Source organism: Bos grunniens, chromosome 15 (assembly GCF_055505025.1).
Source record: "Bos grunniens cultivar Pamir isolate PY7600 chromosome 15, Bosgru_T2T1.0, whole genome shotgun sequence".
NCBI lineage: Eukaryota > Metazoa > Chordata > Mammalia > Artiodactyla > Bovidae > Bos > Bos grunniens.
In genome coordinates, this window is record NC_141179.1 from 7,723,291 (window position 1) to 8,011,648 (window position 288,358).

General features: G+C 38.9%; 2 protein-coding genes and 3 long non-coding RNA genes across 9 annotated transcripts; 2 read left to right on the top strand and 3 right to left on the bottom strand.

Annotated features, from left to right (window-relative positions):
• Positions 1 to 59,449: 59,449 nt before the first annotated feature.
• On the bottom strand, positions 59,450 to 70,812 carry LOC147357310 (uncharacterized). Its single transcript, XM_086341933.1, has 3 exons — positions 70,802 to 70,812; positions 70,328 to 70,764; positions 59,450 to 59,599 (listed from the first exon to the last, which is right to left on the bottom strand). The coding sequence occupies exons 1-3, from the start codon at positions 70,810 to 70,812 to the stop codon at positions 59,493 to 59,495; spliced, it is 555 nt and encodes a 184-aa protein (XP_086198059.1). The 3' UTR covers positions 59,450 to 59,492.
• Positions 61,973 to 64,412, top strand: LOC147357311 (uncharacterized). Its single transcript, XR_015141761.1, has 4 exons — positions 61,973 to 62,075; positions 62,548 to 62,615; positions 62,943 to 63,022; positions 64,328 to 64,412. It is a non-coding gene; the product is annotated as an uncharacterized LOC147357311 (long non-coding RNA).
• Positions 70,342 to 233,913, top strand: TRPC6 (transient receptor potential cation channel subfamily C member 6). 5 transcript variants are annotated; one of them, XM_086338901.1, is made up of 13 exons: positions 70,342 to 70,977; positions 173,487 to 174,261; positions 189,618 to 189,803; positions 194,625 to 194,789; positions 203,663 to 203,879; positions 210,374 to 210,607; positions 214,635 to 214,899; positions 216,321 to 216,516; positions 217,301 to 217,504; positions 219,522 to 219,596; positions 229,810 to 229,893; positions 231,370 to 231,445; positions 232,331 to 233,913. In XM_086338901.1, the coding sequence occupies exons 1-13, from the start codon at positions 70,811 to 70,813 to the stop codon at positions 232,480 to 232,482; spliced, it is 2,796 nt and encodes a 931-aa protein (XP_086195027.1). In that variant the 5' UTR covers positions 70,342 to 70,810; the 3' UTR covers positions 232,483 to 233,913. The 5 variants fall into 5 exon arrangements, 4 of the variants coding, with proteins under 4 accessions (XP_086195027.1, XP_086195028.1, XP_086195029.1 ...); XM_086338902.1 differs by lacking the exon at positions 219,522 to 219,596; XM_086338903.1 differs by lacking the exon at positions 189,618 to 189,803 and having other exon boundaries at positions 70,661 to 70,977.
• On the bottom strand, positions 223,519 to 228,373 carry LOC147357313 (uncharacterized). The gene is made up of 2 exons (XR_015141762.1): positions 228,236 to 228,373; positions 223,519 to 227,857 (listed from the first exon to the last, which is right to left on the bottom strand). It is a non-coding gene; the product is annotated as an uncharacterized LOC147357313 (long non-coding RNA).
• A 493-nt stretch (positions 233,914 to 234,406) lies between the features above and the next one.
• Positions 234,407 to 235,335, bottom strand: LOC147357314 (uncharacterized). The gene is made up of 2 exons (XR_015141763.1): positions 235,273 to 235,335; positions 234,407 to 234,645 (listed from the first exon to the last, which is right to left on the bottom strand). It is a non-coding gene; the product is annotated as an uncharacterized LOC147357314 (long non-coding RNA).
• Between the last annotated feature and the right edge of the window lie 53,023 nt (positions 235,336 to 288,358).

Sequence of the window (288,358 nt, forward strand, 5' to 3'; positions counted from 1 at the left end):
TTCTGGATAATTAATACTCTGCAGAGAACTGCAGTCAGTATGTACTCAAATATAATACACATTGTACTGAAATGACAATTTAGAATTTTTTTTTCCAATAAACACAGTGATTCATTTCCATGTGTGTTACAATGTACTTACTTCTTGAAGTTGGATCCAAAGCCCTTAGAGTAAGAATGTACCTTGTTCCAGTAGTGGCAGAGATGTTTATCTCAGGAATTTGAGAATAACAAAAAGCAGGAAAGAAACTGTAAAGGATATAACCCTTAAAGGGGGAAAACTTCACTGGGCGGGATGCATTTTAATAAGGCTTTTTCTCTGAGGGAAATCTCTTGTTTGAGAGGCACATAAAAGCTGGAAATGAGCAGAAGGCTGTTTTGTTACTGACTTGAGATATCAGAGGATAGAGCTGAGGGCTGCCAGAATGGCTGGAAATTGAGTGAGGAAATCCTAGCAAGAAAGAAACCACACAAGGAAGAGCCCCTAAATCTCTACATAAATTCCTCTCAAATCCCCCAACATAGGGGAGATGCTCAGACATCCTACAAAAAGCAACACTGGAAAGGTTGAAAGAAATTTCAATTGCTGCCTCCATAAGGGAGACAAGAGTTTAGAGTTTTGAGTCGGCTGTATTGGAAGTGTTAGGTAGGTAGAATAGGGAAAAGGAGTCCAAAATGGCGGTGGCTAAAAGACAAGGAAGGTCAAAGGAAGGTCCGAGGACCGGAGTGAAGACTTCAGGCAGAACAAACAGCACTCCTGGCTAAGCCCAATTTGCATAGGGCAGGCCCAGGTGGAGGGAAAAACATATAAAAGGAGGAGCCAAAGCGCTTTCTCTCGGACTCTCTCTCCCGCGTGCGTGCGCTCTTTTCTCTTTCTCTCTCTCTCTCTCTCTCACTCTCCTGCTATCTTCTAAATAAAATGGAGCTGTAACACTGATTTGCCCAAGAGCTGTAACACAGTTTGTCCAAGACCCAAGAGCTGTGATGCGCCGAGGGCTTTAATGTCCGTTGCTCCAAATCTTTGTTGTGACGAAACAAAGAACCGAGGAACATACACTAGTGTGACAGAAGGCTTGGTTAACTCAAGCTGTTCATGGAAACCCCCCAAATTTCAAGTCACTGGACTAAAGACTATGTGCCAGATCTAAAGGGTTCACCCTAGGTCTGAACATAAATCATGAGACTCACTCCTGATATCACAGAAACAAGCCTTCACAAGTCTAATGTAAATGGCCAGTAATGTAATAGCCTGTTAGATCAAAAACAAACACCATCCAGAGAATGATAGGAGGATTCAGAGCCTCTGTACTCTTCCACCCACAATGTCTAGTACATACTAAAAATTAGTAGATATGCAAAGAACCAGGAAAATGTGACACAGAGTCAAGAGAAAAATGAGCCAAAAGAACAAACCCTGATGACATCGATGTTGAAGCTAGCAGATGAGAATATTAAAGCAGGTATTATAACTATATGCAAACTGGAATTTATCTATTTATTGTTTCTCAGTCCCAATTCAACCTTTCTTTGCCCTGCTTTGTGATATTGGAATTAGAGTCTACAAACACTTCTCTTTTGGCAGCTGGCACAATGAAAAAGTTTACTAATAGAAGGTACTAAATGAGTTATTGCAAGGGATAGAGGCTCCTCTCCCTGGTTATGATGTGCTTTTAACTTTTTAAAAATGCTGGTTGTTGCAGCATGAGGCAGCCAGTAGAATGTGTGACACCAGACGGTGCTTTCCAATGAGTTTTAGCAGCACCTCAGCAGGCAGATTCCCACTTGTTTCTCCACTGGACTGCCATCCCAGCAGGGGATTTCCTGCTTTCCGTCCCTTGCCCAAAGTACACCATGAACTTTCCTATCATCCAGTGGTCCAAAGATACACTCAATCTAATGTTGTATGACTCTCAGTCTTGAAGATGAAAGTGGCTTATTCCATGTCTATTTATACCACATTCCGTGTCTATTTATACCTTATTCCATGTTTATTTATACCTGAATCAGTGGCACTGGCTGCTCCCTGTGTAGGTTATTTATATATTCTTTGGAGTTCTCTTTATCTGTCAGTAGTTAATTCCCTGGAACTAGTTAATAATTCTTTTAATTATAATTTTCCTATTCATATTATTGGTGTATTTTCTATCTTATGGGTCCCTGAACTGCAAAACATATTCAAAGTGCACACAAAGTTGTCTAAAAATAAGTTCAAAATGAATAGGTTACACAAGTAGAGTTTCTGGAGCTAAAAACTAAACTGAATAAAATATAAAATAGCTATAGAAAAAATAATCAATATATAAAATATACGTCATGGGAAATAGATGGGGAAACAGTGGAAACAGTGTCAGACTTTATTTTTTGGGGCTCCAAAATCACTACAGATGGTGACTGCAGCCATGAAATTAAAAGACGCTTACTCCTTGGAAGGAAAGTTATGACCAACCTAGATAGCATATTCAAAAGCAGAGACATTACTTTGCCAACAAAGGTTCGTCTAGTCAAGGCTATGGTTTTTCCTGTGGCCATGTATGGATGTGAGAGTTGGACTGTGAAGAAGGCTGAGCGCCGAAGAACTGATGCTTTTGAACTGTGGTGCTGGAGAAGACTCTTGAGAGTCCCTTGGACTGCAAGGAGATCCAACCAGTCCATTCTGAAGGAGATCAGCCCTGGGATTTCTTTGGAGGGAATGATGCTGAAGCTGAAACTCCAGTACTTTGGCCACTTGATGCAAAGAGTTGACTCATTGGAAAAGACTCTGATGCTGGGAGGGATTGGGGGCAGGAGGAGAAGGGGACGACAGAGGATGAGATGGCTGGATGCCATCACTGACTCGATGGACGTGAGTCTGAGTGAACTCCGGGAGTTGGTGATGGACAGGGAGGCCTGGCGTGCTGCGATTCATGGGGTCGCAAAGAGTCGGACACGACTGAGCGACTGATCTGATCTGATCTGAACACAAAGGAGAAACACAAAGTGAATAGAATTATGTTTAAAGGTTCTTACAGTTCTATAAAAAACAAAATTTTAATTCTAAGTAGACTGTGACAAATTAAAGAAGCAGAGTGTAATAGCTACAGCTGTAATTTAAATAGAAGTATACCCAAATACAAAGAATTAAAAATGCAATAATATAACTATTAAATTAATCTTAAATAAAGAATGAAAAAGGAGAAAGCAGAGAGAGATATAGAAAACAAATTGTAAAAAGGTAGACCTAAACACCACCATGTGATTGCATTAAATGTCAGTGGACTAAGTGTCCCAGTTAAAAGGCAGAGGCTATCTAATTGCAGATTGCTTATCTTAAAAAAAAAAAAAATTGATATCTGGTTTGCAGTAACTGTAAAGATAGAGCATGTAAACTGTAAATGGGTGGGGAAAATATACCATTCATAAATTAATATACAAAAGCTGGTACAACCATCTAAGCATCAACAACACAGACTTCAAGAAAAAGAATATGAACAAACTGCAAGTTTTTAACTGTAAAAAATTCAACAGGCTGACATCATATGTGTAAATACATAGACACACAATAAAAAGAAGAGCTTCAAAACACGTGAAGCCAAATTGGCAGAACTAAAACGAGGAAGAGACAAATGTAAAATTAGAGTGGAGTATTTTCCCATTCTCCTCTAATTAATAGGAGGACTGGATAATAAAACAGTAAGAATGTGGAATGTATTTAACAACATGATCATCCATCTTGACCAACTGACATTTTTACACTAATTGAAAGTGAGCAATTGAACAACATATCTTTTCAAGTACACATAAAATGTACATCAGAATAGAACAAATGCTGGGCCATAAAAATGTTTTCAATTAGCTAAAAAGGATTGAATCTTAGAGAGGATGTTCTTTGACAAAAGAAAATTAAATTAGAAACCAACAAAAATTAAATATATAGAAAACCCCAACTGTGGGTAAATTAGCAACATATTTTAATGTATCCTATGAATCAAAGAAAAAGACACTAGGAGAAATTAAAAATATTCCAACTTAAAGATAATAAAAATAATATATAAAACTTGTTGTTTTTGTTTAGTTGCCAAGTCCTGTATGACTCCAAGACCCCATGGACTGCAGCACGCCAGGCCTCTCTGTCCCACACCATCTCCCAGAGTTAAATCAAGTTCATGTCCACTGCACTGGTGATGCCATCCAACCATCTCATCCTCTGTCATCCCCTTCTCCTTCTGTCTTCAATCTTTCCCAGCATCTGGGTCTTTTCCAATAAGACAGTTGTTCTCATCAAGTGGCTAAAGTATTGGAGCTTCAGCTTCAGCATCAGTCCTTGCAATGAGTATTCAGGGTTTATTTCCTTTAAGAATGACTAGTTTCATCCCCTTGCAGTCCAAGGACTCTCAAGATTCTTCTCTAGCACCACAGTTCAAAAGCATGAGTTCTTCTGGGCTCTGCCTTCTTTACGGTCCGGCTATCACAATGGTATGTGACTACTGGAAAGGCCATAGACTTGACTATACAGACATTTGTCGGCAAAGCGATGTCTTTGCTTTTTAATATGCTGTCTAGATTTGTCATAACTTTTCTAATTTTATGGCTGCAGTCACCACCCACAGTTATTTTAGAGCCCAGGAACAGGAAATCTGTCACTGCTTCCACTTTTTCCCCTTCTGTTTGTCATGAAGTGATGGGACCAGATGCCATGATCTTAGTTTTTTAATTTTTTTTATAAACCAGCCTTTTCACTCTCCTCCTTCAGCCTCATAAAGAGGTCCTTTGTTCCTCTTCACTTTCTGCCTTTAGATTGGTATCATCTGTGTATCTGAGATTGTTGATATTCCTCCCCATAAACTTGATTCCAGCTTGTAACTCATCCAGCCCAGCATTTCTCATGATATGCTGTGCATATAAGTTAAATAAAAAGTGATAATAAATGGCCTTGTCAAACTCCTTTTTCAATCCTGAACCAGTCAGCTATTCCATAAAGGATCCTAACTATTGCTTCTTCACCAGTATGCAGGTTTCTCAGGAGACAGGTAAGATGGTCTGGTATTCCTGTCTCTTAAAGAGTTTTCCACAGTTTGTTGTGATCCACACTGCTTACTCCTTGGAAAGAAAATTATGCAGTTATAATTGCATTGACTGAATTTTATAACTTTAAATGCTTATATCATTAATTTCAAACTCACTTCGTTAACCTTCCAAATTAAAAAGCTTCGAAAGATGTGCAAATTAAAACCAATAAGTACAAAATTAGCACATACATAAATTAACAAAACCTAATGTCCATTCTTTAAAAAGACTAATATATATTTTAAAAACCTAGTCTAAGTACATCAAGAAAGAAAGAAAAGTGAGAAAAAAACAACTATCTCCTCTTTAATTCCTGATATTAATAATTTAACAACCTATGTCAAAGGCCTAAAAATATAAAGGAAGGAGTAGCATAAACCACTATGAATCTGACAATATATTCAATTTTATTGAATTAGAAAAATTTCTTGAAAAAAACATTTCAAAATAGACACGATGACATAGATAATATGTTACATTGTAGAAATATAAATTATGGTACTTAATAAATTAGAAGAAGAGAGTAATGAGTAAGAAGGAGGAATTGAGCAGGATACCAGAGCCACTGACTCAAGCAGTTGTGCAGATTACACCGATATTTATTGTGAAGGAAGAGACTAAAGGATAAATAGATTTTTTTAAGAATGGGAGTGTATATGATATGAGTTCAGTTTTCAACTTATTAAGTGTGAGATTTCCCAAAGAATATATAAATAAGCAATTGTGCATATAGGTATGGAAGGTAGAGGGTTGAGTGAGAGTTGTAAATATGAATAAAAAGTTAAGCCACAGAAACAATGACATTACCTAAAGAGGTGGGGGAGAAAAGAAGATGGCTTAGGCTGAAAACATATGAACAACATTTAGAGGTAACAGAAGTGGAGTCTATAAAAAAAGATAAATAAAAAATAATCAGCAGATATGAAGAAAAACTAGAGCATAGAATCATAAAAGCCAGGAGAGGATAATGTTGAATTTTTTAAAATGTCGTTTCTGAATCTATTAACAAGACCATCTAAGTAATTCTCTTTTGTATCATTTCATTGAGTAATGTTAGGCCAACTTTGTATTCTTAGGGGATAACCATACTCAGTCACAATGGCTCATTTTTTAAATATTAGTGTTTTATTAAGGATTTTTTATCCTTATTCATTGCTCATGGTAGCTATTGTTCTATGCTTTATTTCTATTGTAATGTATCTGGCAAGTTGTGTTATCAAGCTTGCACTGGCCCCATAAAACCAGTTGAACAGTATGGCCTCACCCTATTGTCTCAAATACTTTGTACAATGTTAGTACTGTTTCTTCCTTACACGTTTGATGCAATGGAAACATATAGTCCTATAGTTTTTCTTTGTTGGGAATTTTGATTTAAAAACATCCAGTGTCAGATGTTAGGTTATCTCATAGTTTCTATTGGCAGAAATATTGTGATTTAACTGGATGTCTCTGGCTCAAGTTCATTCATGAAGTCACAGTTAGGCTTAGGCTGTTGACCAGGATTACAGTCATTACAGGACTTGACTGGAGCTGAAGAATTCTCCTCTAAATCCCTGACATGGTTGTTGTAGGCTTCAGTTCCTCGGTGGTTGTTGGCCAGTTCCTTGCCACATGAAACTCTTCTTAGTTTGCTTGAGTGTCCTCACAAGTGGTAGCTAGCTTCCACTTTCAGAGTGAGCAATCAAAGAGAGAGCAAGAGTGCAGAACAGAGTTCCCAAGAAGAGAGTCAGAGGCTTTTTGTTACTGAATCCCAGACCTGATATTCCATCACTTCTGTTATATTCTACTCATCAGAAACAAGTCACAAGGCCCTGTCCACACTCAAGTGGAGGGCATCACACACAAGTGTGACTACCAGAAAGTAGGGGTCACTGGAGACCACTTTACAGGCTGCCCACGATACTCATCATTTCACTCAGAAATTGGCCTTAATCTCTAGGTAGGAAGTAGCCCTGAGTTCTGGATGGTGACGTGAATAATGGACACAAATTTGTGTTGTCATTAAAGGTGTCAGTAATGCTGATTAGGCTTCCCTGGTGGCTCAGATGGTAAAAGAGTCTGCCTACAATGCAGGAGACCCAGGTTCGATTCCTGGGTCGGGAAGATCCCTGGAGCAGGAAATGGCAACCCACTCCAGTATTCTTGCCTGGAAAATCCCATGGATGGAAGAGGCTGATAGGCTACAGTCCATGGGTCCCAAAGAGTCGGACATGACTGAGCAACTTCACTTCACTTCACTTCAGTGCTGATTAAGTACCACCTCTGAAATAAACCCTATAATACACACCACTCTAGAGTCATTACAGTTCAATGTAACTATAAACTTAGAAACACATTTAAATCATAGACATAATCAAATTTGAGCCAAAAACTGACTTGTACACACAGATTACTTTTAAAAATCGCTTGACTGTATGTTCAGAAATAGGAAATGTAAAAATACTTCTTGGAAAATAAACAAATTAAAAAATAATATTTTGAATACATACATAATTCATGTACCTTATCCTAATATTAAATATTATAGAAAATGTCCATCCTATTTTTTTCAAAGAAAACAACCTTCTAAGCTAGTGTCAGCTTAATACAGCTTAATAGATACTTAATAGGTACTACCCACCTTTGTTAGTTGTTCTTACCTTTATGATTAGTCTGATAATCTTCCATATACCAAAGCAGAATTATCTACAAGCCTTCTTCTGCACAGCAGTCAAAGTAATCTTTTCAAATCATGGATCAGAGGAGATCAACTTTCTAATTAAAGCCTTTTGAAGGTATCTCAGGGCACTTAGACTAAAACTGGAGCTCTTTACCATAATCAACAAGGCCTAACATGATCTGCCACTGCTTGCCATCCAATCTCATCTAAAACCATCTTCATCTTTTACTATGTTCCTGCAATCATGGTCATCTTTCTTTTCTCAAACACACTGAACTGCTACCCGCCTTGGAATCCTTTGTTCTTTTTGCCTGGAACACTCCTATTCAAGAGGGTGATATGGATGATACTTTCTGGTTATCCAGGATGCCACTCAAATGTCGTCTCATTAAAAAGGCCCTTCCCTGATCAGCCAGGGCTATATAGTACAGCTCAAGAGGTAACTATTTACACTGTGGTCTATGCAATGGTGCTGGAGTTGGGCAATGTACAGCCTCACTCAGTTTTGTACATCCATCCTGAATCACTCTGTAAAATTGCTCCCTACCATTCTTGAGCATAGAACCTTATTGTTATCTGAAATAATGTTATTTATTCATTTACTTTATAGAATGTGTACTTGCATTTTGCCACGTTTATCCCAAGAAGACAGGATCCTTTCTTATTATTCATTGCTATATTCACAAAATTTTGAGCAAAACCTGGAACATGGTTTGGCACTTCATATATATTTGTGTAATGAACAAATATATGGACAAGTATGAAACAAACATGGGTGGTAGGAGGTGTCTCCATGCAGATCATAAGTTATAGGTCTTGTCCCAGAGGTCTTGTTTGTGTGTTCCTAAAAGGGCTCAGTGGCTTACACTGATTTTTTTGTAACAGATGCTAAGTGCTTAATAAATGCTCCTTGGATAAAATTATTGTGAAGTCTCATTAATTAAGATGATAACATATTTGTGCAAGGATAGATAAATAGAAACATAGATACAAGAATGCAGATAATTAATTTCAAAAAGATTTTAATATAATTAAAAGCACAGTGAATGTTGTTTTGTCAATTAATGGTGCTGGGGAACTGGTAAATTCATATGGAAAAAAGTAACTCTTTACCTTATAACTTATACCTTATATAAAAATTTATTTATTTTAGAGACCTAAATGTGAAAACTAAAATTGTAAAACTTCTTGAAGAAAGCAAGAAAATAGCTTTAAGACTTGGGGTATATAAAGATTTCTTAAACAGAAAACCAAAACACTAGCTATAAGAGAAAAAGTTATAATAAGACACTATAAAAATGAAAAATCTGTTCATCAAAAGACATCATTAAGAAAGTGGAAAGGCAAGTCATATGCTAGTGGAAGATATTTATAATACATAAATTGACAAGGTCTTATATCAAGATTATATAAAGAAAAAGAAAGGCAACCCTAGTTTTTTAAACACAAGCAAAATAAAATATCAAAAAGCTGATAAATATATAAAAAGGTGGTCAGCATAATTCATCACCAGCAAAATGCAAATTAAAACCACAATCTAGCAGCACACAGTCCTTTAGTCCTCCCAAAGGACTGAAGTTTAAATGGCTGACAATACCAAATGTATTTCCAAGAATTTGGATCAGAGAGTTTTTTTTTTTTTTTTTTTTTAAACCACAGCCCAAATTGAAAACAGTCTTAATGGCAAATGGATAATGGTGTGGATACATTATAAACATGATGTGGCACATCATGGAAGAATGTTAAAACATTTGGTTGAATCAAAGAAGTGCAAAGAGTATGGAGCATATGATTTCTTTTATATGAAGGTTTTTGTTGTTGATAAGTCACTCAGTCATGTCTGACTTTCTGACCCCATGGACTGCAGCATGCCAGGCCTCCCTGTCCTTCACTATCTCCAGGAGTTTGCTCAAACTCATGGACACTGAGTCTATGATGCCATCCAAATATCTCATCCTCTGTCACCCTTCTCCTCTTGCCTTTAATCTTTCCCAGCATCCGAATCTTTTCCAATGAGTCAGTTCTTTGAATCAAGTGGCAAAAATATTGGAGCTTCAGGTTCCGCATCAGTCCTTCCATGAATATTCAAGACCGATTTCCTTTAGTATTTACTGGTTTGATCTCCTGGCAGTCCAGGGGATTCTCAAGAGTCTTCTCCAACACCACAGTTCAAAAGCAGCAATTCTTCAGTACTCATCTTTCTTTATAGTCCAACTCTCACATCCATATAGGACTACTGGAAAAACCATAGCTTTGACTAGATGGACCTTTATCAGCAAAGTACTGTCTCTGCTTTTTAACACGCTGTCTAGGTTTGTCATAGCTTTCCTTCTGAGGAGCAAGCGTCTTTTAATTTCATGGCCGCCGTCATCGTCTGCTGTGATATTGAAGCCCAAGAAAATAAAATCTCTCACTGTTTCCATTGTTTCCCCATCCACTTGCCATGAAGTGATGGGACCGGATGCCATGATTTTAGTTTTTTGAATGTTGAGTTTTAAGTCAGCTTTTTCACTCTCCTCTTTCACTTTCATCAAGAAACTCTAGTTCCTCTTTGCTTTCTGCCATTAGGGTGGTGTTAACCATATGTCTGAGGTTATTGATATTTCTCCCAGAAATCTTGACTCCAGCTTGAGCTTCATCCAGCCTGGTATTTCTCATGATGTACTCTGCATATAAGTTAAGTAAGCAGGGTGACAATAAGCAACCTTGACATACTCCTTTCCCAATTTGGAACCAACCTGTTGTTCCATGTCCAGTTCTAATGTTGATTCTTGACCTGCATACAGGTTTCTCAGAAGGCAGGTAAGGTGGTCTGGTATTCCTATCTCTTTAAGAATTTTCTACAGTTTGTTGTGATCCATATAGTCAAAGGCTTTAGCGTAGTCAGTGAAGAAGTAGATGTTTGTCTGGAACTTCCTTGCTTTTTGTATGACGCAGTGGATGTTGGCAATTTGATCTCTTGTTCCTTTGATTTTTCTAAGTCCAGCTTGTACATCTGCAAGTTTTCAATTCACACATTGCTGAAGGCTAGCTTGATGGATTTTGAATATTAACTTGTTGGCATGTGAAATGAGCACAGTTGTGTGATAGTCTGAACCTTCATTTCCCTTCTTTAGGTTTGAAGTGAAAATGGACCTTTTCCAGTCTGTGGCCACTGTCGCTTTCCCAATTTGGTGGCATATTGAGTGTAACACTTTGACAGCATCATCCTTTAGGATTTGAAATAGCTCAACTGGAATTCCATCACCTCCACTAGTTTTGTTCATAGTGATGCTTCCCAAGGCCCACTTGACTTTGCTATGGCTATATGTGATGTCTGGCTATAGGTGAGTGACCACACCATCATTGTTATCCAGGTCATTAAGACCTTTTTGGTACAGTATTTCTGGGTATTCTTACCACCTCTTCTTAATCTCTTCTGCTTCTGTTAGGTCCATATCTTTGAGAATAGACAAAATTTATGTTAGGATTGATTGGGAAGGTACATAGGGAATGAGGAAAATGCTCTCTATATTTTTTTTAAACTGGAGTGGTTATATGAATGTCTACATAGGAAAATTTCATTGACCTATGCAATTAACAATTGTACATTTCATTACATGTAAATTATAATTAATTAATAGACTAAAAAAAGAAGAGAGATATGTTTTGAGTTTGAGAAAAAGGAAATTGTTTACTACGTAAAAATAAGTGTTCAACAAAGGCTGAAATACAATTTTTTCTTTAGAACCACATGCATCTCAGTTGATTTCAAGCACTTATTAATGCTGCATATTGCTTTAAAATAATGAAAAATGGCAAAAAATATTTATACTCAGAATTTTGAGCTAAATTTTTAAACTCTTTTTAACTGAAGGAGGAAGGAAGTCATGATTTCTACATGATAAACAACAGAAATTTCCCTAATGTCAGACTGTTGCAAATAGACTGCATCAAACTGTGGCCCACAGTTATGAACCTATAATAACAGCAAGATGACCTTCCTTTCTGGTTCCATGAGATAAACAGCTTAACATCCTAAATAAGTTTCACAAATGTTATCTCAGTAGCAAAAAAAGGAAACTATTTATAAACTATGCTAGGCACGTTTCATACTCTTCCTTTTATGGTTTCCAAATTCTGTCATTTTCCTTCTCCCTATATCTCTCATACTGAACCCCTCCTCATCATAATTCAAGACCTTGAACATGCCTCATGGAGAGTGAAGATGGTATAATAAGGAAGCATGATGACATTTCCCCCAATTATCATTTGATTCTACTTTCAGTAATGGCATCCACAGATTGTGGGGCCTTTGCCTGGCCCAACTAAGTCCGTATTATGACCCACTTTATTCCCCATCTTCATCACATGGGTCTTCTTTGAAGCCTCATAATATTGTTGTCACAATTGTTTTCTCTATTGTTTTTCTCATAATCCCCTCTATAAGTCAAGATAATGATTTCCTATTGCATTTTTCACTGGTGCTTTTTCTCTCAGCCTTTCTGCCTTTGTCTAGTATTTTGCACTTAATATGTACCCACTGTCTTAAGATATGGCATAAATATAGGGTTGCCTAATGTTCTGGAAGGTCCTTCCTGGTGGCTCAGTGATAAAGAATCTGTCTGCAATGCAGGAGACGTGTGTTTAATCCCTGATCCAGAAGATTCCCTGGAGAAGGAAATGGCAACCCATTCCAGTATTCTCCCTGGAGAATTCTATGGACAGAAGAGCCTGGTAGGCTACAGTCCATAGGGAAACAAGAATCAGACATGACTTAGCAACTAAACCACCACCACCAATGTTTTGGATATTCCTGCTTGCTTTTCCAAGTCTGCTCTTCACCTTTGCCACTAGGCTCTGTGACTTAGGAAGCTGACTGCTTTAATTGTCACTCATAATCCTTCACTCTCTAGACTCTGGTTGGATTTTGTGGATGACTTTCAACAGCCAGATATTAGTAATTGGGAATAGAGGGAGAAGTGGGTATTTATTTGGGGGGGATTATAGTGACTGCATTCCTACAGCTAAGGCCATAGTTACCATCACATGACATCTCACCCACACTATAAATTTTGCTGTTTTCTTAAAAGCTACCTCTACCTATCCTTACCCCTTCAACTGAAGAAAGGTAGAATCTTCCTGTGATTTCTAGTCCTGGCATTCATCACCACTACTTGTGAGTTCCAGACTTGCCCACAGCCTCTTAAACCATTTCTTCATAAAAGACTCTTTGCTCTCTTCTCTGGGTGTGCTATTTACCAAGAACCTGATTGATTACATCTGTTTAGTGTAAAACAAACAACAAAAAAATGAGACTTGAATATGTGACCATCTCAGAAAACATGAGTTGGTTTCCTAAGTTTTAAAATATTATTTTTTTATCTCTGTTTCATATTTTAGAGGATGTGTATAGAGTGCAACAGCAGCCCAGAAGCCTCATGGAATTCTGTGTAACCTTTTTAAAAATATGATTTACCTAGCCTGTAGCTTTGGACTGCAAATTTCCCAAATTGCTTTGGAGATTTGAATCGTAGAGCCTTGAAATCGGAATCAGAAGGGGCTTCATCTAAAAAAACCCTGATTTTTCCACTATATTAATTGTACACAAATATCATGCAAATAACAAATAATAGCTAGGATTTATCAAAAGCTTACCATATACATTGGGATAATTGCTTTACATTCATTTTGTCATGTAATTAGGACTATGCTCGTCCCTACAAAAAAAAAAAAAAAGTAATGGAACCTCACTCCAGGCTGTGGGGATTTTACTGAATATGAGTGTATAACTCTATGCTATAATGTTTGGCCCTTTCATTTGACAACTATTAAGAGGTTAAGAAAATGCAAAGGGTACATACTGGGATATCCCAAGATGTGTTTAATGCTTACTCACTGGAAATATTTTGTTTCTCTAATTAAATTTATCACCTAAAACACCATCCCTAGTTGAATTTTCTTTATGGTGAACTGACTTGGGATGAGGTATTGCTTTCAGTTAACATTTACTGAGCCTTCATTAAGTATCCTCTAGGGCTTTCCTGGTGGCTCGTTCAAGAGTCTGCCTACAATGCAGGAGACCCTGGTTCAATCTCTGGGTCAGGAAAATCCCAGAAGATGAGAATGGCAGCTCACTCCTGTATTCTTGCCTGGAGAATCCCAAGGACAGAGGAGCCTGGCAAGCTACAGTCTGTGGAGTCACAAAAGGTCAGACACGATGTTCACTTTCACTCACCTGTAAGACACAGTTCTTTCAGTAACAGAGAGATGAACAAGACCAAGTCTTTGACCTCAAAGAGCTCACAAACATGGACATCAACAAGATGACTATGCAAATATAAAGCATAACCTAGGTCCCCCAATTTTTAAAAAATTATATTAATAGTTCATGAAGGAAACTGGAAAGCATCTAATCCACCCTGCTCATTTTACACATTAAACCCAACTCTAAATGACATATGCAGTACCCAGGTTTATGAATTCATGGGCTCTTCAATGTCAAAATTTAAATGGCTATACATCCTCTTTCCTCATATTGAGGGAGTAGTGTGTCTTACCAAATGTATGCAGTTTGTCAGGGATTAAAAGTTTTATGGTCCTGTTCCACTCCTACATTTTTGAGAGCACTTAGCCTTAGTAAAGTTTTGCTTTCTGCAACCATTCAGTCCTCTGTCTCTGGGATGAACAAGACATGGAGCATAGTCCCCCATCTCTGATGTCTCTGAAGCACCACCCAGACAAGGCAGTTGGCAGTTTTGAGGGTAAGGGAGAGACACACTATTGCATATAAAATCACATAAAATTTAATGTTAAACTTTATGGTTCATAAAAGTCACGTGGGTATTCTCTACATGAGGACTCATATGGAAGAAATAGTGTAATGAGCTAAGCCTTGAAGAACAATAGGATTTATACACTTAGAAATTGGGAAAACCAGGGCATTTATCAAGGAAACATTATAAACAAAGATAAGAATAGGGGTGGGATATGAAAAGTGATCTTTCATGAAAATGCTTTTCCAGATTGTCCACCATTGTTCCTACACACACATGCTTCATCTGGCCGCAGCTGAGAGCTGCACTGGCGTAGGGGTGTGGTTTTGCCACATTGAGGATGCATACATGAGTACTGTGGCTGAGAACTTAGAGAGCTGGCTTGAGGGGGAGATAAAGGAGAACTAGCCAAATTAAATTTTATTGCATTTTTTGAAGCTCAGGCTGGTTTTTGCACAGTCGGGTGTCATGAGTAAACCTGGCCTGTTGGGAGATTGATCTGGGGAATTGGTTATAATATGTGTGGTGAATTACAGTGGGGAGACGGGGAAGGAGGAATCCAGCTGTGGTGAACAATGAGATATGCCCCCAAATGAGGGGAATGATGCTGGCAGTGCTAGCCACAGGCAGCCTTTGATGGTCAGGCTTGCCGTGGATTGGCTCAGCTATCTTGGTCAAGGTCAAGTTTCTGACAGGAGAAGCTCACATCCAGTGACTATTTTATTCAGTACTATAAAGGTTTCCCTAGTGGTAAAACAACAACAAAACCAAAAAAACCCCACCTACTAATGCAGGAGACTTTGCAGATGTGGGTTTGATCCCTGGGTCAGGAAGATCCCCTGGAGGAGGGCACTGCAACCCACTCCAGTATTCTTGCCTGGAGAGTCCTATGGATAGAGGAGCCTAACAGGCTACAGTCTATAGGGTCGTACAGAGCCGGACACGACTGAAGCAACTTAGCACTCATGCACATAAAGACTTGCATGTCTTGTCCAAACTTGGGACAACTCAGAAGAGTCATCCTGGCTTCTAAGCTTCCTGTGGGGTTGGGCTGAGCTCAGGCTGCCCATGGACTTGATTGTGGCTTGACTTTTCTCTCTGTCCACTCCTGCTTCCTTTTCTTCCCTTCCACAGATATTGATCCCAAGGGCAATTTTTAATAAATATCCTGCATCCTAAACTCTATCTCAGAGCCTGTTTTCCAGGGAAATCTATCTGTGACATTACTCATGATATGACTGCACTACTCGTCTAGGTGATAGGCAATAGGACATAAATTAGAGTAGTGTCATTTGGAATAAAAAGGGCAGATTAACGGAGTCAGCTCATCCATTAGATGGTTTTGCTGTATGTAGACACCCTTGGGGATTCTGTAATTAGGATTCACTAGGACCAATCTATGTGACTGCAAAAATGATTCAGCCTCATCCATTCAAAGCATATGTGAGAACATGAATGAGTGAGTAAATTAATGAATAAATCAACAAATGAAACAGATGTGGCAAGTTCATTTATAGTTTCATGAATAGAGTGAGACCAGAAATACAGATTCTACTCTTTGGAGGGCTATGGTAACAAGCCACAGAGAAGCTGACTGGTTGTTTTTGTCCTTGCATCTGATTCTGTTGTACTTACATATACAAAGACTGTGATGAGGAAAGCAGTGCAGAACATTTTCAATGAGATATTTACTGTGCTACAATCGCAAGTCCTATGAATGCTAATCAGGGATTTGAGATCCCCTAAATAGGTGCATCTTACCACAGTACACTGCCAGCTGGGAAACCTGAAATGGCCCCTTTTCCCATTTAAGGCACTAACTTTATAAGAGGGTGCACTGAAGCTTCACCTAACAAGATACAAATATTTGTTACTGTAAAGCATCCAGGAATTTTTTTAACCAACACTTTTATTTTATGATCTAGTCAAAATAAAGCAAGATGATAAAGAGAATTTACAATAATGGAGCTATTTATGTGGTAATGTGTCTCGTCTTACTAAAGTCTGAGAGCAAATAAAACTTGAATAATTTTAAATATTATAGTTGGGCACCAGCTAATTGGTTTTTTATTCTATTAAGAAAAGATAATTCAGAGGATAGTTTAATTTCTACACTGATAGAGACAACTTTCTACTCTGAGTATGTCCACAGCTCAGACATAAAAGTTCTTAAACACTAAAATATAAAATATACTTAATGCTCAAAAGAAATTTGAACTGTGGTACTAGAGAAGATCCTTGAGAGTGCCTTGAACAGCAAGGAGATCAAGCCAGTCAATCCTAAAGAAAATCAATCCTGAATATTCATTGAAAGGATTGATACTGAAGCTGAAGCTCCAAGACTTTGGCCGCCTGGTGCAAACAGCTGGCTCATTGGAAAAGACCTTGATGCTGGGAAAGATTGAGGGCAGAAGGAGGAGGGGGTGACAGAGGATGAGATGGCTGGAGGTCGTCACCGACTCAGTGGACATGAGTTTGAGGAAACTACAGGAGATGGCGAAGGACAGGGAAGCCTGGCATGCTGCAGTTCATGGGGTCACAAAGGGCAGGACACAACAGCAACTGAACAACAAAAGAAATTCATTTTTGCTCAATATGTTATCATCAAGGTCATTTTTATCAATTCCACAAATATTTACTGAGTACTAAACATGTACTGAATATCATGCTAAACAGGGGTATTTAAATTTATCAAACAATAAAATCAGCCAAGAAGAGGGGGAGGAAGAGGAAGGAGATGTCTAGAAGGAAGGGAAAAAGAGGGAATGTCTCAAAGGAAAGAGTGTTGTACAGTGTCAATGTTCATGAGGGTTCAAATACAGTAAGAACCAAACAGCACCTATTAGATTTGATACCTGGCTCATTATAAGTAACTTTTGAAAAGCAGTTTCTTCAGGGAAGAGGCCAGAATGTAGCAGTTTCATATTAATGAAGGGAGTGAACATAGCAGATTCTGAACAGCTCTCACAGAGCTCAATATAAAGCACAAGAAAAATGTAGGGTGTGACTTAGGGAGAGGAATCAATATAGAGAAAGTTGTTTTTTTTTTTTTTTTCAGTTATCAGAGAAGTGATCCATGCTGAGAGAAAAGAGCTACTAGAGAGGAAAATCTGGAAGATACAGCAGAGAGACAGGATTAATGATGAAGTAAGAGGTTCCAGGAGGCTGCCGGGGATGACACTTTAAGGATAGACAGGATCAGGTTTGGACAACAGCCATAATAACAACAATGATGATGACTAACAAATATTGATCATTGCCTGGCACACCTGCCTGAATATTGCATGTTATTTAGTCTTTGCTACAAAGCATTGTCAGTTTTGTTTAATTATTATTTCATTTTTATAACTGGGCAAAGGAGACACAAAAAGGAGAATGTAGATGCAGATTAGTTCTTAGGTGGGGGAAAGAAATTGATATTTTGATGCTTATAGACCTCACCTTGGCTCTATAAAACAGAAGGTGAGGAAATCTGCTGAGAATGAGGAGGAAGCTTACATGGTAAAAAAACAAGTTGGGTTTTGAAGGCTGGAAATAGTTGTGAAGAAGTAAGAGTGGGAATTATCAATAGCCACAGATATGCAGATGAAACCACCCTTATGGCAGAAAGTGAAGAGGAAGTAAAAAGCCTCTTGATGAAAGTGAAAGAGGAGAGTGAAAATGTTGGCTTAAAGCTCAACATTCAAAAAACTAAGATCATGGCATCCAGTCCCACCATTTCATGGCAAGTAGATGGGGGAATAGTGGAAACAGTGGCTGACTTTATTTTCTTGGCTCCAAAATCACTGCATATGGTGACTGCAGCCATGAAATAAAAAGACGCTTATTCCTTGGAAGGAAAGTTATGACCAACCTAGACAGCATGTTAAAAAGAAGAGACATTACTTTCCCAACAAATGTCAGTCTAGTCAAGGCTATGGTTTTTCCAGTAGTTATGTATGGATGTGAGAGTTGGACTATAAAGAAAGCTGAGCACTGAAGAATTGATGCTTTTGAACTGCGGTATTAGAGAAGACTCTTGAGAGTCCCTTGGACTGCAAGGAGATCCAACCAGTCCATCCTAAAGGAAATCAGTCCTGAATATTCATTGGAAGGACTGATGCTGAAGCTGAAACTCAGAACTTTGGCCACCTGATGCAAAGAACTGACTCACTGGAAAAGACCCTGATACTGGGAAAGATTGAAGGCAGGAGAAGAAGGGGATGACAGAGGATTAGATGGTTGGATGGCATCACCGACTCAATGGACATGGGTTTGGGTAGACTCCGGGAGTTGGTGATGGATAGGGAGGCCTGGCGTGCTGCAGTCCACGGGGTCACAAAGAGTCGGACATGAATGAGCAACTGAACTGAACTGAACTGAAGAGTGAGCTCTACCTAGAAATCACAGAAGAATTCCTGACCAATATCAGTTGAGTTTCAAGATCATGAATTTTCACTGTTTCCAATCAACTTAGTTGTGCAGTGCTGGCCTCTGGAAACAGAGCAGGTGAGTGAATGGCATTGACAATAGGCTCATAGTCTTCCTCTGCACATCTAAGAACTGTTCTGGAGGACATCAGTGTCAAGATGGTAGCCCATAGCCCTACACCATCATCAAAGTTCCTTTACCTTCTTTATTACAATTACATTTCTGGCCACTTCATTTTAATTGCTCACCCCATGGACATTTCATTAACTTTACTATGAAGCTTAATCACACATTATATGTAATGGGACCCCATTAAGATTCCAACTTAAGCTTCCTATTTTACCCCAAGCTATACACTTTTTCTTATCTTATTATGATCCCAGGTTTACTCTTTTTATTCGTTAACTGATGCTGCCCAGACTACAGCCTCCCTATGTTCTTGCACATGCCCTTTCCTGTCTAGATATACTTTTCTTTTTTTTGCCTGACAAAATTTGTTCCATATTTCAAAGTTATATCAACATCAGCTTTTCCAGGAATCCCTCCAAGTCCCCTTATCCTAAGCTTATTTTTAGTTATGTGTCTCCTAGATTGCTGCTCCCTCCCGGTTCTCTTTACAACTCTTCATATCCTGCAAAGTGATGATTAGTTTTTTTTTCTGGTGTCCCACATAACTAAATCAAGTTGGGGTTGTGTTTTTGTTTAATGTCTGTATGTATGTAACCTAGTATAGTGACTTATAGTTTATCTATCTATCTATTTATTATTATTTAGTTAAAACTGTATGTGTTTAATACTAGGTTTGAAGAAAAATGAAGAGATGCAGAAAATTATGATAGTTCAAAAAGTATAAAAAAAGCTAAGAGTAATAAACTGGGCAAACCTGATATAGTTTATTAAATAAGCGCTTGAAAACACTTGAGGAGTTGGTGATGGACAGGGAGGCCTGGCGTGCTGTGATTCATGGGGTCACAAAGAGTCGGACACGACTGAGCAACTGAACTGAACTGAACTGAAAACATAAATATTCCTCTACTCAAAATTTCGTATACTTGATACAAACTTTTGAATTAGATACCTATTGTTGTGTAAGAATTTAATAAAACTAGATTAACATGCCAATTTTTAGTAACCTACACCAATATTCAGACTCTTGATGCCATGTACTTAGTCACTCAGTGGTATCTGACTCTTTGTGAACCCAGGGACTGTAACCTGCCAGGTACATCTGTCCATGGGGATTCTCCAGGCAAGAATACTGGAGTGGTTGTCATGCTCTCCAGGGGATCTTCCCAACCCAGGGATGGAACTCAGGTCTCCTGCATTGCAAATGGATTCTTTACTGTTTGAGCTTCCAGGGAAACCCTTTGATGCTCTTATTTATGATTTCTTAAGCTGCGATACATCACATGTAATTCCTGATAAAACATCTCAATATTAATATCAGTGATGTTGGATATTATGTGATACTGGACTGAAAAAGTTATTATATTGTCCTTCAAAAGAATATATTTTTTTAATGTACTGGGTATCCAGTGCATAGTCTGCCTAATTTATTTTGTGTGGAATAACATATACAGAAACTAGATTACAGGTCAGTTATAAAAAAACAGAACTCAGGAATAGCCACATGGAAGACATGCATTAGGACAATGTATGGGGAAAGGGTGTGGAGCTTTCCAAGCACCTCCCAGCACCTCTACTGACTCACCAACCCTGGAGCTCGGAAAGAATTTTTTAAAGGGATTATCTGTAGATTCCAAAGCTTTGTGCTAAGCTTTGCCACTATAGAGAATTTAGCTATGAGACCCAACAGGGTCCAGGCTCATTCTCTGCACTCCTCTGTCTGTTGCTCATCTGTCCTCAATGAAGATGAAACAGTATTTTCACCATTCATAGAGCATCTTGCTATTGAGAAATGGTGATAAATAGTTGGTCTTTAAAAGTTAACTTTCACTGATTGAAGAGTTGTATAGCATTTCTAAGACAAAAGTAACCGTATAAGAGTGACAGTGTAATGCCAAATTGCATTATTTATTTCTTTTTATTTTTTTTCTTGTTTACACGTTATTTAGTAGCGTTTGGACTGCATACAAATTTAAGATATGAACACCATAATTTGTTGTGTATATTTTTTTGGTCCAGGTCTCCTGGTCTAATCTCTCTGTTTTTGTACACCCGTGGCAGATGCATGTTGATGTATGGCAAAACCAATACAATATTGTAAAGTAAAAAATAAAATAATAAAACAACAATTTAAAAAAAAAGAATTGCATTATTTAAATCTGGAAGTTTACGATGTAGCCCCACCTGATCTGCCTCTGTGTCCTTCAGTAACTGATCTGTGTACAGAGCTCACAGCGTGGTGGCCATTTTGAGACGAGAACAATCCAATTCTAATGTCACTGAGCTGCCTGCAGATGTCACTCAGAGATAAGGCCAATGACTCTGCACCTGTCTTCCATTCCTCTCTTTGAGCTGCTCTTCCCTCAAATAAAGAGGAAGAGAACTAACATTCTGTTGTCTATTATGCTGTCCAGCCTTACCATTTTATTTTATGTCATCTCATCCTCACACAGTACTACAATGTAGGTATTCCTTAAAATTTATAGACTAGGAAACTAAGGGCTACTTACATTAATTATTATTTTTTAATATAAATTTATTTAATTAGAGGTACAATGTTGTATTGGTTTTGCCATACATCAACATGAATCCACCACGGGTGTACACGTGTTCCCCATCCTGAACCCCCCTCCCACTTCCCGAGGAAACCAGAATTGAAAGAGACACATGTACCCCAATGTTCATCGCAGCACTGTTTATAATAGCCAGGACATGGAAGCAACCTAGATGTCCATCAGCAGATGAATGGATAAGAAAGCTGTAGTACATTAATTATTAATAGCATTAAGGAGACCCCCTGAAAAGAGCACAGGCTTTGGGATCAAGCATTGGCCTTAACCATTTCCCAATATATTTCAGAGGCAAACTGCTTACCCTCTCTAGTCTTCAGTCTTTAAATATGTAAATAATGATAATAAACATCTCAGAGCATGATTTTGACAGTTAAGGTAACATATAAAGCATTTACCACAGTGCTAGGAACATAGGTATTACTAGGCGCGCGTGCGCGCACACACACACACACACACACACACACACATATGCTATTTAGAGTCTAATATCTATACGTATTTATTGTAGGAAAGTCAAACTCTCCTGGACTTATTAACCTGTTCTTGAGCAGGGGCTTTAAGTTCTACAAGTTTCTGTGTCCTTAGTTGTAAGATGGAGATAGTACAGATATTTGAAAGATACAATGAGGTGATTTGTGTAAAAGTATTTGCAATAATATTTTAGTGTTTTCCAGAAAAATTTTGGTAACTTCTATCACTTTTTATATATCCCATACTTGTACTTCTATAACCATCCCCAGATCCTTCTCCACACAATTTCATTTAAAGCTCACAAAACCCTTGATATAATGACTTTTATTATCCAGTATTTACAGATGAAGAAATGAAAGCTTAGGGAGTTTAAATCACTTTCTCAAGATAACAGACTTATTCAATGGTAGAGTAATTTGGTATATAAGACACTTTACAAAGTAATTTGCCAGTAGAGACAAGACACAATGGCAGAAGTTAATTGTATCATGTAACAGAATGGTTAATACTCATAAGCAAGCACTTGGAAATTTTCTCAACCATTCATACTGAAGCTTCTTACATCTGAATCAACAGGAGCTGCAGGTAGTTATGAGTATTTCAACATCACTTACCCTGGAAGGATATTGGTTCACTGCTAAGGCAGTGGAGGAAACCTTCATAAACATGCCCAGACTGATGGGGGCCTGGACATTGATGGCGGCTGTGTGAAGCACTGGAAAGAGCCCCAACTTGGCTTCACATACAAGTGGACTAGAAACCAGCTTTGCCATATTGTGGCTTTAGAAAGTTAGCATTCAGTACCTCACTTTTCTTAGGAATGACTGTACATTAATAATTTCATTAACTTGATAGAACAAACAGTGATCCATAAGCCAGAAGATTTACAAGAAAATAACTAGAAAGTTAAAACATGTCTGCAAACTCTCACTAGGTAGATGTCATTAAAATAATCACTCATCAGTGTGGACCACTTTATGATTCAAATATCCAAACTGAACTAGAACTTGTTTCATGAAAGGCAGAAGAGCTGACATGAAGCTAACGCAATCACACAAACTGTAATCTGAGAAATGTGAACAATACATCACAATGTTGTTCTTCAGTCACTAAGTCTTATCTGACTCTTTATGAACCCATGGACTGCATCATGCAGGCTTCCCTGTCCTTTACCATTTCCTGGCATTTGCCCAAGTTTATGTCCATTGAGTTGGTGATGCCATCCAACCATCTCAACCTCTATCACCCTCTTCTGCTTCTACTTTCAATCTTTCCCCAGCATCGGGGTCTTTTCCAAAGAGTCAGCTATTCACATCAGGTGGCCAAAGTATTAGAGTTTCAGCTTCAGCATCAGTCCTTCCAATGAATATTCAGGGTTGATTTCCTTTAGGATTGATTAGTTTGATCTTCTTGCAGCCCAAGGGACTCTTGAGAGTCTTCAGCACCAAAGCTCAAAAGCATCAATTCTTCAGCACTCTACCATTTTTATTGTCCATCTCTCATATCTGTATGTGACTACTGGAAAGCCTTCACTATACAGACCTTTGTGGGCAAAATTCCATCTTTGCTTTTTTAACACACTGTCTAGTTTTGTAATACCTTTCCTGCCAAGAAGCAATCATTTTCTAATTTCATGGCTGTAGTCACCATCCACAGTGATTTTAGAGCCCAAGAAGAGGAAATCTGTCACTGCTTCCACCTTTTCCCTTTCTATTTGCCATGAAGTGATGGAACAGATGCCATAATGTAATTTTTTAAACATTGAGTTTTAAGCTGGCTTTTTCACTCTCCTTCACCCTCATCAAGAGGCTCTTTAGTTTCTCTTCACTCTGCCATTAGAGTGGTATCAGCTGCATATTTGAGGTCGTTGATAGTTTTCCCGGTAATCTTTTTTTTTTTTCTTTTTTAATTGAAGGATAACTGCTTTACAGAATTTTGTTGTTTTCTGTCAAATCTCAGCATGACTCAGCCATAGGTATACATATATCCCCTCCCTTTTGAACCTCCCTATCATCTCTCTCCCTATCCCACCCCTCTAGGTTGATACAGAGTTTGAGTTTCCTGAGACATACAGAAAATTCCCATTGGGTATCTATTTTATATGTGGAAAAGTTTCCATGTTACTCTCTCCATACATCTCACTCTCTCCTCACCTCTGCCCATGCCCATAAGTCTGTTTCTTATGTCTGTTTCTCCATTGCTGCACTGCAGATAAATTCTTTGGTACCATCTTTCTAGATTTTTTATATATGTGTTAGTTTATGATATTTATCTTTCTCTTTCTGACTTATTTCACTCTGTATAATAGGTTCTAGGGTCATCTACCTCATTAGAACTGACTCAAATGCATTCCTTTATATGGTTGAGTAATATTCCATTTTTTTACACATACCACAACTTCCTTATCTGTTCATCTGTCAATGGATATCTAGGTTGCTTCCATGTTCTAGCTATTGTACATAGTGCTGCAATGAACAATGGGATACATGTGTCTTTTTCAATTTTGGTTTCCTCAGGGTATATGCCTAGGAGTGGGATTGCTGGGTCATATGGTGGCTTTATTCCTAGTTTTTTAAGGAATCTCCATACCACCTTCCATAGTGGCTGTATCAATTTACACTACACCAACAGTGCAAGAGTGTCCCCTTCTCTCTACACCCTCTCCAGAATTTGCTGTTTGTAGACTTTTTGATGATGGCCATTCTGACCAGTGTGATGTGATATCTCATTGTACTTTTGATTTGCATTTCTCTAATAAGGAGAAATGTTGAGCATCTTTTCAGGTGTTTATTAGCCATCTGTATGCCTTCTTTGGGGAAATGTCTATTTAGTTCTTTTCTCCATTTTTTGACTGGGTTGTTTGTTTTTCTGGTAACAAGTAGTATGAGCTGCTTGTATATTTTGGAAATTAATCCTTTGTCAGTTGTTTCATTTGCTATTATTTTCTCCCATTCTGGGGGTTGTCTTTTCACCTTGCTTATAGTGTTCCTTTGATATACAAAAGCTTTTAAGTTTAATCATGTCCCACTTGTTTACTTTTGTTTTTATTTCCATAACTCTAGGATGTAGGGCATAGAGGATCTTGCTCTGATTTATGTCATCGAGTGTTCTGCCTATGTTTTTCTCTAAGGGTTTTATAGTTTCTGATCTTATATTTAGGAATTTAATCAATTTTGAGTTTATCTTTGCATATGGTGTTAGGAAATGTTCTAATTTCATTCTTTTACATGGAGCTCTTCAGTTTTCCCAGCACCATTTATTGAAGATGCTGTCTTTGTCCCATTATATATTCTTGCCTCCTTTGTCAAAAATAAGGTACCCATATGTGCATGGGTTTATTTCTGGGCTTTCTATCTTGCTCCATTGGTATATATTTCTGTTTTTGTGCCAGTACCATACTTTCTTATTGACTGTAGCTTTGTAGTATGATCTGAAGTCAGGAAGGTTGTTTCCTCCAACTCCATTCTTCTTTCTCAAGACTGCTTTGGCTATTTGGGGTCTTTTGTGTTTCCATATGAATTGTGAATTTGTTGTTCTAGTTCTGTGGAAGATGCCATTGGTAATTTGATAGGGATCACATCACATTGAATCTGTAGATTAAATTTGGTAGTATAGTCATTTTCACAATATTGATTATTCCTACCCAGGACCATCTCTCCTTTTGCTATATCATCTTTGATTTCTTTCATCAGTGTCTTATAATTTTCAGAATACTGTGATTTTGTCTCCTTAGGTAAGTTTATTCCTAGATATTTTATTCTATTTGTTGCAAAGGTGAATGGGATTGATTTCTAAATTTCTCTTTCTGATTTTTCATTGTTAGTATATAGAAATGCAAGCGACTTCTGTGTATTGATTTTGTATCCTGCAACTTTGCTAAATTCACTTATTAGCTCTAGTAATTTTGTGATACTATCTTTAGGGTTTTCTATGTACATTATATGCCATCTGCAAACAGTGAGAGCTTTATTTCTTCTTTTCTGATCTGTATTCCTTTTATTTCTTTTTCTTCTCTGATTGCTGTAGCTAGGACTTCCAAAATTACGTTGAATAATAGTGGTGAAAGTGGGCACCCTTGTCTTGTTCCTGATCTTAGCGTGAATACTTTCAGTTTTTCACCACTGAGTATAATTTTTGCTGTGGGCTTGTCATACATAGCCATTACTATGTTGAGATAAGTTATATCTATGTTCATTTTTTTTGAAGAGTTTTAATCATAAGTGGGTGCTGATTTTTGTCAAAGACTTTTTCTGCATTTATTGAGATTATCATGTTTTTTATCCTTCAATTTGTTAATATGGTGTATCACACTGATTGATTTGTAGATACTGAAGAATCCTTGAATCCCTAGAATAAACCAAACTTGATCATGGTGCATGAGCTTTTAATGTATTGTTGAATTCTGTTTGCTAAAATTTTGTTGAGGATTTTTGCATCTATGGTCATCATTGATATTGACCTGTAGTTTTCTTTTTTGTGTGTGTTGTCTTTGTCTGGTTTTGGTATCAGGGTGATGATGGCCTCATAGAATACGTTTGGAAGTGTTCCTTCCTCTGCAATTTTTTGAAAGAGTTTTACAAGGATAGGTATTAGCTTTTCACTAAATGTTTGATAGAATTCACCTGTGATGGTATCTGGGACAGGGCTTTTGTTTTTTGGAGTTTTTTTAGTCACAATTTTATTTCAGTGCTTGTAATTTGGTAGTTCATAATTTCTATTTCTTCCTGCTTCAGTCTTAGAAGATAGACCTTTCCTAAGAATCTGTTCATTTCTTCAACGTTATCCATTTTATTGTCATATAGTTGTTCATAGTAGTCTCTTATAATCCTTTGTATTTCTGCATTGTCTGCTGTAACCTCTCCTTTTTCATTTCTAATTTTGTTGATTAGATTCTTCTCTCTTTTTTTCTTGATGTGTCTAGCTAAAGGTTTTTCAGTTTTGCTTATCTCAAAGAACCAGTTTTATTTTTATTAATCTTTATATTGTTTGTTTCATTTCTTTTTCATTTATTTCTGTTCTGATCTTTATGATTTCTTTCCTTCTGCTAATTTTGGGAGTATTTTTTCTTTCCTTTTTCCAGTTGTTTTAGGTGTAAAGTTAGGTTATCTATTCAATGCTTGTTTCTTGAGGTAGGGTTGTATTGCTATAAATTTCCCTTTTAGAGCTGCTTTGGCTGTACCTCATAGGTTTTGAGTTGTCATGTTTTCATTCTCATTTGTTTCCAGAAATTTTTTGATTTCCCTTTTGATTTCTTCAGTTACCTGTTCATTATTTAAAAAAATATTGTTTAATCTCCATTTGTTTGTGATTTTTACCTTTTTTTTTCCCCTGTAATTGATATCTAGTCTTATAGCATTGTGGTCAGAGAAGATGCTTTGATAAATTTCAATTTTCTTAAATTTACTGAGGTTTGATTTGTGACCCAAGATGTGGTCTATTCTTGAGAATGTTCCATGTGCATTTGAAAAGGAGGTGTATTCTTCTGCATTTGGATGGAATGTCCTGAAGATATCAATGAGATCCATTTCATCTAATGGATCATTTAAGACTTGTGTTTCCTTATTAATTTTCTGTTTTGATGATATATCCATTGGTGTAAGTTGGGTGTTAAAGTTTCCTATTATTGTGTTACTGTCAATTTCTCCTTTTATGTCTGTTAGTGTTTTTTTGTGTATTGAGATGTTCCTATGTTGGGTGCACAGATATTTACAATTGTTATGTGTTCCTCTTGGACTGAACCCTTGATCATTATGTAGTGTCTTTACTTATCTCTTGTAATATCCTTTATTTTAAGGTCTACTTTTTCTGATATGAGGATTGCTACTCTAGCTTTCTTTTACTTTCCATGTGCATGGAATATATTTTTACATCCTCTCACTTTCAGTCTATATATGTCTCTAGGTCTGAAGTGGGTTTCTTGTAGACAGTACATATATATGGGTCATGTTTTATTTCCATTCAGCCAGTCTGTGTCTTTTGGTTGGAGCATTTAATACATTTACATTTAAAGTAATCATTGATACATGTGTTCCTATAGCCATTTTCTTAGTTGTTTAGGGTTTTTTTTTTTTTTTTTTTTTGTAGATCTTTTTCTTCCCTTTTAATTCCTGACTATATATGGACAGGGAGGCCTGGAGTGCTGCAATTCATGGGGTCGCAAAGAGTCAGATATGACTGAGCGATTGAACTGAACTGAACTGATATATGTCCCTGTAACATTTGTTGTAAAGCTGGTTTAAGGAAGTAAGTGAAGTCTTTCAGTCATGTCCAACTCTTTGTGACCCCACTATAGCCTGCCAGGCTCCTCCATCCATGGGGTTTTTCAGGCAAGAGTACTGGAGTGGGTGGTCATTTCTTTCTTTCCTTCCCCTTCTATTTCATTCTTCTACTGAATTCTCTTTACTTGAGTTCATCTGAAAAGCTTTTGATTTCTCCATCAATTTTGAATGAGAGCCTTGCCAGGTAGAGAGTAATATTGGTTATAGATATTTCCCTTTCAGTACTTTAAATATATCCTGCCATTCCCTTCTAGCCTTCAGAGTTTCTGCTGAAAGATCAGCTGTTAAACGTATGGGGTTTCCCTTGCATGTTACTTATTGATTTTCCCTTGTTGCTTTTAACATTCTTTCTTTGTGTTTAACCTTTGTTAGTTCGATTAGTATGTGTCTCGGGCATGTTTCTTCTTGAGTTTATCCTGTATGGGACTCTTTGCACCTCTTGTACTTGATTGACTATTTCCTTTTCCATGTTAGGGAAATTTTCAACTATAATCTCTTCAAAAATTTTCTCATACCCTTTTTTTCCCTCTTATTCTTCTGAGGCCCCTATAATTCAAATGTTGGTATGTTTGATATTTTCCAGAGGTCTCTGAGATCATCCTCAGCTCTTTTCATTCTGTTTGCTTTATTCTGCTCTTCAGAAGTTATTTCCACCATTTTATCTTCCTACACACTAATCCGTTCTTCTGCTTCAGATATTCTGCTATTGATCACTTCTAGAGTATTTTTAATATCAGTAATTGTTCTGTTTATCTCTGCATATTTATTCTTTAATTCTCTTAGGTTTTTGTTAATTGATTCTTGCATTTTCTCAATTCTGTTTTCAAGGTTTTTGATAATCTTTACTTTCATTATTCTGAATTCTTTTTTAGGTAGTTTGCCTATTTCCTCTTCATTTATTTGGACTTCTGTGTTTCTAGTTTGTTCCTTCATTTGTGCAGTATTTTTCTGCCTTTTCATTATTTTTTTAAACTTATGGTTTTTGAGGTCTCCTTTTCCCAAGCTTCAAGGTTGAATTCTTTCTTCCTTTTGGTTTCTTCCCTCCTAAGGTTGGTCCAGTGGTTTGTGTAAGCTTCATATAGGGTGATATTTGTACTGAGGTTTTTTTCCCCCCACTCTGATGGGCAGGGCTGAGTGAGGTGGTAATCCTTTGTGCTGATGATTGGATTTGTATTTTTGACTTGTTTGTTGTTTGGATGAGGCATCCTGCCCAGGTGCTACTGGAAGTTGGGTGATGCCGGGTCTTGTATTCTACTGGTTTCCTTTGTGGGAATGCTCACGATTTGATACTCCATAGGGTTAGGAGTTCTGTGGTAGTCTAGGGTCTTGGAGTCAGTGCACCTACTCCAAAGGCTCAGGGCTTGATCTCTGGATTATGGTGCTAGCCTTCTGACTTGTCTTCCTGCTTCTGCCTTGGCCAACTTCAGTTAGTTCTTCATCACATTCTTCATGATCCTGTGTTGTCATAGTCTAGAAGTTCAGTTTGTGTGGATTTATCTACTCTTGAAGCAAAAGCCGTCTGTAAGTGCTGAACTTTTTCCAATTGTTCCTGAAGTTGGGAAATTAGTTCATCCTTCTCTTTCAGGTGCAGCTTCAGTATTAAGCATTCATCTTTCATTATATCCTCACAAATCCTCTACCAGCTAAATCAGGAGCTCCAATGCTAAGACTGCCTGTGAGAGGAATGCACTGTCTCCTGGCAATCTTGATTCCAGTTTGTAAGTCATCCAGCCTGTCATTTTGCTTGATGTGCTCTTCGTATAAGTTAAACAAACAGGGTTACAATAAGTAGCCTTGTCCTTCTCCTTTCTTAATCCTGAACCAGTCGGTTGTTCCATACACGGTTCTAACTATTGCTTCTTGAACTGCATAGAGGCTTCTCAGGAGATAGGTAAGGTGGTTTGGTATTCCCATATCTTTAAGAGTTTGCCACAGTTTGATATGATCCACATAGTCAAAGGCTTTAGTGTAGTCAATGAAAGAGAAGTAGATGTTTTTCTAGAATTCTCTTGCTCTTTCTATAAGCCAGCAAATGTTGGCAATCTGATAAAATGAGATGCATCTAATGTGTTGAGAGGAGGCAGTACATGAAAAGCTATTCCTTGTGTGTGTGTGTGTATGTGTGTGTGTGTATGTTGCCTTTTATGCTTCATTAGTACTTTGGTCTGAGAAGGCAATGGCACCCCACTCCAGTACTCTTGCCTGGAAAATCCCATGGATGGAGGAGCTTGGTAGGCTGCAGTCCATGGGGTCGCTAAGAGTCGGACACGACTGAGCGACTTCACTTTCACTTTTCACTTTAGTGCATTGGAGAAGGAAATGGCAACCCACTCCAGCGTTCTTGCCTGGAGAGTCCCGGGGACGGGGGAGCCTGGTGGGCTGCCGTCTATGGGGTTGCACAGAGTCGGACACGACTGGAGCGACTTAGCAGCAGCAGGAGCAGCAGCAGTACTTTGGTACTTATTAACCCAAATCCTTTCAATACTGCCCCCTCAGAGTGGAGTGCAGGAGAGAGAGCTTTTGAGAAGGCACCTTCAGACAATACTAGAATAGTACTCACTCCCTTTGTCCTGAGGCAAAGTTCACAAAGGAACATCTCAGTTCACACTAGATCTACTCATGGGGGAGAAGTGCATTGCTAGTAAAGTGTTCAGATGTTTTCCGTCTCCAAGGCAGAGATGTTTCATGATTTTTCAACAGTTTCCTATGCTGCTTACCACAGGAAGAGAACATGTTTGGCCTTCATCTGCTGTCACTGTGGCAGCTGTTTTCCACCGGGTAACGTTAGTCTCTTGTGTATTTTACCCAGTGTGAGTCAAGTCCTCAGGGCCTGGCCATCTAGAGGCACTGACCCAATATTGTTTCTGGGCCTACAAAGCACGTTTTCTCAGAAAGTGCAGCTTCCCTCCACACACCAACCTATGTTACACACAGAGCCCATTATGAAGAACTGCTTGGGTGTCATGAAAGGACTCTTGGATACTAAGGTTAGCGTATAGATGCCTAGAAAATTATGAGAAAATGTACTCTTAAAAAAAATCCATTTTGTGACCCTAGGCAGGCCATGGGAAAAGTGACCTATGCCAGTGCTTCCTGTCATCCTTCCTGTGACCTTGTTTCTGCTTCCTCAGATCTGTAAGAGCCTGGCTGAATCTCTGTGTTGCAAGACAACTTTATAGCATAAATTCAAAATTCACCTGAATATTTCAGTCTGACTTGATAATTTTCCAACTCTAGAAGTAAGTGGACACTGAACCCACTCAGTACACATGTGTACACATCACGTCCCAGGACGGGAGATGGCCATCTGGATGAATGAGTGAATCTTCTGTTCACAGAGCACTTCATAACTTCAAATTCAGAAAAGCACAAAGTAGACAACATACTTATTGAATCTCAGATGAATTTTTCTCTTAAAAGCTATCTCACACTTATCAGTTTTCTTCTATCAGTTTGATTTCACTCATGTGAAATCAATTTGCTCTGAATTTACTTGCATAACATCATGAATAAAAACAATTTGAAAACTCCCTAGAGGAGACAGCAGAGCTTTACCTGACAAATCCCACAGTCAACAATTTAGATGGAACAACTTTTTCTTTGCCACTTAATTTGTTTTTTTAATTGAAGGATAATTGCTTTACAGAATGTTGTGGTTTTCTGTCAAACATCAACAAGAATCAGCCATAGGTACAGCCATGTCCCCTCCCTCCCATCTCACTTCCCATCCCACCCTTCTAGATTGTCACAGAACCCCTGTTTGAGTTCCCTGAGGTGTACAGCAAATTCCCATTGGCTATCTATTACAACATTTTAAAAGTTCTTTCCGAGCCAAGGACCCTGGGGCTAGAGGAAAGGGAGGTTTTCTTTCTTTCCTTCAAGTGGCATTGGTGGCACTTCACTGATGCTTGTGTCCTTCCTTTCAGATTTTCCCTTGGGAATTCAAAATACTCCAGCCCTTTCAGATGATTTCTTTCTCTCATATCAAAAAAACTTTAAGCAGATTGGCCTTGCTGTGTGAAGGAGTCTTCTACTAGATCCTAATGGACAGATTATGTAACAATATGTAGAATATTCTTATTGTCATGTGATTGGGCAGTAACATTATGCTATAGAGTGAGGAAGTTTAAAAAAAATATTTAGGACAAGTAAAAATAAAGATAGATATACCAGTCAGAATGGCTATCATCAAAACAATCTGCTGCTGCTGCTGCTGCTGCTGCTAAGTCGCTTCAGTTGTGTCTGACTCTGTGCGACCCCATAGAAGGCAGCCCACCAGGCTCCCCTGTCCCTGGGATTCTCCAGGCAAGAACACTGGAGTGGGTTGCCAATTCCTTCTCCAATGCATAAAAGCGAAAAGTGAAAGTGAAGTCTCTCAGTCGTGTCCGACTCTTAGCGACCCCATGGACTTCAGCCTACCAGGCTCCTCCGCCCATGGGATTTTCCAGGCAAGAGTACTGGAGTGGGGTGCCATTGCCTTCTCTGTCAAAACAATCTACAGACAATAAATTCTGGAGAGGATGTGGAGAAAAGGGAACTCTTGCACTGTTAATGAGAATGTAAACTGATACAGCCACTTTGAACAACAGTATGGAGATTCCTTTAAAAACTGGGAATAAAACTACCATATGACTTAGCAATCCCATTATTGGGCATATATCCTGAGAAAACCATAATTTAGAAAGACACATGTACCCTGATGTTCACTGAAGCACTATTTACCATAGCTAGGGCATGGAAGCAAGCTAAATGTCTATCAATAGATGAATGGATAAAGAATGTGGTAGATATTTACAATGGAATATTACTCAGCCATGGAAAGGAATGAACTTGAGTCAGTCGAACAGAGGTGGATAAACCTAGAGCCTTTTATATAGAGTGAAACAAGTCAGAAAGAGAAAAACAAATATTATATAGTAATGCATATATGGCCTTCCCAGGTGGCACTGGCAGTAAAGAACTTGCCTGCCGATTAAACAAACATAAGAGACACAGGTTTAATCCCTGTGTTGGGGAGATTTCCTGGAGCACAGCATGGCAACCTACTCCAGTATTCTTGCCTGGAGAATCCCCATGGACATAGAAGCTTGGTGGGCTATGCTGCATAGGGTTGCAAAGAGTCAGACACAACTGAAGTGACTTAGCACAATGTATATATATGGAATCTAGAAAAATGGTAGCAATAAGCCTATTTACAGGGCAGGAATAGAGATTCAGACATAAAGAAGAGAATTGTGGATACAGTGCGGGAAGGAAAGCATAGGATGAACTGAGAGATAGAATAGAAACATAACATTACCACATGGAAAATAGATAGCTAGAGGGAAGTTGCTGTATAATGCAAGGAGCTCAGCCCAGTGCTCTGTGAAGACCTAGAGAAATGGGATGGGGGAAGGTGGGAGGGAGGCTTGGGAGGCAGGGGACATGTGTATATTTATAGCTGATTCACATTGTTGTAAGGCAGAAACAAACACAGCATTGTAAAGCAATTATCCTCCAGTTAAAAAAATTAATTAAAAAATAAAGATAAAATACAGACACTATTTATTGATTATAGAACTATCTAGAAATACTACTCTATACTCTTCTGTGGAATAACTGGTTAATTATAATCAATGATTGAAAAATTATTTAAAAATCTAATATACAACATCATAACTAATTATCAATAGTGTTTCTGAAAAGAAAGAGTTATAATAGCTATTAGTCTGTGTTTCAGAAAAAAAAAAAGATTAGCCATTCTCGTAGTTGAGAATGCATCTCAAAAAGAAGAAATTTGATTAAGGTTCATCTGTTATGACCCTGGGATCACACCACACATGTGGTTATATAAACAATTTACGTCGGATGGATGCTTTATCAGTCAGTGTCCAATTGGGAAAAGAGAAACACTTTATTTCTTTCAAACAGAGTAAGTGTAATATAAGACATTGGTTATACAGAGGTAGAAAAGTTTTTCTTTTAGAAAATCCAATTGGAGGTGCTGAGGCAATTTTGAGATTACTGATAGCAGGAAGGTAACAGAAGAAATGCTTCCAGACTGTAAAAGCTAGAACTGTTTGGAATGTGTCAGAAGATAGGCATTACTAGTTGAGAGCAGAGAACACAGCTTTTTAAGGTCTTGAACTCTAGTTAAGATCTGTCTGCTGCCAAACACCATAAGAAGAAGAGAAAGAGGGAGGGAAAGACTTTGGCTTATTCCTTCCTTCTGCCAGCTACACCAACTAGTCAAAAGTACCATGAAGCCAGAAAGAAGAGATGCTAGAAAATATAGCTTCCTATAGCACAGAGTATAAGGAGGAAAAGGTAGGAAATTAATCTAAGAGAAAACAGAGTGTTGACCTGTTACATAAATGCTATTTTGATAATCTGTATTTGTGCTAAGAGTCTAATGAGGTATAAATTTTGTGAAAATAATTTAGAAGGGACATGGGCATTAACCTTTCCCACTGCACTTCATCACTCTTCCAAACTCTTCCTTTCAATGACACCCATCCTTATTCTTTTACTGCCTTTCTTAATGAAAAGCTATCCTTCCTTAATCCAAGTTTCATAAATCTAACTGCACTCAGATGCTATACTGCCATAATTATATTCCATCTATTAATCCATGGATCATCCTCTAACACCTTCTGTCTCCCCTTCCCCTCTTTCTTTCTCTCCCTCTCCCTTTTTCTTTTCAGCCAAGACTGTAAATATTTAAGCATATAACATCAGATAACATAAATACACAAAGCAAATACTAACAGAACTGAAAGGAAAAATAGCCCAAAATACAATAATAGTAGGGGGCTTCAATACTCCATTTTCAACATTAGATAGATCACCCAGACAGAACCCCCATAAGGAAACAATGAATTTGAACAACATTAATAGACAAATGGACCTAACAGATAAAAACAAACATTCCAGGCAACAGCACTGAGATACATATTTTTATCAAGTATACATAGAACATTCTCTACGATAGGCCGCATGTTGAATTCAAAGCAAGTCTTAGCAAAATTGAGAAGACCGAAATCATACTATCTTCTCATCACATTGGAATGAAACTAGGAGGGAAACTATACAATTTACAAGCACCTGGAAATTAAACAACATTCTCTTGAAAAGCCAGTGTGTTAAAAAGAAATCGAAAGGGAAATCTGCAAGTATCATGAGACAGACAACATAACAAAGTGAACCATAACAAAACTTATGGAATGAGGCAATATGAGTCTGAGAGGGAAATTTATAGTGATAGATGCTTATATTAAGAAAAAACATATAAAATAAACAACTTTATGCCTCAAAGAATTAAAAAACAACCAAGTAAGCCCACACGTAGCAGAAGGAAGGAAATAATAAAGACTAAAACAAAAATCAGTGAAATAGAAAATAGTAAAAGGACAGAAAAAAATATCAAAGTAAGCTTTTCTAACAAAATTGACAAAATCGTAGCTAAACTACCCAGGAAGAAAGAAAGGACTCAGATAAAAGTAATAAAGAAAAAGAAGACATTATATTTGACACACAGAAATCAAAGGATCATAAGAGGCTACACTGAACAATTATATGTCAACAATTGAACAACAGAAGAAATGAATAAATTCTTAGAAATATATATCATACCAAATTTGAACTCATGAATATAATCATGAATCATATCATTCAAATCATGCCAAATTTGAATCAGGTTAATAATGAGTAAGGAGTTTAATCAGTAACCAAAATGCTCTCCAAAAAGAAAAGCCAGGATCTGATCATTTCACTGATGAATTCTATCAGATATTTAAGGAGAGTTAACTCAAGTTCTTCTCAAATTGTTTCAAAAAATTAAAGAGGAAGAAATACTCCCCAATTCATTTCTATAAGACCAGATTACTATGATATAAAAGCCAGATAAGGACACTATAGGAAAAACAACAACAAACCTACAGACTGATAACTCTGATGAATAAAGTTATAAAAATTCCTAAGAAAACACTAATAAGCTGAGTTTAACAGTACATTAAAAGGGTCATACAGTATAACCAAGAGGGACTTATCACTGGGATAAAAGGATGGTTTACTAACAGACATCAATAAACATGATTTATTACATTAATAGAATGATTGATAAAAATCACAGATTCTCTAAATAGGCACAGAAAACTGGCAAAAATCAATGTCTTTTCATGATAAAAGCAGTCAACAAACTTGGTGTAGAAGGAACACACCTCAAGGTAATAAAAGTCATATATGGCAAGCCCACGGCTAACACCATGTTCAATGGTGAAATATTGAAATGTCTTCCTCCAAGGTCAGGAACAAGACAAAAAGGTGCCCACCTTCACCATTACTACTCAACCTAGTGTGGAAGTCCTAGCCAGAGCAGTTAGGCAAACACAAACATACATATAACTAGATTTTTTAAAAAAAAAAGGTATCCACATAGGAGAGGAAGAAGTAAAACAGTAGTTGCCAGGGACTGAGGGGTCAGGGAAATGAAGAGACATTGGTCAACTAGCACAAACTATCTGTCATAAGATGAATAAATTCCTAGGATCAAGGATACAGCCTGGTGACTATAGTTAGCAATACTGTATTGTATATTTGAAAGTTGCTATGAGACTAAAGCTTAAATGTTCTTACCATAATAACAACAATGACAAAATAGTAATTTGTGAGATAAAGAATATGTTAACAAACTCTTGTGGTAGACATGCTGCAATATATATGGATATTAAATCATCACATTGTACACTTTAAACTTATACAATGTTATATATGTGACATATATATGTCAATTATATATATATGTCAATATATGTCTAAGGCTGGAGAAAAGTAATTTTGCTGCGGAATTTGCTTTTATTGACCTCTCCCTCTTTCATATTCTTTCTTTACTTGTAGTTGTGAAGCCAGTTACTCTAAGCTTTCCCCTTTCTTCCTAAATAGGTTTGCTGTTGTTGTTGATGATGTATTCCTTTCACAATTTTGAACCAGTCCATTGTTCCATGTTCGGTTCTGTTACTTTTTGTTCTGCATACAAGTTTTTCAGGAGACAGGTAAGGTGGTCTGGTATTCCTATATCTTTAATAATTTTCCACAGGTTTTTTGTGATCCATACAGTCAGAGGCTTTAGCATAATCAATGAATCTTAATTTATCCCTTGTCTCAAATAGATGAGAGGTAAATTTGTTATCTGATGGCAAGGAGATAAGAAGAGGAAGGCAAGGCCAGTGGAGGAAATAATGTACTATCATTCTTGGAAAGAAGAAGTTGGAAGGTAACTCCCAACCTACCCAAAAATCTCTCAGGGACAATCTTCTATTTTGTTCCTACTAAATGGATGCTAGTGCCTATGAGATTCCTGTGGAATATGCCACATTTCCTTTGAAAAGGGAAGAAAATCTAGTAAAAGATCATACATAGGTCCCAGTAAAGTGGAAGCTATCAGCCCCAGCTACAAATCATATACTGTATACAAGCTATGCTCATGATGCAGTATAGCTGAGATAGGTTTGAAGCCACCCCCACCAGTGAGGGTGTAATAAGTCTCCTGTGTAGATTTATATCAAAGAGCTAAAATCTTGGAGAGTATTAAGTTCTTTGCTGTGAGTTTTAGCGGCATTAACAATTGTCCACTCCCATGGAAGACAGTCTGTCTAATCTTTTGGTTTCCAGAATCTCTCTCTCTTCTAGCTCTTTGCACCCTGCCAGACATCTTACTGTACCCGCGCCAGCTGGCTGGGACATGCATTCTTTTCTCATTCCTGCCCAGCTTTGTTTCTTTGGACTAAGCTCTGTTTTGAGTATTCCATGGTTCATCTCAGAAAGAGATTATCCAGGGCATGTCTCTGCCATCTGGTTGCTATGTCTTTCTCTGATCTGCTCTTCTGTCCATGGGATTCTCCAGGCAAGAATACTGGAGTGGGTTGCCATTTCCTTCTCCAGGGGATCTTCATGACCCAGGGATGGAACCCAGGTCTCCAACACTGCAGGAAGACTCTTTACCAACTGAGCCACCAGGGAAGTCACCTTGTCTCCCCTCCTGAAATCAAATCTTTGCTTTGTTTCTTGAATGTGAGGCTTTGATACTTGGTATGAACCTTGGTGTCCATCCTTTCCTAGGATCAAAAATTTCTATACCATCCAAACATCTCATCCTCTGTCCCCTTCTCCTCCTGCCTTCAATCTTTCCCAGCATCAGGGTCTTTTCAAATGAGTCAGCTCTTCACATCAGGTGGCCAAAGTCTTGGAGCTTCTGCTTCAACATCTGTCCTTCCAATGAATATTCAGGACTGATTTTCTTTAGCATTGACTGGTTTGATCTCCTTGCAGTCCAAGGGACTCTCAAGAGTCTTCTCCAATACCACAGTTCAAAAGCATCAATTCTTCAGTGCTCAGGTTTCTTTATAGTCCAATTCTCACATCCATACATGACTACTGGAAAAACCATAGCTTTGATTAGATGGACCTTGTTGGCAAAGAAATGCCTCTGCTTTTTAATATGCTGTCTAGGTTGGTCATAGCTTTTATTCCAAGGAGCAAGCATCTTTTAATTTCATGGCTGCAGTTACCATCTGCAGTGATTTTGGAGCACCCCAAAATAAAGTTTCTCACTGTTTCCATTGTTTCCCGATCTATTTGCCATGAAGTAATGGGACCAGATGCCATGATCTTCATTTTTCGAATGTTGAGTTTTAAGCCAGCTTTTTCACTTTCCTCTTTGACTTTCATCAAGAGCTAATTCTCTTCTCACTCATAAATCTTACTGACATGGGAGAAGATGGATGGGACCAAGCAACTGAAATAGTTAAAGCATGCTCTTACAAGACAGGTTTTCTGAGGCTGGAAACTTTGAGCCTTTATTCACACTGCTCCCAACTGTACCAAATATCAAAGAAGGAGATGTAGGAAGGATAACCATTGATCCAGACTCTAAAAAGTCTATGACCTAATTGAATAGATGTGTAAACAATTGAAAAGTAACTAAACCTTAGTTCCAATCTGGACTCTCACCAACTGTGCGACTTTGAGACTTAAAGAGGTAAAACACTTGTTTTCCCTATAGTATATGAATAGAAACACAGGGAGCAGGAGGCAGAGCCACAGAGAAGCTATCTTTATTGCTAGGGAAGGAGTCATAGGCACAGAGAGAGGGAAGGAAAGGCCCTGGTTTCTCTTTTCATTCTGTCCCCCAGTCTTCAGAGGATGCTTCACATTAGCTGAGTCGTGCTGGAAGCCAGCTTACACAGAACTGGGAAGTGAAGTTGCAAAAGTTTATCCTCCGTCCCCTCACTCCCTCTTCAATAAAGCCAGGGGTAAAGATTTAGGGATAAGCCTGGCACTGACACAAGCACTTGCTGTAGGTGTTGTGTACCAGGTGGGGAAGGGAGTGAGCTTAGAGATGTATAGTGTGTGTGTGTGCAAGGGATAGGACTGACATTGTTGGGGGTGGGGATGCAGAAATGCATGTGGGGGCTCTAGGAAGAGTAAGTCTAGGTCAGTAGCCAGTGATCATATGTAAGAAAACCAGACTGAAGCAACAGGCAGTGGGAGTCATTGTTGATTACTGGGTGAGATCAGTAACAAAATGTGTGATACAGTGTCCAAGCCAGGGCCTTGCGAATATTAGTAGCATTTAGAGCCAAAAAGATTTAGTACTTAAAATTTAAGTGCTGGCTGGTTTTAATAATCTACCTGCTGGCCTATCTGGTTAGTAAGAAACTAAAACTCATACTTTTTAAAAAAAAAAAAAAATCAATTTTAAAAAACAGTTTCAGGTTCAAAACCTCAGAACTTTCATAGGAATAATAAATGAACACAAAGAAGACTCTCTCAAGAGTTTTTCTGATTTAGTCAGAATTAAAATATACCTGGATCTACTCAGTAAATATAAAATGGAATTAAATGGTTATTTGAAGAAATTTTTACACAGCTGTTTTGAAAATGTGCAGTATTATAAAATTCAGTTCTATTTCTAATGAATTTTCTTAGCTCTCTCTGTGTAATATAAATCAGGCTGTCTCAAAAAGCAGGTTTGACAAAAATCTGTGTATTTCTTCTCATACAGTACACTGGTAGTGCTGAGGTTCATACTGAAGTGTTTCTGCACTGCTCTACAATGTTGTTCCCTTCCCATTTGTCTTGCTTGCCCACTGGGTGCTGAGCTCCCCTGGGGCAAGATATATTTTTATTTTCTGAAGCTCAGGACCTACCACAATGTCTGGCACACAGTAGGATGCAAGTTCATCTTTGACAATTTGCTCTCATTAAGTCACCTGTAGAATATGCTTACAAATGAGGTCACAGGAGATACTGATACTGTTCCTGTTTCTTGTGTTTCCATGATAAGTTATCCAAAGAGGTCTTGAAGCACTGCTTCTGACAAAAGGTGGACGCATGTTCACTTCTCATGCTCCCTGATCTGTATTCAGATTTCCTCTCTACCATGCAAACCAGTTTCTACTCATGTAAAATGAGCTTCTCTGACCTCAGCATTGGCATTTGCAACATAAGCTCCCCATAGTTGCATTCAGAAATCTGTGAAGGTGAAAGAGAATCACATAGCGGAAAATGAACAAAAATGATCGAGCACTCACTACGAGCCTGGCATGGTGCCGGTCATTAATCTGCTAAAACACAACTCATTCCCAGTGGGGCTACACTTTGGACGGCTTTCCAGGTGATACGGAAGTCTCATTAATTTGAAGCTACAGAGTTAACTTCAGGAAAGTTGACTAGGCGTACTACAACTGCTTAGTTAAGTGTAACTGCTTAGTTATGCGTATGATCACCTCATACCTTTAACAATTCTTTTCTTCCATTAATTTCCCATGGCACAAAGTCCATCTGGTTCTTCCTCTGAAATATGCCTTACATTTCATTTCTTCTATCTATTACCTTTGCTACCATATAACCATATGCTTTTACCCTCATGCTGGATTACTGCAATAATTTCCTCATCATCTCTTCAACACCTGCATTTCTGTCCTTCCATTTCCATACATGCCTGCTAGATTTATCTTCCTGAATAATTTGCTCCAAACCTCACTTTGGTTAGAATTGCATTTATAAACTTCAAAATTTCAAAGAGTGTTTCTACCAGTCTTAAAAATAGAACAAAATAAAAGCTAAAAACTATTTTTAATTTTTTATTTAACATTTTATGCACTGATTTTGAAAATAGCAGGATAGACATCTTTCCAAATATGGGATATTACATCAACTTGGTGGTTTTATTTTAATATAAAATTCATTAATATAACATTTCTTTACTGAGATCATTAAAAATTTTACCATAGATCAGTATTCAAAAACACTAAAATACACATGTTGTTTAACAGATGTTTGGAACCAAAGGCATTCTCTAAAACTAAGCTCCAATAAATAGTTAAGGAAGTTGGGGATTGGGAAGACAGGATAAGGAATGGAAATAATTTCTTCCATAAACTTTACTGAACTAGTTCTATTCCTTCCCTATTTCTGTAGGAACTAGGAAGTTCCCTGACTAGTCCCATGTAACCCACCTCTGTAACCTAACTTAATGTCTCATTGTTCCACTCACCTCTTGCTACTGGGAAGATTTCCATCCCTTACTATCCCTGATCACATAAACCCTGCTCATCACTTAGATGGCAATAAACAAAGATGGAAAGGCCATGTATCCCAGATCATTAGCTTTGCACCCAGGAAACTATTTTAGAAATCTCAGGTCTGCAGCTTAACTATATACAAGCAAATGTCTTAAAATATCAGGGTAAAAATGTCGGTACACATAGTTCTTGGTATATCAAAATTGCTCAGTAATTGGTAGCTCTTATACTATAACTTTATTTTAAAACTTTAGAACAGGAATGGAAAAGGTAAAGGTGCTGTTTCAAAGCTGTTTGTAGGTGCTTAGTCATGAACAAAATAGAATTAAAGCTTCTGAGTCACTTTTATTTCCTTTCTCTTGAGCCATTTTGTTATTCACTTTGTCTTATTTCGTACAGCACAGCAACTATATTTCCTCTTACCAATATACAGAGAATGAGTTCTGATTTTTTCCTAACATCTATGTTAGTTGCACCAGACATCAATGGAATATGTCACATCATTTCAGAGAAACAAAAATTCATTTTAATTGTACCCTTCTGTATTAATTCCTTGTCTATGAAAAAGCAAACCAAAAAGGATGGGAGCAGCCAAATTCAGGAAATAAGAATCATGGGACTAGTCAGGGAACTTCAATAAATCCTCAGAAAGAGGCTCAAAGGAAAGAGCTTCTGCTTAAGCAGAATAGTAAAGGTCACCCTTGCTTATTTTTGCTGTTTCAGGGAGAGAAGAGGAAGACTTAAATATATTCAAATGCTTAAAACAGAATGAAGTTGAGACTGTCTGGTTTATCTGACTGCTGCACTTTTTCAGTTGCACTGAATTCTAAACCATTCTAAACAGAGTCAATCTGTGCGAAGTGTTGAAAACCCACACTGAAAAAACAGATAACCCAGAACCACAAAGACTCGGTGGAAAATAAGCCAAATTTAAGAGCACTGATATGCAGGGTTTATGTTCTTACATATGTAAATATCACCTGTAAATGTCATAAAACAAAGTACATCCTGAGCCTGGCATCTTATGAAAGTTAGTTTAACTCTCTTCCTGAGAAATCTGTGAATATGTGAACTTCTAATACAGAATCTAAAAAAGCAAATTTTTCATCGAAGCAAAGCACCAAATTTCTTCTTTAAATCTATATTTTAGAGTGAAGAAACTTTATCTAACCCAGTACTGATTTGTCCAATATCTAATTTGAAATGTTTACATAATCTTATATTTCTTTAAATGTGTATGTGTCCCATACATTATCAAAGTGTCTGACAGTGAAGACTGGAATGTGAGAGAAATACTGGTGGGTCACTCCCTCACCAGGAGGAAAGTTGTGAAGTGTGAAAAACAAGTTTTAGGAGAAAGAGCTGGAGTAAAGGCAGAGTGACAATTACTTATAAATAGATCAGATCATTAACTGAACTGAGATTTCACAGCTATGCCCTTTACTCTCCTGGAACTCCAGGTGCTTTGGTATAGCCAGTGAGATCCTAGGTCAAACCCAGGAAGAAAGTGAGCAACCACAACCAGAAGGGGAACACAGAACTGTGAGTGGCTTAGCACACTGCACCGGAAGCAAGTGAATTTTGAGCCCTCAAGAAAGTTGTGGGTGATGCAGAAAGGTAGAATGGGATTAGAAAGCATTTGTGATGATGTGCTTAGAGCTACTCTGGATGGTTTTCCCTGATGTCTTGAAATTCACATTTTGATCCAACATTTCAATTTTGCAGTAGAGAGAGAAAGGCCCCAAAAGATGGAAAAGATTTAGACAACGTCATAAGAAAGTGAAAGTTGCTCAGTCTTGTTTGACTCTTTGTGACCCCGTGAACTATACCGTCCATGGAATTCTCCAGGCCAGAACTCTGGAGTGGGTAGCCTTTTCCTTCTCCAGGTGATTATCCCAACCCAGGAATTGAACTGGGGTCTCCTGCATTGCAGGCAGATTCTTTACCAACTGAGCTATCAGGGAAGTCCAAAGTCATATAACCCATTCATTTATTCCTAAGTATGGTCTATAATGGTGCTTCCCAGGTGGTACAGTGATAAAGAATGCAGGAGATGCAGGTGATATGGGTTCAGTCCCTGGGTGGGGAAGATCCCCTCTGGAGGAGGAAATGGCAACCCACTCCAGTATTCTTGTCTGGAAAAATCCCATGGACAGAGAAGCCTGGTGGACTATAGTCCATGGGATCACTTTACAACCCCATGGATGGATTGTATTTGCCATTATCTGCCACATACTTGGCACATAACCAGAAAATGACAAAGAATCCAGGTATTCTCTGTCATAATCCAGTGGCCTTGCTACTAAACTTAGGTTCTGGGAATATCATGAAGCCTCTAGATCCTTCTGATTTTACCGTCTTCTTCAGAGGAAAATTGTGCCAGGTAATTCTTAATGTATCAAGAATCAACTAATTGCAATCTGCCTGCCTGCCTATTGGATCAAATCAAAGGAAATCTACGTCAGGTGCCATAGTCCAATTTGAAATGCTGGGACACTGTTAAATTTGTTCCTTGGCAAGAATAGATACTAGGAAAATGCAGGTGGATAATGCAAGCTTTGTTGACCAGTTTAGAGAGCACAGGACCCAGATTGGGCTTCCTTGGTGGCTCAGTGGTAAACAATCCACCTACCAATTCAGGAGACATGGGTTTGATCCCTGGGTCAGGAAGATCTCCTGGAAAAGGACATGGTAATCCACTCCAGTAGTTCTGCCTGGGAAATCCCATAGAGGCAGGTGGGCTGCAGTCCATGGGGTCACAAAAGGAGTTGGACATGACTAGTGACTTAACAACAAGACCCAGATTGGCTGTGTGGTATACACATACCCCTCCAGTTGAAATTCCATCCCACTTCCTCATTTGTATTTCTTCTTTGAAAAAAATGTTTATTCTGGTTTTCTGCACATTTTTAAATTGTTTTTTTTTTTTTTTTTTTTTTAATATTGAGCTATATGAACTGTTTACTCTCTGCATCAAGGTTGCCAAAGTATTGGAGCTTCAGCTTTAGCATCAGCCCTGTCAATGAATGTTCGGGGTTAATTTCTTTTAGGATTGACTGGTTTGATCTTCCTGCAGTCCAAGGGACTGTCAAGAATCTTCTCCAACACCACAGTTCAAAAGCATCAATTCTTCTGCATCCAGTCTTCTTTATGGTTCAACATCCACATCCATACATGACTACCGGGAAATCTATAGCTTTGACTAGATGGACCTCTGTCGGTAAAGTAATGTCTCTGCTTTTTAGTATGTTGTCTAGGTTTGTCATAGCTTTTCTTCTAAGGAGCAAGCATCTTTTAATTTCATGGCTGCACTCACCATTTGCAGTGATTTTGGAGCCCAAGAAAATAAAGTCTGTCATAGATTATTTGACCATAAATCTGTTTGTTTATTTCTAGGGTCTCTATTCTGTCCTACTGACCTTTGTGTCTGTTTCTATGACAGTATCATATGTGTTAGATTACTGTAGCTTTATAGTGTAGTCTGAAGTCAAGGAGCTTGATACATCCAGCTTTGTTCTTTTTATTCAATATTGCTTAGGCTACTCAGAGTCTTTTGTGGTGCCATATAAATTTTATGGGGCTTCCCTGGTGGCTCAGATGGTAAAGAATCTGCCTGCAATGCAGGAGACCTGGGTTCAATCCCTGAGTTGGGAAGATCCTGTGGAGAAGGAAATGGCAAGCCACTTCAGTATACTTGCCTGGAAAATTCCATGGGCAGAGGAACCTGATATGCTACAATCCATGGTGTCACAAAGAGTTGGACACAACTGAGTGGGGGATTATTTCTTCTAGTTCTGCAAAAAATATCATGGATAGGTGATAGAGATTACATTAAATCTGTAGGTTGCTTTGAGTAGTATGAACATTTCATTCATTTAAGAAATATTAATTCTTCCATAAAAATAGGATATCTTTTAATTTCTTTGTGTCACTTCCAGTTTCCTTCATTAATGTTTATAATTTTCAGAGTATAGGTCTTTCACTCTGTGCTTATGTTATTACTAGGTATTTCAATTCTTTTTGATGTGATTTGAAGTGGGATTTTTTTCTTGGTTTGTATTTCTGATATTTTATTATTAATGTATAGAAAAGCAGCATATTTCAGTATATTCATTTTGTATTCTGGAACTTTACTGAATTAATTTATTAGTTCTGATAGTTTTTTAGTGGCAACTTTAGGGTTTTCTGTATATAGTATCATATCATCTACAAATACTGATAATTTTACTTATCTTCTAATTTGGGTGCCTTTTATTTCTTTTTATTATTGATTGCTGTAACTAAAACATTCAATATTACATTAAATAGAATTGGTGAGAATGAGCATTCTTGTCTTGTTCTTGAATTTAACAGGAAACCTTTTAGCTTTTCACTTGTGAATATAATGTTGGCTGTAGGTTTGTCATAAATGGCCTTTATTATGTTGACCTATGTCCCCTTTATACCCACTTTGATGAGAAACAAGAAAAATCTCAAATAAACACCCTATCCTAACATGTAAAGGAATTAGAAAAGGAATAACAAACACAAAGTCAGCAGAAGGAATATATACCTGGAAGAAATGGACAAATTCTCAAGAAGCTACAAACTCCCAAAACTGAACCAGGAAGAAATAGAAAATATGAACAGACCAATTTCAAGTACATCCCAATGATTTTGGAAAGTTATATATATATATTTTTTAAATTTTTATTTTTAAACTTTACAATATTGTATTAGTTTTGCCAAATATCAAAATGAATCCACCACAGGTATACCTGTGTTCCCCATCCTGAACCCTCCCTCCTCTCTCCCCATACCCTCCCTCTGGGTCGTCCCAGTGCACCAGCCCCAAGTATCCAGTATCGTGCATCAAACCTGGACTTCTTTTGAGGTATTTTCTGATTCTCTCTTTGATTTCTTTATTGACCCATTGCTTTTTAGTATCATGTTGTTTAGTCTCCACATATTTTTGTTTTCCCCATTTTTTCTTTCTGTAATTAATCTCTACTATTTCATACCATTTCATTAAGGTTGGAAAAGATGCTTAACAAGACTTCTAGCCACTTAAATTTGTTGAGACTTGCTTTGCAGCCCAACATGTGATCTATCTTGGAGAATGTCCTATGTGCACTTGAAAAGAAAGTGCATTTTGCTGACTTGGGATGAAATGTCCTGTAGATCTCTATTAAGTCCATCTGGTCTAATGTGTAGTTTAATACCATTCTTTTCTTACTAATTTTCTCTATGAATGATCTATCCATGATGTAAGTGAGATGTTAAAGTTCTCTATTATTACATTATTGTCAATTTCTATCTTTAAGTCTGTTAATATTTGCTTTATGTATTTAGGTACACTTATAAGGCAATGGCACCCCACTCCAGTACTCCTGCCTGGAAAATCCCATGGACAGAGGAGCCTGGTAGGCTGCAGTCCATGGGGTGGCTAAGAGTCGGACACAACTGAGTGACCTCACTTTCACTTTCCACTTTCATGCATTGGAGAAGGAAATGGCAACCCACTCCAGTGTTCTTGCCTGGAGAATCCCAGCGACGGGGGAGCCTGGTGGGCTGCCATCTATGGGGTCGCACAGAGTCGGACACGACTGAAGTGACTTAGCATAGCATAATAAGTGTATGCTGCTACTGCTAAGTCACTTCAGTCGTGTCCGACTCTGTGACAGCAGGGATTCTCCAGGCAAGAACACTGGAGTGGGTTGCCATTTCCTTCTCCAATGCATGAAAGTGAAAAGTGAAAGTGAAGTCGCTCAGTTGTGTCCAACCCTCAGCGACCCCATGGACTGCAGCCTTCCAGGCTCCTCCATCCATGGGATTTTCCAGGCAAGAGTACTGGAGTGGGGTGCCATTGCCTTCTTCGACTAATAAGTGTATATATGTTAACAAATTCTAACATCTTTTTTGAATTAATTCATGTATTATTACATAATGCCCCTCTTTGTTTTTTGTTATAGACATTGTTTTAAAGTCTACATCATCAGATATGAGTATTACTACCTCTGCTTTTTTGTCATTTACATTTGTATGAAATATCTTTTTCCATCCCTCACTTTCAGTCCGTAAGTCACTGTTATTTCCTTCTAGTGTATTTTTCATTTCAGTTATTGTATTCTTCATTTCTGTTTGTTTCTTCTAATTTCTCACTCTGTTAATATACTCTTCTTTTAGTTTTTTGAACATCTTTATGATACATACCTTGAACTCTTTACTGGGTAGACACACTTAACTCCACTTCACTTAGGTCTTCTCCTAGAACTTTGTCTTGTTCCTTTGTTTGGAACATATTCATCTCTCACCTCATTTTGCCTAATTTGCTATTTTTATTTCTATGTATTTGGTAAATGTGGAGAAGTGGCCTTTTGTAGAGAATATCCTATATGTCTCAGCAGTGCACTTCGCTCTGGTCACCAGAGCTATATGTTTTAGGAGTGCCCTCTAATTTGTGCTTCATGGATCCTTCTGCTTTGAAGGGCTGACTATAGGTGGTCTGGCTGGCATGGCTAACCCTCCAGTCTGGTTGGTTGCCAGGCCTTGACTTGTACAGAGGTTATTGGTCACTGGTGGGCAGGGCTAGCTGATGAGGTTGCTGGCTGTGAGGTTCTCGGAGTCCGAGGGCTAGTGCTGTCCTACTGGGCAAGGCTGGGTTATGGAGTGGGTGGCTGTGGGGTTGGTGGTGCTGGATCTGGTTTCAACCTGCTGGTGGGAAGGACCAGTCCCTGACATAATTAACTGCAGGTTCAGAGATATCCCCAGACTGGTGCATACCCACTGGTGGGTGAAGCTGATCCTTGGACTAATGCTAGTGCACTAGTGCGTAAGGCCAGGTTCTGGGCCTTCTGGTGGACAAGACAGGGTCACAGTATGGCTCACCAGTTCTTAAGGCAGTAGGCCTGTTCATGGGTAGGACTGTGTCTCCACACAGCTAGTGTCTTGGTCTGTAGTGTCCCAGTATTGGTAAGCGTCCTAGTATTGAACAGGCTAGTGGGTGTGGTTGGGTCCCAGTGCTAATAAGATAGCAGGAGATTCCAAAATGACACTTGCCATCACCTGGGTCCAAATGATAGAACAGGCTCCCCCAAATGGGTGCCACCAATGTTCATGTCCTCAGGATGAGTTCCTATTGTCTCTTGTCTCTCTGGGAGGCTCTCCATGATCAGCACGTAGGTCTGACCCAGGCTCCTTTCAAATTATTTCTTCTTTCCTAGGTCCTCAGTCATGTGAGACTTTCTATGTGTCCTTTAAGAGTGGAATCTTCCCACAGTCCTCTGGCTTCCCTGAAAGGAAGCTCCACTGGACTTCAACCAAGTGTTTTGGAGGTTCATCTTTCTGGTGCAGAACCCCATACTGGAGAGTTCAGTGTACTGGTCAGACCCCTTGATCCTTGGGTGCAATCTCTGTAATTGTAATTATTTTCCCAATTGTGGGTTTCCCACAGAGGGTATGGGGTCTTGACTGTATCTACCTCTGCTCCTCCTACTTCATTGTGGTTCTTTACATTTTTAGTAGTGGAAAATATTTTCTGCTAGTCTTCCAGTTTCTCTCATCAATTAACTCTTATCTAAATGTTTGGTAGAATTTGCCTGTGAAGCCATCTGGTCTTGGATTTCTATTTGCTGGGAGTTTTTGAATCACAGTTTTAATTTCAGTACTTGAGATTGGTCTATTCATATTTTCTATTTCTTCCTGGTTCAGTTTTGGGAGTTTGTGGCTTCCTGAGAATTTGTCCATTTCTTCCAGGTTGTCCATTTTATTGGTATATATTAATAGTTGCCTTTAGTAGTCTCTTATAATCCTTTGCATTTCTGTGGTATCTGTTTTAACTTCTTTTCATTTCTCATTTTATTGATTTGAGCCCTGGTTAACTAGCTTCTCCTGAGGGCAGAGCTTATCAAGAATAAAAGAATGTTCTGGAATATTTAAAAAATGGTTTTGTCTCCACTTTCTCTGCAGGAAGTACTGGGAGATTTTCTCTTATATTCACCGTGATAATCTGGTAGAGTTTCAGAAAGTAAACTTCACAGACATGTGAGGGCCTCCTAGTAACTGGTTTCTTTGGAGTTCTAATCTCTCAGACGGCCCGTATCAAACCTCCAGCATTTGTTAATTGCACTTTAGGGTTTCATACTCCACCACTGGTTCCCATGGACATTTCTGCTCCAGTGAGTATGGTTCTCTGTACTCGCTCCTCAGTCTCTCCAATTTAAGGGAGAAACACTTTGCCCTGTGACCTCTTTTGTCTTATGGATCTAAGAAGAGTTGTTGAATTTTCAGTTTGCTCAGCTTTTTGCTTGTGGTTAGGGTGACTTTTTTTTTTCAGGCATTGTTTCCTTTTTATTTTATAATTTCTTTTACGTTTGTATTTTTAATTGCTTTACATTGTTGTGTTGGTTTCTACCATTCAACAAGGTGAATCAGTTATAAGTATGCATATGTCCTCTCCCTCTTGAACCTCCCTCCCACCTCCCACTTCCCACCCGATCCCACCCTTCTAGGCCATCACAGAGCACTGGGTTGAGCTCCCTGTGTTGTACAGCCACTTCTGCCTAGCTATTTTACATAGGGTAATGTATATGTTTCAATGCTACTCTCTCAGTTTGGTCTACCCTCTCCTTCTCACTGCTGTGTCCACAAATCTGTTCTCTACATTTGCACCTCTATTCCTGCCCTGCAAATATGTTCATCATTACCAATTTTCTAGATTCCATATATATGCAATAATATAAATTTTTTTTTTCTCTAACTTCACTCTGTATAACAGGCTCTAGATTCACCCACCTCATGAACTGACTCAATTTTCCCCCCCAAACTCCTTAAATGCTGGCCAGAAACTGAAACTATCAATATATTTTAGCCAAATACACTGGAAAAGTAATGTTGGACTGACAACCATCTGGAGTTGTATTTGAGAGGGTGACCAGGGATATCCTAATAAAATTCAGAAGAATTTTTTCAAAACTGAACATAACCAGATTTTTAGTCAAACTTACAGATGTTTAATATCGCATAGAGTTTACATCCCTGTCTGCTTCTACTACATATAACAGGAGTCAGTGGTCACCCTGGAGAGGGCTCACTGGAGGAAATATTGTGTTATAATAATAAACTTTCCACATTTAAATTTTCTCTGTGACTGACAGAAACTGAGTTATCTTTGGAACAGGAAACCTTTTAAACTGTATTTCAGGAATATTTTGGTCTCATTCAGCTGGGAAAAAACAAATTTTCTATCTCCATATTTCCCTCCAATTCCCAAGGAGCTTCTAGGCCAAATCACAGACTAAAAATAGCTTAGACTAATTTAGGCTCAGTTAGGCAAGCTATTTTCCTGTTTTACATAGTTCCTTTTTTTTTTTTTGAAAATCTAGTCATAGACATTCTATTAATGCTATGAAATTATCTATGTGGTATGGACAAGACTGCTGTACATATGGAGTCACTTTCTTGAAAGTAGTTCTCAGAATTTAGCTTTTGCTGAACATCTATTATTTGTGTTTCCAATTGCAGTTTGTTACATGCCATTACCATATTATTACTGCAAATTCTTCATCATCTGCCTAGTTACTGAACAACATGTTCAATTATATAAACAAGTACATTCTCAACATCTAAATATTTCGGTTGTAGAATGAGACAGTTTTACACATTTCCCTGTCTTTAATTTCTGGGTTTCTTCGGTCACAGTATATTGAGTATTTTTATTTATATGTATTTGTATTTATATGTATTTATATTTCTGTAGCTTTTCTCCCTTGCATATATACAGTTTATTTGAGTGAAGATACTCCATTTCTTCCTTGAACATTGTGATTATTATTCATTAATGCTTCATCCATGCTTAGGTTTCTGACTCATTATATCTTTCAAGTTCTTCCTTCAAATTTTTTTCAGTTTGTCTAAAATTTATCTAACATCTCTATTTCTTCATATGGCTTTTCATGAATGATCAATTTGTAATTCTCTCAGTGTGTAGAATAGTTGTAAAGACTAATTGCAAGTAGGTACTTTCTATGGTTAAATACTTTCTAGTTATGCCCTCTCTTACCTACATTTTGGGCTTCTCTGGTGGCTCAGATGGTAAAGAATCTGCCTGCAATGCAGGAGACCCAGGTCTGTCCCTGGGAGGGGAAGATCACCTGGAAGGGCATGCAACCACTCCAGTATTCTTGCCTGGAGAATCCCATGGACATAGACGTCTGGGAGGATACAATCCACAGAATCTCAAAGAATTGGACACTATTGGGAAAGACTAGAGATTTCTTCAAGAAAATTAGAGATACCAAGGGAATATTTCATGCAAAGATGGTCTTGATAAAGGACAGAAATGGTATGGACCTAACAGAAGCAGAAGATATTTAGAAGAGGTGGCAAGAATACACAGAAAAACTGTACAAAAAAGATCTTCATGACCAAGATAATCACGATGGTATGATCACTCATCTAGAGCCAGACATCCTGGAATGTGAAGTCAAGTGGGCCTTAAATAGCATCACTATGAACAAAGCTAGTGGAGGTGATGGAATTCCAGTTGAGATCTTTCAAATCCTGAAAGATGATGCTGTGAAAGTGCTGCACTCAATATGCCAGCAAATTTGGAAAACTCAGCAGTGGCCACAGGGCTGGAAGAGGTCAGTTTTCATTCCAATCCCAAAGAAAGGCAATGCCAAAGAATGCTCAAACTACCGCACAATTGCCCTCATCTCACACGCTAGTAAAGTAATGCTCAAAATTTTCCAAGCCAGGCTTCAGCAATACGTGAACCGTGAACTTCCAGATGTCCAAGTTGGTTTTAGAAAAGGCAGAGGAACCAGAGATCAAATTGCCAACATCCACTGAATCATCAAAAAAGCAACAGAGTTCCAGAAAAACATCTGTTTCTGCTTTATTGACTATGCCAAAGCCTTTGACTGTGTAGATCACAATAAACTGTGGAAAAGTCTGAAAGAGATGGGAATACCAGACCACCTGACCTTCCTCTTGAGAAACCTATATGCAGGTCAGGAAGCAAAGTTAGAACTGGACATGGAACAACAGACTGGTTCCAAATAGGAACAGGAGTATGTCAAGGGTGTATATTGTCACCCTGCTTATTTAAATTCTATGCAGAGTACATCATGAGAAACGCTGGACTGGAAGAAACACAAGCTGGAATCAAGATTGCTGGGAGAAATACCAATATCTTCAGATATGCAGATGACACCACCTTATGGCAGAAAGTGAAGAGGAACTAAAAAGCCTCTTGATGAGAGTGAAAGTGGAGAGTGAAAAAGTTGGCTTAAAGCTCAACATTCAGAAAATGAAGATCATAGCATCCGGTCCCATTACTTCATGGGAAATAGATGAGGAAACAGTGGAAACAGTGTCAGACTTTATTTTTGGGGGCTCCAAAATCACTGCAGATGGTGACTGCAGCCATGAAATTAAAAGACATTTACTCCTTGGAAGAAAAATTATGACCAGCCTAGAAAGCATATTGAAGAGCAGAGACATTACTTTGCCAACAAAGGCCTGACTAGTCAAGGCTGTGGTTTTTCCAGTGGTCACATATGGATGTGAGAGTTGGACTGTGAAGAAGGCTGCGCACCGAAGAATTGATGCTTTTGAACTGTGGTGTTGGAGAAGACTCTTGAGAGTCCCTTGGACTGCAAGGAGATCCAACCAGTCCATTCTAAAGGAGATCAGCCCTGGGTGTTCTTTGGAAGGAATGATGCTAAAGCTGAAACTCCAGTACTTTGGCCACCTCATGCAAAGAGTTGACTCATTGGAAAAGACTCTGATGCTGGGAGGGATTGGGGGCAGGAGGAGAAGGGGACGACAGAGGATGAGATGGCTAGATGGCATCACCGACTCGATGGATGTGAGTTTGAGTGAACTCCGGGAGATGGTGATGGACAGGGAGGTCTGGCGTGCTGCGATTCATGGGGTCGCAAAGAGTCAGACAGGACTGAGCGACTGAACTGAACTGAACTGAAGAGACTTAGCATGCATGTAACTATATTTTAAGTTAACTATCCCAGCTTTTAGCAACTTTAAGTCTTGCCTCACTTTGTCATTCCTGCCCCCAACAAGTATCAGGTTCTGGGGTGCATTATATTTTGCCAAATTAATAAAGAGTAAAGTGGTTGAATTGGTAAGACCCAAGGCATATTTTTGATGTGGCCAATAATTCTTGAGTGCTAACTACATGCCAGGCATTAGTTCCTGTGCACTAAAAATCCATTGGTAAAATAGAAAAAGTCCCTGTACTCAATAATCCAGTCAGGAAGACAGTGAACAAAATCAGCATTAGGTGCTATAAAGACAACTGGGAAAACAGGATAGGGAGCGATGTCCTGAATTTCTTTTTCATTGGATACATATTTTTAACTTTAATATTCAGAAAGGGTTTCTCTGGTGAGGTAACAATTAAAAGCTCAGATGTGAATTTGAAGGTGAGGAGTCAGCTGTCAGACGTCTACAGGCAGGAGCATTTCAGGTGGGAGGAGCATTTCAGGTGGGCGGAGCAGGATGACCAAAGGCTGCAAGGCAGAAGTGCTCTTGGCATGTTTGAAGAAGAGCCAGGAGAGGAAGTAAAAATGCAGAACCACATTTGCCAATCTCTGAAGCGATCTTATCTGCTAATACCTCTTGAGGAAGCAAGTCACACAGCCAACCTCAGAATCAAAAGATTAGAAAATCGACTCCATCTCTTTAGTAGGAGAAACTATAGTCACATGGCAAAGGGAATAGACAGAAAAACAGGTGAAAAATTGAGATTATCTATAATAATATTTATTCAAATCCCTAATTATTCACTTAGAGTTAAAAAAAAAAACAGGAATTAAGAGATCAATGATCTTTTGAGCATTTTTCTTTAAATTATTAACGCAGCAAATTGTTGTTCAGTAATTCATTTGCCTCCAACTCTTTGCGACCCCATGGACTGCAGCACGCTAGACTTCCCTATCCTTTACAATCTCTCAGAGTTTACTGTCTCCCAGAGTCCCATGTCCATTGAGTCAGTGATGCCATCCAAACATCTCATCCTCTGTCGCTCCCTCCTTCTTCTTCTGCCCTCAATCTTTCCCAACATCAGGATCCTTTCCAGTAAGTTGGCTATTTTTATCAGGTGGCCAAAGTACTGAAGTGTCAGCTTCAGCATCCGTCCTTTCAATGAATAATTAGGGTTGATTTCCTTTAGGATTGACTGGTTTGATCTCTTGCTGTCCAAGGGACTTGCAAAAGTCTTCTCTCGCACCATAGTTTGAAAACATCAATTCTTTGACGCAAAGTACCTTGCTTGATTTTTTAATATTAAATTCCTCTTACATTCTTAGGAGAAAGTCAATTTGTTCATTATGTACATGATACTTAAGTATTTATGCTTTTGTTTTGTTTGTATGTATTTGGGCTTTTTAAGTCACATGAATGAATAGTAATAAGCAAGATTAGCCTAGAAATTTCTTCTTACATTGCCTAGTTTGCTCTGATATTGAGACTATGAAAGTAAATTGGAAAATATCCCACCTCCCTTTTTTTTACTTATCTATGGATAAATTAGTTTCAGACTGGACTTTGTTTCTTGAAATGTTGAAGGCATTTGGTACTATTTTCTTTGTGGGGCAGTTTTAAATGCTGATTCAGTTCTTTAATAATGTAGGACTAGTAAGACATATCTTCTTGTGTTAGTTTTGATAAGCTATATTTTTCTAGGACTTCTGTAACTTTCATATGGTTATAACTGTTTATAATAGCTTTTCATTATTTCTTAGTGTCTGGAAGAGGTATAGTGATGTTCTCTTTTGAAATTTTTGTTGTTTTATTTTGCCCTTTCTTTCCTTTTTTTTTTTTTGGTAAGTCTTGCATTAGGTTTATCACATTCATCTTTTTTTTTTAATTGGGCTTTTATTGTATATTTTTACATCAGATTTTATTCCTTTACTTTCTGTGCTTATTATTTATTTTCTTCTACTTTCTTTGGTATCATTTTGCTTTTGATTTTATTACACCATTATATGAGTAATTCCATCATTAATTTTCACCATTCTCTTTTTGTAATACATGAATTTAAAGCTGAATTCTTTAAATTCTGCCTTAGCTTCATCTTTTAAAGTACAAAGTGTATTTGTGTTAGTAAGATAGGATGGGCTGTTAATCCAAATATCAGGGGCTCAGCACAGTAAAGATTTATCTTCGACTTATGTATGAGTCTAATGTGGGTCAAGGAAAACTCATGGCCCAGTCTTCTCCAGGTGGCCACTCAAGCATCCAGGCTCCTTTTATCTTATCAGTATGCCCGCCAAACCTCCTTCTATGAGAGAGTCATTATGGAAGAGAACTTAAGAGTAGGTGGGATTTATGGCTAGTTATCAAAGTGGCATGTATAACTCCTACCTCTATTCCACTGATAACTGATCCGATCACTATAGCTGCATGACCAACTACCCCCAAACTTAGTAGTATGAAATTACCATTTTCTTATGTTCACAGATACTGTGGGTCAGGTATTCTCACAGGGTACATCAGCTTGTCTCTGGCCCCCAAAGTCTGTGGCCTCGGTTGTTAACCCTTGATGGCTTCAAAGCTCAGGGCTGAAACTATGACTGTCTTTGTGCATATATCTGGCTGTTGCTGCTGACTGTCAGCTGGAACTGTCACCTTTCCATGTGGTCTGGATTCTTCACAGCATAAGGCTCTCCAATCGGACCTCCAGTTGGGTCACACTGAAGACAAGTGACCAGAGAGAGAGTTAAGCGGAAACAGAGAAAGTCTTTTTTTTTTTTTTTTACTTTGTCATGGCAGTTACTCATCATTGTTTCTCCTGCATTCTAATAGTTATAAATGGGTCATTAAAGCTGATTCCAATTCAAGGGGTGGGGACATAGACATATCAGTTGGAAGAGTGTCAACTGATGTACAGAAATGTTTAGAACACCCTCATAGTCAGTTACGTGGCCTTTTAAGTGTAGAAGAATTTGACAAGTGCTATTTTCTTACATGCTCAGAAAGAGGAAGATTAAATAGAATTTGATGAATACATCATAAGTAGATAAAGCAGCATATTTCATCATTTATTAACAAACCATTATGAGATCCTCTTTGACTGACATTTTAACATTTCAGGTATGTTTGTAAAGGTATGTGTATGGGTCAGCATTTTGTTTTTCTCTGAAGAGTAAAGAGTAAATATTTTAGGCTCTATGGGCCACTTATGGTCTTTGTAACAATTTTTTCTTTATTTTTTCACAACTCTTTTAAGATATAAAAACCATTCTTAACTCACATTTCCTTCAAGAGCAGACCACAGGCAGAATTTGGCCCAGTTTGCTGGCTCCCACTCCAATTGATTCTTCTATATATAACTATTAGGTCATATATTGTCTATATGACTAATCTATTAGTCTATATATGACTAACAGACCATATATTGCCAATTTATTTCTATTTGTAGACCTATTAGTTTTGCTTTATATATTTTGAGGCTTTATTATTGAGAACTGTTATATAAGCAATTTCTGTTTAATATCCCCATGGAAATATGCCCATGGAAAAATGACATTATGTGCAAAAACACTAATCTGGAGTGTTGTTTAGTTACTAAGTCATGTTTGGCTCTTGCAACCCCATGGACTGTAGCTTGTCAGGCTCCTCTCTCCATGGGATTTCCCAGGCAATAATATTGGAGTGGATTGCCATTTCCTTCTCCAGAAGATCTTCCTGACCCAGGGATCAAACCTGCGTCCCCTGCTTAGTAGGTGAGTTCTTTACCACTGAGACACTGGGGAAGCCCCTGTAACTATCTATATGAATATAAAGTAACATGATAGGATACAAAAAATGTTCAAAACACTACTTTTTAATCACCAAAGAAACTGGTTTATCAATATTTGTTAACCAATATCTTTTTTGCATAAATAACAGTTTCTTTTAGCACCAATAACATCTCAGGTAAACATTCATTACCTTTGTTGACACTCTGAATGCTTTTCAAAATGTCTACCTTTATAGCACAAAAACAATGTTACAGATCAATATTTACTGTGAATATTGGTACAAAAATCCTAAATAAAATATTAGCAAGCAACCTTCTGTACCATATTTGGGACATAATATATTAATATAATGATCAAGTGGGCTTTATTCTGGTACTGCAAGAATGGTTCAGTACTGTTATTCATTAGTATAATGGACCACATTAATAAATCTCAAGAGTAAAGTTACATGATTATCTCCATAATAATTTGGAAAGCCTCTTTTTAAAAAAAAAAAATAAAGCTCAAGAAAATAGAAATTGACAGACATTTCCTTAGCATATGCACCCCCTCACATACACACACATTTCTATTATTTATATTTAATCTATAGTAATATTAACAATATTCTGGTAACAGGAAACTAGAATAGTAGAAATTTGAAAAAAAAGTAGAAAATCTATCTCTCATTCAAATGATATGATGGTATTTCTGGAAACCCCTAGAAAGTCAATGATAAACTGAAAAAAATAAAAGAACCCAGTAAAGTATCAGGATATAAGATTAACCTAGAAATCAGTTGATTTCACATAAGCAAAAATAACTGTTTAGACAATATAATGGAAGATAATCAGTATTTAAAATAGGTTGATAAACTTTTTAAATGTGGGAATGTGCTTAGAAAGAAATGTGTAAAAGTTATCTACAAGACACAAAAATAGATATGAGCAAAGAAAAAAAGCATCCCTTGTATTTGGATATAACTGAGAGCCATAAAGATGTCAGTTTGCTTAATTTATAATTGTAATGTGATCCCAATAAAAATACCAACGAATATTTTTTTCTGGAGTTAGAAAAGTTGATACCAAAGTTCATATGGAAAAATAAGCATACAAGAATAGCTAGGAAAACATAGAAAAGAAAAGCTAAGAGAAGGGACTAATCTTACAATATGTTAAAATATATTATTAATCCTCTGTAGTTAAAATAGTTTGGAACTCACATCTGAATAAACAAACATTATGGAATAGGATAGCAAGTCTGGATATAGACCCAAGTACACATGAAAATTTAATATATGATAAAGATGGTATCTAAAATTACTGGGACACAAGTTAAGTTTTTACTCAGTGGTGCTGGGGTAAGTGGATAGCCATGTGGAAGAAGATAAAAGTAAGTCCATATCCCATACCACACACAAGAATAAATTTCAAAATGATACAAAGTCATGCAATTACTAGAAAGGGTAATTTTCTCTACACCCACACAATCTAACTATGACTTAAAACCCAGATTTGATAAGATTTAACAAAGCTGTATTGCTGTCTTCTGGCCCTTAGAGAGAAGTTACTACCTTAACTGAATTGCTGGTCCCCTGTGTATAATGTGTTGTTTGCCCCCAGCTTCTTTCAAGATTGTCTCCTTGCCTTTGGTTTTCAGCAGTTTATCTATGATGTGCCTACTTCCATACTGTAAATTCCTTTCAGACTCAAACCTACCATATGTAATAACTATTAATTACAGACAAAATAAAAAAAATAGACAAAGTTACTTAAGAATCATGAATAACTTACTCAGGATTTTTTGAGGAGTGTGAAGACTTGAAAGAAGAGGCTCACACACAGCAAGTTTTCCCCTTGTACAGCTTTTATGTGAGAACAGGCCAAAACAGTCACCAAGTAGGGTGGGTAAAACTCCAATATCCATAGTGTGTATAGACTATAGAACAAAGAACAGAAGTCCAGGCAATTTCAGCTGCTGGGAAGTCTGGAGAGAGTCCTGAAATAAAGTCAGAGTAGAGTAATTTTCAAATTTTGTGAGTGAACTCTGGCTAAGTCTTTGGCTGGCCCTTGAACTATGCATACAAGGAGAGGAGAAGATGGGACAGAAAAAAGTATTTAAACATATAATTGCCTAAATTTTGTTTTTCAAATTCAAGAAACTCTGCATTTGCTTTTGATCCTGCTTCTAGGAATTTACTCTAAAGATGTATCTCTAATAATATGAAAACACTTACATATAAAGCTATTAATTATAGCATCATTAATAATTTAAAATATTGGATGCATCTTAATATCAATACACTGGAAATTATTTGAACAAATTTTTAATGAATTTCACCAAGTGATAGCCAATTTTTTTTAAAGAGCCAGATAGTAATTTTTGGCTCATACTGTCTCTGCTTCAGCTACTTACCTCTGTGGTTATAACAGTCATAAACAATGTATAAGCAAATGTTCATGGCTGTGTGTCAATAAAACTTTATTTACAAAAACAGATAAATGGTAGGATCAGATTAAGCCAGTGGGTCATAATTTATCAATCTCTGATTTACATACTGGAGTACTATGCATCTATTTTTAAAGAAAAATTGACAGTCTCTCTGTAAACACATGGAATAATTGTCAAGAGGCCCAATAAAAAGGGCTTAACAAAGGACCATTTGAGTATTAAAATAATGACAATAATAGATTACAACACTTAGAATAAAATACATACAGAAAATGAATGAATGAATGGCAAGGAAAGAAAGCCTCTTTCTTACAGTAGAATGCCAACAAATGAATATGAAAGAATGATATTAGAAATATCACTATTTCTTATGGCTATTATGGTAGTCATAATGATAGTTAAATCAGACGAGAATCATCAGTGGATGCTAAAACTAGGATGCGTAAAATTTGGTAAAGAACAAGGTATTTATTTTTGTAGATCCGATATACCACCCTAAAAATTACTAATTACAATGGGAAAATAATAACTTCACAGTAGAAGCCATCAGAGTACCATCTTAACCAAGTAATCAAGGTTAACAATACAAATGATGGACAAAATGACATTGTATGTTTCTTGATGAGCTTCACTGAGGAGAGCATATCATTTTTATAGTATTCCTACCCAAAATGTATTACTTCAATCTAAGGATAAAGCGGTGTCAGATGAACTGAAATTGGGAGACATTTCACAAAATAATTGGCCTGTACCTTCAAAACACCAATATCATGGTGAAGACACTCAGAGAAACTGTTTCAGATCAGAGGAGACCAAAGAGATGGCATGTGAATGAAGTGCATGAACCTGGATGGGGCCCTGAACCAAACAAACAAAATTGCCAAAAAAGACTTCTTGGAGCAATTTGCAAAATTAGATTAAGTTCTGGAGGTTATACAAGAGAATTGTATTGTTGGGGGCCAGAGTGAGGTACTCCGCCCATGGCAAAGGTCATGAGGAAGGAGGCTCGACATACGCAAAGGCGGGATCGAGCCTCAGGAGTCCCCCTGGAAATCCTCGAGCGTCTACCCCCATAACCAGAGCCTGCCTACTTTACTACTTTGTGCTCTTACCTACATCTCTGACTTTACGGGGGGCTGTCCCCCACCACCTCTTTCGGAGAAGGAGTTAACCTAGAGCTCCAGTCAATAAAAACTCTTGGGTGTGACAAGAGTGTTTTAACCTACAAACTCCTCTGAAGGTTCTCTAGCCTGCCTGACAGGCTCATCCGGCCACATGTGATTGCTCACAGCCTCCCAACAGTGAGAGGCACGAGATGCTTTAAACCCTCTAAAAACAGGTTCTTTAGAGAAGTTAGAAAACTATAAGTATAGTGGGCTAATTAGAAATTGTGTTGGTGAAGGGTTTTTCATTTGTTGAGCCAATGTTTGTTGCTACGTCTCCACATCCCCTGCCCTTACACACATTAATGAATATATAGAAGAAATAAGTATTAACCTTTGATATTAATCACGTTAGACCTTAGGCTAAGTAAATTCTTTCCTTAACTAAAACCCACTACACCGTCACCCTGTAGGAATGTAACTTTATTTGGGTGGCGTCTGTTTTGAGAATAATCAGCCCTGGGGAAATAAGTGTCCTGATTGACTGACCGCTGTCACAAGGAGAGGGTCGTAAATTGTCAGCAGGCCCCCCTGGCCAGAAGATGATGTAACACCCCTAAGACCTCTGTATACATTTGTCTGAAGCACCTGACTTTAATAAAAGTCAGGACTGCTGTCCCCACGTGACTTTTGTATAACATCTCAGTGTATAAAAACAGACTCTGGAAAATAAAGAATTGGGATCAGTTTCTCGAAATACTGGTCTCCCCATGTCTCTCTCTCTTTCACTCTGGCTGAGTCTCCATCTGGAGCGCGGAACCCACCATGCTTACTAATTATGCCTGGGCTTCTAAGATCCGACCGGGGAGGCCTCAGTGTCTCCTCTCCTTCGGGAGAACGGAAGGACGCCTGTGGCCTACGTAAGTGGTGCAAACTTCTTGTCCTGAAGTTTTATTGGTCTCCCGCGTAAACCAAGCCACTCAGCCTCTTTTCTCCACTGAATTTCCTCACTGAGCTATCCTCATCCTATTACTCTTTATATCCTTAATTAACATTTAATTAAGCAGTTGTTTCCTGATCTTCGCCTACGCCGTCTCTCCTTCGAATACCCTGGATCAGCCGGGGCTGGTCCCCGGCATTGTATACTGTTAAATATTCTAGTTTTGATAGCTGTACCTGAATATCTTTGTTCTTAGAAAATTCACATTGAGGTGTGTGCATGCGTGCTAAGTCTCTTCATTCATGTCTGACTCTTTGCAACCCCATGGACTGTAGCCTGCCTGGTTCCTCTGTCCATGGGATTCTCCAGGCAAGAATACTGGAGTGGGTTTCCATTTCCTTCTAAGGGAGATTCCTGACCCAGGGATTGAATCCAGGTCTCTTGCTCTGCAGGCAGATTCTTTACCACTGACCACATGGGAAGCCCAACACGTCAAGTTGCCATCTTGCAACAGCAGAAGGTACTCAATAAAACTTGCTACTTCTCAACAGAAAAATCTACATAAATGTGATTTTTGATGATGCTTCATCACTTGCATTTGGAATGGAACTCAACTAAATGCACATCATTTTGTTAAAAATGTTGTTTTTAGGTTGAGTATGTAAATATTAGCTTATTGCTTAGAAATCATGTCAAAAAATGCTATAATGAGAACTCAGTACTTTCTATAAAGTTTGGATATTGAAGGAAACTGGAAAATTATCACTAGGGGATGCTTGTGTTATGACCATATTTTCTAAAAAATTAAACATTGTATCACTATGAAGTTGTTGGTTTACAAACTCAGGAGTTCCTCCAGTGAAATCTGAAACTGGCTCCCCTACACAGAAGGCAAGGAGACTGAAGAATGCTCACACCACTCAATTGGTAAGTGCTGGTCTTGGGGGGACTGCAAGATGAGTAGATCTTTGCATCCACCTGCAAGCATTTCAAACATTTACAGAGAGAACTTGACTGGGCTCAGTCACATATACAGTCCAGGTGATCTCAAGAACACATATGATCTCATGGCTGTGTCCTTGAAACAGGTCTAAGTGTAGGTGCTTTCACACATTCCAAGGACAGGAAAGCCCAGGTTCAGTTTGAGGATCAATTGGGCGTCATGCCGTCTTGGGGATCTCTTCTAATAGAATGACCTTCCTTATCTCCGTCACCAAAATTAGTAATTAGAAGTGGAGCGATTCTGTAAACAAAAGAACACACAAACTAAACTGAAATATGTAACATTTCCTCAGATGCCAAGTGATGGTAGACAAATAATTTGTTATCAACTCCTGGAAAGAGGGCAGTTCATATTACTGGTGTTATGTGGTAGGAAAAAATGTCAAAAACTGTCACCTCCAATTACTTGGAGGACAGTGTACCTAATGAGGTGCTAATCATAAAGAAGAATTGAAAAAATGAATGTTCATAGCAAATGTTGGTTACTATTGGCTATATTTGGCAATTTGACAAGAAAGAGATGATCTCTGAACAGTATTGGAAAGTTTGCGAGAAAAATTGAAAAAGAATAGAGTCCTGAAATTCAGAGACCTGTACAGTTAAAGGTTTCCCTGGTGGCTCAGACAGTAAAGAATCCACCTGCAATGCAGATCTGGGTTCAATCTCTGGATCGGGAAGATCCCCTGGAGGAGGGCATGGCAACCCACTCCAGTATTCTTGCCTGGAGAATCCCATGGACAGTGGAGCCTGGTGGGTTATATAGTCCATAGAATCATAAAGAGTCAGACACAATTTAAGCAAATTAACAGGCACGCACGCATGCACATCAGAGTTAAAGAGGCTGTTGTTGGTTTTCATCCCCAAACAGTAAAACTATAAAATTGAGAAATTATTTGAGCCCCCAAAGATCTATACCTCTCAGTCTCACGTTAAGGATCAAGTCAAAGTTGTGGCCATGAGGCTCACTGTTAAAATCCTGATGGACTTAGGTGGCACAGAGTAAATCCTTTCAAGAGAAGGAAATGGCTGAGAGTGTGGGGCTCCCACTGCACCCTGATCTGTGCGAGGTGTCTGCATTTATAAAAGACAGTGAGGGAATAGGAGAGTCACGGGGGTGAAGATGTAATGAAATGTGGCAAATCCAAGAAATGTGACTAGAAAAGAATGGATATAACCACTGGTACATGAAACTTACTGAAATCAAATGGAAATAAATTTTTTAATTTTCAGAAATTTATCTGTCAAAGGAACTATAAGTCCACAATAGAGCTCAACCTTTAAGCTGCTGCCTCTTTGAAGACTCCCAGCAATTCAGGTGAGTGGCATCTGTGGCATCTGAGTTATATGTATTAACATTTATATATTTTTGCTTTTATTAGTAGATTCTCTAAATTTAAATTTTGCTTGTTTGTTTGTTTCAACTGTTGGTGAATTCTTAGGCTGGCATTCTCCACTTGAAGATTACATATTGTAAATAAATTTCACTCCTATCTTTCTCTAATAGGATTTAGAGATTTAAAATTACATTCAACTTTTTAATGCCTTCCATTAATTTTGACAAAGGTGGAGACAGAAATCTCTCATCCAGTTCCATTTATTCAACATTTCTTCATTTCCCCTCTTGAATTAAGATGTATTCTTTATCATATCATAAAATCTTTAATATATTGAAGTATTTCACTAAACTTTCTCTTATATTCTTTGAATGCTTCTATTTTGTTAATATGAATCTATTTGTTGTGAACAAATAATCAAAACTTATTCAATGTTTAATAGAGAAATATCCTTTCATTCCTTTTTTAAAATGAATTTTCTTACTTTTTTCACATCTATTCTTGGAAAAAAATAAATAGTAGAGAAAAACCTGTCCTTAGAGGGAAAGACAATATTGAAAATATTACATTCCACTCGATCTGTAAATTTTAATATCAGTTTCATCATACTCTCAATAAAATTCATTGTATAATTTGAGTTAGGCCTTTGACTCATCTTAAAATTAGGTCTTAGTAAACTTTTACAATTTTCTTTACATAGGTCTTACAGTGCTTGGTTAAATTTATTTCAATTTATTTTATGCTTGGTAAAGCTTTTATTATATTTTGACTGGCTATTGCTAGTATATAGGAAAGCTACTGAAGTTTCTATGCTTACCTTTATAACATAACATTGTTCACATAACATTGTTCCAAACATATTTCTTACTCTGTAGTTCTAATAATTTTCAGCTAAAGATCTTGAAATTTTTATGGTAGACAAGTATACCATCTGTAAACGAATAGATTTATGTTCCTTTTTAAATATTTCCTTCCTTTATTTATCATGTTTTATTTAACTTATTATAAAAGTTCTTAGCTAATAATTAATAGTAATGATGGTAATATCTTTGTCTTATTCCTTACACTTACATAAACATGTCCAGTATTTCCCCATGTTGGTTTTGTCTGAAGTAGATCTTCTTCACCATGTTAAAGAATGTACCTGTTTACTAAGCCTTTATGAAAAAGAAAAAATCGTCAAGAAAAGATGGAATTTTATCAGTTGTGCATTTTGGATCCACTGAGATGACAATAAGTTTTGAATTTCAGACTTTTCTTAAAGGATCTTAGAGTTCATTTAATTTTCCACAAATATATTGGGCCATTTTATAGCAAAACTTGAGGTCTAGGCTGCATTTGAATGTGTCCAGTGATGGGCTGAGATGACAATAAGTTTTGAATTTCAGACTTTTCTTAAAGGATCTTAGAGTTCATTTAATTTTCCACAAATATATTGGGTCATTTTATAGCAAAACTTGAGGTCTAGGCTGCATTTGAATGTGTCCGGTGATGGGAAACTAACTAGTTACCAAGTAACTCCATCCATTCTTGACATGTCCCCATTTACTGAGCCTGAGTGACACTGATCCATAGACCACGCATCTTCTCAACAGTCTTCTGACTACTTCCAAATCATACATCTGCTCCTCAGTCCACATAGTTCAATCTTACTGATAAATGTCATATAATGCCCTTGGCCAGTAGTTTACTGAAACTATTTTAATAATTCTATTAAAAGAGATTAATTTAGTCAAACATGACTTGTTCTAAGTGAAATCATGGTAATCACAAGTGCTTCCAAAATACCCATATGATAATGTTAGAATTTTAGATAGCTATGTTAAGCTCAAAGAAAATATTAAAATAGGTCACTATTTTAACTTTTTGTTGTAGCTGTTTAGTGTTTGACTCTGTTGTGATGCCATGGACTGTAGCCGGCCAGCCTCCTCTGTGCATGGGATTTCCCAGGCAAGAATACTGGAGTGCTGGAGTGGGTTGCCATTTCCTCCTCTAGGGGATATTCTTGACCCAGGGATCAAATCTGCATCTCCTGCCTTGTCAGGCAGATCCTTTACCACTGAGCCACCATTTTAACTCTACTGCTTTTAATATTTAATATAATAAAGTTTTAATATCTGCAGTAGAGATTTAAATATAACTGTTACAGCCCTTTCACTTAAAAATAAAGCAACTGAGGTTCGAAGATCTGGTATCACCTGCAACTATTTCACTCAAACCAGAATTTACAGAGGACTTTGTTCATAGATCAGGCCTTCTGAAGCTTCCAGGGTTATTGTTGGTTTGTTTGTTTCTTTCCCCTGTAGATTCTCCCCTCTAAATTCTACGTGCATGAGAAGACAGGGCTCTGGGTCTCCACGTTTTGAATTATCTACATGAATTTCTGACTAAAGTATTATTTGTAGCTGTTGGTCAACTAACCTCAAAGCATTTCCCAGAAAAGCTCTTGTGCCAGTGGCTTCTCATCAGTAGTAGCATCTGATAAACAGCAACTGCCTAAAGTCTTCCATGCAATGCCTTCTTTTTGAGTCATTAGGCATCTACTAAGGTTTTCTCAACCTTTTGTCCCTGATGCCACTAGAAATATCATTTTCTTTCCCTTTGGGGTCTTGGTTTGAGACCTTCTAGAGGGCAGCTCTTCTTCTTGATTTTTCAAAATACTGTGTTGCATTAAAATCAATCAATCAAACAAACTGCATGTATGTATAATGAGGTGAAAGTCCTCTCTTAATGGCATCCCACCCTTTGCCCATTCAGACACACAGCCTGCCTTCATCTCCACATCTCAGACCTACCACTTGGTGTTCTTTTTTATTAATATCATAAACATATGACGTACATACAACATAAAATTGCATAGCAATGTTTTAAGCTCTGTGAAATGGTTCAACCAACCATTTTTTACTTTTTTCTTTAACTTCATTCCCCAATTTTCTTCATTACTCCAGATATACTACTCAACAATGCCTCACTTGATTAAAAATATACATTAATTGGTTGGGAGGTCATCTTCTTTTTAATGTAACTGAAGAGATAACTGCATCAAAAAGTGAAAGTGAAGTCACTGAGTTGTGTCCAACTCTTTGTGGCCCCATGGACTGCAGCCTCCCAGGCTCCTTCGTCCATGGGATTTTCCAGGCAAGAGTACTGGAGTGGGTTGCCATTTCCTTCTCCAGGGGATCTTCCCGACTCAGGGATTGAACCCAGGTCTCCCTCATTGTAGGCAGACATTTTACCCTCTAAGCCACCTGGTGGCTGAGGAGATAACTGCGTAGGTAAGGATAAAATGCAGAAAGTTAGAGACTGAGGAGTGCTTTGTAATTATATCTCTGCTTACTGGTTAGTGAAAGAGGCAGAGAGAAATTAGATATCCTTTTTGAAATTATACAGTTTCAGTTAGTGGAATGGTTAGAACAAGGCTTTCAGGCTTCCAGTCAAATGCTCTTTCCACTTCATCAGATCATTAAACTCTTTCAGAATCCTCTAATCCTTTGTCCATCACCTTCTCCCTTCTGTGAAAACAGCCCCGGAATTTTTTTTGGTCTGGTACTAACTACATTTCAAATAACGGAGAAAAGCATGTCTTATCTTGCAAAATGATAAATTTATATCACATTATAAGTTTACTGTAATAATTTTTTCAGTGTGAAGGTTGCTACCTGAGAATGAAAAACAGTGTTATAAGAAAAGGCACAAACAGCTCAACTAACTATGACAACACCATTAATTCTGTCTCAATTTTTGTTTTCTAAGTTAAAGACTAACACTTAAACTAACACCACCAGTCGTTTCTAACTTTTCTTCAGCTCACAGAATTTGAGTCAGTTCAAAAACATTTGATTACTCACCCCACTAATGTTTTTTTTTTTTTTTTGCCATGCTGTGACTTCATTTGAGACACTGGGGGTTTCTGTCTAGTCGGGGCGTCTGAGCTTCTCTTGTAGCATAGAACACAGGCTCTAGAGCGTGCGGGCTTAGTAGTTGTGGTGGTTGGGGTCTCTACTTGCTTAGTTGCCCTGTGGCATATGGTATCCTAGCTCTCTGCCCAGGGGTCAAACCCCCATTTCCTGCATTGAAAGGCAGTTTCTTCACTACTGAACCACCAGCTCAGCTCAGCCGCTCAGTCATGTTCCACTCTTTGCGACCCCACGGACTGCAGCATGCCAGGCCTCCCTGTCCATCACCAACTCCTGGAGTTTACCCAAACTCATGTCCATTGAGTCGGTGATGCCATCCAACCATCAGGGAAGTCCTTAAATTGTTTACTATACTTGATGTTCTCAAACAGATTATCTTGGCACTATTTAATTAAACATTTATTAACTAATTTATTCAAGCATGAAAACTAGTGTTCTTACGGATAGTATTGCCACAAACAAATTTGAAGCAGTGAACATTATCACTATGCATAATTATTAGGCAATAGTAAGAATTTTAAGCCATGGCTCCACATGATGAGAAATCCAAAGAGATTCTTAATCAGGAATAATATACTTCAGAATGATGGCAATTAGTTTCTCAGGGTAAATGTTTTAGTGGTTAAGACTCTTTTCTTATTTTTTCTGTACTTCATCCATCCATCCATCTATCCATTCATTCATTCCACATACCAGTGACAAATACAGAACCAGACCCTAAGAATACAATGGTTCCTTCTTCTCTGAGTTTTAGTTCTTAGTGTGGTGGCCAAGCAAAAGCTCTAAATTTGTGACACCTTTTCTCTTCTATTAAGTTCACTGCTTTCACACTTCCAATATACATTTTATCATCCACCTACTTATGGGATGCAAAAGTACCTTTACAACAGAATTTCTGACTGTCTGTCTGTCTTCAATCTCTTTGCAACCAGTTTCTGATCTTTTTTTTTTTAATTTTTTTTAAATTTTATTTTATTTTTAAACTTTACAAAATTGTATTAGTTTTGCCAAATACGAAATGAATCCGCCACAGGTATACATGTGTTCCCCATCCTAAACCCTCCTCCCTCCTCCCTCCCCATACCATCCCTCTGGGTCGTCCCAGCGCACCAGCCCCAAGCATCCAGTATCGTGCATATCTGACTCCTTGCCCTGTCGATCTCCACTTAACTAACACCTACTTGGAAAGGCCTCTTTAAACCACCTAATAATATTAAATAGACAGTCTCCAGTTATTATAACATCAACCTGTCTTATTTTTATTGTGACCTTTGTCTCTGATTCCTTTTCTATTTACTTGTTTAATCTCTGTCTCCTTCTCTTCCATTAAATCTCTACAAGGGCTGATGCGGGCCTTAGCTGGCTAGTTTGCCTCTGAATCCTAAAACGCTGCTTGGAAACTGGGATCAATGAAATATTTGTTGAATAAATGAATGGATTCTTAACTGACAATTGCTTGAACTACTACAGTTAGTGATTCATCCTTGTTGAGTAATTTTACTTCACACGTGTACGGAGATTAAGTCAGAATTTAAAACTAAGTCTTAAAATTAAAAACAGTTCTGAAATGTGGGAAACATCTGGCAGAGAAGTAATTCTGGCATTTGCAATGATGGAAGAAAAGTTTTTTCTCTGAAGTAAGCAGGTTGTTGGCCTCTATTGGTGTTATCGAAAAATGCTGGCCTATTTTGGTTGATTTGCTCAGGAACTGGGACCATCTGGCACTGGGAACATAGAATGTTGTTCATTATAAAGTGAAGAGTTATCACTTCGGGGGTAGGGAGGGGGAGAGAGAATGCCCTAAGATGAAGGCAGTATGGAGCAAGGAGAGGCTCCTGTCTTTTAAAACAGTTGAGTTCTTGGTTCTCTGAGTCTTACTTAAGAGAAGCTTCCTAGAAAGTTCTTCATTTGGATGGTTTCTAAATAAGCACTCTTAGGGCCTAGAAAAAAAAAAAAAAAGTGTGTGTGGCTCCACCTACTTGAGGTTCCTCTTGGCTCTGAAAGTTGTGGCTCCACGATAGGCTTCGGCTGCTTTCTGGAACCTCGTTCTGATCCCTTTAAAGGTGGGATCATGACGGAGGGCGCGGGGGAAGAAGGCGGGAGCCGAGGGCTGGAGTCTCGGTTGACATAGTAACTCCAGCGCGGTCTCCCCGGCTCTCGGCTCTCAGGCTCCGCTGCCGCCCTCCGCCCCGCCTGGGCTCGCTCGGCCCGGGAGCCCCAGCCACCTCCTCGAGGGTCCCCCGCCCCGTCTGCTTGGCGCCCCGCTACGTGGCGACTGCTTCCCGGGCCCGCGGGGCAGCCGCGCGCGGATCTCAGCCCGCGGGGCGTCTGCGCGCCCAGCCTCAGCCTCGCCCCGGAGGCGCCGGGCCGCCGCGGGCCCCTGAGCACCGGGTCCCCGCGGGAATTGCTGAGGCGGCTCCGTCACGAGCGGGACCCCGGCCCGTCAATCGGGCGTCCCCGCCATGAACCAGAGCCCGGCCGCGTTCGGGCCCCGGAGGGGCGGCTCTCCCGCCGTGGTGGCCGGGGCTGGCGCGCGGCGCAACGAGAGCCAAGACTACCTGCTCATGGACTCGGAGCTGGGAGACGACGCGCAGCCCCCGCTGCCTGCCTACGGCTACTACCCCTGCCTGTGAGTGCTGGCGCCGCGGGCGGGCGGGCGGGCGGGTCCCCAGGGGCCCGAGGGGGCCGAGCGCGCGGGGCCAAGTGCGCCCCGGCGAGCGCGCGCGGGGCGCCGGGTCCCGACGCCGCCCCAGCCGGTCCGCTCCGTTTCCCCCGCGTCCTCGAGGAGCTCCCTCGTCACAGTCGTGGCCCGGGCTGATTCACAGTTGCGTCCCCTGTGGCACGCCGCTGTGGGTTGATGAGAACTCTCAGGGTCGCCGGCGCAGCTCGGCGCTCCTGCCCGCGGGGGGCTCGGTGACCCGCGCGCCCCGCCGTCCGAACGCGCCCCGCCGGCACCCTTCAAGAGGCGCCCGCCGGCCCGCGGGCCCTGGCCGGCCGCCGAGTTCGCAGGCGGTGGAGAAATGCCGCCTCCAGGCTCACCTCCCCGCTGCGCGCACCTCTCACCGAGGGCTCCCGGGAGGGAATTGTTACAGGTGCGCGCCCAGGAGACTCGGCAGGGGAGAAGCCCCAGAGGGCTGTGGAGGGTGGACTCCGAGGAACTACGAGATCTTATTCAAAAGTCTACAGGGTTTCTTTTTTGGCGGGTAGAGGATGAGAGGCAGGGGCGGGCCGAGGGCGAAGCGGGGCGAAGTCTCCCGCTCGCTGCAGGCCTGGGCCCAGAAGTGTGGCGGGCAGAGAGCTTTTCTGTCTCCCAGCCTCTTTAGTTGACTATAGGGTCTGGTTTCTTGACACGTCACATCATCTGCATGGGGTTTCCCACGGAAAGCAGTTCTCAGTAGCAGTTCTCTAAGCAGCTCTAGAGGGGTGTGTGTGTGTGTGTGTGTGTGTGTGTGTGTGTGTCTGGAGGCAGAATAGGGGGGCAGGATCGATGGGGACACCTTCAGATCACTGCTCAGGGCTGCGCAGCGTCAAGGTCTGCTGTGGATCCTTTTCCCAGGAGTGTGTGTGTGTGTGTGTGTGTGTGTGTGTGTGTGTGTATGTGTGTGTGTGTGTGTCTGGAGGCAGAATAGGGGGGCAGGATCGATGGGGACACCTTCAGATCACTGCTCAGGGCTGCGCAGCGTCAAGGTCTGCTGTGGATCCTTTTCCCAGGAGGAAGTGACCCCCAGAAGATGCTGCATGTAATTTTCCCCCTAGATAAAAAGAAAAAACCTGTAACTCCTTCCCTTCATTTGTGTACTGTACGGTTTGAAAACATCCTCCCTTAAAGAAATCTTATACTTTAACTTGACGTTAAATTAGAAAGTATTACTATGTCTGTTATTACAGAAATTGTCAAACTTTAATGGCCACATGAATTACCTATGGAGCTTGTTAAAATGCAGATTCTGATTCAGTAGGGTCTAGGTGCAGCCAAAATTTCTGCATTTCCAACAGTCTCTGAGAAGATAAGGAGACTGCTGGTCCGTGGAGCACACTTTGAGTAGCAAGGAGATATATCTCAAGAAAAGACAGAATGTAAATCAATTCTGCATACTCTGAATGTAGCTACTTGCAAGTTTGCTTCGAGGGTATGTTTAAAACACATGGATTTTTTACATTGACTTAGATTTGAGCTTACCCTTAAGTCTGAGGGTTATGTTTGGTAATGTTACCTGTAAGTTAAGTAACTTATAAAAGCTATATTGCTTTTTAAAAGTTATGCTGTTCCATAGACAAACATCTATTTTTTTTTTTTATCATTTAATCATTCTGTAGTCACTTGTTACTTTGTGGGGAAAATTGATTTTTAAAACTTGTGGATATATATTAGTAGTGAAAGAGACGAAATAAAATAGTAATTCCAAGTTGTCCTGAAAAATAACCCTAATGCTTTCTTCAAATGTGGTTTCCTTCCTCGTTGATTTATCTAGTTTTTATATCATCTACTATTTAGAGGAAAAGTATTTTTCTGCATTAAGGAATCCCAGATCATTTTTAATGCATTGGTAACAGAGAGATCAACAGAAATATTTTAATGTGCTTCAATTCATAATGAACACCTTCTGTCAGGTCAAACATATGATAGCAAACTAAAGAGTGAGCCATGTTTCTAAATAAGACTTTGGTCTTGTCCAAATCTATTATTTCCGAAAGGTTCTATAGTAACTTTTCATCACTGTTTACTCTTACAAGGTTTTTATTTTTTTCCTCTTGAATAATCAAGTTACTGAAAAATCTTCACCAATAAACATCAGCACTTCACACCTGTGATTTATGAGAAAGAATTAAGGAAAATCATTTCCTTCTGGTAAAGGATACAAATAAGCCCTTGTCTATGCTTTTGACTTATAATTTAAACAATTTCATATATTTTCCTAGAGTAGGAGGCATATTATTTTTGAAAGTTGAAATAACTAGTACACTTTAGGTTTGGTTCTGCCATTATCTCAAATTACTGAGATTTTCCCATGTAAGAACAGATTTTTGCAAATTGTCATTTCTGTGGGATAAGTTCTATGGACTCTTGCTAAAACTATTCTTTTTCATAGTTCACTTTTGTAGAAAGATTTTCTTACATATATTTATGAGGCTTTTACTACTGAAATTTGTGCCTAACTATCTTGTTTGAGAGTAATTACATATTCTCAGGCTTTAAGAGCAATAAGTAACATTTTGAAGTTAGTATTTAGAAGAAAAAGATTCAAATTCTTTTTTTCAACTTCTAATTGAAAATAAATTAATTCAATCTATTTTAATCAGTTTGTAATGGTGATTAGCAAGAAATGTCCATGTCCTGGGAGGATCCCAGAAGTTATATCACAGAATTCCTTCATTTTGAAGATAAATATGTCTTTAGTCCATCACTTCTGAACATGGAGAAGAATTCTGTACATAAAGCATGTTAAGTGTTTCTAAATTCTCAAGATCTGAAACAATTCAGCTAAAATTCCTGCTTGGAAATGACTGATTGATTACAAACTGTAAACTAAAGCTCTGGCAAAACAGTAGACTGAGATATTCTGAAACAGACTCTTGGTTACAAACGCCTAGCAGTAATGGATAAAATAATTAAAAGGATTTTAACATGCTGCCCAATTTTGAAAAAAAAAAAAAAAAAAAAGTGATTACTATTTGCCAAAAGCAAGGAAGTTAAAAGCCAGAGGATATCCTGGGGACTGATGCTGTGGTTGCCCCAGGGGTTAGAGGTTTGGGTGACCAGGAAGCTGGAGTCTAATATGCATTTGAGGTAGAGAGAAACTAAGGCCTTGGCCCCAGATGAGGCAGAGAGTTGGAATTGAGACATCCCTGCTGCTGCTGCTGCTGCTAAGTCACTTCAGTCGTGTCCAACTCTGTGTGACTCCATAGACATCCCTAGCCCCCGCGTAAAACCAGGACCCTATATTAGTGAAAAGTTAGGCTAGAATAATATGCTGTCAGTACGGTGAGAAGAAACTTTCTTTTCCTCTTAAAAGAATAACTTTTAAGAGGAAAAGAAATCTTCCCTTAAGAATTTTATTCTTCAGGCCTGCACATCATGTGACTTTATTTTGCTTTTGCTTTTTATACCACCTAACTGACCTAGAAATCATCAAATTGACAAATACCCCTGAGGCTCCTAGAAAAGTAAAACAGAAAACCATTCTGAAAGTACAGAAGTCTAGACTGCTAAGGATTTTCAAGAAAACAGCAAGCCCTGCTAAAGACATGATCGCTGTAATACATGATGAAACACACAAGGAAGCAATCGCCTAAACAAAAGTTAGCAGACGATACAAGCCATGAGAGGGAAAATTAACATGAGACCTAACAGCAGTACTGGATCCTTAAAAACTTGAGATGATATTGCAGCATAAAAGAGAATATATAAAATGAATATGTGTATAGTTTTGAGTGCTTCCCTGGTGCTTTAGACGGTAAAGCATCTGCCTGCAATGTAAGGGACCCAGGTTTGATCCCTGGGTTGGGAAGATCCTCTGGAGAAGGAAATGACTCCCCACTCCAGTATTCTTGCCTGGAGAATTCCATGGACACAAAACCTTGACAGTATAAAAGAAGACATTAAGCCCAAACAAAGAATAAGTTATTTAAAAAAAACAAAAACCACAAGTAGAAAACCTGTAAAAGAAAAAGACAATTTTGAAATAAAACCTCAATGGAAGATTTAAAAGTGAAGACTAACCATGGTATAATTGATAGTAATACCTAGAATACAGAGATATAAATAAGTGGAGAATATAAACATTCAGGCAAAAGCTCCAGAAGGAGAAAATATAGAGAATGAGGGTGAGGCAGTATTTGAATAGATAATAAGTGATAATTTTTCTGAAGTGATTCATTCTCATGTTTATGAAGTACAAGAATATTAGTGCGATGCAGAAACATAAACTTAAATGTATCATATTGAAATTGAAGAACACTAAAGAAGAAACATTAAAAAATAAACCAAAATATGAGAGATTTGAATGAGTAAGTTTTAAAATTCAAAATATGGAAATGTACTCATACTGTATCTTGATACCTAGGTTATGCAATGTGAAGCTTGTGAGAACTATGGTTTTCTTTTATGTAAAGCAGTTTTTACGCTCTAGTTATTAATGTAGTTTTTAATTTTTTTAATACAAAGTCACTGCTCCATTGCTGGTAGGATTTGTTTAAACATGGATACAGACAAAAAGGGATTCCAAGGGTCATTAAATCATGGTCTCAGAAGAAACCCAAAGAGATTCTTTAATTCACATGATGAAACACAAATTACCTTTTAAAGAAATGTTTTAATGGATCACAGACCTTTTAAAATCGTTATTGACCTCAGGATGGTTTTGGACGAAACCTGTCTAATGAGCCCAAGGACCCAGACTATGAACTCCTGATTTAAGAGAGGTAACTTAATATCAGAGACCACAGATAAATAGAATCCCCCCATGTAGCCTTCTTTTCTCCATCAAAATTATGTATTAATAAGGAAATGAAAAATTCAGGCTGCAGGCTATAAAATGTTTTTCTGACATTAATTGTTGACAGAGTATAGTACATGACTCTCTCGAAGTTTGATTGAAGTTAGGGTGTGGATATACCTTCAGTCAAGCTTCAAGAGAAGTTTGCAATGCAAGAGACCCCAGTTTGATTCCTGTGTTGGGAAGATCCACTGGAGAAGGGATAGTCTACCGAGTCCAGTATTCTTGGGCTTTCCTGATGGCTTAGCTGGTAAAGAATCCACCTGAAATGTGGGAGAATTGGGTTCAATCCTTGGGTTGGGATGATCCCCTGGAGAAGGGAACAGCTACTCACTCCAGTATTCTGGCCTGGAGAATTCTGTGGACTGTGTAGTCCATGAGGTGGCAAAGAGTCGGACACGACTGAGAACTTTCACTTTCTTTCAGAGTATCCATCAAAACTATGAATCACAGTACATTTTTATATGCTTGTTATACCTCCATCATTTTTGCCTCCACATGTCTGATAAATACGTTATTCAAACATCTATTTCACTTTTCTACACTTCTTTGCTCACATATCTGTTTCCACCAGACCGTATGCCTCCAGAGGTGGGGCTGTCCTTCATCCCTTACACTTAGCAGAGTGTCTAGCAAAGAGAAGGTATAAATTAATTTATTCTTCAACAGAGACATGGTACTCTTCTCCGCATTTATTCTGATAAGGAATAAAGTGATGCTGGCTCTTTTCGTAAAATAGCTTCTGAGTCCTTTAAGGAAGGTAAAAGAGTGAATGTCCACCTAGAAGGAGATACCCAGATCTTCTATGCCAGCTGCTGTTTTGTGGAGATTCACCCTCTTCTGGGGAAGCTGTCACTGATGACCTTGCCACAACACTGCTCTCCTTTTAGCTCTAGCCCCAGGCGCTTCCCTTCAGGTTCCTTCTGCTCACCTGAGGTAAGGTGAGCAGAATTAGCAGTCCAGTTCAGTTCAGTTCAGTTCAGTCTCTCAGTCGTGTCTGACTCTTTGCGAGCACACCGGGCCTCCCTGTCCATCACCAACTCCTGGAGTTTACTCACTTATCAAATGTTTAGGGATAACAAAAGAGAATTAACATACAGAGATAAACTCCCAGCTGGCTGTGACTGTCTTTCCCCTCATTTGTGAAGCTTCTTAAGGACTGACTCCTCCCTAACACCAAGCTTCATCCAGTTGGCAGAGAGTATTCTCCCCCACTCTACCTCACAAAGACCATCCCCAAACAATCTAGCTCTTAATAGTCAGTCTTAGCCCAGATGGATAAAGGAATACCACTCACTTAAGATATGCCTTTCAAACTCCCATTTGTTTTTCTAGTTTCTCCTTCCTTCTTTCCTGGATCATTGACCTTAGGTATGTCTAATCCTTTAAACAGAGACCCCACCACTTACCCCAACAGGTATGACTTCACTCTTGGACCCATAGGGGCATTTTCTTGAGAACACAACCACCCAGCAGCTGTAAAAGGGATTTCCAAATAAAATCAAGGGTCTCATTTCCTTATAAAAACACAGTTATCAAAAAAAATATAAAATCCATCAAAGGAAGTATGTGTGATATCATGATTTCTTATGATATCACAAACATAAGATTCAGAGAATCTTAGTATCTATTATGTCCTTTGAAAAAAAAAATAGTATCCATAACCATAAAGCAAAAACCTGGACCTTGGTTAAGAGTTTGCAGTTTGGAAGCTGCAAAGCAAGTGTGAAAATCACCTTTGGCTCTGCTTCCTCTTCTTCATTTAGCAATCAACATCTCCTCTAGCTGCCATTTGGATTAATGGTGGATCTCTTTCAGTTGACCACTTTGCAGGATTATGTTCTGCATGACAGAAACCAGATATTTTGTTTCTAAATCTCCCTGGATTGAAGTAATCAACATCTGCTGATAACAGTTTATTGTCATGAAATGTTATTAGGGTCTCAGCACTGTGACCTGTGGCGTTATTGCAGGATGTGCTGAAATGCACACACTTGTTCTGTAACAGAATGTTTACCTCTAGGAAGACCTTGCATAATTTCTAACTTCATAAGGCATTCATCTTTGCCTCTTAGAGAGTAAATCATAAAAGGAAAACATTTTCTTGAGCCCATTCTTCGTTTCCTGCCTCTGTCATAAAAAAATGCTAAACATAATTGGATCCAGTTGGGTAAAATTACCATTTGTGATTGCTCTTTGTTTAGGAGTCATCTGCTGGGTTTTAGTACATGGAGAAGTGCTCATCTGTATGCCAAATTTCAGTTAAACTTGTGTATCTAAAACTTGGTATGCTGTTGAAGATCCTTAAGCAGTTGGAATGGACTGAATCACATTTCTTATAGAATGTCCATTTGGAGCAGGGTATAGAAATGATACATGCTGTTACAATGAAACAATGATACCCAAACAACACAGGTAGTTGCAACCTAATTGTTCTCAGCCCCAAAGAGGAGCAATGGTGTTGACTAGAGTTAGTTATTTACAGGCCCAGGCGAGTGGCTGTTTCTGTAGAGGAGTAATCTGTAAAGTATTTACATATATTTTGAGGGACTACCATTTTTTGAATACCTACTCTGTAGCAGATCCTTTTCTAATTGTCATACAAATGTAATTTGCTGTTCAAGGCAACTACTTGGCTATTTTTAATGTCCATTTTGTAGATGACCCATGCTGAAGTTTAGAGATGTTAGACAATGTTTAGAAAGTTACATAGCTGGCAAGTTGTTGTCAAGTGGATAATAACCAAATGCATTTTAGATAGTGCAGGCTGGAGCTCGTGGAGGAAGGGCTGGCTGGTTGCAGAGTCTCCTCTCAGCATCCTGTATAATCATGCCTGCACCCAGCACAGCTGGCTGTGTTGTGGGTGTGCTCTGGGAGTGCACACTCATCACTCCTCATCTCTTCTTTGATAGGCACTTGAGAAGCCACAGGTTAGCTCTGATGCACTGAACCAAGATTCCTGACCTGTGCTCCTTTTATCTAAGTTATACTCTGGCAAGAGAAGACAGGAAGAAAGGTTATGAATAGCAGGAATAAGTATGTTTCACTTCTACCTCTTCTCTCTGTTGAAATCTTAATCACCTATGAAGGTCAAGCTTTATATTCCACTAATTCATTAATCTGTTTATTCATTCATCTTTGACCTTATGTGATTATGTCGCATAATAATAACAATAGCAGCTAGATTTATTAGGGGTTTCTGTGTCCTAGGGCCTCCTCTAAGTGCTTTATAGCCTTTAATACTTCTAGCAAATCTGTGAGGTATGCACTTTTATAATCACTGTTTCACTGATACTTTACTGATAAGAAAGAAAAAAAAAAAGCAACCACAGCAATGAGAGGGTAACTTGCCAAGGATTACACAGCCAGTAGTTGACAGAAAGAAAGGAAAGAACAGAAGATTCTTTTTTTATCACTTATCTAGACAAACAGTGAAACTAGGTTTTAAATAACTGCCAATCTTTGTCACCAAAGGAAGATTAATAATGCATCAAAGCTAGATAATCTGTAAATTACTAATTTTACCAGTGGTCCACAAGCTGATTATGACACTTTAAAGGTTACAAAAGATGAAACTTTCTTTTGGTCTTGAATTCTATCAAGTGGATAAATTGCTTCTGTGCTATAAAACAGGTTGTATCAGAAAAACTGACCTGACTCAGAGGGTAGTGTGATACTGTGGATTTATTTCGTTGCAGGATTTGCATAATTTTTAAAGCATTTTACATGGTATTCATCTGAAAGTATATATTGCCAGAAATCAATTACAGCATGAATAGCTATGTTAAGATTGATTGCCTTTTCAAGATAGATTCCATGTTTCGGTTGCAGAAACTGCTTGTAGCATAAATAGCATTTTGCCCTGACATGGGTGGGTCAGCACAAAACCCTTGCACAAAACTGGGAAGCGTTCTCTTCGTGGGAATTACTAAGAAAATTATCTTGAAAGTTAAAATAAGAATTGGAAATGATGTAATTTCTAAACTCCTTTAAGGTTTCTTTTAGGCAGTTAAACTGTTAGGGTAATAATACAAATAAGTTTTATCTATGTTAACCTTTTTGAAACAGAATTTTGAATTGAACAGGTTGAAGGATGGCTGTGGTTGCTATGAACAGCTGATTCCTGAACAATGTAAGAATCCTCTCCTCTCCCCAGGAAAATGTTTTCTGCAGGACCCCTTTTCTTGGAGGAGCATTCAGGGCCAGACACAGTATTCTTTCTTGAATAATGTATTCATTTTTTTCAGTGAATGTTTATTAAGCTCCTTTAATGGGTCAAGTTCCATATTAGAGAACTCTGGATATCATATTTCATAGAGTCCAAGATTCTATCAATTTTAACCTATCCTGATGTTTTATATGCCTTTGAAAAGCAAGAAAAGATGATATCAATTACATTATACCTTAGATTTTTATATGATAACTATTGAACTATATCTTTATATTTAATTATGGGCTTTCCTGGTGGCTCAGTAGTAATGAATCCACCTTCAGAGCAGGAGATGCAAGTTCAATCCCTGGGTCAGGAAGATATCCTGGAGAAGGAAATTGCAACTCACTCCAGTATTCTTGCCTGGGAAATCCCAAGGACAGAAGAGCCTGGTAGGCTATAGTCCCTGGGGTTGCAAAGAGTCAGATGTGACTTAGTGACTAAACAAGATCAAGGTATAGGTTTGGGTCATATATAACTCTTATGCACATATGAAAAAAGAAAGTCTAAACAAAATGAATTTAGTTAAAGTTCTAATAAAGCTTCTTAACATTAAGAGATGAACTTTCCTGAGCCATTTTCAACTCAGAATTTTCAATATCTATGTTTCTCCACACAGTCTTATCCTCTGTTCCCAAAACCAATTGGTGATGCAGCATTTCTTTAAAGAATCCAAAGAAACCAAAGCTTTTGTTTCTAGGCAGTTAAGCTGACTTTGCAGTTATGTGTGTTCAGTCCCTAAGTTGTGTCTAACTCTGCAACCCCATGGACTGCAGCATGCCAGGTTTCCCTGTCATTCACTGTCTCCTGCAATTTGCTCGCATTCATATCCATTGAGTCGGTGATGCTGTCTAACCATCTCATTCTCTGTCATCCCCTTCTCCTGCTCTCAATCTTTCCCAGCAACGGGGCCTTTACCAATGAATTGGCTCTTTGCATCAGGTGGCCAGAGTATTAGAGCTTCAGCTTCATCATCAGTCCTTTCTAGTGAATATTCAGGGTTGATTTCCTTCAGGATGAGCTGGTTTGAAATCCTTGCTGTCCAAGAAACTCTCGAGTCTTCTCCAGCACCACAGTTCGAAAGCATCTATATTCTTCAGCACTCAGCCTTCTTTATTGTCCAATTCTCACATCTGTACATGACTACTGGAAAAACCATAGCTTTGACTATATGGACCTTGGTCAGCAAAATGATATATTTGCTTTTTAATACACTGTCTAGATTTATCATAGCTTTTCTTCTAAGGAGCCAAGTGTCTTTTAATTTCATGGCTGCAGTCATTCTCAGCAGTGACTTTGTAATTATATAGAGCTAGACTATTTTGACTTAACAGTTCCTGAATGTTGCTGAACAAATGTGATTCACAACCATTTCCCATGTATGATCCATCCTCCCCGATACACACATGCACATACATACACGTATTAGTTTCTCAGGCTTGAGAGGTATGCTTATCTATTGTTTCCAAGATTTATTTTCAAGCCACTGTCATCCATTTTGCAATTTTGGAGCCATTTCTTTTAATTATTACACAGATACTGGCAATGGAAAACTATCATGGTAATAACTGATATTTGACTAGCAGCAATTTCAAGAAGGCTATATGGTAACATGTTCTATTCCAGAGAAGTTGAAGTGGGAGAAATATATGTCCTAGAATCAGTGAAATTTGGTTTTTGGTGTGCTAGAGTTGGGGTAAATGAAAGCAGGTGAGGTAGGAAAGATTACAAGGCAGACAATATGCTTTATTATCTGTATAGAATTTGAGAGTTTTGAATTTTAACCTCTACCTGACTTTGAAACACAGGTAAGACCATACCAATCTTGTTTGATCCTAACAGCAAACTTGTGTGATAGGTAGTGTTATTTCTACTTGTAAATGAGGAGACGAGTTCAGAAAGGTTAAGTAACGTGTCTATGAATTTATAGCTCTTAAAAATCTGAGCTTGTGTTTGAACTCATATTTGACTGTTTGGTTTGTTTGCTTGTTCGCTTTTCACCTTCACTCTCTGAACTTCTTCCCCCACTGGAATGGGAGCTCTATGAGGGCAGGGATACAGTCTGTAAATGCTGACTAGCATTTGGCAGGGACTCAGTAAATATTTGGTGGGTGAATGAATGCAAAGTCTTCTTTATACAAATTGATTCCAGTTGATTGGCCTTACCACTAAAATTCTTTTTCTGGGCATCATACAGTTTTGTGAGACTTTGCTTTTAGGGTACCATGTTTTCCTCTTAGTCTTTTAAAGAATACTACGATATTAGAGTCTTTTATTCTTGCAGCTTCAGTCATTTAATGAATTCTAAGAGTTTTGTGATATATATTTTATTTGATCCCTAACATTGTGCTTGTTAAATATTTTTAAATAATCCTACAAACAAGAAAATATGAATATAATGCAATTATTTTGCATTATGTTGATAGACAACTCATGGGGATTAATCTTTTTTGTTTTTACTGTAATGGCAAGAGGAAAGGCACTTGAGTTTCTATTTGTTTAAGTTGAAAAAGTTTATGAAAACTGAACTTCCAAAGACCAAAATTCATTACATTCAGGAAAGTTTTAAACACATAAATGAAAAAAAAAAATCCAGCTTACTATTGAGAAAGTGAGGAAAGAATGGTTAAATAAAATGATCTAAAAATTACATGTTAATTATAATGCAGCTATTTGAATCACATTGTGCCTGGGCAAAACTTACAATGTCATTTAGTTGAGTTTCATGGCAATATGTCTTCTTGAAATTTGATTGGTTATTCTCAAATTATATTGCAACCTAACTCAGACTTAGGCAACTTCCTTAGACAACTTCTCTTTCCTACATGTAAAAGTCTGATATACCCTCAACAGAATAGTGTTGCACACTGACTGATGTGAACACAGAAAAAATGTCAGCAGCCTTTTGTCTAAACATGCATCAGATGATGGGGATGAAAAAATGTTTTTATCAGTGGTTTAATAATCTGGCTATATATTAGACTCAATTCAGTTCAGTTGCTCAGTCGTGTCTGACTCTGTGACCCGATGGACTGCAGCACACCAGGCGTCCCTGTCCATCACCAACTCCCAGAGTTTTATCAAACTCATGTCCATTGAGTCAGTGATGCCATCCAACCATCTCATCCTCTGTCATCTCCTTCTCCTCCCTTCAATCTTTCCCAGCATCAGGGTCTTTTCAAATGAGTCAGTTCTTCACATCAAGTGGCCAAAGTTTTAGTTTCAGCATCAGTCTTTCCAATGAATATTCAGGACTGATTTCCTTTAGGATATACTGGTTGGATCTCCACGCAGTCCAAGGGACTCTCAAGAGTCTTCTCCAACACCACAGTTCATAAAGCATCAATTCTTTGGGGCTCAGCTTTCTTTATAGTCCAACCCTCACATCCATATATGACTACTGGAAAAATCATAGCTTTAACTAGACAGACCTTTGGTGGCAAAGTAATGTCTCTGCAATATTTCTTGTAGGGGGGTGTGGATATGGCCTAGGATTAATATTTTTTTTTTAATTTCCCTGGTTGATTCAAATCATAGTCTGTTTTACAACAACATAGTCTGTTGTTTCAGCTACTTTAGATTCACTATGAAAAGCAGTTAGGAACTAAACCTAATTTCAATCAAGAAAACCATTACTGTGTATTCATCCATGCAACGACATGAGATTGAAATTAATTTTTCTACCTAAGATCCAATGATCAGATAAATTGAAAAATAGTATATTTTAATTCAGCAAAGTTTCATCAAATAACCTGCTGTACAGAATGTGTATTCTTGATATGTTTTGGAGAATAGTGATAATATAGGAAATATGCTTGATAAGATGCCAGGAGAGTAATAGCTTGTTTTGTGAGAAAGTACATGATAAAAACTAGTCTGTTTTTCCAGTCTGTTTCTTAAATCAAAACATAACACAATAATTTTATATTTGAATTAGAGGAGAATGTAATTTGTTTGAATTTTATTTTTATCTTAATGTTGACCTTCTTCTTGATCTGAATTATCTATTTTCAGAAAATACGGGGGAAGTTTGACCTTCTTAAATCATCCACGATTTTATGAGTTGAAATTTCTTAAAAGGATGAAAATTCTGTTATATAAGCTTATTATCATTTAACTGGATTTCTTTTTCTGAATATTATCAAGTTTTGAAACACTCTTTTGAAATTCTGCCTCCAGCAGAATAATCTTGGTGATCATCCTGTTACAAAACAACTAGATTCTGCATGAAATATAGTAGTTTATATTTCTGTGCTTATAGGAAGTAAGGAAAATCTTATCCAACCCTGTATGCAAACGCACACATGATAGAAGTCACAGATTTCTATCAGAGCAGTAGTGAACAGCGCTGCTGCTGCTACTGCTGCTGCTAAGTCGCTTCAGTCGTGTCCGACTCTGTGCGACCCCAGAGACGGCAGCCCACCAGGCTCCCCCGTCCCTGGGATTCTCCAGGCAAGAACACTGGAGTGGGTTGCCATTTTCCTTCTCCAGTGCATAAAAGTGAAAAGTGAAAGTGAAGTCACTCAGTTGTGTCCAACTCTTAGCGACCCCATGGACTGTGGCCCACCAGGGTCCTCTGTCCATGGGATTTTCCAGGCAAGAGTACTGGAGTGGGGTGCCATTGCCTTCTCTGAGTGAACAGTGAACTCTCTTTAAAGGCAGAATTCCATAATAAGGTGCTAATGTCAGCATTATGGTCAGGAGACTCAGCTTTGAACCTGAAAATTCTTAGTTAATCCTGGTCCCCTGGGTTCTCTACAAATTGGTAATCTTTAAATGTGATTATATATTTAATTTACAATAATTACACAAGAAAACAGCCATCAGAAGTAGGAGTCAGCAGAAATAACAAGCAAGATATAAACTTTTAAGCATGTCAATGTAAAGATTAAAGATAAGCACACAAAATTCCTTTGAACTGTGTAAAGACATAGAGTCTCAAAAGTGAAAAAACAAAGGAAAGCTGTCAAAAATGAGCAAGCATGTTGAAAAAAATGACAACAGTAGAGCTTTCAGAAAAAAACCAAAAGCTATTGAAATAAAAGTATCAATGGACCAGAGTTCTTTGTGGAAGATTAAGAGCAGCTAGCAAGAGAATTGATAATTGGGGAGATAGATACTAAAAAGTTTCTCAAAATGCAATACAGAAAGATAAGAATTGTAAAATATGAGACAGGTTAAGAAATAATAGAGGCTAGAATTGGAAAGAACAGTTTATATATATTCAAAGTACCATAAGCAAAGAATAAAGGGAATGTAGTTGAGGAAACAATTAGAAAAATGGTGGCTTAGGTTTTGTTTTTTCCAGAATTAATGAACAATATAAAGCTACAGAGAAAGGCTTCTATATATCAAATAAATAAAATGAAACACACCTAGTTACAAGGAACTGAGTGAAAAATATTAATAGGACTTTGGACATATCATTCTTTTCTGCTTTCCTTTCTTACTGTTGAGATATTTGCTGGAAGAAAATTCTCTTTCTTTGGTACATAATCTGTATTTTTCTGACTGCTTACAAAGTGTTTTTAAATTTTTTTTTTTGAAATGTAGTTTCAGTTCCTTCTATCTAGATGTGAATTTGAAATAAAGGTATTTTCAAGGGAAAAAAAAAATCAAAAGCTTTTTTTTTTTTTTAACCAGTATACCTACATGAAAAGAACTTGTAAGGGATGGACCATACTGCAGAAAAATGGAAACCTATCCTAGGAGGATGGTCTGTGATATTAAAGAAATAAGAACAATGAAATTGATAAATGTGGATAACATTAAATAATCATTCTCCTATAACATAATTATGTCTAATTTGTCTTTAAAAAAGAGGACAGAGCTAAAGTACTGAACAATTTCTTATAGACTAGAAGGGAATTTTCAGACTTAAAAAATTCTAAAGTCCTTATGTTGCTTAGGAAGTAGTGGAGCTTAAAGTCTACATTATAAAATTTCAAAGGAAGTCCATATAAGAATAGAAATAGAGTATATAACTGTACGAATCAGTTCAGTTCAGTTCAGTCACTCAGTCGTGTCCGACTCTTTGCGACCTCATGAATCACAGCAAGCCAGGCCTCCCTGTCCATCACCAACTCCCAGAGTTCACTCAGACTCACATCCATCGAGTCAGTGATGCCATCCAGCCATCTCATCCTCTGTCGTCCCCTTCTCCTCCTGCCCCCAATCCCTCCCAGAATCAGAGTCTTTTCCAATGAGTCAACTCTTCGATGAGGTGGCCAAAGTACTGGAGTTTCAGCTTCAGCATCATTCCTTCCAAAGAAATCCCAGGGCTGATCTCCTTCAGAATGGACTGGTTGGATCTCCTTGCAGTCCAAGGGTCTCAAGAGTCTTCTCCAGCACCACAGTTCAAAAGCATCAGTTCTTCGGTGCTGATGTCCAACTCTCACATCCATACATGACCACAGGAAAAACCGTAGCCTTGACTAGATGGACCTTTGTTGGCAAAGTAATGTCTCTGCTTTTCAATATGCTATCTAGGTTGATCATAACTTTCCTTCCAAGGAGTAAGCGTCTTTTAATTTCATGGCTGCAGTCACCATCTGAAGTAATTTTGGAGTCCAAAAAAATAAAGTCTGACACTGTTTCCACTGTTTCCCCATCTATTTCCCATGAAGTGATGGGACCAGATGCCATGATCTTGGTTTTCTGAATGTTGAGCTTTAAGCCAACTTTTCACTGTCCACTTTCACTTTCATCAAGAGGCTTTTGAGTTCTTCTTCACTTTCTGCCATAAGGGTGGTGTCATCTGCATATCTGAGGTTATTGATATTTCATTAGAGGGAAGATAAAAAGAAAGGAAAATGGAAAAAAAGAACTGGAAAGAAAAGCAAGCAAGAAAGACGCTGCCTAGAAAAAAAAGATAAATTCAAAGAATAGCAAGTTGGTAAAACAAGTTCATATATATCAGTTAAGATAATAAATAGAAACTGACTAAATTCACTGGGAAAAATCCCCAGAAGAATAGAGTTTTCTTAATTTAGTTATTTTTCATTTAAATAGGAAGTATACTTAAAATTAATGGACGTGGAAACACTGGGATCAAGACAAGAACAAAAATATATATGACAAACACAAAGAGAAATATTGGTAGGTATAATAACATCAAATTCAACAAATGTTCTAAAGCAAAAATCATTGATAGGAAAATAGAGGCAACAACAAAATAATAAAAGGTATAATTCATCTGGTAGGTATAGAAGTTAAAAACTTATATACCCATCTTAAAGTAGTGTTAAAAATATAAAAGCAGAGATCAAAAAAACTGTAAGAGTAACACTGACAAATCTGTCATCATAGTGGGAAATCTCAATTTTTGATAGGTTGAGCAAATAAAAAATTTTAAATAAGGAAACCTGAAAGTAAAATTATGAAACATTATTAATTGGACATATATGGAACCTGGCAGTTTAAATAATATCCACTTTTTAAATGTGAAACATTAAAATTTGTTGAGATAGCTTTTTGGTATAATACATATAAACTTTACTGAAAGAATACATACCTCATAGAAAAAAAATATCTGATCACAATATATTTGAAATAGAGATGAGCAACAAAAATAGTTTCCATCAATTTAAAAATTGATATGATAAATCTATCTATACACATACACAAGTTTCATGGAACAAAGAAGAAATTATAATAGAAATTTAAAAATAAATTACAATGAAAATATTACATAGCAGTTTATAGTAGTAGTAGTAACATTGGTACTTAGACTTAAATGCTTAGAGAAAACAGAATCCAGCAAATATTTTTATTCTATAATGCTATTTTTTTGTGTTTATTCTCTTCTGTGCTCCCTTTCATAAATTGAACATTTAGCTAATGAATAAAATTAAAATTAAAAACAATAAAATAGTGGAGTGCAACAAATCTAAAAGTTTATTATTTTCAAAAAGTAAGTAGAAAAGACTGGTAAGCTTTATCCAGAAAAGATAATTCACAAATAATATTTAGCATGAAAGATATATACACAGGTACCTGAAAGATTGAAAAAGAGCATAATGATATAACATAATAGCAGTTATCAGAGGTTGGAAAAGGTATGATAATAGACTAAATTTATGCCAAAATTTGAAAATTTAAAGCACAATGCTCGATTTTTAGAGTAACAGAACATACCAAAGTTTACTTAGGAAGATATCGAGGGCCCAAATAGTTTCATAATTATTTATTAAAGAAATTTATTCAGTATATAAATATTCTCATAAAGAAAAGATAGGCTCAGGGAGTCTTATAAATAAGTTTTAGTAAATTTCCTAAACATAGATCCCTTTAATCTCTCACATACTCTTATAGAGAAGCCATTGTAACATTGTAACAACCCAAAATAGGAGTGCAAGAAAGTTATAAGACAGTTTTATTCAAAACTTTCTGAACAAAGTATTGGTAAACCAAATCCAGCATTTAAATTCTAAAGAAATAATTTATATAATTCATCAGATCAATAAATCAAAGAAAATATATGATCATCTCAATGATAAATGAAAAATCATTTGATAAACTTGAGTATTCATTCACAGTAAAACTCAACAAAATAGGAATCTCCCCAGATCTATAGGAAAATATTCTGACACATTCCTTTTAAAATTCTACATCTAGACACTGATGACCACCTCACTTCTTCTATAGTGTGTATTGGAGAATTAACAAGCACAAAGGAACATAAATAGAAGTAATAAGTTTGTAAAGGAAGAAGAGAATCGCTGTTATTATATAAGTATTGCAGCATTATTTAGAATAGCCAAAGTAGGTTTCCTCAGTGAATGGATAAAGAAGATGTGGTATATATGTTTAATGGAATATTACTCAGCATAAGAAAGAAATCCAGTCCTTTGCAACAGCAGGATGAACCATGAGGGCATTATGCTAAGCAAATTAAGCCAGGTAAATACACATATTTTGCACTGGTATCACTTATATGTATACTCAAATTTAAAATTATAGAAGCAAAACAGAAGAAGGTTGCCAGAGGACTGTTGCTGTTAATCGCCCAGTCATGTCTGACTCTTTTGAGACCCAGTGGATCAGGATTTTCCAGGCAAGAGTACTAGAGTGGTTTGCATTTCCTTTCTCTAGGGCATCTTCCTGACACAGGGATCGAACCTGTGTCTCCTGTGTTGGCAGGTGGATTCTTTACCTCTGAGCCACCAGGGAAACCTGCCAGAGGAGAGGAGTTGGGGAAATAGGGACAGGTTGGTAAAAACTTCTAGCTAAAAGATGAATACAGTCTGAGTCTGAGAGTCTAATAAAACATGGTGAATATAGTTGATAACATTATATTGTGAAATTGAAATTTGCTCAGAGAATGAAATTTAAATATTCTCACCAAAAAAAGTAAAGTATGTAAATATGTGGGGTGATAAATGTGTTAACTAACTGAATGGGGGAATCCCTTCACAATACTTACGTATATCAAATCACGATGTATATGCTATAAATATCTTAAAATTTATAAAGTCAATTATATCACAATAAAGCTGAGATAGCAAAACCCCAAATTATTAGCATAATATTTCCTGCATAGTAAAGTCCCCAAATTCTGTAGACAAATATAGAAATAATAAAAGAATTTAACACATTGTTATGAGATAAACATATAAAATCAATTACATTTATTTATATCAGCAACAGACTGTTATAAATCACAAAAATTACTATTCACTGAAAAAAAATAATACTTAAGGCATCAGTACTAAATCTAACCATAAATGTGCATGCTTTTATGGAATAAACTTTAAAATTGTACTGAAAAATTAAAGAATGTTCACAAAAGAAAACATGAACAGCCACCATTATGAGAGAGGTGGCTTGGCAGCTTCAGCTGCCCTTTCTGAGAGAAAGCTGATTTTTCATTAAAATAGTGATAGGGAAATTGGACATCCATATGGGGGTAAAAAAGTATAAATTGGATCTCTAACTCACACCCTACTGAAAATTCTACTCCAGATTATTTTTAAGAGGCAAAACATTTGTTTTCATTTTTTTCTAAACATTTTAATGACTTTGGGATAGAAAAGGATTCCTATGGCACACAAAAAAATCACAAAACAGAAATAAAATTGATAAGTTTAACACATAAAAATTAAGAAACTATGCTTACCAAAAGATACCATAAGTGGAAAAGGAAGATAAGATTACAGTTTGGCAAAAGATACTGAAAACATATAAAATAATGACTATATAGAATACTGACAATATATAGATTCTCTAAAAATTAACAAAGACACACAGCTTTTTCTTACAGCAGCAGAAACACAAATGACCAATAATCATCCACAGTCATATTAATAATCTGGAAAATGCCAAAGAAATCACAGAGAGTTACTCTTTGACATCCAGTAAATTGACAAAAAAAAAAAAAAATGAGTTTGATTATAGTAAGTGTCTATGATGATGTAGATCAATGAAACCCTATACCCAGTTAGTAAGAGTTTACATCAAATGGGAAAAACTTTGTTAGAATAAAAATGGCAAAACTTAGTAAAGGTGAAGATGGGAACACCATATCACCCAATAATTTCACTCCTTGGCATATACCTAAAGCACTGGTCTTGATGATGTTCAGGTTGGTTACCCTAAAAGAACATTAACATATGAAATGTTCATCATAATTTTAAATAGTTGCAAAAAATGTAATTGTCATTATATTGTGAAATTAATGTTTATAAATAAAATCGATCCATTACTTTTAAAATTGTGTTATAGTCACCATTAGCTTAAAAAATATGTAAGTTCTTTAATTACAAAGTTTTACTTCCTTTTACTTGAAATCATTTTTTACATAATTTAACCATCATGTTGCAACATATTTTTGAAGGCTTTTTTGTTAATGACCTTAATAAAATTTTCTGAAACAAATCTATTTAAAATGGATTAAGTTAAAAAAAATGCTTAAGTTAAAAAAGATTAAGATTAAGTTAAAAAAATATCCTGAGATATTATTATTGCCATTAATAATTATAACAACAACAACTGTAGGCTAACACATATAGCATTTCCTATGTGCCAGATACAATTCTAAACATTTCTAAATATATTAATGTATATAATTTACACTTACACTATTTATGTGTATCATTTAATGTGCATAATAATCAAAAAAGGAACTTACCATTTGCTTTTTATAGAAGCGGAGTTTGAGGCACAGGGAGATTAAATAACTTTTACAGATAGTTAAGTAGTTCAGGATTGGATTCTATATATTTTGACTCCACTTTTCAGATTTTTAAAAATAAAATCTTCATACATTTTGATCAGTAATAGTTAATTTTTTGTTTACTAATGAGTCGAAAGGGCTTCCCTGGTGGTTCAGACACTAAAGAATTGGCCTGCAATACAGGAGACCCAAGTTTAATCCCTGGTTCAGGAAGATCCCCTGGACAAGACTCCAGTATCCTTGCCTGGAGAATCCCGTGGACAGAGGAGCCTGGCGGGCTACAGTTCATGGCGTGGCAGAGCTGGATATGACTGAGCCACTAACACACACGAGTAGAAAAGCATCTACTGCAAAGATGGATGGGGATACTTCTGGTGCCCTGATTAAGAGAGGCGTTGAACTTTGGAACATTTGTTTAATATTCAAGAAGGCTTTACACTTGAGGTCACTGTTAGGAATGGGTGAGGGTCGTGTTTTTCCTTTGCAAAGTGAGACAAGGGCGACGTGGCTGGGAAGTGGTGACTGATGACAAGCGTGTTCTGAGGGAAACCTGAGGGGTGTTTTAGGAAAGAACACATTCAGATATGGGGGAGTTGATAGATTTCAGTGGACTCTTTCCGACCCTTCACCTCTTGCAAAGTTGTGTTGTCCACAGGTAGGGGTTCTCCAGTTTAAAGACAGAGCTCTGGAGCAGGGCTTCTCAAAGCATGTGCTCAATAGCACCCTGGAACTTGTTAGCAGTCCAGATCATCAGGCCTTATTCCAGACTAACTGAATCTGAGGGTGGAGCCCAGCAACACGTGTGGTTTTTATTTGCTTTTTTAAGGTACAGCCTGACTTCAGACCGCTGTTCTAATCGCCATAGATTCTACACAGCTCTCAGGGCGTGATGCTCTTTTGCGCTATCTTTATGATCTCATCCAGTTGAAAGCACCCCAATTGTAAAATAAAGTCCAATTTCAAAGATCTTAAAATGTAAAAGAAGTATCTTTGATTGAATGAAGTGTTGTCCTGCCTTACCAGAGGATCAATCCTACCCAAAGGCAAGAATCGTGGCTTCTTTCTCTCTGTGTTCCTCTCACCCTTCAGGACTTGGTTACGTGGACCTGTGGAGTAGAGACTTGCTGAGTGCACGTCAGCATTGGACTTCTCTGTTACATGTCCTTCCGAGTTCTTACTTTTCCCTTTTTCGCCCTGACAAGCGCCTCATCCTGAGGAAACAGGAGATGCTCAGTAAACATCTGTGGATTCACTGACCTGTTATGAAAGGAGCGGTAGGCTGGTGTCAGGAATTGAGTCAAGTAGGAATTGAGGACTTGGTGATGTCTTTGGCTATGGAAGGAAGGATATAGCCACTGCTTATATTCCTAGATGGTGAGAAAGGGGACAGAGTGTCCTCTGCTCTGAGAAGTGTGGGGTTAGAGTTAAGAGATGAGTCTCTGATTGACAATATTAATCTCTCCATTATTTTAAATCATGCTGTTTATATAGCCTCTGCTCTGAGAAGTGTGGGGTTAGAGTCAAGAGATAAGTCTCTGACCAGTATTAATCTCTCCATTATTTTAAATCATGGTGTTTGTATAGCCTCACTAGTGTATAATCTCAGTGAATGAGGGACTTAGAGATCCTTTCTACTATATTTTCACTGCCTAGAATGGCACCTATCTCATAGCAGATAATCAGTATGTTTTGAATAAACACTTGATTAAGATATCAACTGAGGTTTACTAAAACCCAAAAGGAGTTGTGATGTGTGGAGAAATTTTTTTACAACGATTCATGTTGTTTGTTTTGTTTTATTTATTTATTTGGCTGCACTGGGTCTTAGTTGCGACACGTGAATCTTCGCTCTTCATTTCAGCATGCGGGATCTTTAGTTGCAGCAGGTGAGTCTTAGTTGTAACATGTGGGATCTAGTAATAATTCCTAGACCAGTGATTGAACCCCAAGCCCCCTGTATTGAGAGCTCGGACTTTTAACCACTTTGCCACCAGGGAAGTCCCAATAATTAATGGCTTAATTTTATTCATTTACATTGAGTTGCAATATTTAAACCCTAGTGTTTCTCAAGCTTTAGTTTTAAAAAATATTTATTTACTTTATTGTTGTAATTGACATATAACATTGTATTAGCTTGAAGTGTTCAACATGGTTTGACATGTGTATATATTGCAAAAGGATCACCACAAATGTCTAGTTAACATCCATCGTCACACATAGTTAACAAATCTTTTCTTAAAAATCTATTCTTTTAGTAACTTTCAAATCTATTATACAGTATTATTGACTATAGTCACCATCTGGTACTTTACATCCCCAGGACCTATTTATTTTGTAACTGGAAGTTTTGATCCACTTCACTCATTTGGCCTCCCCCTCACCCTCTTGCAATGGCAACCACCCACCTGTTCTCTGTCTCTCTGAGTTCATTTTTTGTTTTCGGATTCCACTTACAAGAGCGGCAGTCTGTGTTTTAACAAGCTCTCTAGGTGGTTCTAATACATGCTAAGTTTTGCAAGCTACTCCCCAAGAGATATTTTCATTCATGTATCCCAGTGTATACACGCAGGAATGTTCAAAACACTGTTTCTAATATGAAGCAGGAATTGTAGGCTGTCTGCAGACCTACCAACTTGGAAAACAGATTAACAGGAGAGGACACTAACATAGCCAGAAACAGTCAATTTCCCTCACGTTAGTTTCCTTGGGGGAGGTCCTTGGACCTTTGCAATGTGTGCGTGGATAGACATTGTCCATTGCTACAGCTCCATAAAGTAAACATATAACCCTGTTTTCTCCCAGGTCACCTTTTCCTTACTCGATATGTACAGGTAAAAAGTGGGATAAAGAAGGGAAATCCTTAGTACAAGCAGGGTGGGCATCCCCAGGCAAAGGATGAGGGGGCGTGATCTGCTCTCACCTTCCGTCTCCATCTGCCCTGTGCTGCCTTCTCCTCAGGGTGTGCTCTGCTGACTCTTTCTGCCGGAACCTCTCTCCTCTCGTCCTGCCCTTCCCTCTCCTCCTTCCTCCAGCCTCGCTTCCAGATGCTCATCCTCACCATCCTCACTCCATTCAGATTGACTTTTAAAGCTCATTAATTTGAAAATGTATGGTGACCAGTCATGTGGTGAACCTTGTGCAAGGAACAAGAAATTAAAAAGATGAACAAGACACACATAATTTCAGTGTATGGAGTAGAGATTTTAGTTACACAGATGACTAATGAACAGCTTTAAAGTTCTGTAATGTTTTCCTACATAAAATGTAGTCACCCTTCGAGTCTCCTTACGGTTAATTTTCCTGATTCATCAGCCCGCCCCCACCCTTACAAGCACATGGGACACACACAGGCGTGCACAGACAGACATGGTATCCTCTGCACTTCATATGACATCTGGTCCAGAGGAGGCCCTCACTCCTGTTTAATGACTGCCTGACTCAACTAATTCTGTTCCTGGGGTTTCTGCTGTACTACTACTATTATAATTATCCGTTTCTAACACAACACTGTGCCATAGAACTTTCTGGGGCCTTGTGTTTTATACCTGCCATGTCCAGTATGACAACCACTGGTACTAAGCCCCTGAAATGTGATGAATGTAACTGAGCAACTGAATTTTTTAGCTTCATTTAATTTCAGCTAAGTTGAATTAAAGCTTCGATTGCTACTTGTGGCTACAGGCCACAATATTGGACAGTGCTGTTCCAACACCTTTGCACAGGTTAGTTTTCCAGATTCCCAGCAGAGGGAGCTTTCATAAAGAACAGACAATGCGCCAGGCACTGCCCTAAACATTTTCCACCTATTAATTCATTTAAACCTCACTATGACCCTATAAGGTAGAGTTTAATGGACAGTCTTACAGCTTAAGATAACATGTTTAAAAATAAAATTCCCTCCTAATGATGACTTGAATCCTGCCACTCAGTGGGAGAGGCAGCAGATCTTGTAGGATCGTATCCGGAATTGACTTTATTTCATTTGGTTCCTATTTATTTTTAATTTTTATTTCATTGAAAAGGTAATGCTCAGGTTTAAGCAAGTTTTGCACGTTGCTTTGTTGTCAGAAAACTGAAAGAAAGAAAGTAAGTGAGGCCGCTCATTCGTGTCCAACTCTTTGCGACGCTGTGGACTATAGCCCACCAGGCTCCTCTGTCCGTGGGATTCTCCAGGCAAGAATATTGGAGTGGGTTTCCATGCCCTTCTCCAGGGGGTCTTCCTGACCCAGGGATCAAACCCAGGTCTCCCGCATTGCAGGCAGATGCTTTGCCCTCTGAGCCACCAGGGAGGCCCCTTCAGAAAACTGAATGTGTACACAAAAGTGGTTTTTTTTTTTGGGGTGGTGGTGGTTACATAGATCTTTTTAAATGAAGTTGTTTTCTATGTGCCCTTTTCATAGCCACTCAGGTGGAGTGTTCCAGGTCGTTTATCACAATACGCAGAAGGCAGTCTATCTGTGTTTTCTGTGTTTTTCATCTGTGACACCTCTGATGCTCTGCACACCCCAGCCCACCTTATCCTTCCTCTCCCTCAAGGCTCACGTCTCCTTCCCTCCCTCCCGAGGACCCATGGGCATACAGTGCACCTTGCCAGCTCCAACTGCACCATATTTATCTTTCCCCAAAGCCACACCTCCACCCACTGTCATCTCCATATAGAATAGGAAACGTAGGCAGACATAGCTAAAGTCATTTTCCCAATTGTCACCTCAGATTCAAACCTAAGCAGTCTGACTCCAGAGTCTAGGATCCTAAGCCCTTATTTTACACTCTCTAGTAAGATAGTTTTAATACCTATTTCCGGCATAATAATCCCAAAGGTCAGAAACAAGGAAAAAGATACATTTCCTATTATACTTGAACTCGAAACAGAAGGTAACTACCTACTTATGAATATAAAGTGCATTACAAACTAAGATTCTTTGTTGGAATGTCTAGGACAAAATTTAACCACTTTAAAATTTCAGGTTGTACAGAAAATGCCATTTTTATGAAAGAAGTTGAAAGAGAATAGAGAAGAATTTTAAAATACGTGATTTGCAAAGGGATTTACCCTGGTGACATTCTGGGACCAAGGATGAAGTCATAAACTTCCTGAATTTAGGGACTGCCCCAAAAAGATAGTTGCAAAATATATAAATGCTTATTCAAACCATAGCAAGATCCACTGAAATTGGGTGATTTCCCATGGTTTCTTCTCTTCCTCTTGTGTACCTTTTCTTTTTGCAGTTCTTTATTTTTTAATTCCTTTCTTTTCCTTCTCTTCTATGACCTGGCCTATCCATTTTTAAGAAGGTTAGAGGAGGAAGAATTAGGAACCACTCATGGTCAAAGCAGGTTTGGAATTTTAGTATCTCAAAATGTTTATTTTGCCACAGGTTCACTCACTCATCCGAGCAACTGACACCGTCTTTTTGTGATGTTATGGTGTCTCTTAGGCATTTATGATGGAGAAGGCAATGGCACCCCACTCCAGTACTCTTGCCTGGAAAATCCCAAGGATGGAGGAGCCTGGTGGGCTGCAGTCCATGGGGTCACTAGGAGTCGGACATGACTGAGCGACTTCACTTTCACTTTTCACTTTCGTGCATTGGAGAAGGAAATGGCAACCCACTCCATTGTTCTTGCCTGGAGAATCCCAGGGACGGCGCAGCCTGGTGGACTGCTGTCTGTGGGGTTGCACAGAGTCGGACACGACTGAAGCAACTTAGCAGCAGCAGCAGCAGGCATTTGTGAAACTGTGCCCCAGGCAACTCATTAGTAACAAGGGTTAAAGGACTAATACCTCAAAGGAATGTGCTTTAAAAAAGTTAAATTTTAGGGGACTTAAGGTAATCTCTAGAATCCTGATACTGACCTGCCTTTTCATATGTTTCGGAAGCAAGAGTAGAAAAGAGGAGTGAGACTTGTGTATAACCCAGCCTATACTGTCTGTATCCAGTCCAAGGAAGATTCTTTCCCATTTGATATCCACCAGCTTGGATGTAGAGAGGAATAAAGGGATGAGAGCCACTGATTTCAAATCTATTCAAGTCTACGTGAAAGTTAAAAAAAAGGGCAAGGAGATGGTTCTGAGTAAATGAAAGAGTTGGCATGAAGTTAAGGCATACCTGGACATGGAACAACAGACTGGTTCCAAATAGGAAAAGGAGTTCGTCAAGGCTGTATATTGTCACCCTGTTTATTTAACTTATATGCAGAGTACATCATGAGACATGCTGGACTAGAAGAAACACAAGCTGGAATCAAGATTGCCGGGAGAAACATCAATAACCTCAGATATGCAGATGACACCACCCTTATGGCAGAAAGTGAAGAGGAACTAAAAAGCCTCTTGATGAAAGTGAAAGTGGAGAGTGAAAAAGTTGGCTTAAAGCTTAACATTCAGAAAACGAAGATCATGGCATCTGGTCCCATCACTTCATGGGAAATAGATGGGGAAACAGTGGAAACAGTGTCAGACTTTATTTTTCTGGGCTCCAAAATCATTACAGATGGTGACTGCAGCCATGAAATTAAAAGACGCTTACTCCTTGGAAGGAAAGTTATGACCAACCTAGATAGCATATTCAAAAGCAGAGACATTACTTTGCCAACAAAGGTTCGTCTAGTCAAGGCTATGGTTTTTCCTGTGGTCATGTATGGATATGAGAGTTGGACTGTGAAGAAGGCTGAGCGCCAAAGAATTGATGCTTTTGAACTATGGTGCTGGAGAAGACTCCTGAGAGTCCCTTGGACTGCAAGGAGATCCAACCAGAACATTCTGAAGGAGATCAGCCCTGGGATTTCTTTGGAAGGAATGATGCTAAAGCTGAAACTCCAGTACTTTGGCCACCTCATGCGAAGAGTTAACTCATTGGAAAAGACTCTGATGCTGGGAGGGATTGCAGGCAGGAGGAGAAGGGGATGACAGAGGATGAGATGGCTGGATGGCGTCACTGACTCGATGGACGTGAGTCTCAGTGAACTCCGGGAGTTGGTGATAGACAGAGGGGCCTGGCGTGCTGCGATTCATGGGGTCACAAAGAGTCGGACACAACTGAGTGACTGATTTGATCTGATCTAAGGTATACTGGTTTATAAAAGTACCGATCCCAACCTAAATAAAAGACATATTGTATGTATTTGTAACGAGTCTGATCCTTTACTTTTAGCCTATATTGTTTTCGGAACAACAAATAAGGGGAAGACAGCACTTGAGACTTCTTACTTTTCCCTCAATTGCTTTCAATTCACCTAACAGGTATATATCAAAAAAAGATGAGTCTACTCAAGGTACTTATTGATGGTATCTACTACCAACATTTATATCCAATTCTAAGATTTTTGAAAAAAATTCTTTTTCTTTGCTGCTCAGAAAAAGTTTACTGAAAATACCAAGTCCCTAAAAGCACTGAAATCTGCTGTCTTCTGCTAAATAATGTTTAGAAGTGTGGAGAGTTCTGCCAAACAGTCATGGCAGGTGACTACGTTCATGGAAGGTGAATGTAGTCTGTTGGCATCCATGTGATTGGAGACAGGCAGGTCGAGTCTACACAGCCCTCTCCCATTACATTCGGGATAGTATGCTAAAGATTTGTTCACTTTAATAAAGACAGATTTTGGTAAAGTAGGGGGGAAAAAAAAGATGTTACTCAAATAGAATACTATTAACGTAGGAGGAAGAGTCCCACTTATGAAAGTGAAAGTGTTAGTCACTCAGTTGTGTTTGACACTCTGCGATCCTATGGACTGTAGCCTGCCAGGCTGCTCTGTCCATGGTTTTCTTTGGGCAAGAATACTGGAGTGTGTAGCCATCCTTTTTCTAGGGGATCTTCCCAACCCAGGGGCTGAATCCAGGTCTCCTGAATTGGCAGGGGGCATGGGATGCAAAAATGGCAAAAATGGCTTCTGAGGAGGCCTTACAAATAGCTAAGAAAAGAAGAGAAGCGAAAAGCAAAGGAGAAAAGGAAAGATATACCCATTTGAATGCAGAGTTCCAAAGAATAGCAAGAAGAGATAAAGCCTTCCTAAGGAAATGCAAAGAAATAGAGGAAAAAACAATAGAATGGGAAAGACTAGTGATCTCTTCAAGAAAATTAGAGATACAGTGGGAATATTTCATGCAAAGATGGGCTCAATAAAGGACAGAAATGGTATGGATCTAACAGAAGCAGAAGATATTAAGAAGAGGTGGCAAAAATATACAGAAGAACTGTACAAAAAAGATCTTATGACACAGATAATCACGAAGGTGTGATCACTCAGCTAGAGCCAGATATCCTGGAGTGCAAAGCCAAGTGGGCCTTATGAAGCATCACTATGAACAAAGCTAGTGGAGATGATGGAATTCCAGCTGAACTATTTCAAAACCTAAAAGATGATGCTCCTAAAAAAAGTAAAAAAATAAAAAATAAATAAAAGATGATGCTGTGAAAGTGCTGCATACAAGAGGCCAGCAAATGTGGAAAACTCAGCAGTGGCCACAGGACTGGAAAAGGTCAGTTTTCATTCCAATCCCAAAGAAAGACAATGCCAAAGAATGCTCAAAGTACCCCACAATTGCACTCATCTCACACGCTAGCAAAGTAATGCTCAAAATTCTCCAAGCAAGGATTCAACAGTACGTGAACTGAGAACTTCCAGATTTAGAAAAGGCAGAGGGACGAGAGATCCAATTGCCAACATCCATTGTATCATCGAAAAAGCGAGAGAGTTAGAAAAAGACATCTACTTCTGCTTTATTACTAAAGTCTTTGACTGTGTGGATCAAAACAAACTGTGGAAAATTCTTAAAGAGATGGGGATACCAGATCATCTGACCTGCCTCCTAAGAAACCTGTTTGCTGGTCAAGAAGCAACAGTTAGAACCAGACATGAAGTAATGGACTGGTTCCATATTGGCAAAGGAGCATATCAAGACTATATTGTCACCCTGCTTGTTTAACTTAAATGCAGAGTACATCATGTGAAATGCTGGGCTGGATAAAGCACAAGCTGAAATCAAGATTGCTGGGAGAAATATCAATAACCTCAGATATGCATATGACACCACTCTCATGGCAGAAAGTGAAGAGGAACTAACGAACCTTTTGATGAAAGTGAAAGAGGGGAGTGAAAACGTTGGCTCAGAACTCAACATTCAGAAAACTGAGATTATGGAATCTGGTCCCATCACTTCAATGGCAAATAGATGGGCAAACAATGGAAACAGTGACAGACTTTATTTTCTTGGGCTCCAAAATCACTGCATATGGTGACTGCAGCCATGAAATTATAAGCTGCTTGCTCCATGGAAGAAAAGCAACGACCAACCTAGACAGCATATTAAAAAGCAAAGACAGTACTTTGCTGACAAAGGTCCATCTAGACAAAGCTATAGTTTTTCCAGTAGTCATGTATGGATGTGAGAGTTGGACTATAAAGAAAGCTGAGAACCAAAAAATTGATACTTTTGAGCTATGGTGTTGGAGAAGACTCTTGAAAGTCCCTTGGACTGCAAGGATATAAAATAAATCTATCTTAAAGGAAATCAACCCTGAATATTCGTTGGAAGGACTGATGCTGAATCTGAAGCTTTGGCCACCTGATGAGAAGAACTGACTCATTGGAAAAGACCCTGATGCTGGGAAAGATTGAAGGCAGGAGGAGAAGGGGTCGAAAGAGGATGAGATGATAGGACGGCATCACCAACTCTACGAACATGAGTTTGAGCAAGCTCCAGGTGTTGGTGATGGACAGGAAAACCTAGCACTCTGCAGCCCATGGGGTCACAGAGTGGGACACGACTGAGCCACTGAACTGAACTCCTGCACTGTGGGCAGATTCTTTACTGTCTGAGCCACCAGGGATCCCTTATTTATGTAAGAGGAAAATTCCCACTTATAGCACTGGTATTTTATTGGCAGTGATTTAATCATTGACATTTATATTGCTCTTCTTGAGTCATCAAAAGAAATTTAAATTTATCATTCCATAATTTAAGAAAGAGGAGATGTATGCAATGCATTTTAGGAAGATTTTAAATCCAATATAGCTAACAAAAATGTCATGTTGTAAGACATGGGAGTAAACTGTAATGTTCCTTTATGTGGATTCTTTTTTTGATGCCACATATAATCTGAGGCCCTATGTGGGCAACTCAGTATACTGGCTTCTTCAATCTGACTTCTTTCCATCTCAAACATCAATTCTCTTCGCCTTTTTCCAGTCTTTGTGTTCTCACGATAAAAGTACAGACACTTTTGACTGCTGTGCCTTTCTTTAGACTATTCAATGGGCCTAAATTATATTCGTCTCCTTTGTTATCAGGCACACCCCTTCAGGGACTCCTTCCCTGAACCCTTTTATCCATTCCAAACTGGAGTTTCTCCACTTTAGAGCTCTCGTGTTGTTCAGAGCAGATCTCTGTCATTGCTTTTACAATGCCATAGTTCAGTGATTCATTCTGTTGTATGGACTTCTGAGTATTCAAGGGCAGAGGGAAGGGCTAAGTAATGTACTTGCTAGTTGCAGAACAGTGTCATTTGTTGTTGTTGTTCAGTTGTTTTGTCATGTCCGACTCTTTGCAACCCCATGAACTGCAGCATGCCAGGCTTCCCTGTCCTTCACCATGTCCTGGAATTTGCTTAAACTCATATCCACGGGATGCTATTCAACCATCTCATCCTTGGTCATCCCCTTCTCCAGCATTCAATCTTTCCCAGCATCAGGGTCTTTTCCAATGAGTCGGCTCTTCACATCAGGTGGCCAGAGTATTGGAGTTTCAGCTTTAGTATCAGTCCTTCCAATGAATATTCAAGACTGATTTCCTTTAAGATTGACTGGTTTGGTCTCCTTGCAGTTCAAGGGACTCTCAAGAGTCTTCTCCAACACCACAGTTCAAAAGCATCAGTTCTTCAGTGCTGAGCCTTCTTTATGGTCCAACTCTCACATCCTTACATGACGACTGGAAGAACCATAGCTTTGACTACATGGATCTTTGTCCACAAGTGATACCTCTACTTTTTAATATGCTGTCTAGGTTTGTCATGGAGAGGACAATGGCACCCCACTCCAGTACTCTTGCCTGGAAAATCCCATGGATGGAGGACCCTGGTGGGCTGCAGTCCATGGGGTCGCTAGAGTCAGACACGACTGAGCGACTTCACTTTCACTTTTCACTTTCATGCATTGGAGAAGGAAATGACAACCCACTCCAGTGTTCTTGCCTGGAGAATCCCAGGGACGGGGGAGCCTGGTGGGCTGCCGTCTCTGGGGTCACACAGAGTCGGACATGACTGAAGTGACTTAGCAGCAGCAGCAGCAGCAGCAGGTTTGTCATAGCTTCTCTTCCAAGGAGTAAGCATCTTTTAATTTCATGGCTGCAGTCACCATCTGCAGTGATTTTGGAGCCCAAGAAAATAAAGTCTGACACTGTTTCCACTGTTTCCCCATCTATTTGCCATGAAGTGATGGGACCAGATGCTGTGATCTTAAGTTTTTTAATGTTGAGTTTTAAGCCAACTTTTTCACTTTCATCAAGAGGCTCTTTAGTTCCTCTTCACTTTCTGCCATAAGGGTGGTGTCATCTGCATATCTGAGGTGATTGATATTTTCCCAGCAATATTGATTCCAGCTTGTGCTTCATCTAGTCTGGAATTTCTCATGATATACTACAATATCTAGAAATGTCTGATGAATGCAAGACTGGTAGAAAGATTCAATAGTGTCAACTCAAATGCCTGGGCAAATTATGGAAAGAAATGAATCGAGTCTGCTGGAAAGGCTGGGAGTGTTGGGAGTGTTGTGACCTGGAGAAGACGCCCTGTCTGAAAGTAGCAGTCTCCACAACACTTGTCAGTTGTCACCGTGAGGCACTAGAGGCCCATCCTCCTACACCCTCCAGCTTTTAAAGAGAAGCCCAAGGTAAAGTTTTTATATGAGAAATATTTTCATTTTAAAAAAATCATATGGTCCAAAAGGTCTACAGAGCAGATCCAACTCCCAGACTGACAATTTTAAAAATTTAGAATGAGTAAAAGGTCAGTTTCCATGAAACCTTAGTTAGAGGTTTAACAAATTTTGCTTGCTGATATTCTACTATAATGGAATCTACCACATTATTGATAAAAAGAGAATGTTACTATATCTTGGTGACATATAGGTTTTTATTGTAATTTTCAATTTGGACTTACAGATGTTACTTTTACATAAGATGGAGATGTTATTTTAAAAAGGAAGTGTAAAAAAAAGTGAACTGATGCTTTTAGAGAAATAAATCTTGAAAAATCTCAGTAAGAAAAATAACTTCAAATTATCAAGAAATTCTGTTAACTCCCTGGTTGAAAAAAAAAAATCATGTTTGCCCTTATTTAAAGGTGTATTCATGATGTTATGATTTTTAAGGTTTATTTACTCTGTTAAAATCTATAAAGATAATTTCATGAAAAAACACTCTCTAGGGATAATGCTCTTCAAAGTTTTATGAATAAAATTTTTTATGTAAAATTTTCAACATTTTGTATCCCCAGCCACAGGGGGAAAAAAAAAGACTGGTTCTCATAGAAGCCTTTGAGACTGGTAGAGTCCACTGGAGGCACAAATATTCTTTGACATCTGCTTCCCAATACAAGTTTGCACTTTATTCCATAATGTTCCCATATTTATGGGGAAAGGAAATAGCTTTCCACCACCTCTTCTTCCAGAAAGATGTAATATGTTTATTTATAGTTTTGTGTACCTTTAGGTCTTGCCACATGTTCAGTGGTACTAATATAGGATGGGAAGAGCCAGTGAGTCACATTAGTGACTATGAACAGAAAATGTCAACTCAGCCCCTTCCCAAACTCAGACCATGAGCAAATACACTGAGCACTTAGGAACTTCCTAGACAGGAAAAGACAGTTAGGGGAGCCAAGAGGAAGCCTTTGTAAAATAATGGAAAAAGGGGAAGTTCCCTTTCGGCATGCTGAAAGAGTAGGGTGCCACGTGGCGATGTTGAAAAGAGAGGTGTTTGGAATGGAAGAAATAAAATGGAGCCCCAATATGTTCCATGACCGGTTGACACCAAGCATAAAGCATCCTGCTTTGAAGAATAGGTGAAGAAAGCCGACTTCACCAGTAAGAGAGTCTGTTGGATCATCTAGTGAATGGACACGCCATGTCCATAACCAGCACCAGGAGGAAGCTCCAAAGCCTGAACTCCCCTGCTCAGGGCTTGGCAAGTGAGGGCTCAGTGCACTCAGTGCATATCAGCCCTCACTGTGCTGTCTCTGAAAATTAGGTAAACACTGATGCAGCCTGATTGCATATGTGGGATGGCATCTTTGTGGCCTGTTCTAAGACTCCGAAGTACAGAGAACAAGACAAACTGTGAGAGGACAGGGAGGGAGCAGAGCAGGGGAGCTAGTGCCCACACCTGTGTGTGCTGTGCTTACTTTCTCAGTCCTGTCCGACTCCCTGTGACCCATGGACTGCAGCCCGCCAGGCTCCTCAGTCCATGGGATTCTCCAGGCAAGAACACTGGAGTGGGTACCCCATCCCTTCTCCAGGGGATCTTCCTGACCCACCGATTGAAACAGGTAAATTGATTCTTTACCAAGTGAGCTCCCCCACATCTAAGGCGAGGAGACAGGGCTGAGATCTCTCAAGGGAACATCCAGTTCTGATAGGTGGGCCAGCTGCTGTCGGTCTGAGCTTACAGATTAAATTTCTTTATCTTTACTTAATAAATAATATTTTAGATTGGTTGTATTTCATTTTTGTTTAAATTTTTTTTATCACTGTTTGCGTGAGGCCAAAAACGGATGCGGTGAGACAGATAACTTGTCTCTTGTTGCCCTGCCCTAGGCAGGTACCAGCTGAAACTGGCCAGGACACAGGGGTTACTGTATTGGTCACTGACTCTCCCTGGAGCCAGGAAGACCCCTATACCCAATCCAGAGATACTTCACAGTCAGAGTCATACAGACCTGGGAAACATGAGGGATTCCAGCATATCAGGCTATTGCTTATTCTCGTAAAAGGCTAACTTCCCACTGTTGCTCAGCTTTCAAGTAAGCTTGTATCTAGTTGATATGCTGCTACTGCTGCTGCTAAGTTGCTTCAGTCGTGTCCGACTCTGTGCCACCCCATAGACGGCAGCCCACCAGGCTCCCCGGTCCCTGGGATTCTCCAGGCAAGAACACTGGAGTGGGTTGCCATTTCCTTCTCCAATGCATGAAAGTGAAAAGTGAAAGTGAAGTTGCTCAGTTGTGTCCGACTCTTAGCGACCCCATGGACTGCAGCCCACCAGGCTCCTCCATCCATGGGATTTTCCAGGCAAGAGTACTGGAGTGGGGTGACATTGCCTTCTCCATTGATATAGTTGATATACCAAGCATAAAATAAATGCAAACAAAAATTTAAGAAGATGAATATATGCAAATCAAAACTTTTTTGTACAGCTTCTCTGAAACTGAGCCCTCAATAATACAAATGAAGTAAGAAGGAACAGTGCTGACTTTCAGTTCTTCCTGTTGAAATGACAGCACATGGTCTCATACTTCCTTTCCGTTACACACACTAGTCTGTCTGCCTGGGCTGCAGACGGTCTTCTTTCCTCTTCACTTAGACAGCCTCTTTGCATTTTCTCAATGTATTTTAAAATCACCTCCCTGTGAATTCTGCTCCAACTAAGGTTAAGTTCAGTGTGTCTGTTTCTGTATTTTCATGTTCATTATGTAAACTTCTGGTATAACATTTAAAACAAATATGAAAGATGTGAACATTTTTCCCACTGAAATATGAACTTATCACAGCTTCCTGCACAGAGCAGGTGTTTACAAAATACTTCTTGTCTGCAAGTGTTTTATTTTCCTTTGTGTACATCCTATTACTACGGGTTGGTCTCTGGAATACGACAAATGTTAAGTGAATTTCTGTGGAAAGAATGATGTGTGAGTGTATTTTCTCTTCTAGAACTAACTGTGGGGGTCAATGGAGACATGAATACAACAAAGGAACTTTCAGATACAATGTGATTGAAAATTTGATGATTCTTTGTGGACCTGATACAGTGTAAGCTGAGATCTCAAGCAAGTGAACTGTTTGAGAAGGGAAGAAAGCCAGGAACTATTAGAAACACAGTCTAGGTTGATTCTACAGTTTTGGTCAGGAGTCTAGGTTATAATGTCCAAAAGCATGGGACCAAGTTACTTGGTTTAGGTGATTGGCATCCACAGCCGTCTGTTCTAACAGGTGGGCAAGGCAGCAGGAGTCAACTGCTAGTGAGACATTTAGATTCATTCTATGACATCATCTTAATTATTTTTTATTCGTCTATTTTGATATAAGATACCAACTCTAATAAAGATTCAAGGAGGGAATTACAAAGCCTAGGCAGGGAGACACATAGGAAAATCAAGGCTGTATCAGGACTGGCAAATGTGGGACAGGTTGTAGGGAAGAATACAGCTCAGGAGGATTCTGGTTTCTGAACCAGGACTCGATTTTTAACTTTACAGACTAGAGTAATTGACTGGTCAAGAGCAGCTCAGATTCATGGTCTTGAGCACCAGCTGCTGAGTCAGGCATGCAAAGAAGAGACTGTCTGCTTCTTTTTAAAATTACATTCCACTTCATAGCTCTTATCTTACTTCTCATTAATACCCTACTTCCTGATTTTTGCAAACCAGACTTTAAGAAAGCTTCTCATTACACAGTAAATGAATACAGCTTAATTTCTTCTCCATTTTAAGGGGGAAAAAAAATGATTTCCCAGACATGATATTTTTGTTTCATTTCTGCCACTTGCAACAGGAAAACCACACTGGATAAAGTCCAACAATATTTATAACTATCTTATTTATAAATAAATAACTATTTATTTATTCTTGTTCACATAATAGCATTTACACATCTATTTTTCTAGGCATTGCCTAGAACCTGGAATTAGACCAGATCCTAATTTATTGGGGTAAGATAAATACTCAATACCAATACACAATAATAGTGTGGGAATTGTAGAGGAAATGTGCAGAGTTTGAGACACTTATAATCAATTGGACAGAATTTTTAAAAACTGGGTAGTCTGATAACTAAGACAATTTCTTTTAGAATTCATGGTTAGAGTTTTGACCATTGCTTTTTTGGGGGGGGGAGGTGGGGGGCAGCAACAAATAAACAGGCCTAAATGGAGAGAAAAGAAGATGTCTCAAAAGCAAGGCTTGAAGTTTCTGGCTTACTGCCTTAGCTTCTATTTTGTGCCAGAATGGATTGACTAAATTTTATTATTTCATACAAATGCTTTCTGGACCATTTTTAGTTCTTGATATATAAAACAATGAGACAGAAGGTGACACAAATATTTAGAGCCAACTAATTTTGGAAAATTCTGTCCCATGTGGCTTTTTTATGATTTTTTTCAAATATAGGTCATTGTGTGTTTCAAATATGGGTTACGTCGATTTCTCTTCATCACGTATTTCTTTAGTCTATTTTAGTCTTAGTCTTTAGTCTCTTAAGCTAATGGTAGCTAGCTGCACTCTGGAAGATGTGCAGTGAGTGGCCCTGGCTTCATTTAGTTAAAGAAAATTACAATCAAATAAATCCTGAAAATAATTTATAAACCATATGCAAATTACATGTCTGATCTCCAGTACAGCGCAGGGTTTGAGATCTTACTTCACTTGCAGACTTACAAGACCGCCTGTCACAGCTTCATGGACACTGGGAGAAGACACAGGTCTCCTAGGTCAGAGATAAAGGACAGTTTGTTACACTAGCAGTGACAGTGGCCAGTGTGTTCTCGTGTTTGGATTGGTCCCCCAAGCCCCAGTTTCCACACGGCGACATGGGTGCTCAAGATGGTGCTGTCCTCAGTGAGTTACGTTGCAGGAGAGAAACTCTGAGCTTAGGGAACCTAAATCTTTAGGAATGGACAATGGCCGTGACTGCCCTTGTGCTCTGGAGAAAGACAGCATCTCTGTCTTCCAAGGCTGTTTGCTATACCAGCATCCTATAAATTATAGTTTGGAACAAAGGACAGTCATTGCCTCACGCACAAACTATGTAGGCACTCTAGACTCATCTGTGATGAACTGCATTTTAAGGGTCTTTTTGAGACAATATCTTGGGGGTAAAGGTGATTTTAAAATTATAACTAGAAAAAATTGCATACTTATCACTGTATGAGGAAATAGTGGAAAGCAATTTAACTTAGGTTAGAAAATGTTAAGTTGGGTTTTATAAAAATGTTATTTAGAAGACTCGAGAGTCCCTTGGACTGCAAGGAGATCCAACCAGTCCATCCTAAAGGAAATCAGTCATGAATATTCATTGGAAGGACTGATGCTGAAGCTGAAACTCCAATACTTTGGCCACCTGATGTGAAGGCCTGACTCACTGGAAAGACCCTGATGCTGGGAAAGATTGAAGGCGGGAGGAGAAGGGGATGACAGAGGATTAGATGGTTGGATGGCATCACTGACTCAGTGGATATGAGTTTGAGTAACTCCGGGAGTTGGTGATGGACAGGGAGGCCTGGTGTGCTGCAGCCCCTGGGGTCCCAAAGAGTCTAATACAACTGAGTGACTGAACTGAATTGACTGAATTCTCAGGAGAGCAATTTAAATAACATTACTCCTTTTTCAAAAACAGAAGTTATGCTCCCCAAAGAAAAATAGTTTAAACGATCAAAGCTAAATATTTTTGCTGCTTCTGCTAAGTCGCTTCAGTCGTGTCCGACTCTGTGCGACCCCATAGATGGCGGCCCACCAGGCTTGCCCGTCCCTGGGATTCTCAAGGCAAGAACACTGGAGTGGTTTGCCATTTCCTTCTCCACTGCATGAAAGGGAAAAGTGAAAGTGAAGTTGCTCAGTCGTGTCCAACTCTTCGAGACCCCATGGTCTGCAGCCTACCAGGCTCCTCCATCCATGGGGTTTTCCAGGCAAGAGTACTGGAGTGGGGTGCCATTGCCTTCTCCAAAATATTTTTGGCCTTTTTTTAAACAAACAAACTTTTTATAAAAGTTTAAAATTAAGATTGTCACCCTAAACTGGCCATTAATATAGTTTACTCTAATGCTTTTAAGTTGGTCATGCTTAATGAGTGCCAATACATGCTGTTTAGTCCTTTTAACTTATTTCCTAGTTTCACTGAATGTATTTACTGATTAAATGTTAAATACTCATTTCTATGATGTTGAAATCATGCTATTTTTATAGAAGTATATTAAATTGAAAATATGTTCTTATATGGAGAAACTATTTTCTGATTACAAAAGAAGCATTTTCTCCAAGCAAGCTAGACTGTAGAAACTAACTTTTTATCCTAAATACTTACATATTTATAGTAATATAACTACTCTTACTGAAAATGATTGTTTTAATTTTGGCTAATGAAGCACCAAAAATTAAATTTTGGTTTTATTTTTAAATCATATGATTCAGTTTCTTTTTAATATTACAATTCAATAAAATGTAGGAATCATTTTTACCTCACAACACTTGTTAAGTGAATGTAACGAACACAAAATTTAGCGTGTGTGTTATTTTTTAAATAAAATGAAACATCAATGTGGAATCTTATAAAGTACTATATTTGATCCAAATGTTTGATATTTCTCTAAATGTTAAAGGTTATATTAATACCTCCTACTCTGGATATATCACATATACTTTTGCTTAACCTGTTTGTGTTTTGTGATATGTCACCTTCAGTTCAGTTCAGTTCAGTTGCTCAGTCATGTCCGACTCTTTGTGACCCCATGAATCGCAGCACGCCAGGCCTCCCTGTCCATCACCAACTCCTGGAGTTCACTCAGACTCACGTCCATCGAGTCAGTGATGCCATCTAGCCATCTCATCCTCTGTCATCCCCTTCTCCTCCTGACCCCAATCCCTCCCAGCATCAGTCTTTTCCAATGAGTCAACTCTTCCCATGAGGTGGCCAAAGTACTGGAGTTTCAGCTTTAGCATCATTCCTTCCAAGGAAATCCCAGGGTTGATCTCCTTCCAAAGGGACTGGTTGAATCTCCTTGCAGTCCAAGGGACTCTCAAGAGTCTTCTCCAACACCACAGTTCAAAAGCATCAATTCTTCGGCACTCAGCCTTCTTCACAGTCCAACTCTCACATCCATACATGACCACAGGAAAAACCATAGCCTTGACTAGATGAACCTTTGTTGGCAAAGTAATGTCTCTGCTTTTGAATATGCTATCTAGGTTGGTCATAACTTTCCTTCCAAGGAGTAAGCTATCTTTTAATTTCATGGCTGCAGTCACCATCTGCAGTGATTTTGGAGCCCCAAAAAATAAAGTCTGACACTGTTTCCACTGTTTCCCCATCTATTTACCATGAAGTCATGGGACTGGATGCCATGATCTTAGTTTTCTGAATGTTGAGCTTTAAGCCAACTTTTTCACTCTCCACTTTCACTTTCATCAAGAGGCTTTTGAGTTCCTCTTCACTTTCTGCCATAAGGGTAGTGTCATCTGCATATCTGAGGTTATTGATATTTCTCCCAGCAATCTTGATTCCAGCTTGTGCTTCTTCCAGCCCAGCGTTTCTCATGATGTACTCTGCATAGAAGTTAAATAAGCAGGGTGACTATATACAGCCTTGACGTACTCCTTTTCCTATTTGGAACCAGTCTGTTGTTCCATGTCCAGTTCTAACTCTTGCTTACTGACCTGCATACAGATTTCTCAAGATGCAGGTCAGGTGGTCTGGTATTCCCATCTCTTGAAGAATTTTCCACAGTTTACTGTGATCCACACAGTCAAAGGCTTTGGCATAGTCAAGAAAGCAGAAATAGATGTTTTTCTGGAACTCTCTTGCTTTTTTGATGATCCAGCGGATGTTGGCAATTTGATCTCTGGTTCCTCTGCCTTTTCTAAAACCAGCTTGACATCAGGAGGTTCACAGTTCACATATTGCTTAAGCCTGGCTTGGAGAATTTTGAGCATTACTTTACTAGCGTGTGAGATGAGTGCAATTGTGCGGTAGTTTGAGCATTCTTTGGCATTGCCTTTCTTTGGGATTGGAATGAAAACTGACCTTTTCCAGTCCTGTGGCCACTGCTGAGTTTTCCAAATTTGCTGGCATATTGAGTGCAACACTTTCACAGCATCATCTGTCAGGATTTGAAATAGCTCAACTGGAATTCCATCACCTCCACTAGCTTTGTTCGTAGTGATGCTTTCTGAGGCCCACTTGACTTCACATTCCAGGATGTCTGGCTCTAGGTGAGTGATCATACCATCATGATTATCTGGGTTGTGAAGATCTTTTTTGTACAGTTCTTCTGTGTATTCTTGCCATCTCTTCTTAATATCTTCTGCTTGTGTTAAGTCCCTACCATTTCTGTCCTTTATCGAGCCCATCTTTGCATGAAATGTTCCCTTGGTATCTCTAATTTTCTTGAAGAGATCTCTAGTCTTTCCCATTCTGTTGTTTTCCTCTATTTCTTTGCACTGATTGCTGAAGAAGGCTTTCTTTATCTCTTCTTGCTATTCTTTGGAACTCTGCATTCAGATGCTTATATCTTTCCTTTTCTCCTTTGCTTTTTGCTTCTCTTCTTTTCACAGCTATTTGTAAGGCCTCCCCAGACAGCCATTTTGCTTTTATGCATTTCTTTTCCATGGGGATGGTCTTGATCCCTCTCTCCTGTACAATGTCACGAACCTCCGTCCATAGTTCATCAGGCACTCTATCTATCAGATCTAGGCCCTTAAATCTATTTCCCACTTCCACTGTAGAATCATAAGGGATTTGATTTAGGTCATACCTGAATGGTCTAGTGGTTTTCCCTACTTTCTTCAATTTAAGTCTGAATTTGGCAATAAGGAGTTCATGGTCTGAGCCACAGTCAGCTCCTCGTCTTGTTTTTGCTGACCGTATAGAGCTTCTCCATCTTTGGCTGCAAAGAATATAATCAATCTGATTTCAGTGTTGACCATCTGGTGATGTCCATATATAGAGTCTTCTCTTGTGTTGTTGGAAGAGGGTGTGTGTTATGACCAGTGCATTTTCTTGGCAAAACTCTATTAGTCTTTGCCCTACTTCATTCCGTATTCCAAGGCCAAATTTGCCTGTTACTCCAGGTGTTTCTTGACTTCCTACTTTTGCATTCCAGTCCCCTATAATGAAAAGGACATCTTTTTTGGGGTGTTAGTTCTAAAAGGTCTTGTAGGTCTTCATAGAACCGTTCAACTTCAGCTTCTTCAGCTGAAGAAGAACTGGTTGGGGCATAGACTTGGATTACTGTGATATTGAATGGTTTGCCTTGGAAACGAACAGAGATCATTCTGTCATTTTTGAGATCGCATCCAAGTACAGCATTTCAGACTCTTTTGTTGACCGTGATGGCTACTCCATTTCTTCTGAGGGATTTCTGCCCGCAGTAGTAGATATAATGGTCATCTGAGTTAAATTCACCCATTCCAGTCCATTTCAGTTCGCTGATTCCTAGAATGTCGACATTCACTCTTGCCATCTCTTGTTTGACCACTTCCAGTTTGCCTTGATTCATGGACCTGACATTCCAGGTTCCTATATAATATTGCTCTTTACAGCATCGGACCTTGCTTTTATCACCAGTCACATCCACAGCTGGGTATTCTTTTTGCTTTGACTCCATCCCTTCATTCTTTCTGGAGTTATTTCTCCACTGATCTCCAGTAGCATATTGGGCACCTACTGACCTGGGGAGTTCCTCTTTCAGTATCCTATCATTTTTCCTTTTCATACTGTTCATGGGGTTCTCAAGGCAAGAATACTGAAGTGGTTTGCCATTCCCTTCTCCAGTGGACCACATTCTGTCAGACCTCTCCACCATGACCTGACCGTCTTGGGTTGCCCCACGGGCATGGCTTAGTTTCACTGAGTTAGACAAGGCTGTGGTCCTAGTGTGATTAGATTGACTAGTTTTCTGTGAGTATGATTTCAGTGTGTCTGCCCTCTGATGCCCTCTTGCAACACCAACCATCTTACTTGGGTTTCTCTTACCTTGGGCCTGGGGTATCTCTTCATGCCTGCTCCAGCAAAGCACAGCTGCTGCTCCTTACCTTGGACGAGGGGTGTTTCCTCACTGCCTCCCTTCCTGACCTTCAATGTGGGATAGCTCCACTAGGCCCTCCTGTGCCCGTGCAGCCACGGATCCTTAGAAACATTTATATATAAACAGTAATATAATATTCAACTGCCCTTTGTCACTTTTTATTAGTGCTTATAACTAATTATAAATTTTGCAATTGAAATTAATTTTTCTTTTTGTTGCTTAAAAACACTACACTGTGTTTTAGGGTTATAAAATTTATCATTATATCCACAAATATTTTCATAGCAGCATAAATAGAAATCAACTTAAAATTAAGAAAAATGTATAAATACATCTGAACCCTAACAAATCAAAATATAATTCTTTTACTTTCTTTTACCCAGGTATATACATGTATTATTTTACATCATGGTATATATCTCTATACTTTCTACATGTAATGTAGTAATATACCTGTGTTTTCACATGTAGGATATGTATTTTTTATAATCATTATGTTGAAAGTCACATAAAATTCTATTGAGAAAATTTTATTGAAGAATTAAATATGTTATTAATAATTCCCTTATTGTTTGTCACATATAAGTTGATTCTAAATTTTTATACTTATACATGGTGTTTAGAAAATCATCTAGTATGCGTATTGTTTCCTTTACACTTTTTTAGAATAAATTCCAAGAAGGAGCATTCTAAAGTACAAAAACTTAATACATTTTCATTTCTTAGACATATTATTTAATTATTTTCCAAAAGGATTTTTCAAATTTGTGTCATCAATGAAAAAGGACAAATTTCACTTCACTCATATACTTATGGTGATATCATTCATATTTATTCAGGTCCTATAACCATTTTAAGATCAGATTTTTTTTTTCCATTCTATTGAGTTGTAAGAACTTTTTATATATTTTGGATGTTAACTCCTTATCAAAGAGATCACTCAAGTAATTTTTTTTATTCTGTTTATTTATATTTGTTTATTTTTGCTATTGTTGCCTGCACTTTTGTAGTCAGATGTAAAAAGTCATTGCCAAGACAGATGTCAGTGAACTTTATCTCAATGTGTGTTTTAGAAATTTTATGGTCTCAGGTGTTATGTTTAAGCCTTTTTTTAAAAAATTAATTTATTTACTTTAATTGGAAACTAATTACTTTACAATATTGTAGTGGTTTTTGCCATACATTGACATGAATCCGCAATGGGTGTACATGTGTTTCCCATCCTGAATCCCTCCTCCCACCTCCCTCCCCATCCCATCCTTCTGGGTCACCCCAGTGCACCAGCCCTAAGCACCCTGTCTCATGCATTGAACCTGGACTGGCGATCTGTTTCACATATAGTAATATATATGTTTCAATGCTATTCTCTCAAATCATCCCACCCTTGCCTTCTCCCACAGAGTCCAAAAGACTGTTCTTTATATCTATGTCTCTTTTGCTGTCTTACATATAGGGTCATCGTTACCATCTTTCTAAATTCCATATGTATGCATTAGTATACTGTATTGCTGTTTTCCTTTCTGACTTACTTCACTCTGTATAATAGGCTCCAGTTTCATCCACCTTATTAGAACTGATTCAAATGCATTCTTTTTAATGGCTGAGTAATATTCCATTGTGTATTTGTACCACAGCTTTCTTATCCATTCATCTACTGATGGACATCTAGATTGTTTCCATGTCCTGGGTATTGTAAACAGTGCTGTGATGAACATTGGCGTACATGTGTCTCTTTCAATTCTGATTTCCTCGGTGTGTACGCCCAGCATTTCTGGGTCATATGTCAGTTCTATTTCCAGTTTTTTAAGGAATCTCCACACTGTTCTCCATAGTGGCTGTACTAGTTTGCATTCCTACCAACAGTGTAAGAGTGTTCCCTCTTCTCCACACCCTCTCCAGCATTTATTGTTTGTGGACTTTTTGATACAAGCCATTCTGACCAGTTTGAGTAGCAGAGGTGTTAGCTCTTTTCTAAATTTTTGGTAGAATTCAGCTGTGAAGCCGTCTGGTCCTGGGCTTTTGTTTGCTGGAAGATTTCTGATTACAGTTTCAATTTCCATGCTTGTGATGGGTCTGTTAAGATTTTCTATTTCTTCCTGATTCAGTTTTGGAAAGTTGTACTTTTCTAAGAATTTGTCCATTTCTTCCAAGTTGTCCATTTTATTGGCATATAGTTTCTGATAGTAGTCTCTTATGATCTTTTGTATTTTTGTGTTGTCTGTTGTGATTTCTCCATTTTCATTTCTAATTTTGTTGATTTGATTATTCTCCCTTTTTTTCTTGATGAGTGTGGCTAATGGTCCGTCAATTTTATTTCTCTTCTCAAAGAAACAGCTTTTAGCTTTGTTGATTTCTGCCATGGTCTCCTTTGTTTCTTTTTCATTTATTTATGCCCTAATTTTTATCATTTCTTTGCTTCTACTAACCCTGGGGTTCTTCATTTCTTCCTTTTCTAGTTGCTTTAGGTGTAGAGTTAGGTTATTTATTTGACTTTTCTCTTGTTTCTTGAGGTAAGCTTGTATTCATATGAACCTTCCCCTTAGCACTGCTTTTACTGAGTCCCATAGGTTTTGGGTTGTAGTGTTTGCACTTTAATTAATTTCTATGTGTATTTTGATTTCTTCTGTGATTTCTTGGTTACTCAGTAGTGTGTTGTTTAGCCTCCATATGTTTGTATTTTTAATGGTTTTTTTTTTTTTTTCCTGTAGTTGACATCTAATCTTACCGCATTGTGATCAGAAAAGATGCTTGGAATAATTTCAATTTTTTGAATTTACCAAGGCTAGATTTGTGGCCAAGGATGTGATCTATCCTGGAGAAGGTTCCATGTGCACTGGAGAAAAAGGTGAAATTCATTGTTTTGGGGTGAAATGTCCTATAGATATAAATTAGGTCTAACTGGTCCATTGTATGATTTAAAGTTTGTGTTTCCTTGCTAATTTTCTGTTTAGTTGATCTATCTGTAGGTGTGAGTGGGGTATTAAAGTCTCCCACTATTATTGTGCTTGGAGAAGACAATGGCACCCCACTCCAGTACTCTTGCCTGGAAAATCCCATGGACAGAGGAGCCTGGTAGGCTGCAGTCCGTGGGGTCGCTAAGAGTCGGACACGACTGAGCAACTTCACTTTTACTTTTATCTTTTCATGCACTGGAGAAGGAAATGGCAACCCACTCCAGTATTCTTGCCTGGAGAATCCCAGGGACGACGGAGCCTGGTGGGCTGCCGTCTATGGGGTCACACAGAGTCGGACACGACTGAAGCGACTTAGCATAGCACAGCATAGCATTATTGTACTACTGTTAATTTCCCCTTTCATACTTGTTAGCATTTGTCTTACATATTATGGTGCTCCTATGTTGGATGCATATATATTTGTAATTGTTATATCTTCTTCTTGGATTGATCCTTTGATCATTATGTAGTGTCCTTCTTTGTCTCTTTTCACAGCCTTTATTTCAAAGTCTATTTTATCTGATATGAGTATTGCTAATCCTGTTTTCTTTTGGTCTCCATTTGTGTGCAATATCTTTTTCTAGGCCCCCACTTTCATTATGTATGTGTCCCTTATTTTGAGGTGGGTCTCTTGTAGACAACGTATATAGGGGTCTTGTTTTTGTATCCATTCAGCCAGTCTTTGTCTTTTGGTTGGGGCATTCAACCCATTTACATTTAAGGTAATTATTGATAATATGATCCCGTTGCCATTTACTTTGTTGTTTTTGGTTTGAGTTTATATACCTTTTCAATGTTTCCTGTCTAGAGGAGATCCTTTAGCATGTGTTGAGAGCTAGTTTGGTGGTGCTGAATTCTCTCAGCTTTTGTTTGTCTGTAAAGCTTTTGATTTCTCCTTCATATTTGAATGAGATCCTTGCTGGATACAGTAATCTGGGTTGTAGGTTTTTCTCTTTCATCACTTTATGTCCTGCCATTGCCGTCTGGCCTGAAGAATTTCTATTGAAAGGTCAGCTGTTATCCTTATGGGAATCCCCTTGTGTGCTATTTGTTGCTTTTCCCTTGCTGCTTTTAATATTTGCTCTTTGTGTTTGATCTTCATTAATTTGATTAATATGTATCTTGGAGTGTTTTGCCTTGGGTTTATCCTGTTTGGGCCTCTCTGGGTTTCTTGGACTTGGGTGACGAATTCCTTCCCCATTTTAGGGAATTTTTCAACTATTATCTCCTCAAGTATTTTCTCATGGCCTTTCTTTTTGTCTTCTTATTCTGGGACTCCTATGATTCAAATGTTGGGGCATTTGACATTGTCCCAGAGGTCTCTGAGGTTGTCCTCATTTCTTTTAATTCTTTTTTCTTTTTTCCTCTCTTCTTCATTTATTTCCATCATTCTATCTTCCACCTCACTTATCCTATCTTCTGCCTCAGTTATTCTACTGTTGGTTCCCTCCAGAGTGTTTTTAATCTCAGTTATTGCATTATTCATTATTGATTGGCTCTTTTTTATTTATTCTAGGTCATTGTTAAACATTTCTTGCATCTTCTCAATCCTTGTCTGCAGACTATTTATCTGTAACTCCATTTTGTTTTCAAGATTTTGGATCATTTTTACTATCATTATTCTAAATTCTTTTTCAGATAGACTCTCTGTCTCTTCCACTTTTGTTTGATTTGGTGGGCATTTATCATGTACTTTTACCTACTGAATATTTCTCTGCCTTTTCATTTTCTTTAGATTGCTGTGTTTGGGGTAACCTTTCTGTGTGCTGGAAGTTTGTGGTTCCTCTTTATTGTGGAGGTTCCTCCCTGTGGGTGGGGTTGGACGAGTGTCTTGTCAATGTTTCCTGTCTAGGGAAGCTTGCGTCAGTGTTCTGGTGGGTGGAACTGGATCTCTTGTCTCTGGAGTGCATCAAAGTATCCAGTAGTGAATTTTGAGGTGTCTGTGGGTTTGGTGTAACTTTGGGCAGCCTGTATATTAATGCTCAGGGCTGTCTTCCTGTGTTGCGGGAGAATTAGCATGGTATGTCTTTCTCTGGAACTTGTTGGTTCTTGGGTGAAGCTTGGTTTCAGTGTGGGTATGGAGGCTTTTGGATGAGCTCTTGTCTATTAATGTTCCCTGGAGTCAGGAGTTTTCTGGTGTTCTCAAGTTTTGGATTTAAGCTTCCTGCCTCTGGTTTTCAGTCTTATTCTTACAGTAGCCTCAAGACTTCTCCATCCGTACTGCACCTATGATAAAACATCTAGGTTAATGGAGAAAAGATTCTCCATAGTGAGAGATACCCAGAGAGTTTTGCAGAGCTACATGGAGAAGAGAAGAGGGAGGAGGGAGATAGAGGTAACCAGGAAGAGAAGAGGGGGAATCAAAAGGGGAGAGAGCAGTCTAGCCAGTAATCAATTCCCTGTGTGCCCTCCACAGTTTGGAATGCCCAGAGAAGTTCACAGAGTTACATAGAGAAGAGAAGAGGGAGGAAGGAGATAGAGGTGACCAGGAGGAGAAGAGGGGGAATCAAAAGGGGAGAGAAAGATCTAGCCAGTAATCAGTTCCCTAAGTGTTCTCTACAGCCCAGAACACCCAAAGAGATTCACAGAGTTGGGTAGAGAAGAAAGGAGGAGGGAAGAGATAGAGGTGTCTTGGGGGAGAAAAAAGGAGAGTCAAAAGGGGGAGAGGGCAATGAAGCCAGTAATCACACTCCTAAGTAAAAATGGGTACTGAAGATTGGATTCTTAAAGGTACAAAATTGATAACAAATACCAAAAAGCAAAGATTAAAAATCTAGAGTAGAGGTTAGACTCTAAAAAATGCAATATTAAAAAAAATCACAAAATTATAAAAAATATATATGAAATTTGCTTTAAAAATTGGGTCTTTTTTTGCAAGATAATAGTAGGTTATGAAAATGAAAATTAAAGGAGTAATAAAGGACTTAATACAAATGATAATAGTAAAATATATCTAGGCATTTCTCTGGAGCTGTTGCAGGCAGTGTGGGGTCAGTTCTGTTTCAGATAGTTCCTTGTTCCAGCTTATACTTCTCGAGATCTATAGGCCCCTTCCAATGTAGTTGGTGCTAACTACAGGGTTTTAATCTGTTGCACCTGTCACTTCCAAAGCGGTTCCCTTTGTTTATTTTGGCTTCATCTGTTTGCAAGTCTCTTCAGTGTTTAATTTCCACTCTGCCACAAGGAGGCAAAGATGGTCACTATTTAGGTTCACTTGTTCAGTTGTGCTGTGGGGAGGAAGGAATACTGCAAACAAATATCACTGGCATGTGTGGGGAGTGCTTGCAGTCTGGGCCACACTTGATTTGTCCCCACTCATGGCATGTGCTTTCTTGGTCTACACTGCTCAGTCTCCAGGTTGCTCTACAGGGGAACTGTCTAAAATGGGCCCTGGGTTGCGTGTACTTCCCAGGCTTAAGCTGCTCAGGTTCAGGTTCTTGGGTACTCCATAAAGGCACAGACTTGGTTGGGCCTGGGTTTTGTGCCCTTCCCAGGTCAGAACAGCTCAGGCGACAAGATGCTTGGCGAGCACACTCCCACCAGGTGGGCGGTGCCTCTTACCACTTCCCTGGTCCCAGCCTCTTGGTTTCCTGGGTGCGCAGTGGTAGCACTGTCTCAGGTGTGTTGTGTGTCTTCTCTGGGGAGCTGATCTCTGGCTGTGACCCTCCTGGTGGATGTTAACCATCCAGGATCCCAGGAAGACTTGGTTAGCAACTGGGAGCCTGCTTGCAGTTTGATGGAAGATGCTGTCTCTGGGGCCGACATTGCCCCTCGCCTTCTGGCTCTGGCTGTCGCCCGCCTGCCTCCCTGCCTCCAGCAGGCGATGGGCTGGTCCACTGCCGGCTAGCTCTCCTCTGGTGACGGCTCAGTCCTTTGTTCTGTGAGTGGGCCGGCAGTGCCTTAGGTTAGATCTTTTCATGGGAAAGTTCTGTCTCTTTTTTCTCTCTCTCTGGCAGTCCCACGGTTTGGGTTGTCATTGCACGTTAGCTCCCTTAGATTGTCCTCAGGGCATTCAGGCCCAGTCCTTACCTTCAGCAACGCAGCCCACACCTCCTTGTTCAGCCCCCGCTTGCTGGTAGCGGATGCAAGCATCTGGGCTACTTCTCCGCTGGGAGTTGCGGCTAGGCGCATAATCTGTGGGTTTTATTTATTTATTTTTCCTCCTGGTTATGTTGCCCTCTGAGATTCCAAAACTCCCCACAGACGTACCAATGAGAGGGTTTCCTGGTGTTTGGAAACTTCTCCTCTTTCATGACTCCCTCCCCAGGACAGGTCTGTGTCCCTAACTCTTTTGTCTCTCTTTTTATCTTTTATATTTTGTCTTACCTCCTTTCAAAGACAATGGGCTGCCCTTCTAGGTGCCTGGTGTCCTCCACCAGCATTCAAAATTGTTTTGTGGAATTTGCTCAGCGTTCAGATGATCTTTCGATAAATTTGTGGGGGAGAAAGTGGTCTCCCCATCCTATTCCTCTGCCATATTAGGACTACCCTCCTATGTTTAAGTCTTTACTTCATTTTGAATTTATTTTTGTGTTTTAAGATAACAGTCCAATTTTGTTCTTTTGCTCATTAAGATATTTGTCCAATTTTCCCAACCCCACTTAAAAAGAGACTGCTCTTCCTTCCATTGTATGTTCTTACTGCCTTTGTCAAAAATCAGATGGCTGTATACTATGGGTTTCTTTCTGGAGCCTCTGTTCTGTTCCAATGATCTATGAGTCTTTTTTTTTTTTTTTAATTCAAATACTGTACTGTTTTGACTGCTATGGCTTTGTAATATAGTTTGAAATCAGGAAATATGATGTCTCCAGCTTTATACTTCTTCCTCAAGATTGTTTTGGGGGCCTTTTGGAGTTCCACACAGATTTTAGGATTGTTTTCAATTTGCCACTGGGATTTTGATAGGGATTTCACTGAATCTGTGAATTTCTTTGGATGTATGGATATTTAAAATTAATTCTTCTAATTCATGAACATGGAATATCTTTCTATTTATTTGTGTCATCTTCAATTTATTTCATCAGTTTTTCATAGTTTTCAGTGTATAGCTCTTTCATTCCTTAGTTAAATTTATCCCTAAGTATTTTATTTTTTTGATGCTATTGCAAAAGGGCTTAAAAAAAAAAGAATGTCTTCTTCAGATAGCTTGTTGTTTCTGTATAGAAATGCAAATCATTTTCGTATATTGATTTTGTACCTTGCAAATTTGCTCTATTCATTGATTAGTCCTAAGTTTTTTAATGGAGTCTTTAGGGCTTTCTGTATATAAGATTATGTTTAGCTTTCCTGACTAACTAAGGAAAAAAGAAAGTGTGAAACAATAGATTCAATGTACATGGTAAAACTTCTGTGCTTTGAACAGCCTTAAAGAATCTTAAGGTCATAATTGTCATCTCCAGAGACAGTTTATATGTAGGAAATGTGTGTGAATACATTTGAATGTAGTATATTTATTGACGTAACAATTTTGATGTTGAAGTTGGTTAGTAGTCTCACTTTAGTGCTTCTTGGCTTGCTCTGTAGCCATGAATATCAGAAATTAATAATAGGAAGAAAGAGGCAACAGACTAGGAGAATATAGTACCTATTAAGACCAAATAAAATATGTGTGTATAATTGTCAAGGCTGTATATTGTCACCCTGCTTATTTAACTCATATGCAGTGTACATCATGAAAAATGCCAGGCTGGATTAAGCACAAGCTGGAATCAAGATTGCCAAGAGAAGTATCAATAACCTCAGATAATCAGATGACACCACCCTTATGGCAGAAAGCAGGAAGAACTAAAGAGCCTCTTGATAAAAGTGAAAGAGGAGAGTGAAAAAATTGGCTTAAAACTAAACATTCAGAAAACTAAGATCATGGTATCTGGTCCCATCACTTCATGTCAAATAGATGGGGAAATAAAGGAAACAGTGACAGACTTTATTTTTGGGGGCTCCAAAATCACTGTAGATGGTGACTGCAGCCATAAAATTAAAAGGCACTTGCTCCTTGGAAGTAAAGCTATGACCAACCTAGACAGTGTATTAAAAAGCAGAGACGTTACTTTGCCAACAAAAGTCCATCTAGTCAAAGCTATGGTTTTCCCAGTAGTCATGTATGGATATGAGAATTGGACTATAAACAAAGCTGAGCACTGAATAATTGATGCTTTTGAACTGTGCTTGGAGAAGACTCTTGAGTGTCCCTTGGACTGCAAGGAGATTCAACCAGTTAATCCTAAAGGAAATCAGTCCTGAATATACACCAGAAGGACTGATGGTGAAGATAAAACTCCTGATGTGAAGAACTGACTCATTTGAAAAGACCCTGATGCTGGGAAAGATTGAAGGCAGGAGGAGAAGGGAACGACAGAGGATGAGATGGTTGGATGGCATTACCGACTTGATGGACGTGAGTTTGAGTAAACTCCGGGAGTTGGTGATGGACAAGAAAGCCTGCTGTGCTGCAGTCCATGCGTTTGCAGAGTTGAACACGACTGAGTGACTGAATTGAACTGAACTGATAATATACCTGTTCCATTCTCCATGTGCCTATGTTAGTGAATGTCTGGCTTTTGAAATGTCTATTAGGACATGAGTCTGAAACTCTCACAGGAAGATTATCATCTGGATGTCTTCTAGGAAAGCCTGTTTTCTGTACAAAGTTTCTTAATTTCAGACAGGAAGAGACATTCATAAGACTAAGCTTTAACAGTAATTAATGCCCTCCTGGGGTATGCTTGGCATAATTTGCAGGGATCATATATTCTTAGTTTGAACCAAGGAGGTTTTTGGGATTTCTAAATTCAGGTACTAGAATTCTAGAATGTTTTCCTTGCAGCAGAGCTTTTTTCTTTGCCATTCATTCTATGTACACTTTGGAAAACTTGAGCTGCTTAGTTATTTCCCATGTCAAAAAGGAAAAATTTTACTAGAATGGTTTATGAGTGCCTAGGAATCTTAACCCCTGCCTTGCTCCTAGGTATAAGGATACTTTGGGGATATTGAGAACACTGGGTATGAAAGGCCTTTGTGAGTCTCTTTCTTGGTGTTTCTCTACATAGGACCACAACCCTGAGATTGTCTTATTTTTTTTCATTTATTCATTCAATGATTTATTTATTTATCAATACTTTCACACTCACAATAGTAACCCAATGTTTAGGTCCAAATTTCTTCCTCTAAATACTTCATTTTCATGGGGAGTATGTTAGTCGCTCAGTCCTGTCTGATTCTTTGCAACCCTATGGACTGTAGCCCACCAGGCTCCTCTGTCCAAGGGATTCTCCAGGCAAGAGAGGGTTACCGTTTCCTTCTCCAGGGGATCTTCCCGACCCAGAGATCGAACCCAGGTCTCCTGCATTGCAAGCAGACTCTTTATGGTCTGAGCCACCAGAGAAGCCTTTTGATGCAGAATCCTGACAAATACATAAGATAAGCAAATGCATTTTAAAGTGTGGTAAAATATTACTTTAAGAAAATGAAACTGTGCAGTGGGATACAGCATGATAGGATGTATAGCTTCTTTAGCTAGGCTGTGCAAACACGTACTCTCTGAGGAGTAGAGAGCTACCTATAAATCTGGAGGGAAGTTCATTCTAGATAGACTGGAGAGACCCTGAAATAGGAATGGACCTGGCATATTCCTAGAACAGCAATGGCAACAAAGCCAGTGTCCATGAGCAGAATGGAAAATGGGCAGAAGTGTGAACCATATATTATCAGACTGCTAGTTACTGATTTGATTTTTTTCCCCTGATTTGCCTTGGGAAAGAGTTTAATACTGTTTGATTGCAATGGGAAACTATTGGAGTTTATCTTATGCCAAAATAAGTATATTGTCTGATTTTATATTTTGAGAAAATATTTGGACCTCTATGTAGGGGGCAAGAATGTATGCAAAAGAGCTGTTGTAGAGTTATTGTAGATCAGGGATGGGGTGAGAGAGGCTTAGATGAGGATTCTAGGAGCAGACACACTGATGAGTATTAGATTCCAAATATATTTTTGAGATAAAAACACTGAAAATTTTACCTGTAAGGAAAAGACATAGATGAAGGATTGCTCCAAGTTTTCACCCTAAGTTTGATAGTGGGACCATTTGCTGAAGTAAAGAAAATTGGGGAACAGGAAAAATAGATATGAGTGCTATTTTGGTCATATTAGTTTTTAAAATGGCTGTTAGGCATCAGGAAGTGGAATCAATGGCCTCAGGGATGAGGCTAGATCTGGGTATATTGATTTGACATTTAAAGTCACATACTGGATGAACTCTTCTAAGAAGTAAGTGGAAATAGAAAAGAGAAGGGAACCAGGACAAGGACTCTGGTTCCTTATAACTTTTAGGCATCAGGCAGATGAAGAGGGACTGACTAGTACAATGGGAGAAGAACATGGGAATGTGGCATCCCAAGAACCTAGGGAAAATAAATCTTTCAAGAAGATAAAACACTTCTTTTGTGTCCTGATGTCAGCACAACAGTCAAGATGGATATAAATGAATTGACTTTTGAATTTTCACAGTAGAGGTCAATAACCGCCTCAGTGCAAAGTGTTCAATGCAGCCAGTAAATACAAAATCCAGATTAGAGTAAGTTGAGGACAGTATAAGGTTGAGAGGATGGAGATAATAGATCTATTCGAGACTTCTGAAAACTTTTGCTACTTAGGGGGAGTTTTTTGTAAAATCAAACTTCCAGTGCCCTCCCCACATTAACCTGTTGAGAATACAGTAATTTAGGGGTTATATAAGGAGGTCAGTGAAGAAAATAGCCTGTATATGGTCATTGGATTGTGCCTTTAAATTGGAGAATTCAGGTATGTTAAAGAACATAAGGATTTGGATTCCTGCTAAAAAATTCCCTGACCCTAGTTTCACACATATAGATTTTATGTATTTGTAAAAGAGAAGAAACATTAATTAAAAACAATGTCTAAGAAAAATGATAATAACTATACTTTTGTTCCTGTTCTTTATTGAGATACATATCACATATAGAGAAATATTAAACCTATGTATGTATAGCTTAAATAATACTGACCTCCTTATCTGAACCTAATGGGACAGCTGCTGCTGCTGCTAAATCGCTTCAATCGTGTCCAACTCTGTGTGACCCCATAGAGGGCAGTCCACCAGGCTCCTCCATCCCTGGGATTCTCCATGCGAGAATACTGGAGTGGGTTGCCATTTCCTTCTCCAGTGCATGCATGCATCCTAAGTCACTTCAGTCATGTTCGACTCTGTGCGACCCTATGGACAGCAGCCCACCAGGCTCCTCTGTCCACGGGATTCTCTAGGCAAGAATACTGGAGTGGGTTACCATTTCCTTCTCCCTAATGGGACTACTAGTAGTTTAATCGGAAGAGTAACTTGAAGCAGAGAATAATGAAAAATGCTTAAAGTTCAAACATACATTAGGATTGACTCACCAGTATTTTGATGTCATGCCCAGGTGTTTCCTTGAGTATGTCCAATACTATGGGCCACTAATTGGTGCTTCGTGTCTTTCTGTTATTAACAACACTAAAATACATAATTTTAAATCTATAGTTAATGAGAAGTTACAAACTACAGCAATCTGAGAATAGAATTCTTCTAGAGTCTTATGATGTTTCATCTTTATAGTGGATTTAAACGTACAGCAGTTTTTTCTTGATAGACTCTTCCTTATCTTTTCTTCCCAAAGTATCCAAATTACTCTTGAGAGAGTTGACAAGTCTCACTTTACATTCCTATTCTATTATTAAAAATACAGAGTTGACTTTTGTTGGAGCTGTTGCCATGCTCAGTAGCCACAAGCATTTTGTGTGCTAAGAGAACCAGTAAGTTTATTTTCCAAATGGTAGACATTAGTTAATTTAGGGGTTATATAAGAGGAGGTCAGTTAAGAGAGCAGCCTATATATGGTCATTGGATTGTGCTTTTAAATTGGAGAATTCAGGTATGTTAAAGAACATAAGGATTTGGATTCCTACTAAAAAAATCTCTGACCCTAATTTCACATATGTAGATTTTATGTATTTGTAAAAGAAAAGAAACATTAATTAAAAAGTGTCTAAGAATAATGATAATAATTATACTTTTGTTCCTGTTCTTTATTGAGATACATATCACACATACAGAAATATTAAACCTATGTATGTAATAGCTTAAATAATAATTGTAAAATGACCTCCATGTAACCAATACCAAGATGGAGAAACATAACATGCAAAAACCCAGAAGACTCCCATGGGCTTCTTTCCAACCTGACCTTTGTAAGGATCATTTCTTTGTTTCTCTTTACCTTTTACCACCTGTGTATTTATTCTTTTTTTTAAAAAAAAGCTTTTTATTTTGTATTGGGGTATAGCCAATTAACAAAGTCGCAATAGTTTCAGGTGAACAGGGAAGGGACTCAGTCATACATACATGTACCCATTCTCCCCCAAACTCCGCTCTCATCCAGGCTGCAGTATAATATTGAGCAGAGTTCCATGTACTCGACAGTAGGTCCTTGTTGATGATCCATTACTGTTTTTGAACTTTATGTAAATGTATTATGCTATCTGTATTCTTTTATTTCTGCTTCAGTTCAGTTCAGTTCAGTCCCTCAGTCGTGTCTGACTCTTTGCGACTCCATGAATCCCAGCATGCCAGGCCTTCCTGTCAATCACCAACTCCCAGAGTTCACTCAGACTGACGTCCATCGAGTCACTGATGCCATCCAGCCATCTCATCCTCTGTCGTCCCCTTCTCCTCCTGCCCCCAATCCCTCCCAGCATCAGAGTCTTTTCCAATGACTCAACTCCTCGCATGAGGTGGCCAAAGGACTGGAGTTTCAGCTTTAGCTTCATTCCTTCCAAAGAAATCCCAGGGCTGATCTCCTTCAGAATGGACTGGTTGGATCTCCTTGCAGTCCAAGAGACTCTCAAGAGTCTTCTCCAACACCACAGTTCAAAAGCATCAATTCTTTGGCGCTCAGCCTTCTTCACAGTCCAACTCTCACATCCATACATGACCACAGGAAAAACCATAGCCTTGACTAGATGAACCTTTGTTGGCAAAGTAATGTCTCTGCTTTTGAATATGCTATCTATGTTGGTCATAACTTTCCTTCCAAGGAGTAAGTGTCTTTTGATTTCATGGCTGCAGTCACCATCTGCAGTGATTTTGGAGCCCCAAAAAATAAAGTCTGACACTGTTTCCACTGTTTCCCCATCTATTTCCCATATTTCTGCTTAATTTGCTTTTATGATAATTCTGAGAGTCGTCAATTTGGTGTGTAGCTCTAGTTCATTTTCATGACCATATGATATCCCATTGTATAAACGTATTATAATTCATCCATCCTATTATTTATAGTTATGTGTGCATTATGATCAATACTGCTGTAAGCATTTGATAGTGCAGCCGTTAGGCTGTACTATCAACTATGGCAAGCACTAGACTGACAAATTTAGTTAATATTAAATGAAATTAAAAATGCAGTCTTTTAGTTGTGTTAACAACATTTCAAGTGTACAACAGCCACATTGTGTCACCAGTACTATTGACTGATAGCAATAGTATTGGACAGCACCATTTCTGGCACATTTCCATCATTCTGGAAAGTTCTATTCAACAGCAATAGTCTAGGAATACATACCTGGGAGTGGAATTGTTAGGACCTCAGATAGACATTTCCAGATGATGTCACACTGTTTTTCAAAGTGGTTGTACTAGTTTATATTCCACTCAACTGTATAAGAGAACCCTGCTCCTAAGGCCCCTGCATCCGCAACAGCGCTTGGTTTGGAGCTTAGCAGTTAAGGCTTCTGTAACAAAGTACCACAAACTTGGTGGCATAAGCATCAGAAATTTATTTTCTAACAGTTCTGGGGGGGTGGAAGCCCAAGATCAAGTTGTCAGCAGGCATAGTTCCTTTGGAGGGCTGTAAGGAAAGGATTTGTTCCAGGCTTCTCTGTTTGGCTTGTGGATGGCCATTTTCTCCAGGTGTCTTCACATTGTATTCCCTCTGAATGTCTCTGGGTGCAAATTTCTCCTCTGACCTCACCCTTATGACCTCATTTTAACTTGATGACCTTTGTAAAGGTCCTATCTTCAAATAAGGCCCCATTCTGAGGAACCAGGGTTTAGACCTCAGCAGATATATTTGGACAGAAGGGGCATAATTCAGCCTATAACAGGTATATTAGATGTTTCAATATTTACAAATCTGGTAGAAGTATAATGATATTGCATTATAATTTTAATTTTACTTCCCTGATTTTTCACATATTATCCTATTTTTTTCACATGTTATTTATAATCTGATAGTCTTTTTTTTTTTTTTTTTTAAGTACCATGTCAAGGTTTGACCCTTTATTTCTCTTAGGCTGCCAACTTTTTTCATACTTCTTTATAGGAATTCTCTTTACTGTTTTGGACACTAATACTTTTTTGATCGTCAGTTCAGTTCAGTCGCTCAGTCGTGTCCGACTCTTTGCAACCCCATGAATTGCAGCATGCCAGGCCTCCCTGTCCATCACCAACACCCGGAGTTCACTCAAACTCATGACCATTGAGTCGGTGATGCCATCCAGCCATCTCATCCTCTGTCGTCCCCTTTCCTCCTGCCCCCAATCCCTCCCAGCATCAGAGGCTTTTCCAAGGGGTCAACTCTTCGCATGAGGTGGCCAAAGTACTGGAGTTTCAGCTTTAGCATCAGTCCTTGCAATGAACACCCAGGGCTGATCTCCTTCAGAATGGACTGGTTGGATCTCCTTGCAGTCCAAGGGACTCTCAAGAGTCTTCTCCAACACCACAGTTCAAAAGCATCAATTCTTCGGTGCTCAGCTTTCTTCACAGTCCAACTCTGACATCTATACATGACCACCGAAAAACCATAGCCTTGACTAGACGGACCTTTGTTGGCAAAGTAATGTCTCTGCTTTTGAATATACTATCTAGGTTGGTCATAACTTTTCTTCCAAGGAGTCTTTTAATTTCATGGCTGCAGTCACCATCTGCAGTGATTTTGGAGCCCCCCCCAAATAAAGTCTGACACTGTTTCCACTGTTTCCCCATCTATTTCCCATGAAGTGATGGGACCAGATGCCATGATCTTAGTTTTCTGAATGTTGAGCCTTAAGCCAACTTTTTCACTCTCCTCTTTCACTTTTATCAAGAGGCTTTTTAGTTCCTCTTCACTTTCTGCCATAAGGGTGGTTTCATCTGCATATCTGAGGTTATTGATATTTCTCCCAGTAATCTTGATTCCAGCTTGTGCTTCTTCATAGGTGTTGCAGTTATGTTCTCCTACCCTGTGGTTTGCCATTTACTTATTTTTTATAATAAAAGTAAGTTCTTAAATTTTTATTTGATTTAGTAAACATTTTCCTATGGTTTGTATTTTTTCTGTCTTGTTAAGAAATCCTTCCTTGCCCTGAGATTATGGATTTCTTCTTCTATATTTTTTTCCTAAAACCTTACAGTTTTGTTTCTCTCATTTAGGTCATTTTTCTACCTGGGATTGTTTTTTGTTTTTGTTAAGCGATGGTAAAATTTTATTTTCTTTTTATAATAAAGAAAATTAGATTTCCACCATGACTTATTGAAAGTTCTATTCTGTCTCCCCAAATCTTCTCTATCAACTGATGTCCATTGGTCTGTTTATACTACTTTATTTAGTTCTCCTGGTGTGTTTTCTACCACTGTGTCTATATGACCCTTATTTATTATGAAAGTTTTACAATAAATTTTATTTGATGGTGAAAGTCTTTCTAATTTGTTGTTCAAGAATTTCTTTTTTTTTTTTTTTTCTTATAGCCTTGACTAGACGGACCTTTGTTGACAAAGTAATGTCTCTGCTTTTTAATATGCTGTCTAGGTTGGTCATAACTTTCCTTCCAAGGAGCAAGCGTCTTTTTTTTTTTTTTTAATTTTTTATTCCTTTATGGAGGGAGGAGGGTTCAGGATGGGGAACACAAGAATTTCTTATCTATGATTTGATATTTGCATTTCCTAGTTTTTTATAGCCATGTTTTGACAGACTAAGTTCCCTTCTATTCCTGGTTTGCTAAGAGCCTTCTTTTTTTTTTTTTTTTTCAATCATAAATAGAAGTTAAATTTTGTCAAATCTTCCTGCAGCTGTACTTTACTTTTTCGAAAGTCTACTGTTTCCCAAATGATGTGCTAGATGCTTTATATATACATCATGTCTAGTCCTCAGATCAGTTCTGCCAAGTAAGTATAATTATTCCCATCTTGGAAATGAAAAAATAAAACAAAGCTCTGAAAGGCTAAGTAGTTTGCCCAGATTTCTAGGTACTAAGTGGAAGAGCTAGGATTCAAACTGAGATTTCTCTGGCCCCTTAATTAACTCATTAATTAATTTATGCATGTATTAAATCAGTAATTGTTATTGAGTAACCTCTGTGTTCCCTTGAAACCTTTGCACTTGCTGTTTTATCTCATTATCACCTGAGTCTGGGTACAAGTATACCTTGGAGGTATTGAGGATTCCACTCCACTGCAACAGAGTTAGTCACACAGAGTTTTTGGTTTCTTGGTTTCTTTGGTTTCTTTATGTAAACATAAAATTTATGTTTACACTATAGTTTGTTAAGTGAAATAGCACTATTTCTAAAAAAATAATGTACATACCTTAATTAAAAACACATAATTGCTAAGAATGCTAACCATCCCCTGAACCTCCATATTTTTCTGCTGGTGAAGGATCTTGCCTCAGTGTTGATGGCTGCTGACTGATCAGGGTGGATACTGCTGAAGGTTGGGGTGGCTGAGATAATTTCTTAAAATAAGAAAAGAAGTTTGCCACATCGATTGACTCTTCTTTTTAAATAAAGTATTGTGTGTCGGGGAACAGGGAGGCTGGCAGAGAGGGAAAAAGATGGGAACTGCTGGTTCATGAAATGGAACACACACACATTGATCAGTAAAGTTCGCCATCTATATGGGCAAGTTTCATGGTGCCCCAAAACAGTTACAATGGAAACACCAAAGGTGCCTTGAGAACACGTTGTTAGCAGTGCTAAACATGCATGTGTGCTTTAGTTCTTGAATTACTGAGAATGCTAACAGGATGACACTGGTTATCTGTAAATGGCAATTGAAAAAGGCATTTCCCAGTCCAACATCCTCCAAGGAATTTTGCAGGCCTTGGCAAAAGGAGGCATGAGTGGAGCCCTTAATCAGAAGCTGCATGTGAAGAATTCCCTCATCATATCCCATCCATTCAGCTTGGCTCTGGCCAAGCTTTTGATCTCACGGAGGCTATCAGAAATACAGTCTTTTTACATATAGCAACAAAGTTAAACAAGAGTGAATTTTAGTATTCTCAAACACATATGATAAATGGGGACATTAAATACTACATAGAAGCCTGGGAAAATACATATGATAAAACATTTTTTAAAAAAGTATTGACTGTGGAAGATACCACTTCTTCCCTTTGTTTCACATCTTTAAGAATGGTGAAAAGTGAAAGATAACTGCTTTAAGTACCTAAGTCTACTTGGTTCCCTGCCCAGTTTTGTGTTCCCTCATCTGTTCTTGATCGGCTGTGAGACTTCCTAGTTGGGGAGGAGAGGCCTAAGGCAGTCTTCTCCTATCTACCCCATGGTGTTACCTCATTTTCATTGCTGATAATTGTTTAAGCACTTTCTAGAAAACACTACTGAGCGACTTCACTTTCACTTTTCACTTTCATGCATCAGAGAAGGAAATGGCAACCCACTCCAGTGTTCTTGCCTGGATAATCCCAGGGACGGTGGAGCCTGGTGGGCTGTCGTCTATGGGGTCGCACAGAGTTGGACACGGCTGAAGCGACTTAGCAGCAGCAGCAGCAGAAAACAGGAAGTTTTACACAAATGTGTTGCTCAGTACTCAGAGGAACTACAGACATTTTGAATAAATTTTTCATCTTCTTATATAACTCACTCAATTCCTTGCTGTATTTTGACATAACTGGAGACTTAAAGATGATTTAGTATTTCAGGCATATAATTAATCTCAGAACAAAAGTAAATGATCCCATTGAAATGTCTTTAATTGACTGAATGGCTGTTGCCTTTACTACCTGCCACTTCCTCAGCATTGATGCTCCTAGTCTGTAATATACAGGTGGATCTCACTTCACAAACACCCCAGATTCATAAAATGTACAGTCTAGGGCATAATTAGATATATATTTTAAGTAACTCTTTTTACAGAGTGACTTATTACTAAATTTCTTTATAAGAAAAGCTGCTACTGGGTGATTAAAATATGGCCCACTTTCTAAGAATGATATTTACAAGCAATTTTTAAAAAATATCTATATGTCTAGATTAGACTTGAAATTCTGGGAAGATGGTACCAGCAGAAGACATCCGGTTTTTAAAAATGTATTTGAATTCCCACACATAAACAACCAAGGTAGCTATTTAGCAGAACCAAAACCAATGGACATTTACAACAAAACTGTTAACAACATATCTCCACAGTCCCACAAAATGCAGGCTGCTGAAATAAACGCTGCAGCCACAAGGCCAGCTTGTTATCAGTGTTGAGCTGCAGGTAGCAGAAGGACCCTGAACATGGGTTCTGAGAAACTGAGAGCAGGTCAGCTCACAGCTCTTTACCAGAAGTCCCAGGACAATTGCAGAACAGCAGCTGCAGCTGGGCAGCTGGGAGGGTTTTGCTCATCTCTGTAGCAAAGTGCAAGGGCTTACTGTGAATCCTAAACATGCAAGCAGCTGGGTCCCTGTGAAATCTCCAAACTGAACCTTCGGAGCTCCTTTTGGAGAAAGGTTCTCCCAGCGAAGTATGGAGTCAAAACTGAACATGATAAGAGTGACGGAGAGAAAAAGGAAGGTTCAGATAAAATGAGTGAGCCAAGAGCCTCGAAAAGACATGGAGGAAACTTAAATTACATGTCACTAAGTGAAAGAAAATCTGCAAGACTTCATATTGTGATAGTCAAACTCTACAACATTCTAGAAAAGGCAAATCTATGGAGAGGGTGAAAACCTCAGTAGCTGAGGGAGCTAGAGGGTAGGGAGAGATGAGTAGGCAGGGCAGAGGATTTTAAGTGTGGCGAAACTGCTGTGTTTGATGTTTTAATTATGGATATATGTCATTTGCCTAAACTCATAAAACATACCAAGAGTGAACTCTAATGTAAACTGTGGTCTTTAATTGGTAATGACGTGTCACTGTAGGTTTATCCGTTGTAAGAAATTTGTCACTGTCGTGGGGGACATGACTCTAGAGGAGGCTCTGCATGAGTGGAGGCAGAGCATGTATGGGAAATCTCTGCACCTTCCAGTCAGTTTTGTTCATGAGCCTAAAACTGCTCTAAAAAGTTGTCATTGTCATTTAGTCACGTCTGACTCCTGTGACCCAATGGACTGTGGCCTGCCAGCCTCCTGTGTCCATGGGATTCTCCAGGCAAGAATACTGGAGTGGGTTGCCATTTCCTTCTCCAGGGGATCTTCCCGACCCAGGGATTGAACCCAGTTCTCCTGCATTGCAGGCAGATTCTTAGACTGAGCTACAAGGGGAGCTCTAAAAAGTAAAGTCTATCAAAAAAACAGGGTGTGTTTGCTTACCTTAGTACTGTAAGGCATTGCTACAAACTTAGTGACTTAGAAACAACATAAATGTATTATCTTGGAGTTCTTAGGTCAGAATTATGAATGGTTTCAGGTGACTCTGCTATGAGGCTTAAACCAAGGTGTATGTGTCTGGGCTTTTATGGGGAGATTGTAGGAAAAATCCCCTTCTGTTCATTCAGGTGGATGGCAGAGCTCTCTGCCATGTGTTAAGGGACTGAGGTCCTGTTTCCTCCAAGGGTCATTTCTCAGCATCCAGAGCTTGCCAGCATTCTCTGCTTAGTGGCCTTCTTCATTTTTGAGGCCAGAATCAGGGGCCTCTTCATGTGGGTCAGTCCTCCTGTCTCAGATCTCTCTTACTCTTGTTCTGCCCCATCCCTATTGCCTCAAGCTAAAGAAAGTTCTCTTGTTTTAAGGCGCTTGTATGATTCAACTGGGTTTCCACAGATAATAATCCGGGATATCTCCCTGGATTTTAGCTTATGGTCTGTAACCTTAGTTATGTCTTTACAGGTTCTAGAGATTAGGACTCAGATATCTGGGATGACCATTCATTCTACACTGTGAGGAGAGGGGCACAGAGCCTGGAGATCTCAGGAAGCAAGCTGCTGTACAAAAATAACAAATGAGGGAGCTCCATGATGTTAAAAATTTAGCCTGAACTGTGCCTCCTTCTAAAAGTTCATAGAAACTAAATTCAACAAAAAGTATAAATATGGCCTTTTATAATATTTCAAAAATAAACTAAAGATTTAAAGATATGGTATAAGATGTGAAAGAACAATATTCATCAGAGAAAAATTCAGAAAGGAGGTAATGGAACTGAGCTGAGGTATTGGAAATAAAAGAAAAAAAATTCAACACAAGAGAGAATAAAGAAATTACTTTAAGAAAAACTGATAATAAAAAAGAACAACATATCAAATATAAAACATGAAAAATTTAAAGAAGAATTGGAGATAAAATTAAAAACACTGAGAACTGGCAATAAAAATTCAATATAAATGTTATTGAAGTCTCTGGAAAAAATTGAAAACAAAACAAGAAAATAGGAAAACCCACTAACAAGAAGACTTTCTGAAAATATGTATATATTTGAAATTATGTATTAGATACTCACTGAGTACCTAAGAATATCAATCTAGAATGACCAAAATCAAGATATATTCTAGCAAAATTACTACAGCTTAAAGGAAAAAAAAGCCTTATTTTTCATCTTGGCAAAATCAGCAGGTGATTTATAAGGGAAAGAAAATTATGTTATCATCAGAAATTTTTTGTTAGTAGTACTTTATGCTAAGAGAAAATGGAGTAACATAAAGTTAAGGTACTCAAGGGAAGAAATGTTGGCCAGGGATTTTATATTCATCAGACCTACCTGCCAGTTTAAAGGGTATAGACAAACAAATAGCATTAGAACTCAAGGAAATAGTTCCCAAGATTCCTTCCTGAAGAAGCTTCTAGAGACTGTGCTCCTGAACTACCAAAATGACAAGAGAAGCAGCAACATAAGGCCATGTGATGTCATTAAATGTTTAGTTACTTATAAAACTCAAGAGTAAATGATTTTAGGACAAGAGAGGATAGTATATAATGGCTATATGCTTAGGAATAATATAGTCCAGCTACTAAGCAATAGAGAGTAAAAAGCACATATGTAAAAGAAAAAAATATTCACCCATTCTCAGTAATTATATAGGTAACTAATAATCTAATATAGTAGAATTACTATTGTTATTCTGAGACCCTTATGTGTGTAATGTGGGAAAAAGTAAATGAATATATGTGGGATATTCTGTTATTACCTGTGTCCTTGAGACGTAGGATTCTTGGTACAGATGAAGAGTATATAAGAAAGAAGTGAAGTCAAGTGAAATAAAGTGAAGTCACTCAGTCGTGTCCAACTCTTTGCGACCCCATGGACTGTAGCCTGCCAGGCTCCTCCGTCCATGGGATTTTCCAGGCAAGAATATTGGAGAGGGTTGCCATTTCCTTCTCCAGATATAAGAGAGAAGTATATATAAAAGTATATAGAAGAACTCTGGTTTAGAATTTGGGTTTGAATTGAACGTATCAGTACAAATGTTATCTTAAAAGATTTAATTATCTTAAAAGTTTTACTAAAGGAAGTGACACTCAGTGGCTGCATTATTTTATCCCCAATTCCTACTTCTCCTACACGGTAAGTCCAGAAACTTGATAAGCCACATTTAACCCTTTAAATCCTTTACTTCTTCTTCATCCCCTCTTAACAGACAGTCAGCCTGCAAATTCAAATAACTCTTGTTCAGTTGCTCAGTTGTATCCGACTCTCTGTGACCACATGGACTGCAGCACGCCAGGCTTCCCTGTCCTTCACTATCTCCTGGAATTTCCTCAAATTCATATCTATTGAGTCAATGATGCCCTCCAACCATCTCATCCTCTGTCACCCTCTTCTCCTCTTGCCCTCAGTCTTTTCCAATGAATCAGCTCTTCTCATCATGTGGCCAAAGTATTGGAGCTTTTGCTTCAGCATCAGTCCTTCCAATGAATATTCAGGACTGATTTCCTTTAGGATTGACTGATTGGATCTCCTGGCAGTCCGAGGGGCTCTCAAGAGTCTTCTCCAACACCACAATTCAAAAGCATCAATTCTTTGGTGCTCAGCCTTCTTTACGGTCCAACTCTCACATCCATACATGACCACTGGAAAAGCCATAGCTTTGACTAGATGGACCTTTGTTGGCATAATGATGTCTCTGCTTTTTAATATTCTGTCTAGGTTTGTCATAGACTTTCTTCCAAGGTGCAAGAGTCTTTTAATTCATGGCTGCAGTCACCATCCACAGTGATTTTGGGGGCCAAGAAAATGAAGTCTGTCACTGTTGCCATTTTTTCCCCCATCTATTTGCCATGAATTGATGGGACTGGTTGCTGTGATTTTACTTTTTTAATGTTGAGTTTTAAGCTAGCTTTTTCACACTCCTCTTTCACTTTCATCAAGAGGCTCTTCAGCTCATCTTCACTTTCTGTCATAAGGGTGATGTCATCTACATATCTGAGATTACTGATATTTCTCTAACAACTCTACCTTTTAGATATTTCTCAAATCCATCCATTCTTCTCCATCTTAATGGTGCCACCATCTAACCTGGGAGCTCTGCAGTCATCTCCTCAGTGGTCTCCTTGCATCTCTCTTTGCCCCTCCAATCCATTCCTCATTTTGCAAAATGATCCCTGTATAGTAAGTATGATCATTCCGCTCCACATTTTAAACACATCAGTGGCTTCCCAGAGTCCTGAGAGTGGCTACAATGGCCTGGATGATGCAACCGCTGTTGATGCTGAGTCCTCAGATGCACCATTTCCCTCCAGCTCTGAGTTTTCAGTCCTGCTGGGCTTCTTTTGGCTCCTCAAACATGCCAGAGTTTTTAGGGCCATCACATGGATTGTTTTCTCTTCCTGTTACACATTCTTCCTCCTATTGAGGCATCTCATTCTTCCTTATAGCTTCAGCTCAAATATCACCTTCTCCAGATTCTCCTGATCACCACCCCTAATTAGAGGAAATACCCCTGAGTATTTAACATTCTATACTTCTAAGAACACTGAGCACTTGTATTTTTAATGCCAATTTTCCCCATCAGCATGGGAGTTCCATGAAGAGGGGAATCTACCTATTTCCCACTTAACTCCCATTTCCTAGCACATGGCAGTTACTGATTAAATATTTACTGAATGAATAAAGGAGTGAAAGTGAAAGTCATTCAGTGTCTGACTCTTTGTGACCCCATGAACCATACAGTCCATGGCACTCTCCAGACCATAATACTGGAGTGGGTAGCCTTTCCCTTCTCCAGGGGATCTTCCCAACCCAGGGATCGAACCCAGGTCTCCCACCTTGCAGGCAGTTTCTTTACCAGCTGAGCCACAAGGGAAGCCCATGAATAAGGGAATGATTGTCTAAATAGGCAAGATTGAGACATAAAAATGTTGGTTAATTTCTTTCCTCTAATCTTTGCATTTATTAAAACCAAGTGTGATGCCATATGTTTTATATTTATAGGAATATTATATGTAGGATATTCTCCCTTTCCACAGTCATTTAATTTTTCCAGTCAGGCCTTTAGATTTAATCACAGAACATTTTATTCTTTCCATCTAAACTTTTAAATGGACTTCCGAGGTGGCGCTAGTGGTAAAAAACAAAAAACAAAAACCCTGCCAATGCAGGAGACATAAAAGATGTGGATTTGATTCCTAGGTTGGGAAGATCCCCTGAAGGAGGGCATGGAAACCCACTCCAGTATTCTTGTCTGGAGAAGCCCATGGACAGAGGAGCATGGTGGGCTACAGTCCATGGGTTGCAAAGAGTCAGACACGACTGAAGTGATTTAGCTTGCCACAGAAAACTTTGAAATAGTTCAATAAAAATGATTAACTAGTATTCTCAATTAGTAATGCTTTTATACTCTGCTTTTAACAGGCTAAGAAAGCACAATGAGGGGAAAGACTATTATCAGAGATTTTACTAAACTGTAAACAGAACCACTAAGCACTGCCCCAGAGTTAGCCCAGCTTTCTACATTTTTTTCTATTTGAGGTTAGCATGAATGTTCAGAATAAGGACCCTATGGTCCTCTGAAGTCCCACATCATGAAAAAGAGACTTAATTATCTTGGCCTAAAAGTGGGTAACTATTTTTATGAGGACTTTCAATAATAAAGGTAAAAACAGGAAAAACAAAATAAAATTAATGGGTTGTTTGTATAGTAACTAAGTTAACAACAAAATAAATTAACCAGAACACATTACTTCTGAGCATCCTGGAAACATTCAAACTCCTCTTTTATGTTACTATATATTTCTTAGTTGCTTTGACATCCCATGTAATTTATATGTGTGTATTTTCTCACATAAATCTTATGTCAGCTGTACATTATTTCTGTTGTGCAAATCAAGATTTCTTAATAAACCATTGTTTTAATTTCTGAAAAAAACATATTGGACTAAAACTTTGGTTTGCTGTGAAGCATGCATGGTAGAGAAGTGACCCATCACAACAGTTATGAACCATTGTTTCTACTGTGGGGAGTGAGAAGCTCTGAAGCTCCTTAGCTTCAGGATAAATGTGCCCTGAGTTCAGGTGTGCAGTGTGGTTGCTTGATCTGACCTCTGACCTTGCTTTTGCCTTGGCACTATGAGTAATTGGTCTGACCTAGGCCCTTGTTTATCCACCTGTGCCTCTGTCTTAGGATATGGCTCACCTCATCTTCAGAGGTAATGACCCGCAGGGCCACCCCTGACCAGCTCATCTCTGCTATGGCTAAAACAGGAAGAAGGAGATGGAGAAAGAACATCAAGGACATACCTGCAATAATCTGGGTGATAAGAATTTGAACTTCATTGGAGCAGAGAGAACAGGGAGAAGAGAGGGTGAACTTGACTGGTTATAGGGGATGAAAAAAGGAAAACAGTACATGAAATTAATACCAAATGACTGGGAGAAGGGGAATGGATGTGGAAAAGTTGCTAATGTGCGTCTGCATATCCAGATTAGCTGAAAATATGACAGTAAAATTGTGTCAATACAGAAAGTCTCAAATTATGTCTACTTTATTCATATTCACAGGATTCAGGAAGAATTTTGGCAAATAATCTTGCTTTAGAACAACCAAACAGATATTCTTATATTCAAGATTGTGAATCAAAATATTTCTTAGAACACAGGCTATGCATGCTGTTCATATACATTAGCACCGCCTTTCATACTGTAGAGAATGTAACACGCAGTGCCTACCCAGATAAAAGGTAACACATTAAACAGGTGAAGGTGGCAGACTTGGGCCAGACTTCCTGGCACCAAATCCAGCTTTGTCACTGAGGAGACCCTTGTATGGCTTAGAGCAAGTTACATACGCTCTCATCCTGTTTCCCCATTTGGACGGTGGAGATACTATAGTTATATACCTTGTAGTATTAAAGTTGTTATGACAATTGAATTATTAATTATAAAATAAATTTTAGAATTGTACCTGGCATGTACAGAGTAAGTACTATCTAAGTATTTCATAGATAAATGTTTTCTAAGATTCTCCTAATTCTCAGATTATCTAATTTTATAGAAGAGTCTGTTCTGCCCAATCTTTACCCTTGTTTTACTTTGCCTTTAGGTGATTCTACATTGACAAATATTTTAAAACATACCGTTTATGTTAGTGTTAGTCACTCAGTTGTGTCTGACTCTTTGCGACCCCATGGACTGTAGCCTGCCAGGCTCCTCTGTACATGGGATTTCCCAGGCAAGAGTACTGGAGTGGGTTGCCATTTCTTCTTTAGGGGATCTTCCTGATCCAGTGATCGAACCTGGGTCTCCTGAATTGCAGGCAGATTCTTTATCATCTAAGCCACAAAGGAAACCCATGTATGTCAGAGGACCTAGTTAAAGGACAAAAGTCTGCTAAGTGCACACTCATGCCTTTCCCCAGGCCATTTAATTCCTTTGCTGCAGCAGTAGCATCTGCCGGTCCCTCAAGAGAAGGCTCTGAAGGCAGGGCTTGCAGAGCCGGGAGGCAGCCTGGTATTCATCCTGGCACCCCATTGCTTCTGTGTCGCTCCATCCTAACTGATTAATAGACTGCATGTGCGTCATCCTACTCCCATCTTTACCAGCATGCAAACTCCTTTAATCCTTCCTTATCTTGAACTTTGCTAACCTTCTGAGCTATAAACCTTTCAGTTCAGTTCAGTTCAGTCACTCAGTTGTGTCTGACTCTTTGTGACCCCATGAATCGCAGCACACCAGGCCTCCCTGTCCATCACAACTCCCGGAGTTCACTCAGACTCACATCCATCGAGTCAGTGATGCCATCCAGCCATCTCATCCTCTGTTGTCCCCTTCTCCTCCTGCCCCCAATCCCTTCCAGCATCAGTCTTTTCCAATAAGTCGACTCTTCGCATGAGGTGGCTGAATACTGGAGTTTCAGCTTTAGCATCATTCCTTCCAAAGAAATCCCTTTATAAAGCTATAAATGAAATCTTATGGATCTACAAGTCTGGCACTTAAAACACATGAGAATTCCTTAGCAAATATACTTTCTTTTCCTTGAAGAGTGAAAATCACCCATGTTGGGGGCCAGAGTGAGGTACTCCGCCCATGACAAAGGTCATGAGGAAGGAGGCTCGACATACGCAAAGGCGGGATCGAGCCTCAGGAGTCCCCCTGGAACTCCTCGAGCATCTACCCCCATTACCAGAGCCTGCCTACTTTACTACTTTGTGCTCTTACCTACACCTCTGACTTTACGGGGGGCTGTCCCCCACCACCTCTTTCGGAGAAGGAGTTAACCTAGAGCTCCAGTCAATAAAAACTCTTGGGTGTGACAAGAGTGTTTTAACCTACAAACTCCTCTGAAGGTTCTCTAGCCTGCCTGATAGGCTCGTCCGGCCACATGTGATTGCTCACAGCCTCCCAACCGTGAGAGGCACAAGATGCTTTAAACCCTCTAAAAACAGGTTCTTTAGAGAAGTTAGAAAACTATAAGTATAGTGGGCTAATTAGAAATTGTGTTGGTGAAGGGTTTTTCATTTGTTGAGCCAATGTTTGTTGCTAAGTCTCCATATCCCCTGCCCTTACACACATTAATGAATATATAGAATTAACCTTTGATATTAATCACGTTAGACCTTAGGCTAAGTAAATTCTTTCCTTAACTAAAACCCACTACACCCTCACCCTGTAGGAATGTAACTTTATTTGGGTGGCGTCTGTTTTGAGAATAATCAGCCCTGGGGAAATAAGTGTCCTGATTGACTGACCGCTGTCACAAGGAGAGGGTCGTAAATTGTCAGCAGGCCCCCCTGGCCAGAAGATGATGTAACACCCTTAAGACCTCTGTATACATTTGTATGAAGCACCTGACTTTGATAAAAGTCAGGACTACTGACCCCGCGTGACTTTTGCATAACATCTCAGTGTATAAAAGTAGACCATGGAAAATAAAGAATTGGGATCAGTTTCTCGAAATACTGGTCTCCCCATGTCGCTCTCTCTCTCACTCTGGCTGAGTCTCCATCTGGAGCGCGAAACCCACCATGCTTACTAATTATGCCTGGGCTTCTAAGATCCGACCGGGGAGGCCTCAGTGTCTCCTCTCCTTCGGGAGAACGGAAGGACGCCTGCGGCCTACGTAAGTGGTGCAAACTTCTTGTCTTGAAGTTTTATTGGTCTCCCGCGTAAACCAAGCTACTCAGCCTCTTTTCTCCACTGAATTTTCCTACTGAGCTATCCTTATTCTATTACTCTTTATATCTTTAATTAATATCTAATTGAAGCTATTGTATCCTGATCCTCGCCTATGCCGTCTCTCCTTCGAATACCCTGGATCAGCCGGGGCTGGTCCCCGGCACACCCAGTCGTGTCCAACTCTGCCACCCCATGGACTGTATGTAGCCCACCAGACTCCTCCGTCCATGGAGTTTTCCAGGTAAGAATTGCTGGAGTGGGTTGCCATTCCTTTCTCCAGGGGATCTTCCTGATTCAGGGATTGAATCCCAGTGTCCTGCACTGCAGGCAGGTTCTTTACCACTGAGCTACCTGGGAAGCCCTTTTATTCCTTACTTTCAACTGAAATTCAGTTCATTAGTAGTTAAAAAGAGGAAAACTGTGCTTGTCCATGGTTAATGCCTCCTTCCTACCAGTAGGTTATTTATTGATTAGTTGGAAATTTCCAGGATCTATGACTTGGCAAGGATCATTAATATTTTCATGATTTCCAATACAAATTGGTTTTTGGTATTAATTTATAAATTACTGCTTCATTTCTAGACTCTTAGATCAATTTAACCTCCTGGAAGATATCTAAGAACTTTTTTGGCCTGTCAAAATTCTGTCTGATAGAATTTTTCTTGGTACATTTACTTATGACCTCACACTCCTGAGCAGGTTTATATTTTTTAAATACACATAGGTGAGAGGGCATCACATGGCAAAAGCAATGGTCCTGCATCCTTACAGATTTATATGAGAAGAGAAAACAGCCTACAAATGAGAGGTAATAATAGAAACAATAAGGAAATAATGATAACAGCATTTATTGTGTCTTATGCCAAGGGCCACACTAAGCAGTTCTTTGTATGTTATATGGGGCTTCCCTTGTGGCTTAGGCTAGTAAAGAATCCACCTGCAATTGGGGAGAGCTGGGTTTGATCCCTGAGTTGGGTAGATCGCCTGGAGAAGGGAAAGGTTACCCACTCCAGTATTCTGGCCTAGAGAATTTCATGGACTATACAGTCCAGGGGGTCACAAAGAGTGGGACATGACTGAGTGACTTAAAAAAAAAATAGAGGACACACCCTAAGGTGATACCTGTATTTTAAAGATAATTTTTAATCAAAATATTTCATAACAAGATTACATTAGTGAGTAAGATTACATTGCATACACTACTTTATGAACTGCATTGCATTTGTAAATCATATCTTAGTTTCCCTTTCCCCTTTTAAAATCAGAGTAGACCTCTTTCCATGTCAGTATCTCTGAATCTCACATTTGGCTAATACTTATTAATCTGACTTTTACCTTTTCCATCACACATGTTTAAAATAAAAAATACATAAATGTAACATAAGTATATTTATTCAAATAATTTAAAACCTGATTATAGATATGGATATACAGATAGACACAGATAAAATATATAATTCATTATATATCAAAAAGTATTTGTGGTGGCAGAGATTTAAAGAAAAAACTAAAAACAAATGGTGTAATTATTTAGTTACTTCATTGTAAAACATGTTCTTTTGTAAACAGATAATTTCATGAATTTAATAAATTTTAAATTGTGCACCATTGTTTTTATAAAAGCTGTAAAGTGTCCATGGTATGGACCTAACAGAAGCATAAAATATTAAGGAGCGGTGGCAAGAATACACAGAAGAACTGTATAAAGAAGATCCTCATGAACCAGATAACCACAATGGTGTGATCACTCACCTAGAGCCAGATATCCTGGAATGTGAAGTCAAGAGGGCTTTAAGAAGCATCACTATGAACAAAGCTGCTGGAGGCAATGGAATTCCAGTTGAGCTATTTCAGATCCTTAACAGTGGCCACAGGACTGGAAAAGGTCAGTTTTTATTCCAATATCAAAGAAAGGCAATGCAAAAGAATGCTCAAACTACTGCACAGTTTTAGTCATCTCACATGCTAGCAAAGTAATGCTCAAAATTCCCCAAGCCAGCTTCAACAGTATGTGAACCATGAACTTCCAGATGTTCAAGCTGGATTTAGAAAAGGCAGAGGAACCAGAGATGAAATTGACAACATCCATTGGATCATAGAAAAAGCAAAAGAGTTTCAGAAAAACATCTACTTCTGCTTTACTGACTATGCCAAAGCCCCTGACTGTGTGGATCACAACAAACTCTGGAAAATTCTTAAAGAGATGGGAATATCAGACCACCTTACCTGCCTCCTGAGGAATCTGTGTGCAGGTCAAGAAGGAACAGTTAGATCCGGACATGGAACAACAGACCAGTTCCAAATCAGGAAAGGAGTACATCAAGGCTACATGTTGACACCCTGTTTATTTAACTTATATGCAGAGTACATCATGCGAAATGCCACACTGGGTGAAGCACAAGCTGGAATCAAGAATGCTGGGAGAAGTATCAATAACCTCAGATATGCAGATGACACCACCCTTATGGCAGAAAGTGAGGAACTGAAGAGCCTCTTTATGAAAGTGAAAGAGGAGAGTGAAAAAGTTGGCTTAAATCTTGACATTCATAACACTAAGATCATGGCATCCAGTCCCATCACTTCATGGCAAACAGATGGGAAACAATGTATACAGTGACAGACTTTATTTTTGGGGGCTCCAAAATCACTGCAGATGGTGACTGTAGCCATGAAATTAAAAGACGCTTGCCCCTTGGAATAAAAGCTATGGCTAACCTAGACAGCACATTAAAAAGCAGAGATATTCCTTTGCCAAAAAATGTCTGTCTAGTCACAGCTGTGCTTTTTCCAGTAGTCATGTATGGATGTGAGGGTTGGGTGCTGAAGAACTGATGCTTTTGAACTGTGGTGTTGGAGAAGACTCTTGAGAGTCCCTTGGACTGAAAGAAGATCCAACCAGTCCCTCCTAAAGGAAATCAGTCTTAAATATTCACTGGAAGGACTGATGCTGAAGCTGAATTTCCAATACTTTGGCCACCTGATGCGAAGAACTGACTCACTGGAAAAGACTCTGATGCTGGGAAAGATTGAAAGCAGGAGGAGAAGGGGATGACAGAGGATGAGATGGTTGGGTGGCATCACTGACTCAATGGACATGATTTTCAGCAGGCTCTGGGAGTTGGTGATGGACAGGGAAAACTGGTGTGCTGTGGTCCATGGGGTCGCGAAGAGTCAGACATGACTGAGTGACTGAACTGAAAGTGTCCTTGAAAACAATTAACGTATCATATGCAGACACACACATATGCACATATACATACCCCATTTCACAAATGCATATAGTCCCCTGTCAATCTAGTATATAGTACTGGACCTCTGTCATCAAAAAATATAAATTGTGAAATCTGTGTTTTCTCTCAACATTATATAAGAACACTTGCTTGCTCAGTCCAATCATTGTGGGCATAAAATGATTAAGCAAAGTCAAAAGATTTTACTTCATGAATGTCTAAGTGTCATAGAAGATTCAATTTTAATTATTGGTAGTGGTTTCAATTGTTTTTAAAATTTTTTTAAAGTTTTTTAAACTTTTAAAATTTTAAAAATAACTTAGCAATTATTCTTAATTGGTAAAACAAGTATAACCAAGACTTAAAGGCAATAATTCAACAGAGACCTCAAAGCCCAGGAACATCACTTGGCATTTTCAGGAGAAGTGACGATTTCAGAGGAAAATAAATGTTCTGCAGGAAATGAAAACCAAAAGACATTACTTTTATTCCTGAAAATTTATAACTAATTAAATTTTTCTTGTATTGCTAGTCATATTTCCTTCTCCAGTTTCAGTACTATGATGTATAAAATATTGCACAATTGTACCTATACATTTTGAAATTGTAGCTTTTTTCATCCCATCAGCATTTGTGTGTATAGTGAATAGTATAATTCATTAGAAACATGACTTAATTAATTATACTTTAAAATGTACACTGCCTATACTTTGGGAGATGTCTATCTAATAAAATCATCTTTTGATATCAGAACATTCTAGAAAATAATTATATATACAATACAAGACAATTTAGGAATGGCATATCTGGAAAAAGCCCACTCAGTAAAAAGTAACTGTGGTTATTGATTTTGATTTTAAAAAGGGGAAGGGAAACTAAGATGTATAACATTTTTTAAAAATTAAGAAACATACATAAGCTTCTAAGGACAGAAAATAAACCATAGATAGCTTATGTTCAGTGTTTAATACAGTTTCACATGGAAGTTAGCTCTCAGAGCTTTAATGGGGATGATAGTGCTCCTCTCTACGCTGGAGGAAACAATTCCATTATTTTGAAGTGTCTGCATTATCCACATGAGTATTCATTGTTCAAAGGAGGGATACAGAATGGGAAGGAGATTCATATTTATGCCTCTTCATTAATGTTTATATATATTGAACCCTCCCCACATGCCAGAAATTGTGTGTGGGACTGAAAAAGAAAAGCTTGATTTTTGTCCTGCTTGAACTTACATTTTACCATGTGATGAAAGCTCATTGTTGTAAGTACCCTACTATGCAGGCAGTGAGTGCAAAGGGCTATGGAGCACAGAAGGGAAGCCACTGCTCTTATCCAGGGGTCAGAGAAAGCTTTCCTGTGTGTTTCTCAGTCCCCATTCTTGCTGCCCCGTGTTAGGTCGTCCTCGTCTTGCACCCAGCTTTTAGCCATAGTCTCCTAACTAGTCGTCCTGCCTCATGTCCTTGCTCCTGTCCACTCTAAATCTAATTTAGAAGCTTTCACTCTCCCCACATCACTCTCAGGATTGCGTTCAAATACAGTATTATGTCTCAAAATATCTTTAATAGTTGGCATGCCATGTTCTTCCCATCCTAATCTCTAGCCATCTTGTTACACTGGACCCTAACGTGTAACTAAACTACTTTGAGTTCCAAGGACACATTATGTTTACGCATCTTATCTGCCCCTGGTTCATGTACTTCCTCTTTCTAGAACATTCTCATCTCCTTTACTGCACCTGTACCTGGTTAATTCATTCTCATTGTTTAGGTTTCTGTTCAGATGTATTCATCCAAGCCAAAAACATAAGTGTCTTCCTACTATCTTCCCTTTTTCTTGTCCTTTTCATTTAATCAATCATCAAATCCTAAAAATTCTAAGACTAAAGCACAAGCTGGAATCAAGATTGCTGGGAGAAATATCAATAACCTCAGATATGCAGATGACACCACCCTTATGGCAGAAAGTGAAGAGGAACTAAAAAGCCTCTTGATGAAGGTGAAAGAGGAGAGTGAAAAAGTTGGCTTGAAACTCAACATTCAGAAAACAAAGATCATGGCATCCAGTCCTATCACTTAATGGGAAATAGATGGGGAAACAGTGGAAACAGTGTCAGACTTTATTTTTCTGGGCTCCAAAATCACTGCAGATGGTGACTGCAGCCATGAAATTAAAAGACACTTACTCCTTGGAAGGAAAGTTATGACCAACCTAGATAGCATATTCAAAAGTAGAGTCATTACTTTGCCAACAAAGGTTCGTCTAGTCAAGGCTATGGTTTTTCCTGTGGTCACATATGGATGTGAGAGTTGGACTGTGAAGAAGGCTGAGCACCAAAGAATTGATGCTTTTGAACTATGGGGTTGGAGAAGATTCTTGAGAGTCCCTTGGACTGCAAGGAAATCCAACCAGTCCATTCAGAAGGAGATCAGCCCTGGGATTTCTTTGGAAGGAATGATGCTAAAGCTGAAACTCCAGTACTTTGGCCACCTCATGTGAAGAGTTGACTCATTGGAAGAGACTCTGACGCTGGGAGGGATTGGGGGCAGGAGGAGAAGGGGACGACAGAGGATGAGATGGCTCGATGGCATCACTGACTCGATGGACGTGAGTCTGAGTGAACTCTGGGAGTTGGTGATGGACAGGGAGGCCTGGCATGCTGTGATTCATGAGGTCGCAAAGAGTCAGACACGACTGAGCGACTGAACTGAACTGAAGCATCTTTACTGTGAATTATTTAAATTTCTCCTACTTACTAACGCATACCTGCAAGGTTGGTATTCTTGTTCCCCTGGTAAAACTAAAGCTAAAAGGGATTAAGTTGCCAACTCAGGACCACACATTTAATAGGTCACACATCTGGGATGAAAATCAAATTCCATATGACTTCAAAGCCAAAATGCTCTAGCACATTGCCTTTCTCCTACGTTTCCAGACGTTTGCTCCAAAAATGTTGTTGCTTAAAGATGTTTAATTTAATTTTTTGTTTCTTCCATATTTATATAAAAATCAGTGGCTAACAAAATTGAGCACTAGACTTTTACTTTATATTTCTAAGGGATAGAAAGTAAGAAATAATTGAAAAGTGAATGAAGCAGATATTTTCATTTTAAATAAGAGAAAAATAAATTATTTAAAAAGGATTTCAGGCTGATCTCACTTTATATGTAGAATCTAATAAAGCTGAATATACAGAGACGTAAGTAAAATGGTGGTTACCAGGGACAGGGAAATGGGATAAACGGGGAGATGTTGGTCAAAAGGTACAAAGTTGCAGTTATGTAAAATTAATGGGCTAGAGATCTCAAGTACAGCATGATAATTATAGTTAATAATTCCATATTGAATACTGGAAATTTGCTAGGAGAGTAGACTGCTGCTGCTGCTGCTAAGTCACTTCAGTCGTGTCGGACTCTGTGCGACCCCATAGACGGCAGCCCACCAGGCTCCCCCGTCCCTGGGATTCTCCAGGCAAGAACACTGGAGTGGGTTTCCATTTCCTTCTCCAATGCATGAAAGTGAAAAGTGAAAGTGAAGTCGCTCAGTCGTGTCCGACCCTCAGGGACCCCATGGACTGCAACCTACCAGGCTTCTCCGTCCATGGGATTCTCCAGGCAAGAGTACTGGCGTGGGGTGCCATTGCCTTCTCCGAGGAGAGTAGACTACAGATATGCTTACTCTCACAAGAAAGGTTAACTATGTGAATAAATGGATATATTAATTAGCTTGACCATAGTAATCATTTGCTATGTGTATATATATCAAATCAATATGTTGCAAACCTTCAATATAATCAATTTTATGAAAAAATAAAAATTCTAATCAGACAAAAATGTCATTGTAGTTATGAATCTGCTATGAACAAATAAAAATTTTAAGATATTGCAAGCAAACTGTAGGAAATTCTACCACCCACCCACATATAACCATTGTTAGCAAATTTTCCTATATTTTGTAGATTATATATAATAATGTATTCACATGTATCATACTTCCTGCTACTGACTCTTTTGGGGGAAATGGAGAATATTGAAACAAAAGATCCAGTCTTGAAAGCAAAGCTTTACAATATGGTAGAATTACATTTTGACTTAAATACATTCAGATCTAAGGGATAAAACAGGCCTGACAGACATTGAAGTCCCTGTCTTTAGACATTCACCAGAATGGTCTTGATGGGTACACAGTCCAAATTTGTGAAAATGACACTACAGTGAAGCTAAAAATTAGTATGAATGAGAGACTACTTCCAGATTGGAGAAATGCTGGCTGACTTTGACTGAGTAAGCCCAAATTGACTTTGGCAAGGACAGAGCCTGTCTAGTTTGAGGAGATCCTTCCAAATTAGTTATTATAATTTTAAAACCATAAAAGAATTCAGAGGCAGAGAAGTGAGAGAGAAGTGAAAGTTTGTCTCAATGTTGACATGGGAGGGGCAGAAAATTTCATGTGGAATCACTGTATCCATTTTTTTTTTATTTAACTTTACAATATTGTATTGGTTTTGCCATATATCAAAATGAATCTGCCACAGGTATACATGTGTTCCCCATCCTGAACCCTCCTCCTTCCCCATACCATCCCTCTGGGTCGTCCCAGTGCACCAGCCCCAAGCATCCAGTGTCGTGCATCGAACCTGGACTGGCGACTCGTTTCATATATAATATTATACATATTTCAATGCCATTCTCCCAAATCATCCCACCCTCTCCCTCTCCCAGAAAAATTGTAAACAACTTTTTTTTCATTTATATATACATTACTTAAATAGTCATTGCAAGTAGAGAATATTTGAGTAGTGATTAGATACATTTTTATCACAAATGAATAGCTTTGGTCTTTTTCAATTTGTTTTGTTTCAGTTTCAGATAAATATTTGTGGACAGTTGTCTAACCTAAGGGGAAATATAGAACTTTTGCTTTTTACTGAAGATTTCAGTTGGTTTTATCACAGAGTTAGTCTCCAATGATTAGTAAAATCTGTGTTTTATTTCTGCTACAGTTGATTTGAAATGTTTCAGAATAAAGGCAAAACAAAAGAGAATTTCAGATAAAGGAAGACAAGGGTCACTGCATAGCTTCTAGTCTTCTAATATATCTTAGAAATGATAAAGAACAAGAAAGAGCAAATAAAATTTCACAGAAACATACCCATGGTATAACTTGAAAACAAAGAGTGATCAAACTTCAATATAACTGAAATAAGAAAATGGAAAACAAACCTACTAAATCCTAGTGCAAGATCACATCCTCCTGACAGCTCTGCTCTACCATGGCCTGCTTAGCAAGGACAGAACAAGAAAATCCATGGGTAAGAGAGAAGAAAGCTAGTGGAGAGTCTCAGGTTGCTCTAAAAGCACTGTCAGAAAGACTATGCTATGCTTAGTCACTCAGTCATGTCTGACTCTTGGTGACCCCATGGACCATAGCCCACCAGGCTCCTCTGTCCATGGGATTCTCCAGGCAAGAATACTGGAATGGATAGACTATCCTTTTGCTAGGGGATCTTCCCAACCCAGGGATCGAACCCAGGTCTCCTGCATTGCAGGCAGATTCTTCACCATCTGAGCCACCAGGGAAGCCCAAGAATACTGGAGTGGGTAGCCTCTCTCTTCTCCAAGGGAACTTCCGTACATGAACTGGGGTCTCCTGCATTGCAAGCAGATTCTTTACCAGCTGAGCTACCAGGAAAGCCCCAGAAAGATTAAGCCTACACTTAGTCTGAAAAATACTTAAAAAAACGTGCCTTGGTAGATCAGAGCATGAACTCCAGGGAAAGAGCTATAGGGTATAGGTTGAACATTCTTGAAAATGTATACCTTCTAGGGCGAAAGGCAAAAATGATATGAAAAGCCCCCTTTGGCTATTTATTAAGTAGTGAAAGGTAAAAGAGGCCAAAAAGAGAAGTATCTGTCCAGAAAGACAATGGATAACCAAAAATTTGAAGGATATACAACCTGATCTCTAACCACCAAAAGAGCAACAGTCTACTCACCTATCTGAGCTTTGTGATATTCACAGAAGAGGGTACAATTGAACTAGGAATTTTGTACAATACAAAAAGGAACACAAAAGGTTCCAGTTGTCCTGCATCCATACCAAAACATGGTGTGATCATTGTTTTTAATTTTAGCCATCCTAACTGCAGCCATGAAATTAAAAGATGCTTGCTCCTTGGAAGAAAAGTTATGACCAACCTAGACAGCATATTAAAAAGCAGAGACATTACTTTGCCAACAAAGGTCTGCCTAGGCAAAGGTTTGTTTTTTTCCAGTAGTCGTGTATGAATGTGCTACTGTTGCTGCTGCTGCTAAGTCGCTGCAGTCATGTCCGACTCTGTGCGACCCCATAGACGGCAGCTCAGCAGGCTCCCCCATCCCTGGGATTATCCAGGCAAGAACACTGAAGTAGGTTGCCATTTCCTTCTCCAATGCATGAAAGGGAAAAGGGAAAGTGAAGTCGCTCAGTCGTGTCCAACTCTTAGTGACCCCATGGACTGCAGCCCACCAGGCTCCTCCGTCCATGGGGTTTTCCCGGCAAGAGTACTGGAGTGGGGTGCCAGTGCCTTCTCCAGTATGGATGTGAGAGTTAGACTATAAAGAAAGCTGAGCACCAAAGAATTGATGCATTTGAACTGTGATGTTGGAGAAGACTCTTGAGAGTCCCTTGGACAGCAAGGAGATCCAACCAGTCCATCCTAAAGGAAAGCAGTCCTGAATATTCATTGGAAGGACTGATGCTGTAGCTCAAGCTCCGATACTTAGGCCACCTAATGTGAAGAACTGACTCATTTGAAAAGACCCTGATGCTGGGAATGATTGAACACAGGAGGAGAAGGGGATGACAGAGGATGATATGACTGGATGGCATCACTGACTCAATGGACATGAGTTTCAGTAAACTCATGAGTTGGTGATGGACAGGGAAGTGTGTTGTGCTGCACTCCATGGGGTCGCAAAAAGTTAGACACGACTGAGCAACTGAACTGAATTGAATAAGTACGCACTGATATCACATAAAGGCAATCATTTGCATTAATTTAATGGCTAAAAACATTGAGCGTCTTTTCTTATGCTTATTTGTCATCCGTATTTATTTTTTGATAAAATATCTGTCAAATCTTTGCTTATTTTTAACTGGGTTCTTTGTTTCATTGGGTTCTTTTTTTCTTTTTAATCAAATTTTGTTATTAACTATAAAAGTTCTTTATGTATTCTGGAAACAAGTCCTTTATCAGGTAGGTAATTTGCGAACAGTCAGTGACTTGCCTTTTAATTCTATTAACAGTGTCTTACAAAAAGTGAAAGTTCTTCACCTTGATGAAGCACAATTTACTAATTTTTAAATTTATGGATCATTACTTTGGTGTCATATCTAGAATTCTCAAAATTGTCTAATTTGTAGGCATAAGGTATTTCATAATATTCTATTATGCTTTTAACATCTGTAGAGTCAGTAATAATGTCACTTTTCATTCTTGGCATTGTTTCTAATCTGGTAGAGCTTTATAATTTATTTTTAATTGAAACATAATTGCTTTACAAATTGTGTTGTTTCTGCCATATATCAACATGAATCAGCCATAGGTATACATATGTCCCTTCCCTCTTGAACCTCCCTCCAACCTTCCACCTCATCCCACCCCTCAAGGTTATCACAGATTACCTAAAGTTTGTCACAGATTACTGGGTTTGAGCTCCATGCATCACAGAGCAAATTCCCACTGGCTATCTATTTTACATATGGTAGTATATATGTTTCAATGCTACTCTCAATTTATCCCACACTTTCTTTCCCCCACTGTGTTCACAAGTCTGTTTTCTGTCTGCATCTCAATTGCTGCCCTGCAAATAGATTCATCAGTACAATCTTTTTAGTCTACATATGTATGTGTTAGTCGGAGAAGGCAATGGCACCCCACTCCAGTACTATTGCCTGGGAAATCCCATGGATGGAGGAGACTGGTAGGCTGCAGTCCATGGGGTCGCTAAGAGTCAGACACGACTGAGTGACTTCACTTTCACTTTTCACTTTCATGCATTGGAAAAGGAAATGGCAACCCACTCCAATGTTCTTGCCTGGAGAATCCCAGGGATGGGTGAGCCTGGTGGGCTGCCATCTATGGGGTCGCATAGAGTCAGACATGATTGAAGCGACTTAGCAGTAACGGCAGCATATGTGTTAGTACATGTGATTTGTTTTTCTCTTTCTGACTCACTTCACTCTGTATAATAGGCTCTAGGTTCATTCACCTCATCAGAACTGACTCAAATAGATTCCTTCTTATGGCTGAGTAATACTCCATTGTATGTGCCACAGCTTCTTTATCCATTCATCAGTTGATGAGCATCTGGATTGCCTCCTACCTATTGTAAATAGTGCTGTAATGAACATTGGGATGCATGTTCTTTTTCAGCTATTGTTTCCTCAGGGTAAATGCCCAGAAGGGGGATTGTTGGGTCATATAGTAGTTTTATTCCTAGTTTTTTAAGGAATCTCCTTACTGTTCTTCAAAGCAGCTGTATCAATCTGCATTCCTACCAACAATCCAAGAGGGTTCCCTTTTCTCCATACCCTCTCCAGCATTTATTGTTTGTAGATTTTTTGATCATGGCCATTCTGACTGGTGTTAAGTGATACCTCACTGTAGTTTTGATTTGCATTTCTCAGTAATGAATGACGTTAGGCATCTTTTCACGTGCTCATTAACCGTCTGCATGTCTTATTTGGAGAAAGGTCTGTTTAGGTCTTCTGCCCACTTTTGACTGGGTTGTTTGTTTTTCTGGTATTGAGCTACAGGAAGTGTTTGTATATTTTGAAGATTAATCATTTCTCAGTTGCTTCATTTGTTATTATTTTCTCCTATTCTGAGGTTGTCTTTTCATCTTGTTTATAGTTTCTTTTGTTGTGCAAAAACTTTTAAGCTTAATTAGGTCCCATTTGTTCTTTTGTTGTTCTTGTTTGTTAATTTTTTTGTTTTTATTTCCATTTCTCTAGGAGGTGGGTCATAGAGGATCTTGCTGTGGTATATATCAAGGAGTGTACTGCCTATGTTTTCCTCTAAGAGCTTCATATTTTTTGGCTTTATACTCCGGTCTTTAATCTATTTTGAGTTTATTTTCATATATGGTTTAAGGAGGAGTTCTAGCTTCATTCTTTTGCTTGTAGTTGTCCAGTTTTCCAAGCAGCACTTATTGATGAGGCTGTCTTTTCTCCGTTGTATATTCTTGCCTCCTTTTCAAAGATAAGGTACCCATAGGTGTATGGGTTTCTTCTTGGACTTTCTATCTTTTCCATTGGTCTATATTTCTGCTTTTGTGCCAGTACTGTACTGTTTTGATGACTGTAGCATTATAGTAGTCTGAAATCAGGAAGGTTGACTCCTCTAACTCCATTTTTCTTTCTCAGGATTGCTTTGGCTATTTGGGGTCTTTTGTGTTTCCATACAAATTGTGAAATTCTTTGTTCTATTTCTATGAAAAAAATTGGTAGTTTGATAGAGATTGCATTGAAAATGTAGATTGCTTCGGGTAGTATATTCATTTTCAAATATTGATTCTTCCAACCCAAGAAGACGATATATCTCTCCATTTGTGTCATCTTTGCTTTCTTTCATCACTGTCTTATAGCTCTCTGCATACAAGTCTTTTGTCTCTAGGTAAGTTTATTCCTAGCATTTTATTCTTTGTGTTGTAGTGGTGAATTGGATTGTTTCCTTAATTTCTCTTCCTGATTTTTTATTGTTAGTGTATAGGAATGAAAAGGATTTTTGTGTGTTAATTTTATATCCTACAACTTTTGCCATATTTATTGATTAGCTCTAGTAATTTTCTGGGGGCAGCTTTAGGGTTTTCTATGCAGAGGATCATGTCGTCTGCAAACGGTGAGAGTTTTCCAATCTGAACTCCTTTTATTTCTTTGTCTTCTCTGATTGCTGTGGCTATGACTTCCAAAACTGTTGATAATAGTGGTGAGAGTGGGCACCTTTGTTTTGTTCCTGATCTTAGAGGAAATCGGTTTTTCTTTGGATAGAATTTTATAGATTGTATTGTTCTCAAAACAACAACAATAACAAACCTCCAAATAATGCTGGTACTGAAACTATACCCACCCAATTTCTTATAGGCAGTCAATCTAGGGTATATCTATTCATCTTTTCCTCCATTCAGCAGACATTTACTGAGACTTTACTAGATGCAATGAGAATACGTTAGGTAAAAAGCCCATGCCTTCATAGAATCTACATTCTTGTGAGAGAAACAGATAATAAACAAGACAAATAAGTAGAACATGTTGATGTTGATGATATGCGGTAAAATGAAATAAAAGCAGGGCATGTTAGAGGTTTGGATTTTATTTTTTTTTTCCTAATTTTATTTTATTTTTAAACTTTACATAATTGTATTAGTTTTGCCAAATATCAAAATGAATCCGCCACAGGTATACATGTGTTCCCCATCCCGAACCCTCCTCCCTCCTCCCTCCCCATACCATCCCTCTGGGCGGTCCCAGTGCATCAGCCCCAAGCATCCAGCATCGTGCATCGAACCTGGACTGGCAACTCGTTTCCTACATGATATTTTACATGTTTCATTGCCATTCTCCCAAATCTTCCCACCCTCTCCCTCTCCCACAGAGTCCATAAGACTGTTCTATACATCAGTGTCTCTTTTGCTGTCTCATACACCGGGTTATTGTTACCATCTTTCTAAATACCATATATATGCGTTAGTATACTGTATTTATGTTTTTCCTTCTGGCTTACTTCACTCTGTATAATAGGCTCCAGTTTCATCCACCTCACTAGAACTGATTCAAATGTATTCTTTTTAATGGCTGAGTAATACTCCATTATGTATATGTACCACAGCTTTCTTATCCATTCATCTGCTGATGGACATCTAGGTTGCTTCCATGTCTTGGCTATTATAAACAGTGCTGTGATGAACAATGGGGTACACGTGTCTCTTTCCCTTCTGGTTTCCTCAGTGTGTATGCCCAGCAGTGGGATTGCTGGATCATAAGACAGTTCTATTTCCAGTTTTTTAAGAAATCTCCACACTGTTCTCCATAGTGGCTGTACTAGTTTGCATTCCCACCAACAGTGTAAGAGGGTTCCCTTTTCTCCACACCCTCTCCAGCATTTATTATTTGTAGACTTTTGGATCGCAGCCATTCTGACTGGTGTGAAATGGTACCTCATAGTGGTTTTTATTTGCATTTCTCTGATAATGAGTGATGTTGAGCATCTTTTCATGTGTTTGTTAGCCATCTGTATGTCTTCTTTGGAGAAATGTCTATTTAGTTCTTTGGCCCATTTTTTGATTGGGTCGTTTATTTTTCTGGAGTTGAGCTGTAGGAGTTGCTTGTATATTTTTGAGATTAGTTGTTTGTCGGTTGCTTCATTTGCTATTATTTTCTCCCATTCTGAAGGCTGTCTTTTCACCTTGCTAATAGTTTCCTTTGATGTGCAGAAGCTTTTAAGGTTAATTAGGTCCCATTTGTTTATTTTTGCTTTTATTTCCACTATTCTGGGAGGTGGGTCATAGAGGATCCTGCTGTGATGTATGTCGGAGAGTGTTTTGCCTATGTTCCCCTCTAGGAGTTTTATAGTTTCTGGTCTTACGTTTAGATCTTTAATCCATTTTGAGTTTATTTTTGTGTATGGTGTTAGAAAGTGGTCCAGTTTCATTCTTTTACAAGTGGTTGACCAGATTTCCCAGCACCACTTGTTAAAGAGATGATGCAAGGATTCTTCAATATCCGCAAATCAATCAATGTAATACACCACATTAACAAATTGAAAAATAAAAACCATATGATTATCTCAATAGATGCAGAGAAAGCCTTTGACAAAATTCAACATCCATTTATGATAAAAACTCTCCAGAAAGCAGGAATAGAAGGAACATACCTCAACATAATAAAAGCTATATATGACAAACCCACAGCAAACATTATCCTCAATGGTGAAAAATTGAAAGCATTTCCTCTAAAGTCAGGAACAAGACAAGGGTGCCCACTTTCACCAGTACTATTCAACATAGTTTTGGAAGTTTTGGCCACAGCAATCAGAGCAGAAAAAGAAATAAAAGGAATCCAAATTGGAAAAGAAGAAGTAAAACTCTCACTATTTGGATTTTACTTTAAATAGTAACCAGAGAAGACCTCAGTGAGAAGGTGACTATTAAGTGAAGACTTGAACTCAGATATTAGGCAGAGCATAGAAGTACAAAAGCACAAGCATGCTTGTCACATAAAGGAAGAGCAGTGAGGTCAGAGTGGCTGAAGAAAAAGGTCTGAGTGGGGCTGGGCAGAGAACAAGCACAAAGTCCAGATTGTGCCTGGCTTTGTACGTCACAGTAAGAACTTTGCTTTTGTTTTGAGACAGGGAGCAGTTGTAGAGTTTTGAGGTGAGAGGTGACACAATCTGACTAATGTTTTAAAAGTATTGCCCTGACTGCTATTGTGGTAAGAATAGTCTTTCCTGGATGGTGGTGAGATGGAAGCAGTGGGGAGACTATAGCAGTGATTTAGATGATAGGGTCTGGACTAGGGTGGGAGCAAGGTGTGCTCAGATTCTGGATGCATTTTAAGGTACAATTGAAAAGATTTCCTGATTTAAAGTTCTCGGGGTATCCAAGAAAGGAAGAAGTCAAGGATGAATGCCATTAGCAATTTTTTTTTTTTTTTTTTTGAGTAACTAGATGATTGGAGGGCCACTAACTGAGACAGGGAACAAGATAAAAGAAGCAGAATTTGGCAAAAAGCATCATATTGTTGAATATTTTCCTCAAGTTTTCATCTGACTTCAAGTTATTCAGTTTTGTCTCTACCCTCAGAGCTGTTGGAAATGAAGATAAGTATTCCATTATTTAAAATAAAGAAACAGAATCAAATATAGTATTAACTTGAATGGGCCTTACAGATTCCTTTACAAGCAAGAAAATGAAAGACCAGAGAGGAATACTGATGCTTTTCTCTGAGTTGAATTCACTGTTCTGGGCTTCAGCTAAGAGATGAAGTTTATAGATCCAGCCACATGTTTTGACTTTTCTCCTTTATCTGGCCACAGTCTCTATGGAATGAATTTAATACCAGCTATGAGACTGTCTGATAAACAAGAGGTGCTTGTTAAATTTGGTCTTTATCATAAGAAAATTCCTCTTAACAGGACCAGAAGCTAATTTCCTTTATTTTACATTTTATTTTGAGGTAATAATATCTTGGAATGAAAATGAGTGAAGAGTTCGGGGTTGTAAGAAGCTATTTAACATTGAGCAAGTTATTTTGGGCCTCAGTTTTCTTTAATAGAAATTAACTTAAGGCAGAAAGTTGGAAGAGACAATTTCTAAGTGCCTTTCTAACATTTCCAGTCTGTGCTTCCACTATTATTGCTTTGGTGGATAAAGTGAAGTGATGCAGAAATGTATCCCATACATCCAGACATTTAAGTAACTAACATTCACTAAGTGACTGATGGTATTAATAAAGAATCACAGAGTAGTATGCCTGGAGGAAATATGACCCTTGGGCAGGGTTCTCGATTTTAAATTTACTAGCATAGCAATTTAATGCAATTAATAAAAAAGGGTTTGTGTTATACCTATAGGAACTGAATTTCATTTTTACCATACAAGAAGAAGGGTAAGCTAAGAATTACTACTTTGTGGAAAAGTAGACCCTGATTTTTTGCTCAGGTGATATCAAATACTCTAGAGGTTAGTTACCTAGGTTGGCTTTGTGTTCTATCAAAGCAGTGGCTTCACTGGTTTCACTGAGCTTGTTTTTTCCTTTTCATCTTACTTTAGGGAAGTCATATGACTTTTTTAGCTCAAGTTGCCTTGAAAGTCCCATTTAAGGGAAGCTCACTTACCATGCCTCTGAAAGTTGAATATAGCTGCAGATGGAGATATAGACTTTCCATCCATGGCTCAGGATAACTAGTAGCTTTCAGTTAGTATGGCTAGTCATGCTATGGAGCTTTCTGTGTAATTTGGTATTTTGTTTAACTAGGATTATTATTTTTTAAAATACAGAGGAAAGAGGAGATGAAGCAAAGTCGGATAACCGACTTCTAAAGCCCTTATGGAATAAATAGGAGAAGGGCGAGGACCCTATTCCGTCTGAGGTGATTTGCCTTAACTCTGTGCAGCAGAGTCATGAGCTGCAGAAGGCCAGATGCCTCACCATGTGTCCAGCCAGATGCTACAGTTCAGGTGAACCCCTTGTTTCCCAGGACTCTGAGCGGTTGGTTGCTACCAACCCACAGGGATCCCTGTAAACCATCAGGGAAGCTGGAGACAGACAGTGGACTGCGGACTATGCTCCGCTGGTCTTGTCCAGGAGCCTCCCTCACCAGGTGAGTGGCAGAGTAGTTCCCTTTCCTTATTCTGCCAGGTTTGCACTAAGTACTTAGTTTTCCAAACTAATCTATATTATTTAGGGCAGACACAGATGGAATGGCTATAATAATAATATTAAGAATGTTTAATGCCAAAGCAAGGTGCTGGTGTAGTGGTCACTTGTTGCAGTGTGCAGGGAAGATAGTAATTCAGAGTGGGCCACAGAGGTTTCCAGAGTTATCAGTGGTCTATTCTTAGAGGGAAGGTGAGGGGAAGGGTTGGTAAATGGTGTTCATTTCACTATTAATCTTAAAATAACAGCTCGTTTCAGCATGTATGTTTCACAATAATAAAAATAAGATTTAAAAAGTGAAATACATCTATAAAGCTATTTTATAATCTTGCTTTACTATATTTATCATTAGTATGAACTTAAGGAGTAGTGTATCATAACTAGTTCCAGCGGAGAAGGCTATGGCACCCCACTCCAGTACTCTTGCCTGGAAAATCCCATGGACGGAGGAGCCTGGTGGGCTACAGTCCATGGGGTCGCGAAGAGTCAGACACGACTGAGCGACTTCACTTTCACTTCTTACTTTCATGCATTGGAGAAGGAAATGGCAACCCACTCCAGTGTTCTTGCCTGGAGAATCCCAGGGATAGGGGAGCCTGGTGGGCTGTCATCTTGGGGTCGCACAGAGTCGGACATGACTGAAGCGTCTTAGCAGCAGCAACTAGTTCCAGGTACTGTAGAGAGTTCATAAACATTTTTTAGGGTATTAGTTTTTTTTTTTTCAGCTGTATTAAAAAATAGAGACATTACTTTGCCAACAAAGGTCCATCTAGTCAAGGCTATGGTTTTTCCAGTAGTCATGTATGGATGTGAGAGTTGGACTATAAAGAAAGCTGAACACCAAAGAATTGATGCTTTTGAACTGTGGTGTTGTAGTAGACTCTTGAGAGTCCCTTGGACTGCAAGGATATCCAACCAGTCCATTCTGAAGGAGATCAGTCCTTGCTGTTCATTGGAAGGACGGATGCTGAAGCTGAATCTCCAATACTTTGGCCACCTGATGTGAAGAACTGACTCACAGGAAAAGACCATGATGCTGGGAAAGATTGAGGTCAGGAGGAGAAGGGGACAACAGAGGATGAGATGGTTGGATGGCATCACGGATTCAATGGATGTGAATCTGAGTAAACTCCGGGAGTTGGTGATGGACAGGGAAGCCTGGTGTGCTGCAGTCCATGGGGTTGCAAAGAGTCGGACATGACTGAGCACATGAACTGAATTGAAAAAATATAACAACAACAAAAATAACACTTTTCCCTATGCATACCATTTCTGATCCTGATTGATCTCTGAACATTTCTTCATATGTATAGTGGAAGTAACAACACCAGCTTCACCAACTGCAGGGAAATTAAATAAAATATAATTGATAAAGAGATTGGCACATAGTAAACCTTAGTAATGATCAGTTCTTACTCTGCTGGTTCTAGTCAAATTAATTTAATATATAGATTCATAAGAGTTTATCCAGTAATTTTGTTTATATTATTTTATTTTTTCTTGAAAGATAATTGATGTGTAGGGCTTTGCAGGTGGTGCTAGTGGTAAAGAATCTGCCTGCCAATGCAGGAGATGCAAGAGGCATGGCTTTGATCTCTGGGTCAGGAAGATCCCTTGGAGTAGGAAATGGCACCAGACTCCAGTATTCTTGCCTAGAAAGTCTCTTGAACAGAGGAGCCTGGCAGGCTACAGTTCATAGGGCTGCAAAGAGTTGGACACAACTGAGCGACTAAGCATAGCACAATCAATGTATAACACTGTGTTAATTTTAGGTGTACAATTTAATGATTTGACATTTGTATGTATTGCAAAATGGTCACCACAATAAGTTTAGTTAGCATCCATCACAACATATAAATGCAAATTTTCTTTTCTTGTGATGAACTTTTTAAGATCTAGTCCCTTAGCAACTTTGTTATCTTATAACTGGTAGTTTGTACCTTTGGCCCACCTCCTCGCATCTTGACCCTACTTCCTACCTCCTGCCTCTGGCAACAGTTTGTTCTCTGTACTGATGAGTTTAGATTTTGGTTGTTGTTACTTTGCTTTGTTTTGATGCTATATATAAGTGAAATTATACACTGTTTTCCTTTCTCTTACTTATTTCACATAGCATAATGCCCTTGTCATCCACCCATGTTGTTGCAAATGGCAGGATTTTCTTGGTTTTTTTAATGGCTGAATAATACTCCGTTGCACACATACATCATATTTTCTTTATCTATTCATCTGCTGATAGACACTAAAGTTCTTTCCGTGTTTTGCCTAGTGAAAATAATGTTGCAGTGAATATGGAGGCACAGATACTCTTTTGAAATAACAATTTCATTTTCTCTGAATATATACCCAAAAGTGGGATTACTGAATCATATGGGAGTTCTATTTTTAATTTTTCGAGGAACTACCATACTGTTTTCCATAGCAGCTGTACCAATTTACATTTCCAACATTGCCTATGTGTTTTAATCTTATTTATATAACTTTTCCTTACAAAGCTAGAAAAAATAGTAACTATACAGTGAACTAACAACTTTACTTGATGCAATTGGTATGCTAAAAATCAAGCTCTACCAAATTGCCATATTTCATTCTCACTGATATTCATGGACTGTATAGTCCATGGGGTCACAAAGAGTTGGACATGACTGAGCAAATTTCACTTCACTTCACTTCATTATCACTGATGGTAGACAAATATATTTGATTTTATTACAAGTACAAATTACTTTCAAATGCAATAGAATAATAATAACGAGACTATTTTTTGAACACTTATTATTAGTAAATAGTAAATGCTTTACATTCTTTACCTCATTGAGAATAATAAGAGTACTTACTATATAAGGTTGTTAAGATTACTTGAGTTAAGACTTGAAGAACACTTGTTACTATGCTGGGTCTATAACTGATATTTCCAAATAAAATACATACAGTTTTTTAACCCTCCCAGCAATCCTGTGAATGGGATAATTATCATCCTTATTTTGGGGGAAGCCAGGGAGTCAAGAAATTGGCACATCAGAACCTGACTCCATAGCTGGTTATTCTTGCATTTGTATTTAAACCACTGTGAATCTGAAGTATTTAATGAAAATGTATGGTTTGATCACAGGATGAGGAAGAAAACGTGTAGCTTTGCAAAGTCTGATGTTGCTGTACTAGGAATGGTAAAGGACACAGTTTTATAGATTAGTTTTGAAAGTCATTGGGGGCAATATTTACTTATTTATGGTACTTTCAAATACTTTGCCTTATATTTCTAAGGAACCAGCCTATAAAAAAGAGAACACTGAGGATTATTGGGTGGCTAAGCTGCTAAAGAATCTGCCTGCAATGTGGGACACCTGGGTTCGATGCTTGGGTTGGGAAGATACTCTGGAGAAGGGAAAGGCTTACCCACTCCAGTATTCTGGCCTGGAGAATTCCATGGACTGTATAGTCCATGGGGTCCCAAGGAGTCGGACACACCTGAGTGACTTTCACTTTCACTAAGTTGTATCAAGTGAGTATATAAAAATTGGTTGATTTAGCCATGTGACTATTTTAATATTTAGACATAAAATTATCTTATCCCACAAATTCATGATCTAAAAATCTGATGTGTTGTTAGATTACATCCTTCTGGATGGGAGAAATCCTAAATGAATAGACATTCATTTTGTAGGAAGTTTAGCAAATCTGGTTATATCTACAGAGTAGTCTGTCTACTTTGCCCTCAGCTACCTGAGTGATGCAGGAACATTATGAGAAGTTACCCTTACTTGGTGAATACAGGATGTACTTTTCAAAATTTAACTCCCTGCCAGCACAGGAAGCTTGTGCAGTATGGTTGTTACACACTTGGTTATTGAGGATAAATGACATTCTAACTGTATAGTAAAAAAAATTAGTTATTGATATGGAGTAAAAATTGGAGTGGGAAATGGCAATCCACTCCAGTATTATTGCCTGAAAAATTCCATATATAGAGGAGCATGGTGGGCTGCAGTCCATGGGGTTGCAAAGAGTTGGATATGACTAAGCACATGCACACAGATACACATGGAATAAAATAGCTTTGGAAACTCCTAGAAATGTGACAAAACAGGATGCTGTCCATTAATTTTTCTTTTCATACATGTTTCTTTCTATTACTTATTCATTCATGTGTAGATTCACAGACATTATAGGCACAGCTTGTGCCTGACACTGGAAAGTGAAGATGAAATGGGGCTTTAAGAGCACATGTATTCAAGAAGGGTAAGACAAACACAGTCAAGGGACGAAGAGAAAAGACTGGAGCATTATTTAGGAACAGTGCAAGCAAGAATGAAGGTCAGAATATGATGAAGATTAAAACAAAACTAAGGCAATGAAAGTAGTAAGGAAAAAAACAAGGGAAGGTCAATCTGTCATTTTGGGCACATGGTACAAATTTAAGAGATTACATTGAGGAAAGGAAAGCCATTTAATGACTACTTAGCTTCCACCTTGTTTATTAAACAGAACATCTTCAAGCTGGAAAGCTTTGAACAATTATAGTTAAGAAGGATTTAATGTCCATAAAGCTTAAGGCATCAAATTACCTTAAGCTGAATTGCGTGAGTCACTGATTTCATAGTAACTCTGCAAAGTTACATTATTCCCCCAGCTCCCCAGTTTACCCATTTAATAGCATTGGGTGCTCAGAGAGGTGATACAGCTGGTAAATGGCCCAATCAGGATCCCCAACAAAATCTGTCTTTCTTCAAAGCAATGTTCTTCCCAGTACTTGGCAGAGCTCCCCAGACTTGCCTCAAGTTCTTTAGATCCCTAAAGACTTAATTCTCAGCAGCCATATATGTGTCCTTAATTTTTCCAAACTCGTGCACTTGAATTATGTAACCTCCAAATGCCTCAGAACAAAGCCCCTTGAGCTAGAGATCTCACAGTTGAGTTCTGAAGCTTGAATCTCCTAAAATTAAATTATTAGCTTTTTACCTTAGAGTTATGTACATTTTCATCTTTTTGCCTAAGGCATACATGCTAAGTGTTGAACTAAGATTAGCAATGGAACCCAGACCCCAGCTTCTAAATCCTGAGTCGTCAACCTTCAATTAAACTGGGCCAGGAATAAGAAGCCCCTTGGAGGAGGGAACTCCAGTGCATTCCAGCCATAATGGACATCTTTCCATTTCTTTGGACTGCTGACTTTTGCAAGTACGGTTGTCTTTGCCTGGAATGCCTTTTTTTCCTCTTCTCTTCCTTCCGCTAACTTCTTCCTTGTTCTAACAAGAAGGACAATTCTTCAGAAGGCCTTCCTTGACTCATAGATTGAGTTGAAAATTCCTTGCTCTTCATTTATATAGCATGTTGTACCTTTTCTTTATTAATATGCATCACCCTATAATTTTCCATTTATTTTTCTTATTTCTGCCATATCTTGTAATTTTCAGTTTATTTTTCTTCTTTCTGTCACGTCTTGAGTGTCTTTCCTTGAAGTGTCCCTCTTGTGTCTAGCATAGTACCTGGAATTGCAAATATTTGATCTGCTGAATGAGTGAACTGTTAAGATCATGATGGCTGAAATGAGGCTTGATAATGGTAAAATAATGCTGAATCAACAAAGAAAGACAGTCCACAATTTTGGTTTCTAAATCAATTAAACTATGCACTGTATTCTTTAGTCATCTTTCTCTATATTTGTACTCCTTTATACGTTCTGGGTACATATCGATTTAAACCTGCATTGTGAGCAACTGGATCTAGCCTCCAAGGAAGATGTTGAAAGCATGTTTCAGACTTATTTTTATAGTCTAGCACTGTTAGCTCCAGCAGTTGGCAGCTTCAGCTCGTGCTAAACACACAATCTTAACAATTCTAAATGTTTCAGTGACATCACATTGCCCTCCTTCTCACCCTCACAATCAGAGCTGCTCCTCTTAAGCCTCATAGGAATATTAACTGAAATGTGGATAGATGAATCTTAGTTAAAGGCTAATTTTTAAGATATTGGACTGCCTGAAATTGAATGTGGGTGTCTCTCCTGACAGTTTATAGAAGGGAAAAGTAAGCTCGAAAGGTGACAACTAACGATGCATCAATGACTCATAAAGAAAAAAAATTGTAGACTTACAATTTTCTATGCCTGTTTTCATCAGTGATTTCTGGAGGAGATAATCATGGCAAAGTCAAAGTCACCTCCAGAGCATGTGTTGGGTGTTGTTGGCTTGCTCTCATGGCCTATTCTCCACCTTTGCACACTGCCCTCTGCCCAAGGGGTTGGCATCAGTGCAAACCTATCTGGATGGCTTCAGTGTGCTCCTTACTCCCAGGTTTTGGGTTGGGTGCAGCCCAGGGGAAGGCCCCTCTGAGAAATTAGAGGGTGGAAGAGTGAGGTCAGAGTATCAGTTCCCCTGATTTTTTCTTGAGGGTTGGCTATTACCCTCAACTAAAGGCCAGGAACACTGTCAAGTGGGCCTTGCCTTAGAGTTACCCTATTTAACTGCTTCTAACTTTTCCTCCTTTCTCCCCTTCAGTCTGAAGCCTCCCTTGTCCTAGGCCAAGTACTGCAAGGCACCATGGTGGATTTCCCCAACTCCTGCCGCACAGTCCTAGTATCTCTTCATTAAAGTCCTCAGATTACCCAATTTAAGTATTCTTTTTCCTGCCCAGAATCTGTCTTATATAGAAATTATTTTGGAATAGGAAAATATGCTTGTGTAATACACAGGACTATGATGGCTGTTGATATTGAGGCAAAGGGCTTAAAACTCTTTGGTGAGATAATTGGGATATATTTTGCTTATATTAAACACAAACTTTTAATATCTCCAAGAGGACTCTGTCAAAACAAATAAAAATAAATCCATGGGCATTCTTTCTTTGAAAGAGCATTTCAAAGAAGGATGGCATGACACATGAAATAAACTACAAGCTAAAGGCTGAAAAGAAACAATGACATTTCAGATTTAGTTGTTTTAAAAAAATTCTATAACTGTTCCAGTATTTACTCATGTTTTCATTCTCTCACATAGTTTGGTTTCTAATGTATATAAATGAGATGTCAATTGGTGATAAAAATAAACAAAAATACATAATATGCACAAGACATTTTTCAGTCACATTTTTGCTGGCTCCCACCTAAAAGTGACAAGCAGTTCAGGCCTCTATCATTTTGCAGAATACTGAAGCAGTGGTGTGATAGAGTCTGACTAATCACATAGAAAGTCAGTGTTTGATGGACTAGGAAGAGTCCATGGGGGAAAATCGAAGCTAACTGAATCAAAATAAAGAACTGTTATCTTGAAAAGTACCTGGAAGATAAAGGGATTTCATAATATGTTGTGAGGATAGGTGGTTCTGCTCTATGTGTGGTGTCAAGGGTAGACAAGGAAAGCAATAGAGGTGAGATAATATTAGTTTTTTAAGGACAAAAGAGTCCACTTCTGGATCATGGACAAGTCACGAAAATGCCACTTTTAAAAATATGCCTTTCAATTTTCTTCATTCCCTATTGAATTTGCCGCCTATTTGAAATGAATATAATTATTGTATGTTCTCCAGGACATGTTATGACTCAATCTTCATGTTGTGTTCATTTTATCTTTTTTTGGTAGGGTTGTATATCCTAGTGATTTGCTGTTGGCTTAATAGCAAATAAACAGGCTTTGGTTTTTATTCCTGTGACAAGAGGGGTTCATGCATTTGATGTTATGTCTGGAGTGTTTGCAGTATACCTTTCTGCTAAGCACTGGGAATCCAGTGTGGAATAAGGCAAAATAGTCCTTGTTCTCATGGGAGAAAGGGAAACCACTACAGTTGTTTATTGCCCCCTCAGCCCCAGGGGAAGGACCAGGGGAAGCCCCAGAGGAAAGTGTGCGGCTAGAGATTAAGTAGAGTAAAAACAGTTTCATTACAAAATCAGAATAAAATTACTTTTTATCATTTATCCTCCTAAAGTAGTATGCAAAATTGCTAGTTGAGTTGGTTGTTAACCTCTAATTATCCACATCTAATTTTTTCTGTGGATAATTGTGCACATAATAAAATATACATCCTAGAATTGTTTAATTTTCACTTTCCTATAAGACATCTAAAAGTCTACTCTTGTGGCTCTTCCATGCTGCCTGGAATAGTTACATGCCATTTATGGTTTCAGCACTTCTGCTTTAGCAGAATTGTGCTTTATTTAAATATTTCAAGGATTTTTGAAGCAAAAAATAAAAGTGAAGATAGATACTTAATATGGAGCTTAGTTTGTAGGGGAGCAGTTCCATTTGATAAAAGTGTATCATATTTGAACAGGATGTAGAAAATTACTGCACATGTTCTGGCTTCAAACACATTGTCCATTTGACTCAGAAGCTAATTTGCATTGCTGGCATTTTCAATGGAGATGGGTTATTCCATTTCTCCCTATTTAGGACAACAGGCATCATTTAGCCAACAAAAATAATCATAAAAATGAGGTATGTAAAAAAAGTTGTTTTCTTGACCTAATCAATATTTGAGTAGTATGGAGGCAGTGACTATTTATACTATTTCCTAGAACTGGTATTTATGTATTGTGATAAAGCAAATTATAAAAAAATGGTCACAAAAATGTAGGTTACTAGACATCCAACCATGCTAAATATGGCTAAAGGGTTGAAGAAAAAAAATCTTAATAAATATTTTTCTTAAATACAAGAACCCACTTTTAAAGTGTGCACTTAAGGTGGAATGAAAATGTCTCTTTTGTTAACATAATGCTTTGGGCTATTGTTCCTATTTCTAGTAGACAGTTTATCTAGGTTACATGTGCAATTAATATACAGTTCTACAATATAGCCTTGTAAAATCCATTCTCAGAGAGGTAATTTAATCTAGCAATGTCTAGTATCTTTCTTGAAAGGCTTCAAATATTTGTCATTTAAAAAGCTGTTACACATTTTGCTTTTGTGTTTGACACTTAAGGATTAAGCATCACCACTTGTGACGAAATGCTATACATAGAGCCTTTTGTTGCTTCTTTACACTGCAGTTGACGAAGGCAAAGTAAAAGTGAAAGTCATTCAGTCTTTGAATTCTCCAGACCAGAATACTGGAGTGGATAACCGTTCCCTTCTCCAGGGGATCTTCCCAACCCAGGGATCGAACCCAGGTCTCCCGCATTGTAGGCAGATTCTTTACCAGCTGAGCCACCAGGGAAGCCATTGAGGAAGACAAGGAGACAGCAAATCATGCATTTTGTCAACATGCAAATACTTTCCCTTTATCTCACTACTCATGCAAGGACTACTGCCTTCATTCTGCCTGTCAGAGTTATCTTCCTAAAACAATCATAAATGCCTCTATAAACATTCTGTATCTGGCTTTCCTGTGGCAGAGTGCTAAGGAAATGATGATGATCCAAGCCTTTTTATAAAAAGATATCTGAAATCTATGTCACTGCATATGATTAAAATTTGTGATAGAGACAGGAGAAGCTTTAAAACTGAAGAAAACATTTTCTCTGGAACTGTCTTTGCTGTTCTTCAAAAGGATGAAAGTTATAGGTATGAAAGTCATAATAGTTTAGAAGGAGATTGGATATATCCTTAGTGGCTTGCCAGGGTAGAACTTGCCATTATTCATATTAATAACATTAAAGTCATAAAATTAGAAATTTAGAATGAAAGGTGTCTCAACTCAGGCTTATTCTACCTCAGTGTAATTCAGTGCATGAAGCAGGGTACCCAAAGCCAGTGCTCTGGGACAAGCCAGAGGGACAGAGTGCAGAGGGAGGTGGGAGGAGGTTCAAGATGAGGGAGACACATATATACCTGTGGCCGATTCATGTTGATGTATGGCAAAAATGGTCAGAATATTGCAATTATCCTCCAATTAAAATAATAAATTAATTTAATAAATAAATAAATCTCAAGTACTCTTAGGTGACAACTTGGTCCCAGATTATGTAGATTAAAGCACTCTTGATAATTACAAGAATAACCTAAAATATTACATGGACGTCAAGTGGGAAAGCAAACAATATTATTAGAACTTGAACATTTCCATTTAAATGCTTTCCACATTCATATTTCCAATTGAGCCTAGAAGTAATTCTGTAAAATAGATTGGAATAATTATTTCTGCTGATCTTATGGAAGAAAAGGAACAAGAAAGAGGCTTGGTTCTTGGCCTTTTGGTACTTGGTACTATTTTGTGTCAATTCTGTGTCTTTTTATTTTTTAGTTAAACAAAAACCTTTCTTGCACTCCTATTAATTTAATCTCACTTCTATAAATCCCCTGATCCTAGCTCTTTTCTCCTTTAATTTTACAGTTTTCTTTCTCAGAGCATTAATCATGTTCAGGAGATGTCTCCCCTCCCCCTGATTTTTGAACTTCCTCCTTTCTACAACAGAATCTATGGAAAGTAATACAGAAGACAGGAGAGGAAGTTAAAGGATAAAGAGGTTATTAGAAGCCAGAAAAGTGACAGAAAAAATTACTTTCTCTTTTAAAAGACATTAGAAATAATATTTATTTTTAAAAATTGAAAATAATATCAACTAAGGATCACTAGTTACTTGAGGCAAAACTTTAATATAAAGTATAAAACAAACATAAAATAGAAATATAAAAACAAGCATAAAAAAGGAATAGGAGTAAATTCCCTGAAGTGTTCTGATCTGTGTCAGAGTCTTTATCACTGATGTCCCCAGAATTAGATACTGTGTTTTCAAAAGCAGAAAAAGGTATTATTTTTTTTAATGTGAGGAATAAAAGATGTCCTTGCAAATTAAAAAGTAATAGTAGAGGAAAAATTTACAAAAGATATATTAAAGTGGAAGAAATACCTCAGAGTATTGTACAAAAAGATAAATAATTGGAAAATAGAGAAAAAAGAAGAAAATAAAGGATATTCCAGAATTACCAACATTCAAAAAGAAGGAGTTCCAGAAACAAAGGACCCTGTAGACAAGAATAAAAAATATCAGAGTGTTCTGTTTATGTTTTCTTCTAAGAGTTTTACAGCATCTGGCCAAAATTGAAGCAAGGTTTTTTTTTTTGACCCATCTTCTAGAGTAATGAAAATAAAAACAAAAATAAACAAATAGGACCTAATTAAACTTAAAAGCTTTTGCATAGCAAAGGAAACCATAAACAAGATGAAAAGAGAACCCCTCAGAATGGGAGAAAATATTTGCAAATGAAGCAACTGACAAAGGATTAATCTCCAAAATATACAAATAGCTCATGTAGCTCAGAATCAGAAAAACAAACAACCCAATCAAAAAATGGGCAGAAGATCTTAATAGACATTTCTCCAAAGAAAACATACAGATGGTCAACAAATACATGAAAAAATACTCAGCATCACTAATTATTAGACAAATGCAAATCAAACTACAGTGAGATATTACCTCAAACCATCAGAATGACAATCACCAAAAAAGCGTGTGTGTGTGTTTGAGAGAGAGAGAGAAGGGTGTGAACATAGGGTGGGAGATTGTGAAAGTGACCTAAATATTCAACTTTCACAATGGGAAGTCTATAGGTAATACCAAATCTGGAAAATTAAGAAATAGCAATATTACCAAGTTATATGATGTAAGGATTTAAATGATAAAATAATCAACTAATATAGTTGAAATGTATTTCCTCTAAATATCAGGATGTGGAGAAAATGAAGAATAAGGGCCTGCTATTTTCTGTAACAAGCTTTTCAAGTCTTTCAGCATGCACATGCATGGCTTGGATGCAGGTTAAAATGGAATTGGAAACAAAACAATAGCTATAGAAAGAAAAATAGATGCAATAAATAATTCCCTTATTATAGTACTTAATAAAAACTATATATACATTATTTAAAGATCAGTCTTAAAAATTATGGAGAGGTGAGAGGGAGGCTCTAGAGGGAGGGGATATATGTATACTTTTGGCTGATTCACAGTATTGCATGGCAGAAACTAATGCAATATTTTAAAACAATTATCCTGTAATTAAAAATCTTAAAAGATTACTAGTATCATAACATGTTTGGCTATGGCCTCAACATCATTTTAAAGAATTTACATAGCTGTCTTTTCAGTAAAACAACTTGGTTAGTTTTAAGAGGCCGTGAATGGTTACACTGTTGAACAAAAATTTCTGAAAAAATTTTGTGAATATGGCAGAACATTCTTCAAGCTCCTTGTTGCTAAGTCACTTCAGTCATGTCCAACTCTGTGTGACCCCACAGACGGCAGCCCACCAGGCTCCCCCATCCCTGGGATTCTCCAGGCAAGAACACTAGAGTGGGTTGCCATTTCCTTCTCCAATGCATGAAAGTGAAAAGTGAGAGGGAAGTTGCTCAGTTGTGTCCGACTCTTCGCGACCCCATGGACTGCAGCCTACCAGGCTCCTCCGTCCATGGGATTTTCCAGGCAAGAGTACTGGAGTGGGGTGCCATTGCCTTCTCCTTGGAGAGACACAACCTATTTCTGAGCTGCAGACTTTTGCTAACTCCTTTGGGATCATACTGCCATGGTCAACATTGCCTGGAGCTTTGGTATCAAGATGGACAAGGGTTAGTTTGGAAAGAAAGTTAGCTTCTCTAGGCCTGGCCCGATAGAAAGGGAAGATGGTTTATGGGGTCTTTGGGTCTATTTAAATTCTCTTCATACAGGGAAGTTTGTGAGTCTTTGAAGGAGGATGACTTTTGGAACATTTATAAAGATCTGTGACATCAATCATCAGTCACACTTTTCTTCATTTCATACTCCCCCGTAACCTGGCTCTTTCATATTCTGCAGGAACTTATCCTTGTTGGGTTTCCAGTTAGTGATAGTGACACAGGTTCAAGCTCAAAAAGACCTTAAGACATGAAGTTGTGAATCACTAGAAAAAAAAAAATCCCCATTTTAGCATTTCCTTCAGAGGGAGTATCACTTTTTCTGATCACAGAGTGAAAGCCAACATTGAAGGCTGGCCACCCTTTTGATCCTTCCCATTTAACACCTGGATCACAGCTTTTCAGGTTTCCAGTGATTTTTAGAATAATGCCTAGCAGAGTCCAGCCCATTTATTTTCCCTGTCAATGAAACCCACACTGTGGCATTCAATTGATCCCTCTGCTGGAGGAAGCTCCCCACCTGTACCTTAACACCGGATCACAGCTTTTCAGGTTTCCAGTGATTTTTAGAATAATGCCTAGCAGAGTCCAACCCATTTATTTTCCTAGTCAATGAAACCCTCTCCGTGGCATTTAATTGATCCCTGTGCTGGAGGAAGCTCCATAGCTGTACCTGGCCTTGTCCCACTCTCCCCAAATACACTGTCACACTTGACTTCTATGCGTCCATTTTCAGCACATCATTTCTCTAGGAAGGTAGACTAGATGCCCCTGTGGTAGGTTTATCATGACAGTTAAACAGCTAATAATAGTAATGCACTAATTGCCCACTGCTCCCTTTGGACTATAAGATTTATAAGGACAGAAACTTTATTTTGCTTTCACTACTGCTTTGTCCACACCTTATATAATGCCTGACCCTGGCATAGGAGGGACTCAATAAATATATGTTGACTTGAGTGGATTTGTTATTTTCCTACTTATCTTTTATATTTTCACACACTATGTCATAATAGCAACATTTTGGTCTTTTTTTTTATCTATACCACCTGTAAATGAAAAACACATATTAATCTGTATGTGCACATCACAGAGAGATTATGGGAACTGCTTGAACCTCCACCCAAATTAAAATGTTAAAATCTGCAAAATGCTTGACTTTCTAAAAAGAGAAATTCTTGGAATCCATTAACAAATAAATGTGTCTTCATTTGTATTTGTATTATAGTTGGTCTAGAGCTGATGGGACAACATCTAATACGCTGCTCATCTGACACACTAAAATGCTCTTAATGTAATTTGTTCACAATCTTTCTATTTTATTACAGCCGGGGCACCGACAATAGACTGACCCATCGGCGGCAGACAGTTCTCCGTGAGAAGGGGAGACGGTTAGCTAACCGAGGACCAGCGTACATGTTTAACGACCACTCAACAAGCCTATCTATTGAGGAGGAACGCTTTTTAGATGCAGCTGAGTATGGCAACATCCCAGTGGTAAGGAAGATGTTGGAAGAATGCCTCTCACTCAATGTCAACTGTGTGGATTACATGGGCCAGAACGCCCTGCAGCTGGCAGTGGCTAATGAGCATCTGGAAATTACAGAACTTCTTCTCAAGAAAGAAAATCTCTCTCGCGTTGGGGATGCCTTGCTTTTAGCTATTAGTAAAGGTTATGTTCGGATTGTGGAAGCCATTCTCAGTCACCCAGCTTTTGCTGAAGGCAAGCGGTTAGCAACCAGCCCCAGTCAGTCTGAACTCCAGCAAGATGATTTTTATGCATATGATGAAGATGGGACACGGTTCTCCCATGACGTGACCCCGATCATTCTGGCTGCCCACTGCCAAGAATATGAAATTGTGCACACCCTCTTGCGGAAGGGTGCTCGGATCGAACGGCCTCATGACTATTTCTGCAAGTGCAGTGAATGCAACCAGAAACAGAAGCATGACTCCTTCAGCCACTCCAGATCTAGAATTAACGCTTACAAAGGCCTGGCGAGCCCAGCTTACCTGTCATTGTCTAGCGAAGACCCAGTCATGACAGCTTTAGAGCTTAGCAATGAGCTGGCAGTGCTGGCCAACATAGAGAAGGAGTTCAAGGTAGGTTTTTAACAAGTCGGAGTCAAGGTGAATTTATAAGCTTCCACCATGCACTCACACTCTGTGAGGTATCATAGATAGTAGGCAATTTTATATATTTGATTTGACAAGTTCTTTATTATATAGAGTAAAAGTTGTGGTTACTACCATTTGGAGATGATCTACTATAAACTAGACATTTTGCATTTATTATGTCTGATACCTATCACAACCTTGGGAAGATCTTAGTTCCTTTTCAGATGCAGAAATGGAGGTATAGAAGGGTTAAGGCCCAAGAGCCACAGCTGGTGAAATCACAGAGCTGGGATCAGAACCCAGGGATGCAGACTCTAAAACCCAGGTTCTGTCTCCTGTGAAACTCTTGTTTCTATATTCAGATCATGGTGATAGCCACTGTTGAGGTCAGAAAGATGAATAAGACAAAGGAAGTCATAGTTTGACTTGAGAGACAGATGCATGCATGCATACATATGTTATAAAGAGAAATGAAACTACTAGACAGGGCTATAAGCAGTGTGCTGTAGCAGTTCAGAGAAAGCAGTATTTAATTCAGATTAGATGTCGGAGAAGTTACATGAAAAATGGTATTTCAGCTGCATATGGCAGAATAAATAGCATATTTGAAGGCAGAGAATGAAGGAGAAGATATTTTAGGCCAAGGTAACAGCCAAAACTAAAGCTTGTAGATATGGGAGAAGTAGTCAAATATAATTGCTTTACGATGTTGTATTCATGTCTGCTGTACAACAAAGTGAATCGGCCATATGCATACATATGCCCCCTCCCTTCTGAATCCCCCTCCATCCCCTTGATCGCACCCCTCCAGATCATCACAGAGCACTGAGATGAGCTCGCTGTGCTTTGATGAGATCCTACTGGCTACCTGTTTTATATCTGACGTATACACAAGTTAGTGCACATATGTCAGTGCTGTTCTCTCCACTCATCCCACCCTTCCCTTCCCGCCCTGAGTCTACATGTCCTTTCTCTATGTCTGTGTCTCATTCCTGCCTCAAGGGAACTTTGAGCAATCTCTAAATAAGAAGTAAGTGGGGAGACACACTGTCAGACCTTGCCATTGTCTGCGTGGTTTGTGCTTCATTTGGAGAGGGTGAAAGTTCAGATTCCTAGTCCAAGGTCACACACTTATACACACACATCTTTAAATTTCCTCCACAGGTTATCTGACCTTTCCTATAGTGCTCATCATGTTCTACTGTATGATACTATTTAGAGTGGGCTTTTCTTCTTTACTCAGCTATATACTGCTTGGAATCAGGTCTGATTCATCAAATACAGTATTACACAAAGATAAATATTGGTTTCATTTTCTCTATCCTATATGCTGTGAGAAAGCATGTCTCTCTATTCCGTACCTTGGGGTCTCTCCTGTGCAGTTTCTTGGTGCCTCTGTCACTGAAGGAACACTGCAAACCCCAGCCTAGCATGTGTCTCTCCCCAGGTCCTATCTGTCCAGGTGAGGAGGGCAGGTCACCAGTGACTGAAGCCTTCCATTGGCTCCCAGCATGGAGGATGCTGCTTTTCCTCTAGCTCCCTGGCAGCTGAGGATGTAGGACAAGCAGAAGATCTCTTCCAACAATGTCGCATTCTTTTATACTTCTCACTTTGCTCCCAGAACTCAGGGAGGCAGGGAACTACGCTATCTTGGAAATCTGATAAATATGATCTTCAGTTCAGTTCAGTCGCTCAGTCGTGTCCAACTCTTTGCGACCCCATGAACAGCACGCCAGGCCTCCCTGTCCATCACCAACTCTCGGAGTTCACTCAAACTCATGTCCATCCAGTCGGTGATGCCATCCAGCCATCTCATCCTCTGTCGTCCCCTTCTCCTCCTGCCCCCAATCCCTCCCAGCATCAGGGTCTTTTCCAATGAGTCAACTCTTCGCATGAGGTGGCCAAAGTATTGGAGTTTCAGCTTCAGCATCAGTCCTTCCAAAGAACACCCAGGACTGATCTCCTTTAGGATGGACTGGTTGGATCTCCTTGCAGTCCAAGGGACTCTCAAGAGTCTTCTCCAACACCACACTTCAAAAATATCAGTTCTTCAGTGCTCAGCTTTCTTCACAGTCCAACTCTCACATCCATACATGACCACAGGAAAAACCATACCCTTGACTAGACAGACCTTTGTCGGCAAAGTAATATCTCTGCTTTCTAATATGCTATCTAGGTTGGTCATAACTTTCCTTCCAAAGAGTAAGCGTCTTTTAATTTCATGGCTGTAATCACCATCTGCAGTGATTTTGGAGCCCTCCAAAAATAAAATCTGACACTGTTTCCACTGTTTCTCCATCTATTTCCCATGAAGTGATGGGACCAGATGCCATTATCTTCGTTTTCTGAATGTTGAGTTTTAAGCCAACTTTTTCACTCTCCTCTTTCACTTTCATCAAGAGGCTTTTTAGTTCCTCTTCACTTTCTGCCATAAGGGTGGTGTCATCTGCATATCTGAGGTTATTGATATTTCTCCTGGCAATCTTGATTCCAGCTTGTGCTTCTTCCAGCCCAGTGTTTCTCATGATGAACTCTGCATAGAAGTTAAATAAGCAGGGTGACAATATACAGCCTTGACGTACTCCTTTTCCTATTTGGAACCAGTCTGTTGTTCAATGTCCTGTTCTAACTGTTGCTTCCTGACCTGCATACAAATTTCTCAAGAGGCAGGCCAGGTGGTCTGGTATTCCCATCTCTTTCAGAATTTTCCACAGTTTATTGTGATCCACACTGTCAAAGTCTTTGGCATAGTCAATAAAGCAGAAATAGATGTTTTTCTGGAACTCTCTTGCTTTTTCCATATCCAGGAGATGTTGGCAATTTAAAATTGTTCTTAAAATTTATATTTAATTTTTATGAAACTTTACTGCTTAGGTTTCAACATTTCTGTTTCTGTAATTGTATCATTGTTTACACGATACTTTAAACCATTCTTTATTCATTCATTCACTTGCTTACATCTTCTGAGCCCATGGTTGTAGCAAATATTGTTCTGGGGAGAGTCAAGAATGAGCGTGGAGATATCGCACAGCACAAAGACAGTTCAGTCAATAACCCTGCCCTCAATTAACTTGTAATTTAATAGGAGAGCAAAGGCCTGTGTGAAATAACTATAATATAAGACATGACCTTGTGGAATGAGGGGTGGGCTGGTGGGCCAAAGATAAAGGATCATATCTAATCAGAATGCGAATTTTTCATTGTCCCTAAATGCATTGCATAATGTGAAGGCTGCTTTAGGTTTATGATAAATGAGGGATCCAGATATCCCTTTACTTGTTCATCACACACTGTTTCTGCCCACCTAGGTGCGAGGTAAATGGATCAGGCACTTTCCCTTCATCCCTGCTTTCTCTGTGCAGGTCCACACTGTTAGCCTCTAATCAGGCTCACCCTTTGCTTAATGCCCTGCCTCTGTGAAGGGTTAATGGCAAAGAAAAGGTAACTCTCTCTGAAAACACAAATCTCTTTAATAATATGTTATTCCTAATATCTTTAAAAAATCATCCTCAAGGATTAAAGTATACTGTTAAAAGAGGGTAGCAGTTTTAAAAATGTTTTTAAAAGTATGTCCTAGAACTTGACAATTCAACAGCTTTTCTAATTAGAAATTTGATTCCCCAAATCCTTGTATTACACAAGGAGAAAGGCCAGTTCTTGGCAGGTTTTAAAAGCCTTTGGCAAATACAAAACAAGAAAGCATAATGTTTTCTTTCTCACCAGACGGGACACTCTAGAACAATTATTTTATTCTCCCAGACTCAGTTGGCCCATAGAGGCAAGAACAGCTTCATGTGAGAATGCACCCCCATGACTCTCACGTGTAAACTCAGGGAAAGCATTTCATGCTACCATGCACGCTCGTGTGATGGTGCTAAACCTGCTCCAGCAGCCCAGCCCGTTTACAACAGGATGGGACCCCAAAGGGCTTGGTGAATCTGGTGAGATTTGCTAAATCTGCTGCTCTGTCCTTCAAGAATAACTTCTCTTTTCTTTTTTTAAAAGAATATAGTTGACTCTTGAACAACATGAGTTTGAAGTATATGGGTTCACTTACATGTGGCTTTTTTCCACTAAATATGCACTACAGTACCACACAAGCCCGGGCTGGTCAAATCCATGGGTGTCGAACAGTGGATGCCAAGGGCCCTCTGGAGAGTTATGTGCGGAGTTTTCGCTCAATAGAGTACTGGTTCTCTTTCCCTCTGCTTTGTTCAAAGGTCACCTTACATGATCATGTTAAAAAATAGTAACTTAAATATGAAGAAAAATTTAAAAATAATTTCTAATTTTCATACTGCAACACGCCAACATGTATCCTTCCAGAAATAAACACTGATACTGCAACATGCCAACATGTATCCTACCAGTCTTATTTTTAGTAGTCAAGCCCCTTAGAGTCTCAGGGACCAAAGACGCAGGGACCAAAGACTGTGAGATACCTCACAGGGACCTGAAATATTGTACTGGCAACAGGCAATCCTCTCTGCTCATGGTCTTCAAATTCTTTTGCTTCCTTTTCACCTGAAAAACATTTGAAAAATTCTGTGCTCATGAGTACATTTTAAATTTGGCATCTAAATTTATTTACTTTTAAGTTTAAATAATTTTAAGAGGTATAATTTCTGTGTGGCCTAAATATTAACATTTAAAAATATATATCTTAAATGGCTGCTTCAGATGTATCTAGGGGCCTTTAAGTGCTGTGATTTTATACACACCATCACCTATTTTAAAAATAAACAACCTCCTCTTTAATTTTCATTAAGAGTTACATCTTTCTTTTTCTCCTTAAACTTGTATTCTAGTACATTTTCCTCCACAAATGTGATTTCTAATGTAATAGCTTTTTATTGTAAAGTCCTTTATAGATCACGTATTATATATATATATTAGATATGTATATTTTATATATATGATATATATATATATTGCATAACACATGTGTAATGTGTATGTTTACAAGAAATTTTAGAATTTGTTTTACTTTCTGTTATCATCAGGCTCTAGGTATTTAAAATATTCTGGAAATACTTACCATTATATTTATCAGCAGTATATTTGATCAAAACTACATAAATTGAACACAATTTTTCAAAATAACATACACAAATTCTGAAAAATAAATTTTAAATATATGATACATTTCCTATTAGAAATGAATTTTAAAGGAACGTCATATCCATACTTTTGTTATGTATTTAATGAAATAAAAACTTATAACCTGTTAAAATAACTTGATTTGTCAGCCAGCATATTGTTTTAGTTTTTGTTAATGGAATATATAAATTATTAATGATTTTATGGAATAGAATTAAAAGATAGTAGACTATATTTGGGATAAATATTTCTTGATGTGATTTGATATCTGCCTTATTGAATTACCCACACTGATCTGAAACAAATCACATAAAAGTTTTATCCTTGTGCTTTAGCCAATAGCCTATGAAAATTTTTAAGTCCTGGAAACCATTCCAAGTCGCAGTAAAAAGACTCATCCTCACTAAACTTTTCTGCCTTGCACTTTTGTGATGTCTTTCTTTTAAGTTAATGATACATCCAAAAGATAAGTACTAAGAATGGTTTTAAATAAGGGTAAAATAAACTTGTTTACAAAACAGAAGCAGAGTCACAGATGTAGAAAATAAACTTATGGTTATCAGGGTGAAGGGGATAAATTGGGAAATTGGGGTTGACATATACACTGTACTATATATAAAATAGATAACTAATAAGAACCTACTGTATAGCACAGGGAACTCTACTCAGTACTCTGTAATGGCCTATATGGAAAAAGAATCTAAAACAAGCAGGTTTATGTATATGTATGATTGATTCCCTTTGCTGTACACCTGAAACTAACGCTGTAAATCAACTATACTCCAATAAAATTTTTAAAAAGAATAATTTTAAATAATCACTTAATTTAAATAACATGAAGTAGTGGAATTTCGTATTCAGTATTCCCTACTGATGTCTTCCTTACTGTCCTCTCATTTAAGAAGGATGCATTCTTTGATAGCTATTGAAGAATCAAGAGGCAAAGTACATTAAAATTCATCTAAATTCAGAATATCCCAACATGAACTGGCATGTTGTATTCCTATCATTTAGCTTCATCTTCATTGGAAATGTGTATAAAGGAAAGGAAATACAGGAAACCCCTCAGGGTCTGCGGTACCTGGATTAATTATTAAAGGGGAATTTCCATTGTTTGCTGCAGGGGTGAGTGAGAATGGAGAATTTTTTGTAAAGGGAAAAATGATCTGTTCTCAAGAAAATTAGTTACAGGAAAGTTGAGGATCTAGAAATTATTTCTCTTAAAACTATCAGTGTTCTGTGGCCCCTTGAAAAGTCTTCATATTTCTCTGCTTGAAGGCAACTAATCTGTTTTATGAGTTAGAGATGAGAACAATCACAAAGATCGTAAACTCCAATATATAGTTTCTCTAAGCTCCTCCTAAATTCTCCTTTTCTGTATTAGTCCATAGTCGTTTAACAAAAGAGGACAGAGGAGGTGCAACTGAGTTCCTCAGGCAACTGTAGTCTGGCACTTTGACTCTTCTAGACAGGACGAATTGCACTCATTACCGTATCATCAGGTCTGAAGATGGATTTATGCAGAAGTGACAGCCAGAACACAGCAGAGAAATCTAACAGTTAGATGGAACCTCAAGAATAGAAGAAAGCCAACAGACCTGAGACACTACAGGTCTTCACAGTGAATGGGAGAAGCCAGATTTAAAAGTTTCATCCATTCGAGTTCAATCTTTACATACTGAGTTTTTATCAAGAACTTTTTGCTTTGGTAGAAAGAGACCTCAGCCACCTTAAGTTAAACTTGGGCTAAGCCTAATTTGGGCAATATATACTCAGAATTTTGACTGTTTTTGATATTGGGAAAGGAGAGTATAACACCTCCCTTCTCTCCTTGGCTCGAGATTAAGAATCATCAGAAAGACGAAAGGATCAGTACCATTATTTTAGCAAATGCATTCTTCCAAATTTTTAACTTCCTTTTACTATCTCAGAATTTACCTATGACCTATGTCTCTGAACACATTTTAAGCCTATTTACATTTTAGATTGTGCTTCACGACCAGGATAATCACAATGGTGTGATCACTGACCTAGAGCCAGACATCCTGGAATGTGAAGTCAAATGGGCCTTAGAAAGCATCACTACAAACAAAGCTAGTGGAGGTGATGGAATTCCAGTTGAGCTTTTTCAAATCCTGAAAGATGATGCTGTGAAAGTGCTGCACTCAATATGCCAGTAAATTTGGAAAACTCAACAGTGGCCACAGGACTGGAAAAGGTCAGTTTTCATTCCAATCCCAAAGAAAGGCAATGCCAAAGAATGCTCAAACTACTGCACAATTGTGCTCATCTCACACATTAGTAAAGTAATGCTCAAAATTCTCCAAGCCAGGCTTCAGCAATATGTGAACCTTGAACTTCCTAATGTTCAAGCTGGTTTTAGAAAAGGCAGAGGAACCAGAGATCAAATTGCCAACATCCACTGGATCATGAAAAGAGCAAGAGAGTTCCAGAGAAACATCTATTTCTGCTTTATTGACTATGCCAAAGCCTTTGACTATGCAGATCACAATAAACTGAAAATTCTGAAAGAGATGGGAATACCAGACCACCTGACCTGCCTCTTGAAAAACCTGTTTGCAGGTCAGGAAGCAACAGTTAGAACTGGACATGGAACAACAGACTGGTTCCAAATAGGAAAAGGAGTACGTCAAGACTGTATATTGTCACCCTGATTATTTAACTTCTATGCAGAGTACATCATGAGAAATGCTGGACTGGAAGAAACACAAGCTGGAATCAAGATTGCCGGGAGAAATATCAATAACCTCAGATATGCAGATGACATCACCCTTATGGCAGAAAGTGAGGAGGAACTCAAAAGCCTCTTGATGAAAGTGAAAGTGGAGAGTGAAAAAGTTGGTTTAAAGCTCAGCATTCAGAATACGAAGATCATGGTCCCATCACTTCATGGGAAATAGATGGGGAAACAGTGGAAACAGTGTCAGACTTTATTTTTTGGGGCTCCAAAATCACTGCAGATGGTGATTACAGCCATGAAATTAAAAGACGGTTACTCCTTGGAAGAAAAGTTATGACCAACCTAGATAGCATATTCAAAAGCAGAGACATTACTTAGCCAACAAAGGTCCATCTAGTCAAGGCTATGGTTTTTCCAGTGGTCATGTATGGATGTGAGAGTTGGACTGTGAAGAAAGCTGAGTGCTGAAGAATTGATGCTTTTGAACTGTGGTGTTGGAGAAGACTCTTGAGAGTCCCTTGGACTGCAAGGAGATCCAACCAGTCCATTCTGAAGGAGATCAGCCCTGGGATTTCTTTGGAGGGAATGATGCTGAAGCTGAAACTCCAATACTTTGGCCACCTCATGCAAAGAGTTGACTCATTGGAAAAGACCCTGATGCTGGGAGGGATTGGGGGCAGGAGGAAAAGGGGACAACAGAGGATGAGATGGCTAGATGGCATCACTGACTCGATGGACGTGAGTCTGAGTGAACTCCGGGAGTTGGTGATGGATAGGGAGGCCTGGCGTGCTGCGATTCATGGGGTCGCAAAGAGTTGGACACGACTGAGCAACTGAACTGAACTGAACAATGTTTCCTTTAATTACCCTAAAATCACCTTCTCTATAAATGTCAGGGATTTCCCTCTACCCTGTCGTTCTGGATAAATAGTTTTTCTGAAGCTTCACCAAATCCTCCTTGTCTTCCTGGGGCCATGTATCTAAACAGGCACCTGGCTGTCCAGACACCTCTGGCGTTGACTTAGACAAAAGGGAAGACACTACTCTGCTTGTTTTTCAACTGTTGCTATGTTCTGGCATTCAAAATGTTTAAAGATGCCTGGCATTGTTTGCAAAAGAAATAACCTTCTAGGAAACAGACCAAGTTGAAAAGTAGTTTTTGCTAGCAGAAAGGCAGTGTGACTGTCATCATACCTTAGTAAGGTGACAGAGGTGTTGCTTGCACGCAAAATAGCCTACAGAGGCACAGGACAAGGGTCCATGCCAAAGGGAAAGGAGGAAATGGACCACCGTCGAGCTTAATGAATTATTCTAAGTGGTTTACAATCTAACTTTGTGATACAACAGCTTTTAAGTTCTCCATATGGTAAAGAATCTGCCTGCAATGTGGGAGACCAGGGTTCAATCCCTGGGTTGGGAAGATCCTCTGGAGAAGGGAAAGACTACACACTCCAGTATTCTGGCCTGAATAATTCCATGAACTGTATAGTCCATGGGGTCTCAAAAAAGTCAGTCATGACTGAGCAACTTTCACTAGGTCCATCATAACTTTTCTTCCAAGGAGCAAGCATCTTTTAATTTCATGGCTTCAGTCACTGTCCGCAGTGATTTTGGAGCCCAAGAAAATAAAGTCTGTCACTGTTTCCATTTTTTCCTCATCTGTTTGCCATGAAGTGATGGTACTGGATGCCGTGATCTTTGTTTTTTGAATATTGAGTTTTAAGCCAGCTTTTTCACTCTCCTCTGTCACCTTCATCAGGAGGCTCTTTAGTTCCTCTTCACTTTCTGCCATTAGGGTACTGTCATCTGCATATCTGAAGTTATTGATGTTTCTCCTGACCATCTTAATTCCAGCTTGTGCTTCATCCAGCCCGGCATTTCACATGATGTACTCTGCATATAAGTTAAATAAGCAGGGTGACAATATACAGCCTTGAGGTATTCCTTTCTCAATTTTTAACTGGTCCATTGTTCCATGTCTAGTTCTAACTGTGGTTTCTTGACCTTCATACAGGTTTCTCAGGAGGCAGATAAGGGGGTCTGGTATTCCCATCTCTTTCAGAATTTTTCACAGTTTGTTATGATCTACAGTCTGCTCAAGAGAGGCAGATGCATGAACAAATGCAGTAAAGTGTATGAGTCTGTTCTTGTGTTTGATTTTCCTATCAGTTTAAATAGACGGGCAGAGAAAATCCATTCTGGCAAAATTTTAGATCCAGTCAATAGTTGGGGAGGGAAGTTAAGTGCAGCGGTTTGTAACCTGAGAGCCCTCAGCCCCTGAAGCATCTGTTTACCTTCATGGCTGCTCTTTAAGCTTCATGGCTTCAGCTGAACCTGAGAATTTCTATGTTGAAGGAAGAATAAAAACTGGAATCAAGCACTGTATTAAGTTAAATAAGTAGCTGCTGCTGTGGCAACGATCAGCATAAAAGTGAGGAGGATCTGACATATCTAGGAAAATGCCTGTCTTCAATTCTTGTCTGAAATTGTATCTCACCTCCTGTTACCTTTTCTTGAGAGCAGTATCTGATTTCCTTTTATGTCCCTCACAGCCCTGAGTAGTAGGTGCTGTATAAGTACTTGTTACTCTTCTGTACACCAGCTGTGACAGGACTCAGGGATCATCATGCCATTTAGCGACAATTATCCTGAAGAGCAGGAAAGCCCTAGAGTTGCTTGTGGTTCCAAGAGCATGGCTGGTTAATTCAGTCACAAGCTGGATAATGATAGTCAATGCTTTCTTTATTCTTCAAGAACACAATCTCATTTTAAAAATTCTGTCTGAGATAGAATGTGTTATCTATCACAGCACTGGTTGCTGAATATTTGTAGAACATTTGTTGAAATAATGAATGAATAATTGTTTTATTTTCAGTACATTCAAGTGACACTCAATGTTGATGAAAATACTCAATAAACAATCTATAATAGGCTTAGAAAAGAGTTTTATTTGAGGCAAACTGAAGCCTGGAAGACAGCCTCTCATAATTCTGAGGAACTGATCTGGAAAAGCATGGTTTTTAGCACAGTTTTATATCTTGTCAGAATAAAGAACATTAAGCAAGTCAGGGATACATTCCTTCAAGGTTTCAAAACACAGGTCAGCATGTACACAGTCTGGCCTTGGCACCTGGGAAAGGAATCTTATCAAAAAGGAGGACCAGTATTGGCTTCCCAGGAAGGGAGACATTCAATTTTTATTTTTAACATGGATATTCCTTACTTCTGGTCAATGTGCCCTTTTCTTAATAATTAAAGCAGATGTACAATATATGTTTTGACAGGCCACAAACAGGCTATTTTAGTTAGCTTAAATTTAACTCGTGTATAAGCCAGAATGCAGCCATGAAATTAAAAGACACTTACTCCTTGGAAGGAAAGTTATGACCAACCTAGATAGCATATTCAAAAGCAGAGACATTACTTTGCCAACAAAGGTTCGTCTAGTCAAGGCTATGGTTTTTCCTGTGGTCATATACGGATGTGAGAGTTGGACTGTGAAGAAGGCTGAGCGCCGAGGAATTGATGCTTTTGAACTGTGGTGTTGGAGAAGACTCTTGAGAGTCCCTTAGACTGCAAGGAGATCCAACCAGTCCATTCTGAAGGAGATCAGCCCTGGGATTTCTTTGGAAGGAACGATGCTAAAGCTGAAACTCCAGTACTTTGGCCACCTCATGTGAAGAGTTGACTCATTGGAAAAGACTCTGATGCTGGGAGGGATTGGGGGCAAGAGGTTAAGGGGACGACAGAGGATGAGATGGCTGGATGGCATCACTGACTCAATGGACGTGAGTGTGAGTGAACTCCAGGAGTTGGTGATGGACAGGGAGGCCTGGTGTGCTGCGATTCATGGGGTCGCAAAGAGTCGGACACAACTGAGCAACTTATCTTATCTTATCTAAGCCAGAATGACTTACCCATACCTTAATATGTGAAAATATCTTTTATCACTAGGAATTTCATCATGATTTTATATTTTTTAGTGCAATTTTGTGTCAAGGTACTGAGATGACTTGGGTATTTACAAAATGATGAAAACAACAACAATAATAATTACCATTGATTCAACCCATCCGTGAGCCAAGAAGTTAGCATTTGTTATCTTGTATAACCTTCACAGCAACCCTAGGAAGAACCTTATATTATCCCCACTTTACAAATAAGAATTTTGAGGCTGTAAGAGCTTAGGTAATTTTCCCAACTCATGCACCTAGTAAGTGAGGTGTAAGTGATTTCAAGTGTACTTAACTTGAAATCCAGGTCTGCCCTTATCCAAAACTCACTTAATTAGTGTTGATTCATGAGAATTAAGACATGCATTTTCCTCACCCTTTTAATTTCTATAGAGCAGCCTTTTCTTTATATGGAATTATGAATTAAAATTACACACCGTATCTTCTACTATATAAAAATCCAACTAAAATTACCCTTTGAAAGGATAATTGTATCAGGGTCTTTTAATGTTTTATAATCTTTATGTTCTATTAACCCACTATCAGTCATCTCTTTAAAAGTCAAAGGTTAATAGGCAAGCACCCACTTTTAATTTATTAATGTATGGGATGAACGTGTGAGCCAAAGGCAGAATTAAATCAACTGCCAGCTTCACTTTTTCTTTCAAAAAACTGAAATCACAGTGTTAAGTCTGGCTCATGAACTACTGCCAATATCTCACTTTAGTGAGTTTACATTTCAGTGTGAGAGAACATAAATATGAAAATATTTGTAAATGATGCCCAAGGTGAAAAAAAGCATACATTTCTAAAAGCAGTCTTATTCTTTTTTTTTTTTAATGGGTTTTTGTTTTGTTTTTGCTTGGGATATATCTTGTGAATTAGCAATGAGTTGGAAATAATTTTTAAGATATTGAACAGTAAAGAACACCTGTACTGTATCAATTCATGTGGTTTCTACTAAAAGTATTACCCCATATTTGAAGGGTCATACCCTCCTTTGAAATATCTAATTTCACATGAGCCTTATTGGAATTCTAGAGAGTATTGGTTTTGAGTCTTACATTTTTGTCTCCATAAGGACTAAGGATACATCTAGAATTGAGTGCTACAGACAAGAGAGGCCAGGTATATTAAATTTTGTCATAACTCCATGGGTTTTTACTAATGTTAAGAAACAGCTTGTTTTCAGGTCTTGCCTTTGATGATATAATACAATAATTATGTTTTTTCAAGTGCCTGATATGCACTTCTTTATATATAAAGTTTCTTTATATATATTCTTTTCTTTACATATATTCTTTCTTTATATATAAAGAAATGTGTGATTTCTTTAGCACAACTAATCTCACTAAGCTTGTATTTTTTTATCTTTAAAATGAGAATTATAATAGCACCTACCTCATAGATTGATTTTGTTACCTTAGAGCTGCTGCTGCTGCTAAGTCGCTTCAGTCATATCCTACTCTGTGCGACCCCATAGACGGCAGCCCACCAGGCTCTCCGTCCCTGGAATTCTCCAGACAAGAACACTGGAGTGGGTTGCCATTTCTTTCTCCAGTGCATGAAAGTGAAAAGTGAAAGTGAAGTCACTCAGTTGTGTCCGACTCCTAGCGACCCCATGGACTGCAGCCTACCAGGCCCCTCCGTCCATGGGATTTTCCAGGCAAGTGTACTGGAGTGGGTTGCCATTGCCTTCTCCATACCTTAGAGCACATGGCTAAAAACTGGAGGAGCTGGGATTTGATCACAAGTATATCTAACTTTGGGCTTCCCAGGTGGTGCTAGTGGTTAAAGAACCTGCCTGCCAGTGTAGGAGATATAAGAGACGCAGGTTTGATCCCTGGGTCAGGAAGATCCCATGGTGGAGGGCATGGCAACCCACTCCAGTATTCTTGCCTGGAGAATCCCATGGACAGAGGAGCCTGGCGGGCTACAGTCCATAGGGTCACAAAGAGTCAGACATGACTGAAGCAACTTAGCATGCGTGTAGCACACATTTAACCTTAAAAGCCCAAGCTCCTAAACACTATAACATGGAATCGTGGGCATGGACAACATATGTATTTCCACACCTCAAAGGTCTTCGCCATGACCTTAACCGACTATTTCATGAAAGGGGAAGAGCTGTTTCCTCATGACCTTGTTTATACTATCTGACCAGATACCGTGGAAAAGAGTTTGAGTCATTCTCAGTTGAGACATAGTTTACGAAATTCCTTTTATAGAATCTATTTGAACCTACAGTTAGCAAAGTGAAACTAACAGGGAGGAGCCCAAGTAGGTCCTTTGCATACATTGAGGATGAAATTGTTTTCCATATAGACTCCCCACAATGTTACCTTATTGAATCATATCTAGAGCCTCTCCTATTTCTCCAATATCTTCTTCTCTTGATTCCTGCAAGGAATCTTTTTATCCTATAACACTGGTGACTTCAAAATGGAGGGGACAACTAATTCTGCATCTGCAAAGCTGATTTAAGAGTAAACTCGCCGTGGAGGCTGTGACCTTAGTTTTTTGATGTGCCAAATGGAAATCATATTTATCTGGCTTACCTTGCAGTTCTTCATAGATCAAAACAGAAAAGCATTCTACAAAGAGACAAAGTGACAAAACTCTTACAGGCAAAGTGCAGCCAAACAGGGTTAAATTTAAAGCCTCATTTTGGCACCTAGTGGCTGCAGTTTTGGATGTAACCTAAGTGATCAAGGTGACTGTGAAGATTAACTGAGATTCTATGATCCACTTGCAATGCAACAAATTCTAGCTAATAGATTTTCTTTATTAACACTGGGTTATGAATGGCCTTATTTCCATGTAAGAGAATCCAGAGGAAGGAAATTTTAGAAACCTGAATGAAGATATATATAGATGGTGTATGTAAATTCGAAAAGAGTATTTGATATTTAAATATGATCTGTAGTCTCCAAATCCTCTCAACATGCTATTAGGTCCTCAGCAGTAATTTATAATCAAAGTATTTTCATTAAACTTCCTTTTATCCAAAGAATCTCAATTTGCAGACTATATATTAGATCTTGTCTTTTGACCCCATAAGTTTGACAAGTAAAGTTCCTCAATAACAATATAGTAAATAGGGAAGTGATACATGTTTGCTTTTCTTGAAACCTTACCAAATGTTCTGTTTCTCAAGTTTATCAACACTGTATATAAAGTCTTCCAAAGACCTAGCAAATGTGTGTATTATGTGCCTAGCTGGTGAAGTTATGAACATAGGACATATGATGTGTGCAAGAAAGTATGATCATGATATGGGAAGAGTTGCTAACTTTTTATTTCTCCTGAATCAGCAGGTGAGTTTGGTGTAGTACAGTACTTTTTGGCAACTTTCATTGTGTTTTAGACAAATTTCCTCTTTGGAATATAAGGACAATCTTTATGGTGCTAATATATTTCAGAGCTCACTCAACAGAATAGCAACTTAAGCATGTTAAAAAGAATAATAAACCTAAAAATAGAGCTTTTTTATTCTCTACAGTCAAATCACTGATAAATTCTACAGTGTAACATAGTAAAATGTGATACTTCTACTTTTTTTTTTTTTTTTGCTTTATCTTTCCTAGAATGACTACAAAAAACTGTCCATGCAGTGCAAAGATTTTGTTGTTGGACTCCTTGATCTGTGCAGAAATACTGAAGAAGTAGAAGCCATTCTGAATGGGGATGTTGAAATACACCACAGTGGTGGAGATCACTATCGTCCTAACCTCAGCCGTTTAAAACTTGCCATTAAGTATGACGTAAAAAAAGTAAGATCAGGCACAAAGCCCCTTTTATGTTATTTCAGTTTTTATTGGTGCTAAATCAAGATGAAGGATTGGCATAATTAGGTTAAGCTGGGTTTTTCTAATTAATTGCTCTAGGTAGGACCTCTAGTAAATTCTAACTGCCAGGCAATGAGACATTTCACCTACACTAAATGCTGGTCTTTAAAAATCTAGACTTGTTTATCCAATGATTGACACTTTCTTTTACTTAACGAATGATGCAAAAATGGCTTTGTGTGTTCAAAATACAAGGCATTGTTGTAGGATGGGAACATCATTATTTAAGACCCATCCGTATTTGGCAAAACTAATACAATTATGTAAAGTTTAAAAAAAAAAAAAGACCCATCTCCACTTATTAATTTTGTCCACTTCTGGACCAATGCCTTCAGTTCCTTCTTTAGTGCATTTGAATCTCCTGCATCTTTATTTGTGGAATATTTTTAGTCTCTGTCTTCAGGCAGTGCCTCCTATTCTTGACTGCTTTCTTAAGTTATGTAAGATACGTTTTACTTATTTTTTTCTTTAAAAAATTGTTTATTGAGATATAACATATATTCCATAAACAGCGCATATCTTAAGTTGTATGTAAACTCATTAATTCTTAAAATTTCACATTCTTTTTTTTTTAATTTATTTATTTGGAGGCTAATTACTTTACAATATTATATTGGTTTTGCCATATATTGACATGAATCCACCATGGGTGTACATGTGTTCCCCATCCTGAACCCCCCTACCTCCTCCCTCCCCATCCCGTCCCTATGGGTCATCCCAGTGCACCAGCCCCAAGCACCCTGTATCATGCATCAAACCTGGACTGGTGATCCATTTCATATATGATAATACATGTTTCAATGCCATTCTCCCAAACCATCCCACCCTTGCCCTCTCCCACAGAGTCCAAAAGGCTGTTCTATACATCTGTGTCTCTTCTGCTGTCTTACATATAGGGTCATCATTACCATCTTTCTAAATTCCATATATATGCATTAGTATATTGTATTGGTGTTTTTCTTTCTGGCTTACTTCACTCTATATAATAAGCTCCAGTTTCATCCACCTCACTAGAACTGATTCAAATTTATTCTTTTTAATGGCTGAGTAATACTCCATTGTGTATATGTACCACAGCTTTCTTATCCTTTCATCTGCTGATGGACATCTAGGTTGTTTCCATGTCCTGGCTATTATAAACAGTGCTGTGATGAACATTGGGGTATATGTGTCTCTTTCAATTCTGGTTTCCTCAGTGTGTATGCCCAGCAGTGGGATTGCTGGGTCATATGGCAGTTCTATTTCCAGTTTTTTAAGGAATCTCCACACTGTTCTCCATAGTGGCTGTACTAGTTTGCATTCCCACCAACAGTGTAAGAGGGTTCCCTTTTCTCCACACCCTCTCCAGCAGTTATTTCTTGTAGACTTTGGATAGCAGCCATTCTGACTGGCGTGAAATGGTACCTCATTGTGGTTTTGATTTGCATTTCTCTGATAATGAGTGATGTTGAACATCTTTTCATGTGTTTATTAGCCATCTGTATGTCTTCTTTGGAGAAATGTCTGTTTAGTTCTTTGGCCCACTTTTTGATTGGGTTGTTTATTTTTCTGGAATTGAGCTGCAGGAGTTGTTTGTATATTTTTGAGATTAATTGTCAGTTGCTTTGTTTGCTATTATTTTCTCCCGTTCTGAAGGCTGTCTTTTCACCCTGCTTATAGTTTCCTTTGTTCTGCAGAAGCTTTTAAGTTTAATTAGGTCCCATTTGTTTATTTTTGCTTTTACTTCCAATATTCTGGGAGGTGGGTCATAGAGGATCCTGCTGTGATTTATGTCAGAGAGCATTTTGCCTGTTTTTCTCTAGATGTTTTATAGTTTCTGGTCTTATGTTTAGATCTTTAATCCATTTTGAGTTTATTTTTGTATATGGTGTTAGTGTTCTAGTTTCATTCTTTTACAAGTGGTTGACCATTTGTTAAAGAGATTGTCTTTTCTCCATTGTATATTCTTGTCTCCTTTGTCAAAGATAAGGTGTCCATATGTGCATGGATTTATCTCTGGGCTTTCTGTTTTGTTCCATTGATCTATATTTCTGTCTTTCTGCCAGTACCATACTGTCTTGACAGTGGCTTTGTAGTAGAGACTGAAGTCAGGGAGGTTGATTCTTCCAGTTCCATTCTTCTTTCTCAAGATTGTTTTGGCTATTTGAGGTTTTTTTTTTTTTTTTGTATTTCCATACAAATTGTGAAATTATTTGTTCTAGTTCTCTGAAAAATACCATTGATAATTTGATAGGGATTGCATTAAATCTATAGATTGCTTTGGATAGTATACTCATTTTCACTATATTGATTCTTCCGAACCATGAACACAGTATATTTCTCTATCTATTTGTGTCCTCTTTGATTTCTTTCACCAGTGTTTTATAGTTTTCTGTATATAGGTCTTTTGTTTCTTTAGGTAGGTATATTCCTAAGTATTTTATTCTTTTCGTTGCAATGGTGAATGGAGTTGTTTCCTTAATTTCTCTTTCTGTTTTCTCATTGTTAGTGTATAGGAATGTAAAGGATTTCTGTGTGTTGATTTTATATCCTGCAACTTTACTATATTCATTGATTAGCTCTAGTAATTTTCTGGTGGAGTCATTAAGGTTTTCTATATAGAGGATCATGTCATTTGCAAACAGTGAGAGTTTTACTTCTTGTTTTCCAGTCTGGATTCCTTTTATTTCTTTTTCTGCTCTGATTGCTGTGGCCAAAACTTCCAAAACTATGTTGAATAGTAATGGTGAGAGTGGGCACCCTTGTCTTGTTCCTGACTTTAGGGGAAATGCTTTCAATTTTTCACCATTGAGGATAATGTTTGCTGTGGCTTTGTCATATACAGCTTTTATTATATTGAGGTATGTTCCTTCTATGCCTGCTTTCTGGAGGGTTTTTATCATAAATGGATGTTGAATTTTGTCAAAGGCTTTCTCTGCATCTATTGAGATAATCATATGGTTTTTATTTTTCAATTTGTTAATGTGGTGTATTACATTGATTGATTTGTGGATATTGAAGAATCCTTGCATCCCTGGGATAAAGCCCACTTGGTCATGATGTTTGATCTTTTTAATATGTTATTGGATTCTGTTTGCTAGAATTTTGTTAAGGATTTTTTCATCTATGTTCATCAGTGATAATGGCCTGGGTTTTCTATTTTTGTGGCATCTTTTTCAGGTTTTGGTATTAGGGTGATGGTGGCCTCACAGAATGAGTTTAGAAGTTTACCTTCCTCTGCAATTTTCTGGAAGAGTTTGAGTAGGATAGGTGTTAGCTCTTCTCTAAATTTTTGATATAATTCAGCTGTGAAGCCGTCTGGTCCTGGGCTTTTGTTTGCTGGAAGATTTCTGATTACAGCTTCAATTTCAATGCTTGTGATGGGTCTGTTAAGATTTTCTATTTCTTCCTGGTTCAGTTTTGGAAAGTTGTACTTTTCTGAGAATTTGTCCATTTCTTCCAAGTTGTCCCTTTTATTGGCATATAGTTGCTGATAGCAGTCTCTTATGATCCTTTGTATTTCTGTGTTGTCTGTTGTGATCGCTCCATTTTCATTTCTATTTTTGTTGATTTGATTTTTCTCCCTTTGTATTTAAAAAACCAGTTTTTAAAGGTGGATTTTATAATCAAAGTAATACAGACTTATGATTGGCTTTCAAACAGTATAGACATAACCCCTTTCTGTCTTCCTATTTCTTAATGCAGAATAGTCAGTATTCTATTTTTCTCCATAAATTTATCTTGGACATCTTCATATATTAGCATGTAAACATCCACTCAACCTTTTCAAAGCCTACATATCATTATGCTGATTTATATAATTATGTTCATTTAATCCATTTACTGTTTAAGGGTGTCTATTATTTTCTTTAGTTTCTGTTATTTCAAAACATTTGATAAATTTCCCTCAAAAAAGGTACACGTCAACAGTGTATAGACAGGCTTATTTCTTCCACTCGTGTATCATTAAACCTTACCATTCTACAAAGACAAACACTGTATCTTGATTTAATTGTCTTTGACTGTTAACCATCCTTAGGAAACATTTTTAGTTCCTTTATATAATCTGTCCTTTGTCTAACCTTTTAATATTCTTCAGCAATTGTTATTTTGGATTGTTGCTTTTTGTATATTAAATGATGCTCTCTGTCATATATAGCATTCATCTGTAAAAATTAAATATATGAGAAAAAAATATTCTGAAAAGTAAAAATTATGAAATTTAGTTATATAATTTTCTTATTTGAAAGAGTTTATGGCACAGGAATATATCAATGGAATAGAATAGGCAGTCCATAAAAAGATCATATGCAAATGGGAATCTAGTATAAAATACATTTAGCCCTTTAGGTCAGGGCAGAAAAGGTGGTATACTTTTTTTTAAAAAAAGTATTTAGACATCCAAATTAGCAGGATCTTTATATCATTCCTTCTAGATGGAAAAAGTGCATAATCATAAAAGTCCTTTTATAAAATATTGATGAAGCTTTTTATAACAGTAAATTTTCAAAATTCGTCTATGCTTTGAAAGTCCATTAGTCCTAAAGGAAAAGTTTGGTAAATTTGAATCCTTGAATTTACATAAACTGCATTACAGCCTCCGGCCACATTGCTTGATACCTGTCCCCTACAAATTTTACATTTGTTCTTTAATTCTAACAATATTTTTTATGAGAAAGGATAGAACTTAATATTAGAACACAAGAAAAAGCTTATGCTGAATCCTTCTTTAATCAAGCTGTTAAATGTTTTGTTACCCCCTGCTAGTTTGTAGCCCATCCAAATTGCCAACAGCAGCTCCTGTCCATATGGTATGAGAACCTTTCCGGGCTGCGGCAGCAGACCATGGCGGTCAAGTTCCTTGTGGTCCTCGCCGTTGCCGTGGGACTGCCCTTCCTGGCTCTCGTTTACTGGTTCGCTCCGTGCAGCAAGGTACGTCTGTGAAGCCTGGACCTCTGTCAGCCCGTCAAAGTCTGTCTGTTTTATTTATCAGACCCAGTTAAGCAGGGAAAATTCTATTTCTCAAACAAAAATGTCAGGAAGTCAGAGTTGGGTTCACATTATAAAAATAATAATTTGCTATAAGAAATTTTTAAAAAGCAATGGAAAGAAAAAATTCACCTGTAATATCACTGTTAGTAATATGTGAAACAAAACATCAGTTAGATTATTCCTATTTGTCTTCTCTCTAGTCATGCCTGTGCATATATTTCTACATTTTTAATGAAGCATGCATTGAGCAGAATTTCAAATAACATCCTAAAAATGCTTCCTTTTGTTTTTCCCCCTGCTGGCAAAATTTGAGATGAAAGTTTCTGTTTATCATTTATTTTAGCTAATAAATCTTAATTTATTAGCTAAAATAAACATCTTGCCATTGTTTTTTTAATTTTATTTATTGCCAACATTTTTAAAAATTATTATTTAGTCACATATTTGGTGCTTTAACCTTATAGGAATGTTTCTAAGTGGCTTATAGTAAGAAGCCGATGCAAAGCCTTTTTCACACAGTGGGAGCTTCATCATTACTTCCAGTGATGAAGATAGGAACTGCTAGAAACTGAGCATTTTCTCCTGAGGGTAAAATCTATCATCATAAATGTTTTCCCCATAAAGGCCAAAAATTGATTCATAAATAAAATATAAAGGAGGAAAATAAAATGAAAATAGTGATATTTACTAGAATTAGAATTTATAGCATGGATTTTTTTCTAGAAAGTTAAGCTTTTCCTTTTTTCATAGGAATGACAGATTTCATTTTGAAAAAACTAATTAATCCTCCTTACTAGAACACAGGCCACATCTATGTATGTGGTCTCTATTCTGCTTCAACATACATTTCTGGGTTCTTCAGAGATTTAAACTGAATTATGCTTCTTATTACTCTGTGATCAAACTGTAATATATTTTCTAAAGTGAATAATTGCCCCTCTCCATAATGGGCTCAAAAACATAATGCCTTTCAGAGGGTTTGGTCTTTGACAGACTATTTTTGGCAGTCCTTAGAGTTTCACATTTCTTAATTTTTGATTAAATCCTAATCAACCTGATTTCCTTCACTATTTCTTCTTCCATAACTGTGTTTCTTTCTGCCATCTGTTTTTCATCCTCATTTAGATCATCAAGGCAAATAATCAAATTAAAAGGACACTGTCAATGTATTTTTCTCTCATATCTAAAATCTATTTTACTGACTCTTATTTAGGGTTTGAAGCATGATTATAAAATATATCTTATATTTTCCCTTTAGTGATACAGATATAAATATTACAGCTTAGAAAAAATTTTTTTGTAATAATGGAAAATTACTCAGGCTATATTAATACTTTTATTTAAAATACTGTTTTAAATACTTAAAAATTCAAAAACATCCATGAAAATTATACCAGATCAAATTTCAGGCCTATGCACCTTGACAGAGTCCCTGTTTCTGTTTAGAGCTTGGTTTTCATTCCTCAAGTCTGCTCTTTAAGAAATTCTTTTTTGTCCTTACTTGTTCTCTTTTTTCTACCATAATCCAAATATGTTTTATGCTCATGATAGTAAAAATAGGTCATGCTGTGATTTCAAATCATTTTGGCTTCAGCTAGTACTAGCTTCAACCTTTTCTATTTACTATTGGTATTTAATAGCTATTTGATCATAAATACATACTTAAAAAGAATATGATGTAATATTTAAAGTTCTTCCTTTCAGTCATTTTTCAGGTACATCAGTTTTTTTTTTTTTCTTTTGTGTAGCAGAGTTTTATTAAAATGCAAAGGGACAGCGAAAGCTACTGACACAGACATCAGAAGGGGGATGGAGAATGCCCCCCTCGCTAGTGTTAGCAAGGGGGTTATATACTTTTTAAATTAGTTATTACAATAAATCAAAAGAATGTCTCAAGGTTGTAAAAGTCTTACTAGACCCACTCCCACAATTTACATTTTAGGATGACAGGATTAGAACTTAACAGTAGAAAGACCCTACCAGACCCACTCCCATAATATACATTCTAAGATATCAGGATTAGTCAGAAGGTTTTCAGGAAGCAAAAACTGTCCTCAAGCAGGCTACATTGTTGTTATATAATCCCCAGTACAGAGTTTAAACTGAATTGTTTTTTTGTGTAATCATCAGTTCTGGGCTTAAAAAAAAAAAAAAGTTTTATGTGACGAAGACTAAGGAATGTAGAGAGGGGAAAAAAAAAAAAAAAAGTTTGTCCTTTCCTCCTCCTTGAGAATTCCAGACTCCTATCTCTTCCTCAAAAATCCCAGACCCCTCTCTCCTTGGGGACCCTGAACTTCTTATTAACCTGCCTAGGAATTCACTCTCTCATCGCCCCCTTTTCTTTTAGGAGAATTATATTGCCAAGGGAAAGGGGCATCATTTTCTTTACATAACTACTTCCTGCTGTTGAGGCAGCATATTCTCCTAACCCTCAAATGGAGGGTCTCTGATCCAGGGGCCCCAAGTAATAGTTGGAGGAGGCTGTGGTACTCGTAGGAGCTTGAACAACCTTTTGTAACCTAAAAGCTTTCAGACGGCAAGAAACAAATCCAGTTACACAGTTACAGATGTGAAGCAAACAGCAAAAACAGAACAGTTAGAATTATTACGATTAAGATAGTTTTCCACCATGGGGAGCTAGTTAACGTTTCCCAAAGTGAGGTGACTGTGGCTTTAGGAGTATCCATAGCCTGATTCATTTTGTTCACGTGTTTAGTAAAGTGAGTAACATTAGTACTCATATCTGGTATATATGTACAACAGTGGATATTAATAATATCCAATGTGTGGCTGTTAGAATATCTAAGGCCAATCTGTTTTGTAAAACCATCTTTCTAATTTGTATTTGTTCAGCTTTAAGGACTGAAAGAGCATCAACTTGTAGCATAACATCTGATCTGTAGTTCCCAAAAAGGGAATGAATATTGTAGCCAGATAATCATACCAGTGAAATACAGACCTTGCCCAACAAGTTTCTCCCCCCTCAACCCGTGTGGTTTTTTATTAATTTAATTAATTTATTTTTTATTGAAGGATAATTGCTTTACAGAATTTTGCTGTTTTCTGTCAAACCTCAACATGAATCAGCCATAGGTATACAAATATCCCCTCCCTTTTGAAACTCCATCAGTTTTTCACTTTGGTCAATTATTCTTTAGTTATTTTTTTTAGAAATTTGTTTACATCACAGAATATATAGATGACAATTTTACTATGAGTAACTCATAGTAAACTCAAAGGAGTAACTTCGGTTCCTAAAGTCCACCAAATCTCCCAGCATCTCTATAGGGAAACTCAGCTCTCAATGATTTGTGATAATAAATGGAAAATATGAATATCCACACACGTCACTATAGTTTCCTATAAGCCAACTTTTTATGTGTTTTCTTGTTTTATTTTTTCTTTAAACTACAACCTTTAATGAGCAACAAAAATGCTTGGTTTGATTCTCCTGTTTGCCCTCTGGAAAGAATGAAGGGGTCGATTGCAGAGGGCCAGGAACCCCGTGAAGAGCGAGAGTGAGCCTGCTCAGGAGGGAGGTGCAGCTCATCGCCCTGGATGGCTGAATACTGGCTTGAGATGTGTTCAGACAGCTGAATGCAAGCCCCAGGCCTCTCAGACTTGAGGTCCACTCTAACGTGGGTGGCTCTCTTCTCCCTCTGTTTTATGTCCCTAGCCTTTTCTCTTCTCCTCCTGTTTTAGTTTGTGCTTTCTTGAGTTTTTGTTATTTTGTGTTTTGAAGGCTGCCTCTGATTCTCCCCTGAACAAGGCAGGGAGTAAATAAGTTTTTCATAGATTTCACTACTAATAGTCAATGCCCCAATCCCAGTTTTCCACAACAGTCAAATAAATTGAGAACTTTAAAAACGATCATTTAATATTTATAACAATAGATTTTTTTTCACCAGAAAGATATTGAACCTTGAAGTAAATGATTAAATAAAGCTTATGCTGCTGCTGCTGCTGCTAAGTTGCTTCAGTCGTGTCCAACTCTGTGCGACCCCATAGACGGCAGCCCACCAGACCCCCCATTCCCTGGGATTCTCCAGGGAAGAACACTGGAGTGGGTTGCCATTTCCTTCTCCTAAATAAAGCTCATACACAAGATCCATAGAACTCTCATATAAAGTTAAAACAAATGGGAGAGAAAATAGGACTGATTTCCTTTTTCCTATTGTCCTTAGCCATGTTTTTCTTTAAATATGGACTGTTAAAAACTGAACATTAATGCAACTTTAATTTCTTTTCCATAGTGTACCATATATGCAATTTAAGTTACATTGTTATATATATAATTTGCTGTGACTTGGCTATTTAATCATGTATTATATAAAGTTTAATCATGTGTATGAGCTTTATTTGATTAAACTTTATATAGATCAGATCAGATCAGTTGCTCAGTTGTGTCCGACTCTTTGTGACCCCAAGAATTGCAGCACACCAGGCCTCCATGTCCATCACCAACTCCCAGAGTTTACTCAGACTCATATCCATCGAGTCAGTGATGCCATCCAGCCATCTCATCCTCTATCGTCCCCTTCTTCTCTTGCCCCCAGTCCCTCCCAGCATCAGTCTTTTCCAATGAGTCAACTCTTCGCATGAGGTGGCCAAAGTACTGGGGTTTCAGCTTTAGCATCATTCCTTCCAAAGAAATCCCAGGGTTGATCTCCTTCAGAATGGACTGGTTGGATCTCCTTGCAGTCCAAGGGACTCTCAAGAGTCTTCTTCAACACCACAGTTCAAAAGCATCAATTCTTCGGCGCTCAGCCTTCTTCACAGTCCAACTCTCACATCCATAATGACCACAGGAAAAACCATAGCCTTGACTAGACGAACCTTTGTTGGCAAAGTAATGTCTCTGCTTTTGAATATGCTATCTAGGTTGGTCATAACTTTCCTTCCAAGGAGTAAGCATCTGTTAATTTCATGGCTGCAGTCACCATCTGCAGTGATTTTGGAGCCCAGAAAAATAAAGTCTGACACTGTTTCCACTGTTTCCCCATCTATTTCCCATGAAGTGGTGGGACCGGATGCCATGATCTTTGTTTTCTGAATGTTGAGCTTTAAGCCAACTTTTTCACTCTCCACTTTCACTTTCATCAAGAGGCTTTTGAGTTCCTCTTCACTTTCTGCCATAAGAGTGGTGTCATCTGTATATCTGAGGTTATTGATATTTCTCCCGGCAATATTGATTCCAGCTTGTGTTTCTTCCAGTCCAGCGTTTCTCATGATGTACTCTGCATAGAAGTTAAATAAACAAGGTGACAATATACAGCCTTGACGTACTCCTTTTCCTATTTGGAACCAGTCTGTTGTTCCATGTTCAGTTCTAACTGTTGCTTCCTGACCTACATACAAATTTCTCAAGAAGCAGATCAGGTGGTCTGGTATTCCCATCTCTTTCAGAATTTCCCACAGTTTATTGTGATCCACACAGTCAAAGGCTTTGGCATAGTCAATAAAGCAGAAATAGATGTTTTTCTAGGTGATAGAATTCCAGTTGAGCTATGCCAAATCCTAAAAGATGATGCTGTGAAAGTGCTACACTCAATATGCCAGTAAATTTGGAAAACTCAGCAGTGGCCACAGGACTGGAAAAGGTCAGTTTTCATTCCAATCCCAAAGAAAGGCAATGCCAAAGAATGCTCAGACTACCGCACAATTGCACTCATCTCACACACTAGTAAAGTAATGCTCAAAATTCTCCAAGCCAGGCTTCAGCAATATGCGAACCGTGAACTTCCTGATGTTCAAGCTGGTTTTAGAAAAGGAAGAGGAACCAGAGATCAAATTGCCGACATCCACTGGATCATGGAAAAACTTTATATAATACATGATTAAATAGCCAAGTCACGATAAATTGTATATATAACAATGCCAAATTTAAATTGTATATGTGGTACACTATGGAAAAGAAATTAAAGTTGCATTAATGTTCAGTTTTTAACAGTCCATATTTAAAGAAAAACATCGATAAGGACAATAGGCAAAAGGAAATCAGTCCTATTTTCTCTCCCATTTGTTTTAACTTTATATGAGAGTTCTATTTAAACAGGGTCTTTAAAAGAAATACAAAAAAATACTCTGATTCAAGCTAAGGAATATTTACTTAGGGAAGTATGCTTTTCAGACATGATTTTTATAGCAACTTTTTACAAATTAATTTTGAATTGGCTCTGCAATATATCTAATTGTATGGATCCATTGACTTAAAACTAGATTGATCTATTGATCTAGATAAACATACACATACACACACACACATGCACACACACATACACAGCATGACATTCTGCCTGGCCTAAGTGAGAGAGAGAAAACAAATATCGTACATTAACACATAAAAATGGAATCTGGAAAAAACGGTACTGATGAACCTATTTACAGGGCAGGAACAGAGACGCAGATGTAGAGAGTGGACATGTGGACATGGAAGAGGAAGGGGAGGGCGGCACAGACTGGGAGAGCAGCACTGACATGTATGCCCTCCCATGGATGAAATAGATAGCCAGTAGGAAGCTTTTGATGGCACAAGGAGCTCAGCTCGGTGCTCTGTGACGAATCACAGGTGTGGGATGGTGCGAGAGGGAGGCTCAAGAAGAATGAAAAATGTATATACATATACCTGATTCACTTTGTTGTATAGCAGAAACTAACACAACATTGTAAAGCGATTATACTCCTATAAAATTTTTTTTAAAAAATGATTCTAATTAAGAGAGAAAGGACTAAGCTATGTGACTCATCATTCTAGCTCTAACTTTTATGATTTTGAAAACCATATAGACTGATAAAGTTTGTAGGAGCAGAGAATATTGATTGGATTTCTTCCATTATAACATCTTTGTTAAAAACCTTAGAACCTTTTTTTTTCCCCTAAAAATTTACATGTATATGTACTTCCATGAGAAAATAAGAAATTGTTTTGTAAACCAAATATAAACATTAACTCTTAAAACAAATATGCTGTGCTTAGTTGCTTAGTAGTATCTGACTCTTTGCGACCCCATGGACTGTAGCCCAACAGGATCCTCCGTCCCTGGGGATTCTCCAGGCAGGAATACTGGAGTGGGTAGCCTATCCCTTCTCCAGGGGAACTTTCTAACCCAGGAATTGAACCAGGGTCTCCTGCAGTGAAGGCAGATTCTTTACCAGCTGAGCAACCCGAGAAGCCCCAAGTATACCTGAGTTCAAATTCCAGCTCTACCACTTAAGGAGCTAGTTTCTGGACCTTTCTTCCTCTTTTCCTTCATCTGTAAAATGGGCATTTCAGCAGCATATACCCCTTTGTATTGTTGTAACAGTTACATGTAATTAATAGAGTAAAGCACTTAAAACAGTACTTAGCACATAAAAGTACTGGATAAGTGGTGGTATTATTATTAATTTCTGTATTTTATTTCTATATTTTTCTGTAATAATCAGTTAATTTAAAAAGCTGTTAAAAGCTATGAGCCCTCTCCTACAAAAAAAATATCCTTACATGCGTGTGCTGAGTTTTGTTTACCATTCCAGGGGTGCACAGAGCCCCTGAGACACATCTTGGGCACACACCACACCTCTGCTCTGACTAGGATGCGTGCATCTCAGATGGGAATGATTCCTGCACTATTGATGCGCAGGAGCTTTATGGTCTCCAGATTTTATATGAAGACTCTGATTTTCACATAATTTAGGAAGTTCACTCATTGCTAACTAGGGAATGAAACTGGAACCTGAACCTAAAGTGTTTGACTTTCAATGCAGTGTCATTCCAGGACGTTGGTTCAGTGCATGGCGGGACCTGCCCTGCTGTCCTGCCCTTGGCTGGGCGTCCTTTTCTTGGTACTCCTGACTTCTGCTCCACACAGCATCTCCAACATACAATATCACCTGAAGCTTGACCTGCACCCACAGCAGTTCAGTTCAGTCACTCAGTCATGTCCGGTTCTTTGCGACCCCAAGAACTGCAGCACACCAGGCCTCCCTGTCCATCACCAACTCCTGGAGTTTACTCAAACTCATGTCCATTAGTCGGTGATGCCATCCAACCATCTCGTCCTCTGTTGTTCCCTTCTCCTCCCGCCTTCTATCTTTTCCAGCATCAGGGTCTGTTCTAATGAGTCAGTTCTTCCCACCCACATCAGTGAAATACATGTGTGGACAGTGCTAGTGCTAAGTCACTTCAGTTGTGTCTGACTCTTTGTGATCCTATTGGCCGTAGCCTGCCAGGCTCCTCTGTCCCTCTGTGCATGGGATTCTCCAGGCAAGAATACTGGAGCGGGTTGCCATTTCTTTCTCCAGGGGATCTTCCTGACCCAGAGGTTGAACCCACGTCTTCTGTGTCTCCTGCATTGGCAGCCAGCTTCTTTACCACTAATGCCACCTGGGAAGCCCAGAAGGCAAATGTCAGCGAAGGGTGTATACATGGCAAAGTAGATTCAGTTTAATATTTTCACTGCTGCTTCCTCAAAACTTCATGCCCACTAAATTAGTTTGTTTTTCATGAATAATTGTGATACTCTGCTCTGCCTTTTGTTATTATACTAATAAAATATTTTGTCAGTATCACATATATTTTAAGAACTTAAATATTATTTTATAGAAGTGAATTTATTTAACTATCAATCCCAAATATCAGCATATATAGATGAGCAATGAGACAAAATTTTATATTAGCATAAAGGATTATTTTTTTATTATCAGTTATAAATGTACATAATTATCTTAGAAGAACATTGGACTGCACAGATGTTTGTTCTTGTGTATAGACGTGTGTTTTGCAAAATGCACACAACAAAGCTAAGACTTTCTTTTGGTGTGTTTTGTGGCAGATGGGAAAGATAATGCGTGGACCATTCATGAAGTTTGTGGCACACGCTGCCTCCTTCACCATTTTTCTGGGACTGCTAGTCATGAATGCAGCTGACAGATTCGAAGGCACCAAAATCCTTCCTAATGAAACCAGCACAGATCATGCAAAACAGCTGTTCAGGATGAAAACATCCTGCTTCTCATGGATGGAGATGCTCATTATTTCCTGGGTAATAGGTAAAGACTGACTTTCTCTCATCATTTATTTTTGCAGCCATAGCAATAGGACTGAATGACACCTGTTCTCTCACACGTCAGTTATATAAATGTATGCAGCATAATACAATGCTCTGCACAACATGATTTTGTGTTTTTAAAGTGCAGTTATCTAGGGTTCATTTTCAGTACCACAGTTCTCTCACATGCCACATGCTTTTTAGATTTCCAAGAAAAACCCAGGAAGAAAATGAACAGGATAGTATGAATCAAACCTTTCCAGTGATGAAAAACTGCCATTCATATTTTGGGACAGCTGTGACTTCAAGCTTAAAAATAACCATATGATTTTATGTTGCAATTTAATAGGAACAGAAGGTCCTAGCCACTCACACCTATTGAACATTTGTTATGTACTAAGAACTGTTCAGATCATTTTACATCCATCACATTACCCACTGTCTTTGTGCTTTAGTGGTCTACTCTATCGTATAATAATAATGTCTACATTATGGCTTTAGGTCTCCCAGAAGGAAAGTGAAACAGAGAGAATGCAGTCTCAATTACTAGGCTGTCTTTAGAATCAGTCATCCATATTGCTTGACATTAAATATAATGCAAATAAAAGATATTTCAATTGTATATTTATAAATGAATAGACTCAGTAGCTATTACCTATTGAGGTTAATAATGTGAATAAAATGTAGTCCTTATAGTCAAGGAAGTTAAGTCTGCTGGAGGGGGGCAGGCAGGTCAACAAGTAAATGAACAAAGAAAACTATGTAACAAATAATATTACTGAGGAGCTATTAGAGGGTTATGAACATATACAGATTGGGCACCTAAATCTGAGTGGGTGGGATGTGGAAGGGGCAGAGAAGGTCTCCCTAGACAGTACATTCAACCTGAGATTTTGAAGATAAGGTCATGTTAATCGTACTGACTGTTTATGGGGAGGTAAGGACGGACTGATGTTGAAGCTGAAACTCCAGTATTTTGGCCACCTGGTGGGGAGAGCTGACTCATTTGAAAAGACCCTGATGCTGGGAAAGATTGAGGGCAGGGGGAGAAGGGGACAACATAGGATGAGATGGTTGGATGGCATCACCGACTCAATGGACATGGGTTTGGGTGGACTCTGGGAGTTGGTGATGGACAGGGAGGCCTGGCGTCCTGCGGTTCATGGGGTCGCAAAGAGTCAGACACGACTGAGCGACTGAACTGAACTGAAGGACGCTACAAGGCATGGATCAAAAAGCTGAAGGCAAAGATGTGGAACTAGGTCCACACTTGGCTCCTCATTTGCCAAGTCATGTGTTAGGCTCAGCTATAACGCAGGCTCATTTATGGATGTGATTGATGGGAGAGAGGGGAGGAGACACGGTCAGAGGATGATTTTCAGCTATTGGTGCTGTGATTCCTCACCTTTTATAAAACACATCTGGCTGTGAGGTAGAGGGTGGCTTTGAGGAGGGGGTTCGGGAGGCTGAGAGACAACTGAAGTGATCCATGTGTGGAATGTGTGGAATGTGGAAAGGGAGTGAGGAAAGGACTTGTGAGCTTTGTAAAAGATACTCTTCAAAAAACCTGGTAATGTATTGCACGTGGACAGGGAGAGCTGTGGATTCTGCCTTGGGTTAAGGTGCTGACTGCAAGTCTCTAAGAGGAAGAATACAGAGGGAAGATAAGGATTGAGACCAGGAGAATGAAAAGCTGGTAAGGAAGTTTGCTTGAGATTGACTTTGAAGTGCCCATGGGATTTTCAGGTGAAGACGTCTATTAAGTAATAGGAAATGCAACCCCAGAGAGAAGCCAGGCTGTGGACAAAGTTTCGGCTATCTCCATAAGGTCCTGACTATGCAGGAAGTCCTGCAGGGTAGATATGTGGAGAAGGATGTGAGAAGAGAGCTCAAGGAATCTTTATCCAAAACTGTTGGCAGTCCGTAAGCTTGGTTCTCCCCTGGTGATCTGGAGAAGCATCTGTAGTCAGTTTTATGTTACTTCTGTGGCAAGGGATATCTTCTAGGCTTCCTCATTCTGGGGCTGATTGGATAATCAATTGAAATGTTATAAAGCACTATACAAATTACCTTATGAGCATTTTAAATGCATATGAGGTAATTCAACAGCATTGAGAGTTATTCAAAACTTCTGAATCACTTCATTTCCTGGTTATGTTCCAAGGAGAAATATAGTGTCTTAACATGTGAATTGCATCACTAAGGTAAACCTTTGATAAAGAAGAGTTTGATTGTCCACTTTTTCTTTTCTAATTGGTTTGTCTTATGCTATAAAGCTCTAAGAAATATATTACATTTCACTTTGAATATTTGATTTAAAATAAGAATGATCATTTGGACATTGCCTTTATCTCAAGCTAAATATGCCTATATGCCGTCATGTTTTGTGCGTGTTAGTATGTGTAACATACATAATATAGTACTTGGCACATTACAAATGTTTAATAAATTTCAGATGGCTATGATTATTATTAAACTCTTCATTAAGAGTTCATATGTTTTATATGGAAGTGATATTTCCTACTGAAAAGATATTAATCAAGATATGACTCTTTCAAGGTTAAACTTTGAAAGCATTTAATTTTATGTAAGGGGATTAGATATAATGAATGTTCATTTTATTCTTGTTCTTATTTTAAACTTTCTGTTTTGTATTGGGGCATAGCCAGTTAACAAGGTTGTGATAGTTTCAGGTAAACAGTAAAAGGACTCATCCATACATACACGTGCATCCATGTTCATCTTATTCTTTATCAAACATAATTTACTCTTCTCATACTAATATTTTAATATAAGCATTAGAAGTTTTTCCTTTTTCACCTGGAAACCTAAACCAAGAATGTTAACTTTTAATTTTATGAATAAAAGCATTTTCCTTGGAACAACTGGCCCAATAACCTTTATATTTGAGATTTGGAGATGTTCTCAGTGTTCATTTACAGGGAAAACAATGAACAACTCAGAATGGACAACTGGTACTTTGTAGCATGTGTTAGACTCCTGGTATAGTTTCTAACACTGATATTTATTTTTCTTCTTGAATTTTCTTGAAAGTGGTTGTACCTTCTGGAAATAATCATTAAGTGGCCTAAGTTACTTAGGTCTGATGCTAGCTGGTTTGAAAGAAAAGACTGACATTACTGGTCACAGAAAGCAAATTGATTTAATTTTAGGGAAAAGTTGAAAAGCTGAATGATGGAATCTGCATTCCAAGAGATCTTGACAAGACAGAATGGTGAGCTCAAAACAAGGAGAAATGAGAAGGGTAACAGGAACACAGGGAGGGGGAGACGTGCTTGATGACACTTCACAGGAAAAGGTCTTAGGCGGCAGTTTTAGCCTAATGTCCAGTGTGAGCGCTGAGGAAGGAAATGCAATGCAGGACTGACTCTTTAACAGGAGGGAAGGACTGCAGGCAAGGGCTATAATTAAGTCCCTGAGCCACACTCTGTCTAGACCACAGCTGCAGGCAATTGGCAAAATAGGGAGCATTCCAAGTGGAAAGCCGTCAGAAAAGTGAGTGGCTTCTCCACAGAAAGGCCCCTGTTGGGACTGGAGAAACTTACTCTGTAGGGTGGGAGGTAGGGCGGAACCTAGGGATTGTGAAGCCTGAAATTTAATTTTTTGGAGGGCCCCATTTAGAGAAAAAGAAGGCAAAATAGAGAAGGAAAAATGGAGGATCCTGGGCAAATAAGGCATCCTAGAATTCAAATTTCATTTGCTTCATGGGAAACCCACCTCTGCTCTAGAAGAATAAATTTAATGAGGGCACAGGTGTTTTTGCTTTTTATAAAATTTTGTTTTAAGAAATGTAAAGGTGGAAGGAGCAGATTCATTCTTTTGAGGGCAGAATTAGTACTGACAGGTTCACAGTGAAGGGATACTTCCTGCAAAGTCAACAATGGGATGAGCAGCCTTCAGTAGGAGTAATTCAGGACATATTCAAGCAGAGGCTTCACCCTGTGGAAGTTCTCTGCTTGTGGAGAAACTGGACTAGATGGAGGATTTTGAACTATGCTTGGCAACGCCTGGAGGTCCTCAGAAAACATAATATGGAAATTCTTCCTTCAAACAGAATGGTTTGCTGTATCTGTTTTATCTTTTAAGCTTTGGGAAGATATCATTTTTACCAAGAAGTGTACCCCTTAAAGAGAGAGAAGATGGAGGAGAAGTGGGAAGAAGGAGAGAAGCTTTGAAAGCAACTAGACTATACGAATTGAAAACCCCCAGTAATCCGTTTTTCAGCTATTCCAAACTACCCTTGTTTCATAGTGAGGAAGCTGGTGGGAACCCAGGGACAACGTCCACACACAGACGGCCCTCAGATTTTTTCACTCTTGCTCATACTTTGTGTGTGTGTGTGCATGTGTGTGTGCATGAGTGGACACACGCAGTGTTTCCTATTTTATTAATAAGTCTGATCCACTAAAGTGTATATGAATCCAATCCCAGCCTTCTCTAAATTTGGAATAATTTCAAAATAAGTAAGTCGTGTGATACATTGAATGCTGATTTTGAGAAAAGCACAGTTAAGCTGTTGGAAGGCGATTCCCAGGTGGTGCTAGTAGTAAAGAACCTGCCTGCCAATGCAGGAGACACGGGAGACACAGGTTCGATCCCTGGGTTGGGGCGATCCCCTGGAGAAGGGCACGGCAACCCACTCCAGTATTCTTACCTGGAGAATCCCATGGACAGAGGAGCCTGGCAGGATACAGTTGATGGGGTCGAAAAGAGTCAGATACAAGTGAAGTGACTTAGCATGCACGCACAAGCTGTTGGAAGGACAGAGCATGGCTTTTTAAAACCCCTACAGGGCTTCGCAATCATTCACATAGGTTCTGTGATAAAAGTTTATGACAAATATGGGGATTTGGGGAAGGTGATTAGTCGCAGAAAGGGCGGAAGATTTATTTCAACTAGGGGACCCTGGAGACTTCTTGATGGAAGTAGACTGAGGAATTGTTGGTGTTTAGGTTGTGTTTCTCCAGATGGCTCTAGGAGGAGACAGGACATCAGAGATTAGGATGTCTTAAAGATAATAGGGGTAAAGTTACTTCTTTTTAATAAAGAAAGAAAATATATACCAGACATAGAAAATCTGAAATAGTAAATTCTCAATAAGTATTAGTTATGTTTTCAAGTGCCAGACACTGTGCTATGCATTTTCCATATGTTATTTAAGTCTCATGACCATCCTATGAAGTAGGTACAAACTACTATCATCCCCATTTTGCAAGCTGAATTTTAGAAAGTTTCAGTAAGTTGCCAAAGATTGCACAGCTAACAAATGGATGACTGTGATTGTTCAGGCACCCAGCGGTGTCTGACTCTTTGTGACCCCATGGACTGCAGCACACCAGGCCTCCCTGTCCCTCACCATCTCCCAGAGTTTGCCCAAGTTTATGTTCATTGCATTAGTGATGCCGTGGTGTCTGATTCCAAAACCTGTGCTCCTAAGTAATACACTAAGTTTTAGAGTGGATGTGCAACATTATTAATAATTCCGCCATGAAGAAACTACTACTACTACTACTATGCTCCTGTAATTCCTTCTAGTCTTTTACTATGCTGGTTTAAACATAATATCATAGAATATATAAAATGTTTACTTGGCATGCTTGAATGTTTATGACATAAACATTTCCCATTGTGTATTAGTCTAGGTCCTCCAAGAAGCATATGCAAAGACAGAAATTAACATGCAACAATTTTATTAAGGGAAATTCTATGTGAGAGAAATGGGAGGGAGCTGAAGAAACCTTCAAGGGCTGTAAGACTGTGATGCAAGGTTGATGTTCAGGGCAGGAGAGAGGGAAGGAAGGTAGGACAGAAGCACCCTAGATATCCATTCTGTCTAAAGAAAGTTTGACAAGTCTGTCAAGAGATCCTTGAGCTGAGGTCAGCCATTGGAGGAGTCCCATGACTCTCAAGAAGGGGTGCCCTCAGTCACTGGTGAGGAGCAGCCCATGGGAAGCATGGCCTTAGGGCAAAAGTGTCTATAGTCTTCAGAGTGCTGCAGCTTTGGCCCATGGCCAGTTGAATTTCTGTATTTGGAGGCCTGTGGGGCACATTCTTGTGGCCACTATTCCATGGTAATTAAAATATCATATGAAATGGCTACATAATAGTCTATTTGTGAAAGTCCCATGATTACTTCTATTTTGAGGATGTTAGTATCGCTGTTTTTACATATACATTTTTTTATTATAAAGAATCCTATAATGAACATCTTATGTACAGAATTAATGGATCAAATCATGTTTGCTGCTTGAATGCCCTTAATGAACTTTGTCAAATTGCTTTATGATAATGCACTGATATTTTTGGACTATAGGATTTGTAGGGACAGTATAATTATGGCTGAATGGGTAAGATGAGGTCATATTTTGAAGGGTTTTGAATGTCAGCCTGAGACCTTTTAAATTTGTTTTGTTGAAAACTAAGGCTGGAATGAAATTGGATTTTAACCCCTATTTCAACCTCTTTCCCATGCAGGCATGATATGGGCTGAATGTAAAGAAATTTGGACTCAAGGCCCCAAGGAGTACTTGTTTGAGTTGTGGAATATGCTTGATTTTGGAATGCTGGCAATCTTTGCAGCATCATTCATTGCAAGATTCATGGCATTTTGGCATGCTTCCAAAGCCCAGAGCATCATTGATGCAAATGATACTTTAAAAGATTTAACAAAAGTCACACTGGGAGACAATGTGAAATACTACAATTTGGGTGAGTTTACAGTACCCAGTCAACATGTTTATAAAATGCAGAATTTATTATATCATTTGTATGCAGAATCTTAAAAAAAAATGGTACAAATGAGCCTATTTACAAAACAGAAATAGAGTCACAGATGTAGAAAACAAGCTTATGGTTACCAAGAGGGAAGGGAGGGGAGGGATAAACACAAGAGAGAGATTGGAATTGACATATACACACTCAGATCAGATCAGATCAGTCGCTCAGTCGTGCCTGACTCTTTGCGACCCCATGAATCGCAGCACGCCAGGCCTCCCTGTCCATCACCAACTCCCAGAGTTCACTCAGATTCATGTCCATCGAGTCAGTGCTGCCATCCAGCCATCTCATCCTCTGTTGTCCCCTTCTCCTCTTGCCCCCAATCCCTCCCAGCATCAGAGTCTTTTCCAATGAGTCAACTCTTCGCATGAGGTGGCCAAAGAACTGGAGTTTCAGCTTTAGCGTCATTTCTTCCAAAGAAATCCCAGGGCTGATCTCCTTCAGAATGGACTGGTTGGATCTCCTTGCAGTCCAAGGGACTCTCAAGAGTCTTCTCCAACACCACAGTTCAAAAGCATCAATTCTTCGGTGCTCAGCCTTCTTCACAGTCCAACTCTCACATCCATACATGACCGCAGGAAAAACCATAGCCTTGACTAGACGAACCTTTGTTGGCAAAGTAATGTCTCTGCTTTTGAATATGCTATCTAGGTTGGTCATAACTTTCCTTCCAAGGAGTAAGCGTCTTTTAATTGCATGGCTGCAGTCACCATCTGCAGTGATTTTGGAGCCCAGAAAAACAAAGTCTGACACTGTTTCCCCATCTATTTCCCATGAAGTGATGGGACCGGATGCCATGATCTTCGTTTTCTGAATGTTGAGCTTTAAGCCAACTTTTTCACTCTCCACTTTCACTTTCATCAAGAGGCTTTTGAGTTCCTCTTCACTTTCTGTCATAAGGGTGGTGTCATCTGCATATCTGAGGTTATTGATATTTCTCCCGGCAATCTTGATTCCAGCTTGTGTTTCTTCCAGTCCAGCGTTTCTCATGATATACTCTGCATATAAGTTAAATAAACAGGGTGACAATATACAGCCTTGACATACTCCTTTTCCTATTTGGAACCAGTCTGTTGTTCCATGTCCAGTTCTAACTGTTGCTTCCTGACCTGCATACAAATTTCTCAAGAGGCAGATCAGGTGGTCTGGTATTCCCATCTCTTTCAGAATTCTCCACAGTTTATTGTGATCCACACAGTCAAAGGCTTTGGCTTAGTCAATACAGCAGAAGTAGATGTTTTTCTGGAACTCTCTTGCTTTTTTGATGATCCAGCGGATGTTGGCAATTTGATCTCTGGTTCCTCTACCTTTTCTAAAACCAGCTTGAACATCAGGAAGTTCACGGTTCACATATTGCTGAAGCCTGGCTTGGAGAATTTTGAGCATTACTTTACCAGCGTAAAGTAATATACACACTACTATATATAAAATAGATAACTAGTAAGTATCTACGGTATAGCGCAGGGAACTCTACTCAATACTCTGTAATGACCTATATGGGAAGAGAATCTAAAACAGAGTGGGTATATATATGACTGATTCTCGTTGCTATATAGCAGGAACTAACATAGAATTGTGATTCAACTGTACTTTAGTAAAAATTTATTTAAATTTTTTTAGATAAATAAAATGATGAAAGAAAAAAAAAAGGAACACATCAGTAGCAGTTTGGTTATTATTCAATTCTCATAAAATTATTGGTCAGTTTCCAGCTTCTTTAGATTATCTATATCTTTTATTATGCTTTCTACTTCTTTCCTGATATTTCTTCTGGCAGAAAACCTCTCAATCACAAGAATCATCTCCCCTTATCTCTGGGATTAATTGGCTAACCACCAAACTTCATTGAGAATGCTTGTATTATGTCATGGATTTATTTTTTTCTTCTTGTCTATTAAAAATAGTACACATTTAAGTACCATTTCTGTTTAAGGCATGTAAACTATTCGAAAGCAAGTGAATCATCGAAGGCTCCCAATAAATAGCACCCCTTTTTCTCACCCAGACTTTGAACTAGCGCTATGCTGTGCTTAGTCGCTCAGTCGTGTCCAACTCTTTGCGGCCCATTGGACTGTAGCCCACCAGGCTCTCTGTCATGGGATTTTTCAGGCAAGAATGTTGGAGTAGGTTGCCATTTCCTCCTCCAGTGGATCTTCCTGACCCAGGGATAGAACCTACCTGCTGAGCCATGAGGGAAGCCTTTGAACTAGATGAGAAATAAAACAAAGTGCCAACATTAGGTCAAATCATCACCTTTAATACTGACAAAGTTTAGAGTGGATGATATAATTCTGAGTTTATTAGTCAACTGGCTCAGCAATACTGAACCCCAGGCTTAGGCAGATGTATCCTCCAATTTCCAGGCGGCCATGGACAGGGCAGTCATACCCAAAGAGGGGTATGGTAGCAGGTATCTGATCATGTGAGAGTCCTCCATGGAAGATCAGAAGGAAATTCCCAAGATAAAGAGGGCAGAGCTGAGTCCAGTATGCTCAGTTTCCACCCTAGTTTAGCAATCAGAGAAGTCATTCTACCTCCCCAGGAGGAAAGTGACTAAAAAAGGAACAGAAGTAGGTTCAGTCATTGCTTAGGGAAAACCTCTCCTTGTAGAAACCTAGGGTGGGAAAAACAGATTCTCTTTGACTACTTACTTCAAGTCCTCCTCTGATAAGATGTCAGTTAACATACAGTTGACATCTCTATGAGTTTTATTGGCTGTATCACATAGGGATTTCTTTTTTATTATTTCTCTTTAGTATTTTTTTTTCTCTTTAGTATTTTAATACCTAACAATTTTTAGAGCACATGTAGGGCTTTTGTACAAGGATATATTATACAGCACAGGGAATATAGCCATTATTTTATAAGAAAATTTTTAATATATGGAATTTTACAAGTCAAACTATTTTTATACTGAACTTATATTCAAAGTGCTATATAAAAATAAACTGCTTTTATTACTTTATTGTTCCTAATTCTACTTCTCAGCAAATAAGCAAATACAAATTTATAATTATGTTTTTCCTCTCTGTTACACACTGCTTTGCATTTTTCTTCATAATGGCTTCTTAATTAGATTTTTGATGTTCTGATGTAATAATGTCAGAAAAATTCATAAATGAATAATTACTACATTCTATGATAAAAATAGACTTGAATGGCCAATATAAATTACCTTAGTAAGTTTAAATAACCACAAATACTGCACAGGCCCCAAATTACTTTATGGTATAATTATAGTTTAAGACTAAATAATGATATCATTTACTAGGGCCTTATTTTCTTTTATTATAGTTTAAGATTAAATAGTAAATGCCACTATTTAGCTAGTGCCAAGCACTTTCTAAACACTCAATGTATGGTGACTTACTAAATTCTCACAACAGATGATAGGGTATAAACAGTATGTCATTTTTAAAGATGGGAAAATAAAACTATTAATAAGATAAATAATTTGTACTAGTTCTTCTAGTTGATTTTAGATAGATAGATGCATGCAGAAATGTGTGGTAAGTCGCTTGAATCATGTCCAACTCTTAGCGACCCTACAGACTACAACCCACCACTCTCCTGTCTGTGGAATTCTCTAGGCAAGAATATCGGAGTGGTTACATAAGCCAAGTCCATAGTTTGTACTCTCAACCATTATGCTATACCATTATGGAAAACTACCAGCAAACCAGGGGGTAATTTTCTTTGTAAATTCAAAAGTTCAAATATACCTGACACTTAAAGAAGTTCCGTTAGGAACTGGATTGCTAATGTAATTATATTTCTATCCCAGAAAAGAAGTTACCTAAGTAAAAAGTTTCCTTCTCCAGGAGATCTTCCTGATCCAGGGATCAAACCCAGGTCTCTTGCAATGCAGACAGATTCTTTACCATCTGAGCTACCAGGAAAGCCCCAAGTAAAAAATGTAAATAAACTCACCATAACTTTTGTCTTTCCTTTCTCCTAGCCAGGATAAAGTGGGACCCCTCTGATCCTCAAATTATATCTGAAGGTCTTTATGCAATTGCTGTAGTTTTAAGTTTCTCCAGAATAGCCTACATTTTACCAGCAAATGAAAGCTTTGGACCTCTGCAGATATCACTTGGAAGAACGGTAAAAGATATCTTCAAGTTCATGGTCATATTCATCATGGTGTTTGTGGCCTTTATGATTGGAATGTTCAACCTCTATTCCTACTACATTGGTGCAAAGCAAAACGAAGCCTTCACAACGTAGGTGTTTTTGGTTCTTTTAATCATGATGATTGTCAATTAAACTTTAGCCTAATAGTGTTCATATACAACAGTGGGATAAATAATGTTTTAGTAAAGACATTATTCCCAGTTACTCTTTAGCATTATGAGAGAAGTTTTAAATGTGTTGTAAGAACTCAACAATGTAGGCAACCTTTCTAATAGTAAGTAATTATAGTTAACAATTTTAGGGCCAGGAGCTACCTCATACACATTATCTTATTATTTCTGTTTCACACAAAAAGGAACTGAAGCTCAGGGAAGTTAAATGACATGCTGAGTGTCTCATAGCTGCTAGTATGTAGAAAAGCCAGGACTAGTCCCTTGTCCACTGACCCTAGCATCTGTGCTCCTCACTACTGTATCCTGCTCAGTTCAGACTCCTGGGGCCCTACAAGAATGGCTGCTTCCAAAATCAATCTGAGTTACCAGCAGCAACAAGGGTTTTAACTTATGTTCATCATGGATACACGTTTTTTATAAAGTATGTTTGGAATACATTACTCAAATATTAGGTATTCAGGTATACTTTGGCCACCTGATGCGAAGAGCCGACTCACTGGAAAAGACCTTGATTCTAGGAAAGACTGATGGCATCACTGACTCAGTGGACATGAATTTGAGCAAACTCTGGGAGATGGTGAAGGACAGGGAAGCCTGGAATGCTGCAGTCCATGGGATCACAAAGAGTCGGACACTACCGAGCAACTGAAGAACAACAAAAAAATGTTACAATGAGAAGTACTGATCAAAGCATAACCTATTATTCATATTCCTGTAAAGTTCAGTTTATCAGAGAGATTGAACCAACTGACCTAAGCAGAGGAGCTTCATTTTGGTCAATAATTATGCCTAATGCATTGAAATTCCTAAGACATGTCAGTGATTTTAGTAACATTGACTATGTTTATATTGTCATATTTTCCTTAAGACACCTTAAGACACATACCATTATCTATTTATTGGATATTAGAAGTGTAGATGAGCAGAAAACACAAAAGGACTATAAATTACATTATTACATTACATATATAAATTATAAATTACATATTACATTGTTTTTATTAATACATTTAATATTTTCTTTACCAAAACTATGGATTATTTAAATGTTAATGTCTGTGGTTTGAAGTTATGTTAACATTTATTGAGCACTTATTATGTGCCAGATAGTGAGTTGTCTACTTCATATGCAAAATATTCCCTTATCCTTGCAACAATCCTGGAAATAGTTATTGTACCTATTTTACAAAAAAGAAAATTGAGGCTCAGGGAAGTGAAGAATTTTCTCATGAATATCTAATAATTTTCAGACATTAAATCAGCTTGCTTTTATTATACTATCATTGTCATTCATTTGTATGCTTTATCATCTCCTTTATTTCCTTTTTTTTACCCAGAGTGGAAGAGAGTTTTAAGACACTGTTTTGGGCTATATTTGGACTTTCTGAAGTGAAATCGGTGGTCATCAACTATAATCACAAATTTATTGAAAACATCGGTTATGTTCTTTATGGAGTCTATAATGTTACAATGGTCATTGTTTTGCTAAACATGTTAATTGCAATGATCAACAGTTCATTCCAGGAAATTGAGGTATAATCTCTATACATTTGTATACTATGTGGTATATATTTTAACTATTCCAGGGATCAACTCAGCAATGGTGGTGATACTATAGACTACTTTCTATCTGTTCTTTACCTTTTTATATAGTTCTTTATATATTTTATAGAAAATTTATATTTTTATATTCTTTATATGTAGTAATCAGAAAATTTTAATCCTTTGCTTCCAAGCACATCATCTATGGGTGTGGTAGGATAGTAAGAAATAAGGATGAGAAATGTTGTATGATTTAGTAGTATTATTTGTAAATTCTTAGAGATACTATATCAGCATGAATTTATATTTCATTTAAAAATTATTGCTTATGAATGCCACTGTTCTCCAAATCTTACTTTGAGTGATGTTCAAAATTGACTTTTTCTCAAATTTAGAGTGATTTTTATTCAAGAATCTTGGTGTGTGTCCCAAATTCATCAAAGCAGTGATCTGTTGCAAAATATAAGAGTGAATAATTTTTCATAGTGTTTTTCAGAATATAGGAAAATAGCTTTATAACTTTCAGTGTATTTATAAATACATGCAAGTTTTAAGATCTGTAAGAATGATAATTTTTTAAGTAAATTTTCCTAAATTTTCTTTCCTAAGAGTGTGTGAATAGTACCTTAATATTTTTGAGAATATCTTGGGGTGGTGTTTGGGGTCTGAGATCGTTGTAGGTGACATTACTTCCATCTAGCCACACAATGTCAAAAGCATCCCAGTAATTCTGTTTATGCATTTCCTTGCTGAACTGTCATATTTATTTGTATAGGATGATGCTGATGTGGAATGGAAATTCGCAAGGGCCAAACTTTGGTTTTCTTACTTTGAGGAGGGAAGAACTCTTCCTGTTCCCTTCAACCTGGTGCCAAGTCCAAAGTCCCTGTTTTATGTCTTATTGAGGCTTAAAAAATGGATTTCTGAATTGTTCCAGGGCCATAAAAAAGGTTTCCAGGAGGATGCAGAAATGAACAAGGTGATTTGACTTAATAATTTGAAATTATGTTTTTTTTTTTTTATTCTTCCAATTTTATTTTATTTTTAAACTTTACATAATTGTATTAGTTTTGCCAAATATCAAAATGAATCCGCCACAGGTATACATGTGTTCCCCATCCCGAACCCTCCTCCCTCCTCCCTCCCCATACCATCCCTCTGGGCCGTCCCAGTGCACCAGCCCCAAGCATCCAGCATCATGCATCAAACCTGGACTGGCAACTCGTTTCCTACATGATATTTTACATGTTTCATTGCCATTCTCCCAAATCTTCCCACCCTCTCCCTCTCCCACAGAGTCCATAAGACTGTTCTATACATCAGTGGACACTAAAACCATGATAGGCACGATAACACATCCCTTTATAAAGAAGCAGTTTGTGATGACATGCCTATTCATTCCCAAATGTAGTCAATTAGCTCAGAGCAGTCCTTTGGCTTTTGTCTGTTTATTAGGAGCACACTGGACATTTTTTACTAAAAAATATAAGAAAAATCCATGAAATGTAGCTACAATAATGTGTCACATTTTCCAGAGTGGGTATTAAAAAGGAGAGCTATTCTGGGGCGTATTTTCACTGTGGTAGCTACATGTCCCTCCCTTTGCCTTCAATTTATACAGCTAGGTGTAGTTATATACCTCAGCTTATGCAGCTTCAATTTTTTTTCACCTTCAACTTATACAGCCAGCTAATTATGACTTCGGGGACACTGACAGACTCTTAAGTACTACACAAAGAACTTCAGAAATCAATTGCTCACATGTAATATGGGAGATGAGGCTTGGCATTACATCAAGAAAGATCTATCTAAGGGTACTAATTGGAAACTGTAATCTCATGAAGCAGGGCCATCTTAAGAATCCATGGAAGTGATCTGTCTAGTGCCTGATGAAGGAGTAGAACCATCACAGAGGGTTAAGGAATGTGTGGAGCATGTGGAGCGCTATGTGGACTGCGTGGGGGTGGGGAGGTTATTCTCTGCCAGGAATTCCGAGGGGACAGAACTCTGTATCCAGGAGGAGCACAGACTAGATGCCGCCAGAGGAGGGCCAAGAGGCAGACAGGTTTGGATATGGTGTCATAGATAAGTGATGAGTCAGCTGCTTCTAGAAGGAAGACTGAAGGGGAATACAATGAATATTTTTTACAATTCCCAATTTTAATGAGGAAATACATTTGTTTATTTTATTCTTCAAATATAGGAAAAGAGGCCATGGGCAAAATTTGCTAATAGTTCAATTTTAGCTTTATGTAAAAAAAAAATTATCAAGATCTGTCCAACAGAATGGTGGGCTTTCTTATGAAATAGTGAGTTCCCTATCATTTTAAGTAATCAATAAATGCTAGATGACCAGTATTAGGATTTTATAGATTTTTCTGCACTGGGTGGGCAACTGAGCCAAATGATCATAAAGGTCCCTTGCAATTATAAGGTTCTATTATTGAATATAAAGGAAATATTGTAATTCCTGCTGGGTTTACATCTTACTACTTGGGATTCTCAAGTTAAGCTCCCTGAGCTCCAATTTCACCTGTAATATGGGAATTACAGTTATATCTATGTCATGAAAATCAAATCAAATAAATATGTGAAAGCGCTTTGAGAATTCTTAAGCTTTCTTTAAATGTATGACTATTATTTTGGATAGGAATTTTGGAAAAAATATATGATCTTTGGTGCTCTCCCAGATGTATAACTTATAGAACTCAGTGGGTTGAATAGCAAAAACCTCCCTCCCTCCATGTTACTAAGCATGTCGCTCTTAGTAACATGTGGTTAGAACTGCAACCCCAGACAATTCAGTGTCCAAACAAAATGTCCGAGTATTCACCAAACGGAAGACCCTAGTAAGAATATGTTCCTCTCAAAGAAACTTGCTGGAGAATTAGACCAGATGGCTTTTAGAATATGGGATGAAGGAAGACTGAAATTCTTCTTACAGTTCTCAATGTATAATTAGTGATTATATTAATTTTACTCTCTATCTTTAAAAGAGAAATGAAGGAAAGAAATTTGGAATTTTGGGAAGTCATGAAGACCTTTCAAAATTATCACTTGACAGAAAACAGGTAAGATCACATTTGAAAATATGGAGCCACACTTATGATCTGGCTTATCTTCTCAGAAAGAAGGACAAATATTCAGAAGCAATTTTAAGAAACAGTAGACACAGTAAAGAATTAACAATTTGGCAGTGCTCAAAGAATCTGCTATTGAGAAGTTAAAGCAAGCCTGTGTCCAGTGCATCAGCAAAAAGAATTACATGGCTGTTTAAGGCAGATATTAAACATATATTTGGAGTACTTTGGGGTGATAAAATATAGAACTGTGATGTAAAGAAGGAAAAATTAAAATAATAGAGGAACTTGTCAGGGACCTGATGGAGATATAATTAATGTAATTCTTCACAGCTCAGGTGGCGATTATGCACACCTAGCAGAGCTGCATTATTTGTCAGTAATCGAGAGGTTGTCAAAAGAGGCTCCCTGAGAATTCAGTGGCTGCTCCAGTCAGCACAGTTTACAATGAGCAGTGTACCCGAGAGCTACATCAGCTGCCTAATTTGGAGTGGCAGAATCCTTCATGATGGGGACTTTTGATTCATTCTGGCAGAAGGCACATAGTAGGGGCACAAGGCAGAAGGAAATTATGAGTGAACTAATCAGGAGAAAAGCAATGTATTAGGTGAGACTTGCATTCAGTTGCACATAAAGATGATAATAATAAACATGGTGATTTAAGCAAGACAGTTGTCTCCTCCCTTCTCATTTAACTCTCCAGAGTTGGCAGTACAGGGTTCTTGTCAGGAGTGAGTCTCTGCAATTCCCCTGGATATTTTTATCGTAGTCAAATACAAGATGACACCTTTACCTCCAGACATGACACCTACTATTCAGGCATGAAGAAGCAAGGGGGCAGAGGAAAAGTTGGGCACCAGAGGAATCGGTCACCACCCTCAGAAGTGCCTCCCAACATCTGTTACTATATCTCATTAGCCAGAGCTCTGTTCCAGGGCCACCGCATGCAACACAAACGCCAAGGAGGGTTGCAATTTTGTTTTGTTTTTAAGCCAAGTGTGTTACCTCCTCTAACAAAATAGGAATACTCTTAAGTATTGATATAATATTGATATAGTGAGAGCATTGAACTAAGTAGTCAGAAGACTGAGATCTCATCTCATCTCTGCCACTTTAGCAATTCATTTAACTTCTCTGAACCTTAATTTCCTCATTGACAAAATAGGACTAATCAAGTTGTACAACCCATCACACAAAATCATTGGGAGGATTCAGTTGAAGCTTTGTAAATCACAAACACTAGTAGGTACTTGTTACAGAGAAGCAGCTTTTGTCCTTTGGTTATAATTAACTCAACAAAATTTTTCAAAAAAATAGGTCAGTGTAAGTTGGATTTGGGGCTTCCCTGGTGGCTTAGATGGTAAAGAATCTGCCTGCAATGCAGGAGACCCAGATTTGTCCCTGAGTCGGGAAGAATCCCTGAAAAAGGGAATGACTACATACTCCAGTATTCTTGCCTGGAGAATTCCATTGATAAGAGGAGCCTTGTGGGCTACAGTCCATGGGGTCGCAAAGAGGTGGACATGACTGAGCAACTAATACTTTCACTTCAAGTTGGATTTTATAACTTTGCAGTAAGAAATTGCTTATACTGAAAGTATGATGAGTGAATGATAACAATAAATCATTGAACAAGTATAAAAAATTTAAGGGGGATTAAAATGCTTTTTTTCGCTTTATGATAGAATCTATGTGTGTGTTGGAGAAGGAAATGGCAACCAACTCCAGTACTCTTGCCTGGAAAATCTCATGGACAGGGGAGCCTGGTAGGCTACAGTCCATGGGGTTTCGAAGAGTCGGACACCATTGAGCAACTTCACTTTCACTTTTCACTTTCATGCACTGGAGAAGGAAATGGCAACCCACTCCAGTACTCTTGCCTGGAGAATCCCAGAGACAGAGGAGCCTGGAGGGCTGCCGTTTATGGGGTCGCACAGAGTCGGACACAACTGGAGCAACTTAGCAGCAGCAGCAGCTGTGTGTGTGTGTTAGTCACTCAGTTGTCTCTGACTCTGTGGTCCCATGGACTGTAACCCTGCAGTCTATGTCCATGGAATTCTCCAGGCAGATAGAATCTGTAGTGCCTTTCAAATGAAATAATTTTATTTTCTCTGTAGTTTCTCCAAAAATGTAGAAAATTAAAATTTGTTTAAATCATCTGAAAAATATACTTTATATCATTTTAACATGACTGGATTACTTTATGCTTTCCATTAGCATATATTTCAACCCCAGATTAAAATAAACTCTTTAAGGTCAATACAAAGCCTCTGGTGTCTGACCCTAGTGGTGGATCAATAAAATGTTGATTTCAGTGTCAGCTGAGCCTTCTGGTGTATGTGTGCTAAGTTGCTTCAGTCGTGTTCAACTCTGTGCATCCCTGTTTACTGAAGCCCACCAGGCTTCTCTGTCCATGGGGATTCTCCAGGCAAGAATACTGGAGTGGGTTGCCATGCCCTTCTCCCAGCAATCTGCCCAACCCAGGGATTGAACCCAGGTCACCTGCATTGCAGGCAGATTCTTTACCTTCCAAGCCACCAGGGAGGCAACCAACAAAACTTCTAGAGTGGCTGTTTATTTTGGCAACCATGGAGATGTATGGCTCGTATCTTCTTGCAAGACAGAACCTGCTTTGGGGAGCTCGGTCAGCTGGCAGCCTCCTGCTGCAGCCTCTTTGGGATACCCTCAGCTTTCCCACCACGGTCATGCTTTTTGGGTCCTGGGCATTTCTTGCCAGCACAGGACCTCTCTTGGGGCACTCTGTGCCCAGCTCTCAATCTTCCTACCTCTCCCTCTTTCACAAGTGAGCCAAGCCTCATGGTCTGGAAGCTTTTTCTGCCATCTGCTCACCCTTCCCATTATCTTTCAGAGGCATGATTCTGAACACATTTCATATTTCTGACACTGTCTTGGCATTTGATTCCCAGAGGACCAAACCAACACAGATGTCTATTTCTCTTTGCCATGTAAGCTTATGATGAACAAAACTAGGCACATTTCACATAGTGTGCTTTTGCATGATATGTTAACCATATTCCCGAGAAAATGCTTTTTAAAGCAACCATTTGTAGTTCCATTTATTTTTGCCTGTTGTTGCTGAGGTGAACTCCTACTGGAACATGTTTGACACTGTTATGTACTAAGAAGAACTCTCATGGTGTGTTTTCCCTTACTCAGTTTGTGTAGCTTTTGCTCACTTTTTCATGAAGTCTGTGTTTAGTTTCTATTTCTCTCGGGTCTTCTTTCTGACTCCTTGAAGGTTAAAGTGGTTAGGTCACATGAACATTCCTTCACATCTTCTTCCTGCATATCTGCTCCACGTAAACTATAGAAATCAGTCGGATGAGCCATATAACAATACTTTTTGAAACAAAGTAAGCATTCATTATCTTTCAGTTCAGTTCAGTTCAGTCGCTCAGTCGTGTCCGACTCTTTGCGACCCCATGAACTGCAGCACGCCAGGCCTCCCTGTCCATCACCAACTCCCAGAGTTCACTCAGACTCACATCCATCGAGTCAGTGATACCATCCAGCCATCTCATCCTCTGTCGTCCCCTTCTCCTCTTGCCCCCAATCCCTCCCAGCATCAGAGTCTTTTCCAATGAGTCAACTCTTCGCATGAGGTGGCCAAAGTACTGGAGTTTCAGTTTAGCATCATTCCTTCCAAAGAAATCCCAGGGCTGATCTCCTTCAGAATGGACTGGTTGGATCTCCTTGCAGTCCAAGGGACTCTCAAGAGTCTTCTCCAACACCACAGTTCAAAAGCATCAATTCTTCGGTGCTCAGCCTTCTTCACAGTCCAACTCTCACACCCATACATGACCACTGGAAAAACCATAGCCTTGACTAGTCAGACCTTTGTTGGCAAAGTAATGTCTCTGCTTTTCAATATGCTATCTAGGTTGGTCATAACTTTTCTTCCAAGGAGTAAGCATCTTTTAATTTCATCATTATCTTTAGTCATTACTTTTAATTCTGTCACTCACTTTGGTGGTCTCTAGCATTAACTTTTCAGACACAGAGTCTGAAAGAACAGCATATATTCAGTCTATGCTATACTACATTATATATGTAAACCTAAAAATGCCAAATAGCTTCTTGAATATCTGCTCTGTTCCAGCTCTAGAACAGATCACCTTCAAGTGTCAGTTTCAGAGCAGGTTTCACGTGACCCAGACAATAGGCCAGTGTGGAGCATAAAGACATCTTGGCATTTTGGATCCATTCTGCACTATATTGAATGAGATGTGTAGATTTTTTTCATCAGTTACATACCCAAGAACTACGTCCTTTAGCTTTCAATTAGGTCAGAGGCTGTCTTTTTAGTCATCTGATGAAATAGTTCCAATTACAATCACCAGGGTCATTTTGCCATACAAATTTGTGCAAATTACCCATCCTCTGCTCTAGAGCTATCAAGTTAAAATCTCTGGCCATGGAACCTGGAAATGTGTATTTTATTAAGTCCTTAAGAGATTCTAATGCTCATCTGGGTGTGGGAATCATTGAATATTTCATTGCCTGAATGCCTTAGTCATGGACACATAAGTGAAAAGCAATATTCAGCGAAGTATCTCCAGGAAAAAAAAGAAAAAAGAAAAAAAAAAAAAACAGATTCAAACCAACCATGAAACAGGTCTAAAGCCACAAAGTAGATATTTATCTTTCCATATAGTAATAATAGTTGTTGACATTTGTACAATATCAACTGTATGTCAAGCTACATATTCTACACCACTTACATCTTTAATCCTCAGATTTAGCTCTAGGGATGTAGGTAATATTATTTTCCTTATTTTATACATGAGAAACCTGAGGATAACAAAGGTGAAATGAACTGCTCAAAGTCCCATTTCAGACATGTGCCAGAGCCAGGATTCAAATCACATCTACCTGATTCCAAAGCAAGAGTTTTTACAAGCACTGTACCACGTGGCTTCATTCCCACACGTCAGCACCCACTGCTGACTGATCATATTGCCTATACTTTTTCAGTTCATTGCTTTGATCCCAGCCTCAGACCCTTCAATGCTTGTGGAGAGTGGGAAACTCTCAGAACTGTTGCTATGTCCAAACATAAAAAATTCCAAAGACTGAAGCTTGCTTGTTCCGCTTAACAAATAACAACAGTTATTTAGTATTCCTCACTGCCATCCTACAGTGAAGCTGCAGCAAGATGAAAATGCTAATATCAAACTAATTCCTAGGAAGTGAAGGAAAGACAACATAAAGAATGCAGGAAATGTGGTAGAAGGTATGAAAAAAAAGGAGCAGGCAGTGCTTCCTTCAGAACTGGAGTGTATATCTGCATATTAGTCAGGTACAGAGCTCACACCCAATCATCCCTGCTTCCACTCACCAAACCCCCTTCCTCACTCCCATCGCATATTATACATCAGTATCATCTGTAAATGTCCAAATCACTAAGGGTTAAATGCTATTCATATTGCCCACTGACTCGCTTCGACTTCTCAGTCTATTTTAGTGGCCGTACATCAAAACAAATATAAATTAGAATTTTCTGCCACCAAGTGGTTAAAATGCTTCTTTGCACCATTGGGTAAGTTTCTTCTTACATATTATTTCTTGGGGTTATTAAGTTTTTAAACACGTGCTTGTTGAATACCTACTACATATCAGAAACTGATTCGAAATTTTTGCTGTATAGATGTTAGATTTGCATTCAAATTCACGTTGCAGATTTAGAGTAGAATTCGTCACATAAAAAAGATCCAAGTGGATTTATTACTGTTTAGTCAGGTACCATTTAATTATATAACTGGTTCTCAGTGAGAGCTGATTTTGATCCCACCTGACCAGTAGTCTAGGGTGCATCTGTAATACCTGGAGACAGGTTTGGTTGTCAAAACTAGTGTTGGGTTCTATTATTGGCATCTAGGGGTGAAGACCAGGGATACAGGCAAACATTATACAATGCACTAGAAGACCTCCACAGTAAGGAAGTACCTAACCCATAAATGAAGTGAAATGGGAGCACTGAATATGAAATAGAAAAAGTGAAACAGGCTGAAAGTAAAAGATCAAATTAAAAACCTTATTTTTAAACATGGCTGCTCATTGGAATTACATCTGGAGCTTTGGAGCAAAAAAACAATACCTGGGTATTTGTATTTTTCAAAAATGTGCATCTGGATTTTAAAAAGTGATTATAGATTTTTCTATTAAATGGCAGTGTTAGTGATATAAAATTCTATTATTTTCGTTACACATATTTTCTAATTTTCCTTGTAATGGCTTCTTAGATACACCTGTCATTGAAAAGTGGACATTTAATTTTCAAACACATGGAATTTTTAAAGTAAAAAAAAAAATTACTCAGCCCAAAGTGTTAAAAATGTTGCAACTGAGAAAGCCCAGACTCTGCCTACTGGACGCATGCAAAGGGAAGCCATGTGTTATGCTAAAACGGTATGACATACTGTAGATCCACACTTTAGAAAACCTATAATCGTATGCATTCTTAAAACTGTTTTCTGGCTTTCCCTTGCCTCTTTTGTGTCATCCAGTATGTCAGTTTGTAAGTCATCTGCCTCAGACCTTAAAACCAGCTCTCCAGGTTTCAGATATATTTTTCCCATGTGGTTGAGTTGTAGCCAGCTGTTTCATGAACCTAGATTGTACATGCCTTGTACAGCAAGGTGTCTGGAAACCAAGTGATCTCCATTAGTTACCCAAAAGTACTTCTTCATTCATTTCATCAGCCAACTACTTCTGATCATTTACCATCTGTCTCAGAATGATGGCTGTGGGGAAACTGAGATGAACTAAACAAAGTCCTTCCTTCTGTGGAGCCCAGGAGGGTGTAGACAATAACCATGTAAACAAGACAATGAATAAAGTAATTGGCATGTTATGAAAGATACAAGAGGCTTCTTAGGTGGTGCTAGTGGTAAAGAACCTGCCTGCCAATTCAGGAGACATAAGAGACACGGGTTTAATCTCTGGGTTGGGAAGCTCCCCTGGAGGGCAACCCACTTCAGTATTCTTGCCTGGAGAATTCCATGGACAGCGGAGCCTGGTGGGCAACAGTCCTTAGGGTCACAAGGGGTCAGACACGACTGAAGCAATTTGGCATGCACAGAGCATGAAGGATACAAAAGGCCTAACTTTCTTAAGATCTGTTTTCGTGGGGTGGGCAGAGAAAGCCATCTGAGGAGCTTATACATTCATCTCAACTCCAGAGGATCAGACAAAGCAAGTCAGTCAGGCAAAGACCCAGGAAGATAATGTTGTGGGGATTGGGAACAACAAATTCAAAGGCCTTAAGTTAGAAAAGAGCAAATGAAAGACCACCTGTGTGGTTATTAAGTTTTCAAAAAAGTATTATTGCCATAGGTGTGGTGTGTTGTGGAGCTGCTTTAATTTGGGATGATTGGCACATCATGTACTAAGGTCCACACATTCCTCTAAAATAATCTCAAAGAAGTATAAATTTTCACTTTCTTATTTCCATGAACACCATTTGGATATGTTCGTGGCCTCTAACAAAAGAAAACATTAAATTAATAATTTGTCACCATGAGACTAGGTGTTCATAAGTAGATGGCTGTGATGCTCCAGAATTCCCTTTGTTTGGATCTTTTCCCTCTGGTTATGAACCTGTCCTCACCCTCCATGCTTTAGCTTAAAAACTGAGGGGTGGAAGTGAGCTTGACTCTGGTCATCATGTTTAATGATGTCTTTAAAGCATAAGTCACAGTTTGAAATTCAGGAATCATATCTAATATTATAGGTTAAGATCATTATATTTTATATCATTATAAAAATTAATGATTATGTTATTTGCAAATGAATTAAATATTAAAATATGTTGAAGTTTACATTTGTCTCACAAATTCATAAATTAATGGGGTTTGAAGGACTCCAGTGGAAAAGGCAATGGCACCCCACTCCAGTACTCTTGCCTGGAAAATCCCATGGATGGAGGAGCCTGGTGGGCTGCGGTCCAGGGGGTCGCAAAGAGTTGGACACGACTGAGCGACTTCACTTTCACTTTTCACTTTCATGCACTGGAGAAGGAAATGGCAACCCACTCCAGTGTTCTTACCTGGAGAATCCCAGGGACAGGGGAGCCTGGTGGGCTGCCGTCTATGGGGTCACACAGAGTCGGACACAACTGAAGCGACTTAGCAGCAGCAGCAGCAGGACTCCAGAGATCAACTAGGGCATTCTCTTCACTATCAGGAGAGATTATAGGATTTCAGCTTCTCACCTAGTGTTCCACAGCTAACCTGAAGGCAGAACCAGATTTGAATTTTCAGGCTTTTGTCAAGAGTTCTTTTACAGAACCTAAGCCATCTCTCTGGTTAATTTGGTCAATTGTATAATTTTATCTTATTTTTTTAAAAGTTGATATCAAGTTAAAAAAAATACAGAATGTCTCTATTCTTGACATTTTTAGAAAGGGTGAAAGAGAAAGGGAAATAGCTACATGAAAAAGGATGTTATCTAAAGAATATCTTCACAATTATACATATATTTTATGAATCTTGTCAGCCTTGCCGTATTTTCCCTATTATTATAACTCAGCTAGATAATTATTTATGTTCTTCATTAAATACCCAGGACATAGCGCAGTTCTTTACATATAGAAGACGCTCATAAAATACCTGTTTAATGGATGAATGTGTGCATAGCTGCTTTACTTCAATGTGTGGCCATTTATAGCATCAAAGAATTGGAGTTAAGGATTTTAATTGAATTTCATCGGGCTTCTCTGATAGCTCAGTTGGTAAAGAATCCACCTGCAATACAGAAGACCTGGGTTTGATTCCTATGTTGGAAAGATCCCCTAGAGAACGGAAAGGCTACCCACTCTGGTATTCTGGCCTGGAGAATTCCATGGACCGTATACTCCAGTGGGGTGGTAAAGAGTTGGACATGACCAAGCGACTTTCACTTTCATTTTACTTCTAACAGAGGAGGAAATGGCAACCCACTCCAGTGTTCTTGCCTGAGGAATCCCATGGACAGAGGAGCCTGGTGGGCTACAGTCTATGGGATCACAAAGAATCGGACACAACTGAAGCAAGCAAGCATGCATTAGCTTTAACAACATAGATATCACTGGGAAATAGAAATCATGGCTGTCTTAGTAAATGGTCTTGAAGTTTCTTTACCCCTGAAAAAATTTTGCACCCCGCAAAATATATATCTGGAGATACTGTGTTTTGTTCAGTTTCTCCTATTTATTTCTTTGTAAAGCCATTTTCCCTTTAGAAAATGTGTTAAAGAGGTTTCTAATCTTTCTCTTAGCATGTTAATATGGTGCTTTACCACCTCTCTTGCAGATTGCTTTCTTTGTCATTTGCCTCTTCAAGCATATGTATTATTTGAAAAGTCCTACCCAGATAGGGTATTATACACATCCTAAAATTCAAATAGATTTATTAGTGCTTTCTTGACACCTGGATCCTATCCCTCAACAAAGTCGTCTCCTGGTGTTTCCTCAGGAGTCTCATCACACTCTACTGCATGTGCAGATGGTGCTGTCAGTCGTGCTGGACTGTGGCTCCCTCACCAGTGGACTTCTGAGATCACCACTATTATTTTCTCAACTTGTTTGTCTCTCCCTCTACCAAGGATACAACTGTGGGAGTGTTAAAGCATGACTCTCATGACAGCATGACTGACAGCCACGAAGTCTAAGACAGTCCTCAGACAACCTCTAATAGTCACCAAGAGGCTGAACACACCTAAAACATCTATGATTTGTGTTGGAAGAAAGAATATTAAGCAAATTAAGTTAAAATGGCACTATACATATAGAACAGAGAAGGCAATGGCACCCCACTCCAGTACTCTTGCCTGGAAAATCCCATGGGTGGAGGAGCCTGGAAGGCTGCAGTCCATGGGGTCGCTGAGGGTCAGACACGACTGAGCGACTTCACTTTCACTTTTCACTTTCATGCATTGGAGAAGGAAATGGCAACCCACTCCAGTGTTCTTGCCTGGAGAATCCCAGGGATGGGGGAGCCTGGTGGGCTGTCGTCTATGGGGTCGCACAGAGTCGGACATGACTGAAGTGACTTAGCAGCAGCAGCAGCATACCTATAGAAAAGATTATGTATATAAGACTATTAGTTCATATGTGTAACTATCACATATGAAACTATGAGATAAATGCCATCACATTATTTAAAAATTAAATAAGAATCAATTTCTAATTCTTTTCAAATTACAGTTTGCACATAGTAAACAATCAAGTATAAGGAGCTCAGAAGATTTCCAGTTAAACAGTTTCACTAATCCTCCAAGACAATATCAGGTAAGCCTGAGGTTTTAAAGAAATAAGACTAGTTATTTGTAATATTTAGAAACTCACCCAGTGCAATTATTAAAAGGATAATGACCTGTTATATTTTTTCAGTGATAATACACTAATACAAAAAATATTTATTGAGTAATTACAACATACCATGCACTTTCTAAGTACTAGAGATACAGATGTAAATGAAATAGATGAAATCTTGCCATCATGGGAATTAGACCCTACATGTTTATTGTATCAAGACTATATTCAAAAAGCATAAGAAGAGAGTAAAAGTCACCTCAAACTCTATTACTGAGCAATTAAGACTACTTACTTTTTGTAAATATTCTGCCAGATGATTATACGTATGTGTATAATTTTACATACATTTTAATATTATTATAGAAATGTTTATGCAATATTGGGCTTCCCTGAAGGCTCAGTGGTAAAGAATCCACCTGCCAATGCATGAGATGCTGGTTTGATCCCTGGGTTGGAAAGATCCCCTGGGGAAGGAAATGGCAACCCACTCCACTATTTTTGCCTGGACAGAGGAGCCTGGCTATACTCCACAGCATTGCAAAAGAGTTGGACACAACTCAGTGACTAAACAGCACCAACAACAAATATGCAGTGTTATGTAAATGAGATAATAATATATAATAAGTAATAGTTTTCCACTTCACAAAGCATATATTCATATTAATTTTAATGGATGTACTGTATTCCTTTGTACAAATAAATAATCCCCTATTGATGAACATTTAGGGTTTATTTTTTCCACTATTGTAAGGAGTACTACTATGAACAGACTTGTTTGTATACCTAATTACATCCTTAGAATAAGTTATTGAAAGTGGGACTTTATTGTCTATCATTTAATTTTGGGCTTAGGTAGTAAGATTTGGTTTAGCTATATATCCATCCACTCAGGACTTCCTACATATGTGCTGAGCCTCTTATTATTTATAAAAAGTATGTAGTAAAAGCGGTATCCTCATGGTAGAAGCCAAGTGCTGGAGAAATACTATTACATTGAAACTAGCCATTCCTAAATTATTAGAAAGTATACAATCAAAACTGGCTACATTTTTTGGTAATGGAGGGGAAAATCCATAAATGAGGCACATTTACTTAACTTTCCATTCCCACAGGCCGAACTGCACACCTTTGACCCACCCAGCTGAAAGGCTGTGTCTTGTTCTAACATTTTTCAAGTAAAATACAAGCAATGAACATCAAGGATTACGTGTTTGCTCTAAACTTACTCTTTTCTCATGAATTAACTTTTGAGTCATTAGCCCTGGTGATGTTAAAATTTACTTTAAAATCTCTAGATAGTATACATTCCCTATCAGATAAATCATCTTAATCTCTCATAGCTATCACTTCAAAGTATTTACTAAAGACAGAAAGATTCAGAAGCTTATTCCAAATGAGAGATTGGTCATGAATGTAAAACTAAGATGGATTTCTCCTTTTCCTGTCTAGAAAATAATGAAGAGGCTCATTAAAAGATATGTATTACAAGCCCAGATAGACAAGGAGAGTGATGAAGTGAATGAAGGTGAGTTGAAGTCAGCCTGTGAGCATGAGCCACACCTGGGGCCTGAGGCCAAGCTGAGGGAGAGCTGGAGAGGTGGACGTGGGAAGGGTGGGCTTCAAGGGGAGGAGACCGCATCGCACCGGGCATCAGCACTGCCTCATGCTGAGGAAACAGAGGCTATTTCTCCAAAGGGCAGATGCCGTTGGCTAGATAAGTAACTGTGGTCATCCCTTAGTCTTTGTGGGAGATTGGTTCTAGGACCTGTGTCAATACCAAGTTCCTCATACAAAAAAGGAGTATTGTATTCCAGTCTATCCTTCATATTCCAGATGCGGAGCCTGCAAACAGGGAAAGTAGACTGTACTATTTTTGTGGGGGGCTTTAGAGGGAGAGGACTTCCCTGGTCGTTCAGACAGTAAAGAATCAGCCTGCAATGCAGGAGACCCGGTTTGATCCCTGGGTCAGGAAGATTCCCTGGAGGATGGCATGGCAACCCACTCCAGTATGCTTGCATGGAGAATCCCAAGGACAGAGAAGCCTTCACAGGGTTGCAAAGAGTTGGACACAGCTGAGTGACTAATGCTTTCACTTACACTTGGAGGAAGAAATAAGTGGGTGGTGAAAGGGAGGGTCCATTGGCCCCAAAATCCTGTAACATTTGTTGCCAATGTTTCAATTTCAATTATTTTAGGGGGACTTTCATTATGTTTTCTCTATTATCTTTTCATTACCCAAAATACTTAGCTGAGAAAATAGAAATCTGCCCCCATTAAGAGTGATTTCCTTTGAAAAGATTCAAAATACAGATATGTGTGGAATTAAAACAGATTTTGATCTATACAGAATCACTAGTTTCTCTGCATTACATATTTACAATTGAATTCTTGTCACTCTTGTTTTTCAAAGGGGAACTGAAGGAAATTAAACAAGACATCTCAAGTCTCCGCTATGAACTCCTTGAAGAAAAAACTCAGAATTCAGAAGACCTAGCAGAACTTATTAGAAAACTTGGGGAGAAATTATCAATGGAGCAAAATCAAGAGGAAAGCAATAGATAATGCAGAGACTTTCTTAAAAATTCATATTTATTCGTCCACTTGAAGCCATATTATTTTCTGATTTATTTTTTTAAGTGCCACTGTGACCAGCTTTTGAAAAAGAAAAAGTTCAAAGATAACTTGGGTTATCCAGTCATTGGAATTCTACTATTTAATATTTATGGTGATTAAATTTCATTATTCAGGTTAAAGACTGCAGATTATGATGAAAATTACACCCAATTGTTTGGTGCTTTTCTTCATAAACTGCTTGGGTCTAACTATTGTGATTATGTGAGTGCCATGTAGGGTCTGTCTGGGGATCGTTTCGCTGGCAGGGCAAACACACTGCACTGTGTTATTTCCCCTGATGGTGACTTCAGGCATCTTCTTGCCTGTTCTGTGGACCCCCTGATGGTGACTTCCAGACTTGAATTTAGAGAAAAATAATCTCTTGCCATTTAGAGAATACTATTTAATCATCCACCCTTCTTAGTCCCCACAAAATAGGATTGATATTGTCTGTGCAAAGTGGTGTTAAATCGCTCCTAAATTTTCTGATTCATCTCTTTGGATATTTTACCAGTGAAAAAGTGCTGCCTTCACTGAACCTTGGAAACAAAGTCCAGTGTGTGGTGTGTGTGTGTGTGTGTGTGTGTATGTGCACACGTGCATATGAAATACTTGTCCTGTTTTCTTTTGCAGCCAGTGTAGATACGTAAAAGCTCCTTAAGTTGTACTTTTTATTGTGACTAAAAAGATGTTGGCCAAATAAGAACTTTTTATTGGAGAAGTATCAAAGCCACAGACAATTGTGTTTATTTGGTCAAATGACAGCACAATTTTGTACCATTTCCAAGGGTCTTTATAGGTGATTTCCTACATATGGCAACAGATGGAAAGGAAAAAAATGTGTAGACAGAACTTGCAAATACTTATCTGTTATTCTCAGTATATTCTACACTCCTCTCAAAATATATAAAATAAGAATTTGCATTCATGAGCATTTACCAAGAGGTTGCTATTATGTATTGATAATGTGAGGCAATATCTAAAAGAAAGAAATGAAGGTTCACACTTCAGCTACCCAGACTATCAATATTTAGATGATGCTGGGCATTGACTGGAAGTGCTGCTTTAAACTCAATAAAGAGAGGCTTCATATGCAAAATTTTATTTTAAAGATAAAGTGGTCACAGAGAATCTGGTTAGCCCCAACTTTGATTTTGTTTACATCAAAAAACCTTTATGTAACCAGATCTGAAAATTTAGCTGAGATTTTATATTAGGTGACTTTTGTATTTATGGTTATCACTTAATTGAAAAGTTATTTAGTGATACAGAAAAGGTCTGTTTTCAAATGTTCTGTGACAATATTTGAATCAGAAATTGTAAAAATCAAACTCATACCAAATGCACTACCCATGAATTAAAATAACCTAAATGCAAAAACCTTGTGTGTTATGCCATGCAAGAGATTGGCCTCCATGCCAAGCAGCATTCTATGACAGCAAATGGGCTTGATTCTAGAAGATTCTACAGAAGATATTTAGATTCCTCAGCACTCCAGCCACCAGGAGCACCAGCAGCTCCGCAGTGGCCAGGCTTACCAGGTAACAGTTGGTGAGTTGGACTGACTTTTGATTGACCTGACAAGATGTAAGTTTTAGGAAATGCAACAGGCATGATGGTGGCCCCCTCAGTAAAAGGCAAAGTGCTACGTGTTATTATTCAAATTATATGTCCTGAAATCAACATATTTCCTTCAAAGGGCAGCTGAACTGGCATCTTTTCTCATTTCCTTTTAATTGGAAGATGATAAGAGAAACCAAGCATATTTTAAGAAAGGGTTTAAGAATTCCAGCAAGAGCTGCTTAATTTCAAGGTATACTGGCAAAGGATGGTCAAAGCACAACCATCCTGCAAAAGTCTCAAGACCACTGGCTTTAAATCATGTATTCATGTTGAATCTGCTTAACCTTTTACAATTAGGGGATTAAGAAATTTAAATGTGTTTATCCAAACTGTTCTCTCTCATACTTCTTCTCTGAGATTTGGAGCTTTCTGGACTTCGGGTCCCAGAAGGAGGACAGAACAGTGATGTCTGATACTCTGACCACACAGCTCCTCCCTGAGGGCCAAGCCTGCCCACTCCTGGGCCTGTTTTACTCTGCTCTTCTTACTCTAAAATTGAGAAATAATACAAATTCAATGTTATTTTACTAGGTGTATAAAATTAATCACAAGAATCTACTGTCTGCTTAAAACTTTGCCAGGGATTAAGAGATAGAAAATGCATCTGACCTCAAGGAGACTGCAACTAAGTAAAGAAATGAGACTTAATACAACTATAAGAAGTGCTTACTGAATATTCACCATCTGCTAAGTACTGTGATAGATGCTTTCTGTGCTCTGTGTAATTTAATATAACAATGCTTACAATGGGTTTTCCTGGTGGCTCAGTGGTAAAGAATCTGCCTGCCAAGCAGGAGATGAAGTTCAGTCCCTGGGTCAGGAAGATCCCCTGGAGAAGGAGATGGCAACTCTAGTATTCTTGCCTGGAAAATGCCATGGACAGAGGAGCCTGGCAGGTTATAGCCCATGGGGTCACAAAAGAGTCAGATATGACTAGACAACTAAACAACAGCAACCAATGCTTACAATAGCTGTATAAGGTAACTATTATTACTATCCTCATTTTAGAAATGAGAAAACAGAGGCTTTTAGTGGCTAAGTGACTTGCATACAGAGTAAGTATCAGAATCAGGACTAAAACCTAGGCCTGCTTCACAACAGAGGTCTCACACATACCTGGGATCTTGACCAGCTAATCTGCAGTGTGATTGCCTCAGTGCAAAAGCTCATAGTTCAATCTGTAGGGGAAGAAAAATAACCTGTACCTGAAAATCCAGTGTTCCATTGTATACCCAGTCCACAGGCACATAATCACATTAATCAAGGAAGGCTATGAGTAAAGAGAAGATCTGATTTCAAAAGGATTGTAGATACAAAACAGAATAAGAGATGGAGATGTATATTAAGGGGAGGGGGGAGCATACAGTGAGCAAGACCAAGAGTTGGACATGAGTCGGGGGCACAGAGGAAGAGAGAGTGAATTCAGTGGCTGTGACTCAGGCTGAGGAGAACCAATTGATTTTGGACAATCTATCCCACCCATCCAGCACTATTCCTGTATGAAAGAATCTTATCACTATATGAATAGTTTTTTTTTTTTTAATATGAATAGTTAAAAAAGAAAAAAAATATATACTAAAATTTCAATTAAAATGGAGAGACTATGTAGCAGTATTTGCCAACCAGGCAGCCTGACCTAAAAGTGCTCCAATAGAATCAGTCTGTACCAATATCCAGCTTCAGGCCAAGGAAGAGCTGTTTCTCCAAGTGCCACAGTCTAAGTATAACTTTTATCTGTTCCAACAAGCAGGTATAGCTTCCTTCTTCACCCTGAAACCATCCCTTGGGGTCACGTGCTAGGTGTTCCCACCACTCTGCTGAATGGTGCTGGGTGGGAGGTTCTACTGTAGTTACAGCCTCTGCCCAACTAGAGGCTGCAGGTTAAATCACTAAAGAAGCAGAAAAAGATATGAATTCTTTTTTTTTAGATCTGAATCTCATTTTCATATAATTAAGAAAAGCCTTTTTAGTAAGTACACATTGTTTAAAACTGTTTATTTAAGTACATTTTAGTGTTTTTTTATAGTTTAGCCTAATCTAAAAATGATATAGTATACATTAATATATCCTTTGAAAGTGAGATAAAGGAAATGAGTATATAATCTCTGTTTTACAGAATACTGGAACAAAAGTCCACTTCAATATAGGCAGACAATTTGAAGTACAGAACAATAAAATATTATAGAATAAAAAGGTAAATTTATTTCATGGTTGAATTAGCAATAAGAAAAAATACCAAAAATGTCAGAACTAAAATATTAACAGTATCAAAAATTTGGTCTTAATCTGTTTTGATCATCTATCACTGTACAGAAGAAGTCATCTAGAGATTAGCTCAAGGTGGCAGAGTAGAAATTCTCCCCCTTATGAAAATACCAAAATCACAACTGGCTGCTATACAAGCATCAACAAGAAAATGCTAGAACCTACCAAAAAGGATGTGAATTCTTGACCCAGACCTCTGTGTTGTACTTGGGAAACTTATCTGAGCAGCTTTCCAAGTGAGCAAGTTGATCACAGGTTGTGTAGGAGTACAGCTCAGCATCTTACCACTGACAGTCAACTTCAAAATTCAGCTACCATAGAAATCTGTTACCATAGAAAACATTGACTTTTCTGAGTATTTACTTTTATATGTGACTACCTGAGGTTAGAGATACACCACAAACAAAAGACTCAGGTAATGAAGGCAAATTAATTGAATCATTAGAATGACTGCTCGAAGTTTCTTCTTTACTTTGTATTTACAGCAACGACTGTAAATATTTCTGTGGACACTTTTAAAAACTTTCCCAGTATGAATTTGATAACACCTATTCTCAAATCACAGAAAGTTTTCATTTTGAAATCAATTTTTGATGAGACTTTTGTACAACTGAGTAAATAGCTAGAGATACTGACCAACTGTATGATAGGCTTTTTTTATATTAATGCCATTTGACTGATATATATCCAGTGTAGGTGGATCATGGGGACATTGATTCAAGTTTTTCAAACTCTTTGAAAATGACAAAGCAAGCAGCCAACTTATTCAATGATAAGGGGAATTATACCTACTAAAGAGATCATATTAGTCATAGTGCTAAAAAATAGTTTTTCAGATTCATAATAGTCATCATACTCCCTAAGTATCATGTTACCAAAGACATTGAAGTAAAAACTAAGAGAAATATTGGTATGTACAGAATCTAAGAATGGTTTACTTTCTTCTTTTTCTAATGGCCACTCTGAAAGCCGTAAGCTTCTGTCATTATCTACTGATAAACTATAGGAACAGTGTGTAAAAGGTAGACAAATAGGTATGCCCTCTAGTAAATGCACAGAACATTAATATTTTTTCCTAAATCATTAGAGGAAACCTTGATGACGACATTTAAGAAATGAGTTTTGGACGCAACTGCCCTGCCTTTTTGTCCTCATCGTTGTCCATGAAAATAGACTTCTGAATCATTACAAGAACAGTCTCAGAATAAATTTACTAATTATCATGTCTGAGACTAAAAGTACTATGGCAACTCTCTGCTTCTGCCTTAACCTTTCCAGTATTTTGTGATTCAGTCGTCTGACATTTACCCTTCACTCTCCTTCAGGAAATGGACTATCCTTCAGAATAATTGGAAGAAGTAAAATTTCAGTGTTACACGATGTTTTAAAAAATGTTATCATGTTTTCATATTGCTGCTACTATTAATATGTAGAATAATATATAGACACATATACATAGTTTGTCATTATATTTAGTCTGTAATCATATAATGCATGTAAAATATATGCCTGTTTTATATATATAAATCAAAACAAAGACATTTTTCAAAATATGGTTATAATCCTAGAAAAAAACAATTATGCTTGGGCTTCCCTGGCGGTCCAGTGGTTAAGAATCTGCCTGCCAATGCATGGGACATGGGTTCAATCCCTGCTCCTGGAAGATCCCACATGCTGCAGAGCAGCTAAGCCTGCTCGCTCTAGAGCCGATGTTCAGCAACAAGAGAAGTCGCTGCAGTGAGAAGCCTGCACACTGCAGTGAAGTGGCCCTGCTGGCCACAACTAGAGAGAAGTCTGCACGCAGCAATGAAGACCCAGCACAGCCACAAAAAATAGATAATGCTTACAAATCTGCACTTTTTGATTGTTTCTTTTCTCATTTGTCCTTTTCTTTCATTTTCATTTCAATGATTTCAACTTTTCCCTCTAGTCTCTGTATCTACCTCCTCTACTGAGTTTCTTCACCCTAGTAGTTCAGAGTATACGTTCTAGAGCCAGAACATGGGGGTTTGAATCTGACCTATGACAATCATCAGCTGTGCACTTGTCATTAAGCTGTTTAACCACTCTGGGTATACTAAATTCTGCAGATGAAAAGAAGCTAACATCACCTTCTGCATAAAGTTACTGTGAGGATAAAATGAGTTATCTTAGACTCAAAAATCATTCTTGCCGTGTATAAGTATTTGGTTAATGGTAGCAATTGTAGAGAAAGAATGTGGTTCTCGAATTCTACCCTGTCTTAAATCTCTCCCTCCTAAATCTCATAATATTGTATGAAATTTATGTTTCAACTCATGTTGCTCTGATTAGTTGGAAAATGTGTCGAGCACTGTGCTAAGAAAGGATCTGTTGAGATCAGTAAGAAAGAAATATACAGAGACTAGATGAGAAGTTGGCCCTCTGGCCCAACTTCAAGGAAGGTTTTCCTTCCTTGAAAAAAGAAATCATATTTGAATAATATTCAGAAAACTCTTAAGGCATATGTGTCACTTTTGCTTGTGATAATTTTGTATTGTTATAAAATATTATCACAAAATATTTTAGGGCAGGTACTCTTAGATCTCAATCAAAAAATTTTTATTTAAAACCTATTATATTCATTGCAATGTGCTGGGTGCCACTGCCAATAACAGTGATAGAAACAGAAAACAAGTAGTTTATATAGAATCAGTAGTTTGATGGGGCCTACTTTATTCATCCTAGAGAGCTATACAACACTTGAGAAGAAATTCTTTACCATGTGCCAAGTAGAAAATGAAGCCTGGACTCATTTGTCAGTGTGTTTTGACCTGGGCTTTACACGAGGAGTATCTAATGTTACTTTTGTTCCAGGAACTTTTAGGCATTTCCCTGCCTAGTACAGATACTGGGATGTTGTGAGTGTCAGCAATAGGTGGCTTATTCAGTCATTTCACTTAAAATTAAAACAATAATCAGGATTCATTTTTTACCCTCCAGGAGCCTTAGTCAGACACAGGAGTCAGACATGTCGCCTGTTCGATGCTGTGAAAGCCCCCAGGCGCGCATCAAGGTATTGGGAGTGAGGTGTGTTATTTCACGTCAATGAGACTTCTGGTTGGAAGTAACATATATTTCAAACAAGCCTGCCCGTAGGCTGACACATTGTTCTTTCCACATCCTGGAAATAGCGGTATTGGAAACACATCTGTGGTGGCTTGGCACGATGCTTGCTCTCATACAGGCTGTCTTAAATAACGTTTCCCAGAGTAGACTTGGAATGAAGTCATGCTCCCAGGCCCAGGATAAACTGATGAAGAGTTGGGAAAAGCAGGACAGGGAAGGAGAAATCCTCACAAATGTGTGATGCAGGCAAAATCCCACTAAGGCTTCATTTTCCACTTGGCAGATGGTAAAGAATTTCCTCTCAATTGTTGTATGGCACTCTAGGATGAATAAAGTAGGCCCCATCGAACTACTGATTCTACATAAACTACTTGTTTTCTGTTTCTAGTACTACTATTGGCAATGGCACCCAACACATTGCAATGAATATAATAGGTTTTAAACAAAATTTTTTTTTGATTGAGATCTAATAGAGTACCTGCTCTAAAATATTTCATCAACCTGGAGGAAGTTCTGCCTCTGATCCATTGGTCTTCATCTAGGAGCTGCCCCAAGAGGACAAAAACTCCCAGGCTCTTTGAGTAAGGCTTCAGTAGCCCAAAGCAGGCCTGCAGAGAGCATGTCAGGTACAGACACTTAGAAGCAAAAGCACACAGATGTCAGGGAAGGGTGCACTGTAAAGGGGTCTGCTAGCATCTGGAGAAGCCCCGACAACACCCGCTCCACTCCCAATGTACAGTGGGCATGTACCTTTTTTTTTCTTTTCTAATTAATTATTTTTGGGTCATACTGGGTCTTTGTTGCTGTGTGGGTTTTTTTCTGGTTGCCACAAGTGGGGGCCCCTCTTTACATGTGGTGCATGGTCTTCTCATTGTGGTGGTTTCTCTTGTTGGGGAACACAGCTCCAGGGTGCTTGGGGGCACTCAGGCTTCAGTAGTTGCAACACGGGCTCAGTAGTTGCGATGCCCAGGCTCAGCAGCTGTGAGTATTCTGAGCACAGGCTCAGTAGTTTTTGTGGTGCACGGGCTTAGTTGCTCCACAGCATGTGGGATAGTCCCATGTCTTCCCAGGGGTCAAACCCATGTCTCCTACACTGGCAAATGGATTCTTTACCACTGAGTCAACAGGGAAGCCCCAAGAGATTCTTGAAACCAAGGAGATTCTGCGTTAGTCATACTTAGGGTTAAACCAAGCGGTGTCTGTACGCATCAGAAACAGGACTGTTTCCTGAGGCGGCTGCTTACTTCATTGAACTAGATAAGTGTTGAGAGTTACACACACATGCTGGACCGACATACCTCATGAGGCAGCTAGGCCCTTAAGATTATCCACCAGTTGGCATTCCTTTAAGTAGAGGTATAATACGTTCCTTTGAAATGTAATTTTAATAAGGGTGATATATTAAGCAGTTATGAACATCAAACTGAAAGAATTTATGTAGACCTCTGGATAAAGAGGTCCTTTATAAAGAGGTCCTCATTCCTCATAAAGAAGAATGAGACCCAGAATTGGTAACTTTAGATGAAAGTGGGTCCAAGAAAAAATATCTAGAATATGGGGCTGTTCAATTAGACCACTTTACAACCAATCATAGCAGTTGTCCTTAGCTTAAAGCACAGCAGAAATGTAACAGAAGGCTGTGGAGAATGCAACAGCTCAGGACAGCCTTAATAAAATGCATCAAAGAGCATCAATGACTAATGATTCCCTTACATGTCCTACTTCACAATACTCACAACACTGTTGCCACCAAAAAAGGATTTGCATGAACCCTCAAAAAACATATATTGCATCTGTGTGCTCAGGCATGTCTGACTGAGCATGGACTGTAGCCTGCCAGGCTCCTCTATCCATGGGATTTTCCAGGCAAGAATACTGGAGTGGTTGCCATTTCCTTCTCCAAAGGATCTTTTCAACCCAGGAATCAAACCCGTGTCTCTTGTAATTCCTGCTTTGGCAGGCAGATTCTTTACCACTATGGCACAGGATTTGTGTCACAGGTACTTACAGGGTTCCCAGCACATAGTGGGTGCTCAAAGTATATTTCCTGAATGAATATACATATTGGATGAATGTGTTTGGTGCCACTTGCTACTCCAGGAGGGCTTGCTCTTCCCTAGGAGAAGAAAAACAGAACAGGCCTTGGGCAGACAAAACTCCTGAGAGAAACCCTTTCAAGACTTGCTGTCCAAACACTTTGACAGGAGACCCCACTGACCTCCTGCAGGCTCTGTCAGCGTTGCGGTCTAGTGAGGGACACAGATTCTAATGCTGCAGGGCTCTCTCTCTCTGATCACCATAGAGGTGTACCCTAGACTGACAGAGAGTACACACAAGTCTGGCCTGACTTGGGCTCTTTTTTCCACTTTTTGAGAAATTTATTCTGGTCCCAACCTCCTGGGTATCACCTTTCATCTACATCAGAAGAGAGATTAGCGTTGAGAGGAGGTCTGCCTGGGTGACATAGTGCGATCAGAATTTCTAGGGAGAAAGGGGCAGCAGGAAGCTGCCTTTATCTCTGCTACTTTGGTTTCCTTTATCATCAGAGGAGGGGAGTAATCCTTGCTGTGCACTTGACATCCTGAGATTATAGTGAAGTGCAAAAAAAAAAAAGAAAAAAAAAGTGATATCTCTAAAATGTTTACAAATTGCCCCACAGAGCAAAGCAGCCACCCTGAACACAAAGTCAGTGATGGAATTTCACCCCATAAGAGTTGTCATTTGCTTGGAATAATTGAGACTCTTCTACCAAAATCTCATTGTTAAGTACTGGGAAAAGAGCAAATATCAACCCAGTCTTTGGTTTCCTGAAAGGAGCTAATCGGTGGGTCCACTTTGGCTTCTACCATTCAGAATTCCTTTCGTTCTCTTTTTTTAAAAAAATTGAGGTGTAATTGACCTAATACATTATGTTAGTTTCAGATGTATAACATGATGATTTGTTTATATTGTGAAATAAGCACCACGATAATTCTAGTTAACATCCATCACCACAAATAGTTACAATTTTTTTTCTTGTGACAAGAACTTTCAAGATCTACTCTCTTAGCAACTTTCAAATATACAATACAGTACTATTGACTATAATTACTGTGTTGTACATGACATCCAACTTGGGCTTTTTTTGTTCCCATTATGCCTGGCTGCTGACCAAACCACAATGTATTCTATCCCAGATCTGGGAGGTCACACTGACACAGTTCAGGCAGGCTGGCGACAGGACCTGCGAGGAACCAGGCAGGCTTGCCCCACCCTGCTGATGCCAATATGTGGCAATGTGGTTCAGAGAGATGCACATAGCTTTTGAGACAGACCTTGAAGGACGCTTGCCTCCCACCTGCTGACACTGCCTTGAACTTAGACAAATGTGGAACATTTCCGAGGGGCTTATTTTCCTCAGTTGCTTAAAAATGCCTTCCTCATGACTTCCTCATAAGGATTAAATAAGAGCATGTACAAGAAGCACTGTTTCTCTAAGGACAGTACAACTGAACATCTTTGTCAGACATTGGGTGATACAATCCTCAGACATCTTTTACCTTCTGTCCTCCCCAGATACCCAATTCACTTTTTAAAACTGAAGTAGACTGATTTACAATGGTGTGTTAGTTTCAGGTGTACAGCAAAATGATTCAGTTATATGTACATATATATCTATTTTTCAGAGTATTTCCCTTATAGGTCATTACAAAATATTGAGTATATTTCCTTGTGGTAACCTATTTCATTTATAGTAGTGTATATATTAAACCCAAACTCCTAATTTATTGCTTCCCAGTTCCCCTTTGAAAAGTGTTTTTCATGTCAGTGGGTCAGTTTCTGTTTTGTAAATAAGTTCATTTGTATTAGTTTTTTAGATTCCACATATAAGTGATGTACAATATTTGTCTTTCTCTGACTTCACTTAGGATGATAATCTCTAGGTTCTTCTATGTTGCTACAAATGACATTATTTCATTCTTTTTTATAACAGTAATATTCCATTGTATTATAAATATACCACATCTTCTTTATCTGTTTCATCTGTTGATGGTCATTTAGGTTGCCCAACTCACTTTTGAGATAAAATAATCCCAGGACACACCTCAGGATATGTATCTGGATCAATAAAGACCTGGTTGAGGCGTTCACTGACCTTTGCCAGGTGTTTGGGGGAGGGGAGTCATCCAGAGAAATATCAAGGCCCACACACCCCGTTTTGTCTGTAGGCCTTGGTATCCTAAGTTTCCCCTCCAAACTTCACACATAATTTGCCTTCAGTGTAGGGTTGCTCTTTCTGATGGGGATAGCTTCATCCTGGGCTTTGTTTTCTGGTACCCCCAGGGTGCGGATGGCAGGGGCTTAGTTATTGGCACCCTCAGTCTTATATCCGTTCCTCAAAGTTACCACTCCACAGGCTGAAGGACTCTACTGCTGAGTCCTAAATACACCGGCTCTCCGAAAGCCCACGGGATCAGAAACTCCTTGACAACCCTGTGTGAGGCCCTCGTGCTCAGGCCTCCTGTCTCCTGGAGTTTCCGTGCCCTACCTGAGACACAGTGCTGAGAACAGCGAGTTCGACACTTAATTTGCTGTAGAATAAACACGCTTTGCGCACTCACCTATAGGAGGCACTGCCCTGGGGGCCGAAGGCCGAAGGAACCTCTGACTCCTCTTGGAACCCGTATTCAGGAAGGGGAAGTAGCCTAGAAGTAGAATAACTAAGCGAAGCGCGCAGGGTGTTAAAAGGGGACGTGTGCTATGAAGAAAACTGAGGCGGTGAGGGAGCTGCAATTTTAAGCAGGGTGGAAAAGGCCTCGTGAGAGAAGACCGAACGGAGGTGAGGGAGGGAGTTTGGCACGTACGTGAGGAGAACGGCCTCATGGGCCCACCTGAGAACAGAGACACTGAGGCGGGAGAGAGTCTGCTGTATCTGAGGAACAAAGAGGAAAGGAAAAGGGTTGGAGCAGAGACGCGAACGGAAGAGCTAGAGACGAGAGCTCGGACTGGAAATGCGTGCCGGCCAGGTGGGAGGAGCCTTGACGTCACAGACGGCCAGGCTTTTACTCTGAGTTTCCTCAGGAGCCTTGGTGGGATCTTCAAGTCAGTGAGAGCAACATTCTTCTCCAGCTACCTGCCTGGGGCCTGTTTTAGACCCTCATTTCTAGAAACTGGTGGAGGTGGTTTAGTCGCTAAGTCGTGTCTCACTCATGACCTCATGGACTGTAGCTTGCCCGGTTCCTCTGTCCATGGGATTTCTAGGCGAGAACACTGGAGTGGGTTGCTGTTCCCTTCTCCAGGGGATCTTCCTGGCCCAGGGAGCAAACCTGCATCTCCTACATCGCCAGCGAAGAATTTTTTACCGCTAAACTTCCAGGGAAACCCCTTCTAGAAGCTGAGCCGTTTTTCTTCCTCTCATGCCACTGTCATCCCTGAATGGCACTTTGGTGAGATGTCAGGAGCATCAGAACTGGCTGGGTCAGAGTCCGCGTGGTGATGCTCTCCGCACACCTTTGCTCTTGGCATACCTGCAGGAACGGGGTCAGTCACAGCCCTGTTTATACTCTCTCTGGTCACAGCTTATACGTGCAAGCTTCAAGCTGAGTCTTTCTCTCTTTTCCCCTTTCTTTCCCTGTAACTTCCTTAACATGGACTACGTTGCCCCTAGCATGCCAGGAAACTGGCACCAGTCTCGGGGCTTTCTGAATATCTACTAGAAGCTAGTGACAGATACCAAGCTGCCTGGTGATTAATGGGAAGATTCTGTGCCCACTTCTCTGCCCATTTCTATCAAGAAATGACAATAAATGTATCAGAATGCTTGCCCCAAGAATTACAGGTCAAGAGGGGAGCTGATGAAGGAAGGAAGAACTTGCCATCATTTTCTTCACAAAACTGACTGACTTGAGCAAGTATTTCAGGACGAGCAAGATGTACTTGGTAACTCAGGGCTGGTGTGAGCCATATATTGGGGTCACCCTACAGCATCACTCCCTAGTACAGAAGGGTCGATACTGTGGTTCTTAATTTGGCAGATTCAGCTTGAGTACCAGTGTGCCTTCCAGCCTCTGGAGCAGCGTGCTGGTAGCCCAACGCTAGCTCCATGGCTTTTCCAAGGTCACTGGTGGTCTCTAATAACCCTGCTCATAACCATGGCCTTTAAGAAGGTGCCCTGAAGACTGTGTAAAGAGGGAATGCCATGAAGGCCTTGACTTGTACAAGGGCCACACACAAATTTCTCCATCACATTTTCTTCACTAACAATGCATGGGACTCTGCTGTGACATTTGAGTGTTGCAAGTAGATGCGTTCAACTATAAAATAAATCAGTTCTAAAACTATACAGATTTTTAAATGATAACATTTTTATTTTATAGTTTTAAGTTTTCATCATTCAAAGATCCTTATTACTTGTAGAACATTTAGTAATCATCATCAGCCACAGTTGTCACCTATAAATCACTCATCAAGGCCAGATTTGTGCTAGGTCTCTACCTCTGTGGTCTCATGTACTGTCCAGATACCCTGTGAAATAGGTATTACTGTTTTAGCAGAAATGAGAACATTCAAGCTCACTCAGATCACATAATTTGGGCCTCTCTGGTGGCTCAGTGGTAAAAGAATTCATGTGCCAATACAGGACATATGGGTTCAATCCTTGATCTGGGAAGATCCCACATGCCCCAGAGCCACTAAGTCCAGGCACCCTAACAATTGAGCCTGTTCTCCAGAGCCCAGGAGCTGCAGCTACTGAAGCCCACCTACCCTAGAGCCCATACTTCACAAGAGAAGCCCCCGCAATGAGAAGCCTGTGCACTGCCACTAGAGAAAAGCCCACACGGCAACAAAGACCCAGAACAGACAAAAATAAACAAATAAATAGAACTATAGATCACATAATTTCCCCCAAACCCTGCAGCATTAACTGTGCCTCATATTACTGTGGTAGAATCAGGACTTAAATACAGGTCTGTTTGAAAACGACAGTGCTGTAGATGCAGTTCAGGTTTTGGAATTAAAATGCCTGTGGTTCACAGTGGTGGTCTCTGTGGACAGATGGATAGAGGGCGGCTTGCATGTGTTTAATGGCATTGCTCAGGGAGTGTTACAGTACTGCACAAATGGAAGGATGTGTCTTAGCTCCCACTGGAGTGTCCATCCCACACACTCTCACAGCCCACGGAGAACACTGCTCCTGAGCTGGGTGTGACGGCAGAGGTCTGCAGAGCCCCTGGCGGCAGGGACAGCTCCCACTCTGCAGCACTGGATCCTGAGATCACAAATATGAAATATTTACTTAAGTTGGTCCCAAAGGGCCCAAGAAGCTAACATACAAAGAATGGTTTTGCTGCTTATGTCATTAGAATTCTCTTCCATTTCTTTGTCATATGGGGTAAAACAAACCTCAGCTCCACAGTAGGAATGAATTGGCGCTCAAGCTCTGCAACTGATAAAAGAGATACATAGGAGGTTCTGATAAGTATATAGAGTAAGTTTGGTTTAATTCTCCTTACAAAGCATTTAACTCAATATGATATAAAGGTAACTAAAATATTTGTTCATAATTACTGTGCCCCTCTGCTCATTTTTGTTGGGATCCCATTTCCCATTTGACAGTTAAAGTCAATTTCCTAATACTCAGAGTAAGAAAATGTCAATGAGTAGTCCCCTTGGAGAATACTTGTTTAATGTGCACTAGTTTTCTTTGGGTGTGCTTCATGTGATGCCTTACATATTTGCTTATTTCAGTCTTCATAGCAGTCCCTATACTGAGGTTTAGAGAAAAGAAGGAGTGAACATGTTTCTTGCTTGAGACCAATATTCTAATCCCAGAATTGTTAATGGCAAGGCTGGTACTTTATGCATGTATTTTACATAACCATAAAAGAAGAAACTATTTTCAAGAGGAGGAGTGTTGAAGCAATCATCTAGTTCAGGTCAAGTTGCTCCTGTCTATCAGCAGTGAAGTTAGACAAAGAAGAACAAATTGTTTTTGAATTTACCAGGCAAGATCTACCAGGAGCCTACCAAGAAGATCTTGCCTGGAAAATCCCATGGACAGAGGAGCCTGGTAGGCTGCATGCAGTCCATGGGGTCGCTAAGAGTCGGACACGACTGAGCGACTTCACTTTCACTTTTTACTTTCATGCATTGGAGAAGGAAATGGCAACCCACTCCAATGTTCTTGCTTGGAGAATCCCAGGGACGGAGGAGCCTGGTGGGCTGCGGTCTATGGGGTCGCACGGAGTCGGACACGACTGAAGAGACTTAGCAGCAGTAGCAGCAGCGGCAGGCAAGATCAGCCGAAGGTATATTGACAAAGGTCAGCCACTAGAGGGCGCCATTGCCCCACTCTGTAAAGCCCTCCTAGGATGTTACCCTGCTTACCTTCTGAAGCGATCCAGGTGAGAGATTCCCAAAACTCTCACTCTGTCTCTGTATCTGTCTGTCTCTCTCTCTGTATATATATATAAATAGATATAGATATATATTCCTGCACCTATTCTCCACAAAATCCAGGAAATCAATAAGAAAATGTTCTTTTTAGCAAGCAGGAAATGGTGCTTTATGGTTACAGATAACTTGATGTCTTTGAAACCGTCTTCAAAAGATTTTTTAACTCACTAAAAATATTTTAAAATAAATGACTAAATGAAACCCAGGAGGGAAACAGTAGCTCATGTTGAAATTGAGCTAACTGAAACTAGAATTGAAATAATTCTAATTTTCTCTTTGTAGGCAGAGTGGATTAGTCTGTGAATAACTAGCTTCACCCAGTTCTGTCAGGAAAATCAGTTTAAACTTGGATAGACAATGATCTCTAATCCGTTTCCCCACTACCACCAATTCTAAACTCTCATCCAGCCACCTTACTGGACAGGGTATTAAAACAGTGAGCAATACAGGGACTCTGGTCCACATTGAGCACTTCATAACTGCTGGTTGAAAAATTACTCCAAAGACTCCAATCTCTGCTCTAGCATCCCCGACAGTAACAAGGCGATGGTGACCTTTGCCAGCTACGCCTCCTGCCACAGGTCCTGAGCTATCAGTAGTGAGCGTGTTGAAGATCAAGCTTAGATGATGTTTAGATTTGTCTTTTTCCTTCCAGAGGTTACAGACGCAACTCACACTTCTGGTATATGCTTCGTAAATACCTGATGAGTTGAATAAGTAGGAGCTGACTCTAATTAGGAGTAACAGGTGAAACTGAGTCCTGGAAAACTGAAGATGGAACCACTTAAATGGGAAAAAGTAATGGTAAAATCCGGTCCCGTGTGTAACCACCTCCCATCAGTAGCAGTGGCTGTCCCCCCACTTTAATTAACTCAGAAAAAGAAATAACTTGGCCCAAAGGCCGGTTTGCAGGATCCAATGAGAGGGTGAGAGAGACAGAAGCAGCACAGCGAAGATGCTCTAATGGGTTTTCCACATCGAGGTTGATTGACTGTTGAGAAAAGAAAGAACAGCTTGTACTATTCTGGGTAGCATGAGCACTGTAATTTGTGACAGCTATAGGTCATGTATCTATTTTTCTGTCTGACAAGGACAGGGAGCAGCTGGTGGCTGGTACAAACCCAGATTGGCTTGTTCAGACTGTGAACTCTGGAGATAGAGCCTGGATTTTCAATCTGAGCTATACAGGAGGTAGCCTGTGGGGTTAGTGCAAGTATATCTGTGAAAACATAACTAGAGTGAACAGATTTCTGGCTGCAGGTGGGAAAATGAAGCTTAATGATTCTAAGAGCTCTGTCCTTAATTTCCTTCTGAGCATGAAAAGAAAGTTGGTTTTATGCCTCTCTCTTGCCTCTCCTCTCCCAGCTTCAGTTTAATTAAGTCTAACAAACATCAACCAAGTTTTTAGGCCTCGCGGGGTGCTGGGGGCTGAGACAGTGAGGTGAGTGTGGCTTGTTCCTTGTGCCTCCAGGACTAGTTTAATGCAGAAGGTAGACACGTGAGCACACATAGGGTGGTAATCATGACAATAGATTTATGCGTGAAAGCTACAAGATGCAGCAGAGAGAGGAGAGATTTATTCTATTGTTGTAGATAAGCCCTCCAGGCTCCTCTGTCCATGGAGTTCTCTAGGCAAGAATACTGGACTGGGTAGCCATTCCCTTCTCCAGGGCATCTTACTGACCCAGGGATGGAACCCAGGTCTCCTGCGTTGCAGGCAGATTCTTTACTGTCTGAGACAGCAATGAAAGTGACAGTCGCTCATTCGTGTCCGACTATCTGCTACCCATGGACTGTACAGTCCATGGACTTCTCCAGGTCAGAATACTTAAGTGGTAGCCTTTCCCTCCTCTAGGGGATCTTCCCAACCCAGGGATCGAACCCAGGTCTCCCAGCAGGGATTCTCATAAACAAGAACTGTAGAAAACTTCTCAATTCATGCATATGAGAAGACCACACTAGGAAATACAAATGGCTTCCCAGTGCACAATTCTAACTTTCCCCTCCTGTAAATTGATGAGAAAGAGCTGAGTGGGGAAAGGACACATCTAGATAGCAATCTGTTCCTCCCAATGTGCCCCAAGCCCTGCCTTCCCTTCCAGGCCAAGCGGTGACCCTCCTTCCTTGGGCTGTTCCTCTGGCAGCTGCTCCACTGATGCTCCCAGGATGGTACCATTATAAGATCTGTGCACCAAACTTTATTTCATGATTTTTTTTCTCCTGCAAAATGGTTATCTTCATTTTATTTACTTTAGACATTAAAAAAAAAAAATCCTAGAAAATGTGTTTTGTCTTTTACAGGCCAGAAGTGCCAACATTTCCCCTAAGAAAAGGGCATTAGCAAACTCCATGGAGTTAAGTCACAAAGTGAATGCAAGTAATTAAATGCGGTAGTTTAGAGAGTCAAGCATACAGGGTTTCCTGACATCTTCTACTTGTTCTTTACAAGCCCATTAAGTCTGTGTTGCTTTTCCCTCTAGTGTCTCCCACTCCTCCCCACACCTTTCCCAGCCCTCCTCTCACAGGTCTTCTCCCTGCCTGCTTCTGATACCTCAACACAGGCCTCCTCATATAAGCTGTCAAATTTTGGCAAAATTAAAACCATTTAGTCAAAGTTGTATGTCCTTTACTTAAGGTCTGGAATCCACGGGTTGGGGAAGTACAGTGCTCATGGCAGTGGAGCATTCTGCCCGAGAGGTTTGGGATGGGGTGAGTTTTAACAGATTTAGAAGTAGCAACGTAGAAACAGGGCATAACTGGCTGGAAGATCAAAGCCAAGGCAAAGCAGGTCCTACTTTCCAGGGAAGGGTAAGGTACCTAGAGCTGAGTTGGAGGACTGCATTTGCGTTTGTTAGGTTTCCTTGACAAGAGTTTCCCCTAAGTGCAGGCTGACATAGGTTTAGATTTGTGATCTGAGCTGGGGTCTCTGGGACAGCCTCCGTCTTGTGGTCTTGATATAGGAATGAATATTATCAACATCTGACACATCTCCAGGAAAAGAAAAAAAAAGATGGCCAAGAGGAAATTCCTGATGTCCCCTCGCTACATGAGTGTCACTGTATTCACTTCTGGGTATTGATGAGGAATAAGCAGGGTCAGGTGGAAAACAAGTCTGTGTATCTCGGAAAAGCTCATATTCTTAGAATAAATGCATGCCTTTGGATTCTTAATGAAAGTGATAAATTTATAAATATTGAAGTAAATTCTCCATGCTAAATGAAGAAAATTCATGGAGATTTTAGAAGACATTACATGTAGCAACTGGAACATTCCACAGTGCGGCAGCAAGTCACTTCGCATGTGTGGACAGTCCCCTGAGGCCAGATGGAGCCTCATGATCAACAGAAAGCCAACAGCAAATGTTCCTACAGGGATATGCCTCCCAAACCCTGGGATTTTCTGTATCAGCCAAGCACTTAAGTCTGTAGTCATGTTTCTCTACTTGAGTCCGTCATGCCCATCTATGTGGCAATGAAACCCTAATTCCAGAGAGGACTTGGCAGAGGGGTTCACTCTGAATCAACTCAGGTTATCTTTAGGCCACAGCATGTACCAGAAAGCCTCTGCATGTACATGCATCCTGGAGAGGTTTGCCAAACGTGGGATGGTGGTGTACAAGAGGTTTAAGGACAAACCGCAGCCTAGGAGGCCTTCAAACCAAAGGGCAGTGTGGACTCATGGCTGTTATATGCATGCATGCTCAGTCATGTCCGATTCTTCATGACCCCCAGGAACTGTAGCCCGCAAGGCTCCTGTGTTCATGGGATTCTCCAGGCAAGAATACTGGAGAGGTTTGCCATTTCCTCCTCCAGACGATCTTCCCAAATGAGGGATGATGTAACTGGCTGTTATAGTGTGTCACATTAATAGGAATGCTTTATTTTGGAAAATCTTGAAAGTTTTAGTGTTGCTAAAGGTATATCCAGGGACACAATCCACTTGCCTTCACTGCCAAATGAATTCACATTGTGACCTGTTTTCCACAGCCACCATGAGTTTGCCTTCTGATGAGACTCATTTGAACCTTGGAAAAGGGAATGAAAACCATTAACTGTACACTTTACAGTCTGGATCTGCCAACACTTAATGTTGAAGGCTGGCAGTGGCCACAGGACTGGAAAAGGTCAGTTTTTATTCCAGTCCCAAAGAAAGGCAATGCCAAAGAATGTTCAAACTACTGTACAATTGCATTCATCTCACACACTGGCAAAGTAATGCTTAAAATTATCCAAGCCAGGATCCAACAGTATGTGAACCGTGAAACTCCAGATGTTCAAGCTGGATTTAGAAAAGGTAGAGGAACCAGAGATCAAATTGCCAACATCGACTGGATCATCAAAAAAGCAAGAGAGTTCTACTTCTACTTTATCAACTATGCCAAAGCCTTTGACTGTGTGGGTCACAACAAACTGGAAAATTCTTCAAGAGGTGGGAATAACAGACCACCTTACCTGCCTCCTGAGAAATCTGTATGCAGGTCAAGAAGCAACAGTTAGAACTGGACATGGAAAAACAGTCTGCTTCCAAATCAGAAAAAGAGTACGTCAAGGCTGTATATTGTCACGCTGTTTATTTAACTTATATGCAGACTACATCATGTGAAATGCTGGGCTAGATGAAGTATAAGCTGGAATCAAGATTGCCAGGAGAAATAGCAGTAACTGCAGATACACAGATGACATGACGCTTATAGCAGAAAGCGAAGAACTAAAGACCTCTTGATGAAAGTCAAAAAAGAGAGTGATAAAGTTGGCTTAAACTCAACATTCAGTAAATTAATATCATGGCATTCGGTGCCATCACTTCATGGCAAGTAGATGGGGAAACAATGGAAACAGTGACAGACTTTATTTTGGGGGGGCTCCAAAATCACTGCAAATGGCGATTGCAGCCATGAAATTAAAAGATGCTTCCTCCTTGGAAAAAAAGCTATGACCAACCTAGAGAGCATATTAAAAAGCAGAGACATTACTTTGCCAACAAAGGTCCATCTAGTCAAACCTATGGTTTTCCAGTAGTCATGTATGGATGTGAGAGCTGGACTATAAAGAAAGCTGAGCACAGAAGAATTGATGCTTTTGAACTGTGGTGTTGGAGAAGACTCTTGAGAGTCCCTTGGACTGCAAGGAGAGCCAATCAGTCAATCCTAAAGGAAATCAGTCCTGAATAGTCATGGGAAGGACTGATGCTGGAGCTGAAGCTCCAATACTTTGGCTACCTGATGAGAAGAACTGACTCATTGGAAAAGACCCTGATGCTAGGAAAGATTGAAGGCAGGAAGAGAAGGGGATGACAGAGGATGAGATGGTTGGATGGAATCATTGACTCAATAGATTTGAGTTTAAGCAAACTCCAGGAGTTGGTGATGGACGGGGAAGCCTGGTGTCCTGCAGGGGTTGCAAAGAGTCGGATATGACTGAGTGACTGAACTGAACTAAAAGTTGAAGGCAGGGACTACAGTTAGACCCTTATGCTGCAATAGATGCAGCCAGGATATTAAAATCAAATTGTTTTCAGTCTTGAGGGCTCTGGCTGCAGGAAGCTCCATAGAGAGGGGGAGCAGGGATCAGCTCTATTCCAGTTGACTCTGGAACCTTAACACCTCACTCATTAGAAAGAGGATGGCATCCAACATCCTTCTCATCCCCCCACCTTGCATTTTGCAGATGTCAGTCTCTGGGTCATTACTTGTAGAAAGTTACCCTGTAGAAATCAGGATGGACTCCATGGGTTTTGTGGTAAATAATCTTGGCAAGTACTATCTACTCTATTTCCTCCTGAAGAATCACAATATGTCTTTTTGGTGATTTTAAAGACTCTGAGAAATTCTGAAATCAAAACATTTTCATTTTTTTTTTGTATTCCTTTACACATTTTTTTAGTCCAGCATTTTAAAATTTTATTTAACCATTATTAAAAGATAAAGTGAGGCATATCAAATATTTTAAGAATTTATTTAACAGCAAAAGAGACACAGATATAAAGAAACACTTTTGGACTCTGTGGGAGAAGGTGAGAGTGGGATGATTTTAGAAAATAGCATTGAAACATGTATATTACCATATATGAAATAGATGACCAACCCAAGTTCGATGCATGAAACAGGGCACTCAGGACCAGAGCACTGGGACAACCCAGAGGGAAGGGATGGGGAGGGCAGTGGGAGGGGGGTTCAGGATGGGGGACACATGTACACCCATGGCTGATTCATGTCAATGTATGGCAAAAACCACCACAATATTGTAAAGTTATTAGCCTCCAATTAAAATAAATTAACTAATTTTAAAAAATTTTAAGAAAAAGAATCTATTTGAGCAAAATCAGTTTGTATCAGGCAGCAAAATGCTGAAGTGGTTAGGAGAACTCCAGTAGGAGCTAGAAGAAAGATTTATAAAGTGAGGAACCAAAAAAAAAAAAAATATATATATATAGTTATTATTATTATTGCTTGGCTATGGCTTAAAGCCCTGTAGGCTGTTTGTGACTAGTTGTCCTCAGGTTTCTGTCCTTAACCTTGGGGTCATTACGGGCTTAGATTTGGTTGGGTTACATAGGTCACTGTGATGTTAGAGTTGCTTCAGTCTAATGGCTTTCAGGTTTAATTAATTTTAGACCATGAAACCATTTTGGCAGAACAATTACTGGCATCTCAACCAATGAGTGTTCAGCGATATGCAAAAGTGACATGCACCTCACACAACAAATAAACATGGTACAAAGCTCCCCTTGAGTGAGGAAGGATACTGATGAATGTTTATGTGAACTCATGCTTTCGGAGCCTCGGGGAGTACCATGATGTACACGGTCAGTACTGACCAGGTGATTCTTTGCTTACAAGTGAGGGTGCACTTGGTGGAAGTGATCACTAATTTCAGCTCAAAAGAAAGGTGATTGGCACAGCAATCAAAGGGCTTGAACCTTTAGATCTTTCCTTCAGACCACAAAGGGGCTCTTCTTGTCACGTCACAAAAGCCTTGGGCCGGGTGGATTCTGAATCCTCAACAGAACCACATAACGATTCGCCTTGGGTGGGCCACATGTGGAACAGGCCTGTGGCTCCCTCATGGATCACCTGCCACACTAGAAGAATACGTGAGGGGAGGGAAGGGGAGACCACACAGACTAAGATCAGAAGTTTCCTTGCCCTTTAATGATCAGCAGTTAAAGCCGATTTGGAAGGGGAGCCCTGAGCATAAATTGAGAGACTCTGGCCTGGGAGGCTTGAACTGGCCTCACATTCTTCCAGCCCTGCTGTAGTTAAGTGTTGTAATTTATAGCTCTGTTGTGGATGGGAGTAGGCTTGGGAAACAGAATTCTTAGTCTGAGAGTGTAAGGGTGGCTTGGGGACAAACAAGTCATTAATTGAGGTTGTTTACCAGAGATCTGAGGAAAATATCCAAGAGAAAAAATTCCTCAGGAAAAACAAGCCCTGATGGAGGTTCTTACTTTCTGGCTTTTTTTCCCCCTCTTAGATCAACACCAAAGGCTCCTCTTTTCATTTGGACCCTCCTAAATGCAGACTCAAGACAGGATGGGTGCATAACAGGCTTACTCCAAGGATAAAGTGGGGAGAAGTCAGTGAGGTGGGCAGAGTCAGGCACCCATGAGGAGAAGGGCCGAGAAGGACAGTGCAGTCGGGGGTGAGGAGGCTGATTCAACCTGGAGAGCACCACGTCTCTGCCACCCTGGCCACTGTCTCCTCATCCTGTCTGGTCAGCTCTTGGTCACTGCTCAGGTTCACCAGGCCTCTGAGCTGCGGCACGCTGCGGTCTACATCCAGGATCTGTCTTGTCTCTGTGGAGACCAGACTACGACTTATATGGAGATATGATGGGGACCATGAGTGCTCGTATTTTAGGGGATTTAATGGCGACGTCATCCCTCCCCAGAGGAACTATGTCAATCAGCATCTGCAGTCTGGCTGGGGTCTGGGAATTGAGCATGGAATTGTGGTTTTGTGTTGGAGCAACTGTCCCCAGCCTCCCGCTCCTCCATTCGTCCTTTTTCTGGCAGTAGATTTTTTATAGCTCCCTTTTTGGCTGCTGTCCACTTTGCTCCTGGGAACGATATGCTCAATTAACCATCTACAAAACTCCCTGAAGATCAGGCCCTCTGGCTGCCCTCTGTGAATGCTGGTTATTATGTTAATTATGGCCTCCTGGCTTCTGGCAGTTAAGTGCTAAGTACTGCCACCTCACCTCTAATCCCCCAAGGTTCCATCTTCCCCGTGGATACTAGTAAGCCCAGCTCTGTCAGTTCTGTGACTGCCTCTCCCACTGTAAGCACTGGCCTGCAGAGGAAAGTTGCCCTAAACTGCTGTCCTTGTCATCAGTACATTACTGGTGACCTTGATGAATGGAGTGTCCTCTGGATCTTCCTGCAGAACAGAATTCTGCTGGCCCTTCTGCCCTCACAGAATAAATCCTTGCTGGCCTGCCCATATCCCTCAGCCTCTTTATTCCTTTCTCCACTGTCTTCCAGGACTTAAACATTTGCACTTGACTCAATTTGAGTGATCAGTTTCTCCAGGTTTCCAATAGCCTCCCTAGTAGTGAATTTGCCTGCCCTAGGATCCTTGCCAGGGTGGGTGTTAAGTTCAGTGTCTTGAGAAATTTCCCCCAAGTCAATGAATTCTTGCATGACCACTCTTAAATTCCATCACCTTTGATCAAATACTCTCAAAATCCAATAATGATACAGGATAGCCAATTTTTGCAGCTCCTCTCAGTATATAATCTCTTCCTTCTCTTATCAGGCCCAGAATATCTTCAAGGGGTTATCAGTCTGGGATACAGGAGATAAAGAAGGAGAAGCTCTTATGAGGGGGTGCCTCTCACCTTGTTGGACAGAAGTCTCTGTTGCATCTTTCAGTATAGAGGAAAGTGTTGGCTCTTATTAAAGAAGGGTAGCTACTTGATGCAAACTCTGAGGATTGTCCAGGGTGTGTGTACAGAGCCAACATTCTCATACTCATCGGTGTACTTCTCAAATCCCTCATTCCATTTTTCAGGGTCTCAAGTTTTCTCAACTTTTTCCAAGCTTTCTCACCATTTTTACATCTTAGGAGTTCCAACTTCAACATTTAGATCTCTGTTCAGCTATTCAACTGTGTCAACTTTCCCACTGCAGGACATAAGGTACTAAAGAAGCCCTCTGGCACTCACACTTAGCTTTTAAATGCTTTCAAGGTCTTCAGTTTTTCATTATCTTTGCCCAGGACATAAATATAATTTAGCAGTCACTGAAAAACTTCTCTGTCCCAGATATTGCACTGCCATGTTTTGCAAAAGCTTGAATCTTGTACCTGTAGTGATGTTCCCCTCCACTGAGGAGTTTCTCCAGTTACTGCTTGTGAAATATTTAACATTTCAGATGCCACCTTGTGGCTGAGACTACCCACTTTCACTTCACTTCCTTTCAGAAAAAGTTAAGATGGGATTTGATTTCATGAAGGAAATATTAATTAAGAATTAGGGATCCACCCACCTCATTAGAATTGACTCAAAAGCACTCTTTTTTATGGCTGAGTAAATATACCTGTGGCGGATTCAGTTCAATATTTGGCAAAACTAATACAATTATGTAAAGTTTAAAAATAAAATTAATTAAAAAAAAAAAAAAAAAAACTCCAGTACTTTGACTACCTCATGTGAAGAGTTGACTCATTGGAAAAGACTCTGATGCTGGGAGGGATTGGGGGCAGGAGGAGAAGGGGACGACAGAGGATGAGATGGTTTGATGGAATCACCGACTTGATGGACGTGAGTTTGAGTGAATTCTAGAACTTGGTGATGGACAGGGAGGCCTGGAGTGCTGTGATTCATGGGGTTGCAAAGAGTCGGACACAACTGAGCCACTGAACTGAACTGAACTGAATATTTAATTACTTATATGTACCACAACTCCTTTAACACACACATATATATGGAATCTAGAAAAAAGGTAGGGATGAACCTATTTATAGGGCAGGAATAGAGAAGCAGATGTAGAGAACAGACCGTGGACATGGCAGGGGAAGGAGATCAGATCAGATCAGTCGCTCAGTCGTGTCCAACTCTTTGCAACCCCATGAAATGCAGCACGCCAGGCCTCCCTGTCCATCACCAACTCCCGGAGTTCACTGAGTCTCACATCTATTGAGTCAGTGACGCCATCCAGCCATCTCATCCTCTGTCGTCCCCTTCTCCTCTTGCCTCCAATCCCTCCCAGCATCAGAGTCTTTTCCAATGAGTCAACTCTTCGCATGAGGTGGCCAAAGTACTGGAGTTTCAGCTTTAGCATCATTGCTTCCAAAGAAATCCCAGGGCTGATCTCCTTCAGAATGGACTGGTTGGATCTCCTTGCAGTCCAAGGGACTCTCAAGAGTCTTCTCCAACACCACAGTTCAAAAGCATCATTTTTCGGCGCTCAGCCTTCTTCACAGTCCAACTCTCACTTCCATACATGACCACAGGAAAAACCATAGCCTTGACTAGACGAACCTTTGTTGGCAAAGTAATGTCTCTGCTTTTGAATATGCTGTCTAGGTTGGTCATAACTTTCCTTCCAAGGAGTAAGAGTCTTTTAATTTCATGGCTGTAATCACCATCTGCAGTGATTTTGGAGCCCAGAAAAATAAAGTCTGACACTGTTTCCACTGTTTCCCCATCTATTTCCCAGGAAGTGATGGGACCGGATGCCATGATCTTCCTTTTCGGAATGTTGAGGTTTAAGCCAACTTTTTCACTCTCCACTTTCACTTTCATCAAGAGGCTTTTGAGTTCCTCTTCACTTTCTGCCATAAGGGTGGTGTCATCTGCATATCTGAGGTTATTGATATTTCTCCCAGCAATCTTGATTCCAGCTTGTGTTTCTTCCACTCCAGTGTTTCTCATGATGTACTCTGCATATAAGTTAAATAAGCAGGGTGACAATATACAGCCTTGACGAACTCCTTTTCCTATTTGGAACCAGTCTGTTGTTCCATATCCAGTTCTAACTGTTGCTTCCTGACCTGCATACAAATTTCTTAAGAGGCAGATCAGGTGGTCTGGTATTCCCATCTCTTGAAGAATTTTCCACAGTTTATTGTGATCCACACAGTCAAAGGCTTTGGCATAGTCAATAAAGCAGAAATGGATGTTTTTCTGGAACTCTCTTACTTTTTCCATGATCCAGCAGATGTTGGCAATTTGATCTCTGGTTCCTCTGCCTTTTCTAAAACCAACTTGAACATCAGGAAGTTCACGGTTCACATATTGCTGAAGCCTGGCTTGGAGAATTTTGAGCATTACTTTACTAGTGTGTGAGATGAGCACAATTGTGCAGTAGTTTAAGCATTCTTTGGCATTGCCTTTCTTTGGGATTGAAATGAAAACTGACCTTTTCCAGTCGTATGGCCATTGCTGAGTTTTCCAAATTTGCTGGCATACTGAGTGCAGCACTTTAACAGCATCATCTTTCAGAATTTGGAATAGCTCAACTGGAATTTTATCACCTCCACTAGCTTTGTTCATAGTGATGCTTTCTAAGGCCCACTTGATTTCACATTCCAAGATGTCTGGCTCTAGGCCAGTGATCACACCATCATGATTATCTGGGTTGTCAAGATCTTTTTTGTACAGTTCTTCTGTGTATTCTTGCCATCTCTTCTTAATATCTTCTGCTTCTGTTAGGTCCATACCATTTCTGTCCTTTATCGAGCCCATCTTTGCATGAAATGTTCCTTTGGAATCTCTGATTTTCTTGAAGAGATCTCTAGTCTTTCCCATTCAGTTGTTTTCCTCTATTTCTTTGCATTGATAGCTGAAGAAGGCTTTCTTATCTCTTCTTGCTATTCTTTGGAACTCTGCATTCAGATGTTTATATCTTTCCTTTTCTCCTTTGCTTTTCACTTCTCTTCTTTTCACAGCTATTTGTAAGGCCTCCCTAGACAGCTATTTTGCTTTTTTGCATTTCTTTCCATGGGGATGGTCTTGATCCCTGTCTCCTGTACAATGTCATGAGCCTCATTCCATAGTTCATCAGGCACTCTATTTATCAGATCTAGGCCCTTAAATCTATTTCTCACTTCCACTGTAGAATCATAAGGGATTTGATTTAGGTCATACCTGAATGGTCTAGTGGTTTTCCCTACTTTCTTCAATTTCAGTCTGAATTTGGCAATAAGGAGTTCATGGTCTGAGCCACAGTCAGCTCCTCATCTTGTTTTTACTGACTGTATAGAGCTTCTCCATCTTTGGCTGCAAAGAATATAATCAATATGATTTCAGTGTTGACCATCTGGTGATGTCCATGTATAGAATCTTCTCTTGTGTTGATGGAAGAGGGTGTTTGTTATGACCAGTGCATTTTCTTGGCAAAACCCTATTAGTCTCTGCCCTGCTTCATTCCATATTCCAAGGCCAAATTTGCCTGTTACTCCAGGTGTTTCTTGACTTCCTACTTTTGCACTCCAGTCCCCTATAACGAAAAGGACATCTTTTTTGGGGTGTTAGTTCTAAAAGGTCTTGTAGGTCTTCATAGAACCATTCAATTTCAGCTTCTTCAGCGTTACTGGTTGGGGCATAGACTTGGATTACTGTGATATTGAATGGTTTGCCTTGGAAATGAACAGAGATCGTTCTGTCCTTTTTGAGATTGCATCCAAGTACTGCATTTCGGACTCTTTTGTTGACCATGATGGCTACTCCATTTCTTCTGAGGGATTCCTGCCTGCAGTAGTAGATATAATGGTCATCTGAGTTAAATTCACCCAATCCAGTCCATTTCAGTTTGCTGATTCCTAGAATGTCGACATTCACTCTTGCCATCTCTTGTTTGACCACTTCCAATTTGCTTTGATTCATGGACCTGACATTCCAGGTTCCTATGCAATATTGCTCTTTACAGCATCGGACCTTGCTTCTATCACCAGTCACATCCACAGCTGGGTATTGTTTTTGCTTTGGCTCCATCCCTTCATTCTTTCTGGAGTCATTTCTCCAGTGATCTCCAGTAGCATATTGGGCACCTACTGACCTGGGGAGTTCCTCTTTCAGTATCCTATCATTTTTCCTTTTCATACTGTTCATGGGGTTCTCGAGGCAAGAATACTGAAGTGGTTTGCCATTCCCTTCTCCAGTGGACCACATTCTGTCAGACCTCTCCACCATGACCCACCCGTCTTCTGTGGCCCCATGGGCATGGCTTAGTTTCATTGAGTTAGACAAGGCTGTGGTCCTAGTGTGATTAGATTGACTAGTTTTCTGTGAGTATGGTTTCAGTGTGTCTGCCCTCTGATGCCCTCTTGCAACACCCACCATCTTACTTGGGTTTCTCTTACCTTGGGCGTGGGGTATCTCTTCAGGGCTACTCCAGCAAAGTACAGCCACTGCTCCTTACCTTGGATGAGGGATATCTCCTCACCGCCGCCCTGCCTGACCTTCAACGTGGGATAGATCCACTAGGCCCCCCTGCGCCCACACAGCCACAGCTCCTTGGATGTGGGGTTGCTCCTCCCGGCCACCACCCCTGACCTCAGATGCTGGGTATCTCCTCTCGGCCGCCCCCCTTGACCTCGGACGCTGGGTAACTTTTGGCTGCCACCCTTCGGGCATGGGGTCCTCCCGGCTTCTGCCCCTGATCTCAGAGAGGGGAGGACAAATTGAGAGAGTAATATTTAAACATAACATTACCATATGTAAAATAGATAGCTAGCAGGAAGTTTTTGTATAACACAGGGAGTTCAACTCAGAACTCTGTGGCCACCTAGAGTGGTGGGATGGGGTGAAGGGTAGGGGAAGGTTCAAGAAGAAGGGAAAATAGGTACAGTTATGGCCGATTCACATTGCTGTATGGCAGAAGCTAACACAGTATTATAAAGCAATTATCCTCTAATTAAAAATAAATTTAAAAGAAAAAAGAATTAAGGGGACAACTCCAGAGAAGGCAGGGTGAACCTTTAGCCCATGGTACAAATCTTAATCCTTTGAAGACAGGAGGTCTTGAGAAAGCCAGAATTGTGTAATAAGGGTCTCAGATTACAGCACAGTTCTATGAAAATTTCAGCCCAGTGGAAGTTCTCAAGCAAAACCACATACTAAAAGAGTCTTGTGTTTTGAAGGAATAGTTCTGTATTAGCTCCTTGACGATGCTCATCTATTAGTTGGGAGGAAGTCACGGGAAGCATGATCTTAGCACGCCACTCAGAAGGGCAGCCGCTGAGGCCACTGGTCAGTTATACTCCCTGCAGCAGATAGTTCTGTGTGTTCATTGAAAGGACTGATGTTGAAGCTGAAACTCCAATATTTTGGCCACCTAATGCAAAGAACTGACTCATTTGAAAAGACCCTGATGCTGGGAAAGATTGAGGGCAGGAGGAGAAGGGGACGACAGAGGATGAGATTGTTGGATGGCATCACCGACTCAATGGACATGAGTTTGGCTAAACTCTGGGAGTTGGTGATGGACAGGGAAGCCTGGCGTGCTATGTTTCATGGAGTCACAAAGAGTCAGACATGACTAAGTGACTGAACTGAATTGAACTGAAGCATTTAGCTAATGAAGTCACTAAAAAGTGAAGAAATGAACCTAAACAATTAGAAAAAAAGAAATAACGATAGACTCTTAGAAACTAATGAGTTAGACAATAGAAAAACAGCCTCGGAGATCAAGATGGTGGAGTAGAAGAATGCTGAGCTCACTTTCCTCCATGAAAAGATCAAAAATACATCTATATGTGGAATAATTTTCCCTAGAAGCAGACTGGATACTGGCAGAAAGACTCCTATATAACTAAGGCTATAAAAATGTTCTACACAGAATCAGTAGGAAGGGAAGAGAAGTGAAGGTTGGGACATGCACTCCTGGGAGGCAACACAGAGAATGAGGGGGATTGCAAAGGCCTGGAGATCCTCCCTGGGGAGTAAGAAGCTTGAGCTCCATACTGGATGCCCTTCCTCTGGGGACTGATGCATCAAGGCAAGTATCCTTAGTTGATTTGAAAGTCAGTGGGATTGACATTGGAGTTGTGACATGTATGACTCTGTGTGTACACACTTGCTTGCTCCCAAAACACGGTGAAGAAAGCAAATTGAGATGCCTGGGACTCTGAGGAGTCTCCCATGACTGCCCCAGGGCACACCCACACCAAGCCGAGTACCCACTTTGGCATGTTTGGCTCCTGCACAGCTTCGTACTAGTGCAAAAGTGGCTTTTGCTGAGGACAGTGCACAGTTGTGGGTTATAGAGATGCCCTCCACCTGTGCAGCATTGAAACTGGGCGAGGGCAGCCATTACAAGCTTTCATGGAGGTGACAGACTGCAAGCACTGCCTGGGGTGACAGGATGGTCTCAGGATACCTCTGGCCCATGCCAAATGATCGCTGCAGCCTCTATTGCTTCAGTGCCACTCCTCTCTGGGGTGAAGTTGCCATTGATGAGAGTGGGAAAAGAGCACACCTAGAGGGAACAGAACTAGCTCAGACATGACCCCCAGGACTTCTGTACTAGCACCTTGAAACTGCAATAAGCTGGTGATAGCTACTGAGCATAGGAGTAGCCCCAGCTCACATCAAAGTGATAGCTACCGAAACCTCCTGGGGGAATCTGTGGCTCACGCTCACTTCAGGTCACATCAAGACCAAGGTAATTATTTCACATAGTTTCACACAGAGAGACCATTAAGCAAAATGATAAAATGGAGGAAAAATAACTAATAAAACAAAGATAAATAATTTACAATATAAAGAGTTCAAGGTATTAGTAATAAAAATGCTAACAGAACTGAGGAAAATAATAGGCAGAGTGAAAATTTTAACAAGGAACCAAAACATATATATATATATAAAAGAACCAGTCAAAGCTGAAGAATACAATAACTGGAATAAAAAACATACTAGAGAAGTAAGCCAGAAAGAAAAACACCAATACAGTATACTAACACATATATATGGCATTTAGAAAGATGGTAACAATAACCCTGTATACAAGACAGCAAAAGAGACACTGATGTATAGAACAGTCTTTTGGACTCTTTGGGAAAGGGAGAGGGTGGGATGATTTGGGAGAATGGCATTGAAATATGTATAATATCATATATGAAATGAGTCACCAGTCCAGGTTCGATGCATGATACTGGATGCTTGGGGCTGCTGCACTGGGATGACCCAGAGGGATGGTACGGGGAGGGAGGAGGGAGGAGGGTTCAGGATGGGGAACACGTGTATACCTGTGGCGAATTCATGTTGATATATGGCAAAACCAATACAATATTGTAAAGTTAAAAAATAAAATAAAAAAAACCCAACCAACTAGAGGGAATTAACAGCAAATCAAGTGACATATAAGAAAGCATAAGTGATCTGAAAATTAGAAATTGACTCTGAATACACTGGAAAAACTGTTGCTGAAGCTCCAATATTTTGGCCACCTGGTGCAAAGAGCGAACTCATTGAAAAAGATGGATACTGGGAAAGATTGAAGGCAAAAGAAGGAGGCAGCAGAGGATGAGATGTTTAGATAGCATCACTGACTCAATGGACATAAATTTGAGCAAATTCTGGGAGATAGTGGAGGACAGAGGGGTCTGGTGTCCTTGGGGTCATAAAGAGTTGGGCACATCTTAGAGACTGAACAACAACAATATACCATCTAAAGGCATTAGTAAAAGGAACAAATAAAGCCAAAAGTCAGAAGAAGGACAAAAACAATAAAGATCAGAAAATAAATACAGAAAGTAGAGATTAGAAAACAATAGAAAAGACTAATGAAATCAAGAACTTTGTTCTTGAAAAGATTAAAAAAAATATTAACAAACCTTTAGCTAGGCTCATTATGAAAAAAATAGAGATCAAAGAAACAAAGTAAGAAATAAAAGAGGAGAATTTACAGCTGATACTACAAAGATAAACATATGAACACTACATAACAACAAATTGGATCACCTAGAAAACATGGATAATTTTAATTTTTTCAATGGAATAGGAAGAAACAGACAGTTTGAATAGACCAAATACTAATAGTGAAATTGAGCTGTAATCAAAAATTCTCAACAAGCAAAAGTCCTGGACCAGATGGCTTAACAAGGAAATTCTGCCAAGTATATAAAAGACCTTTTCAAAATATTCTAAAAAATTGAAGAGGATAAAAGACTCCTAAATTCATTCTACAAGGCCACCATTACCCTAATACCAAATAACTACAAAAAATAAAGAAAATTACAGGTCAATATCTCTGATGAATATAGAGGCAAAATTTTTCAACGAAATATTATCAAATCTAATTTAACAATATATAAAAAGGATCAAACACAAGAATCTAGTTGTATTCATTCTAGAGATCTGAGACTGGCTCATATTTGCAAATTAATCAATATGATATACCACATCAGTAAAGGAAATATAAAAATCCATGATTATCTCAGAAACAGAAAAATTAGTTGACAAAATTTGGTATTCATTCATGATAAAAAACACTCTCAGGAAAGTCTGAGAGAGAACATATCTCAACATAATAAAGTCCGTTCATCACCAACCCACAACTAACATCTTACTCAATGGTGAAAAACTAAAAACTTTCCCTCTAAAATAAGGGAAAAGACAAGGATGTTCACTCTTGTCCCTTTCATTTAACATAATAAAGAAAAGAAATAAACAAAATCCAAACTGGAAAAGAAGTATATCTATCACTATTTGCAGAGGACATGATATATATATATATATATATATACACACACACACACATATATATATAGGGCATACACCCCTAATGTCTCCATCAAAAACTCTTAGAACCAATAAATAAATTCAGTAAAGTTACAGCAAGTGCAATTAACACAGAAATCTGTACAATAAATTCATATTAAAAAATTATACTCTTAGCTTCATAAATAAAGAATGAGTGTTGCTAAAAAAAGGGGGGGGAGTAATAAAAGCAATCCCATTGGAAATCTCATCAAAAAGAATAAAACACCTAGGAATAAACTTCACACAGAGGTGAAAGACCTATACTCTAAAAACTTTTAAGACAGTGGTAAGAAATTGAGGATAACACAAAGAAATGGAAAGATATCCTATGTTCATGTATTGGAAGGGTTAATATTTTTTAAATGTGCATACTACTCAGAGAAATCTATAGATTCACTGAAATCCCTATCAAACTATCTATCACATTTTTTCACAGAACTATAACAAGTAATTCTAAAATTGGTAAAAGACCCTGAATGTCAGAGAAATCTTGAGGATAAAGAACAAAGCTGGAGGTATCTTGGTCCCTGACTTCAGACCATACTACAAAGCTACAAATATAAAAAGAGTATGTTTTGGCACAAAAAATGGACACATAGACCAGTGGAACTGAAGAGAGAGCCCAGGATTAAAGCCATACACTTATGGTCAATTGAACTATGACAAAAGATATAAAAATACACAATGGAGAAAAGACAGGCTCTTCATAAGTGGTGCTGGGAGAACTGGACAGCTACATGTAAAAGAATGACATTAGAATATTTTCTCATATCATATACAAAGATAAACTCAGACGGTATTAAAGTCCTAAATGTTAGATTGGAAACCATAAAATTTCTGGAAGAAAACAGAAAACTTACACAAATCATAGCAATATATTTTTAGATCTGTCTCTTAAGACAGAGGGAAAAAAGCAAAAATAAACAATGAGGCTTAGTTAAATTTAAAAGGATTTGTACAGCGAAGGAAACCATTAGCAAAATAGAAAGACTGGAAAGGAGAAAGCATTATCAAAAAATATAGGGGTTATGCTGCTACTGCTAAGTCGCTTCAGTTGTGTCCGACTCTGTGCAACCCCATAGACGGCAGCCCACCAGGCTCCCCCGTCCTTGGGATTCTCCAGGCAAGAACACTGGAGTGGGTTGCCATTTCCTTCTCCAATGCATGAAAGTGAAAAGTGAAAGTGAAGTCGCTCAGTCGTGTCCGACTCTTAGTGACCCCATGGACTGCAGCCTACTAGGCTCCTCAGTCCATGGGATTTTCCAGGCAAGAGTACTGGAGTGGGGTGCCATCTCCTTCTTCCCTTTATAGGGATTATAAGGGGTTATAAAAGATATAGGACTGATAAGGGGTTAATATCCAAAATATATGAACAGTTCATACAACTCAGTATTGAAAAACAAAACAACCTAATTAAAAATAGAAGACTTGAATAGGCATTTTTCCAAGGAAGATAGATAACCAGCAGGTCTGTGAAAAGATTCCCAACCTCTCTAATCATTATAGATATGCAAAACAAAATCACAATGAGGTATGACCTTGCACTATCACAGAATGATACAGTCACATAACGATTATCATTAAAAAAACGCACACACAAATAAGTGTTGCTGAAGATGTGGATGAAAGGGAACCCTTTTCATTCCTGTGGGGATGTAAATTGGTGGAGTCACCATGTAAAACAGTGTTTGCTGCTGCTGCTAAGTCGCTTCAGTCGTGTCCGACTCTGTGCGACCCCAGAGACAGCAGCCCATCAGGCTCCCCCATCCCTGGGATTCTCCAGGCAAGAACATTGGAGTGGGTTGCCATTTCCTTCTCCAATGCATGAAAGTGAAAAGTGAAAGCGAAGTCGCTCAGTCGTGTCCGACTCTTAGCAACCCCATGGACTGCAGCCTACCAGGCGCCTCCGCCCGTGGGATTTTCCAGGCAAGAGTACTGGAGTGGGTTGCCATTGCCTTCTCCAAAACAGTGTCTAGGTTCCTCCAAAGCTAAAAACAGAACTGCCATATGATCCAGCAACTCTACTCCTGGGTATATAGTTGAGGAAAATGAAAACAACAATTCAAAAAGATACTTGCAACCCAATGTTAGTAGCAGAATCATTTACAGTTGCCTTCATATAAAAGCAACCTAAGTGTCCATCAGCCAATGAATGGATAAAGAACACGTGGATTCCATATGTTATCATTTACCCATGGGATCTAAAAAGTAAACAATGAATGACAAACAGAAACAGATTCAGAGATACAGAGAAAAAAACTAGTGGCTACCAGTGGTGGGAGGGTAGGGGAGGTAGGAGTGGGAAAGGAAAGATGGGGTAGGAGATTAAAAGGCACAAACTACTATATATCAAATAAATAATCTACAATGATATATTGTACAGCACAGGAAATTTTGCTAATATTCTGTAAGAACTCTTCCCTGGTGGCTCAGATGGAAAAGAATCTTCCTGCAAAGCAGGAGACCCAGGTTTGACCCCTGGGTCAGGAAGATCCTTTGGAGGAGGAATTGGCAACCCACACCTGTATTTTTCCCTGGAGAATCCCATAGTATAGCAGGCTACAGTTGGACATGACTTGGCAACTGAATGACAACAACAACATATTTTAATTAAAAATTAAATTAAAAAAAGAGAAGAGGAAAACAATAAGATCACAAAACATGTATGGCGTGTTTTGAAGGTACACAATAAAATACACATAAAAAGACAGTAGCTAACCTAACCAGGAAAAATAAGAATACTCAAAGACAAAAAGTTGAAAAGTTAAAGGAAAAAAAATGGATTCTATCAGAAATTATTGAGTACTTTGAAAAATATGACAACAGAAATGAATAAATGAGTTGGATAAATTCATAAGGAAATACAAATTCTTTATCTCATGTTATTTTAATAACATTTTTATTTCTCGTAAAGCATTGATCTGTTTAGGTTTTCTAAGAGTTCATTTCTCACAAAAGGCCTACATAATCACTGAAGAGTTTTAAGCAGAGAAGTGAAGTGATTTGAGTTGTACTTAAAAGAGATCATTCCCAGTCTCCATGCAGGTCATTCCTGATTCTGAAGCCAGAGAGAATGCTGTTAAAAAACTATTACAGGACACTAAAGGATGTTGGTGGCTCTCACTGGGGTAGCGGCAGTGAAGTTAAAGAGATGTGAGTAGTTTCAAAAGTATTGGACAGAATCAGCATGATTGTGATTGAGTGGATAAAGGGAAGGGGTTGCACAGCAAACTGATCATATTCATCCTTTCATTTGTCTCTTTCCCTTGATTATCTTCATAGCCCCCAAACCTAGCATAGCATCTGTCATGTAATAGGTATTCTGTGACCTGTTCATTGTTTCATTCAACACATATTTACTCTCAAATAGCTCTCAAGAGATGCTGATCTATTTTCTGGGTGTTGCTACTTAGTAAAAAAAGTATCTAGATGTAAAAATTCGGAGAAGGAAATGGCAACCCACTCCAGTATTCTTGCCTGGAGAATCCCATGGACGGAGGAGCCTGGTGGGCTGAAGTCCATGGGGTCGCTCAGAGTTGGACATGACTGAGCAACTTCACTTTCACTTTTCACTTTCATGAATTGGAGGAGAAAATGGCAACCCACTCCAGTGTTCTTGCCTGGAGAATCCGAGGGATGGGGGAGCCTGGTAGGCTAACGTCTATGGGGTCGCACAGAGTCAGACACGACTGAAGCAACTTAGCAGCAGCAGATGTAAAAATTGCTAAAGAAATTTAAAAAATTAATAAACAAACTATGATTCCTGCTTTATATTTAAAATGGCTGTAGTGAATGCATTATCAAAATTCTAAGAATTGAAGAGCATGGGTTGGTATTGGAGTGGCCATTTTCCACAGAGAAAGACTATTAACTTATGACTCCATTCACAAAGATACTACAGTACAACTTTTAGTTTGTTCATACTTGATAAAAGCATAAGCCTGTATGAATGAATTTGAAATGAAACCTAGGGTTTTAAAAGCATATTAGCAAGCACATAATGACTAAGCACATTAAAAATCCAATAGACTGAGACTCAACCAGCATACAATGTCTCAACTTGGAGTCAAAATTCCTAAATATTCAAAACGCTTTTTTAAAAAAATTTTCATAACTGAAAGCCTTTTCCGCTTACCCCAGACAGGGTTCCCTGACTTCCCTTCCTTTAGTACAGCACTTACATTACATAAACATAATTGAATTCTTAGTCAGTCTCCTTTCATTTGAGTTTGAACTTCCTGCAATCAGCAATAATGAGTTATTTATTTTTTTATGTCCTCCTGGATAATATTTAGCACACAATCAATGTTTAATAAATATTGAATAAATGAAACTCTGTTCACTGTTCCTTCCAAGAAACAAGTTTGGATTGTCAAAAAATGGATGGGCTGAGAGAAAGATGCAGTTTAAAAATGCTTTTGTTCTTTTTACCATGAACTACTGACAATGCAAAACTTTCGTGACAGCCTCCCCAGTTTCTTCTTTTTGTCCAGGATTTCTCAGTCTCAGAACTGTAGACTTTTGGGCCTGGGTAGTTCTTTGCTGTGGGGGCTTCCCTGTCCCAATATAGGCTGTCCAACAGCACCCTTGACCTTATTCACTAGATGCCTGTCGCTCTCTCATGGTAGCAGTCAAAAATGTCTTCAGACACTGTCAAACGTCCCTCATAAGGTAAAAGTCAGATAGAGAACCACCGATTATGTCTGCCTGGGATTTTATGGTACAAAGCAGTTAAGGAAAACAAAATCCTGTCAGTTGCCTTGTATGAGATTACATGACTTCAAAGCGACAGAGCAAATGCAATCTTCAGTTGAGTTACAATGGAAATAAAGCCTACTCTAGAGGTTTGTGGTAGGAATCACGTGATATAATATGTAAGCATGTCTGACATACTTTTCTTGGCCCGTTTTGGCCTTGCGAAGCACTTATTGAATCTGAATGCTGATTGATACAGCATGTCTTTAGAAAGAGGAGTAAGTTAGCAAAAACTGGCAACAAAGTCATTTTGGGTTTGCCGTCAGCATCTTCAGCTGCTTTAGTGATGTTTTTCATGTTTTAATGTTTCTAGTTTTCACTCCCTGAAATTTTTCTCAGATGTCCACTTCAGTTGCTGTATCAACAACACATGCAGAAATCATGCTTGTCTACCAATGCCCTTAGATGTAACTCCTGCACCCAATGTGGGAGAGATGTCCGTTAGCAATTCAACTATTTCAGTACAGTTCACAACTTTGGCAATAACATTGCTTCAACAGCATGTGAATAATGTTTTGTAAAGCTTTTGCTTACAAATAAAGATCAATTTTGCACGTTTATTGACAAGTCATTGAAGAATATGCTAAATCATTAAAGAAACACTCTTAAATTTTATCCTTGAAAGTCTCTTTATCACATAGCCAAATGCTTGCATTACCCAAATCTTAAACAAGAAGAAGCTTAAAAAAAATACAGTGTGCAACATGGCATTTTCTAGAAACCTGAATGGAAAATATTTTCCCAAATGGGATATATAGCTTAAGTGGCAGACTCTGCCTTATTTCCTGGCCCAGGTTTGAATATGAAAGGTCATGTCGTCCTGCAGAACAGGTCTCCATGGCCTTGAGTGTACTTTCATTTTGCTATGGGAGAAGGAAAGAATAAAAAGAACTGTTTTCCTTTGCTTTCAGGCAGGGGCAACCCATCTCTTGGCAAGTCTGCCGCATTCCTCCTGGATTTGGAAGCAGCCCACACAGAGTCCTTGAAGTCTTCCTACCCTGGGACTTCTCTGTAAGAGAATCATATTTGAGACAGCAGCAGGGCATAGCGTAAAACTCAGCTACCTGCTTTGGCACAGGTATCAGCTCAATGATCAGGTCCTGACTCTGCCACCACCCGAATATCTCAACCTCCCAGCCCTCCATCCTTGGTCTTGGTGCAGGTGAACCACAATCTCTCTCTTCATTTTTCAGGGCTGCCTTGGGGAACTTCCACAAGTCCCTGCTCTCCCAGTCCCACCACTCTCTCTGGACACTGCTTTAGATCTAGTCCCTGCTGTCCCCAGTCCCCATGACCATGACTTATCATGTTTCATGGCAACTCTTATTAAAAAAACTAATTTTGTTTTCTGTGCACACAGCGACCTGTGACTGAGGGTTTACTCCTTTGAAAGCAGGGGGATTTATTCTTTAGTAGGAATCATAATGGATGCTTTTGCATTGTGGTTCTGGAGAACACTCTTAAGAGTCCCTTGGATAACAATAAGATTAAACCAGTCAATCCTAAAGGAAATCAACCCTGAATATTCATTGGAAGGACTGATGCTAAAGCTCCAATACTTTGGCCACCTGATGCGAAGAGCTGACTCACTGGGGAAAACCCTGATGCTGGGGAAGATTGAAGGCAGGAGAAGTGGGCAGCAGAGGCTGAGATGACTGGATGGTATCACCACCTCATTGGACATGAGTTTGAGCAAGCTCCAGGAGATAGTGAAGAACTGGAAAGCCTGGTGTGCTGCAGTTCATGGGGTTGCAAAGAGTCAGACACAACTTAAGTGACTGGACAATGAGGAGGAAGACCCATAAAGGAACCATACAGGCACATACATTTCTTTGCAGGTAGTAAAAATCAAAAACCTTGGTTTTACAGATATCAGTACTGGAGGTTGTGTTCACTCCCATCTAAGCTTAAAGACAGAACCCAAACACCATTTTCATTTTGAGATATAATTTTGGAGAAAAATAGTGCTGTTTCTTGTCAATGTTTTTGTGGTAACAATAAAGATGTCTGCACCAGGCACTCTGGGAACTGGTGAGATATTCCCTTGTCAGTGACTGGACAGAAATTGCTTCCCGTGACATGACCATTTAGTTGAAGCTGAAGGAAACTGGAAAGAATGATGAACCTGGATACAGACTAGTAATAATAATGGAAACTCCATATATCATATTTTTAATCTTCACATAATCCTTTAAAATAGGTACAACTATTACTCCTATTTTAACCAAAGCATGAAGTAGTTAAGGCATTTGCCCACTGTTTAATAATTAATAGAGGAATATTCAAACACAGCTCTAATTCTAACATCTCTCTTCTCTACCACTGTTCTCCCCTGCTCCTGGGAATGTAAAGTCATATTAGTCCTAGTTTTGGAATCTAGTTGTGACTTCATTTTGGTTTTCCTCAGTTAATTTACTTATTTAAAGAGTATGGCAACGCTTGTCTCAGCGGACCCTTGTGGAAATGAGAGGATAACAAATGTGGAAGTGGAAATATTTAGATTGTAGGATCTGTCACTTACAATAGGATGTGATAGATACATTGTTAAGTTTATAGTAATGCTCTGGGGTGACTCCCAAGAGATGTTTTTCATAGCTGAATTTAAAAGAGTATAGCTCTATCTTTGTGTCCTGATCTTTTTAGAAACTCAGTTTGACTTACAACATTATTTTGTGACCCAGTTGAGTTTCAAATAAAACACCTTGACCTGGGCTTTGGCAACCTGGATTAATTGTTGGTTTGTCACTCTGATCCTTGAAGAGGAAACAACAAAGATTGGGCATCTGGCATGCTTAATACTGGCAGTCACATGGTCAAAACAAACTTGGAGCTTTAGTCAAGGTTTGTATTGGCAGAAAAAAAGCAAACCTGTGCTATTTAAAAGCATTTCAAGAAACTGGACTAACATTTCTTGAGTGCTGCAAAAACCACTGTGTATTGGAAATACAGGATGAACAAGGGAAATAAGAAGCAAAATAAGAGTTCTTGAAGAGAAATGATGAAACTTGAGGGCTGGTTCACGTGAAAATCATGTGACTGCTACTTTATAAGCACAAAAGGATTCTCCTCCCCCAAACTCTTACAGTACAGGTATTATTTTCCCTATTGGATCTATTTAGAAAATATTTTCTCTTTATTTTCTTTCTCTGCCCCCATTTAATTATTTAAATACTTTAAAGCAAATAATTCCAGGTTCCAATGTTTTGTTTGTTTGGTTTTTGTTTGTTTGTTCTCTGACTTTCTCTCACTGGGATGTGAACTGTGTCTTTCTACTCTGGCTGAGAGTTTGCTAGTGGAGCACCCTTCTCAGTCCAAGTACCACTCTTTTAAACCTGCCCTTCCTTTTTAGAAAGGAAGCCATTTTGAAAGGAGGCCCTGGGGTGCTATTAGCATGAGTAGTAGATTTCATTTATAGTAGATGCTACTAGATTTCATCAGTTTCTCAGAGTGTTTTACTTTAAGTGTCTTGTAATGGAAATAGAACTTCTTTCTAAGTCCAACAACTTGACTTCATTTCAAATTTCAGCCTTACCACTTACTAGTTTTGTGATTATAAGTGAGTTACAGAAGCACTCTGTATCTCAATGAAGTCCTTGACCTAACAGTAAAAATAACAGCATTGTAGACTATTTCATGTGGAGAAGGCAATGGCACCCCGCTCTAGTACTCTTGCCTGGAAAATCCCATGGACGGAGGAGCCTGGTAGGCTGCAGTCCATGGGGTCGTGAAGAGTTGGACACGACTGAGCGACTTCACTTTCACTTTTCACTTTCATGCATTGGAGAAAGAAATGGCAACCCAGTACAGTATTCTTGCCTAGAGAATCCCAAGGACAGAAGAGCCTAGTGGGCTGCTGTCTATAGGGTCGCACAGAGTCGGACACGACTGAAGCGACTTAGGAGCAACAGCAGAAGCAGACTATTTCATGTAATTCTTAAAACATACTGGAAGAAAGGCATGTAGATCTGGGTTTGTTATACAAGAAGCCCTTGGTAAACTGTTTTCTGCCCTGTCCCCCAGGATTATTCATTTCCAATGTCAGAGAAATAGAAGGAAAAGAAAAATAGGAAGCTAGAGCTGCTATCACCTTAGGAATAGTCGTGTCAGTTTTAACTAGATTTAACCAACACATTCTCCCTCAGGTTATTACTCCAGCTATTGGAAGTATTCTTGGCAGCAATCTCATGCCGGAGGGAGCAGTTACTATTTAATTTTGTATTAGCAAAACTATTTAGGAACAGTATTTTTTAAATGATGGATCACTTTTTTCTTTTTGTCTAGGGCTTTAAGCTACAGATAAATAGGCAGAATTCTTTCCTTCAAGAAGATTTCAGTCTTGAGGTAGCAATTCTTCAACTGCAGGTTTCACACAGGCTATACAAGGCTATTTTTATTTTTTATTTTTTCTTTTTATGGATAAAATAATCAATAGGTAACATCTGAGCAAACCACCTTTCCTTCAATTTTTCAGATGAAAATCTTTGCCTTCATACAATGCAAAATTCTGGAGCCTCACCAAAGGGCTTGTGCTATTATTGGAGAAGAGATCATGCTCTTTCCTGGGGGTGTCGTGGGGGAGGGGGCGCTGTGGCAGAGGGAAATGCTGGTTTCTCCTGCTGTAGCCACCCCCCCCCCCTTTAAATTATTTTTATTTAGCTGCACTGGATCTTAGTTGTGGTGTGTGGGATCTTCAAAGCAGCATATGGGATCTAGTTCCCTGACCAGGGATCTAAGTCAGACCCCCTGGGTTGAGAGTGAGGAGTCTTAGCCACTGGACCACCAGAGAAGCCCCTGCTGCAGCCCTCTCTGCTGCTCCCTCCACCTCATGCCAGAGAGGCTTCCCAGCTGACCTTCTGTCAAGGCAGTTCTGCAAACCTCTCTCTCCACTTTCCATTCCATAGCATAGTGGCACCCCCGCCCTTTCCAGAGCTGAGAACTAAATCGCTTCAGATCAGATCAGTCACTCAGTCGTGTCCGACTCTTTGCGACTCCATGAATCACAGCACGCCAGGCCTCCCTGTCCATCACCAAATCCCGGAGTTCACTCAGACTCATGTCCATTGAGTCAGTGATGCTATCCAGCCATCTCATCCTCTGTTGTCCCCTTCTCCTCCTGCCCCCAATCCCTCCCAGCATCAGAGTCTTTTCCAATGAGTCAACTCTTTGCATGAGGTGGCCAAAGTACTGGAGTTTCAGCTTTAGCATCATTCCTTCCAATGAAATCCCAGGGCTGATCTCCTTTAGAATGGACTGGTTGGATCTCCTTGCAGTCCAAGGGACTCTCAAGAGTCTCCAACACAGTTCAAAAGCATCAATTCTTCGGCACTCAGCCTTCTTCACAGTCCAACTCTCACATCCATACATGACCACAGGAAAAACCATAGCCTTGACTAGACGAACCTTTGTTGGCAAAGTAATGTCTCTGCTTTTGAATATGCTATCTAGGTTGGTCATAACTTTCCTTCCAAGGAGTAAGCGTCTTTTAATTTCATGGCTGCAGTCACTATCTGCAGTGATTTTGGAGTCCAGAAAAATAAATTCTGACACAGTTTCCACTGCTCGCACTAAAACTAGTACAGTGTTCTCACTTTAGGAAATTCAATCCTGTGGTAGCTAAGATAGAGACACTAGTAAACAAGGCATAGTCTGCATACAGGCAGCTTACATTCTGGTGAGAGGAGGCGAGTAAACGATTAGAGCCTGGGTTTACTTCCTTTAAGGCATTTCGATAATTAAAAGAGGGCAGAGGAAGAAATGAGAGAAAACATTTTCTATAATAGGGTAGTCAGGGAAAATTATCTTTCAGTTTCAAAAAAGAAAGTCATGCAAAGATTTGGAGAAGGAGTAATTTACCAGGGGAACCAGTGGGTTCAAGGTCCTGAGGAAGGTAAGAGTGGTGCATTTAAAGGAAACTGAAGGGATTGTGGGCAGCCTGAAAGAAGCACATTGAGGGGAGAAAGAAGTGTGCCTTATATCTCTCTTCCTGTTCTTCATTGAGCAGAGATGAAGATAGTCTCACGTGAACCTCAAGATACTGATTCTTGTTGTGAGATTGGGTTTCAGAAGGGAAAGGATTACAACACCATCTGCCATACCAGTTTCCCCTTAACCTGCCAGAGGCAGGTGGGATGAGATAAGCTGCCTTGACCCCTCACTCAATTCCCTGAAGGAGCCTCTTCTCAAGACCTGGCCTGACCTCTTGAAGATGTTTTTCTATTCAGCCCTCAAGGGCTTTGACAAAGCTGATACTAAACCTAGGGACATTAGTATAACACTGGAATGTTTTAGTGTTGGAAAACTATTCATTAGTGTGGCTTAGAAGAAATACTGGGTATAAATATCTAATAATATAAGTACTTAATAATGTGAAAAAGCTGACTTAACTCTGCTTTCAAAAAACTAAGATTATGGCATCTGGTCCCATCACTTCATAACAAATAGATGGGGAATAAATGGAAACAGTGACAGATTATTTTCTTGGGCTCCAAAATCACTGCAGATGGTGATTGCACGTAGGAAATTAAAAGATGCTTGCTCCTTGGGAGAAAAGGTATAATCAACCTAGACAGTATATTAAAAAGCAGAGACATTACTTTGCCAACAAAGATCTGTAAAGTTAAAGCTATGACTTTTCCAGTAGTCATGTACTGATGTGAGAGTTTGACCATAAATAAGGTTGAGTACTAAGGAATTGATACTTTTGAATTGTGGTGCTGGAGAAGACTCTTGTGAGTCCCTTGGACTGCAAAGAGATCCAACCAGTCCATCCTAAAGGAAATCTACCCCGAATATTCATGGGAAAGACTGATGCTGAAGCTCCAGTACTTTGGTCACCTGATGCAAAGAGCTGATTCATTGGAAAAGACCCTGATGCTGGGAAAGACTGAGGGCAGGAGGAGAAGAGGGTGACAGAGAATTAAATGGTTGGATGGCCTCTCCAAATCAATGGACATGAGTTTGAGCCAACTCTGGGAGATACTGAATGACAGGAAGACTGGCATGCTGTACTTCATGGGGTTACAAAGAGTTGGACATGATTTAGTGACTAAACAACAACAGCAGTGTATTAGACTGAGGTGATTAAGGACATTTCTATAGAGCTGTGGCCCTCCTCTTTCTGATGTTGTTTCCTCATGTTCATGTTCCCCAAATTCCTCCATCTATTCTGTGATTGACTACCTTTTGCTACCAACCCAAATCTGCCATAGCTCAATAATTTTCAATAATCTACAATCACCCATTCTTACTGGCCACATCAGTCTTTCAGAACTCTTTTCCCAAAAGAAAAAGATAAGTTTAGCTTATACTTGATGTTGAGGTGGGAGTGGGCAGATGAATCATTAAAAAGAATCATGCTAAGCTGTAAATAACTAACTGAGATTCCACTTCATACCTCCCCAAAACATTTCCATTTTTGGAGAATAGTCTAATACCTCACAAAAATAATATTTCTCTGATGGTAAAATTCTAGAAAAGGTAACTTTGACTTTGTATGTATTAAACTTAGCTGAATGCAATCAAAGATTAAGAGCTGTTGATAACATTTCAGGAGCTCATCTAAGATTTGATTCTATTGTTTCACTTCATAATCACCAGATCTGAATGTAGATAAAACACTCTATTAGTAAAGATGAATTTAATGAAATAAAAGTAACTTTTAAGCTAAATGGCCAGCTCAATTCTAGAAAATAATCAAGCATATCTATATAATTAATGTAGACTTTATTTTGGAATGGTTTTTAAGCACTAGAAGATGTGGGCCCCACTGATTCACTCAGGATCTGTATGATCATGTTTGAGTAATTTATTTATTCTTTAGGTCTTTTTCCTTATTTAGTAAAATGATTGAGTTGAACTAGATGTATAATGTTAGTGATTACAAGAATGTCTGATTTATATTATTTAGGAGCCCATAAAATACTTACAGTTTTTTAACAATGTACCAGCTATGTCAGAGAGGCTTCTTTTGATAATTTTTCAATAGATGCACATTTTAATCATAGCATCTTTCCCATAGTCAGTTGAAAATGTGATGAATCTAAAATACACAATTGTTCTACTAAATAATGTTTGAACTTTATTACAACAAAGAAAATATTTTTTAAAATTAAAATATTAAAAATAAACTTGTAATATAATCAATATATTTTGACAAATATGCATATTTATTAATCTTAAATTTTTATATTTGATTTCTACTTGAAAGACAAAATACCAGAATCATTATTTGGTTTTACACAAAGTGATCCTTTATGCTACAGAAAAGAGTTAAATACATTCAGCTGAAGCTGGAGAGAGTTTATGCACTGCCATGCACACAGCTAAGCAGAGGCAGGGCTCCGAGGACAACACTAACATAATTTGAAGATTTTTATAGAGTTGGCTGAGGAGCCTGACCCAGGAGTTAGACTGAGTAAGGATTTTGACCAGATTAGATTTCTGATGACAATGAAAAAGAAGCCAGGGACCAAAGCTGAAAGAAGAAACTCATTCCTTAAATCTGCCACTTTGACTTTTTCCTTTTAACAGTCCATCAAAACCCCCATTTCAAATTTTTCTGCTCTTGAAACTTTGTTTTGATCTGAAGCTCAATTGCATCTCTTCTTGAAAGATTTATCATCTAGCCTAATTCCTAATAGTGCTATTTATAATCATCTTTTCTTACTCCAAAGAGTATTCATATTCTATTTATTTCTATTATCTTCCCTAACACCCTTCCAAATTGTACAGTTTTGCCATTTTATCCTAATGAAAATTATTTTCTGTTTTCCCGGAAAATTCTCATGTTTCTATCCAGATTCTCTGAGTCTGAACTTATAAGCATGCAAGACATTAATTATTACAAGTTAACACCTTAGTTCTTGAAATTCAGGCTGTTAGTCTAAGGTAAGAGGCCAAAAATCAAGTCAAAAAAAGGTAATAATTCATGCATTTAAATTTTGTGCCAATTTTTTCTTGTGTTAAGTTATGTTACTTACTGAAATTTCTATTTTTTATATAACTAGTGGATTTCTGAAGCTCCCTGTAGAAACTCTACACTTAATAAACAGATGCTCCTGTATTTAAACTATTTTACAATTTTGAAAGAAAAATAAAGCTCATGCTTCCCATCATATCTTATCTTTCAGACGGAATCTGTTTAGACAGAGCTCCAGACACCAGGTTTCAGTTCAGTTCAGTCATTCAGTCTTCTCTGACTCTTTGCGACCCCATGGACTGCAGCATGCCAGACCTCCCTGTCCATCACCAAATCCTGGAGCTTGCACAAAATCATGCCCATCAAGTCAGTGATGCCATCCAACCATCTTATCCTTGGTCACACCCTTCCTGCCTTCAATCTTTCCCAGCAGAAGGGTCTTTCCCAATGAGTCAGTTATTCACATCAGGTGGACAAAGTATTGGAGTTTCAACTTCAACATCAGTCCTTCCAAGGAATATTCAACACCAATTTCCTTTAGGATGGACTGGTTGGATCTCCTTGCAGTCCAAGGGACTCTCAAGAGTCTTTTCCAAAATCACAGTTCAAAAGGATCAATTCTTCAGCATTCAGCTTTCTTTATGGTCCAACTCTCACATCCATACATGACTACTGGAAAAACCATAACTTTTACTAGATGGACCTTTGTTGCCAAAGTAATGTCTCAGCTTTTTAATACACTATCTAGGTTGGTCATAGCTTTTCTTCCAAGGAGCAAGCATCTTTTAATTTCATGGATGCAGTCACCATCTGCAGTGATGTTGAAGCCCAAGAAAATAGTGTGTCACTTATCTGTTTGCCATGAAGTGATGGGACCAGATGCCATGATCTTTGTTTTTTGAATGTTGAGTTTTAAGCTAGCTTTTTCACTTTCCTTTTTCACTTTCATCAAGAGGCTTTTTAGTTCTTCTTTGCTTTCTGCCATAAGGGTGGTGTCATCTGCATATCTGAGGTTATTGATATTTCTCTCAGCAATCTTGATTCAAGCTTGTGTTTCATCCAGTCCAGTATTTCATATAATGTATTCTGCACATAAGTTAAATAAGCAGGGTGACAATATACAGCCTTGACATACCCGTTTCTCAATTTGATACCAGTCTGGTGTTCAATGTCCGGTTCTAACTGTTGCTTCTTTACCTGCATCCAGATTTCTCAGGAATCAGGTAAGGTGGACTGGTATTCCCATCTCTTGAAAAATTTTCCACAGTTTGTTTTGATCTACACAGTCAAAGGCTTTGATGTAGTCAATAAAGCAGAAGTAAATGTTTTTATGAAACTCTCTTGCTTTTTCTATGATCCAACGGATGTTGGCAATTTGATCTCCAGTTCCTCTGCCTTTTCTAAATCCAGCTTGAACAGCTAGAATTTCTCAGTTCACATACTGTTGAAGTTTAGCTTGGAGAATTTTGAGCATTTTTTTACTAGCATGAGATGAGTGCAATTGTGCAGTAGTTTGAACATTCTTTGGCATTGCCTTTCTTTGGGATTGGAATTAAAACTGACTTTTTCCAGTCCTGTGACCACTGCTGAGTTTTCCAAGTTTGCTGACATACTGAGTACAGCACTTTCACAGCATCATCTTTCAGGATTTGAAATAGCTCAACTGGAATTCCATCACCTCCATTAGCTTTGTTTGTAGTGATGCTTTCTAAGGCTCACGTGACTTTGCATTCCAAGATGTCTGGCTCTAGGTGAGTGATCACACCATTGTGGTTATATGGGTCATGAAGATATTTTTTATAAGTTCTTCTGTGTATTCTTGCCACCTCTTCTTAATATCTTCTGCTTCTGTTAGGTCCATACTGTTTCTGTCCTTTATTGTATCTATCTTTGCATGAAATGTTCCCTTGGTATCTCTAATTTTCATGAGATCTCTAGTCTTTCCCATTCTATTGTTTTCCTCTATTTCTTTGCATTGATCACTGAGGAAGGCTTCCTTATCTCTCCTTGCTATTCTTTGGAACTCTGCATTCAAATGGGTATATCTTTCCTTTGCTCCTTTGCCTTTCGCTTCTCTTTTTTTCCTCATCTATTTGTAAGGTCTCCTCAGACAACCATTTTGCCTTTTTGTCTGAAACAACTAAACCTACTGGAAGTCACCACAGACAAGCATGGCTCCTGTTTCTCCAATTTTATTTGATTTCATTTTTCTATAAAAGGTGATTTATTGCTATTTCAATGGAACATTTCATCCAGAAACTTCCTGGGTGTAGGATCTTTATTGTCCTGATAAGTTCATCTTTGCACAGTAGCAGAAAAGTCCTTGATTAGCTAGTAGTCTTTCAGTTATAAGTAGGGGAGACAATAATCAAAATGGCTTAAGAGACAGGGGAAATTATTGATCCATTTAACTGGGTTGTCTAGAGACAGATCTGGGATTAAGGGTCAGTTGGATCCAGGTGACCAATAGCTATCAACAGAACTTTCTCTGATGTAGTTTATTAGCTTTACTTCTTTTTTCTCTTGACCTCATTCTTTTCTTCTCTTACTTTACATGTTTTCCTTTACTCTTTTCAGTCCAGGAAGATGAGTGCTGGAGGCTCCAACATGACTCCTTCCTATAACTACAATCACCAAGGCAAGACATATACTTTCTTATTGGCTCTCCCAGAGAAGTCCGGGTAAGAATCTAATTGTCTGACCTTGTTACATGCCCAATCATTGTTGTGGGTCAGGTGTGGGTAGAAATTCTGACTAATGAGGCTGCATTTCAAACCCATGGTGATGTGACTGAGATACGAGGAAGGGGTGTCTTGCGATTGACCACCCCCAGGTCCACTTAGACTGTGAAAGGGGTCTCTCCAGAGGAAGGGATGCCACGCCAATGAATAAGGTGATTTATTATACAGAGCTCCTCAGTTTCCCAAGTCTTTGCACTGGTTTATTATTTTTTTTTTTCCTCTAGAGGATATCTTCCTTACATGTGATATATTTTTGTCCACTGTTATTGTCTACTTGGAGTTTACCAGTAATTTAATTAGGATTAAAGGACCTCTTTGGAGAAGGAAATGGCAACCCACTCCAGTGTTCTTGCCTGGAGAATCCCATGGACGGAGAAGCCTGGTAGGCGGCAGTCCATGGGGTTGCACAGAGTCGGACACGACTGAAGCGACTTAGCAGCAGCAAAGGACTTCTTAACCTTTCTCCAATAGGTAAGTTCAAATGGTGAACGCTCAGGGGATTCCTTGGGAATGTCTCTGTAAGGAAGTAATTGAATACAATAACATCATCTGAACTATTAGGATGATTAGTTGCCGATTTCCTAAGCATTTTCTCCAGGGCTGAAAAAGTATTTGGGGTAAAGCCTTTACACAGATAGTGAGGGAGCCAAGCATTGCTGCTCCTGGGGAAACTCGTGGCAGGGGCCACGATTTTAAGAACATGTGCTTGTGCCTTGGAAACCTAGCGAGAGGACCAATAATATATTTATCCTATCCTATAATGTAAACGTGGTGTGGCTCCAGTCATATCTGTGTTATGGGTTAGATTTTTGGTATGTATTTTTAAAAATTGTTCAGTCACTCAGTCGTGTCTGATGCCTTGTGACCCCATGACCTGCAGCATTCCAGCCTTCCCTGTCCTTCACCGTCTCCTGGAGTTTGCTCAAACTCATGTCCATTGAGTTGGTGATGCCATCCAACCATCTTATTTTCTGTTGCCCCCTTTTAAAATTATTTTCCAAATAATTTAATTAATTTATTTGTTTTTGGCTCTCCTGGGTCTTCCTTGCTGCTTGGGCTCTTCTCTAGTCGTGGCAATTGGGGGCTCCTCTCCAGTTGCGGTGTGTGTTCTTCTCACTGTGTGGCTCCTTTTGGTATGCAGCACAGGCTCTAGGGTGCACAGGCTTCAGTAGCTGACGTGCATGGGCTCAGTAGTTTTGCTTCCTAGGCTTTAGAGCACAGGTCAATAGTCAAGGGCTGCAGGCTTAGTTGCTTTGCAGCATTTGAGATATTTCTGGACCAAGGATCAAACCCATGTCTCCCATGTTGGCAGGTGGATTATTTCCTACCAAGCCGCCAAGGAGGCCCCCTTGGTATATGTTGATGGCATGACTAGATATGTCCAGTACTGCCCTGCCAGTCACCCCCAGTGATGGTTGTGATGGGTTGTTTTGTGTATCAATTTGACTGGGGCAAAAGGTGCCCAGATTAAACATTATTTCTCAGTGTGCATGAGGGTATTTTTGGATGAACATTTAAACCAGGGGATTCAGTAAAACAGGTTGCCCTCCCCGTTGTGGGTGGACATCAGCAAATCCATGGAGGACCATTTCACTGTGGCTTCTCCTTTGTCCTTGAATGTGGGGTACCTTTTTTTGGTGGGTTCCAGTGCCTTCCTGTCAATGGCTGTTCAACAGTTAGTTGTGATTTGATGCTCTGGCAGGAGAAGGTGAGTGCATGTCTTTTTGCTCTGCCATCCTAATCTCCAATATCTCTCTACAATTTAAAATACTCAGTAAAGGGATATGCCCACCAATGCTGATGCTATTGTTTTCTTATCATTATCATTACCATCGTTGGGCTTCCCTGGTGGATCAAAAGTAAAGAATCTACCTGCAATGCAGGAGCCACAGGAGATGCAAGTTTGATCCCTGGGTAGGGAATATCCCCTGGAGAAGGGCGTTGCAAGCCACTCCATTATTCTTACCTGGAGAATCCCATGGGCAGAGGAGCCTGGTGGGCTAGAGTCCATAGGGTTGCCAAGAGTCAGACATAACTGAAGCAACTTAGCATGTACCATCATTACTCTTATTGTCATTTAATATAATAAGTGCTTTGTAATATCTCATTTAATAGTCACAGTAGACTCTTAGAGGTAGGTAATATTTTCTTTATGCTACATTTAAGGAAAATGAGAGGTTAAATAACTCTTAAGAGGTCACACATTTAGAAAGCAATAAAGTTAAATTGTATCAGTGCTCCTCTAGACCTTGTGTTTTTGCACTATGTCATATGATTTCCCTGGAAGCTGGTGTTCCAAGGATACACAGTGAGGTAAAGCCATATTGCCTCCAGGGACCTAGGATTAAATGGATTTAACAGTTTCCCCTACGTGTCCTTAATGCCCCATTATAGTTCTGGAACTTCTCCCATCTAACTGGAATCAATTTTCCACTCTTAGTAAGTTTAAATCACATTTAATGCAGACTTCTTGGGCCTGTTTTCATTTAGTTCAGACTGTTCAAGCTCAAGATAAAATTAAATCTGCTTTCAACAAGTTGAGTATTTGCTCCATGAGTACTCTGATTTTTTTATCCATAGTGTATGCATTTTTTTGTTGCAAGAAGTTCCATTGAATTGGTAAAGCAAAAAGGAAATGTTCTATCTCACATAACAATAAACCTAGAAGTAGTGTGGATTCCAGGGTTGATCACTTTATCCTCCCTAGTCTTCAACTATACACAATAAGTGTTACCTTGTTATTAGCAAAGTGGCGGTAGCATTTGCAGGAGTTACCTCCAGAAATAACGTGATCTTGTGGAAGAAGAGACACGATCTCTCTGTATTGATCTCTCTTAGGAGCAGTAGAACTTGTGAAATGAAGCTGAAACTCTCATGATAGTCTGGGTGCAATGATGTTGGACATTGTCCCTTTCAACTTGTAGACTGGTTCTACCCAGGGAGATTCACAGCAAACCATAGCTCTCACATATATAATTGTATAATAAGGCTTTTAGCTGATATTACTGGAGTTCTGGTTCTACAGATGTGGAAACTGAGACTCAGAGAGGGTAAGGGTTTGCCCATAATGAAATTGCTAGCACATTGAATGGGGTGTGAAGTCAACGGGCATGGATCAGCAGCCAATGATAGAGTTGTTCCTTTTATTTTCAGACATGACTCATGAATACAAATTTTGTCCTTGATTCCATGGCCAGAATGAACTGCTGAAGATGTGTGTGTGTGTGTGTGTGTAGATTTTCCTACCCTTTATTGACTAGCCTATTTTTAAAGTAGTGGTTCTCAACCCTGGCTGCTCATTAAAATGAAAGCAAACCAAAATAAAACAAATAAAACCACTGGGAAGGTTTCAAAAATACTCGTGCCCCTGCCCTATCTCATGAAAATTAAATAAAAGTCTTTGGAAATGGGATATAGACTCAAAACAAATACACAAACAAACAAAAAAACTCCCCCAGGTGATTAATGTGCATCCAAGATGGGAATTATAGCCCTAAAAGTAAAATCTAAGCTTCTATCTTGAGACATAAGACTCATTATGACTTGACCTCTCTTTCTTACATCATCAATGAATTTTCAGACTCTCTAGCCATGAAATTAAAAGACACTTACTCCCTGGAAGGAAAGTTATGACCAACCTAGATAGCATATTAAAAAACAGAGACATTACTTTGCCAACAAAGGTCCATCTAGTCAAGGCTATGATTTTTCCTGTGGTCATGTATGGATGTGAGAGTTGGACTGTGAAGAAGGCTGAGCACTGAAGAACTGATGCTTTTAAACTGTGGTGTTGGAGAAGACTCTTGAGAGTCCCTTGGACTGCAAGGAGATCCAACCAGTCCATTCTAAAGATCAGTCCTGGGTGTTCTTTGGAAGGAATGATGCTAAAGCTGAAACTCCAATACTTTGGCCACCTCATGCAAAGAGTTGAGTCATTGGAAAAGACTCTGATGCTGGGAGGGATTGGGGGCAGGAGGAGAAGGGGACAACAGAGGATGAGATGGCTGGATGGCATCATCGACTTGATGGACGTGAGTTTGAGTGAACTCCGGGAGTTGGTGATGGACAGGGAGGCCTGGCATGCTGCAATTCATGGGGTCGCAAAGAGCTGGACATGACTGAGCAACTGAACTGAACCTAGTTCCCTTGGGACTTTATACTCCAACCCCAACCTGTTTCTGAACAACTAAGAGTTCCATGCTATCTCACAACCCTGAGCCTCTGCACATAACTATCTTTTTTCCTGAAATGCTTGTTCAACTGCTACCTATCCCTCACCATAAAATTTGATGAACTCCAGTTCAGCCTAATAACATCATCTGGAACATCTTCCTGGACCCCTGCCTCATTAAGTAAATGTAATCACTCTTTCGGCTGTGTTTCCTCATTTTTCATTTACAAATCTGAATGCAATATCAAAATCACATATCAAGTGAAGTGAAATTAGGTGTCATGTCTCCTCTTATGGTCCATGAGTCTTTTAAGAACAAAGACTGGATTTTCTTATTTTTAGGTGCTTAGCATGATGCCTAGCACTTGGAAAACACTTTAAATGTTAGTTGAATTAATTTCTTTTACTGTTTTTCTCAATTTCAAGAAAATGTTTCCTTTTAATTATTATTTTATTTGAAAAAGACATCCTCCCTTGTAGGCATTCCTCTTATGAAAAATAGAGCAGAAGCTTTTTTTTTTTTAATTTTATAATCTACCTGCACACAGTCCAAATGTTTTTCTTACCATTTATGTGCAATCCAACAAGAGACTGTTGTGCTAACTTACTCTCTGATAGCTCCACTATAACAATGGAAAAACAATCACTCTTTCCTTTGGAAGAAAATCATTCTATTGCCATTATAGCCATTTGAATAAAGTCCACTGTGTTCTTGTCTATCACATCCCAAGTTTAGGCTAGAAAATCTGACAGTCATTTTGTATTCAATCAGTGTAAGAAGAAAACAGAGCTGTCTGAGTACTGTGGAATGTTTTCTGTAATAAATCATTGAAAGTAACAATCTGATCTGGGGCTAGTCTGAAAAGACAAGTGAATATTGCCACAGATACATTACATTCAGAGTGTATTAAGCAAAATTTTCTTATTCTTCCAGTCTAGCTTTCACAAGATACTACCAAACAGAGTAGAATCAGTATATCAAACTGAAAAATCTTGAAAAACTGTGAATCTAGATGGAATAAAAATCATTTAAAAAGATAGAAGGATTAATAACATGGAATGTATTCCTGTGAAACATAGATTTAATTATTTAGAAAGTAGGGCTGAAGACGTTTTTATTGATCTTGGCAATAATTATTTGACTATGACAACAAAAGCTCAAGCATAAAGGCAAAGACAACAAAAGCAAAAATAAGCAAGTAGGATTACATCAAAATTAAAGGCTCTGTGTAGCAAAAGAAACAATTAACAAAATGAACATGCAATCTACAGGATGGGAGAAAATATTTGCAAACCATACATCTAATAAGGGATAATATCTAAAATATATAAGGAGCTCATACAACTAAGGAGCCAAAAAAATCTAATTTAAAATGGGCAAAAGATGTGAATAGATATTTTTCCAAAGAAGAAAGGCAAATGGCCACAGTTACATCAAAAGGTGCCCAAGAGCACAAATCATCAGGGAAATGAAAATTAAAACCACAATAAGATATACCCTTTATCTGTTAAGATCACTATTCTCAAAAATACAGGAGATTAAAAAGTGTTGGCAAGGAGTGGAGAAAAGTACATTGTTGGTACTGGGAGGTAAGTCACTTCAGTCATGTCCAACTCTGCGACCCTATGGACTGCAGCCCACCAGGCCCCTCTTTTTATGGGATTCTCCAGGCAAGAACACTGGAGTAGGTTGCCATGCCCTCCTCTAGGGCATCTTCCTGACCCAGGAATTGAATCCATGTCTCTTAAGTCTCCTGCATTGGTAGGCAGGTTCTTTACCACTAGCACCACCTGGAATCCCACACTGTTGGTGGGAATGTAAGGCGGTGCAGCCACTACGGAAAAGAATATGGAGATTCATCAAAAATTAAAGATTGGTCTTCCCTGGAGGTACAGTGAATAAGAAACTACCTGCCAATGCCAGGCACACAGGTTCGATCCCTGGTCTAGGAAGATTATATGTAGAGCAGAGCAACCAAGCCTGTGCATCACAGCTGCTGAGCCCACACTCTAGGAACCAGGAGCCACAACTACTGAGCCTGCTCACTGCAACTGGAGAAAGCCATGTGCAGCAATAAAGGCCCAATGCAACCAAAATAAATAAAGTTATTTTTTTTAATGAAAG

Bases quoted from the DNA above. Each gene is read 5' to 3' on its own strand.
- LOC147357310 (XM_086341933.1), bottom strand. The intron at 59,600-70,327 runs GTAGGTGGAGCC...ACTTTATTTCAG, and splicing joins AGAGCCAAGAGGAACCTCAA to GACTCTCTCCAGACTTCCCA.
- TRPC6 (XM_086338901.1), top strand. From the start codon at position 70,811: ATGAACCAGAGCCCGGCCGCGTTCGGGCCCCGGAGGGGCGGCTCTCCC. The intron at 70,978-173,486 runs GTGAGTGCTGGC...ATTTTATTACAG, and splicing joins TACGGCTACTACCCCTGCCT to CCGGGGCACCGACAATAGAC. The intron at 214,900-216,320 runs GTAGGTGTTTTT...TTTTTTACCCAG, and splicing joins CAAAACGAAGCCTTCACAAC to AGTGGAAGAGAGTTTTAAGA.